Consider the following 271,481-nt stretch of genomic DNA (forward strand, 5'->3'; position numbering starts at 1 on the left):
ATTAAAAAGGTGGCAGCAAACAGAGTATTCAGTGTCAGATTTATTTTATTCAAAGTCATAAAATCATATACTGGGAAGTGAATTTTGCAATCCAGTTTTCCATCAGCACTGGTATTCCTTCCACAACATCCCCATGGGATGATTACTTGGTCTTATCTTGACTCTAGACAGCCTGATCATTTAGACTTAGTGAAGTTTTCCCATGACAGCAAACTAACCCCTCTGTGAAGCAGTCATCTACATTATAGGGCACTTTTGGTTTATAGAAAGTTCCCTTTTATGTTGAAGTGAATCTTGTATGCTTATAATTTATATCCACAGATCGTGATTTTGCTCTCTAGAAGATAATATATTAAAATTTATGGAGAAGGCCAATCTCACTGGTGCATACCTGTAATTCCAGGGACCCAATGAAGCCAGAATTTAAAAAAGACTGTAGTATAGATAGGTAAATCGAGTCAGGTTGGTCAAGGAGACCAATTTGAAGGAGTCCAGGAAGTTGGAGACTGCCACCTGAGGGACTGAAACGTTAATTCCTTCAGAGCCCTTCATCCACCCTTATAACCGGTCCCAGGAATTGCCCCTCCCTACAGGGAGCTATAAAGTTGTTAATTAATATGTCTGGGGCTGCTCCATCCTGCCCTTCCCCCTATGCCCCACCTGTTTCCCACCTTTTGGCCACCCCACCAAGCATTTCCTGAGCCTAGTCAGGAATTCAAGAAGGAGAGAGATAAGGGGAAGAGAGCAGGAAAACAAAGAAAGTCTAGGACATATAAAAAGGCAAACTATCCTCGCTTCTTGGGATACCAGGATACCAGGATACCAGCTATGGCCCCCTTCTCCTTCCTGGGAGAAGTTTATATTACCGCTTTTTAAATAAACCATGCTTTGTATGCTTGCCTGGACGTGCTTCTCTAATGTTATACTTCATTATGTGAGGAAGCACATTCCCATCCCTGATAACCGGTGTATCACTGGGAGCCTGAGGCAGGAGTATCTCAAGTTTGAGGACAGCTTTAGCAACTTAGTGAGATCCTGTCTCAAAATTTTTAAAAAAATAAGTTTTTAAGGGCTTAGAACATAGCTCAGTGGTAAAGCATCCCTGCTTTCAAATCCCAATACCAAAAAAAAAAAAAAAAAAGGAGAAGACTTTAAGTGGATAGGGTGATGATTTAAAGTAGCCTAGGTCCAAAAAAATGTATGTAGAGGTGTAATAAGATATTGCTATGTTTTGCATCTGGATGTCCCCAAAGGTCATTATGTTAAAGGTGTGATCTCCAGCTTGGCACTATGGGGAAGTGGTGGGGCCTAGTAGGATCTTCAGGTCAGATCAGATCAGTAGGATCTTCAGATCCCTGGGATTGTAAGGGTCCAGCGAAAAGTCGGAGGAAGAGACCACCAAGAGACTGACTCATGCAATTGCAGAAGGGGATTTATTGAGGATCCAATTCAGTGCGCTGAGGCTCCAGGCTCACTCAAGAAGGGAGAGCAGCCCAGAGCCCCAGGGAGGGGTTGAGCAGTGCTTAAGTACACTTTTTGGGGAGGGCGGGGACTTTACACACATCACTGTCTCCTTTGACAAATCACCTTATACCCGGGAAAATCAAACAACAATTCTTAGACTTGATTAGTACATTCATTGGCGGGAACAGGGTGGGCTGGAGTGATAGGTCATTCCTAAGGAGGGGGTTACATTTAAATTGATTGGTTCGGGCCCTGTATGCCTACGTGACAAGCTGCACAGGGTCCTAGGCTATTAATCAACTAAATGGCCAGTAGGGCATTGTCTTAACTGCCTCAGGAATTTCAGGTTTTTGGGTGTAGCAGAGGAACTTAACAATACCTGGTCCTTCACTTTTTAACCCAGGCTTTGCAGTTTAGAAGCAGCTTTACAATGCCTGGTCCTTTACATTTTAACTCAGGCTTTGCAGCTTAGAAACTTTACCCTTTCAGGATATGTGTGTGCCTCTTCTATCTTCCACCTCCTTGAGAAGCTTTGCTCTACCAGTGCTGATGTAATGCCATATTTGTGAGACCCCAAAAGACCTCCAGGAGCCGAATCCGATGCAATCACACAAGAATCTTTATTGCAAGCTCAAGCCTGGACTCACAACTGTTTTTGACACAGCAGTCCCTGGGAGTGAGTCCCAACCCTTAGTTCAGTGAAGATTTATCGTTTTTTGGGGGGGATACTCTATGCATCACAATATCACACAGCAAATCATTTCATACTTTGAGAAAATCAAACAATAACTCTTAACATTGCTTAGCGCATTCACTGGCAGTAACAAGTTGGGTAAGGGTGATTGGTGAGTTCAAGTAGTGGATACATTTGAACTGATTGGTTTAGGCCTTGAGGGATTGCAAGAATATATATGCTAAACTGCAGGGTTGCCTAATCATATTATCAATCACCAAAACTACTGGGAGGGTCACCTGGCATTTCAGATATGTTCCCTGTCTCAACTCTGATTGGTTGTTGCTATGGCCTGACATTAGGTCTCAAGCATTCTTTGGTCAAGGCTATCTGGTCACTGCAGTTAGGGGTATTTGGCTCCTCAGGCCTTTCCTGTTATTTATGGACAAATGACTCAGCAGGGTGGCTATGTGCCTAGGAACGCTGGGTCATCCCCCTCCCACTTTGGACAGGCCTTGCTTTGAGGTAGAGACTGTTTTTTTTTCAAAAATGGAGTCACATCAGTTTCTCACTTCCACCATAATGTGCTGCCTTGCCACAAGCCCAAAGCAACAAGACCAATCAATCATTGAATAGAAGCTCTAAAACTGGGAACCAAAATAACCTTTTTTCTTTATAAGTTGATAATCTCAGTTGTTGACAATAGTGACAGAAAGTTGACTGACAGAGACATACTTTTATAACCAGAAATTTATTTTGGATCTGTCAATAGCATAGCTCATTATTTTAACTTATATTTATGGTATATTCTAAATTAATATACATAGTTAAGATTAAAAGATATGTTATACCTAAGTACAATAATACTTTCTCTAACCAGACTCAACGGTCATCATTTAATGTTTTACCTTGAACTAATTCCTATAATCTCCCCCAGACAAACATCAAGCAGGTCAAAAGCTTTGGGAGTGGAAGACATAAAATATTTTTTTTCCTAAGAGCTTTCCTCCAGAAAAATATTAGAGGGTGTTATGCTCGAATTCAGGACCCCCAGAAGACAACCAGAGACCAAGATCCATGTAAACAGCAAAGAGGTGTTTATTGCGAGCTAGCTCCGTCCTCCGTGTGGACACACACCAACTGGTGACGCCGAGAGGCCCCGAGCCCAGGTTTTGCAGCAGTTTTATACATTCTTTGGAGAAGGCAGGGACCCCCACGTACATCATAGCATCTCTTAGCAAGTCATCACACACTGCAGGAAAATCAAATAACAACTCTAAAACATGATTAGCACATTCACTGGCGGGAAAAAGTTGGGTAGGGGTGATTGGTCAGTAAAAAAGGGGTATTCATTTGAACTGATTGGTTTAAGCCAAGAGGGGTGTACGTGCTGAACTACATGGTTTCCCAACATGTTATCAACCACCATAAACTACTGGGAGGGTCATCTGGCATCCCAGGTATTTCCCTGTCTCATGTTAATTGGTGGCTGCTAGGGGGTTGCTATGGGTCTCCACCTAGCCTGACTGAGTCAGGGACACCTGGTGCAGCAGATCTCTCCTGTTATTTGTAGATAAACAACTTAGCAGGGTGGGAATGTGCCTAGGAGTGCTCTGTGGGTCTTTCCAAGGACAAAGGTCATGTCCCTTCCTTGGACAGGCTTTGCTCTGAGATAGAGGCTGGTTTTTCAAGGGTAGAATTTATTTTTCAGTACAATAAATTTGTGTTGACATTGTTGTTTATAATCAGAGGCCTTGGAAGATCTCTGCTCCTGCCTTGAGCAGAATTTCAGATTTTGCAAGCAGCACTCTGAAACTGTACCACTTCCCCTGCTTCTGGTTAAAAGCAAGTGTCTGCTCTCATGACCATAGTGAAGATCTTATCTTTTCTTGTTTTTTTTTTTTTTTTTTTTTAAAAAAAAAAAAACCTCTGATAGGCTGTCCTGTTGTTCTTCTGATAGATTAAAAAAAAGTGGTTGATATTTGTTTTCCTTGTGCTCAGACTGAAAGAAAACCCTCAGAGACATGCAGTCACACCCCACACACATGCTCTCACGCCCCCTCCCCTCAATACATATCACATTTGCCTCCCTGAGACCTTAAGGCCTACACAGCTACTGATTTCTAATTCTCCTTTCTCATAGGTAATGGATAAATCACCCCATCCTCTACCTGCTTTGGGGTTCTGTAACCATAAATTCATAAGAAAGATTGGCTCACTTTGGGCAATTAGTTTGTTATTTCCTTCCTCTAAACAAAATTTAAAAGTATTTTTAAACATAGATTTACTATTTCATAAACTACTAATAGACTAAATTCCCTTTGGACAACAATGGAGCTTATATTTCTTTCAATTCAGAACGTGTGGTGGAAAGAATGCTAGAAAGCTCTCCAGGAACACTTTTTAGTCAAAATGTTAAGGTTAAGACAGATTATGCTGGGAAACAGATATGTAAACATCATTAGAACTGACAAAATAAATAAATACATATTCAAATGCAAATTAGTTCTTTTTACTTTACCTTTTAAAGTCGGTGAAAGAAGATTCTCACAATATAGCAATTTTTCAAAAAATTAAACTATACATCACCTGCGTTCATAGATATCTATCCAATTTAAGCCAAAAAAAAAACTTGGAGGCATTACTCTCTACTTTTGCAAATGGGGATATAGCTCAGCACTTGCCTAACATACATGAGGCCCTGGATTCAATTCCCCAGTGTTGAAAAAATAAATAAATAAAAGAGGAAGAGTAGAGAAATGTCCAACACTCTAAGAGCTGACCATGAAGGAGTCTCAGAGCCCAGGCACATCCACATATCATGGTCCTTCTAGTAATCTGTGGGTTCACTATGGTCTGCTTTCTCAAAAGTAAAGAAAGACGCTTGCATTTGCTTTCTGAGTAATTATCTTTCAAATACCTTTGGCCTATTAAGTCTTGAAATTTTCCAAATGATTCTCAATCTATGGACTAGGTAAGTCAGGTTGTTGCAATAAATTTCCACAAAACAAAACAAAAAAAGTGAGAAAGAATGACCTCTTAGATGTTTGAACTCTTGGGATGGCCAATTTTATGTCATCTTGGATGAGCTCAGGGATTTTTCAGGCAGATAGATGGTGAATCATGGTTCTGGTGTGTCTGAAAGGGTATGTCTGGAAGGGATTAGTATTTGAACATGTAGATTGAGTGAAGATGATCATCCTCACCAAGGTGGGTGGCATCATCCAAACTGCTGAGAGCAAACAGAATGAAAAAAAAAAAAAAAAACAGAGGAATGGCATATCTACTCTCTACTTCACCTGGGACATCCATCTTATCCTGCTCTTGGACATCAGACTTCTGGATTTGGGGCTTTTAAGCTCTGACAGACTTACATCATCATCCTGATTCTCAGGCCTTCAGATTCAGATAGAATCACTCCACCAATTTTCCTGGTTCTCCAAATTGCAGAAGGCCATCTGTAGAACTTCTTGGCATCCTTGTAGGACTTGTTGGCCTCCATAACCACATGAGCCAATATAAGTCAATTCCCATTATGTGTGTGTGTGTGTGTGTGTGTGTGTGTGTATGTATATGAACACACACACATATGTATGTACGTATATGTATGTGTACAATATTGGTTTTGTTTCTTTGGAGAATGTCTGATACAACTCTAAAATTCATGATTCTAAGAGATCACAACATGTGAGAGAGAGAGAGAAGAGTAATATACAGTATCTCACATTATCCATGGGAAAGATATCTTAAGACTCCAGTGAATGCATGAAAATACAAATAGTACCATAAGCTTAATTCATAAGTTAGGTGCAATAAGACTAATAAGAACTAATAATAAAATAGTAAATAATAATAACACACTGCAATAAAAGTTATATAATTCTCTCACACCGCCTCCCCCCCCCCCAATTATCTTCCTTCTTATTAATCTGTATTTTCAGACCCAGGTTGACCATACATGACTATTGAAAATGAAACCACGGATGAAAGAGACCACTATATACTTAAACATAGATATATTAAGATATGTAGAGTCTTGCTTTGTGTAAGACAGAATCTTACCCTTGGATAATTATTTAAGATATCTGGAAATTTTTTTTAAAAAATACATCTGTGAAACTCTCATTTTCAGAGATTATAATTTTATTCACCTGATAAAGAGGTTCCAAATTAAAATATCTTCAACTTTTTAAAAAGAACTTCTTAGGATCAGGAGTGTAGCTCAGTGGTAGAGCATTTGCCCAGCATGTGTGAACGTTAGATTCAATCCCCAGCACCGTGGGGGAAAAAAAAGTTCTTAGAAGTATTCAAAAGTACAGAACCAGGGGATTCTGATGTGTGGCCTGGTTGAGAGCCACTGCTTTGAGGTTTATTAGGGAGCAACCATGAATGGTTTGAGAACAGGATGAGGCAGAGTTGGAGAAGCTCCTATTGAGAGTTTACATTTGTACGTGTGTTAAAGAGATTATAGGAATACACAACAGGCATCCAACAGACTTAGTCTGGGAAAGCTTATTAAAGGAGATGGACCTTAAGCAAAGGTTTTCAAAAGACAAAGAATACTTTTATTATAAGAATAGAGTAGACAAAATTAGGTTAAGAATGTACAAATGTAAGAGCAAATCATGTTCAGAACTAGAACAGAGATTCTAAACAAGAACAATTAAATATCAAGAAACACATGATCCAAACTTTGTTTTTTCTAGGCACTCAAGAAGTAGTAATTAAATTTCATTGTAATTGAATTAAAATAATCTTAATGCAAGACCATTAAATGGTTCAGATTAAGTTTTGTACTTAGCATAGTATTCATTTAATCCTGGGTCTGCTCTCAAAAATTTGGAAATATTAAGACCCAGGAATAATGCTGTCCATTCTCCCTTTCCACCATATATCAGTTTTCCAGCAGCTCAATGAACATTTTAAGCAAATTTGAGATCTGATAAAATTTTCCAATATCTACAAATGTAGTGAATCACTTTTAAGGGTCCTGTGGTGCCATATGGTTCCATGATCATAGAGGGGGATAAGGATTATATTTTAATAAAACATTGTCACTGAACTTCAGAATCCAAGAGTACCTTTAAAATTATGACTACTGTCTTTTTCAAAATTGTGAGGCATTTTATCCTCTTAAATATCCTCTTAGAATTACTTTTTCCCCATGCAGAGCTAAATCAAATAGTGTCAATTTATGAGATGTATAAAAAAAACTATTCAGTGGCTAATGAGTTTAGAGCAAAATTTTAATGAGACTTCCTTGAAAATTTTACCTACCTGCAAAATCTTTCCATTAAGACTGTAAAATCAACACAGTAGTCCTAACATCAGAGCAAATCACCAAGCTTTTACCAGCAGTCACCATCCACAGGTAGCCAGACAAGGCAGAACAAACAGTACCCTTTTATCATCTGTAGGTGGGATTACATCATGACATATGCTCTACTCATTGATAGAATCTGTGGAAATAGTGTAATAGCTGAAAATATCTGAGAAATTTTAAGACAGGTACAGTTTGGCCACCTCCACCCCTCAATCTTAAATCTATTCATTCATCTACTTATTCATTCAATAAACACTTAACCAAGATTGTATTATTTGCCAGACACTGAATAAGACAAGCCGTTCTCTGTTCTCATAGAGTTTAAAAGAGGAGGATGAGCAATGAACAAGTAAATAAATTAAAAATCATAAAAAATCATTTTAAAAATTTAAAAATAAATGTAATTAAGGCCAAAAAAAGTAGTTTATGGAGAGACAAATGAGAAGGTACCATCCCTGCATAACTGAAGGAAAAGCACTTCACAGAAAGCCCTAATGAGATTGGAGAAAAAGAGGTCACAAATAGGTTGTACAAGACCTCTTTTCTATTTATTCTGGATCCTGTCAGCTGCCAGGTGCCAGGATTTGAACACCTTCTCTAAAACCCTAAATGAGCCTGTGTCTGACCTGTCTCATTTTTGAAAAGTTTTATGCAGTAGATTCAGCTTTGCATTTCATGTAGGCATGTAGCCATGCATGCTCCAATCAGAGGTGTAGGAATTATGAGTATATATCTGTGTATGCTAGTCAATTTTTCTTCTCTGTGACCAAAATATCTGACAAGAACAACTTAGAGGGGGACTGGGGTTTGGCTCTATGGTAGAGCATTTGCCTAGCATGTGTGAGGCACTCGGTTCAATCCTCAGCAACACATAAAAATAAATAAATAAATAAAGGTATTGTGTCCATCTGTAACTAAAAAATAATTTTTTTAAAAAAATAACAACTTAGGGGAGGAAAAGCTTAATTGTGGGGTCACAGTTTCAGAAGTTCAGTTCATGGTCAACTGACTCCATTGCTCTGGGGCCAAGGTGAGGCAGAATATCATGGCAGAAGGGTGTGGTCCAGGAAAGCCTCTCAGCTCATGGCAGCCAGGAATCAGAGAGAGAACCAGAAGAGCCAGGGACAAAATGTAATTCCCAAGGGCATGCCCCCAGTGACCTTTTAAAATATTAAGCCAACAAATGGATTAATCCACTGATTATGTTAAAGTTCCCATAATCTGATCATTTCCACTTTGCTACATTACCTAACATGAGATTTGGGGGGACATACCATATCCAAACCTTAGTACTATGTGGCATGCTAGTAGGCCATATTGTTATCATAATTCAGGTTTTCCAATAAAGTCAATTATTTTTTCTCCTGCAAATATGAACTTAGCTTTTAAAGAAAACTACATGGGAGTTATTCTTGAGTATTGTTTGTTCAGGATGCCCAAACTTACCTACAGTGAGGAATGCCACAAACTTCCAGAAAACCACAAGAAGCTAAGCAGGAGATATGGAAAAAATTCCCCCTTTGAAAGAACAAACCTTACTGAGACTTTGATCTTGAACTGCTAGCCTCTAAAGTTGCAAGACAATACATTACGGTTGTTTTAGCCACCTAGTTTGTGCTATTTTGTCATGGAAACCTGAAAGAACTGATACCGCGGGTTTTCAGTGACAAGTCCTGCTTCCCTACATGTTGAAGTTAGAACATTAGAGAAGCACGCTGAGGCAGGCATATAAAGCAGGGTTTATTTTAAAAAGGGGTAACATAGACTTCTCCATAGAGGGAGAAGGGGGCCATAGCTGGTATCCTGGTATCCCAAGAGGCGAGGTGTTGTGCCCTTTTTATATGTCCTAGGCTTCCTTTGTTCTCCTGCCATCCATTTCTCCCTTATCCTTCTTCTTCCTGCATATGTGACTAGGCCCAGGAATGCTCAGTAGGATGGCCAAAAGGTGGGAAACAGGTGGGCTGAAGGGGGAAGGGCTGGATGGAGTAGCCCAGGACACATTAACAACCTTATAGCTCCCTGTAGGGAGGGGAAATTCCTGGGTCAGGTTACCTTGGAAGCATGGTGGAGCAGGGACAGGTTTTTGATAAGGGTGGAGGAAGGGCTCTGAAGGAATTAACATTTTAATCCCTCAGAGGACAGTCTCCAACTTCCCAGACCACTCAAAATTGGCCTCATAGATCCCACCTGACTCGATTTACCTATGTACACTGACTGCCTGTCTAATGCTGGCTTCAGAACTAATCCACATTCCAACTATTCTATCTGAAATTTCAAAATAAATGGAAAAGCAACTTCCTACGCATCTGTAGTTTTTAAAATAAAAAGTCACAAAATGAAAAAAAATGAATAACGCAATTAAAATAGTAAATATACCTTGAAATATGTATATTGTCATAATCCATTTTAGGAGATTCTGTCATTCATGGAGGGAGAAATCCCTTCTTCACACTCCAGATGAGAATCACTGCTCTAACCTTTCTGATTTATATAGGAATAGGGAAGACAAGCTTGGGAAAGGATCAATAAAGTAAGAAGTGCACTTCAGAGTCGTTGGATACAGAGTTCAAGACTAGGGATGTAGTTGGATCTCTGCAGTAGAATAAAATTATGTCTGACCCCATAGCTTTTGGTGTGGGTACCTGGGAAACTACCCAACTTCACAGAGAAGTAGAACTAGAAAGACCTTACCTTTAAGCAGCTTGGTCGCAGTCATGGCATGTTATGGAGTGAGTGGTTTTCATCTTGCTTTTGGAACAAAGTAATGGACACCATGTTAGTTGTCTTTCTTTCTTTTTTTTTCCAGTTACTTTTCATTTTTTTAAATTAATTTTTTAAAATTTTTATATAACAGCAGAATGCATTACAATTCATATTACACATATAGAGTACAATTTTTCATATCTCTGGTTGTATACAAAGTATATTCAGACCATTTTGTGTCTTCATACATGTACTTTGGATAATGATGTCCATAACATTCCACCATAATTTCTAACCTCATGCCCCCTCTCTTCCCCTCCTACCCCTCTGCCCTATCTAGAGTTCATCTATTCTTCCCATGTTCCCCCTTCCTACCCCACTATGAATCAGACTCCTTATATCAGAGAAAACATTTGGCATTTGTTTTTTGTGGGATTGGCTTACATCACTTAGCATTATCTTCTCTAGCTCCATCCATTTACCTGCAAATGCCATGATTTTATTCTCTCTTATTGCTGAGTAATGTTCCATTGTGTATATATGCCACATTTTTTTTTATCCATTAATCTACTACGGGGATTCTAGGTAGTATCCACAGTTTCATTTTTACTGCTCACACATCAAATAGAGCACTAATCTCTAGGGCATATAAAGAATTCAAAAAGCTTAACACCAAAAAAACAGATAACCCAATCAATAAATGGGCCAAGGACCTGAAGAGGCACTTCTCAGAAGGTGATATACAACCAACCAATCAACAAATATATGAAAAAGTGTTCATCATCTCTAGCAATTAGAGAAATGAAAATCAAGACTACTCTAAGACTTCATCTCACCCCAGTCAGAATGGTAGCTATTATGAATACAAACAGCAATAAGTGTTGGCAAGGATGTGGGTAAAAAGGTACACTCATACATTGCTGATGGGACTGCAAATTGGTGCAGCCAATATGGAAAGCAGTATGGAGATTCCTTGGAAAACTTGGAATGGAACCACCATTTGACCCAGCTATCCTCAGTCTATATCCAAAGGACTTAAAAACAGGGACACAGCCACATCAATGTTTATGCAGCACAATTCACAATAGCTAACCCATGTTAGTTTTCTAGGGCTATCATAACAAAACACCACAAACTTAGGTCTAGCTAAAACCACGTAAATATATTGCTTCACAATTCTGTAAGCCATATTTCCAAAATCAACATGTTGAAAGGGTTGGGAAAGAATCTGATTTGCCTTTTCCTAACTTTTAGTGGTCTGAGCAATCCCTGGCTTCTAGCTACATAATTCCAGCCTTCCCTCTTCACATGGCATTCTCCCTGTGTGACTGTGTCTGTTTCCAAATTTTCCCTTTTTCATAAATACATCAGTCATATTGGATTGAGGCCTGTTCTAATGACTTCATCCTAACCTGGTCATCTTCAAAGACCCTATTTTCAAATAAGGTCACATTCACAGATACTAGAGGTTAGGACTTCACTATATCTTGGTGACAACCCAAACCATAATAAATGCCAAGCTAACCATCAATACTATGAGAGACTAAAGAGCACCCGTATGGTTCTCGGACTAGAATCTGATCCAGCAGGCCCAAATAATCATTCCAAAACATCTGCTAGAAAGATGGATGCTGTTCATGTGCTCCCTCTGCTGGAAAAAATCAGTGATGTTTTTAAACCACTCAACTAGCTGCCTTTGTACCTGTGTTCACAGGTAAAAGTAGCCAATAATTTTCCTTTTATGTTCAGTCCTTGGAATCAAGGTTACATTATTCTCATGCCCTGAACTGGAGGACTATCCCAACTTAATGTCTTATTTAGACATGTGTTTCTTTTTTTAACTACTTTTGGTATGTTATGTTTTTCAAGAAAATTGACATTTCATCTATGTTTTCATATTTTTAGCATATACTCTTGCATATTCTGTTATGATTTTTTAAATACCTCCCATATGTGGATTACGCTCTTTTTTAAATTTTTTGTGACATCATTCTTCTATCTTGCCAACAGTTATCTATTTTGTTACCTTTTTCGAAGAATTAGTATCTAATTAGTGTTTATCCTATTACATAGTTTTATTTCTTAATTTCTGTTTGCATTTTAATTATTTGTTTCCTTCTTTCTTTGGTTTACTATATTGTTCCTTTCGAACTTTTTGAGATTGATACTCAATTGTTGGGTCAAACACTCCAGAGAGGGGCAAGGTTGAAAGGAACAGAAGTGCGCTTCAAAGGCATTTGATACAGAGTTCAGGATGTAGTTGGACCTCTGCAGCAGAATAAATCAGTCACTGGGACCCAGGAAGGGCCCAACTGCCCTCATTTTCCAGTTCTCTTTTTGCTTCTGTCTTCAAGTCAGTTTTATCCTTTATGGCTGCAGATGGATATTTTCCAGAAATGAGGAGTGATTAAAAATAAATAAGATAGTAACCTTGCATAAACCAAAGATGGTGAGAGGTATATTGAACTCCACTCTCTAGACATGTTTCAGAACTGGAAAAAAAAACACATAAACAAATAACACATCATTTGGGATACATCATAACAATAGACGCGAAGCCCAAAAATTATCAAGAAGTCAGTATTTTCTAACTAATTTATAGCTTTATTGTAATCCTCATCATCATTGAAATGGAATTTGGAGGTGGGATCTTAAAAAGATTCTAATATTTAGTTGGAGAAAGAAATGAGTGAGATTAACTTTTAAAAATGAAAAGCAATGGTAATATGAAGAAATTAGGGCCTTCTAGCTGTTAAAATATATCCAATTATTCTTAGGTTGGCTCAAAAATAAACAGACCAGGGGGGAATAAATACACAAAATACCAAAAATAACCAAGATAGCTATTCTCCACTCTTTTTGAAGAATGTCTCTGGTCTTAATGAAGACATTAAAATTCAAGTTGTTAAGCCAATACTGAATCTGACAATACCTCCATCCGGGACTGTTATAGTTTCAACTTGTGTGCTTCTCCCTCTTCATTTTTAGAATTCAGGAATTTCCCATTCTTGTCATGAATTTATGGTGGCATTTTTGTGGCCATTGGGCCATGATAAGACAGAAAGAGTGGCTACCCTTCCCACTGCTTCTTCCCAGTGGTGTTGTCTTGTCAGACCAAAAAAAATTGCTATGTGCATAAATGAGAATTGTTGTCCAAGTATAGATGTACAGCTTAGATGAATTTGGTACCACTATAGCCTGGTGACCTTTCTTAATAGGGGTTTTATGAGAAAAATTAAGCCCTACAGGAAATGTTTGGAATGATTATTTTCTCAATTATCCTTCAGATAGTACATTGTTAATGCCATTACAGACACACAGGAAAGAAGTTAATCCACTGCATACATCAAGTGATACAAAGCTTAATCCTTTCATGAAATCCCAGTTGAGAAGGGCTACAGAGAACAACAAAATAGATTTTGTACTCTCATACTGGACAAAATGGGCCACTTTTCTTGAGCAATTTGATGTTTCAATCAAACAAAATTACAAGACAAATAACCTATTTTAGCATCTGGGTTATGACCTCCAGGAAATCTTTAGCCTAAAACTTTTAACCTCAGGTGTTTTATTAAATTGCAAAGGTTGCTCTAAAAAGTACCACAATTTGGGTGGCTTAAATAACAGAAATGTATTATCTCACAGTTCTGCAAGCTCAAAGTCTGAAGTCAGAACAAAGTTTGTTCCACCTGAAGTTCTGAAGGGTGAGCTGTTCCTCGTCTCTCTCCTGGCTCATATGGCCATCTTCATGCACACGTGTCCTTTTCCCTGGATGGCTGATGTGTCCAGCCTTCACCTTTGAATGGGACATCAGTCATGTTGGAGTATAGCTCACCCCAATGACCTCATGTTAATTCAATCATGTCTATAAAGACCTTATCTCCAAATAAAGTCACATTTAGAGGGAATAGAGGCTAGGACTTCAAGAGATAAATATGAGGGCTAAGATTCAGTTCAATCTATAACACAACAAGGTTATAGAGTCAATTGTTAGTTTTGTCTGGTCAGCTTCACTGAATTTTCTTCTTGAACTGAAATCCTACTTTCAGTAAATTTTGTTTGTTTGTTTGAGGTGGGGGGTCTCACTGTGTTGCCCAGCTGGTCTTGAACTTGTGGGTTTCAGCAATCCTTCCACCTCAGCCTCTCTAGTAGCTGAGACTACCCATGTTCACCACTGTGACCAACATCAATAATCTTTTTCACTAATCATCTCTATTTCCAAGGGGTAGGCATATCCAGAATTGAATAGTCAGAGAAACACATAATCCTGGTATTATGATGTGTTTAGGGATGGGCACGTGACTCAAAGTAAGCCAATAAAAACTCTCACTTGAACAATTTGATGTTTCAATCTTGTCACAACTTTTCTGTGTAACTACCATAAAAAGTTGACTGCCTGAGAATAGTCTACCGTAATGGATGTATAGCACCCCACATCCTTCAGGCCTAGAGTACTCATTTTTACAACTGCTTGGACTATTGGCAGCTCGTGGCTCTAAGCTGAGTTATTCTTTCTGAATTGCCCACAACCAAACACAGCCGCCTGGATCAACAACTGATTGATGTGAGGATGAGGGCTTCTAAAGGCCCAGTCTTCTTCCCTTCAAACTAAGCAACCCTCAGGGTTATCCACCTCCAGAGCTCCTAAGAAAATCAGCCACTGCCCTTGGCCTAGTCCTGGTCCTTTTACTCCCTTCATCCTTGTTGATACCCAGCATGCTCCCTGATACATTTTCTGCATACAAATTTTCATCTTGAGCCTATAACTTCAACATAGAGGAAAATAGTGTTAGAGGATCCTGATTATACCTTGTTTGAGGCTACAGGTCCAATCTTGGATCTCTTGGTTACATAGGCAGTAAGTTTCCTTTTTAACTTAGACTACTTAGTTTTGAGTTCCTGCCCCTTTTGCCAAAAGAGACTTAACCCATTACATCTTGGAAAATAAGAGCTGGAAATAGCCTAGAGTGAGCAGCAGATGAATACCTATATATTCATTCAGCAAATATTATGGAGCATCTTTCCACCCATCTAATTTGTGCTAGGTTCCTTTGTAGGCACTGGGGACACAGAAGTACAAAATTTAAAGTCTCTATTCTCAGAGACTAACAGTTTGATGGGGGAAGGAAAAAATAAGCAAGTAAGAAAATAAACAGAGTATAATCTTAAGTAAAGGCTGTCTACCCAGAGTTGGCCCTGGGAGATTTGCATGCCATCAAGCCTGGTGCTGCCAGGTTAGATGACATTATATTCAAGCAGAAGTTCCTAAGTTCTGTACCAATGAGTCTCCTGGGAAGTTTGCTATGACATTTAAAGTCACTTACAAGGGCTTGGAGAGACCTGGCAATTAACATGTTACCCTCCTATGTGATTTTTGATGAAGACCTAACTAGGCGATTTCAGAGACAATACCTCAGAACTTGACTTCCCTAGAATACTGTCTTCATGGACTTCAGTTCTGCTCTTTTTCAGATCAAACCGAGTACCTTTTGTGGATTACTTGATTAAGCACTCAAATAATCCTATTAGGTGGGTATTTCCATCTTCTTTGACAGGTAAAAAATATAAGTCAGAGGATAATAACTCCCCCAAGGTCATATAATTCCTGCATGGTTCTGAGCCTAGGCAGTCTGACTCCAAAGACCTCTGCTCCAAAGACCTTCCGTTTGGAAGTCTGAACAACTTTGTAGTACTTGAGCCATGGGTCGAGCCTGCCAAACATGTATCTGGGTCTGTTTCTGACAATGATGTTGAAATCATGAGACCTACTTACTACTACCAAATGCTTTTTATTTGTAAGTTTGTTCAATCTTTAAAACAACAATAAAAACAAACCTGCAAAGTTGGCATCATTGTTCCTACTGTTCACATAAGCCACTCCAGGTTAAGAAATGATCTCATAGACTTCTAACTAGGGCTGGAGATGGGTCTCAGTCCTGCGTCTGACTGATTCCAAAGCATACACTCTTAAAAATTGCAACTAATTAGCTGGGTGCAGTGGCACATGCCTGTTATCCCAGTGTCTTGGGAGGCTGAAGCAGGAGGATTGCAAATTTGAGGATAGTCTAGGCAATTTTGCAAGACCTTGTCTCAAAATTTAAAAAATAAATAAAAAGGGCTGATGATATAGTTCAGCTGTAGAGCGCCCTTTGGTTCAATCTCCAGCACTGGAAAAAGAAAAGAAAGAAAGGAAGGAATAAAGGAAGGAAGGAAGAAGAAAGAGAGAGAGAAATGCATTTTTCCAAGAAAATGATCATCTGGATCCATTTTGTTTATTTTCATTCAGTTTCCTCTTTAATAACATCCAGATAGAATTCTTTATCTTGGAAATTGAGAATACAAGAGATTAATTGAGAGGAGTCTAGGCTATACTACAGATTTGCCAAACTTTTAATTTGGGCAAATATTTATATCCTACTATTAATAAAGAGTAATATACGGACGGGGTGGTTTCCATGCAGTCACCACAAGGTTTCTCATTAAAGGGCTGGTAAATTGTTCCAGCCACAGGTGGGCAAGTGCAGAAACTCATTCTTATCATGGTCCCAGTCTTGTATCTCCCCAGTCCCAGGCCTGACGTTGCCAGATTACTGGAGAGAGAGAGAGAGAAAGATATACTGAGGATTGAACTGAGGGGTTCTCTGCAGTACTTTCCCAGCCCTTTTTCTTTTATTTTGAGACAAGTTCTCACTAAGTTGCATAGGCTAGCCTTGAACTTGGAATCCTCCTGCCTCAATCTCCTGAGTCTTGGGATTATAGACATGCACCACTAAGCCTGACCAGAAGACTCTTTTAATGTAGCTGTGACTTTGAAAGATTCTTCCCAAATTTCCTTAGGCTTTTTGCCTTTACTCAGGTGACCAAGTAACTTTGATTCTTTCATCTTTTTTTTCCCCTATGGCTCTGGGCCTTTGTGTTCATCCACACACAGTACTAAACCCATCACTGAGCACAGAACCCTTCTCTGTCAGGTCCTAAAGGTACGACTTTAGTTTAGTCTATGATTATCTGTTCTTTGCTCTGCCTTCTCAAAGCTGTGATTTCTCTCTACTCACCAGTCCCTGAAGACAATCTTGCAAAGAAACACGCGTTGTCTCCAGGACCACAAGGTCAGTGACCTCCTTGTGGCCCTCATTCACCTCCTCATCAGGTCTCTTGCTAGGTGTCCCTGTGGTTCACTGAATGTCTTGGTTCTCAGGCTCCTGTGTTATCTTCCTGAATCTTGAGTCTATTTTCACTCCATCCTGAGAAGAGCCATTTCCATCATCCCTGTGATTTGGGGTGAGGAGGATTAAGTTCCTTAGGAATAGATGACTCCTTTTTCTATTGTTGCTTCCTGGATCCCTTTTGAAAGGATCTCCTTCTTCCACAGCTTCAGGGCAAAGGACAAAAAGATCTGTACTTAATATGCAGACCTTGCAACCAGCCTTCCCACTGCTGTTCCTGCAGAAAACCCTTTCAATACCTAAAAATTCTTCTGCTTTTTCATATTCTACCCTTTGCATGTAGACTATCCATTTTTATCACCATAACATTATAAACTATTTAATGTACCTTTTAATAGATTTAATATACTTAGAATGTACTAAAAGAGCTGATACTGCTTTTTAAGCATCCAAGTCAAATTACAAAATATAGTCATGAACTTTGGAGCTAATAGTAAACACCATTTTCCTGTTATTTTATCATGAAATATTTATGAGTGCTCTGAAAATAATATATTGGTATATGCTTATTATTAATGCCAATTTCCCTCAAAATGAACTCTTAAAATTTAAACACAAATCCAGAACATTAAAATTTCACAATGTGGCTAAGAATAAAAGGCATAGTTTTGTATTTAATGAACATTTACTATGTGCCATGTTCTGCACTAAGTGCTTTACAGACATTATCTCATTTAGTCCCTCAATGGCCCTAAGAGGCTAGTATATAACAGTAATCGCAGATGAGCTAGCTGAAGTACAGAGGGGTTAAATGACTTTGGAGTCCCAAGCCACAGTGGGGCTTGATTCCAAAATACAAACCTTAGCTGTCAAGTGATATTGACTCCTCAAAATAGAAAGGTTGAAAACGTGTGTGTGTGTGTGTGTGTGTGTGTGTGTGTGTGTAAAAGAGAGAGAAAGAGAGAATGTCAGATATCCAGAATACAACAAACTACAGTGTTTCATCAGAATAGTTTTATAAGGAAGAAATCCTCATTCTGGATTCAAAATACATATAGTAAATGATGTAGTAAGCTTAAAAATATGCTGGTACTTTTTGTTATAAGCAATCTATCATTTATATAATTTTTCAAGATTACAAGAAAATTTCATAAGACATAGTATTAATAATCAGACTTATTTTGATTATTTAAATGTGGTCCTTGAGCAACCAACAGGAAATGACCTGGATGACTCTTAAACCTAAATCCTGTGTTAATGGCAAGGTGCTCAGAAGTTGAATTTTCTTCCATCTTTCAGCCTGCAAAATTGCATTTCTTGTGTTGCCACTTCAGAGTGACAAACAGATACCATTTTACCTAGATCTCATTGTAAAGGGAATTGTAATGCTAATAATAGCATTAATAGTGAGTCATTGTGGCAGCAGCAGCAGCAGCAATTTAAATACTATATTTATCTCATGAAGATGCTGTTATTAAGGTGACAAAATCAGATTATAGCACATCTATCATTTCATTTTGCCATTTATCTAGAAAGAAGTAAATGACTTCTGCTCAGCCCCAGAATGTATCCAGGAAGTCCTAGTTTGTTCCTAGACTGATGATAAAGTGATAGGGTCTCTTGAATTCTTTTTCCATTTTGTCACTTCAGGCCCTTGAGAATTGTCAATACTGGCCCTTGAGAATTGTGTTGGCCCCGTGGGCCCTTCCTTGTAGGAGGTCAGTGACTTCAATTTCTGCATGGCAACATTTATAAAAATTACCATTGAGAACATATGGGGGCCCCGGAATTGTCACAAAACACACAATTATCATGTGATAGGACCCAAGGCCTTCCTTTTTTATTTGTCCTTTTTAGATATACATGGCAGTAGAGTGTATTTTGACATATTATATATACATGAAGTATAATGTATTCTAATTTGGATCCCATTCTTATGTCTATACAGGATTCAGAGTTTTCACTGGTAGTGTATTCATACATGAACATAGGAAAGTTATGTTTGATTCATTCTGTCAAGGCCGTCTTAATGTATTCCAAGATCTCCTAAATTAGCATCACAGAGACTCAGAGTGAACTCCATAATCAAAGTACATACGCTCTTTTGTAAACCTTGTGAGGGATGCTTGGTTAGCTAGCTCAACGTGCAACCAAGCCTCCTTGTGGTTGGAAAGATTGGAGATCTAAAATGATCTTTCCAAGACCCTTTAGAGCTGGTATTCTCTATGTGAGTCATATTCTGTCAAGCACATTCAATTTAGTGAGAAGTAGAAGGTAGAAATGAGGCGGAGGCTATATTCCTGGTGATGCTTTGCTCAACTTTTCCCACAGCAATGTTCCAGGGCCTGTTCTCAGCTTCCTGGGTGTTGAGGAAGAAGCAGAGGCCATGTTTTGATTGCAGCTTCCTGAGCAGAAGAACACAGTTGCAAAGCTGCACCCTTGAACTCATGGCTCTAGTAGCAGTCTCAGGAAGAATAATTGCCCAGGGTGTCAGATCCATACTGTTCTTGGATCCTTAGAGCAGCCCAGGCCTTTAATACTGCACCAACAAGGGCAGATGTAAAAGTGGCCTGCCTCAGGGAGTAACTCTCCAGTGTCCCCTCAGTTGCAACCAGTGAGGCAAATGGACCAGGAAACAAAAGTCGAGCCATGGAGGGCAGTGCATGGGAAGCACCAGGTTTTAACCAGGGACGTTGGTTCAGAGCCAGGACCCAAGTTTTCACTGCTCCCACCTAGCAGCAATTCATCATTCTCATTAAGAGATGACCACCACATGCTTCCCAGTCTTCTCTTTTATACATCAGAATATGTATTGAAGTTACCCTGTTTTAGTTCTCCATTGTATTTGGGGGAGGCACGAGCACTTTTCTGTTCATGTATGAGCCAGCAAACTAAATGACCCACTTCTAGCCCTGCTGGTAGGACTGCATATCACAAGGAGACCTTCCACTTTGAACTGTAGTAACTGGAAGTATGTTGGAATTGCCACCTTTAAGGAAGGAGAAAACATATCTCATGTGTAAGAAAAAGGGTGTGCACATTTGGAAGCCAAAAGGAGAGAACTGTGGAAGAGATGAATTTCCCTCTAAAATCTATTTTTTCCCCTTAATGATAGAACTCCCAAGTTCTATGGGCCATATGACAATTACAAGGCAAAATTATATTGTTGTCTTACTTGTATCTTTGGGTTGCTTGGCTATAAAAACTTGTACTTCTTGACATATTATACATACTTGTACTTCTGTTTCACTATACTAATTCATCAACAAAGAAGACAGTTAATGACTAGCTGAACCTAGGGCAAACTGTGGCCAAACTAGAAATAGAAATTAGAAGCATGTGTGATAATTCCCAGTTGTTACTATTACAATCCCTGGAATCTTGCATTTCCATGACATCTGCAGTGATCCCTAAGGCATCTTTATTTCCATCTCTTTGTCTCTCTTTTCAGATTCTGGTGTCCCGATGATCTTCACATTGTCCCCTTCTCTAAATCCATCAACTCATGTGTCTGAATATTTTCCCCATGCCTGACACTTTTCCAAGCACTTTATATTATGTGAGATATACAGGATCACAAATCCCTAATTTTCAGATGAGAAAAGTGAAGTTCAGAGATATTTATTAACTCTACCTGCATGCACTTATCTAGTAACTAGTGGGATCTAACTGAAAACCAGTTCTTCAGAGTTTAAAACTAAGAGGTGTACACCTATACTCAGCCCTGTGTCACTGGGTTGGCTAGAAAAGTGAGTTTCCTGTTTGTGTTCTGTGTGGATCCCCTGAGTTGTGCCCCATAAATGTTCACATGACTCAGGGAGCATATTAACTTTCCCTTTCCTAGGGAAAGTGTCCAGCCTGGGCACTGACCCCAGCCCTGGGGGGGCCAGGTACAGAAGAGCCATATGTGTGTTCAGTGTGGCCAACTGACTCAGGGCCTGGGGAGGAGGATGGAAAGGGTTACCTTCATGAATGACAATGAGGTATGGTAGTTATCTTCAAACTACATTTTGCTCCACAACCTAAGAAGATTTTATAAATGTATGTATCCTTTACACATTTTAAATCTGATTCCAGAAGTACTTGTCATTATGCTTTAAATACTTGCAATGATGTAGTTTCCAATGTGCATTAAATATAGATGCATCCATTATAAGTCACATTGCTCTTTGAAAGTAGTCAATGGAATCTAAATATCCTAACAGTTCAATACCCATAAATGTCTATTTTTAAAAGTTGTGAACAAGAAGCTCCTTTTAGCATTCAGAAATGTTACTTTGTCCCTTGCTAACTCTCTTTCCCTGCCTCTACATAAATTTAGTCAAATGTAATAGTGTTCGATACTTGAAAATCTTTTGTAGATCATATAAATATTTTTTATCTGCAAACCAATTGTGTATATACATTGAAGATTTTTTACTTTTATGTTCCCAGAATATTATAATCATTCACATGTGCTGTAATTTCCAATACACAGCTGTTCAAACCAACATCAGTAGGCTGACACTTTTGAATATTATTCAACATAAAAGAAATTTGTTGTTGGAAGTGCATCTCTTTATAAGATGAGTGATGCTTTGTTTTTAAGATGATTTCATTCATACATTCATGAATATTATTTATCAAAAATAAGAGAAAGATTTGGTATCATTTCCCCCATTTTTCATTATATAATGTAAAGACTAAGAAATCTTATTTATATAATAAGTATAGGAGATAGAAAAGGTTTTGCTGAAACATAATCACTCAATTCTTTGAACTCCTTCTAAATTTTATGTCAAAAATTACCTAGTGATTTGTCATAACATTATTTTTCATGTTCTATCAAATGACAACTTGATTAGGCCTGTCTTCAGTTTTGTTGGAAGAAAAGAACTGGAAACCACCTGGCTTACAAAAACATTTTTTTGGTTGTTGTTCAGTTATTAGGACTTTCACCAAAAAAGCTATGCCAAGATTTATCAAATAACTATTAATTATACATGTTACTTTTGACCAAGAAATACTTTCTAAAGATATAGTCAGAAGTGTTGGGAAAACAAGAATCTTTATTTTAATGCACCTTAGCTAATTTATAATTCTGAATACAATTATTTTTATAGTATCACTTGCTTTTAATAAACTTTTTGTTAAGACTTTGATCAGCTAAGACAACAGATTTGGCTTGCTGAATCTGTGAAAAATGTTTGCTGTCTAACCCAATTAGCAAAAGCTGTCTTATCAGATTTAATTCTTCAGAAAAACTCTGACTTCAGCTTCCAGCTCAAGGAAATAACATGGATTTAAAGGAACATCATAAAAACCATTAAAAAAAATAGGTTGTGAAGAACTTCTTATAAAATAAATGGCCAAAAGTAGCCAAGTTAAGATTAAAATTACATAGAGGTAATATAATTATTTTTCCCATTTTTATAATAAATTATAGAAAACAATGCTGCTTCTTATACCCAATCAGTAATTACATGATAAAGTGTGACATTTTAGCTGGGTGGAGGGCTGTCTCTCACTTTAAAGTGGGAGAAGGAATTTGGGAAATGAACACAATCAACAACCTTCACCAACATGCTCACCAGTTGTCCGGCAGATCAATTTCAAGTAAGAGTGTGTATGGGGTTTGAGAATCTAGAAATTTATTTCCTTGAAACCATCTGTGCTCATATGATCCTTGGCAAGTCTTTAGGTACCCTCAGAGTACTCCAATATAAAGACCACTGCTCTTAAAAACCAAATACCTGACACCTGAAGGAATAAGACATGTGATCAATAACAATTGTGTTGAGAATGGCCAACTGCTATTTTTTTTTTAAAGAGAGAGTGAGGAGAGAGAGAGAGAGAGAGAGAGAGAGAGAATTTTAATATTTTATTTCTTAGTTTTCAGTAGACACAACATCTTTGTTTGTATGTGGTGCTGAGGATCGAACCCAGGCCACACGCATGCCAGACGGGCGCGATACCGCTTGAGCCACATCCCCAGCCCGCCAACTGCCATTTGTAAGTCAAGGATTTCCAAAATTCTCAACAGTAATGCTTCTTTGACTAAACATCTCAACTGGATGACTCACAGTCACCTCAAACATAACACATCTATAAATGAATTTACTGTCTGTCCACTTAGGCCTCTACTCATCCTGTATTTCTCTTATTAGAGAATGAAACTAATATCCACCTTATCAGCTAGAGAAAAAACCTTCACCAACCAAACCACTATTTAGTTCAGAGAGGCAGTCTATTCAGGTTAACAGCTTCCTCGCAAATATATGTAAATTATATATTTTGAAAATATATTTTTACATATTTTAATATATTATATATTAATTATATATTTTAGATATTCATTATTTTTTAAAAATAATAAAACAAGCAAATGAATGAATAAGACACACGTATAAAAAAATTAGCCAACAACTAGGAGTAACTAGACAATTTTGTTGAATGCATGAATGACATGGATGGAACATTTGGGAAAGCCCTTTCAAAAGGGTCCTTCACCATTCTCCTTCATCAGGTCTGGACCACAGATGCGATGCTGGAAGGAGCACCAGCTTCCTACAGTAACAAGAGAGCAGGCATACGGATGAAAGGCTGTGCAGCACAGGTCTGGGCAGAACGCAGGAAGGAGCCTCCCGAATCTGCAGAAGGGCAGTAGACTGTGTTGTCAACTTTTCTAGCCAGGCACAATCCTGATGTCAAACCAACTGGGAAACCTGGATGATTCTGCATGGCTCCTTCTCCCTTTCGGCCCACATCCGCCTGATTCCTAAGCCCTGATTATCTTATCTCCCTAATGTCTTTCCAATCACTCTACTCTCTTGGACTCTCCAGTCACTGTCTTAGTTGGGACTCCTTTTTGTTTGTTTTTCTATTTCTCTGATGGCAAGTTTTACTTATTAGTCTCAACTTGCCCCAAAGCTTGAAATGACTTCTAGAAAAGCCTACAGAATGAAGCACCAGCTTTGCACCAGCTTTGTATCTGACTCGTGTTTGCCTTTGGCTTGCTAGACTTTCTGCGCAAGCTTTTCCCACACTGCCCTCCAACTGAGCTACACTATGTTGTAGGTCCTTTGTTTGGGGACCTTTTCTTACTCTCCTCTGTCCCCTGAAATTGCTTTTATCTTTCACTTGGTCATGGCAAACACTACTCTTCCTGCAACCTTCAAGTTTCATCATTCTGGTTGGTGTTCCTAATTCTACGTCTCCCCTGCTTAAACACATAAAGAAAGAAAACTGGGGGATTAATAAAATGATTTGATTATTATTTTTTTTACTTTCTGAGAAATGGAGATTTAAAATAGATTGCTACACGTGTGGCTATAAATGGCAGTTGGTCCCTCTCAGTATAACAAAACTTGTTACTGATTACACACTTGACTCCTGCAGGTATCCAAGCAAGTCAGGTATTTGGTTTTTAAGAGCAGTGGTCTTCTCTCTCCCTTTCCCTCCCACCTCTCGTCCCTGTTTAATGGTGATCTTCTTCTCATGCTCTTCCTTCCTGCTCTGTTCTTAGTTGCCCTCCTTATACCAGAGAAGACATTTGGCATTTGTTTTTTAGGGATTGGCTAGCTTCACTTAGCATAATCTGCTCTAATGCCATCCATTTCCCTGCAAATGCCATGATTTTGTTATTTTTTAGTGCTGAGTAATACTCCATTGTGTATAAATGCCACATTTTTTTAATCCATTCATCTATTGAAGGGCATCTAGGTTGGTTCCACAGTCTAGCTATTGTGAACTGTGCTGCTATGAACATCGATGTAGCTGTATCCCTATAGTACGCTCTTTTAAGGTCTTTAGGGAATAGTCCGAGAAGGGGAATAGCTGGGTCAAATGGTGGTTCCATTCCCAGCTTTCCAAGGAATCTCCATACTGCTTTCCAAATTGGCCACACCAATTTGCATTCCCACCAGCAATGTACAAGTGTACCCTTTTCCCCACATCCTCTCCAGCACTTGTTGTTGTTTGACTTCATAATGGCTGCCAATCTTACTGGAGTGAGATGGTATCTTAGGGTGGTTTTAATTTGCATTTCTGACTGCTAGAGATGGTGAGCATTTTTTTCGTGTACTTGTTGATTGATTGTATGTCCTCCTCTGAGAAGTGTCTGTTCAGGTCCTTGGCCCATTTGTTGATTGTGTTATTTGTTATCTTAATGTTTAATTTTTTGAGTTCTTTGTATACTCTGGATATTAGGGCTCTATCGGAAGTGTGAGGAGTAAAGATTTGTTCCCAGGATGTAGGCTCCCTATTTACCTCTCTTATTGTTTCTCCTGCTGAGAAAAAACTTGGAAATGGAAGGAGACCCTCATTGTTATACAAAATTACATATAAGAGGAAGTGAGGGGAAAGGGGAAAAAACACAAGAGAGAGAAATGAATTACAGTAGATGGGATAGAGAGAGAAGGTGGAAGGGGAGGGGAAGGGAGGGGGATAGTAGAAGATAGGAAGGGCAGCAGAATACAACAGACACTAGTATGGCAGTATGTAAAAACGTGGATGTGTGACTGATGTGATTCTGCAATCTGTATATGGGAGTTCATAACCCACTTGAATCAAATGTATGAAATATGTCAAGAGCTTTGTAATGTTTTGAACAACTAATAATAAAAAAAAGAGTAGTGGTCTTCACACTGGAGTCCTCTGAGGATACCTGAAAAATTGCCAAGGACCATATGAGCACAGATGGTTTCAAGGAAATCTATTTCTAGGTTCTCAAACCCGATACACACTCTGAAAGGGTAAAGTTTCTAAGCTGCTTCTAAGCTGCAAAGTCTGAGTTAAAATGTAAAGGACCAGGTATTGTAAAGTTTCTAAACTGCACTCAAAACCTGAAATTCCTGTAGCTGTTAAAACAATTCCCAGGACTGCCCAGTAGATATTCCCCCAGACCATTTAGTTGTTAAATAACCTGGACCCTGTGCAGTTTGGCAAGTAGGCATTCAGGGCCCAAACCAATCAGTTTGAATGTACCCCCCTTCTTAGGACTGACCTATCACTCCCGCCCGACCTGTTCCCGCCAATGAATGTACTAATCATGTTTGGGAATTGTTGTTTGATTTTCCCGGGGTGTATGGTGATTTGTTAAAGGAGACTGTGATGTATGTAAAGCCCCTGCCCTCCCTAAAAAAAGTGTACTTAAGCACTGCTCAACCCCTGCTCGGGGCTCTTGGCTGCTCTCTCTTCTTGAGTGAGCCTGGAGCCCCAGCACGCTGGATTGGATCCTCAATAAATCCCCTTTTGCTGTTGCATGAGCCGGTCTCTTGGTGGTCTCTTCCTCCGACGTTCGCCGGACCCTTACAACTCTTACTTGAAATTGATCTGCCCGACAACTGGTGAGTATGTTGATGAAGGTTGTTGATTGTGACGTTCACTTTCCCAAATTCCTTCTCCCACCTTAAGGTGAGAAACAGACCTCCACCCAGCCGGAATATCTTAATCTGGTTTATTACTATGTAATTACAGATATAATCACTTAATATGTAAAATTCTTTAAACTTATTAATTTTATGAGTTTAAATGACTTTACATGTATTAATTTTAAGCCAAACTATATATTAAATTAATCTCACTACAGTTGACACAGTAGCTTGTGGATTCCATAGCCTTGTTTGTGAAAAATAAAATCACATCAAAAATTTAAATTATAGAAGTTAATAGTACATACAACAGAACAGTTTGGATCACACTGAGATTTTATCTCATATCAGTTGAAATGGCATTTATCAAGAATACAAATATGCCTGGGCGTGGTGGCACACGCCTGAATCCCAGTGACTTGGGAGGTTGAGGCAGGAGGATCCAGAGTTCAAAGCCAGCCTCAGCAACAACAAGGGGCTGAGTAACTTAGTGACCACCTATCTCTAAATAAAATACAAAATAGGGCTGGGGATGTGGCTCAGTGGTTGAGTGCCCCTGAATTCAATCCCTAGTACCAAAAAATTAAATTAAATTAAATTAAAATAATACAAATAATAATAAGTGCTGGAGAAGATGTGGAGAAAAAGTAATAACTTTATACTTGTTGGTAGAATTGTAAATTAGTACCACTACTATGGAAATCACTATGGATGTTCCTCAAAAGATTATATCACCCCTCATTATTTATCCTGAATGATTAGAGTCATCATACTACAATGATATATCCATATCCTTGTTTATAGCAGAACAATTCCCAATAGCCAAACTATGGAACCAGTCTAGGTATCCATCAACCAATGAATAGATAAATAAATTGTGGTATGTATACACAATGGATTATTACTCAGCCATAAAGAAGAATGAAATTATGCCATCTATAGGAAAATGAAAAGAACTAGAGACCATTATGTCTAGTGAAATAAGCCAGCTTCAGAAGGTCAAGGGTTGTATATTTTCTCTCATATGTGGAAGCTAGAGAGGAAAAAGGGATGTAAGGTTGAGTGAGGGGGAATCTCATGAAAATCTAAGGGAAATCAGTAAAGGAAAGAGACTAGGGGAGGGAAGAGAAGAGGGAGAAGACAGGGAAGGGGAAATGCTAGGGAGTGATATTAGCCATATTATCCTGTTCCATTGTGTGCTTATATAAATATGTAACAGCAAATCCCATCATTATGTACAACCTAATGCATCAATAAAAAATGTGGAAAGAAAAAAAAAGAGTACAGTTTGAAAACCTTAAACCAAAAATGATAATAAGCTTGCTCACAGTGGTTACCACACCATTTATAAAGCATAGAGGAGGAAGTATTTTGACCTTTTCGTGTTTGGTGTTAGATATTAACATTCTTTTGAAGACAAGCAGAACTGGATAAGCTGATTTCTCTAATAGCTTATTGGTTTAGTTTTATTATGTTGTGCCACCAAAGGCATGAAGCTTGTGTTTTGTGTTTCATTTATGATTAAATACAGCATTGGGGGAAAATTGGGGTGACTTAATTTTTGGCTGTGTGGCTGTAGGCAGATGGCCTTGGGCTATATTGCAACGGCAGCCTCTGTTTTTATGACTCTTAACAGCTGAAATTAACATTCTCATAGAAGCTAGTGGTAAAATGGAATCAGCTCAGTGATTTCTAAAAATTGCCAGTTCAACTAGCATTATTATTTTGTATCTGGTATTTTGTATGACTGTTCTTTCTCCATTGTGAATGGTGTTTGGGTGGTTACCTGTCTGACTAATTGGCTTTATGCAGGGGCTAATCACACGTCTTCAGTATGTCGGCATTTAGTAAACACTTGGGGATAATTGCATACTAACAATGTCAATTATTCATTTAATCATCATAATACAGACACCATCATGCTTTATGTGTTGATTATGTACTCAGTGCTGAGAAGAGATAATGATGCCCAGATATTTGTTTGATTATATTAAAATAAACACTGGGTTTGAAACATCTGTCCAGTCTTTTTTTCCCCTATAGCACACAGTGATTAGCAACTATTTTTAAAGGCCCTTTCTAAAATTCCTAAAAACTCAGGTTTGACATATTGGTTAAAAAGAAGGCTGGACTTGAGAACCTACTTCCTTATCTTTATTGGACATTTATTTATAATTATTTTATAATTTACTTATTTAAACATATCTGCAAAGAGTGACAGTGCACAATATTCTAGGGACGCCATAAAGAATATCTAGAGAAAATGAAGGCCTTTGCCCCTCAGCACAAGTACTATGAATCGGTGTCCAGTTGAGTTGCTAAGAAAGGGCTGTCCCCTCCTAGGCTAGGCAGAACTTTCCTTTTCTTATTCTTTGCAAAGATGGCCGTGACTCAGTGTCCTCTTTGCCTCACTCCTCACTGTTTGCAATAAGACAAGAAGAGTTGAGAAGGAGAAAAGAAAAGACAGAGAAAGAGAAAAGGAAGGAAGGAGAGAGGAAGACAGGCAGTCAGATGAAGAGGAAAGAATGATAGTGACTTCCAGGGACTTCTTCCAGCTATTGTGGAAAGAGGCAGCCTGGATCTCTTAGGGCAGGGAGACCACGTTGGCTGCATCTTCTTGGCTGGCAGGTAGAGAGAAATAAAGGCCTTAAAGTCCAAGTGGCAGATACTGGATCTGTCAAGTGACTGCTATAAGTTCTCTGGGACAAAGGTTATAATCCAAATGCTTATAGGGCCATGCTGATGACATACAAGGAGGCCAGCCAGGTAGTGGCTCTGGTGACCTGGAAAGCCCACACCAAGTATGTGTAGTGCATGTATGTAAATGAATGAATTATAGTCATGGGTTCCTTAACAACAAAGATACCATTACTTTTCTCCCACCAATATCTACCATGTCATAACCTTGACCTAATATTACCAGATCTCCTGTTTTGTTCTACTTTGTCCAGAAATTTGTGGGGTTTTTTTTGAGAAATCTTCTGATTTTTAGATGTCAAGACTAATTCTTATTGTTGTTAAGCCTATGGCTCAAAGTGCAATAGTTTTGATGGGCCTGATGTAATCCATAGGTCAGTTATAGTTTTTCTTCTCTTCATTGGTCATTGTCATGTAACTGTGGTAATTCAATTCTATTATTCAGTTTTGATATTTTCAGGAAATCTGAGAAAGAGAAATAGGGAATCAGGAAATTAATAACCTAAAGAAATTGTTTAAAATGCACAAATAGAGATAGTAGATTTGGGGGGGCACCAGGGAACATAGTAACTGCCATTTATGACATTATTTGGAAAGGAAAATGAAAACAGGTTTTAAGTTGTAATAACAACACTGGAAAGAAACAAGCTTTTGGAACTCAAGTCCTTCATTGATTGAAGAATCCCATTATATTTTGATAAGAGAGTGTTTTCTATTAGATATGGTCTAACGAGATTTTGAAGAATTCCTGAGGACTTAACTAGCTATCTGATGTTCCCGAAAACATAAATATCTAATCTTCTTTGTAACTAAGATACTTCAGCCAAGATTAGTCTCATTGCTTGTGGCCCATGAAACACCAAATTATAAGATCATATGTCACAGGATATAAGTATCTTCCAAAACATTGATGTGTTCTGGCTAAGTATATTGTCAAGATCATTTTAGCTGAGTACAATGTTATCTTAATTCTAAGTAGGATTTATAGATACTGTTATGGCTAATTTCATGCATTAACTTTACTAGGCCATGGTACCCAAACAGTAGTTTTTATGTAACTATAAAGGTGTTTTATGATATGATTAACATTTATAATCATTAGGTTTTAAGTATAGATTACCCTACAGAATGTGCATGGTCCCCATCCAGTTGAAGGCCACAAGAGCAAAAAGTGAGGTTTCCCAGAGGAGAAAGAATTTTGCCTCAAGATGATTTGCCTGAGTTTCCAGCCTGTGTAGTTTTATAAATTATATCTCTGTGTGTGTTTATATTAATATAAATACATGTGTGTGTGCACACATGCACATATTCTATTGGTTCTGTTTCTCTGGAGTACCCTAAGATGCCCATCTATGAGTTTAGAATACATCCTTCTTCTGATCAGTCTCTCCCACCCATTCATCAGTTCTACTCTAAAGCATTATTTCTTTAGTGTAAGGCTTTCATCTCTGATAAAATAAGAACAGGATAAAGCTAATAATACAGCAACTGCTTTCATATTGCATTACAAATTCTCATTCTACCATTGGCTTTGTCTCAGTCCTCAGAGAAATAAATATAAAGGAGTAAATATTTATTCAGCAGTTTTTAGAATCCATTCAATAAACTTTTGAAGTCAGCATTATTTTTTATTACCTTTTTTTAGAAAAAAAATCTCTAGTGTATAGATCATATATACACAGCTTGATAAATTTCACAGTCCAAACACACTGTAATCAGCACCTAGATGAAGAAACAGAACAGGACCATTACCTCAAAAGCGTCCACAACTATTGTATTGAGTATATGTGTACTTAAACATGTATGTTCATATGTATATGAATGTATGTACAGTCACGAGTTGCTGAACAACAAGGATACTTTCTATTAAATTCATCATTAGGTGATTTTGTCATCATGTAAACATCAGAGAGTACATTTGCACAAACAGATATGATGTCACTAGGCAATATACATAATTTATGCAGTGCCTCTTGATTGAAAATTCATTATATGGGACATGACAGGATGCATACACATATGTTCATGTATAACCACTACTCAGATAAAGAGACTGTAAAATATTTCCAGCACCCAATACGGCTCCCCTTGATTTTTGTCCAGTCATTACCTCATCTCAAAGTTAACTATGATTCTGATTTTTTTCTTTTGTTTTTGGTGCTAGGGATTGAACCCAGAGCCTTGTGCATGCTAGGCAAGCACTCAACCACAGAGCTGCACCCACAGGCTGTGATTCCTACTTTTTAGCAGCAAAAAATTAGTCTTGCTGTTTTCATGTTCTCTATAAATAGAATCATACAATGTGTGCCCTGGGAGACAGCTTCATTCCTTCAGCTTTGTCTTTGTAAGATTCATCCCCATTGTTAACACAAACTTCAGCTCATTAATCTGAGGCTCAGCAATGTTTTTTATTCTTTTTAGTTATACATGACGGTAGATTGTATTTTGACACATCATATATACCATGGAGTATAACTTCCTGTATTTGTGGTTGTACATGATGTGGAGTTACACTGGTAGTATATTCAACACAGGAAAGTGATGTCCGATTTATTCTACTGTCTTTCCTATTCCCACCCCCTTCTACCCCTCCCCACATCACCCTATCCAATCTGGTGAACCTCCCCTTCTACCTCCTGTTTCTGTCTATTGTGAGTCAGCATCACATATCAGAGAGAACATTTGATATGGGGGAATTTTGGCTTATTTCACTTAGCATGATAGTCTCGAGTTCCATCCATTTACCAGCAAATGCCTTAATTTCATTCTTGTTTATGGCTGAGAAATATTACATTGTGTATATGTACCACATTTTCTTTATTCATTCATCTAGTGAAGGACACTGAAGTTGGTTCCATAGCTTAGCTATTGTGAATTGGAGGTTCAGACATTTTAAACCATCACCTAAATCATAAAAAATATTTGACCAAGATTACACAGCTATAGTAAACAGCAGAGCTATAAATCAAAACATGGAGAGTCTCATTCCAAAGCTCAAGCTTTTTTTTTCTGCTGTATCAGTTTTTCCCAAAGCAGGATATGAAAACTAATTTTAGGTGGTGTGTGGGTGAGGATTAATAGTCATGCTTTCATTTAATGTGTATTATAAAAAAAATAGCTATCACCTTAAGTCCATATAGAAGCTCCTTTAAAAAAATACAATTCAAAAGCTTAGCATATGCCTGCTCTGTGACTCAGTAATCAATTCCTATATACATATACTCACTAAAAAAATGCTTAAGTATAAGTTTTATTCATAATGGTCAAACTACAAACTACCTAAATCTACATCAAAAATAGGCTTGATAAATACATGTGGATCAGTCATATAATGGAACTCTATACACTAAAATAAAAAGAGCAAATTATTTATTATTGTTTGGATGTGAGGTGTCCCCCAAAAGCTCATGTGTGAGACAATGCAAGAAGGTTTACAAGAAATGATTGGTTATGAGAGCTTTCCAATCAGCAAATTAATTCCCTGATTGGATTAAATATGTGGTAACTGAAGGTGGGCAAGGTGTGGCTGGAGGATGTGGATCATAGGGGGCATGGCTTTGGGGCATATATTTTGTATCTGGTGAGTGGAGTTTCTCTCTCTGCCTTCTGATTCTCATGTCAACCGCTTCCCTCTTCCACAGTCTTCCACCAAGATGTTCTGCCTCACTTTGAGTCCTGAGGAATGGAGCTGGCTGTCTATGGATTGAGACCTCTGAAATCATGAGCCTCCAAATAAACTTTTCCTCCTTTACAATTGCTCTTGTAAAGTGTTTTAGTCACAGCAGAGAAAAAGCTGACTAAAACACTATTGCTATGTACAACAGCATGAATGAATCTCTGAGACTGTGATGGGCAAATATAGCACAAAAGATTATGTGGCTGTATGATTCTACTTTTATGAAGTTCAAGAGAGGTAAAATTAATATATGGTGATAGATGCCAGAAAGGTGGTTGCTGGAGGAATGAGCGAACACTGAAAAGAAACAGGAAGGAACATTCTGGAGTCAAGATGTTTTATATATAGATAAGGGTGGTAGGAACGTGAGTGTGCGGGTTGTAAAAAATTCATGGAGCTGTATACATAAGACTTGTGCACTCTATCATATATTCTAGAAAAATCATTACAAATTGAGATAAGTTCATCTTCATTAAAAATGAATTTATTTAGTTAAATTCCTATATTAAGAATGCCAGTGTTCTCTTTCCAAATGCATTCTATGAGGCTAGGATCACCCTGATACCAAAACTATACAAAGACACATCAAGGAAAGAAAACTTTAGACCAATATCTCTGATTGACATAGACACAAAAATTCTCAATAAAGTTCTGAAAAATCACATGCAAACATATTAAAAAGATAGTGTACTATGATCAAGTAGGGGTTCATTCCAGAGATGCAAGGTTGGTTCAACATATGGAAATCAATAAAAGTAGTATATCATATCAATAGAATCATATGATTATCTCAATTGATGCAAAAAAAGCATTTACAAAATACAGTACCTCTTCATGTTCAAAACATCAGAAAAACTAGGGATAGTAGTGCCGCAGTCTGGCTGGGCACAAATCACGAGCCACTCAAGCAGGAACAAACTTTATTTCCAAACTCACGGGAACGCCACCCAAGCGGACCTTCCAGGAACACCACACACCAACCGGAACTCCCTCCACCAGAACTTCACCAACCAATTGGAACTCTCCAGGAATCCCTGCAAGAGCTCAACCAGAACTCAAGAGAACTCAGCGAGAACTCAAAAGTAGCAGGTGCCCCAGGCAGCAGGAGCCGCCCTATTGCGGGACAGCAGGGGTCTAATATACAACTGAATACACAGCCTGTTTCAATCCAGCATCATCCAGCCACAGCAATTATACACAGCTTAACTTAATTATCATCATCTTAATGACTCTCAACCATTACTTGTGGCAAAATGCCATACTTCAACATTATAAAAGCTATCTATGATAATAAGTCCAAGGCCATCATCATTCTAAATGGAGAAAAGTTGAAAGCATCCCCTCTAAAAACTGAAGCAAGACAGGGATGCCCTTTCCCCACTTATATTCAACACAGTCCTTGAAATTATAACCAGAGCAAGCCGACAGATGAAAGAAAGTAAAGGGATACTGAAAGAAGAAATCAAACTATCACTATTTGCTGATGACATGATTCTATATTTAAAAGATGAAAAAAATTCCACCAGAAAACTTCTAGAACTAATAAGTGAATTCAGCAAAGTAGCAGGATATAAAATCAATATCCATAAATCAAATACATTTCTATACATAAATGATGAATTCACTACAAGAGAAATTAGAAAACTACCCCATTCACAATAGCCTCAAAAACAATAAAAGACTTTGGAATCAATCTAACAAAGGAGGTGAAAGCCCTCTACAATGAAAACTACAGAACACTAAAAAAAGAAATTGAAGAAGACCTTAGAAGATGGAAAGCTCTCCCATGCTCTTGGATAGGCAGAATTAATATTGTCAAAATGGCCATTTTACCAAAAGTGTTATACAGATTTAAAGTAATTCTTATTAAAATCCCAATGACATTCTTCATAGAACTAGAAAAAGCAACGATGAAATTCATTTGGCAAAATAAGAGACCCAGAATAGCTAAAACAATCCTTAGCAAGAAAAGTAAAGCAAGAAGCATCACAATACCAGACCTTAAACTATACTGCAGAGCAACAGTAACAAAAATAGCAGGGTATTGGCACCAAAATAGACATGTAGACCAATGGTAAAAAATAGAAGACACAGAGACAAACTTACATAAATACAATTATCTCACACCAGACAAAGGTACCAAAAATATACATTGGAGAAAAGATGGCCTATTCGATAAATGGTGCTGAGAAAACTGTAAATCCATATGTAGGAAAATGTAATTAAACCCCTATCTCTTACCCACACAAAAATCAATTCAAAGTGGATCAAAGATCCACTAGAATAGAGACCCTATGCCTAAGAGAAGAAAAAGTAGGCCCAAATCTTCATCATGTCAATTTAGGACCAGACTTCTTAATAAGACTCCTAAAGTGCAATAAGTAAAACCAAAAATCAGTAAATGGGATGGATTCAAACTAAAAAGTTTCTTTTCAGCAAAGGAAATAATCAATAACGTAAAGAGAGATCCTACAGAATGGGAAAAAAAATCTTTACCATATGCACTTCATACAGAGGACTAATCTCTAGGATACATAAAGAACTCAAAAAACTTATCACTAAAAAAACAAATAAATGGGCTAAGAAACTGAACATACACTTCACAGAAGAAGAAATACAACCAATCAACAAACATCATCTCAAGCAAATGCAAATCAAATCTAGAAATGGATATCAAAATTACTCTAAGATTTCATCTCACTCCAGTCAGAAGGGCAACTATCAAGAACACAAGCAAACCCCACTCTACAGGCAGCCCCGCATCGGGTGCAGAAGTCAACTCCTGCAGCCAGCAGCCGCTTTCGCAAGCGGCAGACACCCGGAGCGGCTGGGCCCGCCCCGCCGGAACCGGCCAACCGGGCTCTCACAGGAGGCCCGTGAGCGGCTGCCACACCCACCCTGTGAGCAGCTGCCACACCCGCCTGGCTATTAACCAAGCGGCCACAACTGCCCGGCTCAACAGGTGGCCCCGCCCCGGAGGGCACAGAGGTCCAATTCCGTGGCCACCAGCAGCTTCTGCAAGCGGAGGCGGCCTGGAGCGGAGTGGCAGTCCAAACCGGCAGACGCCTCCGCCATCCCGGCTCTCCCGGGAGGTCCTGCTCTTGCTCTGCGAACAGCCACACCACCCGCCCGGATCTTAGCCACGAAGACGCAGCTGCCCCGCTCTTCAGGCGGCCCCCGGCAGCCCGACTCAGCTAGAAGGGTCCCCGCACTCGAAGGGTGGGCAGACCTGCGAACGACCGGCAGAGCAGGCCTAGCGGCCCGCCTGCACAGTAGACAGATCACCCCAATTAGAGGAGGAGCACAGCCACTACCCGGCCTGCAAGGGAGATTTTTCAACTATACAAGAGCAATATAAATAATTAGGGGAAAATTTCAAAAACACAACAGTTTCACCAAGCAGAAAGAAACACGAGCAGTATGAAAAGACAAGGCAAGAAAGGACCACAAGCAATGCAGGTCAACTCAACTTTACAAGAGGTAATAGCTGCAACAGAAGGAATGTCAGAGAGAGAGTTCAGGATATACATGCTACAGATGATCTGGTGTCTCAAGGAAGACATGCGATAGCAAAATCAGATAATGAAAGATCACATTGATAAGGAACTACATAAACAAATCCAGGAAGTAAAAGATCAATTTCACAGGGAGATAGAGGTAATAAAAAACAAACAAATAGAAATCCTAGAAAAGCAGGAAGCAATAAACCAACTTAAAAACTCAATTGAGAATACTACCAGCAGAGTAGATCACTTAGAAGATAGAACATCAGACAATGAAGACAAAGTATTTCAACTTGAAAAGAACGTAGACAGCTCAGCAAGACTGCTAAGAAACCATGAGCAGAACATCCAGGAACTATGGGATAACATCAAAAGACCAAACTTAAGAGTCATTGGGATACAGGAAGGCACAGAGCTCCAAACTAAAGGAATAAACAATCTATTCAGTGAAATAATACGAGAAAACTTCCCAGACTTGAAGAATGAGACAGAATCCCAAATCCTAGAAGCCTACAGGACGCCGAATGTGCAAAATCATCAGAGATCCACACCTAGACATATTATAATGAAGATGTCCAACATACATTATAAGGAGAGAATTTTAAAAGCTACAAGAGAAAGGAAGCAGATTACATTTAGGGGTAAACCAATCAGGATAACAGCTGATCTCTCAACACAGACTCTGAAAGCTAGAAGATCCTGGAATAACATATTTCAAACACTGAAAGAAAATGGGTTCCAACCAAGAATCGTGTATCCGGCGAAATTAAGCTTCAGGATGGAAGATGAAATTAAAACCTTCCACAATAAACAAAAGTTAAACGAATTCGCAGCTAGAAAACCATCTCTTCAAAAAATCCTTGGCAAAACAATACAGGAAGAGGAAATGGAAAATAATGGAAAACCAACAGTGGGAAGTAGGACAGTAAAGGGGGGAAAGTAATCAAAGAGGAAAACAAATCAGGTTTAGTAACATTAATAAACAAATATGGCTGGAAGAACAAACCATATCTCAATAATAACCCTAAATGTTAATGGCTTAAACTCACCAATTAAGAGACACAGGCTAGTAGAATGGATCACAAAACAAGACCCAACAATATGCTGCCTACAAGAGACGCATCTGATAGAAAAAGATATACATAGACTGAAAGTGAAAGGTTGGGAAAAATCATACCATTCATATGGACTGCGGAAACAAGCAGGAGTGTCCATACTCATATCTAATAAAATAGATTTCAAGCCAAAGTTAATCAAAAGGGATAAAGAAGGACACATCATACTGCTCAAGGGAACCATACACCAACAAGACATAACAATCATAAATATATATGCCCCAAATAATGGTGCAGCTATGTTCATCAAGCAAACTCTTCTCAAGTTCAAGAGTCTAATAGACCACCATACAATAATCATGGGAGACTTCAACACACCTCTCTCACCACTGGACAGATCTTCCAAACAAAAGTTAAATAAGGAAACTATAGAACTCAACAACACAATTAATAACCTAGACTTAATTGACATATATAGACTATTCCACCCAACATCAAGTAGTTACACTTTTTTCTCAGCAGCACATGGAACCTTCTCAAAAATAGACCATATATTATGTCACAGGGCAACTCTTAGACAATATAAAGGAGTAGAGATAATACCATGCATCTTATCTGATCATAATGGAATGAAACTGAAAATCAATGATAAAAGAAGGAAGGAAAAATCAAGCATCACTTGGAGAATGAACAATAGGTTACTGAATGATCAATGGGTTTTAGAAGACATCAAGGAGGAAATTAAAAACTTCTTAGAGTTAAATGAAAACACAGACACAACATATCGGAATCTATGGGACACATTGAAAGCAGTTCTAAGAGGAAAATTCATTGCTTGGAGTTCATTCCTTAAAAAAAGAAAAAACCAACAAATAAACGATCTCATACTTCATCTCAAAATCCTAGAAAAAGAAGAGCGAAACAACAGCAAAAGAAGTAGAAGGCAAGAAATAATTAAAATCAGAGCTGAAATTAATGAAATTGAAACAAAAGAAACAATTGAAAAAATTGACAAAACTAAAAGCTGGTTCTTTGAAAAAATAAATAAAATTGACAGACCCTTAGCCATGCTAACGAAGAGAAGAAGAGAGAGAACCCAAATTACTAGCATACGGGATGAAAAAGGTAATATCACAACAGACACTTCAGAAATACAGAAGATAATCAGAAATTATTTTGAATCCTTATACTCCAATAAAATAGAAGATAGTGAAGGCATAGATAAATTTCTTAAGTCTTATGATCTGCCCAGATTGAGTCAGGAGGATATAGACAACCTAAACAGACCAATAACAATAGAGGAAATAGAAGAAACCATCAAAAGACTACCAACTAAGAAAAGCCCAGGACCGGATGGGTATACAGCAGAGTTTTACAAAACCTTTAAAGAGGAACAAACACCAATACTTTTCAAACTATTTCAGGAAATAGAAAAAGAGGGAGAACTTCCAAATTCATTCTATGAGGCCAATATCACCCTGATCCCTATACCAGACAAAGACACTTCAAAGAAAGAAAACTACAGGCCAATATCTCTAATGAACCTAGATGCAAAAATCCTCAATAAAATCCTGGCGAATCGGATTCAAAAACATATCAAAAAAATTATACACCATGATCAAGTAGGATTCATCCCTGGGATGCAAGGCTGGTTCAATATACGGAAATCAATAAATGTTATTCACCACATCAATAGACTTAAAAATAAGAACCATATGATCATCTCGATAGATGCAGAAAAAGCATTCGACAAAGTACAGCATCCCTTTATGTTCAAAACTCTAGAAAAATTAGGGATAACAGGATCATACCTCAACATTGTAAAAGCAATCTATGATAAGCCACAGGCCAGCATCATGCTGAATGGAGAAAAATTGAAGGCATTCCCTCTAAGATCTGGTACAAGACAGGGATGCCCTCTCTCACCACTTCTGTTCAACATAGTCCTCGAAACACTGGCCAGAGCAATTAGACAGACGAAAGAAATTAAAGGCATAAAAATAGGAAAAGAAGAACTTAAATTATCACTATTTGCAGATGACATGATCCTTTACCTAGCAGACCCAAAAGGGTCTACAAAGAAACTATTAGAGCTAATAAATGAATTCAGCAAAGTGGCAGGATATAAGATCAACACGCATAAATCAAAGGCATTCCTGTATATCAGCGACAAATCCTCTGAAACGGAAATGAGGACAACTACTCCATTCACAATATCCCCCCCAAAAATAAAATACTTGGGAATCAACCTAACAAAAGAGGTGAAAGACTTATACAATGAAAACTACAGAACCCTAAAGAAAGATATAGAAGAAGACCTTAGAAGATGGAAAAACATACCCTGCTCATGGATAGGCCGAACTAACATCATCAAAATGGCGATATTACCAAAAGTTCTCTATAAGTTCAATGCAATGCCAATCAAAATCCCAACAGCATTTCTTGTAGAAATAGATAAAACAATCATGAAATTCATATGGAATAATAAAAGACCCAGAATAGCAAAAACAATACTAAGCAGGAAGTGTGAATCAGGCGGGATAGCGATACCAGACTTCAAACTATACTACAGAGCAATAGTAACAAAAACAGCATGGTACTGGTACCAAAACAGGCAGGTGGACCAATGGTACAGAATAGAGGACACAGAAACCAATCCACAAAACTACAATTATCTTATATTTGATAAAGGGGCTAAAAGCATGCAATGGAGGAAGGATAGCATCTTCAACAAATGGTGCTGGGAAAACTGGAAATCCATTTGCATCAAAATGAAACTGAATCCCTTTCTCTCGCCATGCACAAAAGTTAACTCAAAATGGATCAAGGAGCTTGATATCAAATCAGAGACACGGCGTCTGATAGAAGAAAAAGTACATGAAAAAATGCTCACCATCGCTAGCAGTCAGAGAAATGCAAATCAAAACCACCCTAAGATACCATCTCACTCCAGTAAGATTGGCAGCCATTAGGAAGTCCAATAACAACAAGTGCTGGAGAGGATGTGGGGAAAAGGGTACACTTGTACATTGCTGGTGGGAATGCAAATTGGTGTGGCCAATGTGGAAAGCAGTCGGAGATTTCTTGGAAAGCTGGGAATGGAACCACCATTTGACTCAGCTATTCCCCTTCTCGGTCTATTCCCCAAAGACCTAATAAGAGCATGCTACAGGGACACTGCTACATCGATGTTCATAGCAGCACAATTCACAATAGCAAGATTGTGGAACCAACCTAGATGCCCTTCAATAGATGAATGGATAAAAAAAATGTGGCATTTATACACAATGGAGTATTACTCTGCATTAAGAAATGACAAAATCATAGAATTTGGAGGGAAATGGATGGCATTAGAGCAGATTATGCTAAGTGAAGCTAGTCAATCTTTAAAAAACAAATACCAAATGACCCCTTTGATATAAGGGGAGTAAACAAGGACAGGGTAGGGACGAAGAGCTTGAGAAGAAGATGTACATTAAACAGGGATGAGAGGTGGGAGGGAAAGGGAGAGAGAAGGGAAATTGCATGGAAAGGGAAGGTGATCCTCAGGGTTATACAAAATTACATACAAGAGGAAGTGAGGGGTAAGGGAAGAATAATACAAGTGGAAGAAATGTTTTACAGTAGAGGGAGTTGAGAGAGAAGAGGGGAGGGGTGGGGAGGGGAGGAGGGATAGTAGAGGTTAGGATAGAGAGCAGAATTCATCAGACACTAGAATGGCAATATGTAAATCAATGGAAATGTAATTGATGTAACTGATGTGATTCAGCAATCTGTATACGGGGTAAAAATGGGAGTTCATAACCCTTTTGAATCAAACTGTGAAATATGATATATCAAGTTAGATGTAATGTTTTGAACGACCAACAATAAAAAAAAAAAAGAACACAAGCAACAATAAATGTTGGTGAGGATGTTGGGAAAAGGGTTCACTCATACATTTCTGGTGGGATTGCAAATTGGAAAGCAGTATGGAGATTCCTCAGAAAACTTGGAATGGAATCACCAATTGACCCAGCTATCTCACTCCTTGATTTATACTTAAAATCATCATACTACAGTGATGCAGCCACATCAATGTTTATAGCAGCCCAATTCACAAGAGCTAACTGTGGAACCAACCTAGATGCCCTTCAACAGATGAATGGATAAAGAAAATGTGGTACAAATACACAGTGAAATATTACTCAGCCTTAGAGAAGAATGAAATTATGGTATTTGCAGGTAAATGGATGAAACTAGAGAATATCATGCTAAGTGAAATAAGCCAATCCTAAAAAACCAAAGGCCCAATGTTTTCTCTGATAAGTGAATGCTGATCCATAGTGGGGGTGGGAGGGGCGAGTAGGGAAGGATGAAGGAATTTTGGATTGTGCAGAGGGAAGTGAGGGGAGGGGTGGGGCTGTAGGGATGGGAAGGATGGTAAATGAGACAGACATTACTATCCTGTATACATGTATGATTACACCACTGGTGGGACTCTGCAACATGTACAGCCACAGGAATGAGAAGTTGTGCTCCATTTGTGTACAATCTGTTAATATTCATTCTACTGTCATGTATAGCTAATTAGAACAAATTAAAAATTTTAAAAAAAAGAATATCAGTGTTCTTTGGATATTGTAAGAGCCAAGCAGGTGAGTGCCATCTCAAAAGAGACACATGGCCATATGCCACAGCAGCCTCTTAGGACAGCAGTGCCCAAGGAGAAGAGGAGATAAGCTCTTCTTTCTCAAAGCAGTGCCTGGGATCCAGCAGAACTGGTGTCACCTGAGTGTTTAGTAGGCCTGCCCTGTCTTGTGCCTCACTCCAGACCTAATAAAATAGAATCTGCATTTTAACAAGATCCCAGGTGATTCACATATGCTAAGTCGAAAATGAAAGCTCTCATAGAGACAACAGTATGGTTAATAGTCTCAGATGCATCTATTTATCTTCCTAAGTAGATTGTAAACCTCTTGAGGACAGTCTGGTACAGTGATGAAGAGCTCACACCCCCAGTTATGCTACTTCCTATCAAAGTAACTCTGAGAGGTTACTAGGTTCCCTTAGTTTCAGAATATAAAGTGAGAATAATAATATTATCATTACTATTATTATCTATTTCATTGGATGTTGTAAAGATTAAATGAAATAATGCATTAGGGGCCAAGGGTATAGTTCAATGGTAGGGCACACACTAAGTATGCACAATGACCAGGGTTCAATCCCCAACACCAACAGCATAATAATAATGTGAAGCATATATCGTACATTGCCAAGTACATAGTAAAGGATCTTAGTCATTATCACCTTCGTCCATGGTAAATGAAATGAAGGGCACTTGTTTATACATTCAAGAAATTTTACTGATCTCCTACTATGTGCTAGGCATTTAAAAAAGAAAACAAAAAAAAAAAAACAGAGGACACAACTCTGAACAAAACTGACCCCAAAAGCCCTGCATCATTAGGGGTCCTGTTCTAGTGTGAAGGGTGGTAATTACGTATCAGATGGAACCCTCAGGAAAGGAGTGCGGGGACACTTGGGAAAATCTCCTAATTGAGTCCTGAGGTATCTGGCAGCACTGCATACTGCTTCTTCCTCCCAGATGGGCTGTGACCACTGTTAGTAAAAGAAGTATGCCAAGATTTTTTTTCACACCTTCCCTGGAGACAGGCTGGGCTGATGAAATAGAAAATGTAGCACCTGCACATCTTCTTGCTTAAAAATTCTTTTTAAAGAAATCCTTGTTCTTTTGATATTTCAGTCTCTATAAATAAATGGGGGGAATGACTCCATTTTTATCTCAAATAAGAAAAATTAGCAATGGAACATCACATGGGCCACTGATTTCTGCTCCAGGGAGCTGAGTGACAGGGGTTGGTTGGACTCCTCCCTCACGGCTGGAACAGTTGCCAGGTGGGAAAACGACTCTGTGCCCATCCCCTCTCACTTGTCCTGGGTTGCGGACCCATTAAAGCTGTCTGCTTTGGAAAGCAATGCAGGTGACACTTGCATATTTGCTGTTTGATTTGATGGGAGACACAAGAAGAAGAAACCTCTCTCAGTGCTCTCCCTCAGTGTTCTTCAATATGTATTTTACTGTTCTTGAAGGAAACCCATAGTCCAGCCCAAAATGGAGAGTCATCTTGGATTTGGACTGATCCTAAAATGAGAGGCGTATGTTTCTTTGAAAGGTGTTTTTCTAATCCTTCCCATCCTCCTTCCTCTTCTGTTACATGAGCCACTTGGACACAAAAAGCCACCGAGGACACCTAAACCCATTCTGAAAAGCATCCCTTGCCCCAGTCCTCTGTGTCCAGACTTCTTGTCCCTCCTTTCTCATGTTGTCTCATTTAGATTCATGTTGGGTTGAACCTGTGAACTCGCTAACACAGGTGGGAGTCATCAGGCGCAGAGTATCTATGGTCATCTACGCTTTTGCCTATTTAAAGACCTAGGGTTCTGGACTAGAATTCTGGACTCAAGTAAGCCCAGAGTCAGCCTCTCTGAATTGTAGGATTGGTACTGTCAACCTAATTAGATCATTTGGGAATTTCTCTCTAAGTTAGATGCCATGAGCACTTCTTAGAAACCCAGAGGTTACTAGAGAGTTTGTTCCTTTGGCCTCAGACTGATTCTGCACTATCAGCATGCTTTGCTACCAAGCCTTACTCAGTTGTGACACTTCTAGTATTTGAGACTAGAAGTGAAGTTAATACTTTTATATATATATATATATATATATATATATATATATATACATATATACATATTTTAAAGTATTAACTTTATATTATATATAGTATTAACTTTATATATATATATATATATATTTTAGTTGTAGATGGACACAATGCCTTTATTTACTTATTTTTGTGTGGTGCTGAGGATAGAACCCAGTACCTCACATGTGCCAGGCGAGTACTCTACCACTGAGGCACAATCCTAGCCCCTAGAAATGAAGTTAATACTTTTACTATAACCTAAGAATTTCCCAGTAAATTTTGGCACTTTAGGACATTGTTCTTAATGTCACCAACATACAAGAAGTAACTGGTGTTAAACGTTTTATCTATTCACTTGAAAATGTTTGGACCATAATATAAATTGACCATTGTCCATTCATTTAGTATTATTATTATTATCATTGACACTATGGATTGCACACAGGAGTGCTTAACCACTGAGCTATAGTCAATGATACTTATTACCAAGATAATTAAGTGGAATGCAGTTTATGGCCAAGAAAGATCATACTCCCTGTGAATCTGGCTCAAAAGAAACCAAATCCATGATTTTGAATTTTAAGGTCATGATCCAAACAAGACAGAGCCATCCACATGTGAAATTGTTGCAAAAGAAATTACCATCTTGAATCTAAAGGAAAATTCATAAAACTCTGTCATGGATGTCAGTAGTAGATAGGAACACTGCTGTGTCAATAAACTTGAAGTAACTAACAATTAACATGGAAATACCTTTCTGGAAGATATTTATTAAATATTAAATCATCCAATATTTAAAACTTTGAAACTCCATTTGATACTGAATGAGAGGCTATTAAACAAATACAAATGACAAATAGAGTAATCATTTCACATTCCCAGTCCTTTTTATTTTTTACTTTGAAACAGGGTCTTGCTAAGTTGCTTAGGGCCTCCCTAAGTTGCTGAGGCTAGTTTTGAACTTGGAATTCTTCCTTAGTCTTTCAAGAGGCTGGGATTACAGATGTGTGCCACCGTGCCTGGTCCATAGTCCATTTAAATATAGAAAATGACCCCAAGCACCAACAAGTTTCATTTTTCAATATGAGAAAAAATAGAATATCATTCTATAAGTAAACACTATAGATTTTATTATACTTCTATTCTAGTAATAGAGTATGGATTATTCAAATCTCAAAGTCTTATTTAGGAGAGATTATAGGCCCAAAATACCATTGCTATAAATATGTATCACTATTTGCAAATGTTCTAATCACACAACCAACAAATTTTAAATAATGAAGCTAAATGTACTGTCATTAAATAACCAGAATGGTAGCCACTGAAAACCATGACCAGTTCCAGAAGGCTGATAATAAACTATTAACTGATGATAAACTGTTAGCGAGTATCCTTTCAAAAAAAAAAAGGGGGGGATTTCAATCATCATCACACAGTAGAAGCTCTACAATATATAAGTGATACTGAGTACCAACCAGATTTGTTAGCAGGGCACTGAATCAGGTTCTTTGTCAACTCCAATAGAACATCAATTTTATTTTATAAATAACTAAGTTTAGCACCCCTTAGCTTTCTAACTAGGTTACTAGCAAGCATCTCTTTGCCCAATGTGAAATTCGACAAAGAAATGCCAAAAAGTTTGATCAGTTTTGTGCCCCCTGCATTATAAATAATACAAAACAAGAGGACACTTTAAAATGGAATATATTTTTAAAAGCATAATACTTATCTAGAATATGCAAACAAACTGTTTCTTTAGGCCATTTGCTGTCCATCCCTCCTTTGGTAGCCTCTGTACCCCATACCCACTGCATATAAGATCCCCTTTCTTAATTCCACTGTCAAGTCTTCTCTTTGTCATTCCCTCTCTCACAATACCCTCTCCAAACTTCTACCTTTATCCAAATCTGTCGTCCTCACTCTATTCTCTAATTATGTTTGAAATGTTCTACTCAACAGCAGCTTTATCAGCCAGACCCATCCAGGGTGTAACCCTCTTTCTGACCCAGCTCTCCAGGAAGACAGATGCCATTCTGTCTCCCTCTGAAGCACAAATTCCTCTGGTTCTTTGCTAGGCACATTCAGACTAGATGGATATAGATTTATCCTCAAACTTTTTGCTTTGGGCAAAAACTTGCAAAGACTCACTTTTAGTTCTCTAAATATAAAACGTAAGCTGGGCATGGTGGTGCACATCTGTAATCCCAGAGGCTCAAGAGGAGGCTCACAGTTCAAAGCCAGCCTCAACAATTTAGCAAGACCTAGTCTCAAAATAAATAAATGGGTTGGGGATGTGGCTCAAGGGTTCAGTGCCCCTGGGTTCAATCCCTGGTGCTGAATAAGTAGATAAATATATAAATAATACAAAACATATTCTAAAATTCAGCAACAAAATGAACAGTTTGTTATCTCATGAAATACAGGAGCCAACTGTTACCTTTCTGTAAGAAAGTATTCAAACACTGCACAACAAAAGCTACAAAACACTGGCCAGAAAACAACAACAACAACAAAAACTATAGCACATCCCCCAATCAAACAAATGCAATTGCCAATCCATAGTCTCTCATATTACTTAGGGTTGTAAGTAACAATGATGCTCAGGACAGCAACCAAGTTCTTCTGCTAAGTTCATTCATCCGTCCATCCATTCATCCATCCATTCAACAGCTATTTGTTAAGTACCTGCTGTATGCTGGCACTACTATAGTCATTGAAAAGTTGTTAGTGAACAAAACACAAAGTTGGGATAAGGATGAACAAAGTTTGGTAAAATTATAGGAGGTACAGATTTGGTTTTCAGGTGAAAATCCACCAAAGGAGAATTATTGATTGTAAATTTACCTCTGGATTTAGTCCTATGACTTTCAGTAACCTTTGTTTCTTCCCCTTCCATGCAGTTAGACCTTGACTAGTGATCAGTTCCTGTTTATCATAAATTGTTCTCAAAGCTCAGGTTACTTTCAGAACCTTATGACACAAGTAGTAACGATTGAAATTCCAAAAACAATATCTCTGCCAAGACAAATAAATATAGCAGCAGCAAACATTTATTGATCAATTACTGTATTTCAAATATTTAATCCCCACAATAATCCAAAGAGTAATTTTGCCCACTTGAAAGATAATGAGAGGCCAAGATCCAGAAGTTATTAGATCTGCGTACCATTCAAGCCAAGGATCTATTTCCTTGATTTGCTGAATGCCTCCTCGCTATTAAGGGTCAAATCCTGAACTCTGTGGTTGATTCCAACTCCAAAAGCACCTCACCTTTATCATGGGCCCTTTGTGCTAATTCTCCTGACTTTTCTCTGTAGCCAGCTATAGTAAGCTCCTTCCCCACTGATTACAACATCAATAGATGATAAATATTGAATATATATGCAGTATGTTTACTATTCTAATCAAATAGTGCATTCCTCAAAGTTAATTTGGTACCTATTTAACAAGACACATAATTGTTATTGAATTACATGGCAATTAGAGAAAGCTGTACCAATAAATTCTGTAATCAGTCCCCAAATGATTAATTGTCTAATGTTCTTTCTTTCTTTCTTTCTTTCTTTCTTTCTTTCTTTCTTTCTTTCTTTCTTTCTTTCTTTCTTTCCTATTATTTCCTGCTATGTGCTACTTCTTCTCCTTTTCTTCCTATACTTCCTCTTCTGTTTCTTCAGAACACACAGGTTAAATAAAATATGACGAGTTTTGATTGTATTCTCCATTAGCCTAAATCCTATATTCCCTGGGGATAAGATCTTTCTGGACTTCTCCTGACCTACCACAACTTGTTCCCCAATCCTCATTTCTGCCCGGATTCCCTGGAGGCTGAAGGATGGAGAGACAGCAGAAGTAAGGTAAATCTCTCCTTGAGAGGGGTATAGATTTATCACATGCAGAAAGTCAATCTTCCGGTGACCTCCACCATAGGTGATAATAAAGTAGAGAGGAAAATGAACTCTGGATACTCTACACTTGCAATTTTCTAGTCTTAAAGCAACAAGAGTAGAGAAACTAATAGAGGGATAAGGAAAAGAAGAGATTTTCTAGTAAATTTGGAAAATAGATCACCTTTTTACTATTCTCTTCCTTCTGAATCTGTTCAGAACTGAAACAAATTCACAAGGTCACAAATTCACTAGGATGAAGAGAGTGTGAGAAGAATCAATCAATGGCTGATGGACAACATCACTCACCTTTTGGAGGCTGGAAAGCAGATGGCAGAGTAGTGATTGATCTGAGAAAGCTGCCACCTGTGGAAAAGAATACCCACAGGGATTAAGCCAACCCACCCTCATAGAGGCCCAAAGAGCTCAGAACATGGTATATCCAGGGAACCCTTAAGTTAGGAATAAGATGTGCAATGGAAATTAGGGGAATTTGTTGCTCATCTGTACACTGAACTGGTGATGAATCCAGACAACTCGCCTTCCTCCCCATGAGACAGTGAGACCAATGTCTCTGAAAACAATGAAGGGATCATGTTTTCATCCCAGAGAACTCCAGGTATATTAGACAGCAAGTGTAACAAGCAAAGCTGAAAACTGAGAAGTTTGCTGATTGGACCCACATCTTTTCCCATATCTGCTTCCAGAATATCAGTATCTGTGAATTGCTCCCAAGCAAAAACTAAAAAATTAAAAGAAACTGAATGAGGTCAGTGGTAGGGAAAAAAAACACCTACAATTTTGATGTTTAGGATTTGTGCAATGAAAAGCTTGTCTACCATCTGATTACCAAGTAGCAAAAAATCGTTAGTATATATTGGCAAAAACTGCCCACCAATATAAAAACCTTATATTAGTTTTTTGGTGACTCACTCTTAAATTGTCAAATATCTGTATATACTTGAAGAAATACTCCAGAAAAAATATATAAAATAGATACAAATTATTAAAAGGACTTCTGTTAAGAGATAATAATAAGAAAATATAATGAAACCATAATTAATATCCTCAGAGAAATGAGATAAAATGCTGTATCCATGAAATAGGAACAAAATGCTATCCTTTAATAAAAATATGAGAAATCAAAATATAAAAATAGAACTTTTCTTTTTTTTTTTTTTTTTTTGCATTGCTGGGGATCAACTTAGTGCCTCATATATGCTAAGCTAGCATACCACAATTCCAGTCCCATAAAAGTAGAATTTTTAAATACTAACAAAGCAAATTAAATCACTTAGAAAAGAGAAATAAAGGAGACAAAAGGGAAAAAATTAAACTAGAATATTTAGACATGCCACTATCCAACTAATAGGAACTCCAGAAAAAAATCAAATAAAACAGAACAAATCAAATAAAACAGATATAGAAGAGAAATTATCTAAGAAACAATAAAAAAAATCCCTAAGTGAAGAAATATAAGTTTCCTAACAGAGTCAATGCAATGCTCAAAATAACAGATAAAAAATTATCCATAACAAGGTATATACAATGTGGCAAAACTTCAGATCACTAGTGATAGAAAGATCATGAGAGTTTACACAATTTAGAAAAAAAATCACATAAACATGGCAAAGAATTAAAGGTTATCTGACTTCTCAACAGCAGCACTGGAAGCTCTCTGACAATGGATAAATCTCACAATGCTACTTTTTCCTTGAACTCTATCCTTCTATCTCTCTTTTTCTATTTCTGTCTATCTCTATCGTCATCTTTCTCTCCCTCTGTCTCTGCCTCTTTGTCCAAGGAGTCATGAAAGCCCAGGAGTTGATAGCAGCTATTTTTTGACCAGGAAGAAAACCAGACTTAAAAAGAAATAAGTGAAACTGACATTGCAGAAGGCAGAGTGAAGAGACAGAAAAAAGCCAGGATAGTGGTGACATCATTGAATTACTTAAGCCATCCCGAATCCCTCCCTCCCTCCCTCTCAGCATTCCATTACATGTGCCAGATAGTTGCTTCATGGCCATTTATGACCTAGTCTCAGCAATCACTGGGATTATCCTGTTCTGCTTACTGAATCAGCCAACAGCCTGTCCAGATTCAAGGGGAGGAAATGTAGAGTAACTCTGAGAAATAAAGCTACTGAGTATACTGTGAGGCTTAAATGAAGGCTTTCCTGATCTAGGAAATGTGCTTACCGTGCCACAAAATCATTCCTAACCTGTGAGCAGAGCACTCCTAAGGAGCCACAGAGTTCATTTCAATGGATCCATGTGTCACCAAGCTTTTTCATAGATTGAAGAAATATGTGCCTTTTAAACATAAATAACTGTACTATTGTCTTCAAAGTATGCAGTCTGTCTTATAATTAATAAGATACAAACTCATGCAAAATCTTTGCTGAAGTTAAAGTAGCATTTTGTGTTATTTTTATTATGTATTGGATTGTGTGTTTTCTTAATTATGGATACAGAAAGTACAAATAACACATGGGGGCAATATTTATTATGTTTTAAAAGGATAGTCATGCCAGGAATAATGGGGCACGCTTATAAATCCAGTACCTCAGAGGCTGAAGCAGGAGGGTTGCAAGTTTAAGGCCTGCTTCAGCAACTTAATGAAACCTTCAGCAATTTAGCAAGACCAAGTCAAAATTTTTAAAAATAAAAAGGGAATGGGGATGTAGCTCAGTGGTAGAGCATCCCTGGGTTCAATGCTCAGTACCAAAAATTAAACCGAAAAGAAAAAGGATTGCCATGTCTTTTAAATTAAAAGTTGCCATTTTCACACTGTGCCATAAATCACAGAGTATTCTGAGGTAGAAGGCTTATTCAAGTACAATCACACTGCCTGCCACATCCACAGGCAGCTCAACTCACAGACCCCATGGCAATGGCTCTAGGCAGCCACACTCTGTGCCATACATTCCCGTGTCCCATCCACAGCCGTAACTGATTGGACCAGGGGTAGGCAGCTGAGCCAATCAATCCTTGCCTGACCAGTGACCTCCAATGTGGCTTCTCACAAAACATTATCAGTTAGAGACAAATTAAGCTACTAAGACTTCTTCTGCAGGGCATTTGCTTTGTTTTTAATTGGCACATAAGAAAAACACATATTTTGCGGGGTACAGTGTGATATTGTAATATATGTATACATTATGTAATGATCAAATCAGGGTATTCAGCATCATCTCATACATTTACCATTTCCTTGCGGTAAGAACATTCAAAATCCTCTCATTATTTTCAAGTACTTAACACGGTACTGTTAACCATAGTCACCCCACTGTGCAATAGAAACAGAACCTATCTGCCTATCTATGTGTAACTTCCTACCTGTTAACCAATACTTTTTTCAGGCATTTGAACTCAGACACGGAGACATACAGCATCGGAGACAGGAAGCAGCACAAACTGACACCAATGAATCAAAGTAATGTGAGAGCAAACAAAATTCAAAGGAGAGGTTATGAACTAGAGAGAAGAGAGCGGGTAAGGATGCTGACTAGAAGCACAGGAAGCAAATTGAAACAACATGTATGAAAACGGCAGAATGGTGTTAACTTGGAAGTTCCTGTGTCATAAAGTTCTTCTCCAGAGCTGCCCATCAGAATCAGCCTGGGAGATGTTTCCTCATGGAATGCCATCAGAATCTCCAGTGTATTTAGAGGTTGAAAAAGCTATCAAAGCCATTCTGACACTTGCCAGTTAGGAGTCCCTCGTCTCCAGAGGCCCCACAGTGGCACGTTTCCCTCTCTTGGATTTCATGGAATCCTCTGTCTTCCATTGACTTTTGAATTGTATGTGCCCTGACAGTTAACCCACTTTACCTAGCCACATGAGTTTTCCACTCCTTCTAGGCAAAAGTATCTATCTAAACAATCACTAAAAGGAGAGCTGCAGGAAAGGGGAAAAAAATTTTGTTGTTGTTGTGAGGAACTTTTTGTTGAGGCGGCAAAAAAAAAAAAAAAAAAAACCCAAAACCTACAGGAGATGTTTTTTTTTTCCTTTATACATATACTTTTTTTTTTGCATTACAATTCTTATTATACATATATACCACAATTTTTCATATCTTTGTATATAAAGTAGGTTGACACCCAATTCATGTCTTCATACATGTACTTTGGATAATGATGTCCATCACATTCTACCATCATTGCTAACCCCCTGCCTCCTCTCTTTCCCTCCCACTCCTCTTCCGTATCTAGAATTCATCTAATCCTCCCATGTTCCCCCTCCCTACCCTACTATGAGTCAGCCTCCTTGTATCAGAGAAAACATTCGGCATTTGTTTTGGGGGGATTGGCTAACTTCACTCAGCATTATCTTCTCCAACGCCATCCATTTACCTGCAAATGCCATGATTTTATTCTCTTTTATTGCTGAGTAATAATCCATTGTGTATATATGCCACATTTTATTTTTTTTATCCATTCATCCACTGAAGGGCACCTAGGTTAGCTCCACAGTTTAGCTATTGTGAATTGTACTGCTATAAACATTGATGTGGCTGTGTCCCTGGAGATGGGTTTTAAATGGAGTTATCTTCCAGAAAAGTAGGATTTGGGGGAGCTGGTTTTTTTGAAAGGTGGCTTATAACTTGAGAGGGAACCCCGAGACAATTTGGATATAAACAAGTTACATACATTTCTCTTCATATTTTATCAATTCATGACTCTAATATGTCCTGCCACATAGAGAACCTGGCTCTTGTTCTGTCACCTCACATGTTTAGATTTTGTCGGTCAGTTTGTGGACCTTATCTACCTCATGTCTGGAATCACAGACAGTAGCTCAGACACCATGGGAGTCTAGGATGTCAAGGTACAATTAAAACAAATCACCAAATCAACATTTCTGTAACTCATTTTTGTGACTTCAGGACACTAAGGGGTGCTTGGATCTTCTTTGATGGCCACTGAAGGAAATTTGAGTATGCAAAAGCGGTAGTGTTAATCAATATTCAATTAACAGTCATTCATAATGAAGATATAAGTTCTAATTATAGATTGTCATGATTTCAATATGTAAAAAAGCACTGTATATTAGAAAATTAAAGTTATTGCAGAATTAATGGTACTCATCAAATTACATGTTTTTACAGTTTTTTGTAATTCACCATTATTAAGACATACATTTAGAATTTTTTCTTCTATTTTAAGAGTTGAAAACAATGTCCCAACCTTCCTTTCTACTGAAGTTCTTGATATTCCTTTCTTCCTTGCCTCAAGTTACCTGCTTTCTTTGCCTTTGTATGCAGTAAGGTCTCTCCCACTGAATTCCTTCCCTGTTATTCTACTGCTTTACAGCTCCAACAAACTTTATCTGTGAAAGTCCCCGGGTCCACCCACAGGAATAATTCATCATTTTTAAACCTGTGTCCCCTCCATCATTTACCCAAAACTTCTTCTACAATGGTCAATATATTTTGTAGAAATGATTTCTTTTTGAGGATTGGGATCAAATTTATTCATTCATATTTTGCTTTGCTGTAGTATTTTCTAATGCTTAACACAGTGACTGGAACAAAACAGGTGCTAGACACTTTTGTTGCAAAAATGAAAAATGATTGTATATGATTGTATACAATTTCTAATTCCCATGTGGCTATAGTCAATGGTACTTATTACCAAGATAATTAAGTGAAATGCAGTTTATGGCCAAGAAAGATCATACTCCCTGTGAATCTGGCTCAAAAGAAACCAAATCCATGATTTTGAATTTTAAAGCCATGATCCAAACAAGACAGAGCTATCCACATGTGAAATTGTTGCAAAAGAAATGACCATCTTGAATCTAAAGGAAAATGCATAAAACTCTGTCATGGATGTCAGTAGTAGATAGGAACACTGCTGTGTCAATAAACTTGAAGTAACTAACAATTACATGGAATACCTCTTCTGGAAGATATTTATTAAATGTTAAATTATCCAATATTTAAAACTTTGAAGCTCCATTTGATGCTCAACAAGGGGTTATTAAACAAATACAAATGACAAATTGAGTAACCATTTCAACTTCTTTTTTTGGGGGGGGAGGGGTACGGGTTACCTGAGATTGAACTCAAGGAAGTCTCTTCAGTTACATAAAGTCATCTATCTCATAAAAAAAAAGTCTTATCTAATATATTTGCACCGTCCAGACTGCTTTCATCTAAGAGTCGCTTCATTTCTGAGCCTAGGCTTTTTAGAAAACCTATAGAAAATACAGCATTTTTCATTTCTAATTGCTGGAAAATTAAAATGTCAACTTAATAGTGATAAGAGGGGGAAAATTAGAATTATCTATACAAATAAAAATGAAAATCAAACTTAAACTATTAATTCTTGCAACTGCTTGAACTCTGCCTACATCCTGAAACTTCACCTGGGTCCCAGACCTCAAATCATCTGCTTTCTACACATTTTCTCTAACCACATCAAGTTTATCATGCCCAAATGAAACTCCCTAAAATTAGCCCTCCTGCCCATTAAAAACACATCATTCTCCAAGTCACTAAGGTCACCTATAGTGATGACTTTTGACCATTCCTTTGCATTTCTCTTTTATTTTTTGCCCTTTAATTCTATGGATCTGCAAAGTGAACCTATGTTGTTCCCAAGTATTCTGCATCCCTTCCTTGGAGAACTAGCTCTCTTGCATTTGAAGTAATAGTGTTAATCATTCCTTCCACCTGCATCAAGATGCATGTGACGGGGGGCAGGTCATTCAAGGTATCTCATTCCCCAAGCAACTAGTATTGGTCAAAGAGATAGGTTTATGCAGCAAGTGGGGCAATCAGAATCCCTATCTTGGAATTCATAATTAAATATTGTAATAAATTCTCTCTCTATTAGCACTGCTAATATAGGAATAAGTGGATCCAGAGTAGAAAGAGAATGACATTAAACCCAAGGCTTCAGAACTAATATAAAAAGACAGTTTTAATGACATTGCTTGCATCCCTGACACATCCATGCTTGAAGTCTGTCCCATCCCTGAACTTCCAATTAGGTGAATTTCAAAATCCTGATTCTATCACCTTTTACCTAGATAATCTTGGATAAACTATTCAACTTTTTTGAGCCTCACTTATCTCATCTGCAGAATGGAAAATAATATTTTTACTATCTCACAGGACAATATGAGGATTAGCACTGTAAAGGCTCAATAAATGTCAGCAATAATCATTGAGTGCCAGTGAATTCCTGTCTTTTGATCTAATTTGAATTGGGGTCCTGTCACAACAGAAAGAGTGATGATAGGATTTCAATTTCCTTTAAAAAAATGCTTGGAGTTCATCTATCCTTTACCTTTCCATTTTTACCACATCCACAGGAGTCTTAGCAATGTTTTACCTGACTGCCCTTTAATCCCTACAGTCCACCTGTGCCAGAGCGGCTGCAGTAAGCATCACTTTCTTCTTTGCTCCAGCTTCCCCTGACTGCTGAGGCTCCACCTTTTCCATTCAATCTGAATTGCCTCTAACATTCTGGTCAGCCTCATATCCTACCTTCCACTTGCTAACACTTGTCCCTCTGCCTTCTGCCATCACCCTCATTCATTCTACCTTTTTCCCTCTCAGTAATCAATGTCAACCATCCCCTGATGCAAGTTCTGCCTCTTCTAGGATGCCTTCTCTGGCTTTCACTGAGTTACCCTCTGATATTGCACCTCACTTTCAATTCTGGACTAACAGGCTACAACCTGCAATCATTAACAGCTCTGCCTCACTTAAGGTGGACCTAATTAATCCAACTAGAAAGTGAAGTTCTTAAGTTATGTTTTCTGGCATATCCCTCAACTCATGGGCAAGTACATACTGGCATCAAAACAAATATTTTTATAGGCTCCACTGATAACACTAACCATTTCTATTTTTCGATCCTGTTGTCTTTAGAGAATTTTTTTAAAATTAAGATGATTTTTACTGCAATTACCAAATCTTCATGCAAAACACTCAATTTTGAGAGCACATAATTACTTTAAATGACAAGATAAAGCAACAAGGCAATTTTAAGAGTTACATGTTTTTATTACACAAACATAACATTTCTTGTGGGAGTGGATCTTCAGTTTGCTTCCTGCTTTGACAGAATGTTAAATATCTGTAGAAACTATCTAAGAGTGATTTATGAAACAAACATTCCACTACCCCCTTCAAGGAAAAAAAAGTCTCATTGCCTATATTTCCCAGTCAGATTTCTGAGAAAAATAATAGGTTTTCTTTATTTTTACAGTGTGGTACAAACAATTTCTTTAAAGATATAAAAAAGGACAGACTTGTAAAATATGAGCCCCCATTTGTTTACAAAGTTCTATAAAAATACATTAAGTAAGCACATGTTGGTCCTTTGATTTAATATTCCAATTTACCAGAAACAAAAAAAATCAATTACACAAAGATATGCAAACTACATTAATCTTGCAGTAATATAATGTCAACATCATCATGAACACCTTGCAAGAGTAGCTCTCCTGGATATGTGACAATCTTCCTTCGTTTTGCAGCTTTGAGAGTTCCTACCAATGCTTCAAAGAGATTGGCACATTTGTCATCTTGGAAGAGGACCCCAAATTTCACACTTAACTTTCCATCAGCATCTAATTTGAGAAAATACAACGTTAGTAAATGCAAAATTTGTTTCTTGCCTCCATGCTTACTGAACTTTCAAAACCTTTAATAAACATCTAACACTGGGCTAACCAAGATTACAATGTAAAGCTTAGCCATAATTCAAGCAGCCTCTTCCTAGAGCCAAGTGATAGAATAAATACAATGTGTTTTGACTCTCCCAGCTTTAACATTATCTACACAAAGACTGAAAGAGAACCAATAAATATTTATAAAAAGTGAATGTGCTATGGTACAAATACTGTAGATGAATTCCTTTTGCAGTTCTAACCTTTCCTCTCCAATGACAATTCCTGAGTTCAGACTTAATTGCAAGTTGGTAAATGATAATCCTTTCCCCATTTTTGCCCACCAACAAACACACCATCCACATTGGTGCGGAATTGAAAAAAAAAAAGTAAAAGATTTTTTCATGTATTTTTAGTTGTAGATGGACACACTACCTTTATTTTATTTATTTATTTTTATGGGGTGCTGAGGATTGAACCCAGTGCCTCATACATGCTAGGCAAGCGCTCTACCACTGAGCTACAATCCCAGCCCAAAGTAAAAGAAATTTTATCAGAGGCAAATCTGCTTGATACTCTTCCACTTTAATTGCTCAATGGCTCCCTATCACCTTCCAAATAAAGTGAAACCCATGCCCTCATAGATAAGAATCTTCATCCTCCAGCTACACATCCATTTCTTGCCTGGTCTTCTGCCTCATCACAAGATATACCTTTTGATCCAGTCATGATGAACGCTTGCCACTGTCCACAGTGACATTAAAGAAACTGATTTTGTAATTGTGCCACGTTGAGGCATCTGTCCAGCATCTCAGACCTCTTTCCCTAACTAAATTCTTTTCTTCAAGAATGGATTCAAATGTCACTTTCTCCAAGAAGGTCCTCCATGATTCTCTCAGAGAGTTGATATCTCTTCTTATAAAAACTTATTGTGTGTCTATCAAAGCACCACCATCAACTATAGTAAAAATAAGTAACACTTATTAAATACTTGCTATAGTCCTAGAACTATTCAATGCATTTTAGTCATTAAAATTCACTTAATCCTTATTTCATAGAAGAGAAGACATGATTGATTGCAAGAAGCACCATTATTTTATGTTCCAATTAAACCGCCCACTTAACTACAGCACACATGTATTAGTTGCATCCTCATTTTAGAAATTTTTAAATGTAAAAATGTGTACTTAAATACCTGAGATACAGTATTAGTATACACATAAGGTAACCAAGAAACAGAAAAGTTTAGTCATGTGCCCAAGATCACAAGAAAGTATGTCAGGGAGTTGGGATTCATTCCCAGAGAGTGTTGGGATTCATTCCCACTCCAGTATCCATGCTCTTAACCACTTCCCAAAACATCCTTCCAGTCTGTCCTCCAATTACTCAAAGAAGTACAAAAGGACTATGACTGAATTTTGTTTATTTCTACATTTCCTGCACTTGAGCACAAAGGAAGCACTCAAGAAATAGTTGTTGGATAAAAGCATTTAAAACTCCAAATAGTCAGTCTCCACTTAGTCTTTTCTAGCTGGATGAAAAATGAGACTTTAAAGAATTTGACTTTAGGGGCTGGGGTTGGGGCTCAGTGGTAGAGTACTTGCCTGGCACGTGTGAGGCACTAGGTTCAATCCTCAGTACCACATAAAAACAAATAAATAAAATAAAGGTATTATGTCCATCTACAACTAAAAAAAAAAAAACAGAATTTGACTTTAAAAGAAACAGAACTTTGTTCATCCATTTCCAGCTAGAGTTAAAACATCATATGTTTATTAGTCAAAATTACTCCAGACACAACTTAAATAATTAACCATAAGATGTCAGAAGTTGACATATCTCCATATATGCTTTGCAACTCAGCAAGTCATTTTTTACCAAGAACAAGAAAGTCAATCCATACAATACTGCTACCCCCAAGAGACATGACATCCTTGGGTTAGAAAAAACTAGATACGTGGGGAGGAATAAAAGCAGGGGTAGCACTGGTGAAAACAAGACTTAATAAATTTCCATCAAGTGGTAATGGTGAAGGGGTTGGAGGAAAGTGGAATTAGAAAGATTGTTCATTTGCCTGACCAGGGAAGTAAATAAATGACATTCTCCAATGTCTGCTTGGTGTTCTCCTCAAACATCAGATTCAGTCCCATTCCAAAGTGAACTCATGCTTCTCCTCCTATACTGACCTGCCCAATACTTCAAAGTCCTATCTGAGATCCTAGGTTTAAGTAAGTGCCCCCAACTACTATATCAAGAATCAATTTCTTCAGTCCCATGCTGAACTGAGTGTCAGCACTTCATATTTTAGCATACCATGTTTTTTTTTTCTTGATAATTGCTCCATAAGTGCTCCTCTAGTTTCATCAACTAAGTAGTAAGATCCTAGAGGAAGGGTGCACCTATGTCATTTGTCCCTGCGACATATGCAGATGCTCAATAACTATTAACTGACCATAAGATTAAACTTGCTTGCTTGTTAAATCCACACGACTTTTATATGCCTCCTTCATCTTTTCTTAGTACATGATGACTCAGATTTAATGTAGTAGTCAAGTGACTAGAGAAGACCAAAAAGAGAAATGGGTGCTAGGGGTATACCTCAGTGGTAGAGAACTTGCTTAGTATGTATAAGGACCCAGGTCTGATCCCCTAAAGAAAAAGAAAAAGAAAGAAAGGAAGAAACTCAAAGATACCCATGTCCTAACCTCTAACCTCTAGGACCTGTGTTACATGGCAAAAGGGGCTTTTCAGATGTGACAATGGAGGACCCTGAATTGGGGCAATTACATTGTATTATCTAGATCAGCCCAAGTAACTACAGGTCCTTAAAAATGGAAGACAGAGGCAGGAGAGGAGGTCAGTGTGATACAACATAAGAACTTCATCAGATAATGCTGGCTTTGAAGATAGAGAAAGAGGCCATGAACCAAGTAATATGGGCTGGGAAAAGGTAAGGACTTAGATTTTTCCCCTAGAACCTCCAGAAAGGAAGATAGCCTGCCAACCCCTAGATCTTAAGCCCAGTAAGACCCTCATCAGACTCCTGATCTACAGAAGATATGAAATATGTTAAGATGTTAAATGTATTATTTCATATCACTAAGTTTGTGGTCATCTGTCACACAAGAATAGAAAACTAATACAGAAGACAGTAGAGATAAATAGTTCAATGGAATTTTCAAAGTGTGTCCTATTGTTTCAAAGGATTGGGATTCATAAGCAAATACAGCTTTGAAAATCAAGCTATAAATGATGAAATTCATTTGGAAAAATAAGAGACCCAGAATAGCCAAAGCAATCCTTAGCAAGAAAAGTGAAGCAGGAGGCAACACAATACCAGACCTTAAATTATACTACAGAGCTATAGTAACAAAAACAGAATGGTACTGGGACCAAAACAGATACATAGACTAATGGTACAGAATTGAAGACACAGAGACAAACCCACATAAATATAGTTATCTCATACTAGAGAAAAGTGACAAAAACATACATTGGAGAAAAGATAGCATCTTTAACAAATGGGGCTGAGAAAACTGGAAATCCATAAGTAGAAAAATGAAATTTAACCCCTATCTCTCACCCTGCACAAAAATCAACTTAAAGTGGATCAAGGACTTAGACTCTAGAACAGAGACCCTGTACTATAGAAGAAAAAAGTAGGCTCAAATCTCTACCATGTCAGCTTAGGAAATGACTTCCGTGATAAGACTCCTAAAGCATAAGAAGTAAAATCAAGAATCAATAAATGGGATGGAATCAAACTAAAAAGTTTATTCACAGCAAAGGAAACAATAACATGAAGAGAGAGATTACAGAATGGGAGAAAATATTTACCACATGCACCTCAGATAGAGCATTAATTTCCAGATACACAAAGAACTCAAAAAACCTAACACCAAAAAAAAATAATAATCCAATCAATAAATGGGTAAAGGAACTGAACAGACACTTCACAGAAGAAGAAATACAATCAATCAGCAAATAATATGAAAAAAATGTTCAACATCACTAGCAATTAAAGAAATACAAATCAAAACTACAATGAAATTCCATCTCACTTCAGTCAGAATGGCAATTATCAAGAATATTATCAACAATAAATGTTGGCAAGGATGTGAGGAAAAAGTACACTCATACATTACTGGTGGAACTGCAAATTGGTATGACCACTCTGGAAAGCAGTATGAAGATTCTTCAGAAAACTTGGAATGGAACCACCATTTGACATGGTTACCCCACTCCTAGGTTTATACACAAAGGACTTAAAAATCAGCATTCTACAGTGATGCAGCCACATCAATATTTATAGCAACACAATTCACAATAGCTAAACTACGGAGCTAACCTCAGTGTCCTTCAACAGATGAATGGATAAAAAAAAATTGTGGTATATACACACATCGGAATATTACTCAGCCATAAAGAAAAAAGGAATTATGGCATTTTCCAGTAAATGAAAGGAACTGGAGAATATCATAGTAAGTGAAATAGGCCAGTCCCAAGGAACCAAAGGCCGAATGTTTTCTCTGATATGTGGATGTTAATTCACAATGTGGGAGGGGACTAGGAAAGAGAGAGGTACTTGGGACGAGAGAGAGGAGTGAAGGGAGGAGAGGGAGTATGAGGGTCGGAATGATAGTAGAATGAATTGGACATTTATCACCCTATGTGCATATATGATTACAGAACCCATATAACTCTGCATCATGTACAACTAGAAGAATGAGAAGTTATATGCCATTTATGTATGATGTGTCAAAATGCATTATATTGTCATGTATAACTAATTTAGAATAAAAAAAACAGTCATGTATGTAAAGGGGATTAAGAATGCAAAAAAAAATGCAAAAACAAACCTGAATGTTGATCTAATCAAATGTTAGGGGTAATGTATAAAGAAAATTAAATTCCTCTCTTCCTTAGTAGGAAGTAAGCAGATTATTCTTAACACCAAAACATCACGAAAGATAAGTATGCTGTTTAGAGACATGGAGGTAACTGACAAAGGATGTAAGTAGTTACTTGTGAAGGGCAGGAAATGTGGAGAAGCTGGGAGTGGAAGGAAGATTCCTATCAAGCTTTTCATCTTTATTATTTGACTCCTTAGAAACAATGTGCATGTTTAACTTTGTTTTTTACAAAACCATTTTTTAAGTAAAAAGAAATGTTATAGATTTTTTAAAATCAAGCTATAATGATAAAATAATTCTTGTAAGATACTTCATGTTTTTCATTTATTTGATGTAATTTTAAAACTTTGAGTTCCATTATCCGAGTCATTACTGACTATGTCTATTGTTCTTATTATTTTTAAAATGCTCCCCAAATTCTTATGTCTCTTCTCTGAAATGTAACAAATACCTAAAACTATAAGTATAATAGTAACTCTGATTACAACTTAGGAAAAAGACACTAATACTACCAATTTTACATGTCACTATCTTTATAGTAGCTGCCTGCCTAGTTGTTGAAGAAAAGGACAATTTAAAAGAGAATACCCTAAAAGATTTTGTTTTAAATTCTAGTTATATGCTCACATTTGTATAAAACTCAAGAATTTAGAGAAAATAAAGACTATTTTGTATAGTTGCAATTGAAGTCCTGAGTTATTTTGGAAGTTCATAAAATGGTGGCAGAATAAAGCAGAAAACATGGATTTTAATACTGTGGCAAATAAAAATTTGAACTCAATTACCAGATTTTAATGCAACCAGATACAAGATGTTTAGTGATTTTCTATCCATTCAAAGGGTAATGAAACATCTCAAGTATTCTACCTCAGAAACTGGATACCCCAGTAGCCCTGTGTCTCAAGGTGTGCCTTCATGGCCAAGGTTAGTCACTACTTGAGACTGTGGACAGAATTGCCAGTCACTGTCCTAAAGCCCTGGGGTGGCCCCTTTCTAGGTCAGAATGCCAGTGCAGCCTGCTGTGAAGTAAACTAGAAGAAATACCCGTGTTACTTACTTTTTGAACCCAAACGATGAATTTCCTCCACTAAGAGGTTAACTTCATGATCCACATTCATTGCAACCTGCAAGAAAAAAGAAGACTACCTTATGACCATTTCTATGTTCCATCAAGCACCTATAATCCAAGGGCCCTTTCTTTTTTGATGTGGCATTTGTCACCTATTATTTTCCATGTCCCTCTTCTTAAAAAGACTGTGTGATATAAGGGCATTAAAGTATGCCCACCTTCACTATCTGTGTACAGCTTTCCCTCTTGGCTACCCCAAATCCTGTTGTCCACCCCAAATCCTGTTGTCCACAGTCTACTGGGGGAAAGGCAGCCCTTCTTCTTGTACCTGCTATTACTCTAAGCAGGTGTCCTTCACAGTGCCCTGGGAGATCCAAATACTACAAAAAGTGAGTAACATAGGATCCTTGCTCAGGGCAGAGGGCCCTAGAACCAATAGCAGGGTGACAAGCACTCTAAGAGGTGAGTCCAAGGCATAAGGAAAGCTGGAAAAGGCTTCCAGGAGGTCATGGGGAAGGAGTGGAGCAAGCAGACAAATGGGAAAGGGTGTTTTATGAATGGGGAAGAGCATGTGCAAAATTATGGAGAAAAAGGAGAAACTGATATACTTCCTGCCTTTCAAGAGCCTGCAGTCTAGAAGGGAAGGCAGATTGATAAAAGTGGCAATTTTAATACCTTCAGGTCAGGGCAGTGATAATTTCTGGGTCATAGTATATCTGACAGCAGTGAAGAGCTTGTGGTGAAGACTATTCACCTTCAGATGAGAAGGTGTTCAGGACCTAATGAGAGTGGGGATTTATCTTGGATTGCTAAATCCTCCATAGGCTGCTTCCGCACACTTTCAACCTCTTTCATTCTTCCCCACTTGAACTCCAGGCTGCAACCACACTGGGTTTCTTTCCATTCCTCAAATGCTCCTTATTCTCGTCTCCAGCCTTCCCACATACCGCTTCTTCAGCCCAGACTCATTATTTCTTTTTTTTTTTTTATTGGTCGTTCATAACATTACATAGTTCTTAATACATCATATTACATGGTTTGATTCAAGTGGATTATGAACTCCCGCTTTTACCCCGTATACAAATTGCTGTATCACATCAGTTACCCTTCCATTGATTGACATATTGCCTTTCTAGTGTCTGATGTATTCTGCTGTCTGTCCTATTGTCTACTATCCCCCCTCCCCTCCCCTCCCCTCCCCTCCCCTTTTCTCTCTCTACCCCTTCTACTGTAAATCATGTCTTCCATTTGTATTCTCTTGACTTACCCCTCCTTACCTCTTATATGACATTTTGTATAACCCTGAGGATCGCCTTCCATTTCCATGCAATTTCCCTTCTCACTCCCTTTCCCTCCCACCTCTCATCCCTGTTTACTGTAAATATTCTTCTCAAGCTGTTCGTCCCTACCCTGTCCTTGTTTACACCCCTTATATCAAAGGAGTCATTTGGTATTTGTTTTTTAAAGATTGACTAGCTTCACTTAGCATAATCTGCTCTAATGCCATCCATTTCCCTCCAAATTCTATAATTTTGTCATTTTTTAATGCAGAGTAATACTCCATAGTGTATAAATGCCACATTTTTTTTATCCATTCATCAATTGAAGGGCATCTAGGCTGGTTCCACAGTCTTGCTATCGTGAATTGAGCTGCTATGAACATCGATGTAGCAGTGTCCCTGTAGCATGCTCTTGTTAGGGCTTTAGGGAATAGACCGAGAAGGGGAATAGCTGGGTCAAATGGTGGTTCCATTCCCAGCTTTCCAAGAAATCTCCATACTGCTTTCCAAATTGGCTGCACCAATTTGCAGCCCCACCAGCAATGAACAAGAGTGCCCTTTTCCCCGCATCCTCTCCAGCACTTATTGTTGTTTGACTTCCTAATGGCTGCCAGTCTTACTGGAGTGAGATGGTATCTTAGGGTAGTTTTGATTTGCATTTCTCTGACTGCTAGCGATGGTGAGCATTTTTTCATGTACTTGTTGATTGATTGTATGTCCTCCTCTGAGAAGTGTCTGTTCAGGTCCTTGGCCCATTTATTGATTGGGTTATTTGTTATCTTATTGTCTAATTTTTTGAGTTCTTTGTATATTCTGGTTATTAGGGCTCTATCTGAAGTGTGTGGAGTAAAGATTTGTTCCCAGGATGTAGGCTCCCTATTTATCTCTCTTATTGTTTCTTTTGCTGAGAAAAAACTTTTTAGTTTGAGTAAGTCCCATTTGTTGATTCTATTTGTTAACTCTAGCGCTATGGGTGTCCTATTGAGGAATTTGGAGCCCGATCCCACAGCGTGTAGATCATAACCAACTTTTTCTTCTATCAGATGCCGTGTCTCTGATTTAATATCAAGCTCCTTGATCCATTTTGAGTTAACTTTTGTGCACGGCGAAAGATAGGGATTCAGATTCATTTTGGTGCAAATGGATTTCCAGTTTTCCCAGCACCATTTGTTGAAGATGCTATCCTTCCTCCATTGCATGCTTTTAGCCCCTTTATCAAAAATAAGATAGTTGTAGTTTTGTGGATTAGTTACTGTGTCCTCTATTCTGTACCATTGGTCCACCCGCCTGTTTTGGTACCAGTACCATGCTGTTTTTGTTACTATTGCTCTGTAGTATAGCTTGAAGTCTGGTATCGCTATACCGCCTGATTCACACTTCCTGCTTAGTATTGTTTTTGCTATTCTGGGTCTTTTATTATTCCATATGAATTTCATGATTCTTTTATCTATTTCTACAAGATATGCTGTTGGGATTTTGATTGGCATTGCATTGAACTTATAGAGAACTTTTGGTAATATCGCCATTTTGATGATGTTAGTTCTGCCTATCCATGAGCAGGGTATGTTTTTCCATCTTCTAAGGTCTTCTTCTATGTCTTTCTTTAGGGTTCTGTAATTTTCATTGTATAAATCTTTCACCTCTTTTGTTAGGTTGATTCCCAAGTATTTTATTTTTTGGGGGGATATTGTGAATGGAGTAGTTGTCCTCATTTCCGTTTCAGAGGATTTGTCGCTCATATACAGGAACGCCTTTGATTTATGCGTGTTGATCTTATATCCTGCCACTTTGCTGAATTCATTTATTAGCTCTAATAGCTTCTTTGTAGACCCTTTTGGGTCTGCTAGGTATAGAATCATATCATCTGCAAATAGTGATAATTTAAGTTCTTCTTTTCCTATTTTTATGCCTTTAATTTCTTTTGACTGTCTAATTGCTCTGGCCAGTGTTTCGAGGACTATGTTGAACAGAAGTGGTGAGAGAGGGCATCCCTGTCTTGTACCAGATCTTAGAGGGAATGCCTTCAATTTTTCTCCATTCAGAATGATGCTGGCCTGTGGCTTATCATAGATTGCTTTTACAATGTTGAGGTATGATCCTGTTATCCCTAATTTTTCTAGCGTTTTGAACATAAAGGGATGCTGTTCATTATTTCTTTCTCAAGGCTAACTCTCATGTGTTCACGACCTCCAGAAAGCCTTCCCTGAAGCCCTGGAGGTAGAGAGCTCTCCAACTCTGTGTTCCCACAGGGCCCTGTGCTCTTTTTTATTTTACTCCATTGGAATTACTGGTTTCTCCATTTTCTCCACTAAATGATAAGCTCCTGTCTGCAGGAATTTGGCTGAAAAGCTCCCTGTTTATCACTTCTGACACTAAGAGTGGAGGTTCCATAAATATTGGTTTCATGGACTGAAAAAAACAAGCAAAGAGACAAGAGGGGGGGGCTGGGGATGTGGCTCAAGCGGTAGCGCGCTCGCCTGGCATGCGTGCGACCCGGGTTCGATCCTCAGCACCACATACCAACAAAGATGTTGTGTCCGCCGAGAACTAAAAAATAAATATTAAAACTCTCTCTCTCTCTCTCTCTCTCTCTCTCTCTCTCACCTCTCTCACTCTCTCTTTAAAAAAAAAAAAAAAAAAAAAAAAAAGAGACAAGAGGGGATGGAACTATATCTGTAAGCGCATCAGAAAGTTCAAGCAACTGGGTGGAACAAGCATCAATCCAGTCTTTTTGAATCATACTTTTTTCAAACTGAATAAGGGACAAAAAAAGGGGGGGGGACTGTGAATATGGTTTCCTTTAAGGTGACAATAATTTGGAAGAAACAACTTTATCCAGATGGATAAATCTGGTAGCTTTTAGAGACAAGAGTGACATCTATGTCTATAGACCACCTGTTTAAATGATATTGATTGGAACACCAGATTTTCTATCGGCTAATAATTAAAATCACCACTGCCATCTGCTATGTTATTTATCTGAATATTATAATTTAAGGACCTTGTATTGCAATAAAATGCAAAATCTTCAATTAAATGCATCTATATAAAACTTATTATCAAAAATTATCCAAATACTGGGACTTTGCATTTGGGGGAAATCATATCTTTAACATTGTATGTAACTCAAGACATAGTTTAAAAGAGATACTAAAAACATGAAATGTATCCAGAGATTATGGCCAGAATGCTGAAGGCTTGAACAGGATGCCATGAGAAAAACAGCAGGGAAAAAACTTGTTAACATCAGAGTGGTGGGCAGCTTTTGTTTTTGCCTGCCCAGTACCCATTCCCCATTCTCACAGTGAACAATCTCATTTTTGTCTGCTTGGAGCACTTCCTTCCTTATTCCAAACCCATGGATCTTGGACAGAGCCTCACCTGAGTCTCCAAGAGTGGTTCAAGACCAAAAAGGTTGGTTTGAGACATTAGGTTGGTGTTCCCATCCACATCAATGAAGTTAAACCCTAACATTTTGCTAGAACTAGCAAAACACCACTCTCTGCCCATCTTGGATTCTAAGATGTTAGTTTATAGCCCTGATGTTGGAAGACCCCATGTTGGAAGTACCTAACAAGGACAGAGCTGACACAAAGAAAATCCAGACATGTTACAATGACTAAGCCCTTATGTAACTCTGGACTCTCCAGTTACATGAACCAATGCTGTCTTTCCTACTTTTTCTTGTGCTGGTTTGACTGAGTTTCTATCACTTACACTTTAAATAGTCTTGACCCATAAAATTAGTTAGAGATCTACTGTTGTTTTGTTTTTTAACTAAAGTTCTTTTTATTTTTTTTCTTTGTGATACTGGGAATTGAACCCAGGGCTGCTTTACCATGGAGTTAAATCCCCAGCCTCTTTTATTTTTTATTTTGAGACAGGGTTTCACAAAGTTGCCCAGACTGACTTCCAACTTACAATCTTCCTACCTTAGTCTCCTGATTTGTTGGGATTACAGGCATGTGTCACCTCACCCAGCTAAATCTCATTTTATACTCTTAAATGATTAGTCTTGTTTCATATTTCTCTATTGGATAGATAGGATGGATAGATGTATTAGAAAAGCAGATTCGGGGGCCATATTTTTTAAAAAATTCTAAGGCTGGGATAGCTCAGTAGTAGAGTGCTTGCCTAGCATATGCTAGGCTCTGGGTTCCATACCCAGCACCATCAAAGAACAAAAACTCTCTAACAACCAAACTGCCCAATAATACAGTTTGTATTCTGTTCCTGGAGGTATTAATAAAGAAGTAGCAAGGCTCTATGAGGAATGATGAAAAAATTAGCCTGCACTGGACAGAAAAATAATGAAATGTTCAAGATTAAGAATTTCTTCAATTCTCCTATTATCAGATTCCCAGGCCCTGGAAATTTATCTCTTCAACACCACTACCCATTCCTTCCACCTATCATCAGCAACACATTTCAGATTTAGATCTCAATTAATAATGAGAATCAACGAGAAAATCCCTCTATTATGTTCAACATGCATACCTGCATTCTATTAAGCAGATGTATGTCCATCCAATTCTGAGAAAGCAACCAGCGTTTCTTTATAATCATTTATACATTCAGGTCTTTACCTATTTTAATTCACACAGTTCTAAGAACCTTGCAAAGTACTTATTATTCATTCCATTTTTATGGATATTGAAACAGGCTCTGGGGGATTAACGCTGCACAGTTAAATACTGTTTCTAACATATCATTCTGGTTCTTCTTCCTCCTCCTCCTCCTCCTCTTCTTTTTCTTTTCTATTGTACAAATGCACTAAATATAATAGCGTATTTGTATGAAATATTTCATGCTGAGTACTTGCTAAGGCAGATCAACTTACAAAGCAAAAAGGCTTCCTGCCCAGACCCCTATAAATAGGAAAATAATAGGTTTTGAAATTAACTGCTAGCATACATAATTTGGCATGTTTTATTCATTTCTTTTATTATTGGGGAGGGGGGTAGGCATAAAGAAGAAAACTGCTCATTGTGACACAATCTTTGGATGGCCCATGACATTTTATTAGCAGGACAGAAGCCTGAGACTGAAGTGAGCAAGAAGATCAAGAACAATGAGAGGCCAGAAGCAGAACAAGCCTAGGGGGGAAGAAAGAGGTTGTCAATGAGGCTGAACCAGAAGAAAGAAAGCAGCTCAAGGGAAGGCGAAGGCAGATGCTAGTCGCGCCTTCTGTCAGAGAATCTAATTAGGCTTTGTGCGTGGGAATCACAAAGAAAACGGAATGAAGGAGGACTGCGGCATATGCTGGGACGCCCCATCAATACACGCTGAAGAATGTATTTAAGGTCCCTCTAATATTTATGTGTGTTAAAGTTTGGAGGCAATGCGTGAAGACTTTCTAATAACTACGGAAATAAAACCTACTGGAGTGGGGGGGGACTCCAAGAAATCAGGAGCGAACTTCTCACACACACACACACACACACACACACACACACACACACACACACACACACGCCGGGAGCTTTTCCAGCCCTCCCCTGCAATCACCTAACAGCTGGTGCGGGTCAAAGGATGACTGGGTTCCTTCCTCTTGCTGGCGCGCGCAAGCTCCATATTTGGTCATCGCTTCTCTAAGTTTGGGATCCTGCCAAGTAAGGGTCCCAAGCCCAATGCCCTGCAGGCCATCACACGGTCACCACTGGCACCGGTGCAGGACTGGGGAGTGCTGAGCATCTGCCCTCCATCTCCGAGCAACCCTGTGCATCCCAGGAAGAGCTGCGTCCCGGAAGCCTTTGTCTCGGCAACTCACCGGCCAGCGCTGCCCGCCCACGTTCACCCCAGGGCCGGGACTGCCGAAAAGGGACACGGCCCAGGGTTCCACCAGTCCCCTCACTAACCTCTTCCCTACCCCCGACCTAAGCGCAGGGCCTCAGTCACCTCCCCGTACTGCGGCGGACATTGCCCCGAGGTCACCAAATTTCTAGGAACAGTGTCTCCTAGCCCCCTAATCCTTCTCCACCCAGTTCTGCAGAATTGGCACCCGAGCCACCGTTAAGTGCAAAACCCAAGCGTTACACCGCGGTAAAAAAAAAAAAAAAAAAAAAATCGTTTCCTCGTTTCTCGCTTCACCGTCAGCCCCTAGCCGGCAAAAACGTCACGTGAGCGGAGTGCGGAAGTCTGCGGGAGAAGCGGGGCGTGGGAGGCGCGCGCCCACCCGGTCCACTCCTTCACGGTTTCAGCCCCAGCTGCTCATCGCCTCCGAGCACCCCTGAGCCACCTCGCGGTCCCGGCTGTCCACCCGCAGCCCGCGATGCCTCCAGCAGATTGACCTCCGCCGGACACTCCAGTTCATCCCCGCTACCTTGCCGCATCTTCCCGGGGGACTCACCTATAGCTTCGTTTTATTTATCAATGAAGAATTGACGTCGAGTCGGTTTAGACCCGGTTATCTTCTTCAGTGTGTTGGGGAGGAAGAGTCTGAAGAAGGAAGTGGCCGCTAGGCAATAGAAAGGTTCCTGGGGAGGAGGAGGAGGAGGAGGAAGGGGAGGAGGAGCCGGGTGGGGAAAAAGTAAAGAGTTTCTGCGCTCAGGAAAGGGGCCGCCCATTCACCCAGGGACAAGCCTATGAGGAGGAAACTTGGGGGAGGAGACGCCTGAGAAGGGGGCAGTCTCTGGACAGGTGGCTGGGCACGCGGGGCTCCTAGGAGTACCAACCAGAGCTTGGATTACCTCCACCTTTCCTTCGTACTGCCCAGAGTCCTGAACCGCATCACACTGCATCTGATCATACCAGAGTCTCTCCCCCAACAAAAGGAACAAAGCGCCCCCAACATGCTCAACAGGGAGGGCTCTTAGGAAGACAGTGACTCACTTCGGTTCTATTTGCCAGGAGCAGGAGCCTCCAGAACACTGAGTGTAATGACTCAAGAGTGGTCTGAATTGCAAAGCCAAGTGCATTCTTGAAAGCCAGTTTGTTCCACTGCAAAGTAATGTTTCTTGGACAAAGCAAGCTCTTAAGCTTCATTATTTCCTACATCTAACTTTATAATTCAATCATTTTATTCATACTCCCTTTATTTTAATCGTGTGTGTGTGTGTGTGTGTGTGTGTGTGTGTGTGTGTGTGTGATGTTTGCTGTATCCAGGTTTTGGAAAGGAAAACCAGCCCAAACTATTCCTAGAGCAGGGATTGCACAAATAATGAATAATAACTACAAAATAATGTTCTTTTCCCAGCCCCAGCTGATTGAATTAAGAGTAATAGTTCCCGGGCTAAGGTTATAGCTCGGTGGTAGCGCACTTGCCTAGCATGTGTGAGGCACTGGGCTTGATTCTCAGCACCACACATAAATAAATAAAAATAAAGTTCTATCAACAACTAAAAAATTATTTTTAAAAAAAGAGTAATAGTCCCACCCGAGCGTACACATTCATAAAGTCCTCACTGAAGTAACCAAGGGCAAGCAATTCTCACCAAACAGGGTGGTAATTAGCAAATTATCTGACAACTGTCTGATGGAACTGTGATCATTAATAAACTAATCAGAATATCCCTTGGAAAAAGAAAATAGAGAATGAGTTGAGAGGGGATGACGCAGAAGGGGCCAAAATAAGCTTCCAGAAAGCAAGACCACTGACTAAGCAGAAACCAGCATGACCAAGTGGAAGGTGGGTGGTGACAGAAATGGCCCAAGCAGCAGCTAAGACAGTGTTGGAAGGAGGGCAACAAAGACCTGCTTCCCAGGGTGTGTGAGTGTCCAGGTCCTAGGGCTGCACTGGATCCATCCACTTCCCAAGCTGGGTTCTAGTTACCCTTTTATATCAATACCTGTCACATGGGTGTGACTCTGAATGAGACTCTGTAATCTTCAACAAAGATGCCATTCTTCTAAGCTCTCATGTCCGATGCAGTTTGAGGAGATTCCAAGATCCTCTGGGTTCTGTTTTTTTCCTCACCAATAAAAAGCTATGAAGTTATACTTTATATCTTTCAAAGACTACATAATGCAATAATTATAATTGAGAAAAATGTCATATTAGTAATTTTCCAAGCAAGACCTAGCTATTTCTTCCTGTGGCAGTGATCACAATTGGTCAGATAATATCTAATGAAGTGAATAATGAACGATGAATAAGGGTGTACTGTGGTGTGTCACTAAGGAGTTAGTGTTTTCCAGTACTCTGCCAGCCAGGAAAAAATGAAATACATTACTTTACCTAAACAAGTCTAAATCTATGTTAGCTTTAAAATAAATTCTTTTACAATGTTATTTATATACTTTTCACACCAGGTATTACAGACTTCATATTAATCTACAGTATAAAGAATTATAATTCAAAACGGTTGTTTTTGATCAGAGATAATTAAAGGTTTTGTCAAAATAAGGTTTTTCACACCAATTACCGTTCCTTTAGTTTCCATTCAGACTTTTGCTGTTTTTTTCTTCTCTTAGGAATATTATTGTATATAATGTAAGCAATGTGGAAATTTTATGGTAAATGTAATGAACCCAGATAGTCAACAGTCCCTGACTTTTATTATTCCTTAAAGTAAGGCTTCTAATTGGGACATGTCATTCCAGTTCAGTAATAATAATGATTGCATGTCTTGGCACTAATTTCTGAAACAATTGGAGTACTGTTTGAATGCAAATAAGTAAATATAAAATCTGTGCCTCAGCCAGGTATAGTGATACACACCTGTAATCTCAGCTGGTAGGCTGAGACAGGAGAATCACAAGTTCAAGGCCAGTCTGGGCAACTTAGTGAGACCCTGACTCAAAAACAAAAACAAAACAAAACAAAAATTCTATGCCTTCAAGAAATTATGGGAGAAGAATTATACAACATGAGCAAGTAGGTTTTATCCCAGGAATGTAAAGTTGATTGAACATTCATAAATTAATCAATATAATACAATGTATTAGTGGAATAAATGGAAATACCACATGTTTTTTTTTTATTTTATCAGGTACAGGAAAAGCATTTAAAAAATCAACTACCTTTTCATGATCAAAACACAAAAGCAACAACACAACTAGGTATACAAGGGACTCTCTACAACTTATCAAAGGGCATCTACAAGTGACTCACAGCTAACTTTATGCTTGATGATGAAAGACTGAAGGCTTCCCCCCTGCATTCAAGAACAAGACAAGGGGCTGGGATTATAGCTCAGTGGTAGAGTGCTTGCCTCACACACGAGAGGCACTGAGTTCTATCCTTAGCACCACATAAAAATAAATAAATAAAGATTGTATCCATCTAAAACTTAAAAAATACATTTTTAAAAAAAAAGAATAAGACAAGAATATATGCTAAAGAATCTGCCTCCCCCAAAGAAGCCAGACATGGTGGCGCATGCATATAATACCAGCTACTCAGGAGGCTAAGGCAGGAGGATCTCAAGTTTGACGCCAGTTTTGGCAATTTAGTGAGAGCCTGTTTCAAAATAAAATAAAAAGGGCTGAAGATATATAGCTCACTGGTGGAGTGCTTGTCTAGCATGTGTTGAGGTCCCAGTATGGGGGTGGAGTTATCTTGAATTAAGCATGTGGGGAGGTCTGGAATTTTGTTGCACAATTTTGTGAATATACTAAAATCCAATTGATTGTATACTTTAAAATGGTGAGTTTTATGGCATATGAGTTGTATCTTAATTTTCTTTAAAAAAGAAACTATAGAAACTCAAGACTAATGGATAATTAATTAAAAGCTAAATCAGAAAACAAATAATGATGATTTAGCTGAAATACTAAACTGTTGAACAAAAGGGTTAGCGTAACTGCTTTAGAAATGTGTTGCATTTCTTCATTGCTGCTTTATTCTTTCATTCATTCATTCATCTAATATTTACTGAAAACCACTATGTGCCAAGTCTCATATATCTCTTTCTCAAAATGTGGTCAAAGACAACATGTTTATATGAAGGAGAACCATTCCTGTCAAATGAAAAAGACTCTTCTAACTTGGCTCATTACACAACTCATTCTAATTTATATGAAGATATTTTCTTTTTCTTTTTTCCTTCCTCCAAATCTTGCTTTAGTATTTCTTTTCTGTAACCCCCAAATCAGAAACAATGTCTTCAACAAGACTCTTAATTTGTAAGAAATAAAAACATATTGGGCTGGGGATGTGGCCCAAGCAGTAGCGCCTGGGTTGGATCCTCAGCACCACTTACAAACAAAGATGTTGTGTCTGCCGAAAACTGAAAAATAAATATTAAAAAAAAGTTTTAAAAAAACATATTAAACTAGCACCAGTAATTGAATTATTGAAAGATTGCAACAGAAATTTTAATGGACATTCAAGGATAGGAAACAAAGTATGTGCTAGTGACTTTAGACTTAGTGGAAAAGTCAGGACCAAAGTGTTACCATCTCTGGAGACAACACTATCACCCCCTCCCCCATCTCTCTCCTCCTTTCAGTAGGTTTATAATCTCCACCAACTCACCTCTAATTCACATTGCTTATGGCTTTGGTTTCCCATGGCACAAAGTCTCTGGTGCCAACCCTACTTGTTCAACTTGTATCAGACAGATGCAGTCTTTCAGAGTGTTAATTCCGGGTTCTTTAAAGAAACAATCTAATTGGCCTAATTTGGATTATCATCCCAGTCAAATCTGCTATGTCCAAAACTAGGGCTTCTCCTTCCAAAAAAGACAAATGAGATCATTTCTCTATCAAAGAGGTATGAAAAGGAGTTATTACAACCTATATCTTCCACGGACAACATCAAGTCTGTAGATTCACCGTGCCCAATATGTAGCTATTAGTCCCACATGGATTTTATCATTTATACTTAATTTAATTTAAATTTTAAAAAATATTAAATATTCAGAGCTGTAGTAGACACATCTCAAGTGCTCAATTACCATAATGGTTAATGACTACTATATTGGGTAGCACAGATTTTTCTACTATCTCAGAAAATTCTATTGAGCAGAGCAGTTTTTCTTTTTTCTTTTTTCTTTTTAACCATTGGTTAAAAAGAAATCAACAAAACTTGGAAAATCAGTAAGAACTCTAATGAGATAATTAACCACTGGTCTTCCAATTCTTCCCTCACTCCCAACCACCATCCAACAAGTTCACAAATACTTGTGTTTTATACCTCCTGATTTTCTGATAAGAAACTTAAATTACTACAATAAAATGATTCACCACAAAGGCAAATCATGGGACTGTCCTAGTCAATTTAGGACAACTGGTCATCCTACCCACATTTCACCCTCCCCATTCGTAGAGTTGTTTCGTTTGGTATTCAGTTTTTCCACTGTCTTTTTCCTGTGTCTTTGTTGTGACTCCAGGAGGAGAGAGGCTACATTATCCCTCTTTGAGCTTGAGCCAAATGGCCAGTGTTGCCAACTGAGAGTTAAAGTTTCAAGATCATTAAACCCAGTCATGAGAGGTTAAGTGCTGTGTGCAAAGAGCAGCCAGATGGGCAGCTGTGGGGATCTCAGTGGAGTCAGGTGTCAAGGAGGGCACCAAGAAATACAGTTGTTTTTTTTGTTTTGTTTTGTTTTTGTTTTTTTAATCTGAACATCCAAGAGACTATCTAGGGAGTCTGGAAAGCTTGGAGGGGAAGGGCTTACTGCCACCAGACGTGCACATTAGAATCACCCACCAACTTTAAAATGCAGTGCCTAAGACCTAGCCAAACTAGTGGATCCAGAATTTCTGGGGCAATCATGTTTTAAGGTCCCCAGGTGATTCTAATGTGCAACTGAGGATGAGAACTACTGTTCTAGATGGGCCTGTGAAACCTGCAGCCAGCAAAAGCTCATGGCAGCAGTTGCTCCAACGAATTTGAAAGAACTTCTGCTATTTTTTCAGCTAGAGTAGCCTATAGATGTCTTGTTAGTCCATCCCACAGAATGTAAAGTGCCTGCTCTGATCTCTTCTGAGGCTTCCTCCCTTGTGGTATCCGTGGCAGGACACTCTTCTGGGATGAGCAAAGAACATTCTTACATCTAGATAAGGTAGGGGCCAAATAGCATTGCAAGATTGGAGGGATGCTCAGGAAGGTCTCCATTCCCCTCCTCGATATCTTCTCTATCGGCACATGACTTAAACCTGAAATTCTAATTAGTATAAGTAGCTACACACACACACACACACACACACACACACACACACACACACAATAAGTATGGAGTTTGCATTATCAGTTGCCTGTTGAGGTAGGCAAGTAATCTAAGCAGATGAAATAACCGTGATTGCCCACTTCTTTTGAAGGGATAGCTGCTGTTCATTTGCAATATGGGAATATGCATCCAGTTTTGCTAGATCTTACCATTTTGCTAGAGAAGGTAGAAATTTGGACTTTTTAAAACAAAATTTCCCATTTTTAAAGGCATGAGGCAAATCATTAAAATATTTTAAAAACATTGTCCAGGCCAAATGGACCTTTCTTCAGGCTGAAAATTTCCCCTCAAGCATGCACATGTCCCTGGGAGTGACAGCAGATGGCTTCGTTTTGTCACAAATATCTGTTGATTTTTTTTTTCTTTCTACAAACCAGATAACCCCTCCTACTCCTTGCCTGAGCTCTCATTTTCTCTCTTCTCTCTTTCTCAACAAAGTTCACCAATTAGTACTTGAAACTTGCTGTTTCTATCTCTTACCACCCACCATCTGTTTCACTGCTTGTAATATCGATTCAGACTTTGCCTCTTTATTGAAACTGTTCTCTTTAGTCTAAGGTCACTAACGACTCAATATGGCCTGTGCCCAGTTCTCATCGCACTCTATCTCTCTGTAGCACCTGATATTGTTATCACTCCCCTCAGTCACGACCACCCCCAACAAGGAAAGTGGCCTAGGCACACACCACTGGCTGGAAATCTGGATTGCTGGAGATCAGGAAGAGGGTGACACTGGGAATGGATAAAAAAAAGAAGAAGCACAAGGCAGGGGACTCTGGGAAAGGGAGTGATATTGTAAGGCTCCTGAAGCAATTCAGATGTGAAATTCTGATCTGGAGGTTTCAGCACCTGGGGAGAAAAATTGTATGCTCAGCAGTACTAAATAAACATTTATGATACAAAACTCATCACTACCCTAGCCCTCACTAGTCTCTGGATCATATGTCCAGGACTGGAGATGAAGGAGAGGAACTAGAGTAGGAAGCCAATGTCCCCTGCCAGGGATAGTCATGGGCAGACCCTCATCATGAGTGCCTAGGACTCTTGGCAGGATTTTCGTAACTATTGCCAAGTTGATGGGATCCTTTCTGTTTGGAGGGGACTCTGAGAGAGGCTGAAATAGTGTGGCCTCATCTTCCTATAATATAGGTGGGAGAGGAGTGAGATAACCAGAACACTGAGAAAACAGGTACAGAAACACGGGGAAAGGCACAGAACTGTACACAAGCTCAAACCCCTTCCCGCTTCAAGGTATGGGACAAAGAGCTATGTCCATAGTCTCCCTTCACTATTTGTTCTCTAATTTCTTTTGCAGTCTGTTTCTGCCCTGAGGTCCTAAATAGAAGAAGTCCACAGGGGTTCTGAGCCCACCCCAGATCCTCTCTCAGAATCACTAAGGGAGAAGAGCTTGTTAGATATGCAGGATTTCAGATTTAGGAAAAGAGAGGCTGTGTTATATTGTGTTTGAGATGCTCTGCTCTGGTCCACCCTCCTCTTGACTGCCAGGTTAACTTTGCTTTTTGTATTGGGAATTGAACCCAGGGATGCTTTACCACTGAGCTGCATCCCCAGCCTTTATGTTTTATTTTGAGGCAGAGTCTTGCTAAGTTGCTGAGGCTGATCTCAAACTTGGGATCCTCCTGCCTCAGCCTCCCAAGTCAGTGGGATTACAAGTTTATGCCATTGCACGCATGCCAATTTAACTTTCTGAAACTACAGCTTTCATCAAGTTATACCCCACTGAAAAATTTCACAGTCCACTCATGTTCTATTAAATTAAGGATAAACTTTTCACTGTGCCTTAGAAAACCTTCACAACTTGGCCTCTGCTACCTTCCAGATTCCTTACCCTCCAATATTGTCTATGAGAACCAAATCTCCCTCAAACTGAACTTTCCATTCCATTCCTTCACCTGGTCCAGCGTCAGGTGAGAGGATGGGGTGGAGGTCAGCTTTGTTCTGTAAATGTTTATGTCATGCCTTCTTGCCTTGGCTCAGATGGTTCCCTCCACTTAATACCTCCTCCTCTGGCGCCATAACTTCGCCCACTGAAACGGAACATGGCATGTCCTGTTCCAAAGTCCCTTCAACTGCCCTCCCTCTGGGCTTGCTCTCTGCTCTCTCCTAAGCTTCGGCCTCCCTTCACACCTGCTGCCTGGCTGGCACTGTCCTCTACTCCCAGTCCTACTCCTCAGGAGCCAGAAACTCCAGTTCTTTTCTTTGTTATGCAGAGCAGTTTGGTTATAGCTCAAAATCCAAAGCCTCATTAATGTGCTCTGCCTCTGACCCTTGGACAGTTTGGAAGATCTGGTCAAGAGTAAATTGCTCCTGTTTTTCCTCTTCCTTCCTGCCTTTCCCTCTCCACACCACTAATCTCTATCAATGAAAATAAGCTTTAGAGCATCTTATTTTCTCAGTGATACAAGTTAGGACAACCCTCTTAAAAGTCAATATGGTCTGTTGATTGATTGATAGATTAGTACTGGTAATTGAACCCAGGGACACTTTACTGCTGAACTGCATTCCCAGTCTTTTTATTTTTATTTTTTTTATTTTGAGACAGGATCTTACCATGTTGCTGAGGCTGGCCCCAAATTTGCAGTCCTCTTACCTCTGCCTCCTAAGTCACTGGAATTATAAGCAGGTGCCACTGTGCCTGGCTCAATTATTTTAAATAAAACATTTATTTAAATTAGTATTGGAACTTGTACCATGTCATTTCTCCTTAGTAGACTATAAAATTCTTAATGGCAGACAGTATATTATTCATTTTGTATTCTTTGCAATACTTGGCATCAAGCCTGGTAGAGAGTGGGTGCTAAATATCTGTTTAGTTGAACGGACTCGAGGGTTGACTATCTAACCTCTTGACTCCTCCTCCAGGCTATGTCAAATGAAAGATCAGACATGTAAACCAATTATTTTAGCTATACTGAATATATTTTTTATAGTCACCAAAAAAGAGGTGATATTTAAAATTTTACATATAATTATCCCGATTGATATTTTATTTCTCTGCCTTTTTATTGTGAGATTAATATCTAGAATCGGTGCCCTTGCTGCCTCTGGATCATATTCAATTGAAATAATCTGCTGAAGTATGTAACAATTAGTTCAATATATTTTCAGTGGGTCAAAGTGGCAAGTACTCGCAACAAGGAAAGTTTCATTGATATTACAATTTACAAGATATGAATTTTAAATATTAATTTGCATGTAAAATTCATCATAACAGCTAGCTGCCTTTTAGCTATCAGTTATTAGTAAGTTCATAATATATATTTATTAACTCTTACAGAAGTTTCAGAAAAGGAGAAGATGGTTTGATATTTTATAAACATAAAATTTAAAGATCTATCTATGACAGTAAATTTTTAAAGTCTTTTTGGCAGTTGTTTTATTACATATTTAGTTAAAGGATGAAACCACAAAAATGTAGATTTCAATTTAAAAATTCAAACATTCTACAATTATGATGTTTCAATTAAGTCGTGTGTGTGTGTGTGTGTGTGTGTGTGTGTGTGTGTGTTTAATGGAAACATCCAGATGATTCTGGATGGGTTTCTCAGTAGTTAGGTAGGTTCAGGGTACTCCTCCAGGTATGAGACACATTAAGAAAAGCAGTTCTTATTAACCAAGCATACAGTAGAATGTCTTTTAAAATTGGCATTATTATACAGTAATAAATTCAACTGTAACAAAAATTAGAGTAGCTATTCACCTAAGAACATCCACAATTTACAAATAGTATTGGTCTACATGCAACATCAGATTGGTTTTCAAAAGTGGCATTAATAATCACAGAATTAAAGACAAATAATGTGTATTATTTTAGAGGTGATCTAGTTCCCCGAACATTGATAGAATTCAAAGCTTATGAGAGCAAAGAAAGAATATGCATGGCTACCTTTTAATCAAGCAAAAATTTGATAATGAAATTTTATTTTGGAAGTTCAAACAACTATATTTATCAATGGTAATTACAGCCATTAAAATATTTATTAAGTGGGCTGGGGTTGTGACTCAGTGGTAGCACACTTGCCTGGAATGTGTGAGACACTGGGTTCAATTCTCAGCACTGCATATAAATAAATAAAATAAAGGTCTATCAACAACTAAAAAAAAATCTTTGAAAAAATATATTTATTAAGCAATTATTTATTAAGCACCTGCTATGAAATTCATAAGTCATTTTTTCCTCTAATAAGGGTTTTGGGTCTGATATGTAGTACCATTCACTCCATTGGGGAAATATCTACTCAATAATGCTTGACCTGAGATTGTGTTAGTCTCTTCTCAAATGCTCCCATTTCAAAACCTTAAGATGATTCAGAAGCTTTTGTTTGTAGATTATTAAACTATTGTTCTGTCTCCCCCAAGAGTAGAGAGCTTCTAATAGCTACCTAAGACCAGGCTTATTTTCAAACCAAGGGTAAAGAGGCCTTAAGTAGACATATGGTAGTCAGCCATTAGTGTGGTAAGATTTGAGATATCAAAACTTTCTACTAAGAATTCAGGCTGTCTTGCTATGGTTCAAAGCACCTACTTGCAATTTCATAGACAAAGAGTTGGAATTCTGACCACATCAGGAAGGCCCTTTTCTTTCTAGTGAGGTATCAGTGTGTTATCTTGTGATAATGATGGTTTTCAGTTACTGCTATTTGGCTTTTAATGACCATAAATGTATATTAAAGTATGCTTATGATTAATTATAAATGACTTTTAGTTATTGAGTAAGTATCATTGTGTATTTGTATCAGTTTTATTTTGGGCCCATGATTTTCCTATAAGCAACTGCCAAATGACATACCTAAAACACCGAAATTTGCTATATGATAATATGCTCCCCATCATATGCTCCCCAGCAGATCTATATTATTTAAATAACTTTCATCATACTAAGTTAAGTATAATAATTTATAGTGTCATTTTGTGATTTATAGATTATTGTTTAAGATGTGTTATTTGCATATGTCTTTATTCCTGTTATAAAATAAGTTAATGTTCCAAGTTTAGCAACTTACGGTAGTTTTTACTTATAAGTTTTTGTTATTAAAAAGCTCTTTTTTCTTTCTTTACTTTTTTTTTCCTGGCAAAAATGGGTCTTTACCCAACACTGATGGAAACATTAAAGCACACACCATGGATAGAATGGAAAAAATTCTAGCTCTACTGTGGGGAGCCATTCTCACACATGATCGGGTGCCTCCCGTTAAGGGTCTGAGGCACTTTGGCAAATGTCGAAGTTTTTCCCGGCCCTTTCCTGATGAGAGAGCCCATCCGTGTGGGGGTGTGCCTGACCACTGACCCCGGGGACCCAATCACTGACCCTGACCTTGGAGTGCAGTCCCCCCTCAACCTTCATTGGATGGAATTCTCCCCTGAATCTCTTGTTCCCTAATAAAAGGCTAGTCCCTGGTGTGCTCGCTCTCTCTCTCCTGCTAGCCCTGAGTAATCCTTGCTGCCCTGCTGGGCGGCTAGAGGAGCGAACCAGAGAGGGGAGCCGTCTCGGACCTAGCAATAGAAATAAGGTAACTGAGTCTTGTGTTTTTATTTCAATCTCGTCTAACTAACTTTATGCCTAGAACCTCATTAATGAAACCACTGCGCAGGCCGCGTGGTAGACTCTACCACTTAATGTATGTCTGTGGGCTCAATTTCTCTGACTCAGATCCTTCAAATATAAAATAAGAAAAATAATACCTTCTATATAGAATAAGTGTAAGTTTAAGTGTACTTAGTTCTTCAAAGCAATTATTGAATAAATAGTAAATGTTGTTATTCTGAACTATGTGATTAAATGATGGAGCTTTGTGTCTAGGCCTTGGGAGATACCCTGTCTAGGGTGATGCCAAGCAGACTCTTCTGGAATTGATGGGCAGGGTGGATGCATTGCAGCCTAGGTCCAAGAAAAAAAACCTGTGCCATACCCCTCAGGCTGACTTGCATTTTGTAGGTTCTGAGCAAGCCAAAAGAAATTGTCATGCTATCTCAGCAGGAACTTCTGATTTCTCAGGATGAGGTGATCCAATTTTCTGTTTTGGAATTAATCTGTAATTTAATCTTGTATGGGTAAAATAGTCCTCTGGGCCTTCTTTCCATCAACTGATGAGCATTTCAGGATTTTCAAGAGGGACCCTTTCAATCCATATCAGGTACTCAAAGGAACAGGTAAGGGTGTGTCTTATGCCCATAAGTTTGAACTCTCATTGCCAGAGCCTGTTTTTCACCTTGAGAGCAGAGTACATTCTGGGACTAGGGGTAAGGCTCAGTGGTAGAGTTCTTGCCTAGCACGTACAAGGCTCTGGATTCAATCCCCAGCCCGGGAATGGGGTAGGGAGATGGTTAATTCTTCCTCTGAAATTTCTAGAAAACTAGTATGGTTTAGAAAATGGATTCACATGGACTTGAGAAGAGGATCCTAGGGGTAGGGTTTGAGTAACTGGATAGAGCACAGTTGCATTGATAACGTAGACTTTGCCATAGGCTCAGGGTTTGACTATCTCCCTTCCCTTTGGTGAGAAGAGATGGGAATGTAGCTTGATCTGGGCACTTCCCAAGGGACAGGAGTTGAGCTAGGGCTTCATGTAGGGCAAGAGACACTGAGGCTGTAAGAGCAGGAAAAGTCAAAATTATGCAGGATAGCCAAGGTCCAAATGGCCAAAAGTATAAAGAGCACAAAATCTCAGGTTCTAAGTATCTAGTTCAAGTTCAGAGAAAATATAGAAAAGATAAGAAAAGGCAGAATATAAGAAGGGCAGAATCAAATGTGGTAGAAGGATCCAAAAAGGCTGAGGAAGGAATAGTGTTCCTGAAAATTTTTCTAGAATATCATATATTGGTTTCCTATAGGAACCGAAGAGGTGTTGGTGACCAGTGGTATGTGGGCAAGCACAGATTAAAGAATGGGAGGTAAAGCATCCCAATAATAGGGATATTAGTTATTTTCTCAGTCCAGGCTGGTTTTAAAGTTCTTTAGTTCAGCTAAAGAACTCTCTCCTCTTCTCATCTTCCACTGAGAGCAGTGCTCTTGTCCTTTTCTCTGAGAAGTGTGGCTATTCTGGGCCATTGCAATTGTGGAGAGGGTATGTCTTGGTATTCATATGGGGAGTAAGCCTGGCTGAGCTTTCTGCTGGACAGTCCATTGGGTGGAGGACATCTTGTACCAATTGTAGACAGGACGAATGGGTCCAGAGACAAAACATACCCTTCAAAGGTGGCCTCCAGAGACAAAACACACCTCTTCTAACTAGGCTGTACCTCTTTAAGTTTCCATCACCTCCCAATAATGCCTTCAACACATGAATCTCTGGGGGACATTCCAGATCCAAACTGTATCATTTGATCCTTGGCCCCCAAGGGCTCATGTCCATCTCACAATGAATCTTACATGGTAGGGGGAAGAGGGTGGATATGAAAATGATTCTCAATGAACAGATTAACTTTCAAAATGAGAGTTTATAAAGAGAGTTTAAATGTATTTTTAAGTGACAATTCATGAAAGTAGTTAAATTTATCTTCCATCTTAAAGCTTAATTATGTTCTGCTTTTAAAGTACAAAGGGCATAGTCAAAAAGATTGGTGATGTCAATTTGAAAATATCAATGCAAAGGACACATTTCTGAGAAAAAATATTCAACAAGCCAAAAAAAAATCTAAACAGGTCAATAACCTAGAAAGAAATTGATAAAACTGGCAAAATATCACCCAAAATTGTCAAATGATTTTATAGGCAAATAATTCCCCTTAAAAATAAAAAAAAAACAAGCCATCTAGTTAATTTGGAAAGTTAAACATAATCTTAATGAGGAAGTGGCACATGTTCAATGCCAACTGTTGTTGAACAGAAAGATGTAGGATTGACTGACAGGGAGAAACATAATCTAAAGGAAATCCCCTGGTTAGCTACTTTCATTTTTTTTTTTTTTTTTTTAGTTACAGTATAAATGGCTTAGAAATAGAAAGACCTTTTCTTTTCTTTTAAACTTTTCTTTTAAACTTATACTCTTGGAAACCTTGCCCTTCAGATAGTCCCTCTTCAAACCAAATCAGTCATGCTATAAGAAGTCCAAACACATGGAGAGGCCATGAGGTGCTCCAGGGGACTGTCCCAAATGAGCTTCCAGACAACAGCAATTGTCATCTGCTACTACCATGTGAGCGAGCCTTCAGATGACTGAATGTATAAAAAACTGTGCATCTTAACAACTTAACTGAGCCCTTCTCAAATCCCTAACCCACAGAATCCTGTTTTATGCTGTGAAATTTGGGGGTAATTTGTTATGCAGCAAAAGCTAACAAAACTTCCTGACTATATGAAATTCCTAATTCCAGGAAATAACTTCTTAAGTTCCTATATGGACCAGTGGAACTTCTAATGAAAGGATTAGTGGATGAAAGAGGCTGCCAAGTACAGAGACTTAATGATTGGAGGTTAAAGTCTACAAGTGATTTTATCAAACCAGCTTGATGCTTCAAAAACCGGGTTGGACCAGCTAACTCTGAGATCACTTCAACATGAGCCTGGGGATCAGGCTGAACCACCAACCTTATGGTGGAGCCAGAGGACAGCACAAGGACTCTCACTTGCATATTTGAGTCCCCTTTCTCCTCACAACAAAACCATATGAACTGATCTGTACCTCCCACTCTCACATACCCCATGACATCTGGGAGAAAGGTAGGGAAAAGAGGAAGAAATATGGAAGGCTGAAAATGCAAATGAAAGAAATTGATTTGCTCAAATGATTACACTTAAACAGAAAGATACTGATGGTAACTGCATTAGTCAGCTTTACATTCCTGTGACTGAACGACCTGAGAAGAAAAAATGAAAAGGAGGTAAAGTTCATTTCGGCTCATGGCTTCAGAGGTCTCCATTCATAGACAGCCACTCCATAGCTCTGGGCCCAAGGTAAAGCAGAACTTCATGGTGGAAGGGCATGGCAGAGGACATGGCAACAATGAAGCAGAGAGGGTGTGAGAGCTCTGTTCACCAGGGACAAAATATAAACCCCAAAGTCATATCCCCAATGACCTACTTCCTCTAGTCATACCCTACATGCCCACAATTACCACTCAGCTAATCCATCAGTGGATTAATCTACTGATTAGGTTACATTTTTATAATTGAATTGTTTTGCCTCTGAATGTTCTTGAATTGTGTTATACATGAGCTTTTGGGGGATACTACATATCCTAACTGATAAAATTAAATTCAACTCCCATACTGCAATACTGAGGAAGTTATATTCAGTGGTGAAAAAATTTAAAAACAAAATGTTTTATTCCACTACACTATGTACCTGTACCAAAATACGTCAGCTTTACATTCCTATGACTGAACAACCTGAGAAAATAATTATATATATTTTAAAAACACAAGTAGATTTTAAGAACTAAATGCTTGCTGGCCAGAATACTTGTTGATCATATTGCAAATTTGCTAGATATTATCAGATTTTTAAAAATTCAGTAGGTTTACAGAAATAGCAACAATTTAAAGACTTGAAGGAAATGGAATACAATACAAGCTGAAAATACAAGCTGTAAATAATTATTTATGTCTTAATAAAAGGTCTTCTTTCAGTTGTTTGAATTATTTGAACAAAGATGCAAGAGAAAGTATAAAGAATGCAGATTTTAAGTGACTGTGTTTGTCTTTCATAATAGCTGCCAGTTATTAAACCCCATTTAAACAACAACCTGTGGCATATATTATTTCTTTTTTTAATACTGATCAAATAAAACATCCCATTTTACAGTGGAAGACATTCAAGCCGAGAGAGGTTCAACTTGCCCTAGATTACTTGACTAATAATTGCCAGAAGTAGGCTTCAAACTTGCAAGTATATGACCTCAAACTTATTTCAACTTGCTGTCTTCCTATTGCTGTAGCCATTAAGATTTATGTTCAGTTTACTTTCTATATTTTCTAAGATTGCACAGAAACAACCTCTAAGCATCCTCAGAAATTGAAATATTGACAAGAGCAAAGCATGCCACAAGATTGAAATGGAAATAGACTTTACAAAGCAGACAACCTAAACAAAGAGTTATGGACTAGGGAAAAACATTTTGACGTTTTCCGTGAGGAATTCAGAATCTGAAAGCACACCAAATAGACAATATTTATTTACCAAGGAAACCTAGGGGGAAACTGCCTTGCAGAGTAGGTAAGTAATAAATATTTGTTGGTTTGATTTTTTTATTTGAAGGAAAAATTTTAAATTTTTTTGGTTAATCTCTCCTGAGAATTCTACTTCTATAAAGAGTTGATTTATTTTTGCTAAGCTAACAATTTGGTGAAGGTTTCTATGCCCTTCCTCCCAATTAATCTAATGCAAATATGAGAACTTAAATTTACATGACATTTTCCATCTCATTATTAATCCACAGATTTACAACTGCATTTTCAAAAAAGTAATAATTTTATTATTCTTTCCTATTTAGGCACTGAAAATGGATCCCATTGGCAATATAGCATAAGATTGCCTCTTGTGGTTTTTGGAGAATTTAGGTGTTTTTGTATGTTAACCTAATATTTCATTTATATGGATGACTTCAAAAGAGGAAAATAAATAAGATTCATATTAATTTTTTAAAAAAGGACAATTTTACATGTATAATCTGCATTTATGTGAACAAGATGTACTACAAAAGGTATTAGAAAAAATAAGCATACAACAATATCAAATAAATGGATGCATCATACATTATTGCATTTTGTTCCCTATTACTTTATATAGTAATATATGCAGTGTATCCATTTATTTGATATATCTGATTATTTAATGCACAGTGTCCATTTACTTGCTATTTATTGTGTGTCTATGTCTTTTTATTTTAAACAAATGACATCAAGAAGGATACTCACTGAAATGTTAATGAGGTTCCCTGCAAGTGGTAGGATTCCAGATAGTTTTTATTTTTTCTTTATTATTTTGAATTATTTTGAGTTTTTAAAATGAATGTGTGTATTTTTACAAAAATAATAGCTTTTCCAAAAACAAAAACAAGACAATTTGGTACCAAATAAGCAACTGTATTCCAAACTCTACCTCAGTCAAACAAGAAGCATACATTGAATAAAACTGTGCCCAATGCGTGGATACCATCCATGTTGCTTTCCCAACTCCAACTGTTTCTTCATGAATCCTGCAGATAGTTCAATAGCAGCTTGCACTCATGTCTTCCCAAAGCATCATTCTTAATTTTTGTAGAAACAAAAGCTGACTTTTTGTTTTCATAATTAATTTGTTTATATTCAGTCCAATTATAATAATTACATTAATAAGTCTAAGAGGTTGATAAGCACTAAGTAACTCTACTTATGAGAGCAGAAACGAGTGGGTGGCTTAGATCAGGTTCCCAGAAAACAGATACTGAGATGGAATCTTGGAGATGAGGAGTTCACTGATAATTGTTAGTAAAAACATCAGTAAAGGAGAAAAGAAAGCCCAGAATCGGGCAGAGGGAAAAATGTGATGCAGTAACAATGGAGGCCCCCATCAATACAAAGAAGGGTTCTAGAGCTGAGATGATTCTTTAAAGTTGTACCAAAACAATGCAAGGATCATAAGCTCCTCTGTCTACTGACTGGTCTTTGGATCTGGGCTGCCTCTGGGCCAGGAGTATAACTTGAGCAAGGCAACTTCCTTTTCCTAAGGACAATTGCTGGAGAGGAATTCAACAGTGAGCCTTTCAACACTCACAGAAGCTCATGGGATGGGAGTCTGAGGCCTGGAGATTGACAAGAGTTGTGCCCACAGTAACCACAATAGTCCAGGTTCACACTTGTTGGATCTACTTGCTTCATATAATGTAATTACCTTATATGGAGATGATTCCTCCAGGATTCTGATTGGTCTTATTTCCTGAAAACTTTATAAAAGGAAGGTTAGTGGAATGAATGATATCTGCCACCATCACAGCTAATCTCAAGGCCACATCTGTTACTCATAGTCTCCTCTCTATTTCTCAATCTAGATTCCTCTCACTGTCTCTCAACACCTTGGCCACTCCAGTGGCTGGTATCTTGTGGCAACCCAGACTCTCATTCTAAAATGGACTGGATCCTTGTTACCATATCCTTCCTACTATATCCTTTGTCCATCAAAATGAACAGAGGAGTGCTAAAGAAAAAGAATTATTCAACGACACTTGCTAAAGCATGATAAAGCTGACTATTCTGGAATATCATGATAGGTATAGGGACCAAGTGGAAATTTAAGGCTAAGGATCAGGGTAGGGGTCAGTGGATGTGCAAAAATTACTAAGAGGAAACTCAGTCTAAAGGGGAAATTCTGGCTGAACTGACATAACTAGATTCTTGCTGAAGATAGGCCAGATTGATTAGATGGTCAACTTGGAGATAATGGGGGATAATGGACCAGACCAGAGATACAGGATGACCAGATATTGAGGGAGACGGGATCTTACTAAACTGAGTTTTCAGGATTCTTTGTTAAAACTGGATTTTATAAAGAAGCACAGAGATGAGTCTATGAGAAGTTTCAGGAAACTGATTAAAGTTTGGCCAAGCAAAGAATCTTTATCAAAAGTACTAAGAAATGCTTCTGTGGATTTCTTAGGTGTAAAAATTACTGTTTCCTGCTTTGGTTATGAAACATAAGTGCTATTTCCTTCTGGGAAGTAAGTTCAATTACTCTTTAGTAGGTTGATTCTTTGGTTATCTACTAAACTTTTAACACAAGGAGCCCTAAGTGACTGGACAATACCTGTAACTGGATATTTACTGGTTGATAATAATTCACCTAATGGAAGCTTTGAGTCACCTTTGAGAACCAAAACCTTTAGACCCAGACACAGCCTGTCATTGCAAGGAGAAGAAGGGTAAAGGCAGAGGCCAGTGTTCCACTCTGGTTCATCGTCTCATACAGCCGACTTGCTGGGAACACAGCAGTATATCTGGTCACTTATTTGAGGTGCACACTGTGTCCTGGAATGTGGAGTCCTTTATTCACAGAATATCATGTGCAAGCTGACACATAGCTTCCCCTTCAAAAGACCATTTTATTATTCTCTTGGATTGGCAGCTTCTGGATGATGTGGCTTATGAGAGGTCCAGTAAATTAGGTCTCTTGTTCTGAAAGGATGTAGAGAGACTAGGCTGGTTATTTGAAGTTCAGATACTGGTGCTGGCTGAGGTCCTGTGATGAGAAAGTCGATATATGTCCAGAATAGATCTGGTTCCACTAAAGATAAACAACTTGTCAACAAGTGTTCAATTGATCTTCTTGAGGGATGATGCTGTATTGGGAACTCACCTTGGGTCTATCTGGAGGGAAGGTTAAACTTTTTTTGGTCTTGGTAACTGGAAACCCATGGTGAGGGACCCATGTATAGTTTTCTTTGCTGTCATCGTAGTCATTCAGTTCCTGAAGGCAATGTGCCACCACTGGGCTGGGTGGCTGAGTGATAGGCTGCCTGACATCAACTGACCATGTCATTTTGTTTACTTAGTCATTTTGTGCCTCCTCCATAGTGGGTACCTTCTGGGGGGTATGAACATGTAATACCAAGATATTCACACATCATGCCCCATTCAATAGGCTTGCCCAGGTGCTTCCCCCCAAGACTCCCTTCTTTCTTATTTTCTGAACTGTGTCCTTCCTGACTTCCCAGCTAAACTACACCCATGGACTTATTGTCTATTTTTATCTTCAGCCCACCTCTCTTACACAAAGACAATGACAAGGTACACTAACTGAAGCTCTCCTCAATGTTTCCATTCACTACTGTTTACGAGTTCCCCTGATTTAGGTTTAACCCAAAATTTAAATTTTTTTTAGTTTACCTTTATTTTATTTATTTACTTTTATGTGGTGCTGAGGATTGAAACCAGTGCCTCATACATGCTAGGCAAGCACTCTAACACTGAGCTACAACCCCAGCCCCGGTTTAACCCAAATTTTAACTATTCTTTTCTGCATAAGATACTCCTAAGTAAGTAAAGATACTAGTCATAGACTGTAGAAAATATTGATCATAGACTGTAGAAAATACTTATAAATTACATATCTGACTTATATAAAAATGAATAAAGAAATTTGAAAAGTCAACAGTAAGAAAATAACTCAAAACAAACATGGAAAAATTTTTAATAGATACTTCACCAAAGAGGATATTAGGATGGCAAGAAAGTACACCAAAAAAATCAATCAATGTCATTTGTCCTTAGAGAAACACAAATTTAAATCACAGAGAGATACCATTATGTACCTATGAGAACAACTCTAGAATGGATTCTTGATGATGTCAATACAAAACAAAACAAACACTGGGAATACAAGATGGTACAGGCATTTTGGAAAACAGGTTAGTGGTTTCTTATAAAGTTAAACAATAGATTTAATCATCAGCCCAACAATCTCACTCAGATATTTTATTAATGATCACCCTGAATTGGAAGCATCCCAAAAGTCCTTTGGTTAGTGAATAAGCAAACTGTAATCATCCACACAATACAAAACTACTCAGCAATTTAAAAATGAACCACTGATACAAATAAGTAATAGAATAATTTCAAAAGCATTTATATTCTTTGAGAATAATCCAGAGTTAGAAGACTAGGTACCACATGATTCCATTTATATGACAATTTGGAAGAGACTTTCAAAGCAGTGGTTGCCAGAGGCCCAGGATGGAGAGTAGGGGATTGGGGGAATGGAGTGATTCTGCCTCTTGATTTTTGCGGTGGTAGCATGACTAAATGCATTTTTCAATACTAACATAACTGAATACCAAAAATAATTAATTTCACTACATATAATTTATTTTTTAAAACTAGAGTTTTCCAGTTTTAAAACAGCTGATGCTTTTACTGGCAGTAATCCACTATTTGGTCTTACCTGAAAACCAGCATCTTTAAATCTGTTGCTATATAATATAGACCATCTGTTTTAAAATATCTTTCTTATGATGTCACTTTTAAATATTGGTATGTCTAGAAATATATTGGAAATAAATTAGACTTGACCTCAAAGGGCCTACATGCTTAATTGTATTTGTTTCCCTTCTTACTTGGAAATATAAATTTAAGTGACAGATAGAGAAAAAAGATCATTCCCTTGTAAACAGTTCAACCATCCACCCCCGCAGCCCACCCAGTATTCTGGGGGTGACACAGCTTCCATTCTTGCAAAGTTTCCATGTCTTTCTGAGCTCCTGTCCCCAAGGAGGAGTATGCATCTGTTTGGAGGGGCTCACACACCACTCCGAATGCTTTTTACCAGGCAGTGAAACCCAGGACCCCTCCTCCATCCTGGAAAGTGTTCTGCTCAAGGCCCACGCAGGTTTATAAAGGTAATGGTATAACTTTCCAGTACAGTAGTCCTAATGACCAGAATGGCTTTGTACAAAGAGCAAAATCTTGCCAGTTGCCACCCTCCCCCAGCTACTCGGCATATTTTGTTTTTCAGACTTGGATCAAGAGTAGGAACCGAATCTCTGCAGTGGTCTTCATATGAGGAAGTTTCCCTCATCTACGGATCCCTCATCCACGGGATGTTCATAATCCTTCAAAGCAGAGAATCATCCGCAGCAACTTCTGCTATCAGAAAGATACAAATAATAAACTGAATAACATTTCCTTCCCTTCCACTCAGATGTTTGTTAAATGCTTTGTGCCAGAAGCTTCGAAATATAAAAACTGCGACCCATATCTAAGTTCTCTAGCTCTAGCATGGTGATACCCCAGGTGTCCCCCTCCCAGGGATCTCATCCAACGGGCTCTGAGGCGGCTGGCGAGGCGGCTGGCCTTCCCGCCGCCGGGCTCCGGCCACCAGGGGGCGCTGCGGCCCGCTCTCTCGGGAGCGGCCGAGCCAGCCCGGTGGGTGTTTCTCTCTCCCTCTCGCGCTCTCTCCTCCCGGCCTCACATCCGGGTCTGGAACGCGGCCGCCGCTGTCAGTGTTGGTGCGGGCGCGTTGGGGCAGGGCCGGGGCTCTGTAAATGGCGGCGGAGGGAGGCGGAGCGGCGGCCACGCTCAGCCCAGAGCCCCCGAAACTTTAGACGCGAAGCCCCACAACTTTCCGGGAAGTGCTGCCGCTCCGGGGGCGTGGACGGAAGGGGAAGCCGAGGCGGGAAGTCTTGGGGAAGCGGCGGGGAGCGGGGAACCTCGAACCCGCGGCGGGGGCGGTGGCTGAGTCCGCCAGTGCCTCGCGCCGCCGCGGCCCCCGCCTCCTTCTCCGCGCTTCGCGGCTGCTGGAGCCGGGGCCGCGCGCGGTGCCTAGCCCGGGACTGCGCGGGGCCTCGCAGGCGGCGGCGCGCGGAGCCCAGCCGAGCCCCCTCCTCGCGACCTCCGGGCCCTGTTGCTTGGGCGCAGCCGGCTCGCCAGAGGCCGGGGCTGAGGCTCCGGGCGTCTGCGGGGACCGAGGAGGAGGCCGGGCCGCGCAGCCACGCGCAGACCCGCCGGCCCGGGGTCGTGGGGCCGGGTACCGGGTGTTGCATGCGGGGCGGGGCAGGGCGGCCGCGAGCCGGAGGCGAAGATGGAAGGCTTAACGCTGAGCGATGCGGAGCAGAAATATTACTCGGATCTCTTCTCCTACTGCGACATTGAGAGCACCAAGAAGGTGGTAGTCAACGGGCGGGTGCTGGAGCTGTTCCGGGCCGCGCAGCTGCCCAACGACGTGGTCCTCCAGGTAACGCCGCGTCCCGGGTTTGGCTGGCCGCCGAGGGTAGCTTCCCCGCGGCTCGGGCCTCCAACCTCCTTCCTCCGGGAGTGGGAGTGGGCGCCGTTTCCAGAAGGGCTGGTGGTGAGCAGGTTTCCCCCAGCTTTCCAGCTGCGGGCAGGGGCCGCAGGTGCCCGGGTGGCCGCGACTTGCGCTGCGGCCGAGGGGGAGGGGTCGTTCCTAATTAGAAGAAACTCCTGCTATGGAGGTAATGGTCTGAGGAGCCCTGACCCCTCATCCCTTGACTGCTCCTGAATCTTTGTTTTCCAAGCACTGGAAGAACACTTACCATGAAGAATCTTGGGTAGTTAATGTGTTTGAATCTTAGATTCTGGTACATGCATAGCTCTTCGGTTCCTGCGGGGTAGGTTACCAATATAGGCGAAATGTTATTTTAATTCTTGAATTAACCCTGACGACCTCATAACGTGATTTTTGTAGATTTAAGAAGATAAAAAGCAGTTTTTAAAAGGAGACAATTCTTAGGGAAATTAAGAAATTCGAACTTTCAGCTAATTGTTTACAAGTAGATTTAAAAAAAAAAAACTTTTAAGTATTCATAGAACGTGTGGCTGATGTAAACTGGACAGTGTTTTCCAGTGGACATTGGATTATATTTGTTGAAATTTGTGGATTTAGGTTGGGAGGTAAGTATTCAGTAGCTTGAAGTGGAATGTGCATGCTTGCTTCAGTCTGTAGCCTTGGAGGTAAGCAGGGTAAGTTAAGGCTTCTTTACCGTATCTGTTTTTAAAGCAGGAGGCTTCCTAGAAGTTCTTATCTAGTGTATGTGGTGAACATCAATGTTACTGTTTAATGATTCATAGCTGCTAGTAAGAGTCTCACTACACGTCTAGAACACGTTTTAAGCTTTCATTGATCCAAACCAGTTTTTCAGATTTCCAAAACTGAAAGCCAGACACATAGGTGTAATACAGTGGACTGCAGTAGTCTTGAGGCCTGGGTCTTTGACTTCATCTCTTGTCAAGTAAAATTGTGACTTTGGGTCAGGCGCTTTCCCTCTGAGAGCGTGAGTACTGTATATTCATTTGTAGATAAAAGTCACTTATCTTCTAATAAAAATTATGTAAAATATAAAAATATCCACACATACACTTCTGATTTAGAAATTACCTGTGCCTTAACTAAATTTGATCATTTTGCATAATCTTGTATATTTTATATTGAATTTTTTAAAACCTGGGGAGAAAAAGTTGAGTTTGTTAGGTACCGTGAAGGACAGGTAGGAGGCCAAAATTCATGCTGTTGGAGAGACAAATGGTAAATATTTTAGTTGTCATTGGCTACATATAGTCTCTACTTTTTTCTTTTTTTGACTTTTAAAAATGTGAAAACCATTTTTAGCTCAGGAACATAACAAAACAGGGTTTGTAGTATGCTGACCCTGTTAAAGAATGGTGGTAGTGTGAATAACTGCACTGTCCCCATATAGATTTGAAGTAGGACTTAAAGAGGTCTGGTCAGAACATGCTGGCTAATGATTCTGCTCTTTTTATGGAACAAAACATACCTTCAGGTCAGTTAGGAACTAAAATCAGAAACCTCCTATGTTCTATTTTGGTTTATGTCTTTGGGGCAGGAAGAGTTGAAATAAACTGACTTTTCATCTTTTTAATGGTGCACAAGACTTGATGTTAAATATATTACTTAGGACAGACAAATTAGCATCAATTAACCTTTACTTGAAATATATTTATTATACTATATTAATTTATATATTAATAAATTAATAAATATATTTATTAATTATATTAATTAATCCAAATTATGTTTTGCTCAATTTTATTAACATTCAAAAATTAAGTTGTCATCTTTTTTATAAAGCATTAAATAGCTTTACTATTCAGGATCCAGTGACAAATCAGAAGCTATAGTAATTCCCTGAAGAAGGACTCTTGTGGTAATATATACATCTGATATATATGGTAATATATAAGCATCTGATTTGAAAAATTCAAAATGATCCAAAACTTTGAGGGCCAATATGATACTACAAGTGGAAAATTTCACACCCTAAAACTTTGTTTCATGCACAAAATTATTAAAAATATTGTATACAGCTATATTCAGGCTATGTGGATATGGTATATAAGAAACAAATGAATTTAGTTTTAGACTTGGATCCCGTCCCCAAGATATTATGTATACGTAAATATTCCAAAATCTGAAAAATAATGAAATCTAGAACATTTCTGGTCCTAGTCATTGCAGATAAAGGAAGGATACTAACCCTGTACTAAATATCAATCTGGGCATTTTGAAGGAAATTTACTTAAGAGTTGGCCTAAGACATAAATGTGAGATAAAAAGAAAATATGAGCCCTATTTCTCTTAAGGGAATTGGGATTTTTCTGAAAACTTCTCCACTGCTTTCTAAATAAGAGTTATTTGGGGCAACTCACATACTACAGTGAATACTCAGCAGGACTAGCGAGGAATAAGAAGCTCTTGAGGATCTTGTAAATTGTGGAAATAGTCACGTGTAACATAAAGTAAACATGGAGGAGGTATGACCAGAAAGGGTTTCTTGATTTAATTCAGGTGGGCTTTAAGTTGGTGTGAGGGAGAGGAATAGAATGAAAAGGGCTTCCAGGCAGAGAAAAAACATGACCAAAGGTGCACCATGGTCCTTTTCAAGGACTAGTAGATAGGCAAGTTTTCAGGATAACGGAACTTAGAGGCCATTTTACGAAAGACTGAGAAACAGGCAGGAGACTTCATATGTATTTTAGTAGGCATTGGAGACCTATTGAAAGTTTTTGAGGGTGAGGAAGGAGGCTTTTTGAGAGGTCTGGAAGGATGGTAGATAATGGCAACCAAAGGAGAGTAACAGCAGTATAATAGAAAAGGAGAAACTGGTTGAAGAGCTGCTGGATAGTCATTATATGAAGTGCCTTGTGGGAATAATGTTTAATTTTTAGGCCAGATTATCAACACCGTGTGGGGAGCTTTGAACTAATTGTGAGCAAAGGTAGTAGATTTAGGAGAAAAGAGTGAACAGGGGTACTTTAAGAGGCCTTTGTCAGTGCCATGGTAGTTAGAGGAAAGCAACTGGACGGTGACTAATGTGTGGGCTGATTTTGTATCAGATATGAAGTAATGAGGAGTTGGGCCAGTGGCACTCAGACATGGAGTGAGGGGGTCATAGAGATTGATTTTTGCCCCCAGTCAAAGTGGGGCATTTGGCAATGTCTAGAGACATTTTCGGTTGTCATAACTGTAGAGGGGAAGGCCGAGTTCTACTACTGGCATGTAGTTAGTATAGATCATAAGTTCTACTAAATATCCTGCAAGGCACAGGATAGCACCCCACAACAAGAATTATTTTCTCCAAATGTCGGTATTGCTGACACTGAGAAATCCTGACCTGGATTCTGGTGGTAGCAGTGGAACAGAAAATGAGGATAGAGATACAATAGTGATTATGAAGATGAACTTGATAGGTCTGGGTTGCCTGGCATTATTTAGGTGGGAGAAGAATGGGACAAGAATTATACAGTGTTGGGTACCACTCACAACTAGAAAAGGGCAAGAGGAAGGCCTAACTTTTTAAAAGAGATAATGGTGATGTCAGGCATTTTGAGGTGTTGGTGCAAATCTACAGAGATAGTTAGAAGGGGGATTTGTCTATGATGAATGTTAGTTCTTACAGTGAAGTTCACATTTGGGGCGTCTTCCTCTGTCTTCCTCATGTAATTGTTGGGGGTAGGGGCTAGACAGTGTCTCACACAGTGGGCATGCACACACACATCAGGGCCTTGATTGATCCAGTAGTTTTTAGTATTGTTAATAAGCATCATGAGAGAGGGCTGAGTCATCTGGAGGAATGAGTGTAGAGAACAAAGAACATAGAACCAGAGCTGACAGAGGAAGGAGCCGGCATTTATTGGGTAACTAGAGAGTCCATTTACCAAGCAAATCATTTTCATTCTAGAACTCATTTGATCCTTGGCACCAACCCTATGAAGTGGGTATTCTGGTTTATTAACCAGAAACTTGATAGGCAGAGAAGTTAAATAACTTATTTATAAGTAGTGAGTATTTCTCTCTTACCATCATTCATTGTCAACTTCTAGCTCTATCTTCCCTTCACTGTTAATGTGATTCGGGGGCAAGGTAGGGAATAAAATTCTGTTAGATTTTGATTTGCCCATACTGTTTATGAAGAGTAGGGATTTATTTGGTTTTGAGTTATATGTGAATTTCCTCTTTTGCATAGTAAAGAGTTTAATGTATGAAAATGTCTTGAAACACAACAACTTCAAAGGAAGAGGGAGATTCTTGTTATCTTGTACACACATAGAGACACAATTTTATATTATACCTGTCAGACATCTTAAGGTATGTTCATTACACTTGTTTTAAAATAACAGTGAAAAACCTATTTTGGATTAAAGGGTTGGATTTTGAAGACAATGTCAATAGACAAAATGAAGGAGTTAGCACTTTGTAAAATTGCTCCATGCCACAGAGCTGAATAAGGGGGAGAAAAATCTGGCTCATAGGATTTAATCATAAGGAATTTTAATGTGCACTGAACAAGAAAATATTTAATGTTGTGTTTTAAAACAACTTTTCAGAACGAATTTACTTTTTAAAGATTAGGAAAGGTATATTATTTGACATATTATCTGTTTTCTTAGCTTTCACTTAAAAAAAATCTCTATTCTCTATTTTGGGAAATATCTTGAAACTGCATACAGACTTTGAATACCTAATAGCTTGATAAAAGGTTCTAGTACTAACTGTTCTTTATTGAAGTTTGTAAGCAGTGTACTCTATTAATGAAGCTGAAACTCTTTAGATCATTTGTGTTGAGCAATATCTTGGTAACATTTGAATTTTGTGTATAAATTTAATGGGTGAAGGCAACAAAAACAAAATATAACCATTTTGTCTTTCCTGAAACTTGTTCAAGTTGGTTATAAGTTCTGTTCATTAGTGTTAGGTCTAAAAATAGGGAAGCACAGTTTCATTTATGCATTGAAAGTTATAAACTTATTAAAAATGTCAGATGTGTTACTTTGAAGTAGTGGATTTTTTAAATTTGTAATTCCCAAATCACTAAAATAATTGTAACAAACTTAAAAAATAAAATTATCTTAATCAGACATTTTCCTGTGTACGGCTGAAAAATGCTGTTTGAGAAAGAAGTCACAATTAATGTCTTTATGCACTGACATTTTTACTTTTAAATTTCTCTCTGTTTAGCTTCATATCGTGATAGTTTTAGTTCATATTTCCTCCCCCCATACCTCAATATCCCAGAGTTAGAGTTTTAGTATTTGGGGGAAATTATGCTGAGCATTTTGACAAAGCTACAAAAGAGCATAAGAAGTTGGTAAGAGGGCTGGGGATGTGGCTCGCCTGTAGCGCGCTCGCCTGGCATGCGTGCGGCCCGGGTTCGATCCTCAGCACCACATACCAACAAAGATGTTGTGTCCGCCGAGAACTAAAAAATAAATATTAAAAATTCTCTCTCTCTCTCTCTCTCTCTCTCACTCTTTCTTAAAAAAAAAAAAAGAAGTTGGTAAGAAACACTAAATAAACATGGGAGTCCTGGCTTTAGCTAGCTTTGTGGACCTTGAACAAATCACATAATGTCTTGAGTTTAGTTTTAGCACATGAAATGATTGGGTTGGATTATTGTGATTTCTGACTCAAATGAATGTCATTGTGTAGGGGTGGTTACTCTTTTCAGACACACCCTAAGAAAGTGGCACAGATTTATAATTAGTTGATTCATTATTTTAACACTTCATTTGGCTTCTTCACATTTCTTTGAAGGATTTAAAGAGGGAAGTCTTAAGCCTAAAATTTTGTAGTAATTATAAGAGGAAACTGAGGGAAGGGTCCTAAACTCATGGTATATAATTCTTCAAGGTGTCTAGCTGGAAAGATTTGAAATAGGTGAAAGAATTTGAAATAGGTGATAGAATTTGGCATTTCTGATACTTTTCTTCAGATAGGTTTCATTTTCTATAGCTTTTCCTGGGACAGATGCATCTTTTCATTCATCTCTTCTGCCTTTTCCTCATTTGTTTCATGGAAGTTAAATCATACGCCACATGTATTTGATTGAGGTTTGGTAAATTACAGAACTTTGGGTTTTAAAAATAATACATCTGTTTTGTTTAAAAATGGGCTATATGTTGAAATTGAGTTCTAAGTTGTTAAATATTACAGCCAGAATTTATTAGACTATAACTTTTGGGTTGTTGATTCCTTCGAGAGTCTGGTGCACATACTGGATATTGCTTATAAAACATAATTGCACAAAATTTTGCATATTATTTGAGGTTGTTGACCTCCTCCAGCCTAGTCAAGCTTGTCTCATTTGTCTCTACATTAGTATTAAGATAGAACAACTGGACCTGTGAAATGCTGAAGATAGATCTTTCTTAAATCAGTGTTTGTGATCACTATTTATATTCAGAGTATATATGTAGTTTTGAGAAATGTCTTCACTCCCTTCATGGATTATGACTATGCTAATGTTAAAAAGGAAAAACTGTACAATAATAGAAAATCATTGGGTAAGGAGGCAGTGTATGCAAGGGAAGGCCTCTCAGATGAAGCATGGACAGGGAGGGGAGTGGGAGAGAGACGTTTTTAGTATAGAGAAAATATGTGAAAGGGCTGAAACTGTGAAGAACTTAATATGTTTAAGGAAATGAAAAGCTAAAGCATTAGGATATGAAGGGAGAATGATATGGACTGCATACTGCATGGAGTTTGGATTTGAATGGGATTGTATAAGAGTTTTTATTCAGGGAAGTAGCGTTGTTGGATTATATTTTTTAAAAGATCACTCTAATTGCTGTGTAAACAAGGAATGCTGGGGCAAGTAGAAACAAGTCGGCCAGCAGATGTGCAATAATCTGTGCAGGTAAGCTAGAAGTGACTTAATTTTAGTGTGGTGGCAATTGGATGGAGAGGAGTGGATATATTTAAGATTACTTGAGGTGACAGAAATAGTAAGGCATGGAGATGGATTGCATATAGAACTTAAGGGAGAAGAACTCAAGGATGTTGTTGCAAGTTGTCATTTTGTAATGTTTAGGAAAGGAATAGATATTTGGAGGTTTTAAGTTTTATTTTGGTGGATGGATAATGGTGAGTTCAAGAATTTCCCTTTGTTCATTTTAAATTTAGAAAAGCTTATGAGATTGTCAAGTAGGCCTTCACCATGGAGGATCTACAAGTCTCAAGGAGATATATGGCTTGGAGATATCAATTTGAGGATTGTCTGTACACTGGTGATTGTGTAACCAATGGCAGTAGATAAAATAAAAAAGACTGTTTAAAAAAGAAAGGATTGTCTACAGATGGAGCTATGGAGAACACTGAACATTTCTAAGCTGGGAAACGGGAAGGCGTCCTCTGGGTAGGGAGACTAAGGATAACAGGAATCGTTGGAGGACAGTGGGGGGGCTGCCTAATGTAAATCATATCATGGATACCAAATGAAACAAGTGTTTTAAAGGAGGGGACAGTCAACTGTATTGAGTTTGGTTGAGAAGATATGGGCAGAAAAATGTGGCCATGGGACTTGACAACCTAGAGGTCATTGATAACCGTAATAAATCAGTTTCATGAACTGGATACCAGATTTAAGTGACTTGAGAGATAAAATGATGGCGGAGGAACTAGAGATGTGATGTGTAGACAGCTTATTAAAGAAGTTTGCTTATGAAAGAGAATAGATATAGAGCAGAAACTGGAGGTGAATGAGGGTATAAAAGAATTTTTTTACTTTATGAGAATAAGGAATATTGCAGCATGATTTTAGTTAGAATTGATAAAGAAGGAAGGAAGCAGACCTTGAGAAAGCAAGAATGGTCAGGATCCGGATTCCATAGAGTCCTTTGATGGGAAGGGCACCATTTCCTCAGTTTTAACAGAGGGGAAGAAAAGAACATGAATTCAGAGACAAGTAGTTATGTAGATTTAGTTGGGGGAAGTGATTTGGATGTTCTGGACTAATATCTTCCAGTTTTTCTACAAACTGAGTCAAAAATAAACAAAATAGTGATATGAAATCTTCATATAATAGTAAAAAAAATTTACAATAGAACCAAAAGATTGGAAATACTTAGGAATAAATTTAATAAGAAAAGTATCAATTTTTTAATATGGCAAACTACAAATCATTACTTGGAAACTAAAGATTTAATAAATGAAGAGATAATATATGTTCATTGAATGTTGATGGTAGTTCTTACAATCTTTATCTGTAGATTCAACAAAATCCTAATCGAACTTTTTTTGTAGAAATTGTTGATCCATCCTGAAATTGATAAGGAAATAAGGACCCAGAATAGTTGAATTAAAAAAAAAAATAGGAGACTTGTCCTACCCTATTTTAAAACTGACTATAATGCTGCAGTAATCAAGACAGTGTGATTGGCCTAAGGTTAATTAATAAACATGTAGATCAGTGGAACAAACTGAAAATCCATAAAATGCCTGACATATATCATCAGTTCATTTTTGAAAGTGCCTGAACAGTTCAATGGGGAAAGGATAGTCTTCTCAGCAAGTGGTTCTGGGACAGTTGGATATCCATATGTTTAAAAAAATATATTTAGACATGTTGTTTCTACTTTACATCATACACAAAAGTTATCTCAAAATAGATCAAGGAGGCTGGGATTGTGGCTCAGGGCTAGAGCGCTTGCCTCGCAAATGCGAGGCCCTGGGTTCCATCCTCAGCACCACATAAAAATAAAGATAGAATAAAGGTATTGTGTCCAATTACAACTAAAACAATAAATACTAAAAAAATAGATCATGGACTTAATTGGGAAATTATAAAACTGCTAGATAATAAAAACTAATAGAAGAAAAATCTTTGTGACCTTGGGTTCAGCTGAGTTCTTAAATACGACACTAAAAGCATGAGCCAAAAAGAAAAAACTGATTAACTGAACTTTATCAAAATATTTTCAAACTTTTGACACTTTAGAGGATACTTAAGAAAGTAAAAGACAAAGCACATATTGAGAAAATTTTGCATGTTATAAACATGATAAAGATCTCTAATCTAGAATATAGTTTAAAATCCTACTATTTCCACTATAAAGAGAAAAGGAGTTTAAAATGGTCACAGTGGATGTTTCACTATAGAAGATAATATGAATGTCCAGTAAACATATGAAAAGATGTTCAACATCATTAGTCATTAGGAAAATGCACATTAAACCACAGTGATATATTGTCACATACCCAGTAGAATGACTATAATTTAAAAGACCTGTAATACCTACTATTGGTGTTGTGGAGAAACTAGAACCTTTATATACTGCTCTTGGAAATGTTAATAGTACAGCCATTGTGGAAAACATTTTGGCCATTTCATTTCTTTTCTTTTTTTTTTTTTTTTAGCCATTTCTTAAAAAGTGAATATACAGATAAATGTTTGTAAATGTCTGTTAGCATTATTCATCATGGTAAAAAACTAGATAATTAAATGTTTATCAGGCAGTGTTTTAATAAATAAAACATGACATATCTATAGAATGGAATACTACTTTGTAGTAAAAAGGAACAGATTATTGATATATACTACAACAAAGATGAATGTTTAAAACATGCTAAGTGACAGAGGCTAGGCACAAAAGATTATCTATTATGTTGCTTTTATATGAAATGTTTGGAAAAGACAGATCTATAGAGATACCCAAACAGTGGTTGCCTGAAGCCAGTGTAGGAGAAACAGTCTTGAGGGAAATATTTGGGGTGATAGAAAAGTTCTTAAAATAGATTGGTGTGATGGTACACAACATTATACATTTGTTAACTCAGTAGGTTGTGCACTTATCGTGATTGAATTTTATGTTGTATAAATTATATCTTAAAGCAATAAAGTTAGCCAGGCATGGTGATACACACCTGTAATCTTGGCAGCTCAGAAGGCTGAGGCAGGAGGATCATGAGTTCAAAGCCAGCCTCAGTAACTCAGCAAGACCCTAATTCTAAATAAAATACAAAGAAAGGACTGGGGATGTGGCTCAGTGATTAGGTGCCCCCGAGTTCAATTCTCAGTATATATTAAAAAAAAGAAAGACAAAGCTGTAAATTTTTTTAAAAATTTATGAAATACCCATCTTGAAGAATGTGAAGTTTGAGTGTGATGAATGAAGGACTTTGTACTGCATATATAATTGTAATTTAAAAACTGCAACATAATTTAATGTAATCTGGCTTTTGGTAAGGGACTTGTATTTTGAAAGGACAGATTTTATGTGTGGAGAAGATTGTCATATAAAGATGGATTATAACTGAGTATACTTAAATGAAGCACCTATAATAATTTCAGTTAACATTCATTCATTTCTTTTTGTGTATCAGGGATTATTCTGTGTTTGTTACATGTGTTAACTTTTTTTAAGACAGAATGTTGAAATGTTGCCCAGACTGAAACTCCTAGGCTCAAGTGATTCTTCAGCCTCCTGAGTAACTGGACTATGGGCTATTGGCATGTGGCACCGAATCCCACTTTTTTTTTTTTTTTTGACAGAACTGAAGATTGAACCTGGGTGTTCTACCACTTAGCTATATCCCCAGCTTTTTTGTTTTTTATTTTAAGATAGTTTCTCACCAAGCTGCCAAGGCTGGCCTTGGACCCGTGATCCTCCTGCCTCAGCTTCCTGAGTAGCTGTGATTACAGGCGTGTGCCTCCACATCCAGCTGTGACTAATTTATTTTTTATAAGTATATTGTTAGATTAAAAGTGGCTGAAAAAAGAATGAATTAAGGTCAATTTCCATCTATTGACTTTGGGTGTTATGCTGAATTTATATACAATTAAGTTGAATTTGAATTTTATGGGAAATTATAGAACTGTAATGCCTCAAAAATAATTTGAATTTGAATTAATCATGTCTGACAAGTAATAGTTTTAATGAAATAGTAATTTCAGTCCATAGGACTGCTTAGGGTTGCTTTCTTCCACTGGAGTGATTACTGTCACTATCATGATTATTTTTGAAGTCTAAAAGCTTCTGTTGTTACTTAGAGGAACTGATTGAAGTCTCTATATTTCTAATGGATGAGTATGAACTAATAGCTAGAGTTGGGTTCAATCCTTTAAATTATATGATCATGTTCCTTTGGATAAAAATCATTGTAAAGAATACTGATCAAATAGTGATTATTGCTTCTTTTTGCCTGTGGATTATATGAAAAGTTGTATGTGGAAGAAATATCTGTATCTTTGAAAAAAGAAATATTGTCTAGAAATTATTTAAGAGTATTAATGGTTTTTCCTTGATGTCTCATTGTGAGTAGGATGATTAGGGGCCTTACTATTTTGAATTTTATTAATATATTATTAATAGAAGAATTTATGGGTTTTTCTTTTTTTCTAGAGTACTTCATTATATTTCATATAAAGCATTTAATAAAACACCCTTCTAATTTTCTGTGACAGTAAGCATTGAGTTTAGTCAAAATAGCATAGACTTTGGAATGAGATAGTTCCAGATTTGAATCTCTACTTGGTGCTTATAAACTTCTGATTTTTTTTTTTCTCTTGGTACCAGAGATTGAACCCAGGGATGCTTAACCACTGAGCCACATCCTCAGCCCTTTTTAATATTTTCCTTAGAGACAGGATCTCAGTGAGTTGCTTAGGGCCTCACGAATTTGCTGAGGCTGGCTTTGAACTCCCCATCCTCCTGCCTCAGCCTCCCGAGTTGCTGGAATTACAGGCATATGCCACTGTGCCCAACTAAACTTCTCACTTTGAACATGAGCATTTTACCTATGAGCATGTAACTTAATCTGTCTTGAGACTCGATAATACTCAGTCTGAAGGTTTTATAGTACCAAACTGAAATGTAGTGACAACTAGGATAGTACCTGTTGCTTAGAAGGTGATCAGATAGGTTTCATTTGCTCAAGTTCTACTCTACATGAGAAAATGAATACTTTATAGTATTTTGGTTTTAATGATAAAAACACTGTTGATTTTTATTTACACCTAACTCTATGCCTTTTGTGGTGTTAACTTAATGCTGCCCCAATCCTTTGATCCAGTCATTTGCATTTTAGTTTTTCCTTTTACTGTGTAATTAAGTTGAGGGTTTGTTCTTCTGAAGTCACGTTTACCACCAAAGACACACATAAAAGATGCTTCTGAGGTTTTCAGCCAATAGAGCTTGCAGAATAATGATGCTATAACAGAAATCAAGAAGTGAAGGGGAGGGTCTGGTTTTGTGGGGAGACAGCATGCTGAATTTTGAACATTCTGAGTGAGATGCCATATTCATTTCATTTGGGCAAAAAGGGTAAGTGGACATTTGAAAGCATGAGAGAAGCATTTGCGTAGCCTCAGAAGCTTGGGCAAAATTTGTTCTGCAAATGAGGCCATTCGCTGAAAAAACAAGAAATGCAAACTTAACTTCATTAATATTTGAAGTGTCCTGCATTTAGGCAATTAATTCAACTATTGCCTTAGTGCATTCCTTGGAGCATACTGTTTGTTGAATTAATGAATGATGTAAATACAGGATATTAAATTTTTAAAAAATTAATATACAGAGAATAGCAATTCACTGAAGCCATCTCAAAGGCAGCATAGTGCTACAAGATAACTAACGCTCAAAGAGTTTGTATACAAACCTTCAAGAATCTGTCAGTTCTTGAGTGTCATAAAGAGCATACATTTTCTTATAAACAAAATGGGGATACCAACACCTGTCAAGCTTATTAAGATTAAATGAGATTCTCTGTCAAATGGGAAATGCAAAGCTGCATTGAGATGCTGATGCCAGAGTATGGGCTAGACTTCTCTATCTATAAAACTCAATTCTCTAAGTGCAATTTACTAAGTGTCCAGGGTTTTAGGAGTTACTTAAATAGCTAAAGCCTGTTGTGTGATTAATATCTATTATCCTACTTGCATCCCTTATCTTTGCTCTCTAACATATCTTTAAAGTACTCAGAATCTTCAATTTATTTATTTATTTTTAAAATATTTATTTTTTTAGTTGTAGTTGAACACAATACCTCTGTATTGTTTATTTTTTTTTATGTGGTGTTGAGGTTTGAACCCAGGGGCCCACACATGTGAGGCGTGTGATCTACCACTGAGCCCCAGCCCTGTCAAATATAAATAAATGTAAATAAATAAAATAAAGATCAATAATTAAAAATTTTTTTAATTAATTAGACTTTTACAAGTCACATTGAGTGGCTCATTTGGGTGATGTAGCACTGTTGACCCTGCTTACAGAGTTTCTCAGAGTTACTTTGAATCCTGTTAGAATCTAATACTGTTTGTTGAATTAATGAATGAATCCTCTGTCTTGTCTTGTCTTGTCTGAGCAGGTCTTAGAACATTTGTAGATAAATCTTAAAATAGTTCCTTTTGCTACATTTATTTGGATGTCACTGGTTATTTTTAATAATTTGCAAAGTAAATTAATTTTATTAAAATAAAGAGACAGTATTTAAACTTTAAGGGCTGGAGTTGTGACTCAGTTGTAGAGATCAGCACACATATAAATAAATAAAATAAAGGTCCATCAACAACTAAAATTAAAAAAAAATAAAACTTAGACACATGACTTTTGAATTGATTGTTAAATAGAATTCTTTGTTTCAAGAAAGTAAAGTTAATCTAGAGCTACTTCAGTAAATCTAATATTCATTAATTTGTGTGATGAGTTGTTAGGGATTTAATGCAGGGCCTCAATACAGGCTATGCATGGGCTCTACCACTGAGCTACACTCTCAGCCAGTTTGACATTTTTGAGGGCCTGCTTAGCTCCACAGAAGACTGAAACTTGAGAGAAAGTTCCATAACATGATTTGTATATCCTTAGCATGTAGATGGCAGTTTATGAATAAGGTTAGCCAGGATGAATTAAGTGAAAGAAAGGAGAGAATGAGAAAGAGTCTGAGGCAGCTGCCTGAGGCATTGGAGGGAAATGAGCAGAGAAGCAAGGAAAGGGTGTCATAGAAAGAATAGTTTGTCACAAGAAGCACAAGTCAGTATTGAACTTTTGGGAGGTATACCAGTGAGAGATTGCTTCCTGACAGTTTTGCATATTACTCCTTCAAAAATATTTTTTATTTAGACTTTTGACTAATTCCTGCTACATTTTCCCTTACATTCTTTATACTATTAACTGAGGTTTTATTGAAACTACTGTGTCTTTCTTGAGCCAGAGCAAATCCTCAAATTATATTCAGATACTTACAGACCAATTCATTTTTACTTAGTCCTTGATTTCCTTCATAATTTTTACCCCAGGTATGTTTATCTAAGTAATCTGAATCATTAAGTAACATCTGTATGAGTGTTATATGGCATTTCATGGAATTAGAAAGGTTTTTGAAATATTTAAATACTTTCTTTTAAAAAAAATTTTTAAATTTATTTATAGTGGCATTAAGAACATTCACATTGTTGTGCAACCATCACCAACATCCATGTCTAGAACTCCTTTTTTCTTCCAAAATTGAACTTGGTATCCATTAAATAATAACTCCCCACCCTCTTCTTCACCTAGTCCCAGATAACTTATTTTAATTTTTCATATAAAATACCATGTTTTTGTTGTCATTGTTGTTGTTTCCTTATTTGATGTCCTGTTTTTTGAACTTTTCCCTGATCATTCCAACTAGATAACCCTTCCTCCTTCTGTAATCTTCCAGCACTGTCCTATGTTAGCACTTGTATATATTTTTTACTTTTAGGGTCCTCTACATGTATCTCTGTTTTCATTGATAGGTGGCAAACAACTTGAGGGCAAGTTTTAATTTAGCCTTGTTTTTTCCCTCAGGTCACTTTGTTTATGATAGGACACCAAAAGCCTGTTAGACTAGTTATTTGGTGCTTTAGAACTTCATTCCTTTAGTCTGATGGTGAACATGCACACTAAAGACTTATTGTTACCTCAAGGCTGTTTGCTTTATTTTATTTTTTAAAGATGATAAACTTCACTTTATTATTTAACTCATATGAGTTTCTTTGTGCTTCAAAGACAGTTTTCAGCTGTTGAACTTGACAATGAGCAGGTAGAGATAGACAAATAATGTAAATAAGGAAACAGGTCAGTGGAATTTCTCAATTTAGTTAACTCTGTTGGAGGGAAAGTGAAGCATTCTCTTAAAATACATGGTGGGAGGGAGAGCGTATCAAATCTGGCAGTCATGCCTGCTCAGCCTTAAAATCTTCTGCTAGTTCAGCCCCACATCTCAAGTCTTATTTCTGATTATTCTCCTAATGTGAACTTTGTGTTCCAACCAGCATATCTGTTTTCTGTTTCTCACACAACTTGCTTATTCTTTATTAGTTTCTTTTCATTGTTTTGCTTTCTTATCCTCCATACTCTCTCCCTACTTCCATGCTTATTCTTTCCTCCTTTTAAAAGCAGGACTTAACCTTAGACTTTGGAAATCCTGATCTGAACAACCTCAGTCTCACTCTGAGACTACTTGCATCCTACCCATCCTTTTATATGTGTTTTGCATTGTGTTGATTTTTATTCATTTATGCTGTTGCCAATTTATGCCATTGATTAGATGCTACTCCAGTATATTTACCTCAACAATATTAGAAGAAGGTTGTGAATAAAATTCGGACTTCTTTCCTCTCATGAACTCATGATGTTGATTGAGAGCAGCAAAAGCACAAAGAAGATATTTAGAAAACATTGACAGTTTCTTAGGGCAAGCCAGTTGCTTAGCCTTGCTATATTGCTATGCATTCAGACAGGAGTGGGATGGTAAAGTTAAGGCAATTGTGGGCTCTTCACCCAGGGGATTAAAAAATCAGGGTAGTGAAGTTTGCAGCCTTGAATGTTCCATTGCCTGGCACTGTGAGTACTCTTTCCCCACCCCAATCAACATTCTGGGCATGAGGAGAGAAAGAGGCAAGAACAGGAACAAATAGCACTGAATTCTGTGAGCTCTGACTTTGCTGGCAGACATTGCCAGTTCCTCCTCCTCCCTTTCCAGAACTAAATATCTCTCTCTCTCTCTCTCTCTCTCTCTCTTTAATAGTAGAGTGACTATAAAAAGTTTTAAGATAAGCAAAACTATGAGTTTATTGGCAACTGAAAATATAAATTAGGGTAGTAACTGAATATCTGGCATTGTAGCATATATTTTCATTCACAGAATGTAGTAGAGCACAACCTCTGCAGAGTTCTATATTACCTGGCTTCAAGTGCAGAAACATAAATCAACTTAGAGATGAAGGTACACTCTTAACTCTTACATGGGATCATAGGGAAAGCACATTTCCTGGCACAGGCCATTAGACTTGTGCCTTGTGCCATGTCAAAATTACATATTGAATTATTTGTTAAGTTTGGTGTAAGTCTCATAGGAATATGAGAAACTGCAGTGATCCTTTGAAATCTAAAAGTGTATTGTGTTTTCTGTTTGCCTTCAAAAAAATGATGGCTAGAAGAGTTATGGTTAGTTTTTCTGTTTACTACCCACATTTTTGAACCCCTAGAGATAGAAATCTTTTACATCTAATCACATTTTCCTCTAAGACTTCATCCTGGAGTAAATCCAAACCTAAATTTTCTCACTAGCTCTAACAAATGGCAAAACCAGGAATTATCATAGTTATTAATTGTATCCTGCTTATTTTCTACATGCTGTTCTTTTTGCTTCTGGTGTTATTCATTTGACCCTGCACATTCGTCTGCCTTCCTATTTTTCCTTTAACTGCAGAATAACAAATGACCCAGATTTCTTCTTTCCTAGCCTGTACCCTGCCTACTCTCCTTAAGCACTTATAATTTAATATTTGTAAAAAAATATTAAACAACCCACCCCGCCAACTTTTAAAGGTATTTATAAAGTTCACTTTTATCCTACTTACCAAATCTAGAGACCTTTTATTAGGTCTTATTCTGTTTTACCACCTCCCTGGCAGTCAACACTGGATAACATCTTGGTGGATATATCTTTTTGTTCATCACGGTGTTAAAGTAGTCTGTCTTTTGCATCCTGATTGTCTTCATATTCTTCCTCTTACTCAGAATCGGCTTTGACGCCTCCTTCCCTTATATTCAGCTTACAAAATCCTGAGATTCTTCAAAAGATCTCAGCTAATTGTTATTTTCTTTCCCTGTCATTACTATTATCCTAGCCCTGATCACCTGCATGCAGTGGCCTCTTAAATATTAACAGAGTTTTTCTGTAGTTACTAAAGAGTAGAATAGACAGGTGACTTAAAAATTATGTGATAATTTTAAAAAATGTTCAGGAAGATTAGCCTGGCATTTAGAGCCCTCCCTAGCTAGCTCTAGTTTACTACCTAGTCCTCTCATTCCTCTCATCCCCACTGCCCTGCCCCTTCTCCCCCCACACAACCATTGAATTTTCTACCTTGTTTTGACTTCCCCAAAACCTCCCCTGTACTTAGGATCAGATCAGATCAGGCTCCTTTAAGCAATTTTTTTCCCCAACCCATATTAACCTTTACTTCTCAGAGTAATAAGTACTAACTGTATTGTACCTATCATGAACCAGACATTGAGCTATTTGGTATAAGTTTAAATTTAGAGATGGTTATTTTCAGTTTCAGCTATGAGAAACCTGGAGCTCTAGAGAGGCTATATGCTCAACATGAGCTGGAATTCACATCCACCTCCATTTTGTGGCAAAACTTATGTTCAAGACACTAAACACTTTGATTCTTAAAATTACAGCCTTATGTTATGGCTTTTTTAAAAAATCAGATTATGTGTTATTTGCAGCTAGATAAGATTTTAGGGAATAGGGTTGTGTATTAGAACTGCATTAGAACTTTTTGTGTGTTTCCCCAGACCCAGAAGGTACTTTGAATATTGTATGTGAAAACTTAAGACAACATTTTTTAGACATTTCTAGAGTGCTGCTAAGTGTAATAATTAGTTCATCTCTTTATCCTAGAGCATTTGATAAGATGTTTGGAATACAAGAAAGACTGTAGATATAGCTGCATACTTAATCAAAGGGAGGCAGCAGAGTGGCCTTATGTTGTTTTCCAAAGTGTGGGATGTACCCAGCAAGATGTGAAAGCTTTTCCCTTTTTGTTTTTCAAATCTAATTATTTAAGGAGAAAGTTTCAGCTTGGTGCTAGTAAGTTAACACCTTTCTAACACAGGTTACTGTTAATAAAGGACAGGTAGGCCTTGATGTGGCACATTTAGCAATTGATGGTATTTGGCTGAAATTAAATAACAGTTTTGTTTTCATTGAGTTTATTATTTTTAAATTTTCTATTTCAGGAGATATTCATTTTCCATTTACATTATTTACAAAGTTTCTTTCTTGATTTAAAGAATAAGTATTAAGTCCATAATAGTGCAGGTGTTCTATAGGCATGGCAGAATTCATGAAGGTAGGATGCAAGTATCTGAAGTTTGAGAAACACTGGCATAGAAAAGAAAGCCAGGCATTAGTCATATAGAGAAAAAAGACTCATGTCTTGGTCCTTCTTGTTTCTAATCTGTGACCCTCAGGCAAGAATGCTTTCTTCCTCCATTTTTTGATTTATAAAGTGAAAATTATGATGCCTACTTTTTAAGGATCGTTTGAAGATTGTCTTAAATAAATTCTAGTAAGCCACTCCATAAATGGGAGCTTTTAAAATCATCATTTTTGTTATTCATACATTATTTCTCAGCTAAAAAATCTTTGATAGAATTTTAAAGTTGCAGTTTAATTCTTGGGTGTTCTTACATTAAGTAAGTAGTTAAATGGTATAAACCTTTTTCTCTTGAATATTGGGACTTATCACAGCAACTACCTCGTAAGATTATTTAAAGATTAAATGAATTGGTAAAATAACAGGAATAGTGCCTGATACGTGGAATAGTACTACATAACAGTTAACTATTATTATTTTTCCCCTAGAAAGAATAGATTTTTGGAAGGCTTTTTTCCCTTTGTTCTCATCATCCTGAGCTGGAGTTGTTTGTATATGTTCTTTAAACACCTACTGAGTGAAATGTTAACATACTGCTACTATAGTAAATAAGCAAGGGCCAATAAGGTCAAAATTTCTTTAAGGTATTATTTGCATGGTTATATTTCTTACTATTTTTGTTTTATAATTTTTATCTATTTTATGGGATACACCTAAGTTTAAAGACAAGAGTGTTTTTTTAATTTTGAAAAGTTTCTAAAATGTCAATTGTAAAACAAATGTGATAAGCCAGACCATTTTCTTCTTTGTTTTTTAGTAATTAAATTGGTGTTCTTCTGTAGGGAGAATAATTGGTCCTGGTACAGAATAAATCACTTACAAAATACAAATGATTAAATGATTAAATTCTGTGAAGATATTTTTTTTTCTTTTTTTTCTTTTGGTACCGGGACTTGAACCGAAGAATACTTTACCACTGAGCCACATCCCCCATCCTTTTTTTTTTTTCTTTAATTTTGAGACAGAGTCTCACTAAGTTGCTTATGGCTTTGTTAAGATGCTGAAGATGGCCTTGAACTTGTGATTCTCCTGCCTCAGCCTCCCAAACTGATGGGATCACAGGTGTGAGCTACCATGCCCAGCAGTATTGTTCCTTTGGAACTTGATTTATTGGACAAGGTTTAGCAAATGACTTAATAAATTCTACATAATTTCCAACATTGTTGAATGTAATTCTTTGTTTGTTTGTTTGTCATAACTATTCATATTTAAGTATACACCTGTTTTTGTTTTGGGGGTACCTGGGATTTAACTCAGGGTCACTTGAACCACATCCCCGGCCTTATTTTGTATTTTATTTAGAGTTGCTGAGGCTGGCTTTGAATTGTGATCCTCTTCTCGGCCTTCTGAGCCCCTGGGATACAGGCATGCACCACTGTTCCTGGCACCTCTGTCATTTTCAGAGGGTAGTTTGTGTTTTTATTATATACATCATATGAAATTTGCATTCAGGGAAATAATAATTGCACTACACTAGATCTTAGTGATAGAATCCAACCCTTTCATTTTTTTTAAGAAAGAAAGTTTGAAATTATGACACTGTATTAATATAGCAAGCACCTATCAAAATTGAATTCTGTTTCAAGGTCCTGGGTTCAACTCCCAGGACCACAAAACAGCAAAACAAAATTGATTCAAAACCAGGTGTGGCGACACATGCCTATAATCTCAGATACTCAGGAGGCTAAGGCTGGAGGATCAAAGTTCAAGGCCAGCCTTGGATAATTTACTTAGAAAGACCCTATCTCAAAAATAAAAAGAAATGGCTAGGGATATAGCTCAGAGGAATGATACATTGGATTAAATCCCCAGTACCACAAAAAAATGTAGTTAGGTAGGCAGGTTGGATTGTAGCTCAGTGGTAGAGTACCCCCAGATTCAGTCCCTAGTTTTGATTCTGAAACCTGTGCACCAAAAACTTAACTTGTATTTTATGATATAACACAGTAGAACTCTGTTATAATGTAGCTTATAATATGTATGTACCACTGGGAAAATCATATCCCTTATAGATCCCTTTATAAAATTTCTTATAAAGTAACACAGTAATGAAGAACATGGGTTTCCATCCAAGTTCTGTTACTTTCTGTTTGTTCTTGAGCAAGTTACCAGAGGGTCAGGTTTTTCTTTTGTAGAACAATAGGTATTCTCATAGCATTATTAAGATGATTGGATTAGTGAATGTGAGCGTTTTATTAAGCTTAGAACAGTCCTTGACATGTTATATACATACAGTTAATGTTAACTTTTACCATAATAGGTCTTTTTGGTCCTCATCCTCACCCTATAGCACAGGTTGTTGGTGCATTCTCCTAACACCAGAATAAATGGGTTTCTCTTTATCAAAAGTAAATTCCCAGGCCCATGTTTGCTGCTGCTTGACTTCTGGTAACAAATATATACACCAGAAATTGTATCGGGTGCTTAATTCTGTTTGTCCCTAATTCTGCCCTTCTCACTTAACTGCATACACTTCAGAGCTCCCCTCTATTCTGTGTATTCATGAAAAATAGAGGGCACTTAGAAGAGTGAAAGTGGCAGCAAATTGCAATATGAACTCCTTCTGAAAGAACATGCTCTGGAGTCAACCTCATCACTGTGACCGTGGGTGGGGATGCTTCGGTTTTCTTATCTGAAAATAGGGATAAAAGTCCCTTTCTTTGGGAATTGTAAAGTGCCTGGCCCTCTTACTTAAATATTCTATTATGAACTATTATTATTTTTTAAAAAACTTTGATTAACTAGGAGTTGTGGCTCTGAAATAGGTTTCCATGTAAGAAAACAGGGATTTATCTAGGTGTGGTGGCACACACCAGTGATCCCAGAGACTCAGAAGACTTGAGATTAGAAGGATTGTAAGTTTGAAGCCATCCTTGGTAATTTAACAAGACCTTGTCTCAAAATAACAAGAACTAGGAATGTAGCTCAGTAGTAGAAAACTACTGAGTTCAATCCCCAGGACAGAAAAAAATGGGGAAGGGGTGTTTGAACACTAATAACTGATTTCTGAAAAATATTACTCATTAATCGGACATTAATATTTTATATGGCATATTATTAGGAAACAGATTGTAAGTGTTACCTTATGCACTTTTATTGGGTAAAAGGGATCATATGTCTTCACTGGAATTTTAGAAGTACAGTTATAAGTCTGGTTTGTTTAGAATAGTCCCTGCTTGTGCCTCTTGTCCAGGCATAATTATAAGTAGTGTCCTTTTCACTCTTAAAAATGTCCGAGGTTTAGGGTTGGAGTTGTGGCTCAGTGGTAGAGTGCTTTCCTAGCATGTGTGAGGCACTGAGTTTGATCCTCAGCACCACATAAAAATAAAATAAGGGCATTGTGTTCACCTACAACTAAAAAATATATTTTTAAAAAAAGTCCCAGTTTAGATGTAAATTTTCTGGTTACCCTAAGTATAGTTTACTTATCAGATTTACTTTACTGGATGGTTCTCATGGCCCAATATTATCTTTAAAAGAAAAATAATAATAATATTTTATGTTAAAGTTTTAGATGGTGTATAATCTTTTTCAAATCTTTTTTTGTGACTTTTTTCCCCTTAACATTTAGAGTGTAATTGTGTGTATTTTTAAGGCTCCTTTTTGTCGTTGTTAATGTCAATAGTACAAAGATTTATTTTAGTTGGAAATTTGAGACTTGGATTGAACTACCAATAAACTCAAAAAGTTATCATATTGTCATCCTCTCCCTACTACTTGTAACCAGCTTGTTTCATAGTGAGTTATTTTTCCTGTGTCAGTAATTACCCATATTTTTGTTAAAAAAAAAAAAGAGTTCTTATTTTTGAAGCTTCCAAAGTGTTTTATTTAAACAATCAGTGACCGTGATACTAATGATAAGCAATAATATATATATATATATATATATATTTTTTTTTTTTTTTTTTTTACCTGAGATTTTATTAGCAGGACCGTAGCAGCCAGTTGCAGAAGAGAAGGGGGGGGAGAGAGAGAGAGAAAAGAAGCAATAAAATATTTATTGGCCTATATGTACTATTATCAAGAGTAGACTGTCAATGGGATCTTCTATTGCCTGAAGCAAGCATAATTTTTATTTAGAGACAGGGCCTCACTAAGTTCTTGGGGGCCTCGCTAAATTACTGAAGCTGGCTTTGAACTCGTAATCTTGCCTTGGCCTCCCAAGTCACTGGGATTACAGGCATGTGCACTGTGCCTGGCAGCAAGCATAATTTATTGCCAAAGAATTAGAAGTCACACCTTGCTAAGGGGAATCTCTGCTATCTCAGTCTAGAAGTGTACAGTCAAGAACTCCACAAACATTAAAAAGCTATTTTAATCCTCTTTCCTATTGATTATTTGACACAACACATTCCTTATGGTTCCTGTCCTTAGCATGTAGAATAAAATCTGCCTTCCAGATATTAAGCTTTTTTGTCTTATAGCAGTAGTCTGTATTTTGATGGTGAGTTCTTGATAAATAGTAGGGGTAAAAGTAAAATAAAATATTTGAATTTTGTCAGCTAAAAAGTTATAGTAGACATTTGTAATTTTTCTTTCTATTGAGAAATATACCTTTTATATTTCTATTCAGATACTTATATTAAAGAATATATAATTGTCTTTTGTTGGTACTTTTTTCTTTGTTCATTTTTATTTTTATGTCTGCTTTATTTTGAAATTCACAAATAGAATTTTTATATTATATAGAGCATGTTGTTTTGAAATATGTATATGTTATGGAATGGCAAAATTATGGTAATATGCATTTCTACTTTTGTGTGTGTAGTCATATTTCTGTATTTCATTGCCTGACATAAAACAAGAAAAGTCTGATGTTGCTAGTTAGCTCTAGTAATTCTACTAGTATGGATTTTATACATTTCTATTTTTTAGGTGGTCTTTCAAATAATGTACCTCCTTTGTCAACATCACAACATAAAAGCAGTTTATTATATCCAAGGACATACTGTTGGGGAAAGACTTCCCCACATTGAAATAGAAGAGTGGTTGAAATGTAAAATGGAAGTTACCAATAAAGGTTTGGGTAACAGAAAGAATGTTTTTATAAATATTAAGATAAAATTGAAGCAGGAGACAGAAAAGAATATAGTCTCGATCTACAGATTTGAAAGCAAAGATCACTTGAGTTATATAAGCAAAGGAATCAGCAATTAAAGATTTTGGATAAGAAAAAAAGTGAAAATGAGGTGAGATATTTGCTCTGCTACAATTGATTAAGTATTGGGCCAATCGCATTTCATGTTAGAACTAAGTTTATTTTTTACTTATTTACTTGTTACTGGAGATTTAACCCAGGGCACTTCACCACTGAGCTACATTTCCAGCCCTTTTTGTTTTTTATTTTGAGATAGGGTTTCACTAAGTTGCTGAGGATGGCCTTGAATTTGTGATCCTCCTGTAGCAGCCTCCCACACCACTGCAATTATAGGCATGGGCCACTGCACCTGGTATATACCTAAGTTTTAAAGGTATTTGGCAGTGGAGTTGGTCACCAAGGGATAGCAAGACATCATTTAGGAATGAAAACATGATTGTGAATGCAGTAATGGATAAGAGTTATCTGCTTAATTTGGTGGATTGTGCTTAGTATTTAAATTAAAAATATTAGAGATTGGTGTGTCCACAAAGCTAAATACTTTCTGTTTTGACAGCAGAAAGAAAATTAAGCCGTTTTGGAATAACCTGAGTTTGATGTTATTTCTGTTTTTTTTTTTTTTTTCTTTGACCCTTCCCTTTGCAACAGTGTATTACAGTGCTGTTCATTCTAACCTCTGGAAGCATTTCCCCTCTTTTCTAGTAGTTTCATAATTTCACATGTGGAATTTCACAAAGTTGTGTAGAAGTTGAGTAGATGGTGGTTCTCAGAGGCTGGGAGAGAAGGAGAGGGGCAGATGAGGAAAGATTTATCACCAAGTTTTAAGCTACAGTTAGGAGCAAGAAATTCTGGTGTCCGCAATAGGGTCACACATGATAGTAATGTGCCGCATTTCAAAAAGCTTGAAAAAGGCTTATGAAAGTTTTCATAATAAAGAAATGATAAATATTTGAGAAGATATGTTTAGCTGAATTTAAACCTCATGCTATATATATATGTATTAAAGCATCACATGTTATCCCATTAATGTGTACAATTATTATGTTTTATATACCAGGTAAAATAAATTTTATTTTTAAATATGAAAATGTTACAGAAAGTAGAGGGTCATAAAATGGGTTATGATGGAAGGGTGTTCTTTAAAAGGAAAACGTGGGTATAATCTTGTGAGAGGGAAAAGGAAAACTACAGAGTTGTGGAAGAGCCTAACCTAGATTGATTTAAGAAAGATTAGGAAGGAAGTTTGGTGTTATAATATGACTACTAGACTTAGAATTTTGTTCTTTAAAATTTAATAAAATTATTTGTAGCAATACTTGAGGACTATTGATTTGGTAGGCTATGTGTAGGAGTGAAGAGATTACAACAGAATCAATCCATAAATAACATTGATTCATTCTTTTTTCTAGCCACAAATATAAATTGACCCTGTCAGGAGTTGTTCTGGGTGCTAGGGATGTAAGTGGCCTTCCCTATTCTCTAGAGTCTTATTCTTTCAGGAGATACAATAAATAAGTTAACAGTACAGTGTTCAGGGAATCATCTGAGATCATTGATATTTGAGCTGAGACTTGCATGACAAAGCAGCCAGCGAAGCAAAGGTCTGAGGGAAAACATACTAAGGATGTAGCAAGTGGAAAGGCCAAGAAGCAGGAGCAGTCTTATACTAGAGGAAAGAGAGTTTTTTTTTTTTTTAATTGTAGATGGACACAATGTTCTTTGTTTTATTTATTTTATGTGGTGCTGCGGATCGAACCCAGTGCCTCATGCATTCGAGGCAAGTGCTCGACCACTGAACTACAACCCCAGCCCCCAAAGAGGTATTTTTAAATGTACACTGTTGGAATATGTCATTAAGTACATATTCCAATGAGGGATATTTTAGAAATTACTGTTCCTTGGTTTTTGTTCAGTTGTCTCAGTTCCTTGAGTTCACTATGCCAGATAAGATCTTACATGATGCTAATATATAGTAATTAATTGGTGGTGCCAGATAACAAGAGCTTACATAAAGCTAATAATATATAATAATTCACTGATGATTTAAGAACAGTTTTTTTTTCTTGGGCATCCAGAATCTGCCATTATATAAGTAGGACAGTTTAATATAAAATATGCATACATACACATAATATGAATGATTACCTTTCATGAAACTTGGTCTCACTTTCTTTTCCCAGTCTACCTTTACCTACTCACTAGAGAACATGAAGGCCCAGTATGAGAATTTTTTTTTTTTTTTGAATTTTTTAAATATTTATTTATTTTTTCTTAGTTCTCGGCGGACACTACATCTTTGTTTGTATGTGGTGCTGAGGATGGAACCCGGGCTGCATGCACGCCAGGCGATCGCGCTACCGCTTGAGCCACATCCCCAGCCCCCCAGTATGGGAATTTCACCATTTATTTTATTGCTTTTTTTTTTCCAGTATTGTAAAAGATGCTGTGGGATAAAAAGTGTGGACCTGTGGTCCAAGTGTTTTGTTTGGTCTGCATATTTTTTTGAGTCCACATTAGCATTTGAAAAAGGGAACAGAATAGTCTAGATATCTAGCTTTTAAAAAATCTGAAGATGGCATCGCGGGGAAAATGTTTTTGTATGGATGTGTCTCTCTTTATACTTGCACTTAATTCACTGCTTTCCTCACCTGCCAATTTCATTAATTTATATTACTTGCTTGCATCCATAGACATTGTGTTTTGGGAGGCTATTCTAGATCAAAGTTCTTCCAGTCACTTACTATACTCCTTTTTTTTTTCTCTCTCTCTGTCTTTGTAAAAGACGAGGGTATAGTCTATAATAGCATTTTTCAAAGTGTGGTCTGAAAGTCCCTGTTCTGTGAAATCAAAACAATTTTTATAAAAATAATAAGACATTACTTGGGCATCCAGAATCTTTTTATTGTTTTGACTCTTGGATTGACGATGTGAAAGTCAATCCAAGAGATTCAGTCAGGTGTGGTGGTACACACCTGTTATCCCAGCTACTGAGGCAGGGGATCACAATTCAAGGGTGGCCTCAGTTTATTGAGACCATGTCTCAAAAAATAAAAAGGACTTGGGGGGGCAGGTAGCCCAGTAGTAGTGTGTCCTTGGGCTCAATCCCCACTACCACAATCAGTTAATATCAGAAAACACTGCTGGTTCTTTAAGCATAGAACAAGGCAGTAACTCCATACTGTACCTGTATAGGATCCTGTGCTGCCATGTAGTAAAAAAGCCAGTTTCACTTAATTATATCCTTTATATAGCAGTGAAAATTACCAATTTTATTAAATCTTGACTCTAAGCATACATATTTTTAATATTTTATGTGATTAAAAGGGGTAAATGTGCATAAAGTATTTCTCTCCCATACTGAAGTATGATGATTGTCTTAAGGAAAAATACTTATTGAGTTAAATTAACCATTGAGCTAAACAAACCTTTTAATTTTTGTTCAGGGAGCATCAATTTTCTTGAAAGAATAGCTGAATTGGGTTTAGGGTATATATTTTCTTGAAAACGAAGGAAGTATGCTTGTTACTTCAGGGAAAATAGCTGATGCTGTTTATTGTTAATGATAAAATGCAAGCTTTTTGTGAAAATTAGAATTTCAGAAAATCTTTTATCCATCACATGTGTTTGACTGCTTCTCAGTGCTTAATGGTTTAATTTTCTGATGAGATCAGTGATATTAACAAATAGGATTTGCAAAAATATTTTGTAAGTGAAATATGTCACATTTGGGAAGTCTCCATAATTCATTAGACCGGTAATTTACAAATGGTTTGTGTAGCAATGTACCAAGACACACATGAATTTTATCATCAGTGTATGCAAAATGTTTATTGATGTGGCTTTGGACTTTACATTGAAGCTAATGTGTAGGCAAGTACCACTTGTTGAGTTTTGATGTACTCTTAATGAGTAATATCAGAATTATCTGAAAAGGCTACTTAAATACTTCTTTTTCTAAGTAATTTCTATCTGTGGGAAATTAATTTCCTTTTATACTTTAAACAAAGCAAATAAAAAGGGCTGTGGAGGTAGCCCAGTGGTAAAGCAATTCTGGGCCCAATCCCCAGTTCATATTAGAGTAAACTGAATTCAGAAAAGAGATATGAGAATATTCCAAACCAAGCATTGAGAAAATGTACACATAGGTGAAATAAGGCATTCTTCTAGCCTAGGTTTTGTTTTTTATAGTTTTATTTTTAAAGTTTTGGGAGGCAGTTGTTTTCCTATGTGATAGGATTATTCTTGTTTTTAAAATGGATTCATAGGTATACTTTTGAAATTCACTGATTTAAATTATAATATGATATGTCAGTAACTAAAGCTCACAGAGGACATTTAGGAGGGAGTCTTAGTAATTTAAAGGATGCTGAGACCCAAAGGATTGAGAATTGCTGTTAGAGTCTACAATATTCATTCCCAAAGGGTTAAGCAGAGGGTCTAATATATGGATCACTGGTTCTGAAGCCTTTTATAGGCCTTAAGCTGAAAATGGATTTGTTTCTAGGCAAGGATTTTTTTAGTGCCTTGAATGGAGTAAAAATGCATTCTGAAATCTTCAAAGGAGCTGAATTTATTTCAACTTACTCATCTATAGAGCTTTCAACTTGACTGATGTTCTTTGGAATAAATTTTGGAACTACTGCTCTATAAAGATACCACTAAGTATCTCCTGGAGGCAGCTGAGACAGAGAAGCTTTCAACCTCAAACTGTACTGACTCCACACCTTATTAGCCTCAGTTTTCTTTCCTATGAAATGGATTAAGGCAGCCAGCATTAGAGAATTGTTAAATAGAATAACAGGTAAACGCCCTTCCTAAATAGTGAGTGCTCATTTTTAATTATTCCCTACTTTTTAAGTAGATACAAATCTCCATTACAAATATGCCCCATGTCACTAAAGCTGGTGAGTCACAGAGAATTGTAGAAACCAGCCTAAGAAGTTGGTAGAACAGTAAAAGTTACAGTGTCTGGCTAGTCCAAATTGTACAGGCTTTTAAGCCATCAAAAAACAGCATATCCACTGTCCCTGTCCCACTTAACCTGAAGAATTTTTGCAAGAATGAAAGCAGTAGAGTCATCTCATTCTTAATCTGATAATAATTAGAAAGGGAGGATCTTACTTTCTATTATACTTTATTCATTTTGGAGTGTTTTTTTTCTTTTCTTTTTTTTTTTTTTTTTGGTGGGAGAGCTACTAGAGATTGAACCCAGGGGCACTTAACCACTGACTGAGCCACATCCCCAGCCTGTTTATTTGTTTGTTTTTGAGATGGTCTTGCTAAGTTGCTGAGGCTGACTTTGAACTTGTGATCCTCCTGCCTCAGCCTCCTAAGCCACTGGGATGACAGGAATGTGCAGCCATGCCCACAGAGTTTCATTTTGGAGAGCGATTGATAGCTTACTGGAATGATTCTGTCATAGTATTATGTACAGTTTCAGAGTATTCCTCATTCCATTTTTTGAGTTCTTATTTTTCGTGATTCAGCTCATGGATTCAAAGTCATGCAGATTATTGAGTGTCTACTTCACTTCATCTTTTCTCATCTTAATTAAATAATTTCCATTGGGGGAGGGAAAAAGGAAGGAAGGGAAGTATTGAGGACTGAAATGGAGCAATGGAGCAAACTATGTTATATGCATTTATGAATGTCAAAACGAACCCCACTATTATGTATAATATACTAAGAAAAACATTTTTTTAAAAAAGAAATAACTTCCATATACCTTTATTGTTAACATTCCCTGCACTCTGACATTCTGAGCATAGCAATAGAGCATATTTCTGTACTTTAGTACTCTTTGATTGTTAGTGTAGAAGAACAGAAGCATGTTGTGGTAGAACAACAACAAATAAATAAATAATATGCATACCCTTTGTTGGCCTTAGGCAAATTACTTGGTCAGTTTGATTCTCTTTTCTATAAAATGTCAGTACCAATTCCATTCCGTTATTTTTAGGGATTGAATGGGAACACATTGAGTATTTTATTTAGCTCAATGCCTATCATTTGTATGTGCTCAACATATATGTTAGTGCCTCTATCCCATATTTGTATATCAAGATATTTTTAAAAAAACCATTCATGTATTTTACTCCTTGGAAAGTTCCTTTGGTCATTATTCAAGAACTATTTATTCTTGTTTTATACAATTTAAAAAACTTGTTTGTATTTCTATATATATATTTTTTATATATATTGTAGTTGGACACAATACATTCATTTATTTATTTATTTATTTATTTATGTATCTTTATGTGGTGCTAAGGATCAAATCCAGTGCCTCACATGTGATATGCAAGCGCTCTACCACTGATCTACAACCGTAGCCCACTTTTTTGTATTCCTAATACATAGCATACAAGGCAGAGGGCAACAGTTAGAGACTACTGATAGAGCAAAAAATTATAGCTTGGCAAACGGAAAAAGTCACACATTATAACAAAGATAATAAACTTTGTTTATAGTATTATTCCATTATGTGAAAAAAAAATTTGATTTTTCTTAAAGACCCTGAATATACAATTGAAATACAGTGTAGTATGCCAGTATGTGTTGCTTAAACCAGAAGTTTAGAATACTTGTGAAGGCCTTAGAGCATCTTATATTTTAGAAGGTTTCCCATCAAAAATTATAATAAAATTCAACTGGAAATGTAGCTCAGTGTTAGAGTGTGCTTAACATGCACAAGGCCTTCGATCCAATCCTTAGTGTACCGGTACACAAAATTATAGTAAAGTTCATGTACTTAAAGGCTCTGAGGAAAATATGGTTTTCAAGAATGACTTAGTATTTAGAGTTCCTAACTATATGAAGTCTATTGTGGTTAGTGTAGTAAATGAAGAGTAATAGTGGTGATATTTGTGGACTGCTTTATTGAATATAGTTTCCTCACATCCTGACAGTAACCAAAGAGATCATATACTATTTTTTTTTCATTTTATATTTGAAGAAACCAAGGCACAGTAAAGTTACATAATTTAAAGTGTAGTCTCTCTTTTACCTAGTAGTAAGTGACTTTTGGTGAACATTATGGGACAGAACATTTAGAAAATAAGTCAATACTAACTTACATAGGGGATGATTCTTCTTTGTGAAGCCAATAAAGCTAATGAAAAACATCTCTGATCATGCAGGTAGGATTCTGTGCTGGTCAGTTAAGTGTTATAGACAAAGCTTTTAGTGCCTGGCTGTGTTATATTTTAAAGCATATTCTGTGTCTAGAATTTTGTCCTGCAGTTAGTTGTACAAGTAGACAGAGGTATGTACACAATAATGTTTTTATTATTTGTAGTACAAAACTGACAAAACTCTAAATGTCCCTTGTGGGGGATTAGTTAATTTGTGACAGATACATCTATGTGATGAAATGCTATATAAGAAAGTGAGAAACCTATATATGCTGATAGTTGTTGACCATTCGTATTATATGTGTGCTTGTGTGTTTATATACATGTAGAAAAACATAGAAAATAAATTATTAATTCTGATGGAATTGTAAGAACTTTAAACTTCATATTCTTAAGTACTGTTTTTTTTTATTTTACTATGATTATGTAGATTTTATAATGTCAGGAAAATAAAGCTTAGTGGTTTTCAGTAGCTATCAGTAATATACCAATAACAACTAGCTAGCCCTGGTTTTTCTAGGTGAGTTAGAAATCTTAATATAACAGAATCTATAGTCAACAGAATCTATATCCTAATAAGTACTTCAAGTATTCTTCATGTTCAAGATATTTAACTTTGCTAGACAGTGAGTATGCACATATATATGCATAATTAAGAGGAAATTACCATAGAGAGGAAATTAAAAGAGTAAGACTTTGAAAGATGCTGAATTAATATATTTCATAATTTTAGAGATGATAAATGATTCTCTAGGAAATTATCAAATATTTTAGAAATAAAAAACCTAGCTAATTTCAAATAACATGAAAGAATGGAGATACCTATCAGCCTGGCCTGTAATCATAGGTGAATTCTTTCAGCTTTTCATGGAACGCATAATTTCTGATCTATTTAAAATATTTCTGCAATGGCTGCTCACATTGAGGAAGGGGGTAGTGGGGGGAAATGAATTAGACATTACTCCTGATGAGAATAAAATGAAATACCTAGAAAGTATCCTTGCCCTTGCCCTCCCCCACCATCCACAATCAGACTCAAATCAGAGCAAGCCATTAAATTTAACCAGCAATTCACAGTAAAGATGAGGGATAGAGAAACATGTCCAACGATGCCATGGGAATGGAATCAGCGCAAATTACTTGGTTTCTATAATGAATGAATGGCAAAGAAAAAAAGGTGAAGGTAGAATCTATGAATTAAAAGAGACAAGATAAGAGATAAGAGACATATCAGCCACTTGCATTGCTTGGAGCTTACTAAAATCCTGGTTTAAAGTAGAAAACTTCTCTTTTTTAAATTGGAAGAATTTAATTGGAAACTGGTTACATACTGGGTATAATTTTAAGATATTGTCTGGAGGAATGAAAGTAATCAAATTATATAATGTGCATGGATGAATATGTAATAATGAATCCCACCATTATGTATAATTATTATGTACAAATAAAGTTGTTTTTAAAATTAAAAAAAATATTTCTGAGCAGAGAGAAAAGAAGTAAAGCTTGCTAGTTAGGTTCACGAATCCATCATAATTCCAATTAAAAACCTAACAGATTGATTTGTTCTAACAAAAGTTTAATTGTGGACTGGGGATGTAATTCAGTGGTAGAGCACTTGTCTAGGATGCTTTAAGCCCTGGGTTCCATCCCTGTTACTGCCCAAGAGAGTTTAAAGATTATGGTTAAAATGTTACAAATGTTATTTTTAAAATGTCATACACCATGATTAAATGGAATTCCTTCTAGGAACCAAGGGATAGCTCCACATTAAGAAATCTATTAATGTACTTATTGATAGACCAAAGAGAAGAATCTTGGTCTTTTAATTTTCTACCCAAATGCAAATGGTAACATCTATATTTGGTTTTTGAAAATATGAATCAAAACCAAACTCTTAGGAGAAGAATAGAACTGAGTAACATAACAGATGTTAAGAGTGTTATACGGTATTATGCTTAATAACAAAACACTAGAGTTGATCTTGTTTAATTTCAGAATAAGACTATAGAGTGCCATCCCAAGTAAAATCTCAATTTATTCTAACAAATGATTCTGAAGATTACTTGGAAGAGTATATGACAATATTTTATATGCTTTATTTTACATACAAAATTATCTTAAAATGTGTAATGATCCCCTCTGAGACATTAGGTGGGCAGAAAAGAGTAGTGCTAAAGATAGTAATCACAATAAAAATGCCTGCATGGCAGATAACCCTGTGTAGCCTTCCTTTGTTAACTCTGCCTTGTTTTCCTCATAGTTCCTTTAATGGTTAACCTCTTAGAATTTCTTTTGCCTTTTTCAATTTCCTCAGAAGTGCATGCCCCTTAGTGGCAGAACTAGGAATTTTTTCTAGTGCAGGTCAGTCAACAGATACAACTTTTCTTTTTTCTTAAAGACCCTGAATATATAACAGTGATAACATTGGTACTTTTCTGAAATTCTTTCTATACTTCAAACTTAATACTACAATATCTCAAGTGTACTTTAACTTCATTTGAATTCGAGAAAAAGAAAATCAGTGAAACATACCAATAATTTGTTTTCTTGGAAAAATGTGACAAGGATACTTAGTTCTTATTTTAAGATTAATTTATAATATCTGTCTAGCAAAAATTATACCTTTTAAAGTTATTATTTTATCTCATAATCTGAAATCCTCTTTTTGAGATATTTTTCCTGTAGTAGCCAGTTAAAGAGGTACTTGTTAAGAATAACTAGAATGATCAGTGTAGGTCCTTGAAAGCTTTTATGCTTAAAAAAGAGAAAGGGAAAAAAACTTTGTGTTTCAATCAAAGTAGTATAACTATATTAAACAAAGGAAAAAGACCCTGCTATTTTTTTATTTGTTCTATTTTAGATATACATGACATTAGAATGTATTTTGCCATGTTATACAAACATGGAGTATAACTTATTCTAATTAGGATCCCATTCTTCTTGTTGTACATAATGTAGTGTTACACTGTATATTTATATATGAACATAGGAAAGTTATGTCCAATTCATTCTACTGTCTTTCCTATTCCCATCTTCCCTCCCTTCCCTTTATTCCCCTTTGTCTAATCCACTGAACTTCTATTCTTCTCCCCTTCCCCTTCATTGTGTGTTAACATCCACATATCAGAGAGAACATTGGGCCTTTGTCTTTTGGGGGGATGCATGATAGTTTCCAGTTCCACCCATTTACTGGCAAATGCTAAAATTTCATTCTTATTTATGGCTGAGTAACATTCCATTATGTATATGTAACACATTTTCTTTATTCATTCATCTGCTGAAGGGTACCTAGGTTGGTTCCATAGCTTAGCTGTTGTTAATTGAGCTGCTGTAAACATTGATGTGGCTGCGTTACTGTAGTATGCTGATATTAAGTCCCTTGGGTATAGTTCGAAGAGTGGTATTACTGAGTCAAATGGTGGTTCCATTCCAAGTTTTCTGAGGAATCTCCATATTGCTTTGCAGAGTGGTTGTACCAATTTGCAGTGCCAACAGCAGTGTATGCGTGTACCTTTCCTCCATCCTTGCCAACATTTATTGTTTCTTGTATTCTTAATAATTGCCATTCTGAGTTGAATGAGGTAGAATCTCAGTGTGGTTTTAATTTGCATTTCTCTAATTGCTAGAGATGTTGAATATTTTTTCAATATTTGTTAACCATTCATATTTCTTCTTCTGTGACTGCCTGTTCAGTAAAGCCCTGCTATTAATCTTGCCTAACAAAATAGCTGATAGAATTTCGCTAATTTCCAAATTTGTTTTTTCCTCCACTTAATATATCTTAGCATTCTGCCATGTTATTTTATCATTTTATAACCTTATTTTAAATGGCTGTGTAATAAGCTACTGGTTTCATGGTACTATTGTATCTGCAGTGCTTATGATGAAGAGTATGGATGATATATTTCTAAAAAATAATGTGAACCTTAAGGAAAAATCATTACTCTAATAAAACAAAATTGTTCACTACATGGATTTTGATAAATAGGAGAATGATAACTTTCTTATACAACCAGTTCCTTTTTGTTTTCAAACATACGAACCTGAAACTTGAAAAAATTGGTTACCATATATTAGAAAAGTATTTTTGAAGAAGTTACAAACAAGTAGGATAGCTGCTTATTTTTGAATGGAGAATTTTTGCCATAAATCTTAATGTTAACATTCTGTTCTTTTATAGATTATGGAACTATGTGGTGCAACAAGACTTGGTTATTTTGGACGAAGTCAGTTCTACATTGCTTTGAAACTTGTAGCTGTGGCCCAGTCTGGTTTCCCGTTAAGAGTAGAAAGTATAAATACAGGTAAATATGCAACACACTAGTAATTGAAATGATAATAATCCTCCTACTTTCAAATGAAATCAATAGGACCTTTGAATCTTTCTGATATTTTTAATAACATCTGTGACTTTTAAAATATCACAACTTTATTCTCACTACCTTGCATTTCTCACTTGAAAATGTTAGAAATGTATGTCTAATATCTGTTAGGGCATAGAGTATGTACATCATATACATTTGATGATAACATTCAGATGGCAATTTTTTCAGAGTTAATCCACTAAAAATTGCTTAGAAAGAATTTGGATAATTCTATTAAGATAAATGATAATTGTAGTGACCATCTTATCATATAGCTTCCTTATTGTCTTCTTTTCTAATATAATAACCTTATACTTGCCCTTTTGTTGTTGTTGTTTGAGAAGGCTACAGAAGCTCCATTGAATTAAAAACTATCAGTTAATCAAAATTTTTTTGATTAATAGAGATAATATTGAAATAATTGGAAGCTGAAACCCAGTTACAGACATCTTAGCTACCAGTAATGCATTTTCAATTATTTGGAGGGTCGTTGATGTGGAAAAAGATAGAAATTCTATAAAAGTAGTTGCTTGTATGTAGAGGGTTCTATAGTTTTCTTAGAGAAAAGGGGAAAGGGAAAATTTGAAGTTTTTTTTTAATGTCAGAATTTTTATACTTTTAAATGTTAGCTCAGTTGATTGGTAGGTCAGAGGTTTTCATCGTGGACCTCTGATTTGCTACGTCTTATTCTTCTAGTGTTGAGAATTTGCATTCTTTTCAAGTGAGTTTGAAATCTAAATAAAGTTAATTATTTCCCTCCTTCAAGTGATGGTTCTAAAAAGAAATCAAAAGGGAGTTGTTGATGTAGCTCAGTGGTATGGAGTACTTGTCTAGCATGCATGTGCACAGGCCTTGGGTTCAATCCCCAGCAGAAAGAAAGAGACAGACAAACAAAGGTAATCACATAGTAGAGGCAATGTACTTTGTTCCAAAAATGATTCTGCAGCTGTATTATTCTACCCCAAAAGTATAAGTTATGGTTGACCTGCAAAGAAGTTCTGTTTTTCATCTTTCTCCTCTGCTTAAGATTGATACCTTGATACCAAATAGGATACCTGATGTGGGAGAGTCATAAGCCAGACTAAAGGGGAGACAAGCAAGATATTTTCAGGAATTTCTATTATAAAAATGTCTAAATTAAATTAAGCTAGTCTCAAACTTAGTGACATATCTTGTGCTTTACTTAGAGCTCTGAAATCTTACTTTAGAGACCCAGTATGAGTAGAAGCATCCTAGGCTTTTAGTCTAACTGACTTGGGTTCAGATTCTGTTACTTGCTACCAGCATGGCCTTGGCAATCTCAGCCTCAGTTTCCTAATCTGTAAATAAGAATGATGTTCATTGGGTTGAGATGAATATAAAGTGACAAGTAAAGGACCAGGCGTACAGTGGACATTTAATAAAGCTGTTGTCATCCCTTAGAAGGACAGTTTGACTTCTTTCTAATCAGGAGTCTCCCTAAACAATCTAAGCCATTTATGCCTATTGTTTCTCTGTCAGTTTTTTGCAAAAAATGTCATATCTAATTTCACTTTTTTTTTTTTGAGAGAGAGAGAGAGAGAGAGAATTTTAATGTTTATTTATTTTTTAGCTTTCGGCGGACACAACATCTTTGTTTGTATGTGATGCTGAGGATCGAACCCGGGCCGCACGCATGCCAGGCGAGCGTGCTACCGCTTGAGCCACATCCCCAGCCCCTAATTTCACTTTTTAATAAACGTACCCTTTTTAAATTTTAAAGTTATGTAGGTGGAACTTCCCTAATGTAAACTCCAAAACCCAAAGCTTTGTGGGCATTGACAAGATACCCAAAAAGTTTTGGATTTTGAGCATTTCAGATTTTGAATTTTTTAAATAGGGATGTTTATCTTGTAAATTCTATTCAGATATTCCAAAATCTGAAAAACTCTGAAATCTGAAACATTTCTGGTCTCAAGTATTTTGAATAAGGAATACTGAGCCTGTAATTATTTTTGTTGTTAACAGTAAAGGACCTTCCTCTGCCAAGATTTGTTGCTTCAAAGAATGAACAAGAATCTCGCCATGCAACCTCATATTCTTCAGATTCCGAAAATCAGGGGTCTTATTCTGGTGTGATTCCTCCTCCACCTGGCAGAGGGCAAGTAAAAAAGGGATCTATAAGCCACGATATAGTTCAGCCTCGTGCGTCTGCAGATCAACAGGTAATCACATTCATGTAAACGTTATTAGTTGAAGTCCTGTATAGATGTTTATACTAAAACATTTATTAGCACCTGAATAGTTAAAATGCCACCTTATAGATTTAGTTTTAAAATAATTATATTCTTCCTAGGAACCTGCATCCCCAGTAGTTTCACCACAGCAGTCTCCGCCGACTTCTCCACATACATGGAGGAAGCACAACCGTCATTCCAGTGGGGGGAATAATGAAAGGCCTCTTGCAGGACCTGGGCCATTTTGGTCTCCTTTTGGTGAAGCACAATCAGGTATTTGAGATATTCCATAAGAATTTAGAATTTTCAATTTGACATTCCTTTAAGAGTTGCTACCAAGACAATTTTTAATTGTAAGGCTGACTTAAATAGAAGCAAAAGCTAGTAATGAAAATTTGTTAGTAGATACATTGCTTTGAAAAGTTGTGATTACATTTACTTAATATAGATATGATACTAGAAAAAAGATATGGATAACATTCTCTGAAGGTAAAGTGAGTAATCATTTCCCAGAAAATTTGGTATATTAAGTTTTATTATTGACAAAGAAAGCAGAAAATGACTAAAAAGAGTTACATGAGATAATTTTTAATTGAACAGAAAAGATTCCTTAGGAAATTGTATCATTTCTTTGAAGTTGGAATTTGACAGAAAACTTTTTATTAGTGCATATTAATGATACAGAATAGGGGATTTCAATGGAAAGAAAACTTTGAAAATGTAAGTGGTAGTTTGTTACAATCTTAGCTTAAAACCCTGTTTTGTTTTGTTTTTCCCTTCAAATATGATTCAATGTGTTCACCAATTTTCCTCCTAGGTTCTTCTGCTGGTGATGCAGTGTGGTCTGGGCATTCTCCACCTCCACCTCCACCTCCACCTCAAGAAAACTGGGTCAGTTTTGCAGATACTCCACCAACCAGTACTCTTTTAACCATGCATCCTGCTTCTGTCCAGGTGTGACATTTTATTGGTATTGCATTTTTATTTGCTTCATTCAGAGTATTGCTGCAGTCATTATTTTTATATTTTGCTGTTGCAGATTTTATAAATGTAAGTTGACTCTTATTTAAAAAAAAAAAAAATCCAGAACTTCTCTGTGTTATTTTTCAAGCCTGTTATCACTGGAATGTTTCACTAAAGGTTCTGGCTGATTTATTTGTTTCTAATTTCCCAACGAAGCTTGAAAAGGTTTCTGCATCTGTAAATATATTTGCTTGGCTTCCTTAGCACATTTTTCATAACTTTCTGTTGCTTACATAATTGCTGTCATTCTACACATTTATATAATCATTGTGCAACAACATATCCAATAACCTGGCTCTAACTAATGTGTGATTTGCTGATGACTTCTTACATTTTAAATATCCACAAAAAAAGTAAGTTTTACTATCAAGGATGAGTAACCTAGCAATCTTGGTCCATATAATCATATAGATAGATACTGTACTGAGGAAAAAATGTTTCATTGCAGGACCAGACAACAGTACGAACTGTAGCCTCAGCTACAACTGCCAATGAAATTCGTAGGCAATCCAGTAGTTATGATGATCCCTGGAAAATAACAGATGAACAAAGACAGTATTATGTAAATCAGTTTAAAACCATTCAGCCTGATCTAAACGGATTTATTCCAGGTGAGTTGTTGAAAACAGAAGTTCTCCTAGATGGGACAGGACAATCTCAATTTTATAATCTGAAAGACATTGTTTTATTGGTCCTAGATTTTAATTATAAAAGATCATTAATTCTCAGATTATTTATCTAAAAAGTTTATAATCACTGAGGAACAAAAATATGACATATTCACAATAATAGTTACCTTTTTCCCAATGAGAAAAAGTCTAAAATTATTCTTACCTCATATTCTGTTTTTAGATCTATACATTCAGAATAACATTAACACTGTTTTAATATTTCAGGATCTGCAGCTAAAGAGTTTTTTACCAAATCAAAACTTCCTATTCTTGAACTTTCTCATATTTGGTAAGTGTGGTATATCATTAGTTGGGTAACATGGGTTGTTTCAAAGGAGTTTCCAGCAGGTAGATTTCAGAACCTTAAAACTATGAGATTAATCCATTCAAAAATGTTCTCAAAGAATTTAGTATGGCCTTACAATAGCCAGTTTCTCTCTCACTTTCTAGGAAAGAAATAAGTGATAGTGGACATCCTTTCATAGTAGAAATAGGTGATATGGAAATTTTTTGAATATTGTAAAATTCAAACAATATTAGCTTTTCTTGTTGCTAGCATAATGAATGCATAGGATAAAAGCTAGTATACATGGTTGTTGCTTATCTCTTTTGGTTTTGGTTTTTATCAAGTTTAATAAGGTCTAATGAGAGCAGACACATTCAGGGCCTGAAGTTCTATAGCAGGCCATAAGTTGAAAAGCAATGCTTTGCTTCCATGTTAAACATAGACTAAAACTCTCTAGATAGCTGCCACATAGTTGGAATTGGTCATTGGAACACAAAATACAATTTCAAATTATGTTTGAAACTAATGATCAGATAAACATTATTTCTACTTGGTATCAATATATTTCTCTGTTTTCTAAATTATTTTGTAATAAATTTTTAGTAGCATGTAGAGTACTGTAATAGGAGGTAGGTAGATTATGCCTAAAACTGAGATACCAAGAACTAGCATGCCCTTTATAGATAAAGGCAATAAATACAAAAGTGGTGACCTTACATCTAAGAAGTGGTAGGGGACAGCAGCGTGGGAGGCCGTATTTTTGTATTGAGTGTTGTAGTTCTATTCAGTGCTTTAAAATGCATACATGTTGAACTTTGATAACAATAAAAACAAAATTTTAAAGAATGTCCATGGCTTTATATACAGCTTACTTTAAACTTTATTACTTAAATACATGGGCTAAATTAAATTAGGTCATTTTTTTTGGTGGCTTTAATTATTGACACTATTTTTCAGCATTTTATTATGAGAATTTCAAGCATGTAGGAAAGTTGAAAAATTATAGGTACCCAGATACCCACCACCCTCATTCTACGATTAACATTTTAATTATATTTGCTTTATTATATATCTTTATTACACATCTATGGGATTTTTATACCTCATGACTTTGTACTTTTTGGAGGAAAGAACATCTCTTTCCTATTTTTTGAGAAAAGAAAAAAAAAGGAATCCAAAGCAGAGTATGGTTGTGTTCATAGTAAGTTTGTCTTCTAGGGAACTCTCAGACTTTGATAAAGATGGTGCATTGACACTGGATGAGTTTTGTGCTGCTTTTCATTTGGTGGTTGCTAGAAAGAACGGCTATGACTTACCAGAAAAACTCCCTGAGAGCTTAATGCCCAAACTGATTGATTTGGAAGATTCAGCAGGTAAGACTGGGAGCCAGAGGGAGCTGTTTGCATGCCTTGATAAATATAATTCTTGATTTAAAACAAAATCAAGATATATTTTAAAATGTAGCTTAATAGCTTTGACTTTCCATTAGGAGCAAATAGATTTGCCATTAGAAAAGACAAGTAGACTGAACTTGGATTTATTTTAGTCAGCTTTTAAAAATAAAGAGGAGGTTAGAGTTGTGACTTAGTGTTAGAGCACTTGCCTAGCACATGTGAGGCACTGAGTTCAATCCTCAGCACCACAATAAATAAATAAATGAAGATATTGTGTCCACCTACAACTTAAAAAAATATGTAAATAAATAAATAAAAATAAAGAATATATACCATTGTTTTATCTTTAACTTGTTACTTGCTGAGATTTGAAGAGCATTTCACAGTTTTGACATTTATCTTCTATTTTAATTACATTATATATTGTCTGAAGTGGGTATAATCTGTCTTTGTTATAAACATCTTTCTATTTAATGCATCTTAATTTGTTGAAAGGAAATCATCTGATTTATCTTTAGACCTTTGCAATCACAAACATTTTCCTTTAAAACACCAAACTTTTTAAAATGCAGATTGTAAGGAAATCTGGAAGTTTTGAGTTTGATGTTAGATAATATTATTTTGTTAACAAGAATGTTAAGTGATCGTATTTACTGATAGCTTTCTTTAAAAGTACATTGAATACATAAATAGGCATTTAAATGACAGAGCAGGTGGTTTTTAACTGTTCTGTTTCTATGCACACTGATCACGTGTATCTGTTTGAGATACTGAAAGATAAAAAGGGATGTGTTTCCTGTCTTTTCCTCCATAATCATTGTTGTACACATTAAATATGGGCATGTTTCATTGTTTTATCTACAGTGCATAGCTTATATTTCCCAAACTCTAAATAATGTTTTTTTTTTCCAAAAATCAGGGGTAAAAATTAGCATTCTTAAATTCTGAATGAATAAAGGGAAATTTGTTACATTAATAAGCTTCCTTAAAATCATTTTATTATCTTCAGTCTTCCCTTCTAAATTCAGAATTTGGCTTTCAAATGAACATTTATCAGGCAACGTCTCTTTAACACAGAAGTGTCTATCGTCTAATTTTATTGTCTAAGTTATACCAAAGGAAATCATACATATGATTACTTTTGTGAAGAGAATGACTCAATAATATGAGCGTGCTTCTAGTTTTGCCAGTTATGTCTGTGACCTTGGACAAGTTCCAACCAAATACTCTACTTTTCCTTCTGTTTCTCTACCTAATATATGAAATAGGTGCCATTCATATTGACCTGTACACTGACCTTTTGTCAACCGGTAGGTCGATTAAATAAAGAGTTTAGCATTGATTTTATTTTTTTAGGAACTTTTTTTTTTAATGAGAATCCTAAGGTTTTATTTCAGATACTTATAAAGTATCATTTAACCTCTAACTTGAACTAAAGCTAAAAACTGTGTCTTTATTTATGTAGTTTTGTTTCAGAGTACTTGATTTATCTACTTAAGAAATAAACAAATAACTCCTTTGTTTAGCTCAGATGATAGTTGCCAAAAGAAGAAATTGCAGTAGCCTCAGACTCCTGGTTTTATTTGGTTTAAAAATTAAGCCTTAGGACAGTGGGTGTAGCCCAATGGTAGAGTGTTTGCCTGGTTATGTGCAAGGCCCAAGGATTGATCCCCTGCACCTTTAAACAGTAACAACAACAACAAAAAATTTGAATCTTGGATATAGAGTTTTTATATGACTGAAGCTTTTGAAAACTGATAGTGTAGTAATACAAGGAGATGATTTAAGTTAACTTTACTCTTTTGTATGTAATTTTCTAGAGACTTGTCTGGTTTTGTCATCTATGTATGTAGATAGCTGAATCTGGCTTTTGCATGTAATTAGTGGGTTTTTCTTTTATTTAATTTGAATAAAATCATTGCCTTAGTAAATATCTACTGCCGAATTTTAAGGCTGATGTTCTGAAAGTAGTTCTTTTCTGGGCATTTTGTCCAGTTTTATACTTGTTACATCTATTTAATTGTCTTTTTGTCCATTTTATACTTGTTACATCTGTTTATCAGAGAGGCTAATATTTTGCCTGCATATGTCTGTGCACTATTGCTTTTTAACTATGATTTTAGAGGTATCACAGGCTTAAGACTAAATATAATACATGGTTTTCTGATTAGCTTTTTTATAAAAATTTTAACCACATAGATTCACATCTGTTTTGTCTATTTATAAATGATAAATTTTGGAATTCTGTTAAGTTAGGGGTTGTAGGAAAGAAGTATATCTTTTTTTTCCCACCTATGATAACCCTGGGATTCATATGACACAAAACCTGTTTAATGTAGAAATTGTCCTGTGCTACTGTGGGTCAGTCAGTGTCCGTAAAAATTATAAATAGCTGTGTTTTTAGAAGTGCATAAGGGAGAAGTAACCAGATAGTTTCTTCTGGCAGATCACAGTTATACCTGCTTTAGAGCTGTTTTGACTATTGGCCAAGGTAGTATCTCTGTTTGATTTCTCATAGCATCTTTGCTTACTTTTCAGAATAGAATATATCACTCTGAATCTTGTTTCTTTAATCTGCCCCCCCCCTTTCAACTACTATACTTTGAGCTTCTTTAAAAAAATGTATCTCATTCATTATTAAGTATCTTTAGGAACTAGAGTGTTGGCAGCCATATACTAAATTGCTCAGTAAAGAATTATTAGAAGATTAATGCTTTTAATGTGTACCATTTTCAAAGTAAGAAAGTTTTGTTGATACCTTTCTGACCTTGAAAATATAGCAGTTTATTATATTTGTGATGTTGGGACATACTAAAATATTACCTGTACAAGTATTCTATACTTAGAATTTAAAACTCTTAGGGGGTAGGGAACAGCTCAGTAGCAGAGTGCTTGCCTAGCATATTTGAGGCCCTGGATTCAATCCCCAGCACCAGGTAAATAAGTCCAACAGTCAAATAGATGGTAAACAGTGGTAACTTGAATTAGAGCTCCTGGAAGTAACAAGTTGGCTTTCTTCAGATGTGTAGACATGGGTTGAGGTAAATATATATTTTTTCAAAAATAATTTGAGCAGGTTTATGGGATTAAATAGCAGATAAAACAATTACAAATCAGAGGTAGAAGTACTTATATAAACAGATTAAAATATGTACTGTCAGCACTGAATTTGGCAACTAAAATAGAGAAACTTGGTATTTGTTTTACAAAAAAAAAAGGCATGTAAAAAATTCATCTGCAGAAACAGTGTCTGAAGCTGAATTCAAGAATGTTTATGTTTAAAACAAAATTAAAATAATCTACTAGCTGCTACTGTATTGTTTCTTAAGGGGAAAAAAATGTAGAGGTACTGTACATCTTAAATCCAAATCTCCAAAGAATAATCTTCTTCGTAGCACAGATACAGTTTTACAATTCTTTTGTGATTGTATGATACATTTTCATCTCTCTTTCAAACTGAACTATAAACTCTGGGAATAGTAAGTGGATTAGTTTTGTTTGTTGTATGTCAGCACCTATCAGAGTACAAATTGAATACATAAATAGGCAGTTACATTTTTTAAAGGACATTGACAGAGCAGCAGGTAGTTTTTAATTGTTCTTTTTCCATACACACTGATCATGTAAGTATCAGTTTGAGATATAATGCATTATCTGTTTGAGATACTGAAAGATATAAAAGGGGTGTGTTTCCTGTCTTTTCCTCCATAATCATTGCTGTGCACTTGAAACGTGCATAGCTTATATGATATATTCTCCATAATCATTGCTGTGCACTTGAAACGTGCATAGCTTATATCTATAGTGCATAGCTTATATTCCCCAAACTCTAAGCAGTACTTCCATCATGAATATTTTTAAAAGCCAGGTAAGAGAAGGCACGTGAAACTTCTCATGAATAGTTTACTAGAAATCCATGTAAATTGAGACTACCTTTATTCAAGTTAATTACTGTGAAGAGCTTCTCTTGTATACATCAAAAAAAATTTAACAAAACAGCCTAAACACACGCCCACACACATACCAATAAAAGTAACAATCTTGGTTTTTGAAAATTCATTATCCAAGTGCTGTTAGTTACAGAGAAAAAAAATAATGAAAATATGTACTAATACTCATCATCATTACATTCAAGGAATTATTTCTCAAACCACCCCATCAACATACACACACATTCTTACTGTCATTTCTAGGTACTTATTATAGCTAAAAAATCAATACAATAAATTACAAATATTGGCAAAAAAGCACTATGTAATGAATTGGTGGGAGTAATTAGAATTTCTCAACTGCAAGACATTGACAAACCAAGCTAGATAATACTTAAAGGAGAAAAACTATGAGGATAATTACAGTTAGGACTTGAAGAGATTGTAGTTTCAGATCATGGAAATAATTAATGATTCCCTTAATTGTTTGTTTTTGCAGAAATGACTTTTTTATTTATTATTGTGCTATGAAAGTGAAAAAGGAATAAAAGGCAGTTCTGTTTTCTCTTAGAGAACTCTGTAGGAGAGGTGGCCTTGTCTTCTTACTTAGTACTATATCCCAGGATCCTGGAACCTTAATAGGCTCTCAGTAAGCATTCATAGACTCAATCAGTACTTTTTAATTTTGCCAAATTACACTCAGAATTAACATTTTTCATTCTTTGCTCTTAATACTTATTTCCACAATATTCTGTGTGTTTAAGACAAAGCCCCAATTATATTTCTTTTCCTTTTTTTGAGATACTAGTTCTTATTTTAAGTAGTTTAAATTAAATGGACTTTGTTCATTTTAAGCTACTGTTTGATAATGGGAACCTCTTCTGTATCTCTAGTAGAATAGCTGAGTCAAATTGTAGGTGCTATCATATGTTCATCAGTATTGTGAAAGAGTTAGCAGATAAAATATAATTAGAATTTTGGGTGTATTGTTTTTCTTTCACACCTAGTTGGGCACGATTTTATTTTAATTAAAAAAAAAAGCTTTGATTTTTTTAAGTTAAAATGGGTGGATTTCTACATAGACCTTCTTAAGGTCTGTTTACTTAAAAAAAATTCCAATTTGTGGAAGTTGGAGAGAAGTGGAATTCATTTTTTAAATAGAACTTAGTTTTTTGATACCAGTATAATCACTCAAGACAAAACAGAGCATATCTTAAATTCATTCTTTAATTTCCTCTTGCATTTGCATTGCTTTTATCCCTGCCTTTTAAATAAGAATGGAAGAGTTGCTATCCGTACTTTTCCTTAAAAGCTTAAAATTCAGCTAAATCCATTTATTCTTTATTTTAATTTTTTATTATAAGAATAATATTTACATTTTGAATAAATAGTAGATATAGTTTTGCCTTCATGAAGCTTTTAAATGAAGTTGAAATCTTGAGCCTTCTTGACTGAAGAACTTCCTAGATTTGGTTGCTGCTTGAAAGCAGAATAAATTTTAAACCATAAGACTTCAGGGGAGTGTATATATTTGTATAAGACTAATGAGCTAGCAGTCACTTTTGAAATAACTTTTAATATACTAAATATAATATAAAAAATAAATTTAGGATGGATAGTTACAAATTTAAAACAACACTGAAGTTCTCTAGTAAAGAAGCTTTCAGCAGGTACATTGTATTGGACTGAACCTATGAATTTTCCAGATTCTTTGAAAGGTAGAAGGATGAAAACTGCTGCCAGTGTTAATAAACTAGATATCATTCCCCAGTATGATCATACTGGTTTGTCTATTCCTGACAAACCAGTTTTATACCTGGAGAGAAACTTTCTTTACGTAAAAGCCCTTTGGGGGTTAGCTTTAACAAACAATTTAGGCTCATGCTCTTCTTTTTCAGCCCTGATGCTCTGATGGTGTCAGGGCAGAGCAGAACCCTCAGGAGGAAGGCAGGGTTGACACAGTGTTCCAGCAGGAGGCTAGGTTGGAACACTGCATCAGGTAAGAGTAAAACTACACCCCTGCCTCCGGAAAGATAGTCTTGAAGCCTAACTTTTGTGGGGGCAGTAAGCTCTTTGCTTGTTTACAGGGAGCAAAATTGAAGGAGGTGCATCCATATCTAATGCTTCTCCCCAGATTCATGATTGTTGGTTTCTAGAATATAGGTAGTTTGCTCATTTTGCTCTTTGCCTACTGCTGTTTGTTGTTTTATATATGAAGTAGGAAAGAAACAATGTATAATTTTGCAAATTTGTCCCAGAAGTACTTTTTGGATTTGCTAGGACAGGAATTTTTTTCAAGTTATTAGTCTCGGGATCCTTTTTCCTTCTTACAAATTGTGCTTCAGGAGTCTTTGTTCATGTAAGATCTATCAATAGTCATCCTGTTAGAAATTAAAACAGATATATTTTAATTTTTTCCTATCTCCCCAACCCCAACATTTAAAAAATACTTATTACTTAAAAACAACAGTAACACACCCTGTACATATTAGCATAAATATCTTTAGGAAAATAACTGTGTTCTCCAAAATACAACAATTATGAAAAGAGTGACATTGTTTTGTATTTTTTTTAATACCTATCTAATATAAGTCAACTAGATTGTCATATTTATTTCTGTGTTTAGTCTTTTGGATATCTTATTTTGTTTGAGGTAAATCTGGGCTCCAAACACCAAGCCTTGCAGCTCAAATCCAATTTATTGCTTGTTTTTGTATACTGCACAAATTGAGTGGGTTTTTTTAATCATTGAAAAAAACAAAAGGATAATATGTCATCATACATGAAAATTATGTGAAACTCGTATTTTAGTTACCATAAATAAAATATTAATACAGCCACACTCATTCAATTACAAATTGTCTGTGGCTGTCTGTGTACTATAGTGGCAGAGTTGAATAGTTGTAGTAGAAGCTATATAGCCTATAAAACCTAAAAAATTTATTATCTAGATCTTTGCTTAAAAAAGAAAAGTTGCTAATTCCTAAAATACATAAAGAAAATCTAGCTTTGCATAGAAAAAGGAAATACTATTATATACTGCTTTCAGATATTGTTGACTGTTCTTAGGTACTGCATCAAACACAAATGGTGGACTGGGGGTGTAGTTCAGTTGGTAGAGCACTTACTTAGCATGTGCAAGACCCCAGATTGGATCCCCAGTACCACCACCAAAAACACACACACACAAATTGTAATTTCTTAAAAGTTATTTGCAGTGTGAAAGCTGAAACCATATTAATGAATTTTTTGTAATGTTAAACATTAAAATTCATTGATATGCCTTGTACTTTGAATGAACCCTTTATCCATGAATGATTTTGTATCATAATATAGTGGTTATTTATAAAAATCAGAGTTTATTGAGTTATACAGATCTTTTACATATTGAGATGTTTCATTATAAAATATCAAAAATATTTTACTTTTTTTTGGCAGTACCAGGGAATATGGAGTACTCCACCACTGAGCTACTTCCCTAACCCTTTTTGAGACAAGTTCTCTCTTAAGTTGCTGAGGCTTGTGTCTAACTTGAAATCCTCCTGCCTCAGACTCCCGGATATCTGGGATTATAGGAAGGCACGACCATAACTGGCAAAAAGGCGTATTTGTTAATTTTGTAACCTGTCTCATCAGAGAAGTCTTTATGTGCTAGGAAACACTTAAGGTTATGGATATATATACACATTTTTCAAAATTATAAGTTTTTCCTAAAAGCTTAAAATTTGTCATTAGTAACAAATACTGAAAATAGTTGTTCACTTTATTCATTTGAGAAAATGTCTAATACTCAAATCCAAATACTTATAGTTTATAAACTGTTCCCTCAAGATAAATGGTATTCTATGAAAAGTGGTCAGTTTGGCTTACAGCTGAATCACATAGATATTTTTCTTTGAGACAACCATTGTACCCTGATATGCAACAGAAGTGTTTTATATATATTTCCCATTTTGTCACAGAGTATTATAGAGGTGTGTTTTTAGTGCTAAAATTTATCAAAATTAAATATTATTTGCTTCATTATGAAATTCTTCAGTGAGAGCAACATGCATTTTTTTGTATTATAGTAAAAATTCTGAATTTATATATGTGAGGGTGAATAATACATTTTGTCATCACTGCTGTGATTCTTCTTGATGAACCAGTAGTGCTTTTAACCACTGTTGCTTTTCAGAATCAGTGTCAATATCAACACAGGAAGAAAAATTACTAATATTATTACAAGAATAATTTTGACTTTTCAGGCCCCCCCCCAAAAAAAAAGAATTGTAAAGATTCCCAAAAGAAGTCAGTGATCCATTGTTTGACAACTGAGATTGTAAGAAAATAATCATTGAAATGATAATAAAGTATAATTACTTGGGTGAGTAGTATTTTATTTCTTAGCCTTAAGAGGCTAGACCCACTGTAGCTTTTGTACCACTGATAGAGATTATCTGGATCTCTTCCCAAATTATAACTGCCTTGAGGTGAGGATGTGGTATAGTCTGTCCCTGAATTTGTAAAACAACATCATGAGAACTGAGATCTGAAAGCCAAACCAGAGCCTCAGAAGGTCCTAAGATGATGTTGAAGAGAAAAGAATAGAGTCTGGCTTTAAATTGATTCTTTTGGAAATTAATCCCCCTAGAGTTAATACTATTTAATTCTATTTATTTTTCTTTAATACTTAAGTGCTTTGGTGGGGGGCAGGGATCTCTCGTAAAGACCTTTCTTCATTTTCTATGGCCCTGGAGACTTTCACTTTTAGCAAATTTCATATTTTTAGCAGCTATCTTTCTTTCCTTAATTTCCTTTCCCTTTGTTATGATGGGGGGAGAAAGGTTTATAATGTCGGTTCCCACAAAAAAACACCAAACTATCCAATGAGAAATGACTTATTACTGTTTATTCTAAATAATTTTTCCACTAGTTCTCTAAGAACTTTGAGTTCTGCAGTCTTCATATAACAATAGCTGAAGCCTTCCTGCCTCTATTGCTCTCACACTAACTCCGTGTTACTGTGAAGGTATAGGACTCAGAAAGAAATAGGAACATCTTTTCAATTTATAATACAAATAGGAGTCAAAATGTAATGCTAGACTGTAAACTAGAACTTGCAATGTGGTATAATGATAAAAGGTATAATTACAGGGTACATAAAAGGGAAATATTTTGAGAGAGTCATGAAACACAGCAGGTAGAAGGAGAATTTTGAGAGTTTTCCCAACTATTAGTTGTGATTCTAAGAAAATGACAGTAATGAAGAACACAAAAAGCAACTTAACTCAGTAAATACTTGAGTGCTATTCTGTATTAGAAACTATGTTAGGTACTAAAAGGTAAAAATTTATGACTAAATTGAAAGATTAAAAGCCAAATAACAGTAGGTTTATTATATGGCTGTATGCTTAGAAATCTGAAGTATAGAGCTAACACTTAATACCAAGTGTCTTTCTTTCTGGTGGAAAAACTTGGATGTTATTTTATTTAACTTGCCCATGGTCAAATAGAAAGACAGACACAGATATTGGAATTGTGAATGATATATGGTCTAAACAAATTACATACTCCTTGTTGATTGGGATTATATTCAAAGCTGTGTAAACCTTGGAAAAATTAGGGAATTTAGTTACCTTTGAAATTATATTTTTAAGTGTAGATTTAGAGAGATTTTAAATTAGGGCTTAAATAGAATTAAAATTATAGTATGATACTTTGACTTACATTAAAAATCATTTCGAATTAGTGTCATGGATTTGTAGCTATTGATAAATAGCAGTGAGTGTAATGACAAAAGTTTTAAGGGCTGGGGGTATAGCTTAGTGGTAGAGGGCATGTGCAAGGTCTGGGTTCAATCCACAGGACTAAAAGAAAGGTTTAAGTTTCATATGGGCTTATGGATTTTTGCTTTTTTTTTAATGACTGGGAATTCCTTTTATTTTCCATTTTTTTGGTATCAAGAAAGATTTGTTGAGGAAATGTGATTAATGAGTATGAATCAGCAGTTCCCAAAGTATATTTCAAGAGAATATTGAAGAATTTTATGTGATGAAAAGCATTTGTGTTTGAGAAAAACTGACTTACAAATGTTTACTATTGGACATAAGTAGTCTTGATATGCATGGGAGTGCTCCAACGGGGAATTATAGTATCCCACAAACTTACATGAGCAAAAAAACCTAATTTTTGAAAGTCACTATAGTGATTAGTATTACAAGGAATATACTTTGGGAAGCTGATAAAAAAATCCATCCCTGATATCAGAAACTGAGTCAGAGCATTTGACCTTTTATTTTATTATCACTGTGTAAAATAAACGTGTATAACACTCTTCTGCTTATTCCTAACTAGTTTTTATTTTCATAAAAAGTTAAAAAAAACTGTGGTTTCAGGTAGACAGAGTAGTATGAATGAGTATTTGTCTGATGATTAAAATGTTTATTTGGCGAACATAAGAAAAATCAGTTTATAAATTACTACTTAGGAAAGTCATCTGCTAGCTTTTTTATAAGTAAATATTCTAAACTAAAATATATTGTTAATAGAGGATTCTTCTGTTTTTAAATTACAGATGTTGGAGATCAGCCAGGCTCTCCTACTGAAGCACCTCCAAGCAAGTCACCATCAATGCCATCACTAAACCAGACTTGGCCTGAGCTGAATCAAAGCAGTGAGGTTAGCATAGCTTTCTTTTCTTCTCTTTCTTTTCTTTTTTTTTTTTCAATTAAAAATTAGCATTTTTAAGGTAAGAAATTTCAAACAGGTTAATGTCAGTATAAAGCTCTTTGAGCATGCATGCATAGTTAATATAACTGATAAATAAATGTTTGTAATGATGTAACTTTTGAAGTTTTTAATGTACATGCACTGTCATTTGGTTTCCATTGTTTATCCCCACTAAAATATTATGAGTTAGTTGGGGCAGATGAATGAAGTTAAAAGTCAAAGTGAATGACTTGGCCAAGATCTCATTTCCAGGAGATTTAAGAGCTAAGATTTTAATACAAGTCCTTTGATACTAGTCAGCTGCCTTGTCTAATGAGTCATGCCATCTCAGTCCTTAGGTACATGATAATACAATTGGAATCTTGGGATTGGAAGTGATGTGATGTCACTAGGCATGCCTTCCACAGGAATAAGATATTTTCTGTGACCTTATTCAATATTAAACGGAGTGTTTTGTCTAAATGTGACCAAGCATAGTATGCAAAATAGAATTTGGGACAAATGCATTGTTCTCCAGTGACTTCAAAGTTCTATCATATAAAACAATAAAGGATCACTTTGCTTAGAATAAAGGAAGAGGGCCTGAGGCCCCCCTCCCCTGAGGCACCTCCTGAGGACGCTTTGTTGAACTTTAGGGTTCTGGAGGACTCCATTTGGAAACCACTGTTCCAGCCTGAGAGCATTTCTCTTTATGAATAAATTATCTTTTTTTCTTTAGGTAGTACTGCAAAAATAAGAGTTTATTAACTTTCAGGAAGCTTCTGTGCTTTCCATGTTCTTGAAAGCCAGAAAAATACTAGATTAAAGAGTACCCTAGTTAATTTGGGACAGTTGGAAAACAGAGAAGTAACTGGCAGTTTTGTACTATTTTTACTGCTTTGTAAACACCCAACCACAGCCAAGACTGTGTCTTAAGCATTATAACATTATACCAAATGTCCTACCATCAGATGTAAACCTATTAATATGTTTTTGTAGAGAAGGGGATTAAGCCCTTGAAAAATTGGCCAGTAGAACGTTTATGGAGAGTAGATAAGTGTTCTTGAAAATATTACTTTCACTGCATTTACATTTCTATCATTTTTTTAAAGGCACTATCAGAATAAAAGGAGTATTGTTAGCCTACTTTTATCAGTTTGTAAATAAGAGCAGCTCTTATATGAGTCTCAACTCCTAAGCCCGTGTTCATTTTAAATGAAATCACATGCTATTAACGCGTTAAAGACGAGGGCTGGAAGTCCCTTCTCAGTTCTGATTCCACTAGTTGCTGACTGCCTGCTTAAATATTCCTATCAAGTTCTATTTTCTAGTATTTGCTAACAATACCAAAAAAGTGGTAATTTTTTTTGCTTTATATGAAATATCAAAAGCTAATAAAACATTGATTTTTAAGATGTATTAATGATACCTATTTTAAATGATACCTATTTAGTTACTTAGGATATAAAATTTAGATTTTATTTTCATTATCTACCACCAAAACACTAATATTTTTTTTAACTTTAATTTAGTACCTGTGGATATGGATTAGGTAGTACAGGGGATAACACTAATGATAATCACTAACATTTGTTGAACACTTTTGATGTTCCAGTTCTGTCCAGAAAACTCTTTATCTATATTAACTCCTTAAATCCTCAGAATACTCCTGTGAAGTAGGTAGTATTAATTTCACGTTACAGATGGTGAAACTGAAGTACAGAGAGGTTATGGAATATAACTAGCCCAAGTTTGCAAAGCCCAAATAGGATTCCAGTAGTCTGGTTCCAGAGCCTTGTGCTCTTAACCATATACTAAAGTCATGAAGAGGAGAATCTCGTCCCTCCAAATTGCTTACAGATAGTCTTGTAAAACCAGGACAAACCTCATGACACCCAAGCAGGGTGTTAGCATATATGCCTTCTTTTTGCCAAAGTTTTCTGTATTTGAACTTTTTTCAGTTAATTAGGTTTTTAAAAATTCCTTATGAATCCTGCTGACAATAATTGTTGAAGAAGAAAACAATTGTATTAACAGATATTGTTAAGTCACTTCCTTGAACTGATGTCTCCTGATAGAAGTGAGTTATTATGGCTTTTCTACCTAAAATACTTTGGGTGCATCACTATTTCTTGTTTATCTTATTTTTCATGCTAAAACTAATCTGCAGAAAAAATTGATGAAAGATTGTATTGCCCATTTTTGTAGATAATTTTTAATAGTGCACTCAATTGCTGACTTCTACATGTCTTCTCAAATTGAATATCAGTATTTTAAATAGTAAATTGAACTTTGAAGCATAAAACTATACTTTCCCAAAGTGAATTATAAAAAGAATTTTGGTGAATGGGTAGTTGTGTGTCTGTGTGTAAACATTTGTTTGTATATATTGTATATGTGTAGATGTTTTTCCCTCTTCAGAGGATAACTGATAAATTTTAAGAATCTGATTTAACTGACGATTTTAATGTAAAAATTCTGTACATATTACTAAGATCTCTACAACAAATGGAATTTACTGTAATTAATATTGAATTATCCACTATTTTAAGAGGTATGATATTTCTTTGTGTACCTCTTTTAGATACGTAATACTTCATATACATCTTCTATATATAACACATACTCAAATGCTTGATTTGCTCTCATTGTGGCTGCATTCTGATTTTTCTAGCACGGGGAGGGGGGTGCCTGATTGGCGATTCCATCTTGTGAACTAGCATGGCCCTGTTTTTTGTGCTGATTGCAGGGGTTGACTTGCTACAGGTTGACATAAGCGCAAACATATTAATTCCAGAATTCCTTGCATTTTGTCTCAATTATATTTTATTAAATATCTATGCATATGTATAAAATATGTGCACGAACATAATAGAATCATCTTTCAGGGGTCGCACTGGCAAGTCACACTGACTTGCTTTGTTTTAATCAAAACTTTGTTACCATTACCAAGTCAATGCATTAACGTTTGAATTTTAAAAGAAGGATTATTCTTTCTTCCAGGCTAGACAAACTCCTTTACATTTTCACTTGATAGCCATTTATATCACTCACAATATGGTCCTGTATTATGTTTTGAATCTTAATTCTGTAAGGCTATGAATCTCTTTAGTAGAGATTACAAAAAATTATTACTATTCAGTTGATATCTGCTTGTGAAACTGTTTGCCTTTTATTCAAAATGACCCAAGATAGATAAGTATAAGATGTTCATGGAAAAATAGAAGTTACATAATAATGTTAGACCTATGAAACACAGCTTGCAGTGCAACCTCTGAATTACTTTGCTAAATCTTCTCCAGTGATCTTTTACTCCATCTTTCTCATCATGCTGACTTGTCTCTCCTCTGTCTGTTCAGCAGTGGGAGACATTTAGTGAACGCTCTTCAAGCTCACAAACTCTGACCCAATTTGATTCTAACATTGCACCAGCTGATCCTGTAAGTCAATCACTTAGCTTGCTTGTTTGAAATTAATTTTATTAACCCAAATTTCCATTTATTATGGTTTTTTAGCCACTATGCATGATTCAGTATAGTGCTTAGAGGGAAATGTTGGCAGACTTTTCAATTTTTGTGTGTTTAATGGTGGAAAGAATTTTTTTTTTTTCCATTTCTTGTATTTTCTAGTTATTTTGGTGAGAAAAACTATGCTTTTAAAATCTGGTACATGTGTCTAAAGAAGCATTTTGTGATAATTGATTTGGTTAACCATGTTGTCATTTGCTAATTAAATGTATGTTTTATTTAACATACTACGTATTTCAATGTAGTGACACTTATGTAAATATTATTTGTATGCTTATGCATCATGTAATATGTACTGTGTATGTAAATATTTATGCAGTGTCATCTTTTTAAAAACACTTCAAATGATAGGCTTTTGTTTAATTAGTATGTTAAGTTCTGTTAGATAGAATCAAGTTCAGTAAAACAATACATAGCTATTTGTCAAAAATTCCTCTTGTGCAAAGGAACCTGTTTTGTCTTCCTGTGGTTTACTGTGTTTTTTGAAAATGCTACAAAGTTCATATCCTGAATGTAAAAATTAATTTTATCTCTATAAAGTTAATTTCATCTATGCCCCTCCTGTCCTTGAAGTTATTTGAAAACTTCAAAACTTTAAATTATTTTTCTCTCTGTTCATTTCTCTGCCTTTGCACGCGGTCGCGCGCGGTCGCGCGCGCGCGCTCTCTCTCTCTCTCTCTCTCTCTCCATGCTAATAAGCACTTTCCAAAAAGAAAAGAGGAATTAAGTAGTAAGGGAAGAAGAGTGTAAAGGTAGGGTTTTTTGGTTTTGTTTTCTTAAGTGAGCTATGTAGAAAGTGACACAGGCATTCTTAGATTTAGCAGCTGGCAATTAATAATTAAGTATTAAAATGGCTTCATCATTTAATATGGATTTGGAGAAGTGGCTTTAAAGATAAAATATCTCAGTTTCAATCAGTGGATTTTGGGTGCCTTATAAAATTTTAAAGAATTTGTATTGGGCTCAGTGTGGCTCAGTGGGAGAGCACTTGCCTGGCATATGTGAAGCACCGGGTTCAATTCTTAGCACCACATATACAGAAATAAATAAATAAAGGTCTATCACCTAAAAAAAATTTTTTATAGAATTTGTATTTGAAATATAGAGGATGCTGTTACAGTCATTTAATTCAAACATAATATATGGCCTTTAAAAAATGTTTATAGTCTATTAAAATATTCAGGGACCAATTTATATGTAGATCTTCTGTGCCTTTTGCTTCTGTTAGTATATTTAAGGCATTTATTTTTTACTTTTATCTGAAAAATGCAAGAGAAATAAAGCCAACAGTTGAAATTTTTGCTGCTTATTAGCAGCCATAATTAAGATCTTTTGGGAAGTGACAAGTTTTAAGCTTTAAAGAGTTCCCTATTTTATTTCTACCTGCTAATTTTTTAAATATATAATCCAGTTAATTTTGTTTATTTAATGAAGGTATTTTATAGAAAAAAAATCATCTTAATCTCTTAACCCTTACAAGACAGTGAAAATAATCACACGTAGTATTATAACTCTTTGTGAGACAAAGTAAGAACATTATATATAAAAATCTAGAGCTCAGAGTCAAAATAAATTGACTCATGACTGCCAGGAAATATAGAGGAATGTTAAGCTTATTACAAGTGATGTTCTTACTTGGAAATAATATCCTAATTTATGAGTGTTTAAAAGTATACTTTGTTACTTCTAGTGTGGTAGACAAGAGACTAAGAAAATACAGAATGCTTGACATTTTAAACTTGAAGTTAGACTTCTGAATTTGATCATTTTAATTGGCATTCTGAGCAGACATGGCTTTCCCTATGTTCATATGTGAATACATGACCAGCTAACTCCATATCATGTACAATCACAGAATGGGAAAATATACTCCATATATGTATAATATGTCAAAATGCACTCTACTGCCATATATATGTAAAAAGAACAAATGAAAAAATGGGGAAAAATTAAGTTGACATTCTTAAGTATTTATACTCTTGACATCTAGAAAATCTTTTTTTCATTTATGTCGGTAAGCTTAAACCTGAACTTTGTTCTCTAACCTGTAATCTTTAATTTTTCAGTTGGGAGAATGCCTTCCTTTCTCCTAATTGTGTGCTTTAGAATCTGAGTTTCTTAACCTTCATTTAATACTAACTAAAATATTGACTGTTTATAGAGCATAGCCTGGAGCCACAATCCCAGATAATCCTTTGCAAGGCTTATATAAATAAGGATTTTAAGTAAATAAATGAGACCCTTTCAGATTAGAAGGGAGAAGATAAAAACAATAAAACTAAAGTTTTTATGTGAATTTAACTTACCTTTCAGTGATGTATTTAGTTAGTTAGGGGATTGAACTCAAGTTATTACTCATGCCAGACGAGCACTCTACCACTGACCTACAGCCCAGCCCTTCAGTGTTGAAAATATATAATGGAATATTAAAAAGGAACTAAATCTTGGGTAATTAACCCTTTGCTCAATAAAATAAAAAATCTATGAAAAGCTTCAAACTGATTTGTAGCACTTACATAGCACAGTGACCTCATATGTACACTGGGATGGTTAGTTATTAGGCTTTCAGAGTTCCTATGAAATTAAGATTCTAATTATCTCATTTTCAGCTGAATAAACCTGTAGGCAGAGAAAGGGTTGGCTATGTGGGAAGGATTTCACAAGAGGTTATAGTAGTATGCTTAGTCTTCACTGAAAATAGACATTGGCAAAATGGACAAGGGTAGTCCAGGCAGGGAGAGTTTCATGAGCAGGATCAGTTCATTGTGGTCATAGTATAGGGTGCACATACCTATGGAGGAACAGTGGGAGCTGAGAAATGTAGTTGAAAGTAGATTGAGAAAATCTTCATAAGCTAGAGTAAGTAGCTGAATTTCACCTCACAGGGTAATAGCACCAGGAGATATCACAGAGTACCCAAATGAGATGGCAAGGACAGTAAGGGGAAGATCACTTAGGCAACAATGTGAATTAACTGAAGCAAGAGGGATCAAGAGGTCTAATACCTAATTCCCTGACATGGGAATGAAAAGTAGGCAGGACTGGATTCAGACAGATAAGAATAATAGCATTTAAGGCATGTAGAAAAATTAGATCTATGAGATACATATATAATATATATAATTCAATAAAGTACTGCATTATGTAAAATCACACCAAATACATAACACAGATGTGCCATGAATGATTAGAAATGGATTACCTGAAGGATTTGGGTAATCTGACTAGATAAGAAGATGTTGGCCAGCCAATTTTGTTTCCTCCCCTAGAAACAGTAGGTTGGAGCCGGAAAAGTGTTACTTTGGCATCTTATGGCACATGTGTCTTAGGACTAAGAGATTTGTATACATTTTGGTTCTTCATGTGGATGCTAAAATGCTTAAAGTGAAAACTCCCTGTCTTGCTGCACATTACAGTCATAAATGCAACTTCTGATATCTTAATCTGAGGTTAGACGTGTTCATGTGTGTCAAGTTCATCAAAGCACTACCATGTTCTGCTGTCAGTAGATCCACTGGACTAAAGCCATTGTAGAACCACAGCAACCAGTAGTTGTATGAATACAGTGTGCTACAGAATATTGATTTGTTGGTACAGAAGACCTGAGTGAAGTTACAGAACATTCCAGATTTTCTTGACCTCCCTTTTTTATACCACAAATGGATACAAATACTAGTTAATATTTCCAACTATTTTAAATTTTATAAATCTGATTTTATACACATAGAATATATATTAAATGTTACAAATTTGAAGCATCTAAATTTGACATTTTTTCCCCCTGATTTGTTTGGGTTTGGAATCAGAAATTATTTTCACATGTGCTATCATTTCTTTTTCCTTGATTTTGTCTTAGAATGGTGAATTCTGATTCTTATAACACTTATTTATGCAACTAAAATTGTAAATATACAGAGCTATATTTTGCCTAGTATGTACAATTAAATGACAAAATGTGTTTACCTGAGAACTACAATGTAGTTTAATGTTGTACCTGATAAATTAAAAATACATAAAGCAAAAATTAACTAAAAGGAAAGTAGAAAATCACCTTCAGAGTCAGGTTTACCTATTTTAGCAACTTATATATTAATCAGTCAAATAATCTATAATTTGTAAGTGATTAGAATGATACAAATTTATCTATGGATATAGTAAAAAATACAGTGCCCAAGACTTTAGGCTACAGATTTTTTTCAAGAACATTTTGAGAGGAATAAACAAAACTGAACTTAGCTGCTTTCCTGGCATCACGTTTAAAACAAAAACCTTTCCCTTCTGATACAATAGTAAATGTAAAGGCAAGATTATAAAACATTGAAAAGAAGTCATGTATCTTTTAAGACTTTGAGAGAAAAGAAAAAAAAATTAAAGGTACCACTTACACAAATTGTTTTTAAAAAAACAGTTAATTAGGGCTGGAAATGTGGCTCAGTGTCAAAGTGCCTCTGGATCCAATCCCCAATACCAAAAAGAAAAAAAAAAGCAGTTAATTAGGCCAAATTGAAATTATATTATATATCAAGAACATAATAAAGGAAACTCAGTAACAAGAATATATTTATCACACACTGAAAAAACAAATGCAGAATGTTTTGAAGCTCCTGTGCATCAGAAAAAAATGAATACAGAAGTGTGTAAAAGACGTGCAGATTGCAAGAAAGAAATATAGAAAAGGACTTTCAAAACCATCAGCTAAAAAAAAGTGTATAACTGGGAGTGGGGCAGTAGCTCAGTAGTAGAGTACTTGCCTAGCACATGTGGGAGTGGCTCTGTGGTAGAGCACTTGCCTAGCATGTTGAGGCACTGAGTTCAATTCTCAGCACCGCATATAAATAAATAAGATAAAGATCCATTGACAAGTAGAAAATATATTTTTTTAAATATATAACTACAAAGAGAAACAACTCACATCTACAGATTAACAAAGATTGAAACTCTGGCATTATAAGAAATTATGAATTAAGAAAATAGTCATGTATAAAACCATGGGGTGGGTGGGTGTGTGTGTGTGTGTGTATTTATTTTTGTGGTGCTGGGGATTGAACCCAGAGCCTTGTGCATGCAAGGTGAGCACTCTACTCCCAACCCCTAAAGCCATGTTTTTTGTATTGCAACTATAACTTAAACAGTATCTTAAGTGTGTTATTATATTTTGAGAGTCACTCATTATGAGAAATCTAAACTTTGATCCATCTGTAATGTTGGTCTTTATAACTACAATTTTAGGATGTATAGGGGAAATGTTAGGCTTCTTGGATAAATATTAACCCTATTTAAAATTCTCTTAAGTATAGGAGCAGGAAATTACTTTGAATGACTTTATCAAGATAGTAGCTCTAAAGAATTTGTTATAAATTGAATTTTAAGGTGATGAGAATAAGCCAAGGAGGCTGGTCTAGTAAGAGACCATATGCAGGAACATAACTTTCCCTCTCATGGACTTGGTGTTAACGCAGTATTATCACCAAAACAGTGTCCAGTATAAACTAAAATTCAGCATCCTCTACACTAAATTATAAACTTAACTCATTAATAGATATTTGAAATTGAAGGGTCTCAAATTTGTTTTTAACTGCAGCACGTACAGAGTATGAACTGATTCCTCATAAGAGGAGCCAAGCTCCCTTGGCCATGTTTTTCAGCTGGTCTGTTGCTGTGAATTCAGATGCTCTGATTCCTCTGCTAGGGGTCAGGATGAGGCTTCTCCATGTCCCAGGGCACCTCACTCTTCTCCCACCCTTTCTGAGATGTCTCCATTAGTCTTCGTCCTCTTCTTCCTTACCTTTGCTCTTTCATTATTTACAAAAGTTTATACAAATAGCTTCTTTATGCCTCTAAAATCACCATTCACCAAGTTAGATATATTGCCATCGTGGAAATGGTAGAAGAAAAGTATTAGCAAGTTAGACAGGGAGTCTTACTTGTTTTCTGAAATAATGAGTTCCTTTGTGGAAGTCTGAGCTAAAATTTGAGGCACTCTGTTTTTAACAGTTTGAACAATTCCATAGAAAGGTTGTATTGTGCCCACTATCCCAATTAAATTGACAGCTCATTATCTTTGTTTTATAGGTGAAAAAAAATCATCAAATTTTCTTAAGTAGTCTACGAAAATGAGTTTTTAGTCTGGGTTTTCATGAAATAGTTTACTTTAACCTCAGGATTTAACAGTTGTATAATTTCATCAGACCATTTTAAATTGCTTTTGAATATTGTTGTGAACTGTGTTTTTATAAGAGAATTTATTCATGTAAATGTTTGATCACTCAATTTAAGATGTACTTTTTATAAAAGAAATCAGAATATTTGACTTGATAAAATCAACTAATTTGACTTGATAAAATCAACTAAGCTTTTGATTATGAAAACTTATTCTCATCTTTACCTTAGTGTAAATGAGAAAAATCTATCTACTAGTTTTTGCATTGTTGTTAGTTTTGGTTATTTAATGGTATTAACTTGACATTTTAAATACAAAATTTATATTTACTCCCTTTATCTTTAGGATACTGCTATTGTTCATCCAGTTCCCATTCGTATGACTCCAAGCAAAATCCACATGCAAGAAATGGAACTTAAAAGAACTGGCAGTGGTAAGGAAGATGTTACTAGATTGTATTTTAATTGCTTATTTTTCAAATCTAGTGCTTTCTAATTATTGTGTTTGAGACACGTGTGTTTGCTTATATTGCAGTTTTTTGTTTTGGTTATGGTACTAGGGATTGAATCTAACCACTGAGCCACATCCCTATTCCCCCGCCCCCTTTTTAAATTTTCTATTTTGAGACAGGATCTTGCTAAAGTTGCCGCAACTGGCTTTGAACTTCTGATTCTCTTGCCTCAGCTTCAAGCTGCTGGGATTATAGGCATGTGCCACTGCACTGGCCTATGTTGCAGTTTTTTAAAGCAAATTACTGATCTTAAAGTATAAGGTTTTAGAATAAGAGCATGTGGAAATGTGACTTTTCCAATAACCCTGGGTTTATGTGGTCACCATCATGAATTATTTAAAGTGTGTTCAGTTTTTAACTAAAAAAGATATGTAAAAGTAGATTTTGGCCTTTGTATAAATTTTGTAAGTTGTCTGTTTTACTTGAATTTCTGGAATTTCCCGTCAGTTTAGACTAAATATTTTGGTTAAAGTTTCTGAAAGGTGGATATTTTTTTCTTGTGTGAATTAGTATCATTAATTATCAAGTATCTTATTATGGCCGATGATGAAATTCCATATAAACAGGTTTACATTTATTTTTATTAAAAAATATTATTTTGTCTAATATCTCATGGATTTATTTGCCACTTTTTTGGAATATCTAAATGTAGTTTTATATTCTGAACTTTATGAATTTATCAATTCAAATACTAGTATTTGTATTTTTACCTATTAATTCTCCACTAGATCATACTAATCCGACCAGCCCCTTACTTGTGAAACCATCTGACCTTTCAGAAGAAAATAAGATAAATTCATCTGTGAAATTTGCTTCTGGAAATACTGTAGGTAAGTAAGTGAAACATTTGCCTCACACTTTCTATTTGAAGTATATTAAGTGTGGATGGATTTAAAAGTCTGAGTGCTTCAAATGTGTAGCCATTTAGTGCTGTCTTCACTGAGTAAAGTAGAAGATAGTCAGCTCTTTTAATCATCCTACCCTGTCTGTGAACAAATGGCCACTCTTCATTGCCACCTGCTTGAGGGAAGGCTGCTCCCTCCCAGCTTGGTCCATTGGCTCTTTTCTATCAACATTTTTTCTTTCTGTCTCACAAAACATTGTGGATATGTTTATTCATTCAGCCAGTGTTAATCAGATACTAAGTGCCAAGTTCTGTTCAAGGTACTGGGAATTTAGCAGTAAACAAAAAAGAAAAAATCTTTGCCCACATAGAGTTTATATTCCGTAAGAGAGATAAGATAATAAGAGGGAGGGCAGCTCTTAAATTAGAAGGTAATTAATACCATGTATAAAAATAAGACTGGAAAGGGAAGAAGGAATGCCATTTTAAATAAAGTGTTCAAAAAAGGCCTTACCAAAAGATAGCATTTGAGTCAAAACTTGAAGGAGCAGAGTGATTCAGCTGTTTGAATCCTAAAAGAAGGATGAATTAAGGCACAGGAATTAGTAAAACCTTAAAAAAGGAAACTTGTTTCTGTTGGGACTGCAAACAGATGTGTAATAAAAGACTTGGCAAGTCAGAGTAGTAAGTGGTAGAATAGTAGCAAGGAGCAGTACAAGACTTTGACCTTTACTGAATGGAAAAGCAATTAGAAGATTCTGAATAGAGAAGTGAAATAATCTGAACTTCCTTTAAAAAAACAAAACAAAAAAACGAGGTCACTCTGGCAGTTCTAATAGTAATAGACCAAAAGAAGGCAAGAGAGACAGTTCAGGAGAGAATTATAATAATTCAGGCAGGAGAAGAGAGTGGCTCAATCTAGAGTGGTAGCAGTGGATATACTAAGAAGTAGTCAGATTTGGGGCTGAATTTTGAACATTTGTTAGAAAGCCACAGAGCTTGCTTACCTCTGTGGTATAAGAGGATTGGAGGGAAGAGGCAGGGGTAATTTTGGGGCTTTTTATCTGTAGCTGGGAGATGAGGAAGGCTGTCATGATAATAGGTTTGTGGGGAAAGAATTAAGACTTCAGTCTTATACATCTAAAATTTGACGTATATGTTAGGACATCTAGGTGGAAATATGTTCATTTTAGCATCATTCTTTTACCAATTAAGTAATTCCATTATATGTCAAGAAAAAGTAAAAGGATAAGTTTTGAAATGAAATTAAACCAAATAACCAGTATCCTTAAAAGTGTATATAGTTTTCCTTCAGATTATACCTTGAGTTTCTATTTTAATTTTTTTTTTAGTTGTTGTTGAACCTTTATTTTATTTATTTATGTGGTGCTGAGAATTGAACCCAGTGCCTCACACATGCTAGGCAAGTGCTCTATCACTGAGCAATAAACCCAGCCCTCCCTGCTGCTTTCTAAGTCTTTGAGGAAATAGAAAAATCAAGGACCCCTAGCTTAAAAAATTTATTATTGCCAGCATATGTTACTTCAGGTTGTTTTATTTTTCACTTTAACAATTTTAAAATTCATTTTCTTTATTTTAAATATTTTAAAATTTATTCTTTGAAAGTGGCTTTTCTACATTACAAAGCAGTTCACATTTAACTGCAAAAATGTAATAGATAAAAAAATGTAATAGATAAATAACAAAATAACTATTCATACTCTCACTATTTTACAAATGACCATGGTTAACAAAGTCATCATCAACTTTAGTTCTCATTCTGTGTGTGTATAATACAGGTTGAGCAGTCCTAATCTTAAAATCGAAAATCTGAAATGTTTCAGAATCTCAAGCTTTTTGATTGCCAGCATGACACCACAAGTATGAAATTCGACACTTAAATTCATGTGATAGTTTACAGTCAAAGCACAGGAACACTAAAAAAATATATATAATTACCTATAGGCTGTATGTATAAGGTGTATATGAAACAGATCTTGTCTTTAAATATCCCTAAAACATCTCATTATATACATGTAAATATTTCAGAATCCAAAAAATTGGAAACCAAATTTTTATGGCCCCAAGCATTTCAAATAAGGTATACTCAATCTGTAGTTCTGTTTTTATATAATATGGAATTGTAACATATATAACATTTTGTGACTTATTTTGAATAATTCTGTATCATTAAGTATTAAGTTTCTAGATAATGATTTGCTGTATACATATGCATGATTTATTTGATTGAATCTTAATTTTTTACAGTTAGTAACATTAGGATGAACGGTTACCTATTAGCAGTCTTTGAATATTTTTGATTTGAAACAGTCTCTCACTTATATTTGTGTGGGTTAGATAGAGCAAAAAGTAAAGAAATGATTATTATTAAATAGGACATATCCCATTTATCAGCAGATGGTTACAGTAGTTCAGACTCTTTTACTTCTGACCCAGAACAGATCGGGAGCAATGTAACTCGTCAAAGGTCAGTATTTCTGCCAATTAAAAGTGTTAAAATATCTTAATGCATTTTTTTTATTTTGATGCAGTTTAATACTTAAAATCATTTGGAACCACATACACATTATTTTGTTCTCTGAAAGTTGTTAGGTTACTTTTTGGTAATATGTAAAAGACAAGTAATTTTCATTCTTTCTAACTTTATTAGAAAATCAATGAAATTCTATTTTTGTTTTTTTCCTCATGTATTTTGTGGAAGTTCTAAAAGCTGATAACTTCTTCACAATAGAAGCTTAATATAGTCCTTTTTGTAGTGAAACAGTGAGAGTCTAAAGTAATAAATGAATAGGTTATGACAAGTACCAAAAGAATTCTGTGTTTTAAAACAGCATCCAACCCAGCCCAGCAGTGCAGGCCCCTGACCCTAAACTTCTGTGTTACATTAAAGCTTAGGCACAAACAATTCGTGTGGGATAGGGTTGGAGATGGCAAGAGATTTGTCTGTGAGGACTTTGCCATTCACTAAAAGCTGTTCAGAACAGAAGCATATTTCTCTCCCCATAAATTAAGGCTGCTTGCTTCCTTTCCAATTTTTCAGATAGTTCTTCCTGTGTTTCTTAAGAGTTCTCAGTCATCTTGGTTTTATTCTTTTTATCCCTATATATATATGAAGACCAGATTGCCAGTATCCATGGGGACCCTTTTCAGAAGAAGACTGAAAGTATCAAAGACTTCAGTAGCAAAGAAGTGAATCTCTAGGGCGAGTTGAGCTCTTAAGTAAGATGGTCTTTGGTGAAACAGAATGGGCACCTCAGATAGTTTACCCAGGTTTGACCTCAGCTTACCAGACTCCGGTTTTTAATAAGTTTGGAAGATAAAACAAGTTTGATAGTAGAGTTTCTCTTTTTTTAAAATTAAAATTTTAATTTTTTTAATTATTACCTTTAGTTGAATGGGAAAAGCAGCCTATGGTTTGCAAGTTTAGCTTGAAATCATGTTGACAACTAACTTCTCCAAATTTTTAAAATACTGTTTATTGTTTTACTTTACAACATTAAAAAAACCCACTTGTTTAGGACATATAATAGTGCTATCCTTACCGATGGTTATATTTAAATAGGTACTGCTTGAGAAAATGTCATGCTAGTAGGGTCATTTGCTGCTTAGCCAAGTTTGAATGCTTAAAAAATTTTCCAATATGAATAGCATGACCATTTGTTATGGGGTGAATTTTGCAGGTCTCATTCAGGAACTTCTCCTGATAACACTGCACCACCACCTCCCCCTCCAAGGCCACAGCCCTCTCATTCTAGATCATCATCCTTAGATATGAATCGGACCTTTACAGTCACCACAGGTAGGGGCCAAAGAAGCACAATATATATTATCATTTAATTTTAAAGTTAATCCAAGACATACAACATTTTATTTCCACTCTTGTTAATATGTCTTATTTATTGTATTTTTATGAAGAAAAAATCTGGATGTAAAGATACATCAAATAAAGGGGATGTTTTTTTCTTAGTAACTCTCTTTTTGTGTGTTTGAATGGAAATAATACATATAGAAACCTAAGGTATAACTTAGGAAATTTCAAGAAGATGTAGTGATATCAGGGGTGGGAGAGTAATAGGCCTTCACTTGGCTAATGAAAGGGCAAGAACAGTCATAATTTGGTAAAATTTCAACTGACAGTATTGCTATTACATTGATTGAAATAGAAATGATGGGCAAAGGGTATTGAGGTCATGTTTTAGTCATTTTGAGTTTGAAATGGTAAGGAAAAATCTAAATAATCAACAGGTCACTGGATCTTCAAGCAAAGAAAGATCGATGTAATGTTTAGAATTATTTGCATAGAAATGGTAGAGTGAAGTGTTAAAAAGAAAAATTGGAAGTTTTTGTATCTGATAGCTAACAAGCAGTCAGAAATATAGCAGGAAAATATGAGAATATATTCTAGTATGGAAACAGGAGCTTATCAGGAGTCTCTCATGTAATGCAGTTCCCAAGAGAAATAAGGTCTGAGGAAAAGTCAAGAGATTTGGCCAATGGGTGACATAGACTGTTGTACAAGATAGTATTCACCGTTCTATAATTATCAAGCATTCTTAGAAATGTTTATCATGTGGTCACATTGATTCAGCCTGTTTTTTCTATTAGCAAAGTGACTATATATTTGCTAAAAAGAAGACTTGCATATTCACACAGGACAACAACAGGCTGGAGTTGTTGCCCAACCTCCTGCAGTGCCTCCAAGACCACAGCCCTCACAGGTAATTCTCCAAGGTACTCATTACTAAATGTTGGCTATTACTTCCTCCTGATCAGTTTGTCGGTTGGATATGCAATTCTATTATACATTTATTTGGAAGGTCAGGAATCACCTAATAATTATCCTTAATGAGTATTTCATTCAGTGAAGATGAGGATTTTGGAAGAAAAGGATTTCAATAATAATCTGGGTTATTTCTTGAAAGATCCTTTAAAGTGAAGTCAGTGAATTTGCTGAGAAAGAAATCAGGAACACTGTTCCATTCATAATAGCCAAAAAAAAAAAAAAAAAAAAAAAAAAACTAGGACTAAATCTGACAAGGTGAAAGACCTCTTTACAATGAAAACTACAGAACATAAAAGAAAGAAATTGAAGAAGACATAAGAACATGGAGAGATGTCCCACACTCGTGGATAGGCAGAATTAATATTGTCAAAATGGCCATACTACAAAGAGCAATATACAGATTCAATGCAATCCCCATCAAAATACCAATGGCATTCTTCACAGTTCTAGAAAACACAGTCCTAAAATTAATTTGGAAGAATAGACTCCCAGAATAGCCAAAGCAAAAAAAAAGCAATGCTGGAGGCATCATAATATCAGACTTCAAATTATACTATAGAGCTATAGTGACAAAAAGTGCATGGTACTAGCATAAAAACATGTACATAAACCAGTGGCACAGAATAGAAGATATAGAGACAAAAACCACACATCTACAGTCATCTTATCCTTGATAAAGATTCCAAAAACATACATTGGACCCTTTTCAATGAATGGTGCTGGGAAAACTGGTAATCCATGTGTAGAAGAATGAGACTAGACCACCCTTTTCTCTCACCCTGCACAAAAGTCAACTCAAAATGGATCAAAGACTTAGGAATTTGACTAGAAACTATGTACCTCCTAGAAGAAAACTTGAGTCAACAGTCCAGCACACAGGCACAGGCAACAACTGTCTCAGTAGGACTCTGTTTTACAAAAGGCACAAACTATTTTGTAAATCTCAGAAAATAATACCAAGAGTTAATAAATGGGATAGCATCAAATTAAAAATCTTCACAGCAAAGGAAACAACTAGGAATGTGAACTGGGAGAAAGTTTTTGCTAGCTACTGTTTTTAACAGAGGATTAATATCTAGAAATTATGAAGAACTCAAATGCCAAAAAATCAAATAGCCCTATTAATAAATGGACAAATGAACCAAATGACATTTTCAAAAGAAATATAAATGACAACAAATATATGAAAAAATGTTGAATATCATTAGCAATTATAGAAATGCAAATCAAAACTACACTGAGATTTTGTAAGTGTTGGAGAGGATGTGAGAAAAAGGAATAATTTTATATCTTTGTGGGATTGTAAATTAGAACAACCATTATGGAAATCACTCTGGAGTTTCCTCAGAAGACTAGGCATGAGGGTTTGGGATATAGCTCAGTTGGTAAAATGCTTGCCTCGCGTATACAAAACCCCTGGGCTTAATCCCCAGCACCAAAGGAAAAAAAAAGACTAGGCATGGAACTGCGGTATGACCAGCTATACTACTCCTCAGAACTTATCCTGAAGAAGTCATACAAATGCCAGATAGTACACTGTGTCTACATGTAGGTAATTTTCTGCCCACAGAATACAGACTCATTAATTTGCTTATATAAAGGCCTAAGTTTATGGTATGGTTCTCCAGCCACTTGAGCTAATGAACTGTACATAAAAATAATGTCAGTTTAGGTGCAAAAAAAATACAATCAGCCCTTTGTATCCATCTGTACTGCATCTATGGATTCAATTAATCATAAATTGAAAATATTTGAAAAAAATGTGTCTGTACTGAAAAAAAAAAAGAATTAAAGTTGTATACCCATGTTTATAGCAGCACAATTCACAATAGCCTGGTTGTTCATCAATGGATAAAGAAAAATGTGGTATATAGACATCAAGGAGTTTTAGTCATCAGCCATAAAGAAAAATGAAATTATGTCATTTGTAGGAAAGTGGATGGAACTGGAGACCATTATGTCAAGTAAAGTAAGCCAAACTCAGAAGGCCAAGGATTGTATGTTTTCTCTCATATGTGGAAGCTAGAGAGGAAAAGGAAAAGAAAGGTGGTGTTGATGGGGGTGTCTCATGAAAATCCAAGGGAGATCAGTAGAGTAAAGGGACCATGTGTAGAAGGAAGGGAGTGGGGAGAGATGCTAGGGAGTGATATTGGCCAAATTATATTGTTAGATTGTATGTATATACGAACATACAATAAGAAATCACATCATTATGTACAGCTGTAATGTACCAATAAAAATGTAGAAAGAGAAAAAATAAAAATGCATATACAGAATATTACTCATTGTACACTTTTTATAATGAAAAAATGTTGGAAAAAATTAATAATCCTATGAATAAAGCAATTTAATAAACTTAAAAGTGAAGCAAGTAATATATCTTGATAAAGGAGGGCTTAGGAGAAAGAACAATAGATTTTAGGAGATGGGAGCTGTCTGTCCATTAATATTCTGGAGTCTGGCATTTACAAGAGTAATCCCACTGCATCTTTCTGGATGTGTTCTTACATCAGTGAAAGAAGTGTTAAAGACCTCTGCAATCCTTTCAGGGAGAATTGAAATGCTGCAGTAGATATATTTATAAAATGCTTTGGAACAGACTTAGTGGCTAGTAAAATCAAGATTAACATTGAGAAGGTAAAGTAAAATGAAGGAAGAAAGTTTTGAAGAGGGACTTGAAAGATACAGTAGTATTTACTGGGGAGAGGACATGTGCAGTAGCCTGGCTTTCTTTGGGGGGAAAACCAGTTAGTTCACTATAACTGGGGTGGACATGTGGGATAATGAAAAAATGAAACTAGAGAGGAAGGGAGGAGGCAGAGTATCTTCTAAGTGATGGAAAAATTTTAAAGGGTAAATAGGAAAGAGACATCTGATATATTCCTGAAGCATGTTTTAATTCCTTGCTTGCTTATTATCTCTTATCCTGTACTGGACTGTCACCTTTATTAGTGGATGAGCCTTATTTGTTTTCTTCCCTATTATATCCATAGTTCCTGGCACAAAGTAGATACTCAATAAGTATATTTTTATACTGAATATTTTAGTATCATTGGTGTGGTGTAGGACAGATTGAAAAGAAGTGGGAAGTGCACTTGACCTCTTGGGAAACTAATTCTTTTGCACTTCAAAAATAATGACCTTTTAAAAATAATAATAATAATAATGACCTTTTAAAGAAACATAAGGAAGCATTTTTAAAAGTAACTTTTTAAAGGTGTAAACTATTGTGCAGTATCCCAATTAAGGAAAAAAAAATACGGGGCTAGAGTTGTGACTCAGTGGTAGAGCACTTGCCTAGCATGTGTGAGGCACTGGGTTCAATTCCCAGCACCACCATAAAAAATAAAGATATTGTGTCCATCTACAACTAAAAAAATACTTTCTAAAAAACTGCAAGAAGAGGAGTTGGGTAGGGCCAAACCCTCTCCTCTCCTGTAATGTACTTTTAAGTTTTTTAAATAAAAACTTTGTGGTACTGGTATCCATGTGTTCTGACTGACAACTAATTTCTGTCCCAGTATTGGGGGAAAAAAAAAAAACCAATAGTGGGGAAAGGGACAATAGGATCCTATAAATTGTACATTTGAAAAGTGTATATAAAATTATAAAATTCAAATGTACAATTTATAAAATTCTTCAGATGAATAAAAAACATTCTAATAAAAATACTTTGAAAAAGTATTTTTATTGGAGCTTTTGAGTGTCTGTTTTTCACTTATGAAGACTTACTTATAACTAAATGTCATAGTAATATACACCATGAATTTACAGATAATATACATATTTATTATAACACAGTTTAAAATATATTAAAATACAGCTAATATGTTGTATTGTAATATATTTTACAACATATTTTCAAAGAAAAAGTAGGCTGTTCTATGGTATTGATATCCCCCCCCCAAAAAAAAAATGTATGTTTCTCTGTTCTAAACCATTGTCCAGGCTCCTGGTCCCACTGTACATCGTCCAGTGGATGCCGATGGCCTAATGACTCACACTAGTACCTCACCTCAGCAGATACCAGAGCAACCAAATTTTGCAGATTTCAGCCAATTTGAAGTATTTGCTGCATCAAATGTAAATGAAGAACAAGATGATGAAGCTGAGAAACATTCAGAAGTCTTGCCGGTCAGTTTTCAAAGGCTTACCTAATTCATGGATTCTCTTCCCGTGTCATTCTCTTAAAGCCTCTCTGTGAACAAGAACTCCTGATAAGGCAAATAGTAGATGGCACACCATTGAGTAAAATATGTGCTGCTGCCTCTTTGGGAGGATTCATATTCACTGGGTCAGTGTTTCTCAACTTTTTTCTTGCCCTCTTAATACCTGCTTGTTGCAGTATAATGCTAAGAATCTGAATCTGGTATGGTATGAAAAGACACAAACACAACTAGCTGGTCCTGGATGAAACATTTCTCTGGAGGTTCAATACTGAGCATCTGATTGTATGATTTAGTGAAGATTTCCAAGAGAGAAGAGGCCATGGTTACTATAACATATACCCAGTCACCTTAGTTAGGCAAACTTACAAACCATATAATGCCAAAATGTGATCTTCGCAGATTGCATTCTAGGAGACTGTTATAGTTCTAGTGGCAAGGAGCATTACTAGGAATGTCTCAAACCAATAGGTATAAATATGAAGTAGGAGGGACTAGAAGAATTCTGAAATCTCTATCCTAATTGTTGTTTTAACCCATGTTGAGCCTTTCTGTCAGATTCAAAAGCCATGTTTATTTGACTAGCATGGCTTAGATAAAGGTTTCCTATAGATTTTATCTGTGGAAAATTTCCTACTGGTCACTAATTCCAACATATAACTTTGTGCCTGGCCATTAGGTGAAAGGGCTGCACAGAGGAAGACAGGAGCAGGTCTGAGGGCAAGTGCAGATGTGTCAGAGTACTGGTACTCACATCCCTGGGTGGGTGAATTCCCTCCCCAACCGAAGAACTTTCCAGCCACCACCTAGATGTTCAGTACAATGGCTGCATCCTTATTCACCCTTCCCTCCTTCATGGATGTTGACCTTTCCCCTTTGCTTCCTTTTAGTACTAGAGAAAGGACATTTAATGTGGTATTTCCAAGTTCCTTCTCATCTCTGAGCTCTCAGTTTTCTTATCAAAATATTTTCTTGAAGTTTTACTCTGATTTGTTACATATTCTATATTTGTGCATAATTATATATTATATATTGTTAAAATGGTAATGTGTTCATCTCTAGGTTGAAAAAGCTTCTGATCCTGCAAGTTCTCTTCGAGTTGCCAAAACGGATAGTAAAATAGAAGAAAAGACAGCTGCTAGTATTCCTGCCAATGTGGTATGCAAAAAGTATTATAGAGAAAGAAATTTACATTGTTTATCAATAAACCCCATGTTGATTATATCATTAATATTTTATTATATTTGCTTTCTAATATCTTTCTCCATTCCTCTTGTAAATTCTTCTCCCTTGTGCATTTCAAATTGTAAATTCATTCATTCCGCTCGAGAGAACAATTTTGGTAACTTTTTTTTTCCTTTTATTATTCGTATATGTCCAAGTTATTTAAAACAGGATGTTTTGCTATAAAATGCTTAAATTCTGCTTTTTGGACACTTAATTTTTTACTATGTTAGTACTTCTGTGATATTTTTAAATAATTTTATTTTTTGTCAATTTATCACAACAAATTTTAAAAAGCACTTAAGAGATGACAGTTGACTCTTGTTTTTATTTATTTACTTAATCAAGTTATACTAAACATTGAAATACTCTAGTGTTAATTGATTCTATTGGAGGCAGATTCACAATCCCCAAAAAAGTGTCCACTCATTTTCAAGAGTTATAATTACTGTGCATTTTAGTGGTTTTTAATAATTATGTAGCCTTCTGCATGTTCATGATAAATTATTTTATTCTTAAAGATGATATATTTTAGTATTTTTGAATAGGATTTCCTATGTTGAAAATGAATATTTTTGGAGATTTTCTTTATTGAATTGATATATGTTGAATATGTATCATATTTATGTTAAAACTGACTTTTACAGTCTTTTATCAGATTTGGACTCCAAGGAGCTTATTTTACTCTATTTAAAAAAAATTGTTATTGTAGATATATTCGTGATTGTGGGATCAACTAGAAGCATCCTTTCCTGTTGCACTTTAAGTTAGCTGCTGACAATTAGATGAATTATTTTAAAGTAGGACAGCCAACTTTTAATTGTTTTAAGAGCAAGTAGCTTAAAGAAAGCAAACAGGGTTGGCAAAGTGCTAGCTAACCATGAACGCCTTCAGGAAATATCCATTATTAGTGGATTTCTTGTCTTCCAGAGCAAAGGCACAACACCGCTTGCTCCACCACCTAAACCTGTTCGAAGAAGATTAAAATCAGAAGATGAATTAAGGCCAGATGTCGATGAACACACACAAAAGACAGGTGTCTTGGCTGCTGTTCTTGCATCACAACCTTCTATTCCCAGGTAATCAGCATTATTCCTAAAAATTTAATTACTAAGAACAAAAAGCACAATAATAAAACACCAAACTGAAAGAAATTAATGGTCAGACTAATTCTCAGTTTTTAGTTTTTCACTCCTGAGTAAGTAGACTATTCTTCCCACGTTTTTCCCCCATTATTATTATTAAATTCAATTCCAATTCCATTTTAACACCCTATTTTAAACTCTGGGGTGGGAGTTTTTTAAAAACGATAATGTAGAATGAAACTAATATTTTAATTGTGGTTGTTTTAGATCAGGGTTTGGCAGACTGAAACTCAGGTGGCAAATTCAGACCATGGCCTATTTTTGTATAACCCATGAATTAAGAGTGGTTTTTATATCCTTGTAAAAAGAGAATAGAAGGGAAAAGGGGGAAAAATAGAGTATACAACAGAAACTATATGCCCTTAAAGCCTAAAATAAGTCTGTTTACAGAAAAAGTTTGCCGGGGCCTGCCCTAGACTGTTTAACTTTAAACTTGGGATTCTTGCCGAGTGCAGTGGCTCATACCTGTAATCCCAGCTACTTGGGAGGCCAAGGATCACAAGTTCAGGGGTAGCCGTTTTGTAACAAGACCCTATTTTTAAAAACAAAAGTCGAAAGGGCTAGAGTTGTGGCTCAGTGGTAGAGCACTTTCCTAGTATGTGGAGGCACTAGGTTTGATTCTCAGTACCACACAAATAAATAGATAAATAAATAAAATGAAAGTTCATAGACGACTAAAAAAATATTTAAAGGTGGGGGGTGGAAATGTGATTCAGTGGGAGAGCACACCCTGGATTCAATCACCAGTATGATGCTAAGGAAAAAGATGGAAAACAGAAAAAAAAATCTTGGTATTTTCAGTAATTAAAACAATAGCAAAAATAAACAAAAGCTTCTGAAGCTTATATGTTTTTAGTTGACCATTGAAACTGACTAAGTAAGGTTTTGAGCTGTGTTAATAAGGAAAAAGATGTTCCCTGTTCTTTCCATGCTCAAAAATAGATCAGGGAACAATGAATTCAGGTTAAAGAAATAAAGGTTTTGGTTTTTGTCCTCTTTACTTCCTCAGATCCATTGGAAAAGATAAGAAAGCTATTCAGGCATCAATTAGACGCAATAAGGAAACCAACACAGTTTTGGCCAGATTGAATAGTGAATTGCAACAACAATTAAAGGTAATATAGTTTGTGATTCATTATTTGGGAATTTCCATAGGCCCAGAGTTGTGGAGGAAGTTAAAGAGAATCCAATAGGTTTTATGCTTGCATGAAATCTCCCTCATATCAAGAGAAATGTATATCTAAAATGTTGTATTAGCCATTGGATTTTTTAGTAGTAAAAGAAATTTTTGAAACTCAATTCTGAGATGATTTGACTGCTGTTAGTTTATCTTTTTACCAAAAACAACTCAGATTATATTAAAGGAACTCAAAGATGACAAGGGGTGGAAAAAATTTAGATTATCTTACATGTAGAAATAGAAAAGACAGACCTCAAATAAAAATGGTATTTCCATATAATGTGTTCCACTGTTATCCAATACTTGAGATGAATGAGGGGTTTTTCCCATTATGCACTATGATTTATTTGAATGAATAAAATAATTATACTCAGAATCACTTATTGTTCACTCACATTATTAAGCCCTCATGTCTTATAAACCAGTGGTTTATAAACTTTAATGTATATATAAATAATCTAGGGTTGTATTAAAATGCAAATTCTGATTTAGTAGGTTTGGGATGGAACCTGAGAATTCTACCTAAGGTTCCAGAGAAGAAGAAAAAATTAGAATTTGTGGCTACTTGAAAAGACTCCTCAGAATCAACAGTAATTAAAAAATCTGGGTGCAAAATGAATTTTTCCTTTGAGGACCAAAACTCAAAATGGGATCCAGAAGTTGCTATAACTGAATGACATCACTAGGGAAAATAATCTGTGTTAACTAATTCATCTATAGTTTATTCAGGAGGCTGGCTTTATATAAAATTTTTATAGAAATACCCATTCTTTGCAAATGTTAACTTTCCTTATAATTGGCTTAAAAACATTTTATTATCTGATTTACATAGTAAGAAAGATTTAAGTTACTATGATCATATTTTCAATGTATGAAGAAACTACCTTTCTAAAGTGATGTATACTTTCAAAATATGAATAGTTGTCCATTAGTCTCCTTGACAAAAGCAAATTGTTTTCAGAGTTGTTAAATGTGTCTTTGTTTTTATATATTTTTGAACATAAGTTGGACTTGATGTCTTTTTCAGGATGTTCTTGAGGAGAGAATTTCCCTGGAAGTTCAACTGGAACAACTTCGACCATTCTCTCACCTATAAGCCAATTGCCGTTAACTGTGAACATACCCCATTTTTAAGCGGTTTTGGGTTCAAAGCCAATTTGGAGGCCCAAATATTCAGCTCACTGCTTAATTCAAAATTAAATTTTATGATTCTGTTTTGCCCTATATGTTCACCATTGTATTTAAGTATCTCTTTTTTTTTTTTTAATTTCAACAATAAAAGGGTCAGGATGACTTTTTCTGGAGGATATATTGTGTTTGTTGGCATATCCCACCTCTGCTCTTTTGCAGCATCAGGAAAATATAATATTGGTCCATCATATTTATATGGCAAAACCACATACAGATTTGATTGACAGTATGGGCTCAAGCAAATACTCAGAAACCTTTGCAATAAGGAAAACAAAAATAAACTTGATTTATTCTTTTAGGTTTAATATTTTATATAAAACATCTATATTCTGTTAAAAAAAAAAAACCTTTAAAATGAGTTTTCTATTTAATTTTTACTTCAAAGAACTATGTTGGATAAGATAGTTTTTACCAGAAGCTAATTTACTGAGTGGAGTCCTTCTATCTGCAATATTCTACTTTCTTAAATACCCAGGTGATTCTTCAAGCAATGTTTACATATCAGTTTGGGGGTCAGGTAATAGTTTTCCTTGTCATATTTTGACCAGTTCATCAGAGACTTAAAATCTTTCAGCAGCAATCATAGAAACTTATGAGCTGTCTATGAAGATGGGCCTTTTAAATTGTCCCTTCAAGGTAAAGGAAAACTCTGAAACCAATCCATAAATACTGCCCATTCAGAAACATCGCCGTGTCTATTTTACATGATTGATACTGTCAACTTTTTTAGAAGTTATTACTGAGATTATTTTAAATTAATGTGCTTCTAAATTTCCAAGGATATCAGTTATAGAAGAAATGGAAATTCCTTAAGATTTCTTGTTTACCTTTCACTATCTTGTCACTTGTTCTTTTTGCCATATAGATAGGTTTTTCCTATTACAGGTTTCTGGAGTATACCCTATTTGGGATAATATACTATCTTACAATTTGTTTTATATCATATATTGGGATCATATGTGTAAATTTGCATTCTTGCTAACAACAGATATTCTCTTTATTCTGTCGGATCATAGATGTTAAACTACAGGGCTATATCATAATTGAATCAGAAGTGTGATTTCACACTAACAAAACAGTACATACGTATTTTAACTTTTGTATATTTTTAATAAGAATTTTAAATTTTAAGAATTAGAAGGAATTAGTTTCATTGTTTAACCCAGGATAAAAATCCTAAACTATACTAGTAAATTTTATTACTTTATCAAGCAAAAAGGAATTTGGCAACTAAAGCTTCCAAGATTATATAACTTTCATTTATCATTAAGTAGACATAAATATTACTACTGTATACATCAGCTAAAGTTTCCAGGTGGCCCCAAGTTATAACCTTTATTAGCTAAACATGCTAATAAAGGCTTTAAAGGCCCAGGAAACTTCTATTTTGCTGTTTCTTTGTTTTAAACAGAGCTGTCTTAATTTATTTGTTTTTATTAAGCTAAGTCCCATTACAGGCAGTTTCACTAGGTTTCCATCTATTTTTGTTTCTTAAAAATGGCTTGTTTTTCAGTGGCCTTCTAATTTGACAATATCAACAGTATTTTTAAACCTCCTTATTTGGATATTCTAAGTTTTGCAGCAAAAAAAAACTAAATACAAAAAAATCTAGTGCTTTGTAATGGTACTTTTTTATGTTTGCTAGAGGATTACATTCATATTAAGGATGTAATTGACAAGTGTTTTAGAAAGTTGTCACTTATATTTCTTATGTATTTTTAATCAGTAATTGTTCTATGAAAATTTTAAAGATTGCAAATCAACAAATTAAGCTTTTTAGAATGGTCATTTAAACTTTTCATTCTAGTGTTTTTTCTTTAGATGATTAAAAAAAACTTTGCACAATATGCTTGCTCTCTTAGGACTCATTATATCAGTCAAATTATTTTAAATAATGTCCAGGAAAAATAACTACCAAAAGAAATGGTTCAAAATTTTAGACTGATTGTTCTTATGTTATACATGACTGTGTTATAAAAGCCTATTTTTTTTTTTTTTTGTGGGGGTGGTGGTACTGGGGATTGAATCCAGACCTTGTGCATGAGAGGCAAGCACTCTAAGCTATCCCCAGCCTCACAAAACTTTATTATAGATAATGAAGTTCAAAAGTTGGAAGGAACCTTGTGGTTCTCATCTTCTCATCATCCACAACAGATAATCATTCTGCTTCTTACTGATACCCTGGAACAAAAGAACAACATTGTCCGTCTTTGCCAGGGAGAATTGGCACCCCTGATGTTTTCTTCCAAGTCCAGTCTCACTTGTCCATACTGCTTTTGATCGCATTTTGGAGTACTGACAACCATAGGAATTTGTCATCCTCCACCTCAGTAGCACAAATCCATTCACATTTTGGACCTTGAAGAATAAATGCATTCTTGACATCTGTGAAAGCATTTGAGGTACACAAATTATTCTTTACAGTAACAAAAAGAGAAAATGTTTTAAATTTCAAGGACCAAGTCATCTTTAAGAATTCTTTGAAACCTAAAATTAAGGGTTCAACACAAACACAAGCCTAGTTTAGAATATAACTTCCTGAAATTAATGATTAAATATGTCATAATCTAAAATAATCTTTATAATTAGCAATTATTTGAAAGACTAAATGGTAGATGATGTGGTATTCTTTAATTCCTTAATCTCAGTCACTCCATAAAGAACTAGAATTGATAAAGATCTTTACTAATACTAATTAGACATGCTGAGAGCTAGACCTAGACAACTTTGTTATGAGGTGCCAGTGACAAAGCCAGGTACTGTACTTAATTCAGTGCCTGCCCACTGTTAGGTTACATAACAGTGTCAGAGTATAGCTGATTATCATGAAAGGAAATGAACTGAAGAAAAGAAACATGTTTCATACAGTAACCATGCACTATGATTATGGGTAGCTAACCCTTTTTACCTTCAGATACTTTCTAGGTAGAAATATTTATTCCTACACTTGGCATTCTTTTTTCCCTAAGGCTCAGATTTAGAATGGGGCTGAAGCTATTGAGAAATAGTTTTTTTTATTCAGGTTAATTTCTTCTCTAAGATCTTGATTCCTGCTTTAACATTAACTCCTCTCTTTACATTCATTGGAAAATATTGGAATGGGAGAGTTACATTTAAATTGGCCTAATAAGTATAGGAAAGAGATTGGTCCTTTTAAGCTTGAGAAGTAGAATGCAGGATGATAACTGAAAGTAGGCATAACAGGTTAAGTAAGATTTCTTTTTTGTGATTTCCACTGGAATTAGTATAGATAAAATATTCAAATTACTAAGCAGCCTATGCAATTTTGTTAATTCCTTTATAGAAAAACTCCCAACTTCAATGGGAATTTTAGGAAGAAAAGGTACAATACAAGTTTGTAATAGCTATGTAGTCCTAATAGAATAAAGAAGTAATAGAGGAAAATCTAAAGTAGTATTTTAAGTCTCTAACGTCTTCAGACATTACAGCATAGTGGTTAAGAACTCTAGCTCTGAACTCAAAACTCTCAAAAGAATTCAGGATGATGTGGGGTCTTGCCTCTCTTTGTGATTTTGAAAGCTCTGTTCCTGGTATCTAGGGGACTTGTCTGATAATGCCAACATTCCCTTTTTTTTTTTTTTTTTTTTGCTATTTTAGAGATAGATGAAAGTTTAACAAAATTCTAATGTTTAGGGAATTATTTGCAAGCTAGCAAATTGTAACTAACTCCAATCTTTTTCCTGCTAAAAGGAAAACAGTCCTTTTCTGTTTTAATAGTTGATGAACTTTATAAAGATATTTGCTCTTAAAGGAATAAATACATACACTTGGAATCTGGAATATCTTCTATCAGTAACCTGTGAAGGGCCACTGATGCAATGAACTGGTAGGTTGTTTTTGAAGTCCTTTCAAATGGAGTGTGAGATATGCCCCGGCTAGAAACAAGCAGTGCATCATTGAAGAGGAAGAAGCTGAGATCACGAATTTGTTCATAGAGCCTGTGTTAAAATGGAGATGGGGAGAGTTTTCATATATGCATATATGTGCTTTGTTAAACAGTTAAGCCTCTTTAATAAGTCCTAGATAAGACTTTGACCCCACTCCAGACTTTTCAAGTGCACATCACGTTCACAGTAAAATTTTCCTCCTGATGTGATTATTTCCCACTGTCTCTCTCAGACCAATATTGGGAACCATCAAGTTACTGGATGGAGTCGTTCATAATCAGTATGGGAAAAATAAACATTGAATTTTCGCTCCTTTGCGAAGAATCATATTATGGTTCTTTGTTTTGTTTTGAAATTATAGCTCCTTTTATTTTCTTCATTTTACAAAGCATGTAGTTTTTTAAATTTTTTATTCTAATTTGTTATGACAGCAGAATGCATTATAATTCATATTACACATATAGAACACAATTTTTCATATCTTTGGTTGTATGTAAAGTATATTCACACCATTCGTGACTTCATACATGTACTTAGAGTAATGATGTCCATCTCATTCCACCATCTTTTTTACCCTCATGCCCCCTCCCTTCCTGTCCCACCCCTTTGCCCTATCTAGAGTTCATCTAATCCTCCCATGCTCCCCCTCCCAAACCCTGCTATGAATCAGCCTCCTTATATCAGAAAACATTCGGCATTTGATTTTTTGGGATTGGCTAACTTCACTTGGCATTATCTTCTTCTTATGATTCTCTTTTTAAACTTGTTTAGTATTTTGTGCCAGGCATATTTGGGCAATGTGAGAGAAATAAGTTTTTGTTTTGTCTCTTAGGGAAACATGAGTGTGGCACAAGGTGTCTTTAAGTAGAGGGGAAAGAAACATTTAAATACTAGGTAGAAGTAAGTTTTTCTTTTTGATTGGAGAGAAATTGATCAGCATGCAAGGTAAAAGATAGTTCTTCATTTTTACTGGGGTTACTAACATGGTCAGCTGTAGGCATGTTTATCAAGAAGCAAAATTTGGTGTCCTTAACCAGTTATACTTTTTAAATTTTTTTTAATTGTAGGTGGACACAATACCTTTATTTTTATTTATGTATTTATTTTTATGTGGTGCTGAGGATTGAACCCAGTGTCTCACCCATGCTAGGCAAAAATTGTACCTCTGAGCCACAACACCATCCCCCAGTTATGCTCTTTGATTTCTGTTGTTGGAGCAGTTCATTGGTGGGTTTCACTGTGCTCTAGTGTGGGTTATCCTGTGAGAGTACACTAACAAGAGCATCATACTTGAGAGGAGCTCAGGGACCCAAACCACTCTCCATAGCTCCCATGCCCCTCCCATTCAGGAATGGCTACATGAAGAAAGCTAAATGTTTGGGGTTTTAAAATATATTTTTTTAATTGTAAATGGACACAATATTTTTATGTGGTGTTGAGATTCAAACCCACTACCTCACACATGCAAGGCAAATACTCTACCACTGAGCCACGACCTAGCCCAAAACCTAAATGTTTTAATAGAGAATATAATTATTTTATGACTGTCAAGCAACCCTTGGGAATTTAATGAAGGAAGTCAATTTGTGTATGCTTATTCAAGGGAAGTCTCATTCTTTATCTTCAGTATTAATTCCTAAATTGTCCATGTAGAGCATACATTTTTATAGAAATTTTTAAGTGACACCAGTCTTGCAGTTGGTTCTTATTTAATGTACAAATATTCTTTTTCTCCTCACTTTTTCCATTGTGCTGGCTCACTCCTCCCTCTACTCATGTGACCCAACTTTCCAACCCAATGCATATCCTTCAATTTCTCTGTATTGCTCAAGTAATCACACATGTATACACACATCTATTTACAGGGAAATTTCCATTATTTTACAAAAATGCCAATATTATTCCCCACTTTTTTTTCTTTTCTGCTTTTCTCAGCAATGAAAATCATTTTGATCTAACTGCTTAGTTTTAATTCATTCTTTTTTAATAGCTAAATAGTACTTAATGGTATGAATGGACTTATTTATTTCCACTACAGATGGACATTTTATCTTGTTTAGAAGCTTTGGTTCTCTTCCCCCTTGCCACCAACTAATTCCTAGTTCCTTTCACATAAACAAATTCCTTACATTTGCTGTTAATTTCTATCAGATAGGAATCCCAAGAGTATGGATTAGTCCCAAGATAGATTAGTCAAATGAGTTCTGTACTTGCATCAAAGAATTCCAGGTTCTCCATGACACCTGCATAAGACCAAATTTCTAGTAAGCTCCCTTTTGTTGCAGATTCTGCTGACCTACAAGGCCAGCCACAGTTTGAGAAGTAAGGCACTTAATTCATTTATTAGTTATAACCATATGTAAGAGCTGAGCAAAGGACTACATCCAGGAGTTAAAATTCCAGGGAATACTATAGGTTTCAGCTATTTGTACAGTATTAAGGAAGTATGAGGTTTGTGGGTGTGTGGATAGACAGAAACAGTAGTATTCCAGCTCCTTGAGCCAGCTATTCCTTTCAAACTTTTTCTTTCTGTCTTTGGTTATCCCAGCCACTCAGGAGGCTGAGGCAAGAAGAATCACGTTTCAGGCCAGCCTAGGCAATCTAGCAAAACCCTGTCTCATAATAACAGATAAAAAAAAAAAAAGGCTAGGGATGAGGCTCAGTGGAAAAGCCCTTTTGCATGAGACCCTGTGTTCAATCCCAGTACCCCATACAAAGTTTTATACATATTTAAATATATATAAAATTTTAATGTAGAAAAAGGTTTTCAAGAGCCATTTACTAAATTAAGCCCCTCAAACTCTCCAACAATTTTTATCCATCGACAAAAAGCACCAAAAGGTTTTTTAAAAGTTTTAATAACTTTTAAATATGCAAAAGCAAATAATTTGACCTTTAATATCAACCTAATGGAGCAAATAGAGTGGAAATTATGGATCCTATGGAATGTTTCAGAATGCTACCAATGCTTACACTCAGAATCAACTCCAAGTTTAAGGGATTTGCTTTTTCCCTGAATTTTGACAGGATTTCTTTGCTCATCTATAAATAATGAATGACTCAGGAAAATGGAACACAGTTACTCTAGTGTAAATTCTTAACTCCATTCTAGAAGTGCTGTGTTATTATTGCATTAACTAGACCACACTGGAAGACATAAAGTACCTAACTCCTATAATACATAAAACTTTAAAAGAAATTTTCAGGATGAAAGCTTTAGCAGGAATGGACAACAGCTTCTACCCTGAGCTGATCTGAGCAGAACAGTTGACATCTAGCATCTGTACCACCGACTGGGGGATCACAATAGCTCTTGGGTCCCTAGAGTAGGACTCTTCAGAACCAAGAGTCTAATGTCTGCAAGAAGTCTGGGTGTTTCCCTTTCTCCAATGCATAGTTGCCCTGGTAAATAACCACACTTAAAAAGATTAGCAAACTTAAAATCACATATATAAAGATTGGCGTTTCTGAAAAAAAAAGTTATAAGAGTTCCAAGATACATAATACACTATAAAAGCTAAATATAATCTAAAACTAGTTTATGTCCATAATGGAAAAAATATCTTCTGAAATTCCTAGCACTTCATATGACTATGACTTCCATCTCTATTCCAGAGGAAGTTTTTTGTTTAGAATGCAAACATTTACCCATTCTTTCAGTGTCAATTATTTGTTTAGTACTTGCTGCTACGTTGGTAAGTTTATTATGAGGAAGGCTCAGTTCATCTTTCCACCTGCCTATGATCTGTGGAGACAGCCTGTGCATTGAGAGACTAGGTTGTGAATTCCTGACCAGCCTTTAATAGTTCTGTGACCTCAGGCAGCTTATTAAAGTTGGATTCTCCAGGATCCTGTCCTACCTGCCTCACCAAGAGATTGTAATGAATTTATCAAGTAGAATAGTTAAATACATGGTAAACTATAAAACCTTATATTCCTGTCAGTGTTATACCTATAAGCATAATGTATTTGCTTTAAGTAAAAATCTCTGATGGAAATCATGGGAATGGCAATTCTTTTTATCTTTATGTGATTTTCTAAAATGACAGAAAACAAGGTTGCAGGCTAAATATTGTGCAATATTTTAGAATATAAGCCTGTTTGCAGTTATTTAATTTCAAATGTTAATGTGAAGTTACATGTTTATTGGAAAATAGTATAAATGTAATCAGAAAAAGTGCCTACTTGAATATAAATGTACCACACAGAGTGTAAAATAATTTAGTATTATCTTTATCTCCTTAAATGTACTCTCATCTCTTGTCCAAGACAAGTCTAAATTCTAGTAATCAAGACTTCCAGTTTCCAAATGACATGTAAAGGGCTTGGAAGTTGTCTTTCCTAACCTCATAACAAAAAATAAATGGGAAAAAACCCTCAGAATTGACAACTCTTCTCAGATCTACCAGAGAACTGAGGTCACAGAGTTAACCACCACCCCAAAAGCTGGATAGACCAATACAATCTTAAACCAACTACCGGTAGAGCCAGTATCAAACACTTAAAGGCTCATCGACTAACTACAGGAGATTGAGTGTGAAGAGAAAAGAGAGGGAGAAAACATCAGGGGTTCCCACACTGGTCTGAGTTTTACCCACAGGTTCTTATGATGAAGGACAGAGAAAAATCCCCTTATTCTTCCCCAGAGCAGATGAAAAGTAGCCATTTTGAAATATGTCCAGAGAGTTCTGGTCTCCTTAACCAAGCCTGCCCCCAAGGAGAACTTTTAACAGAACTTAACTAACTTGGGTTTTACCAAAATCTAACCATTGCAGGAAAAGGAGAGTATCTAACTCCAGCCCTCTCTATCCTTCACGCCTCATCTTAGTGTTGAAAAAATGCTGAGAAGCACTTTCGAAGGTCACATCTCAGGCAATAGGCTCATTAAAAGACTGAACACTGGTCATAGAAGTGCAGAATGCTTCCCCTTCCCTCACTTTACTACCATATCAATAGTACCCTCTATAATACAGCTGACAGAACCGCAAGGGTCAGACCCTATTTAGATCTTCCAGGAAATCCAAAAACAATAGGAGAGACCAAAACAAGGACACTAGGGAAAATTGCAAACTCTGACCTCAACCCAGTAAACACAGCCTACCTCCTCGCCAAATAAACTAAAACCTCACACTAAAAAGGCCTATTTAGCCCAGTTCCTTTTGCTGATACTTTGTGTCTGTCCTTTAACAAAACATTATAAGGCATCCTAAGAGGCCAAAAACAGATTGAAAAAAGGCCAAGTATCAGAACTAGGCTCAGAGAAGGTAGAGATATTGAAATTTTTAAACTATGATTAATATATTAAGGGATCTAATAGAAGTAGACCACATGGAAGAAGAGAGGGGTCATGTAAACAGAAAATTTTAAAATAAAGTTAAAAAGAAATATTAAAAATAAAATCATAAATGAAGAATGCCTTTCTTTAGTGGGCTCATCAGTAGACTGGACACAGATGAGTTAAGAATTAGTATATTTGAAGATATGTCAATAGAAACATTCCAAACGGAAAAAGAAAAAAAAACAGATTGGAGAAGAAAGGAACAGAATATCCAAGTAATGAGTACATTTCAAAACACATGTGTGTAATGGGAATAGTAAATGCAGATGAGAATGGAACAAGAAATATTTGGAGTAATAATGGCTGAAATTTCCAAAATTATTGACAGCAAAACACAAGCCCAGGAAGCTCAGAGAATACTAAGCAGAATAAATACCAAAAAATCTATATCTACATATAATACACTCTTAACTTCATAAAACAAAGAGAAAACCTTGAAAGAATCCAAAGAACAACAAAACACCTATTTATAGAGGAACAAGGATAATGATTACTTTATACTTCTCTTTGGAATTATTCCATCATGAAGTGAATGGAGTGAAATAAGTATAAAAAAAAATCTCCAACCTAGAATTACATAACCTGCAAAATTTTCCTTCAAACATGAAGTAGAAGTAAGAATTTCTCAAACCAAAATTGAGGCAATTAATTGCCAGTAGACCTGCTTTGCAAGAAATGTTAAAGGAGGTTCTGCAGATAGAAGGAAAACAATACAGAAACTTGGAAAGGAAGTGCTCAAGAAGGAACACATGAAGGTCAAATAATAACCCAAACTGGAACAATTCCTGGCATGTGTCCTACCACAGCAGTTTAGAATTGCTGCTTTAGGCTCTAGTTTCTATCATTGTAGCTCTTTGCTAGTGTCACTAGCCAAAAACAGCACAAAAGAAACAAAAATACTGTGATAATGAGACACTACTGTATAATTTGATTTTCACTAATGATCTGCTCAAGGTGGAAATAGAGGTAAATATTTCTTCCATCTACACCAGGGCTGTATGCTTTTGGAAAATTGTTGCTGAAATATTCATTGAAAGAAATCAGTTTTTTACCTTTATTGCAATGGGATCATTTGGTCACTTGGGTCTTCTTTCAATAGAAAAGTGACCATCCTTGAGAAGTTCTGCTTAATTATGTGCTAGGTCATTATCTTTGCTATTAATACTGGAAAATAGTTTTTTAAATATATTTTTAGTTATCAATGGACCTTTAATTTATTTATTTATATGTGGTGCTGAGAATCCAACCCAGTGCCTCACACATGCTAGGCAAGCACTCTACCACTGAGCTCAGTTTGATAGTTTTCTAAAGCAGAGATAAACAAACTATAGACCACTACCTGTTTTTGTAAATAACGATTTATTGGAACAAAGCCATACATATCCATTTATATATTGTTTATGAATAGCATACATTTTTTGTATTATATCATTTATGTTAGGGTTTTTTGCAACAATGACAAAGGTAGGTCATTGCCACAGAGATCATTTGGCCAGCAAATCCTAAATATTTACTCTCTGAACCTTTACAGGAAAGAACTTGTCCATCTTGTTCTAAAGGAGGAATGGAACACTAATTTATGGACATTGGCATTCTTGCACTACTCTGAGCACTGTGCAAACCACATGTGGTGAAGTTGTTGTTGTTGTTGTTATTTTGGTACTAGGGATTGAACCCCTGGGCACTCAACCACTGAGCCACATCCCTAGCCCTTTTTTGTATTTTATTTAGAGATAGGGTCTCACTGAATTGCCTATAGTCTCGCTAAGTTGCTAAGGCTGGCTTTGAACTCGAGATCCTCCTTCCTCAAGCCACTGGGATCACAGGTGTGTGCCACTGCACTCTGCTAGATGAAGTCATTTTTAATACCAGCCTCAACAACTATCTGAGGATAATAAGATGTTCCCCTCTTTTGTATGGTTGAGCAGATGATTGGTGCACAATCCATAATACTTGAATCTTCTCTCAATAGGAAAGTAACCAACCTCTAGAAGTTCTGCTTCTATGGAGTTTGTGGTCTTGGTAGAGACAATTTATTTTCTCCCATCTGTCCAAGAACTGCATAGAACTTATGCAAGGTAACAGAGTACCTTGCACTACATCAGAGGGGGTGTATGTAGCTTCTTTGTTCAATGCAAAGATTTATCACACACCTATAGTATGTCAGGCACAGTAACTGAAGGCCACAGATGCGAAATGAATAACAGCCACCAGCACTTATGGTCTTCACAGCCTTAGGGGAATTAACTGCTGCTTACCTTAAAGAGAAACTTATCTCCTCATCACAGCAGTGGAGTTGGACTACATCTTGGACCCTAATCAGGTATCTGTTTATTTCAAATAGAGTCTATAAAGTCAAAAAATTAGAAGCATGTATAAACATTTTAAAACAAATATCATCACTGCAGAACCATTTTATATACCAGAACATGAAGTGTTGACTAGAACTTGGTTCAGTTTTGAAAAAGTGAATATTTTCATTGTTTATAAAACAGGCTTTCCTTAGAAAGACCACAATTGACAATAAAAACTTATTTGGGGATGTTGTCAAAGTTTTCAAACTACCAAAATTGGGCTGGGATTGTGGCTCATCGGTAGAGTGCTTGCCTAGCATAGGCGGGACCCGGGTTCGATCCTCAGCACCACATAAAAATAAAGGCATTTTGTTGTGTCCATCTACACCTAAAAAAAACCAAAACAAAAAAAAACTACCAAAATTATTTTTGTAAACAATTTTATAGTATCAAAAACAAAGTGAAGGAGGGAGATTAAAAGGAAATTAGTGGTAGATCATTTGCCTCACATGCTTGAGGAACTGGGTTCAATCCTCAACACCACATAAAAATAAATAAAATAAAGATATTGTGTCCATCTTTAAAATATCTTTTAAAAAAAGAAAAGAATAGGAGGCAAATGAAATGCTACAAATTAAGATTTCAGGCCTTTGTATTGATCTCTTGATCATGAGAATAATATCTTGGTATGTACAGTGAGTCAGAGATGAAGTTCTAGAGACTCTCTGACTTGCAAAAATTTGGGCTTTTGCTGTTCAACCAACTCTTTTCTTTCCATGCAGATTGAAATAATGACAAAAACTCTATCTAGCTCCCCCTGTTTGACCAAATAAAAATCATTTCTTCAATCCACTGATACTTCAACATAATTCACATAGGGAGCTCCTACTGAATGCCAGACACGGGAAGACAAGTGAATCAGTTCACACATGGTGGCTCTCCCAGCTGTATAAAAAGAGGGTCTCGGTAACATGTGTCAGGGATGGTCCAGGGCTGTGAAAGAAGGAAACAGCTCACAGCTGGAAATGTTAGGGAAACTGCATGGAGAAGAGAATGATTGATCCTGGTTTTTAAAGGATGAATAGCATTTATCCAGTAGACTAGGAAAGGAAGGCAATTTCAAAGAAGAGTTTGTACAAAGAACAAATGCAAGTCAAATGAAGAAAGGCTACACTACCAGAGAATGGCAAGTACATTTGTGGTGTGATCCTTAGTAGGTAAGAGAAGATAGGAGGACAAGTTGATAGTCAAGAGGTAACAGCTAACCACAAATAAGGACCCAAGACTGCAGAAAAGTGGTGGGATAGGGCCAAGGTCACGTGTGCCTCTTCTCATGGAGCATGGCTGCAGATAAGGAAGATGTGAAATGTGAGAGGTTGCAGTGAGCCCCAGCAGCAGCAGATGTTCCATACATTAGCTACAGTGGGATCTTTATGTCTTCTGCCAAAGATGAGATTATACTCATGAGCAAAGAATACAGAAAGTACATCAGAATACTTACAGGGCACCCCCAGATGATTCTCTGTATGTCTGACAGCTGCTCCTTCATTCTGATGTTTTCTTTCATCTAGAAAACAAACTGATTTTAGACCAACTAAAATTGGGACATTTTTAATCCTAAAAGAAATGGATTAAAATATTTTTGTGGCACTTGGTGCATGGTTTGATACTTTACTACAATAAAAACTTCAATTTTCTGTACCTGCTGTTTTAAAACAAGTGTTTTATTTTTTAAACAAATTTTAATATGTAGTTGGACACAATGCCTTTATTTTATTTATTTGTTTTTATGTGGTGCTGAGGATCGAACCCAGGGCCTCACATGCTAGGTGAGTGCTCTATCACTGAACCACAACCCCAGCCTCATAAAACAGTGTTTTAAAAGGTAAGTAACAGGGGCTGGGGATGTGGCTCAAGCGGTAGCACGCTCGCCTGGCATGCGTGCGACCCGGGTTCGATCCTCAGCACCACATACCAACAAAGATGTTGTGTCTGCCGAGAACCAAAAAATAAATATTAAAAATTCTCTCTCTCTCTCTCTCCTCTCTCACTCTCTCTTAAAAAATAAATAAATAAATGTTTAAAAAAAAAAAAACAACTGGCACATTAAGGAGCAAGCTCAAGGATTAAACTTTCTCTCTAAAAAAAAAAAAAAAGGTAAGTAACATTACTATTTATGAAAGCATCCTCAGGGCTTTGATATGGTAACAGGAGTAACAGGTTATATTCAGCCCAGATTCCTATGTGCCTACCACATGTGCCTATGTGGTAGGCACAATCGATGATGATGTCTTTCAGATTGATTTCTGTACTTACTGAAGCAGGAAAACTAATTAATACCTTAAAAAGTAATTTCAGAATCAAAGGATTATACACATCATTCTTTCTTTTTGTTATCAAGAAAATAAAAATTTCAAACTTTCATTTTAGTAAAGGTTTTATTGTCATTGTACAGCTCTCTGAAAACATTCTATTCCATGTTGCTTGGGTTAGGATTGATGCCCTTAGTGTTCAAAACCATTGAATACAAATATCTATTTAGTATTTGAAAGAACCAAAGACTACAAGAACACCACAGAAGAGAAGATATCTCAGGATCTTTGAGAGTGCCACAAAAGCATTGTGACATTTGTGAAAGACAGATGCTTATCAGCAACGAACCTGATCTATATAACCTTTGTATTTTTTGATTTGGCCAATTGCAGTAGTCAGGTCCCCACGGTCAACGTGTTCCGCAGCAGTATGAAGCCTCAGAGCATAGAGAAGATTCACGTATTCGTCAAATCTCCGAGATGGGAACAAAAGCAGCTCCTGCAGGCTGTATGAGGCACAGAGAAGGGAGCCTGGTCTCTGCTTGAAAATTGAGGAGTACCCTGTCCTTGGGACCCAACTGTGCTCTCCCTTGGAACGCACCTCAGCATTTTAGTAACAGTGCTCTTATCATGCCTCTTCAGGAAAGCTCGGAATGCTGGTGTCATTTCTCTGCACTAGAAGGGAACAATTGTCAAAACCTTTCTGTATAAGACAGCTTCAAAGCCTTCTGTTCCACCTGGTGAGTGACGACCTATGGAACACTCCAAGCAGGACAACATCTCCATCTATTCCAAGTACTAAAGGCACCCCCAGTGTCTCCTAATATATTAAGCAGAGTATCTTAATAATATCATAGATCTAGCCCTAGCCATTGAACTTACTCAATAAGACAAATAATAATAGACTTTTCAATGGGCCTGGATTAGAAAGAGAATAAATCGACATTGTCAAGTTAACTTCTTTCACCTTTAGCTTTCTCATCTGTAAAATGGATCTCACACCTAATTTAGGATGAGAGGGATAATTCTATCAATAAAGTACCTGTCATGCAGTAGAGGTTATTTTATTGTAGTAAGAACTTGATTAGTAATAATAGTCACTTTTAATACTGCTATTAATCATGTTTTCATAATATTAAAAAGCATTCCACTATATTTAATATATGTTTTTAGATGTATTAATTCATCTCCATTATGCAGCCATGAACTTACCTCCTTCCACTCAGTAGGTACATGTCTAAATGATGTCAGCAGTGCTAATTTCTAAAAATTCTGATTTCGATAATTATAGCTAACAATTATTGAATATATACATATACACTATGCTAGTGGAGCAGGTCTCATTATTAAACATAACCAACTATAAAAATTCTGGCACCAGTTTGTTTCTGGTAACATGTGTCTCTGCTCCAATTCTTGTCCTCAAGATCAGATCTATGGATCAGATCTATGAAATTGCCTTATTCAAGTGCACTTTTGTCCAAAGAGCTGAACTCATCCGAGCCATATGGGATTGGGCTGGAGAGTAGAATCAAAGCTCACAGTCTTTCTTCTATCTAATTGTAACTGTAACTGAGCCACAGGGAGCCAGGTAAGATGTAATGGGCAGTGTGTATGAGGATTAGTCCAGTTCAACCTAGATAATGCTGTGTGTAAAGCACTGTCCTAGCTCTTTGTCAGAGTCCCTGTCCTCAGAGAGCTCACAGGACAGAAGAGAAGACCTAGGAGAGAAAGGCAGAGAAGCAGCCCTTCTTGTTAACTCTGGTCCTTTGGATTGCATTCAGTGCAAGCATAGGAGGTCTAATCAAAGGATGGATGACAAGTCAACCATTTACCTTCTTGATGGTTTTCAGAACAACAGGGTAATTATTGAAGAAATTGGTGTATGTGTTCAACTGGCCTCCAAACTTTATGAATATTTCCCCCACACAGTGGGCTGAGCTCCATTCCTGTAGTCTGTCTCTTAGGTTATCTAGAAACTGCCTGCAATATGGGGAAAATGTAATTGTGAATATAAGCCCATGATAGCTTGCAGACTTAATTGTTGCTAGTGTAGACTTTTGCAGCCTAGTATTGTATGACGGTACTTGATTTTGATCAAGAACTTTTTTCTTAACATAGAGCAATGGAGATTTGATGGAACAGAAGTAGGGGTAAGGGTGTAAGGAAGTAGGCAGGCTGTGGAAGATCCCCCTCTTTGTCCTAATTCCTGGAGTCAGAACCCAGGCTAGCTTCAATACAGCTGCCCCTGAATGTCCCACCTTCAAGGAACAACAACAGCTTAGACAGCTCCAACTCTAAGCACCATATGTCCCTGGGCCTCTAAGGTAGTCTTTCCCAGCTGTCCCAGGTCTTGAAAACTGGCAGAGGCCTAGCCAACCTCTTCATTTCATGGCAGCAGGGGCCTATAGAGGGTGGACAACTGGTCCCAAGTTACCTAAAGAGTCACTGTCAGAGCAGCATATACTCAATTTTCTTACTTTACAACAGGTAGAGTGACTGTTCTCTCTCAGGTTATATACATGAAGCACATGTTATTAAACTGATCTGTCTTGGGATTTCTGGGTAAAGTTCCCTATTATGTTGAGCCTGTTCTTCTGCTCCTCTCTCCCTGATCTATTAAGACTTGATGATTAAGAATGACTCCACCCAGCTCTCTTTCTGGTTGTCTTTTATGCAAATATTCTCCTGATACAGAAAGCCCCAGCACTGGACTCTATCTTTGCACCTAGCCTGGACCCGGGGAGGAATGATCACTTCCAATTGCAGCCCAGAGAGTGACGTGCTGAGGAGCCCTCCCCTCTGCAAGATGATCATTGTACCCAGGAGGAGCAGAGAAAGAGGTTCTGTACAGCTCTTGAGACAAAATGTGATTTACCTGTTGAGATTTAAAATCTGCAGAATATCAGAGAAAATTATCTGTATGTTTGCAGCACTCAGAATCGCTCTGTTTGATGCCAGTGCTGCTCTCAGTGGTCTCACATAAACATCCCGCACAATTTCCAGCATCTGCACATACTTTCTCTCGCTCTGTAAGAGTTCCCTGGCAGCACTAGTTCGCTTATCTGCTGAGTCTCTCTGCAGCTTTCTCTCCTGCAGAAAGGCATTAAGAACTCATAGGAAAAGCATCATGACTCCAGCCCTCAAGAAGCCCTAGGAAGGGGCCAACACTAAGAACAATGAGCATCCTAATTGTTTCTGTGGAGTGGTTTAAGATTGAGAGACTACACTGTTTAATGAACTAAGGAAAGTACAAGGAACCATGGGGTTTGTCGGAGTCCAATTTGACAGACAAATCTTCTCAGTTGCACCTAGAGGCTGAAGCTGCAGCAGATGGGAGGTGTCTCCTAAAAAAGGGAAACTGCTCTTCTCCAGAGGGAGTACTGTTCTCACAGGGCAAGAGCACTTCCTCAGCTGGCAGATGCCACTGGGCTTCACCACATCCCACTACTAAAGCAGTGTAGGTTTCCCTGTTCTTTCAGCTTCCACTTTCCATTGCTTTATTAAGCATACAGTAACTAGGGTATATACACACAAGCTTCCTCCTCCTCCTCCTTCCCCCTACTCTCCTCTTCCTAATCCTCTTTTTTAATTTGAATTTTTTTGTTTGTTTTAATTAATTATACATGACAGTAGAATGCCTTTATGCATTTTGATATACATAGATGGTATATAATTTCTCTCCTCTCTTTTACTAAATGGGAAAAGGTATGTTTTGATTGACATCAAGTAGAGATGGACAAAGCCTTAAACATTACATTGATTACAGTCAACATATGAAGTCAAACCACAAGTTGGTGGATCAGTTAGAAACTGTTTATTTCCATTTATCCATTTCTTTAAATGATATCTGTGATGATTTGGATATGAGGTATCCCCAAAAAGTTTGTGTGTGAGACAAGGCAAGAATGTTCAGAGGTGGGACTGGGGATATAGCTCAGTTGGTAGAGTGCTTGCCTTGCATGCACAAGGCCCTGGATTCAATCCCCGGCACCACACACACACACACACACACACACACACACACACAAAGTTCAGAGATAAATGATTGGATTATGAGAGTTCTGACCTAATCAGTAGATTGATTAACTGGTGGTAACTTTAAGCAGGGAGGGTGTGGCTGGAGGTCACTGGGAGCATGCCTTTGGAATTAGTATTTTGTCCCTGATGAGTAGAGTCTTATCTCTGCTTTTGGTTGCCATGTTCTGAGCTGCTTTCCTCTACCATTACCTTCTGCCATGATGTTCTGCCTCACCCGCCAACCAAGAGCTATAGAGTAGGCCAACTAGGGACCTGAACTTCTGAAACTGTGAACCAAAATGAAGTTTTCCTCCTCTAAGTTATTTTTGTCAGGTCTTTTGGTCACAGTGATGCAAAGCTGACTAAAAGAACCTCTAGTATTGGAAAATCATGGCGGCACATACAGATTGATTTTCTTTAAAGATGTTCTGCTTTCTTTTTTTGGCTCAACTTCTTTTCAGTGCAGGGCTTAATTAAGGGGAGGAAAAATTTACCAGCTGGATTCCCCTCAATTATACTTAGTGTTTTTTTCTTTACTTCATGAGGGAAATGTTCAAGGACAACAAAGGACTAACCAGAATAAAGACTGAAGCTTCATTGTCAGGAGTAAAACAAATGGGAAATTCACATTATGTTATTACTGACTTACCAGCTTAAGGAGCACCTCAAAATCCAGATCACTTTTGTTGAGACTTGATTCTGTGTCCTGAGAGTTGTCTTCTATAATGTTTCTTTCCTGAAGAATAAATGGAACTTGATTATTTGGAGGTGAGCCTTGGGATCTCTGGAAAGGCAGTACTCTGCTCTAAGAGACATTGGGAAGCTATCTGCCCTAACCACGATTCCCTAGTGAGAGCCTGACAAATGTATTGCCTCTCTTAATTTAAAATTTGTGTTTGAAAAAACATATACCCTTTAGCTTCCTTTCAATGAGTTTCTACTTGGGAAACTAAAGTCACTGAACCTCATTCCCCCAGAAAGTAGTGGGGGTGTTTTGTCCTGAATTCAGGGGCTCCTTTCTGGCATAGAGAATTGCACATATCTTGGGCAACAGGCTTCTGCTTCAGTGCTGCTGTCACTTCACAGTAGGGGATAAGTAGGTTAGCTCACTTTTAAGATGCCAGAAGGAAAATAACACAACACTTTATAAAATTCACCCTTTTTTTCAACTAATGCAAACGTGTCATAAACAATTTGCATCCCCTTTCCAGACTTGTCCATTTCCACATTTAAATATGGCTTAATTCTTTCTTCACTTTTCCTTGTCAATTGTTCTTCTTGTGACCTCCTTACAAATTAGCACATTAAATTTACCCTCCCCCACATGCCTGCAGCATCCCAGGGCTCATTCTAGCTAAGAAACCAGTGGACCTGTATTTAATTTGAGAAATAATCATGACAAATGGTTATTATTGTTGTCCTTCCTAGTCAAAAATAAACGTACCAGGGCTGACCCTGCTAATGTCCAGGCAAGAAAAACATCAATTTGTTCCCAAGTTGCTTTTGTCTTACTCAGGCAAAAGTGAATTTTTATTTCATAGCTACAGGGTTCTTTATGGCAGCCTGAATTCTTTGTGAGGGAACCCTGGTCCCTGGACTGCAGCCACCAGCTCTCTTCTTATTTTGCATGATATGCCACCTGAACCTGGCACTTGTCTACTCAGAGAGTCTTTCAGTCATTTCCTTTGTCCTCCCCATGTGTGGTGACCTGTGCCAGTCTGGTACGTATTTACACTTTCACTGGGGGATTATGCCCCCACCACCACCCTGTGTGCACAGTGAGGCTTTGTTCCACTTCTGGCTCAGCAGCAGCTATTTTTCTTTAAATATAAATTGTTCTTTGAGGATAGGGAAATGATTTGGTGTAGTAATTTTGTTTAAACCAAAAATAACAACTTCTCTCATTTTATATTTTAAGTTATAATTATTAGGAATTTTAGAGTCTATTTTTAAAATGAATATGCTACCCCTTATTTTGTTTTTTAGGGATGAATTCAGAGGCAGTAGCAGAGGCAACCAACTTTGCAAATATATAAGAAAGTCATTATTTTGTGTTGGTGGGCCTTTTCCTCGGCTCTCTCCAGGACCTATAGGACTACCATAAGAAATAAGCTCACAGGGCTGGGCCTCCATCATATGACAGTAATTTTCCTCTAGGATAGAGTGCAAGCAGGCAGTGTGTTTTCCAGTCATTCTAGACTTGGCTAATGCTTTTCCAAGAAGACACTCTGCTGCCTGCACCAGGGACCAGAAATAGTTGTGGAAATGACAGGTAGAGCTCAGGAATAACTATGATTCTGGCTTCATGACCATCACCAAGGTTGCATCGTTTAGGGTAAACACCACAGGCCCAGAAGAACCAGAAGTAACTGCTGATTGGACATCAAGATAATAATGGATAGATGGATGGATAGGTGGATATATAAATAGAGAGATGGATAGATAGATAATAGGTTGGTAACAGAATAGATAGGTGAGCTAGGAAGATGATAGGTAGATAGAGAGGGAATAAAGAAAGGAGGGAAAGAAAAAGATATATGGAGTCCTGAATTTGACAGACAGCCCTCTTACACAGGACTTAGGGGAGGTTCTTGAACAAACAATCATCTTAGAGAAGCTACTATTTCTACTCCTATGGCTGAAAGTTTGGGTGCTCTTTGGTAAAAAGAGCCAGGTTTAAAAGCACACCCCAAGATGTAAAGAAAGTCAGATTCTCTATTTTAACCTAAGTCAGCACTTATGTTTAAATTGGGTTTTTCCCCCTCTAAAGAGTGCCCAAGTTTATTTCATAAACCTGTGAACAACATATTAAATGTTAAATAATAAAAACAAAATGAGAATCCAACACATATTATTTCTAACTTGACATTAAAAAAAGAAAAGCTATTAAAGAGATTCTCAGGTGTCAGGGTGATCCTTGTTGATGCAGTTTTATTACAGGCAGATGACATAAGGACAGTAACCTGATTTCCAGCAACAGGCAGCTCTAAGCCCACACTTCATGCATTATTTTATTAACATGACTAGATGTTTCAGTCAACAGTAGGTTGACAAGACTTGACTCCAGGGTGGATTTTATTTGGCAGAAGAAATTTAAGAAAGATCAAGGAGGAAAGCATCTTTGAAAGGAATTGTTCTGGTGACCATTGCTGTAGGTGTAGAGATTCCACAAGTAGTTCTCCCAGTAGTTAGGTCTTTAACATGTAAAAGTGACACTTCAGAGGAGGAAGCATGGACAGATTTGTCCCTACTGCTTTCTTCAAGTTTGCCTGCTTCATAGGCAGGTATTATTGGGTTGGTAGCGGGTACAAGAAACTCCAATAAAGTTTCCAGGGAGTCAGGATCACCCAAGTCTCATAAGGACTTTGAGAGAATTTGAAACCTGTGTGATACAGTCACATGTGGATCATGTGAACGGAGGCAAAATGAGTAGGATTATTTTTAAATGGCTTTCCCAGGCTGAAAGATAGATACAGACTAAACACACACCCAAATCTCAGAGAGGTGGCTGCCCTGACAAGGCAAAAGCAGCAGCCTCTGAGAAGTGGAAAAGGGGGTGTGCATGAATGGTCCGCCCTGGTGTGTCTCCCAGCCTGCACATTCTGTTAACCACCACCACTTACCATCTGCTGTGCTGCTGTCAGCCACTCACAGAGACTGTGTCTCATTGAGCTCTCTATTCCCAGAATCTAGCATGGCACCTAGCAAATGGATAGCTGCTGTAATTATTAGGAAACTGAACTGAAAAGAAGGGAGTTGTTCTCTGCCTAAGAAGTGGTCTAGGAGTGTTTCCTGAAAAAAACATACTTAGCCTGGGCAGTGGGCCAGCAGAGGTCCATCCTAAGAAGAGTTTAGAGATCCTGCAATATGTTTATTTATGACTCCTCTCAGGGAGATGATTGGGTTTGGGAAGAATAAGGAATTTGGTGGGGAACAGAGGTGACTCAATCTCAGTTGGGTGGGTTTTAATAATTGAAATCTTTTGTTTTGCTAAGTCAGTCCAGGGCACCTTAGCAAGAGGGGATACTTCCCTGCAATCCTCCATGTCTGCTGGCACTAAGCTATCCTTGAACAAAGCACTGACAAATACTTTCAGAATATTGGGTTAATAAAGCAACAGATGAGATTCACCTACTAGGGAAACCCTCACATCTATTCCTACTAACAGTCTAAATGGCAAGTTTGAGTTGTGGGACTTAGGCCTTCAGATACCAAAGATGGGTGACTTTTCTTTGAACATAAAAATGGTTCTAATATAACCTTTTCCCCTATCTAGAAATCAGCTCTGTGAATGACAATATGATTCTCAGTGTTTCCCCGAATCCTGATTATTTCATGTAACAAAGAATGTGTGGATTTTGAGCTCAGTACTGCCAAATGTATTTTTTTTCCCTGAAGAGCTAGCTTTAAACCTAAATTTTTTTTCTTTTATAAATATGAATCTCAACATAAGAAAAAAATTCTCTGGCTCCCCCCAAAAAAACAAAAGTTTAAATGAAAAAAAAAATCAAGTTATCTTAGGACCCAACAACAGAATAAGCAACAAGATAAAATGCAAATTTCCAATTTTTTTATTGTACTTTTCTCCCACAACCAAGTATTGTTACTCAAGCAGTTGAAATGGCTTAAATGTTACTCATGCTACAGAACAACAAAATGCCTTTTTTTAAAAACAGTCCATGAAAAATGAAGTTCTGAGGAGAAATGACAAGTTGAAAGTTTTCCAGGAAAAGCTAGCATTATTACTTACTAATTTCTTCCCCTCATGTGCCTAAAACTACAGTAAACAATGGCATCAAGATGCAACTTTACCTTTGTGAACAAATCAAGTGTTTCTTTTAGGTCACATTTTGTCAGAATAACATTTCCTTCATCTTTGCTCTTTTTACTACATTTCTTCAGCAGAAAACATGCCAAAAATTCCAGAGGCCTGTCCTGAAAAATGCCCCCCCCCAAAAATACAATTTAAAGCATTCATCTGAAATATGGGTAATCAAGGGTATAGCAGAAAAGAGAACACTTTTAGCCAAGTTTTCAGATTTCTACCTAATTAATGTATATATCCAGAAAATAATAACTCTTATAGTGGGCAAATGGGACTTTCTAATTAATTTCATTCCAGCTATAATTATATGCTCCTTGTTTTTGGCTTTTTGTCACAATATGATTAGCAGGTCAACGTCTTATGCAATAGTCTTTCAAGATCTTCAGACCCAAAGTCGTCCACACCAACCCCTTGGCCAAAAGAGGACAGGGAGCAGGAGGGATCCTGCTGTCTCTCAGGGAAGAAGGTTGGCCTGGGAGAGAGGCCGCAGCGGCAGGGTGGCTAGGAAACACACCCTGAGGCTCCGCTCTCACACTATGGGCTTTCGCACCCTCAAAATTATATCATACATAATTCTTTTTTAAGTAATTAGTGGCAATAAGTTTTCTGAACCTACACCAAACATGTTTAGCAATTCTTTGGTGTTTGAGAGAAAGTGCAGTATCTTTCCAGGCCTCCAGGGTCAGCTCTGTGAACATCCCTGCTCATTTTAGCAACAGAGCTCACCAGGGTCTTAACTCACTGGGCTGGTGCACCTTGACTTAAGTACTGCGAAGCTAAGCCTTCAGAGAAAACAAATCACAGCTAACTGCAACTCCATGCACTACAGCTAAGCCTGCATAATGCATAAGTCTGGTGGTGATCCAGGAAGCCATCTAGAAACCAGAGGATATGGTAACATCGACATAGAATGAGTGCAATGACAATTGGCAATTCACCCACAAACTAGCATGAATACAATGGAAGAGGACTGAAGAACCTTCTCTTGGAAACTGAAGACCTTAGACAGTGTTGAGAGTCAACATCATTCTTATTTCCAGTGGCCCCCAAATAGCCAGCAACACATTTCATTTTCCCTGAGCCCCACCATCATCTTGAGGGGAGAAAGAGGGAACCTCCTGTCTAACTTCTCCTCATTGTCTCTGAAATGTGGACTGACTTTCCTGCCACAGCATCCAAGATTTGGTTTTAATAAGAATACTTCTTTGGGCTCCGCAGACCTGCCACCAACCAAATTGCTGATTTGTTTATTTCTATTCCTTTGTGTTTTCTTTCCCATCCCCTAATCTAACCCCCCTCGTCGTTCACCTTTCTATGTCTGGTTTCACACATTATTCCCTTATACTAATGATTGTTTTCACTATGTGAAATATATATTGTGTTGTATAAAATTAACATCTCTCTTAAAGAAGTCACTTCTCACTGAAATTAAGCACAAGACAAAATAGTGCACAGTATATTTTAAGTATCCAGAATATGTTCTTGTTTGTCTGTTTTGTGTATCTAATACATCTCAGGCCTAGAATCTCTCCATGGCTAGTTTTATAAACTGATGTAATTTCTCTAAGAAATTATGGTTTAAAAATGATAAGTGCAAGCTAAGAATTTAAGTATTGGGGTTTTTCTGGTTTGCTTTCTTCAGTGAAACACTTACAGAATTTTCTTTTGACAGCTCCATCAGACCATCTGCCAGAGCTTGTGCAATGTCTTGGTTATTCAGAATGCTTGTCATACTCATGGAGTCAAACATAAATTGCCCTGTAAATACAAGGTCACGTGTCCTATAATTAATTTATGTAAGATATGCAAACAAAAAGGAAACAACTCAGTCCTCACTGCTGCTCTTTAGTGGACAAAAATGCAAAGAATAGAAGTAAAAATTTTTATAAGTCCATAGGAAAAAATATATATTTTAAATAGAAGTAAAAATTTTTATAAGTCCATAGGAAAAATATATATTTTAAATTTTAATTTATATTTAATTTATATTTAAATACATATTTTAAATTTTTTTTGTATTTGAACAACTTACTTTTATTTGAAAACAAGTTTTTTTCATTGGCTTATCACTGCCTACATATATCATCAAAAACATACTTCTATAATCCCAGCAACTCAGGAGGCTGAGGCAGGAGGATTGGAAGTTCAAAGCCAGCCCCAGCAACTTATCGAGATCCTGTCTCAAAATAAAATATAAAAAGGCTGGAGATGTGGTTCAATGGTTAAGCACCACTGGGTGGGTTCAACTTTTTTTTTAAAAATTCTGTCTTTAAAAATCTACCTTTTGGGCTGGGGTTATAGCTCAGTTGGTAGAGTGCTTGCCTCACATGCACAAGGCCCTGGGTTCAATCCCCAGCACCACACACATAAAAAGTCTATCTTTCCATTTTTCTGTCTGGTATTTATATGTGTGAAAGAACCAGGGGAAATAATTCCTTCCTGTGATTAATTTCATAAGTACTTAAAAACATTGCTGGACACCTCCCAAAGTACAAGAAAATAAGAGGAAAAGTCCTGTGTTAATGGGAGGCATTTACAAAGAGATGTAGAACATTTATTGATGGATAAAATACCTGTGTGCACAGGTGTTACTGCTCTTGTGCAGACAGTAGCTATGTAAATAGACATTTACTCAGGGGAGGAAAGGGAAGAAAGGAATACAGCCATAATGACTCCAGTGATACAGGGCTTTAATCAGATGGAAAGTACTGGGAAAAATTGAAAGAGGTTATAAATGAGGCAGAGGGGGATTTATCTAGATGATGAAAAAGACTTCATTTTAAAGGATGGACTGATCTAGTTGAAGATTCAAAGCTGACACACTAAGTTGTTCCCCAAGGATGATTGTGATATTTTGATCATGGGAATGGGAGTCTGAATGGGAAAGTAAGTTCAGAGATGTCCACTAAGCTCTGCAAATTGGAGCTATCACCAAATTATATCATTTAGATAGATAGGAAATAGAACTTAAACTTTAGAACAATTTGTATAATAGGTGCAGTAATGTAAAATCGACTTAACTAGGATGTTAAGTGCCAGGTGTTAACTTTTAGAGTAAACTGTTTGGTCTGGCTCAGCAAACAGCAGATTTGGTCTAGGCCAAGTTGACAGACACAGGAATTAATAAGATGGTATATTTTAAAAACAGGAACCATGGATATATTTTTTTTCTTAGTAGGTATTCATTATTTGAAATAAAATATGAAAAAAGGGATAAATGTTTTACTGAAGATGTTCAAGAATTAAATTTTGCTTGTACCATTCCTAATGAACTTCATAATGGACCTGCGTTAGAAGCTGCTAGCGTACTTACCTATCATCCTGCCACTGATGCCCTTCTGCAGCTCCTTGAAGAGAGGTCTTAACTCTCTCCTCACTGATTTCAAGGCATCTTCCAGGAAGTCTGTGAGGTTGGACCACATCTGTAGCTTGGCTTCATTGAAGTAGATGGAAGGAGGAGGCCCAGCCTGCTGAGGTCCCAGCCACTCACTAAGAACTAACATTATTTTTTCCTTTTATTATTGTGGAGTTGAGCTCAGATGAAAAGATTCTACTTCTTGTTTAAAGTATAACAAAGCCCCAATTGTACTAGGTTTATATCCTTCCCCATTAGAAGACCAAGATGTTAAGAGTAAGATTCGAAACTCAAAAGGACATAAATAATCATTTTAAATGCCTGTCTATTCATCATAGAAAGGTTGATATATTCTACTTGAAATCAAAAATTAAATAGCTACTGCATGTGCATTGGGAAGCAGAGCAGTCAGCTTAGCAAGAATGTATTGCTTTATCTATTCATCTTAAAAGTGAAAATACTAGAAAATTCCATTCATCATTTTCCATTCCCCATCACAAAGCCAACCCTGTATCTTTCTTAAATTAGGACAAACTGCTGTCTCTTTCTGCAAATATCTCCAGTGGTGCTTTAAAAGGTTTCCTTGGGGACTGGGGTTGTAGTTCAGTGGTAGAGCTCTTGCGTCTCATGTGTGAGGCACTGGATTCAATCCTCAACACCACATAAAAATAAATAAATAAAATAAAGATATTGTGTCCATTTACAACTAAAAGATATTTTAAAAAAGAAAAAGTTTTCTTAAAAAGCAAGACTAGAAGATGCAGGGTATGATAAATCTGCTTTTTCTGTCCTTAATGGAGAGCTAATCTTACTTGGGTTGTTTCCCAAAATTTCATTGATAGATGTGAATTTTTTTATAATAGGTTCTTTTATAAGGAGAATGAGAAAAAGAGAGGGGAAAGGAGGAGAAACCAGAGTAAGGAGAAGCAGAGGAGGAGGAAAAGAAGAAAACCTGTTCCACACTGTAAATGACAGTGCCCATGCCCTGCTCTGCCCAGCTAGGCCGATTCCTCTCGCCACAGGGCTGTCATAGGGTGGTGTTGTTATGTGAACTAAAATTAACAAGTAATTTCTGCTTCAAAACTATAAAACAATGTGTTTTTTGTTACCTCTGCACAGAGTCCCTTCCCTTACAAGTTTCCCAATCATGCCAACTTTCCTAGTCTTGAATGGCCCCTGGCATTTGGGGAATAGAGAAGTAAAGCTCTATATAGTTTCTCCATCATCCCCTGTTAATAGAAAGCAAGGGAGTTTTAAAGGGAAAAATGACTCATGTTACTGTAGCAAAGCAATTTTGTTCTCTTGTTGTTCAGCCAATATTACATTTTGATCTAATGTTTGAAGCTTTAGAATCTAGATGAAAGTTTGCTTTCTAGTATATTTTCTCTTTGTTTCTCTTCTCAGATAATGCTGCTGAAATGGGATCTGAATGGGACTCTGTTAACATCTCCTTATACCTACAGTTTTGTTTTTCCAAAGAAACCCATTCTGATTACATTTTACCAAGAGAAACTATTATTTGTACTTATTGTTTTTCTAGATCAGCAGCTATACTTCTTGCTGGTGATAATTTCAACCAAGGTTTTGTAAATGATTTCTTGAAGGAAAATATTTGTAATAAATAATCCCCTCTAAACAAAAGACCCAGTGATATGAAATTACATAATTTGGGAAATGATAGCATTCCTTTAGAGAAGGGATGAAATGCAGATGTTGACATTGGCCACGGCATGATTATCAAGTGTTCTTGTCTTCTAGTGATCCTGGAGTTGGTGTATGTTGTTGGGCATAGTCACCAGTCATAAGCACTTACTGTGTTGGTAAGAGCCAGTTGCAATCCCAGTGGGGGCAGTAAAGAATGTGCCAGTTAGTTGAGACAGCTGAGAGAGCACTTCTATGCCTGCCTCTGCATAGCCAAAAATACTTGTATTAGTTTACTCACAGGTTTTACCAGGTACTGTTAAATACCACTTAGAAGCACAAAGGGGTCAGCCAAGAAAACTCACTAGGAGTTGTCACCTTTGATTCAAATCCTGCCTTTAAACAGTCCATTAAAACTTTATGTTTAGCTGGGCATGGTAGTGCGCCTGTAATCCCAGCGGCTGAGACAGGAGAATTGTGAGTTAGAAGCCAGCCTCAGCAATGGCGAGGCACTAAGCAACTCAGTGAGACATTGTCCCTAAATAAAACACAAAATAGGGCTGGGGAAGAGGCTCAGTGGCCAAGTGTCCTGGGTTCAATCCCTGGTACCCCCCCAAAAATAAAACTTTATGTTTCACCCCTTAACACTGAAGCTCAACCCTTTAGTTCATGAAGACTAAACAGTAGAGTGGAGAAAGAGGGCAAGGAGCTGGGCACAGTAGTTATTTACAAATTTGGAATTCTCAGCCCAAAGACAGGGGAAAGCTACATATATTTTTAAAAGTAGTCTGACTCAAAGGAGAGTTCTCATTGTAAGAGGACAGACATAATTAAAATACAATTCAATACAGGGCCAAAATTTAATTTCCTCCCTACCTCAATGACACAGCATATAGATCAGATTATTGAATTCAGTGTATAGATTGAATCATTTGAAATAAAATAATGTAATGAGTAATGCATTTTAGTCCTTTGTGGACCAAGAATAAATAACTACTTCAAACTGCTTCCAATACTGCTTGGAACAAGATGAGAGAGGTGGAAGTTTAGATGCTTCTAACTTACTGATGCCTAACGTTTTCATTGACACCAAGTTCAAGTACAGAATCCAAATGTGGACCTCCATGCATGGAGTCAAATGACTTCAACAAATATGCTAATGAAATCACTGTGGAGAGAGCAGTCTTTATAAGGAATGGTGCTGGAAAACTTAGATATCCATATGTTAAAAAAATTTAACTTCAACCCATGCCTCATAGTCTACTAAAAAATAAATAAATCAAATGGGTCACATACCTGTCAAACTTAAAACTATAAATCAAGTCCTACAAAGCATAGGGGGAAAATCTTTATGACCTATGGTTAAGTAAAGAGTTTTTAGATATGATACCAAAGGCATGATTTATAAAATTAAAAATGATAAATTTGATTTCATCAAAATGAAGAACTTCTACTCTTCAAATGAAGCCATTCAGAAAAGGAAAACATTAGTCACAGACAGAAGAAAATAAACAACATTGTTTTTCGAATATGTAAAATATTTGAACAGAAATTTCACCAAGGTAAGTGAATGGTAAATAAGTACATGAAAAAATGCTCAGCATCATGAGTCATTAGGAAACTGAAAATTAAAAATACAATGAGATAGGCCAGGCATGGTGGCACATGCCTGTAATCCCAAATGTCTCAGGAGGCTGAATCAGAAGGCTTGCAAGTTCAAGATCAGCCTCAGCAATTTAGTGAGGTTCTATGTCACTTAGCAAAACCCTGTCTCAAAATTAAAAACAAAAATGACTGGAGATGTAGCTCAGTGGTAAAGGTCCCCTGAGTTTAATCCCCAATACCTACCCCACAATGCAACAAGATACCACTACACATTCATTTGAATAGTTAAAATTAAGACAGCTGACCAGATCAAGTACTGGAACATTGGGCAACTGGAGTTCTCATATACTCCTATTGGAAATGTTAAATGGCATAAGTAAGTAGTTACTCTGGAAGATAGTTTAGCTATTTTTTTAAAAAGTTAAGCACACACTTATCATGTGACCCAGTCTTTCCACTCTTAGATATTTATCCAAGAGAAATGAAAGCATATGTTTACAGCAACTTTAATTCTAAAAGCCAGAAACAAAAAAGAACTCAAATTTATATCAAGAGATAAATGAATGTGTCTGTTAATAGATTATGAAGTTACCCACATAATCTGTCATTGTCTGTGATATGGTATATCCATGAAAAGTAATAATTCCCAGGAGTAAAAAGGAATAAGCTACTGATTGCATTAAGTGGATGAACCTAAAATAATTATTCTCACTGAACGAAGTTAGACCAAAAATATATACATATACTGCATGATTCCATTTATAGAATATTCAAAAAGATGTAAGTTAATATTTAGTAAAGAAAAAGTATATCAGTAGTGGCCTCAGGTTGGGGTGAGGAGAAGCAGGAGAGAAACTGTAAATTGGTAAGGAAATTTTGGGTTGATGAACATGTTCATCTCCTTGACTATTTTATGATATCACAGGGCAGGTATACACAAGTCAAAATTTATCTAATCACACACTTTAAGTATGTGATTATCGTATATCCACTACTCTTCTATGAACTGTATAAAAACCGGGCACGGTTGTGTACACATATCCACATGAAGATATCAAGAGGCAGTTAAATACAAGAAACTGCAACTCAGATCGGTCAGAGCTAGAGACAGATTTGGGAGTCCTCAACTGATAGACTGAATTTAAGCCATAGAAACAGATGAACCTGCCTAGGGAAACAATATATCTGGAAAAAGAGAGAGTCCCAGTGGAGCTCTGGGGCATATTTAAGGGTCTTCCTGAGAAAGAGAAGCCAGCAAAGAAGACCTAGAAGAAGAGGTCACTGAAGTGGGAGGAAAACAAGGAGAGCATGGTATTAGAGAAACCAAGAGGAGTGTTTTGAGCAGGCATGTCCATCTGCATCAAATACTTCCAAGAAGCCTAAGCAAGGGGATGAGGAGGAAGGGACCACTGGATTTGAGTTCATGAAAGTCACTTCTAGTCTTTCAAAAAGGCAGAAGTGGGTAAAGAAGAGACAATCAGTATAGATCAGTAGGTCCCAAAGTGGGGCTGCAGCAACATCTCAGGGGAACCTGTTAGAAATAAAAATCCTCCAGCCCCAAGACCTGATGGGACCAAAAACTCTAGGGTGGAGCCACTGATGTGTATTTTAACAAACCCTCCAAGTGATTCATATATAGACTGAAGTTTGACAATCACTGGGGTGACTATTCTTAAAAAATGATGAGGGAAAGTTTGTCTTTTTGTTATACAGGGAGATGCTAGAGATGCTTCTGATTTTATAGGGAGCATATGACAGAGGGAGAATTGAGGCTCTGGGGGAGGATCTGAGTGTGGGATTAAATTCTACCAGGAGAGTGATAATGAGGTATTGAGTGAGCTGCCAATATTTGGGCAGGGGCCCTTCTTCCATGGTAAAATATGGGAAGAGTAAGAATGAAGACAAGGGTGGGGAAGGTGGTGGGAGGAAAATTAGGGAGTTTCCAAATGATTCAGCTTTCTTAGGAAAATAAGAGGCAAGGTAACACAAAGAGATGGGTTATGAAAGACTGCCTGGAGAGAAAGGATGAAATTGTCATCTCAAAGAGTGGGACAATGAATCTACCAAGGAAGTATGGAAAGATTGCTCATCAGTGTTGCTATCACACTTGATATTTATGTCATCCCAGTAGAGTTGGACTGGTGAGAACAATGCTATTACTTTCCCCAACCATCTTCAGCTGCTTTAATGCAAGTGGGCATAGTGTATGCCCATGGTTTATTGTAACCAGCATTGGTATTTACCAGGAGAAAGAGGCAAGGAAGTTCCAAATATTTGCAAGGGTGTGTTGAAATGTGGGATCATTAAAACCAAGTTCATCAAGGAAGGAACCAAGGAGGACAGAAAGGCAATAGAAGGAAAAAGTGGGAGTGTGTGGACTCGAGGGCTTCAGGAAAAGAATTGCTGAGTGGGAATATTTGAGCACATGATTTAGAAGTGGGACTCAGAGACATTGCTGCAGTCACAGCTCATGGGGATAACAAGCTCAAGAGTGATGCCAGAAGCCAGGTGTGGTGGGGGCACCTGTGGTCCCAGATGCTCAGGAATCTGAAGCAGGAGAATCACTTGATCCCAAGAGCTTAAGACCAGCTTGAGCAACTTAGCAAGGGGGGAAAAAGTGATACTTAAGATGGGAGGAGGCATATTTTGGGGGGACAGATATTTGCAGGTCTTCAATGGTTCATCTAGGAGATATTGTATTTGATGAGAATTTTAGGGATGTTGTTAGGGCCCAAAATGTAAGAAATGTATTTTGGGGGGTATCATTAAGCGTAACTTAATATGATATTTATATTGATAAATCCTCTCTTTGTTCCTCACCTTTCCATATTGTTGCTATTTCTTCTTCTCCAGTTAAAAATTTTGCTCTGTAGGCTGGCATTGTAGCTCAGTGGTAGAGCACTTGCCCTGCATCAACAAGGATCTGTGTTTGATCCCCAGCACCACAAAAATTTGTTTGTTTTGTTATCATTATGAAAGTAATATTGTTTTGTTCTAGAATATAGGGTCAGACTAATTATTTTTAAAAGTTTAAAAAAAGATAAAAACTCAGCTATCATTCTATTTGATTTCTATTAGCATTGTGTACACATTCTTCCAAACCCTTTTCTATCCATACACCATCACCACCCATCCACCTCACATGCACAAATGTCTTAAACAGTGGGATCAAACCATCCATGCCCTTTGTAACCTATCTTTTAAAAGTGGTTTCTAAAGTAGGGAATTTGTAAAGCACATATACAAATGGATGCTGCCTGCCAATATTTTGGTATATTTCCTCCTAGGTTTTTCTATATATATTTTCTGTATGGTTCACATTGTGTGTGTGTGTGTGTGTGTGTGTGTGTGTGTGAGATAACTTTACAGAGGTAGTTATTTATAATTTTTGTACATTATTTTGTACATCTCGGGGTGGGGGGTACTGGGGATTGAACCCAGCCCATCCCTTTTTATTTTTTATTTTGAGACAATGTCTCACCAAATTGCTTAGGACCTTATTAAGTTGTTGAGGCTGGTCTTAAACTTGTGATCCTTCTGCCTCAGCCTCCTGAGCTGCTGGAATTACAGATATGCACCACCACACCCGGCACCCAGCACTTTGTTTCATTTTTTATCCCTCTCCATCTTTTTCATTTTTCCTTCCCTTGACATGTATTAAACAGTCCTGTGAAATTTGAGGATTAAAAAGAGCTTCAAGCTGAGTGTGGTGGTATACACCTGTAATCCCAGTGGAGGCTAAGGCAAGAGGATTGTAAATTCAAAGCCAGCCTCAGCAACTTAGCGAGGCTCTAAGCAACTCAGTGAAACCCTGTCTCTAAATAAAAATACAAAAAAAAGGCTGGGATGTGACTCAATGGTTGAGTGCCCCTAGGTTCAATACCAGGTATTAAAAAAAAAAAAGTTCAAAACTCACAGTATTTTCATGAATGACAAATAAGAAGCATTCTGAGAAATTTTAATTTCATGCTCCCTCTCCTCTTCTCTGCTTCATAAATTCCAGACAGGTGGGCCACTTCACTGATCACCAACCATACTTATTTTTATAAAGCACTTCACTGTTTTTAATATTATCTATTTATTTTAATTTTCATTATTTAAATATTTATAATTTTTAACATATTTTTTACTTGTATTTGAACACAATACCTTAATTTTATTTATTTATTTATTTTTAGGTGGTGCTGAGGATCAAACCCAGTGCCTTGCACGTGCTAGGTGAGCGCTCTACCACTGAGCCACAGCCCCAGCCTAAAATATTTATATTATTTTGATATTTGCAAGTCCTTATGGTCAGGTAAGTTACTAACTCCTAATTTCTGTGTGAGGAAACAGCCACAAACTTGCCTGTGGCCACACGGCTAACAAACAGCATGGGCAGACTCAGGTCCAGGACCTTGTTCACCAAGGTCATGCTCATTCAAGGTTCTAAGCACTGAAGGGGCAGTTTTCCTCAGACTGTTGATAATTGTTCCTCTGCTCACCAGGTACTTTCCCCCATATTATGGATACTGATTTTTTGTTTCCAGAATAAATAGAAATGACGCTGCTGAGTCTTACCAAAAGTGACTATTTCTGCAGAAACAGGTTATTTTGATCACTATCCCCAACCCCTTCTTTCCTGGTATATGACATATAAAGAAAAATAAGAGTTAAGTGTGACTGAATCATTTGCTCTAAGAGCACTTCACAAATTCACAGAGGAACATCATAAAGTACATGTGACCACTTCTTTCTAGAGTATGTCAAAAGCTCACCTGATGCTCCAAGAGGCACAAATAAGTCCACATGACCCCCTTCTTCTTTGGTGGCTACAAGGCTGCCTAATTTCTCCCAGAAGTCTCTCACTTCAGGCCTCAGTAAATTTTTAATACCAATTTTATAGCCTGAGGGGGACAAATCAAAATATCATATTAGTTTGTGAAATTGTCATGAACAGTGTGCAAACACAGATTCAAAAAGCCAACATCTACTCATAAGACCAAGATCTCCGGACTTCATGCTGCACCATGTTCAGGCCACTAAGATGCCACTGGACACCCTCATGGCAGAGTGTCCTTCACACTGTGGAACAACTGGACATGGTGTGCTTTGGCTTTGGGCTTTGCATTTCTGCCTCCACCTTGCAGCTGTGTGAGTCACCAGGCTCACACAGAGTTCACAGTGAATAGCCGGTCAAGTCCTGGGATCTTGCAACCAAGTTCCAAAGTCAAAATGCTTCCCACAATTATCAATCAAAACATAAGTAGTTCAAAGCAGATGTAAGGCTACCAGAGTCAGCAAACATTAACTGCCACTCTCCTCTGCTTCACTTCCTGGGAAGTGATTCAGGGACTCACTTCACCATTTTGTGAATTTCCTGCCAGCTGGATCTTTGATCATCTTGATCCCTCCTCCCTCAAACCACAAGGATGGAATATTTGATGACAGTAAATCCTTCTTTGGGTATAGGCAGGGGAGAATCCAAGTTCTATAAGGGAGAAAAGAAACTAGAAGTTTACTTCTAAAACTCATCATTTCTCCCCAGCCCCCAAAAGGGTGATTGTTAGCCTAGCATGGTGGCACATGCTTATAATTCTAGCAACTTAAGAGGTTGAGGCAGGATAATCCCAAGTTTGAGGTCAGCCCCAGGAACTCAATGAGACCCTGACTCAAAATAAAAAATAAAAAGGGCTAGGTATGTACTTAAGTGATAAAACACCCCTGGGCTCAATCCCAAGTACCACACAAAAATGTATATGTAGACATATATAGATACATAGATATAGGTAGGTAAATCGATAGAGACACCAATGGCCAAACATCACTCATCACTCAATATCAGAGAACTGCCACTCAAAAACAATGATGATGGGCATTATTCAAAAAAAGAAAAGAGCCAGGCGTAGTGACACATACCTATAATCCCAGCAGCTTGGGAGGCTGAGGCAGGAGGATTGTGAATTCAAAGCCAGCCTCAGCAAAAGCAAGGCACTAAGCGACTAACTCAGTGAGACCCTGTCTCTAAATAAAAATACAAAACAGGGCTGAGAATTTGGCTTAGTTATCTAATGCCACTGAGTTCAATGCCTAGTACCCCCCACACACAACCAACCCCCAACCCCACCGAAAAAAAAAAAGGAAAGGAAAGAACAAATGAAGGATTTAGAAAAACTGAAATACTTATGTCACATTGACAAAACAGCTATGGAAAACTATATGGGGATTTCTCCAGAAATTAAAGTAGAACTACCAGGAGTGGTGACACATGCCTGTAATCTCAATGTCTCAGGAAGATGAATTAGAAGGATCATAAGTTCAAGATCAGCCTCAGCAATTTAATAAGACCATGTTTCAAAAAATTCAGGGCTGTGGATGCAGCTCGGTGGTAAAGTGGCCCTTGGGTTTACTTCCTAGCACCAAAACAAAAATAGAACTACCATGGGAGACCCAGCAATCACATCCAAAGTAATTATGAGCAAAAACTCAGAGAGATACTTGCAGACCCTTATTCATAGCTGCCAAGAAATGGAAGTAACAAATGGATGGACAAACTGATATGCAAAATGGGGCATAAACATACAATGAAATATTATTCACTTTCAAAAGAAGGAAATCCTGTCACATGGTACAACATGGGATGAATCTTGAGGTCATTATGCTAAGTGAAATACATCCGTCACAAAAAGATAAATGTGATCCACTTGTAGGAGGAATCTAAAGTGCAGTAGAATGACGTTTGCCAGGGATTACGAGACGGGAAGAGAATTAGTCACAATTGAAATTATTGTTGAGTAGATACAGAGTTTGAGTTGAGAACATGAAAAAGTTCTGGACAGCTATTTCACAACAACGTGAGTATGCTGTTAAGCTAAAATCAACACTTCTTAGCAAATTGAAAATTAATATTAAAGTTATTCAGTGGACAAACCCTGCTTAAGGGCAAAGTTGTCTGGCTGTTCTTCACCAATCCTCAGTCCCACCTTGAAGTAAATTGATTTCTCTGCTATCTCCATCACTCAGGATTCCTATGCTCTGTGCCTTCCGCCCCTGCAGGGCTTTCCCTAGGAGGTAGAGAAGGCTCTCCAAGGTCATGCCGCCATGTTCACAGACCACAGAAATGACACCTGCCTTCAGGCTGTCCAGCACCATCTAGAAAACAAACACAGCTACAGGACCAGGGTCTGTTATTTTATAATGTTTACTAATAGGAGAATTATAATGGATATATAACATACTGTGACTGCTAAGAAGGTTTTTGTTTTTCAGAAATCATGGAAGGAAGAATCTAAGCTTCCTTCTTAATTGATTCCTTTTAAAATTATTGTACTCCTTTTCTAATTATAAGAGGAGAAAATTAAGTTCACTTGCAACTCCATCACTCAGAGATACATGTTTTTAACAATGTAGGTTATTTTCTTTTAGTCTTTTTACCTTTGTACACTCTATGCACAAATGTATGTGTGTATATATATAATATTTACATATATATTTTAATTTATATTTAATATTAATATATATTTTAAAATATATTTATGTATTTTATATACTCATATATTAAAATGTATATAAAATATATCATATACATATATAACTTAAAAATGATAAAATCAAGATCATACAATACTGCAATGAACTTCTTGGATTTAAATTTTCCTTTTCACTACGAATTTTTGAATTATCAATATCAGTTTATAAATATTTCCCATTTAAATCAATGTTAAAAAATGCTGTTAATTCAATAGCCAAGCAAACTTTTCACCGTGATAAAGTTAATTCATAGTGTCAGACAGGTTGAGAAGTCATTAAAGCTGCTGCCTTTTCCAAAACCTCATGCCACGTTCTTGATTCAGTTCAACTGACCAGAGAACTACCATGTGGTTATGTTCCACTTTTTACTTAAACTCCCCATCATTCACAGTCAAATAAATAATTGTGCCATAGTCTTACGTAAAAGAGGACAAACAAGGAAATGGACTTGACCAACTTGTTAGTGCACACAGATAAAATAGGCAATATTTTACTAACTACCACAAAGAAATTAAATCTGGAATTATCAGAAATATAGAAAATGTAGAGATTTTTGTGGACTAGGATGGTACAGGCATACTGCTGAGATAGTAAGCTATAGGTGGACCTTGAAAAACAGGTGGCATTTGGATAGGTGGAAAGGGGTCATCAATGATCGATCCTCTGTGCCAACGGTACATTTTTTAGCATTAGGGGAACTACTTGTGGCACACACGCAGATCACAGCTCTGAACTTATTGACCTCACCAACTGACAATGATTAGAGCCACTTCCTCCATGCCCTAAAGAAGCAATTTCACATGTTCAAAGAAGCCATTTTGTTACAAATAGGAACTTTCTGGTAAACTTTCTAAGTAGACCAATGAATGTAGCCTGCTGAATGAGATTCTCTTCATCTCTTTATGTGTATTAATACAAACACATCCATATATACAGATGCTCGCCAACTTACAGAGTTATGCCCCAACAAACCCGCTGTAAGTTGAAAACATCCCACGTTAAAACTGCATTTCATTTCATACCTCTAACCTACCAAGCATGCCCGTCTAGCAACACAGCACACACAGCACACAGAGCCTGCTGTGATCCCCATCTCAGGGCTGACTGGCAGCTGTGGCTCCCTGCTGCTGTCACCTAGCATTGCCAGACAGGATCATACCACTATGACCAGCCCCAGAAAAGATCAAGATTCAAAATTCAAAGAGTGGTTTCTACTGAATGTCTCTGGCTTTCATGCCATGCATGAGAAAGTCAAAAACTCATTAAGTCAAACTGTGATAAGTCTGAAGACAAACATATACCAAAAAAAAAAAAAGTATGTCTTCTATGTACTTCCTTCATTTTTTGTATTCATATTAAAATTTAAAAATATAAGTTTATTATATGTAAAGCATATTTTAATTTAATGGTACCTTCATGAAATAGATCAAAGAATACGATTTCTCACATTCTTCTTCTGAGAGATGGTGGTTATGTAATATTATTAAAATCTTTGGGAATTCCAGAGAAGATCTTAAATAAGTCTTAATCATCATGCTGTTTTTTTTGGATTAAGTGCAACAGATTCATTTCAATAAGAATATTCGGAACACCTATTAAATGCAAGTCAGTTTGTCTACTGCTTTTTCAAAGTTAGTTTGATTCATGGTTACCTTTATTGTTTCTGGTTTTAAAAATGTTTGGGGTTTGTAAATTTCCACTTAGATCAGGCAATTTTCCATTTAGGAGATGAATCATTTTCGTACACATCGTGGCCAAAACCTTGCTACACACCCTCTATGTGGATGAAAAATGACCATTCAGGAAAGGGCTGGCCTCACAAGAGTCTGTACCTCATACGCGGGAATCCGAGATGATATGATGATGACGTGTAGCTGGGAAGCAGAGGAAGAGCTGTCATCATTTCGAGAAACTCCATGCCAGGTTTTCTTTTTTGATAATAAAGGGTAAGGATGACTTCCAGAAACATTGCTTCTGTAGTGAAAGAGGAGGGGTGAGTAAAGTTCTGCTCTTCCCTTAACTTCACTTCTGATAAGTAAGCATCTATGTCCTCTGAACTCCAGCTGCACTGCATGGGGCACCTGGCCTCTGGGTCTCAGGGGACAGCAGCAAATAGGCTGTGGCTTGGGGGACAGCAGCAGAGCAGAGTCACATCTTGGGCTGCTGGCAGAGCAGAGTCACATCTGCCCTCGTAGTCCTCCTCTCCCCCACACCTGGGATGTTAGAAAGGTCTTGAAACATTATGGCTTTTGTTGGGCCCTTAAAGTTAATGTGATGATTTACTTAGGGGTTAAAACTGGGCAATCAAGAAACTTCAAATTTCCTTCTGAGACTTAGGGGTCTCTGAGTCACGTCTCTATTCTCTCCACAGCCACCCTGACCCCAACATTACCCTATGACAAGTGCTTTAGAAGGTGCGGCCTAGTGGAAGGGAGTTAGGTCACTGGGTGTGTGCTTTTGAAGGAAATATTGGGATCCAGCCCCTTACTCTTTCTGCTTTCTAGCCTCCATGAGGCCAGCAGGCCTCCTCTGCCACTCATTGGCCATGATATACTGTGCTGTCCACAGGCCCAATGCAGCACAGCCAAACAATCATGAACTGAACCCTCTGAACCCATGAGCCAAAAAATAAACCTTTCCTCCTCTTAAGTTTATTTATCTTGGGTATTTATTACAGCAACAGAAAGCTGACTAGTGTAGACCCCATTTAGATATGTTTGCTACATCAAAAACACTTGTGGGAAAACATTATTTTTACTAGAAAACTTTATACAGAAAATGTACTACATCCACAATATAACCTCATTGCAAGGTTAAGAATATATCAAACGCAAGGTTTCAGTGTTACACATTTCCCTCTTCAGACAGCATTTTCAAGACTGCTGTTCTGGAAAATGTAATAATTGTTTCCATAGATAGTTAATAGAATATAAACCATATAATTACTGAAGCTCCTTGCAGGTTATCTAAATTATTCTAGAATGGATTATTGGTTATATGGGTAACAGTAGATGGAAATGTGCTTACTGTTTGGGCAAAGCTTCTATTGATGCCAAAACAAGCTGTTTCTCCAAAGCTTCATGTAATCCCACTCGATCCCTCACCGTCTGGGAGAGATGTGGTTGGTATTTGGATTTTAACAATCTGGAGCAGCATGTTCCAGTCACCCAAGGGGGTCGAACTTTGAATAACTCCTCTGGAAAACAAACACCAGCAGGCTCGGCTGTTTACTTCAAGCTTCTTCTAGCCAAGTCGACATAGATAAAGGCATCAATAAAGCTATACCAGGGCAGTATTCCAGATGACAACAATTACAGCCATTTGCAAACACTCTTAGGTTTTCTTATCCTTACAGCACTGTGGCTGTGACTTATCAGTCATTTCAGGTCAAGAAAAAAAGCGCAGAAGACAAGGAACTCTTCTAGTGGAGAGCAGGTCATCAATTTATAGACTTCCCATCCATTTCTGCCCTTTTTCTTGGTTCCAAGCAATTTCCCATTTGTTACAATCTCCCCAGAGGATGAGTCAGTGGGGGGAGGGGGCGGGGAAAGGGAGAACTCAAATCTGTCTAGTTGAATCTATTTATTTATTTATATAACCAGGATTGAACCCAGGGGTGCTTAACCACTGAGCCACATCCCCAGCCCTTTTTATATTTTATTTAGAGACAGGGTTTCCCTGAGTTGCTTAGGGCCTCACTAAATTGCTAAGGCTGGCTTTGAAGTCACAATCCTCCTGCCTCAACCTCCTGAGCCACTGGGATTACAGGGGTGCACCAACTATGACTAGCTAATTGCTTATTTTTAAAATACACTGTGAAGCTGGGGTTGTGGCTCAGTGGTAGAGCCCTTGCCCAGTGTGAGGCACTGGGTTCGATCCCTCAGCACCACATAAAAATAAGATAAAGTATTGTGTCCACCTACAACTAAAATATATATCATATATATATATATATATATATATATATATATATATATATATATATGTATGTATATATATGATAAAACACACTGTACAGACTAGAGGACTTAGCTAAAAATATGTCTTCATTCCTACTTTCTCTTTGCCCTTTTAAAAAACTTTTTTTACTGCCATCCCTTCTGCTTCCATTCCCATTTTTATTTCTCCTCTTTTATTTCATTTGTTTATTTTTTGGGGTCCTGAGGATCAAACCCTGTACCTCACATGTACTAGGCAAGTGCTCTACCACTGAACCACAACCCCGGCCTTTATTTCTCCTCTTTTAGCATCAATCCCAGCTCCTCCATCCTGAAGCTCTTCCTTGACTCTCAGTGTATATATCTTTCTCCTCCTTGTTCAGGTTCTAAAAACCTGAGAGGAACAGTGATGGAGGTGCTGATTCTTGACTTTATATATTTCATCTAAAGTCTTTTGGTTTTTGTTACCCACTAACTTGAAATACACAATGAAGGAAAAAGAATTGGCCCTGGGCATACATGAGAGAAGACCCCACAGGCTGTTCCAGAAAGACAGAGCTATCCTCCTCTGTAGGAATCAGTCTGGAAATCCATTTGTTTCTACAACACTTGAGTAAGACACAATGTTTTTAAATGCTACTCACTCTTGTGTAGAGCAATTTTCTCCCAAATTATTTTCCTTAGGCATTTTTCTCTCTGTCTCTCCTGAAGCTCCTCGTCCTCTGCTTTGGGTTCATTCAGTGTCCCATAAAGGGCAGCGGCCTCCCTGGGAGTTAGCCAATCTAGGTTGGACACACAAGCAATGTAATGGCGCTTCCAAGCCCCATACTCGTTGTCTGTTGGTGTATAGGGCAGAAACCATCCAAACTTAATACATTTGGGCATCCATAAGCAATCCTTCAAAAAAATCATAAAAATAAAAAAAGAGAACAATGAGTTATAAAATTTTTTAAAAATAGTTTTCTAGCAATAACATTTTCAGGTATCCAGACAATATTTTTTGTTACATTTGAGATTTCTGGTATAATTGACTTGACATTTCAGCTTGACCCTGAGAAATATGAAGCATACCTTACTCCATAGGAAAAATTCTTTGGTAGAAAAGAATATCTATATGACAGATGGATATATGTATTGGTCATATTTGTGACACTCTCCCAGTGTTCCCATTGCATTTGGTTACACTGACCTTAGAGTCATACAATTCAATTTCCTGCAATATTGTAGTGGTTTGTTCCAAACCAACCCTCCCACACTTGTGATTGAATCATATGATATTGCAATATGCAACCATTTTTGACACATGCAAACAGCAAATTTCGTGGGATTCAATCTAATCACTCATCTAGACAAAACATCATTTTTCAAAAACAATTATTTGAAGGCATTATAGAGCTATCAATGGAACAAAGGACTTGCCACCAAGACCTCAAGAGAGAGAAAACCAGACAGATACGCCTGATATTTGTCAGTACTTTTTACTTCAAGGCATTTTCTAGTTCTGAAGTAAATCTTAGTAGGCTAAGAAGCTGAGAAGAAAATTATGGCTGAAAGATTTAGAAGCTATAAAGAACTTTAGGGATTTTTATAAGAAAGAAAGGAGACAAGTAAAATTCAGGGCTCTTAGTAAAGGGAATAGCACTGGTAACCACCCCAGGCCTTCAGGAGAGACCCTTTCAGGAAAAATGATGCAAAATTAGACAACCTATCACAAGAACAAAAGCCAGCTTTGAAAGAGTTTGTTCTCTGATTGGATTTACATGATCTGTTCCCAACCTAACCATATGCCAGAGGCAAAAGTAAATTCTCTTGGAGGAAAATAACATCATCTAGAGACTCAAATTATCACATCAATGTTTTATACTAAGTATCTAGTGCCCAAACAAAAATAACCAGAACATGGAAAAAGACAAGGATTGTTTGTTTCTTCTTTAGTTTTTAGTAACCATAGAGAGATCCTCAGGAGAGCCAAACATTGTAATTATGAAACTTTGAAAAATTACACCCTGTAATTAATATATCTGAAGACATAAATGGCCAAGTGGAAATTTTTGGCAATAGAAGTACATTGACATTCTAGAACTGAAAAATATAATAATTTTGAAATTTAAAACTCAGTGAATGAGGTTTAAGAGAAGATCAGAATCCAGCTAAAGAAATAATTAGTAAACTGAAAGATGGGTCAGAAAAAAAATCTGGATTTAAATGTGGAAAGCTAAAAGCATAGAACATGCATATAACAAAATACGGAACTTATAAAGCATGGTGAATCAGTTTAACATTAGTATCAGAATCCCAAGAGCAAAAGAGACATACCGGGGCAGAAGCAATATATAAAGAGACAACACACAGATGAAAAACACTAAATATAAGATTAAAAACTGCAAGGGCTGGGGATATAGTTCAGTTGGTAGAGTGCTTACCTCGAATGCACAAGGCACCACAAACAAACAAACAAACAAAAAACAACTCACTGCAAAATACTAATACAAAGCTGCATACATATAGGTACATCAACACATATATATACCCGGGTATATATCAAAATATAATTGCTGAAAATAAAAGAGAAAGAAGTCTGATTGGCAGCTAGAGACAAGAGAAAAAAATACCTTTAAGGGAATAACGATAAAACCAGCTTCTCAAGAAAAAGTTGTGGAAGCCAGAAGATAATGGAACATTCTCAAAGTTCTATAAAAATTAACTGCCACCCTATGTGCATATATGATTACACGAACAGTGTGATATTATATCAAGCACAAGAATGAGAATTTATTTTTCATTTATGCATGATGTGTCAAAATGCATTCCACTTTCATGTATAGCTAATTAGAAAAATAAAAATAAATTAACTGCCAAATTGGAATTCAAATTCCCAGTGGAAAATATCCTCAAATATAAAGATAAAATAAATACTTGGTAGACAAACAAAAATTAAGAAAATTTTATCATCAGCAACAGACCTACACTAAAAAGGAATATTAAAGAAATTCAGAAAAACATGATCCTAAAAGGAGCTCAGAGATGTCAGAAGTTAGCAACAGAAAAAATAAATAGGTAGTTACATAGAAATAAATATTGATTTTATAAAACAATAGCAATAAAGTTTTGTGAGGTATATTACATATTATATATAGTTATATATACATATATAGTTATATATATATATATATATATATATATATATATAGTTAGTTAGTTAGTTAGTTAGACACACACGCATACACATACACACATAAAGTTTATATATACAGATGGCTCTCCATGGTATGGTTTGGATCTGGAAGTCTCCCAGAGTCTCATGGGTTGAAGGCTTGATCTCCAATCCAGCAATGTTTGGAGCTAGGACTCTAGGGAAATAATTGGATCATGAAGCCTCTGACATCAAGAATGGATTGATCCACTAGGTTGATTCATGATTTGATGGCATCATTGAAAGATGGTAAACTGTAGTGAGTGGGGCCTACTTGGAGGAAGAGGTCATTGGGGGTGGTGCCTTGAAAGAGTGTCTCTTGTCTCCTGCCCCTCTCCACCCTGTTTCCCAGCTGCCATGAGCGGATCAGCTTTCCTACACCATGCTCCTCTGACATGATGTTCTGCCTCAACCTCAGGCCTAAAAGGATGGTGCTGGCCATTGGACTGGAACCTCTGGAACCATAAGCCAAAATTAATGTGTCCTCCTTTTAAGTTTTTTCTCAAGTATTTTGTCCCTGCAGTGAAAACCTGACTAATACCAGGGTATTAGATACTATACATAACCTAGAGATGATATAAAATAGGAGAATTATAGTGTAACTACTTCACTACTATATCATCTTATGTAAGAGACTTGGGCAGCCATGGATTTGGGTATCTGTGTGGACAGAAGGATGTGCTAGAACCAATCCTCTGTGAATTCAAGGTCAATTGTACGTTTGTTACACACACACACACACACACACACACACACACACACACACACACACATTATACTTGACAACAAAAGCACAGAATTGAGATCAATGAAATTAAAGGGTTCTAAGTTTCTTGCATTGTCTTGAAGTGGTAAAATAACAAAGGATGCTTACTACAGTCTCTGTGGTAACTATGAAACAACTTGTAACTTGCAGTCAAAAAATATTTAAAATATCAAGTTAATCCAAAGAAAGATGTAGAGAGGAAAAACACACAGAATAAACTAAAAAATAAATAGTAAGATGATGTATTTAAATCCAAATATTTCAGAATATATACAAATATAAACAAAATAAATACTTCAGTTTAAAAATAAGAGGTTGCAGGCTGGGGATGGAGCTCAGCAGTAGAGTGCTTTTCTAACATATGTGAGGCCCCCAGTACTGCAATCAATCAATCAAAAATTGTCAAACCTTAGAAAGAAAGAAATTGCTGCCACCATATTCTCTTCACAACATCTACCTTCAGTGTAAGGACCTACAAAAGTTAAATGTCAAAAGACAAAAACAATACATTGTGCAAACAAAAATTCTGAAGAGATTTTTTGAGGTTCTGTGAGCCCAGGGCTCATAGTGGGCTGTGCCTGTGAGCTCTCCATCAAGAGCCAGTTAGACTCGCAGACCAGGTCTTGACACAAGCCCACCCTGGACATTTTGCATAATCTAAAGAGAGGAAATTATTGACTTGGATCTTAAGTATGTCTTCCATTACATTGCATTGAATCTTTTCACAGAAAAGGAAGAGACAAAAAGACCAGAGCCAGAATTTAGGGCAGAAGATGTTGATTTTAAGCAGCTGCTGTGAACTGCCTTTAACTGCTGTTAGAGGATCTAGATTAACATTCTTCAACAGATATCAGCTGAAGAGGGATCTGCTGAAGATATGGTTGTGTGGCAATTTTCTAGAATTGAGTTACCATGGATAAAATAATATCAGATAAAAAAACAAAGCTTAAATGGTTTTTCATGAAGTATAATGAACTCCTCTAACAAAGTAAAGTGTTTTCTATATATTGAATATTTCAAGATTATTTAAAATTATGTGAAGTACTGGAATCATGTATATTGCCTTAGTTGCAAAACCAATTGCTGTGTTGGGTGCAGTGGTACATGCCTGTATCCCAGCGGCTCAGGAGGCTGAGACACAAGGATTGTGGGTTCGAAGTCAGCCTCAGCAAGGGGAAGGCACTAAGCCCCTCATTCAGATCCAGTCTCTAAATAAAATACAAAATAGGGCTGGGGATGTGGCTCAGTGGTCGAGTGCCCCTGAGTTCAATACCTAGTACCAAAAAAAAAAAAACCCCAAAAACAAAACAAAACAAACAAACAAAAAAAAATTGCTGGATTTCGCTTGTCCTTATTATTTTCATTCAGGGTGATTCGGTTGTGCTACAAGCACCCTCCGCTCTTATCTTCGGGGAAGACAGCTAGCAAATTGCCTCATCACAGATCACAGCTGCCTTTGAGTTCTGTTACTAGGAAGTGACACAAACTAAACCTGTTCAGTTAAAAACTTCCAGGGCCAGCTGACTTGGGCTGCTGCACACAGATCTTTGGGGTTCAGAAAAGAGAAGATATATAGAGAAATGAAGCGTGGTAACACAGCCGAGAAGTCCACCCTGGCCACTTGCGTCCTTTCTGAAAACCAGTCTTGGACAAGCCTAAAAAGAAAGATGCAGAAATTTAGTTCAGAACCTTGATATCTAAAATTGACTAAAAATCTATATAATCTTTCTCCCAGGTTCTGCCCCAGGGGCTGGGGTTGTGGCTCAGTGGCAGAACACTTACCTTGCACATGTGAGGTACTAGGTTCAATCCTTAACACCACATAAAAATAAACAAACAAAATAAAGATATTGTGTCCATCTGTAATTTTTTTTTAATTAAGGTTTTTATCAGAGGATAGCTGCGCACTTCAATGGTAGAGTGCTTGCCTAGCATGTTCAAGGCCCTAGGTTTGATTCCCACACCACAGTAAATAAACAAACAAATAGCATAAGGTTAGAATTTCCAAAATACTGTATCCACTTTCAGTTATCCATTTTAAAGAGAAAGAGGGATGACAAAAATATCTAAAAAGTCTGAAATAAACTCACTTGTTTAAACCAGAAACCTGATTTCCCCCCTTTCCCCTTAGCCCTAATTCAATGATCCAGAAAGTACTATTAGCTCTACGTCCAAAATAAAGCCCCCAATCCAACTGCCTCTCCTCCATCATTACTGCTGTCACTCTGGTCCAAGGCACCTATACCTCTCTCCTGCACTGTGGCAACAGCCTCTAGATTGTTCTCCCAACATCCACTCTGGTCTTCTTAGAGCCCATTCTCCTCCACACAGCAGCCCAAGAGGTTCTTTAAAAAGGTATATTGGGTAATGTCACTCATGCAAGTAAAACCCTAAAATGACTTCCCAACACAATTAGAATCAAAACCTCTAGCTGCTTCACACCTGCCACAACATGAGGAGCAAAGCAAGAATGTCCACTCTGCCTACTTCAGTTCCCATCTACTGGAGGTCCCAGCCCATTCAATGAGGCAAGCGAGAAACAGAAGTAGAACTGTTTCAATTCATATGCCACGTACACAGAATCTACAAAACAACTATGAGAGACAGATAAGGAAACTGCAAACTAAGTTGTTGACAACTTCTTATTTTTAGCATCTCCTTTTTCATTCCTGATATTGATTATTTGTGTTCTCTTTTCAAAACTACTCTTGCTAAAAGTTTATAAATTGTATTACTTTTCTAAAAAATTGCTTTTGTTTTCATTAATTTTCCTTGTTATCTGTCCATTGTCTGTTTTATTGACTTTCACTCTTTTTCATTTCTTTCCTTCTGTTTATTTTGAGCATAATTTGCTATTTTTCTACTTTCTGCTGTCTGAAATTCAGGTCGGTAATTTTAAATCCCTTTATTCTTTTTTGATATAGTCATCCAAAATGATAAATTTCCCTCTAAGCTGTGCTTTATCTGCACCACACACCTTTAGATATGTTGAGTTTTCACCATCATTCAGTTTGAAATATTTTCTAATTTCCCTTGTGATTTCTTCTTTGACCACAGGTTATTTAGAAATGAGTGCAAATGCTACAATACTATCATGGTACTTAAAACATTCAACAATAATTCTTTCATGTGACTTCTTTTCAGAATGATATATATCAGGTCTGTGCATTGCATTGCATTGTCTGCCACCTAAGCACAAATGACTCCTAAATGGGTACAAAATCCAAAGCTCCATCAGTGGCCTTCTTGAGGGCTGTACATGTCTTGACAAAAGAGGCATTCCACACCCATAAAAGAAGCACAGCGGCACAGACCTATTGCCTCCACCTACATAAAACATATATATATATATACAAATTCTTAATTCCTAATTGTCTATACTGGTGACCAACAGGTTCTACAGTCCAAAGACACCAGACAGGGGTCATATTTGAATAACAATTGCTAGAGTCAGAAGGCTTGGAAGCAACCCAGGCAGCAGTAAATCAGGGGCTTTTTCTGGAACCTTTATCTCCTCCAAATTCAGTGAAATTACAGACATCTCTGACTGGTCTCAAAGCTACTTAGAAACTTGCTAAAGAACCCACCAGAACTCTTTACCTCAGGACTTTGGGACTATGGAAACTTCTCCCACTGCTAAGTGACTATGCTGACCCGTGTTACTGGACACTAATGAACACAGATTAACTCATGGGAAGAGAACCTGGGACTGAACAAGCCTCATCTCGGACTTAAATTCCCGTAGTGTGGCTTAAGCCTGAGTAAGCTTCATGTGAGAGGAAAACGGCATCTCTAATTAAGAAAAAATAAGACGTTAGTTACTGTTGTAAACAAGTGGCTAAATACCCTGCAGACCTAGAGATAGTCGAAACCACGACTTTACCCAGACAACTGGCTTGAAGCGTATCCTCACCTACAAGTCTCAAACCCTGGAAACAGCAGAGCTCACTCATGAAATAGTCCACCATCCAAAGGTCCACAATCCAGCATAATGGTGAAATGTCGATCACCACTCATAGTACTTGATGCTCAGCAGTCTGAACTCTAGTGGTACCACTAGTCCCAACACACTGTCCTGAGACCAAATTTTACCCAAACAGACCAGTTGGTGAACTTCTAACAACTGTTGAGTCATGTTGGACCATAAAAAGTGGCCACATCTTAAAGAAAATGCCTCACTTTAAAAATAGTTGAAGAGTGCTCACTTGGGCAGCACATATACTAAAATTGGAACAATTTAGTATATGGAGAAGATTAGCATGGCCCCTACTCAAAGATGGCATGCAAATTCATGAAGTGTTCCATATTTTTCAAAGTTATGATGTTTACTGGTAAATGGATGGAGCTGGAGACTATCATGCTAAATGAAATAAGCCAATTCCCCAGAATCAAAGTTCTGATATTCTCTCTGTTATATGGATGCTAACACACAATAACAGGGCAGGGAGGGAAGAATAGAAGTTCATTGGATTAGACAAATGGGAATGAAGGGAAAGGAGGGAGGATGGGAACAGGAAAGACAGTAGACTTTCCTATGTTCATATATGAATACAGGATCATGGTAACTCTACATCATGTACAACCACAAGAATGGGAAGTTATACTCCATGTATGTATAATTTAACAGAATACACTCTAGGGTCATATTTAACTTCAAAGAATAATTTTTTTAATATTTATTTTTTAGTTGTAGTTGGACACAGTACCTTTATTTCATTTATTTATTTTTACGTGGTGCTGAGGATCGAACCCAGGGCCTCACACATGGGCGGTGAGAGCTCTAACCGCTGAGCCACAACCCCAGCCCCAAGAACGAATTTTTTAAAAACCTAAAAAAAAAGTAGTTGAAGAATAGTTCTGCTTAAGCTCGCTTGATTAATGCTCAAAAGAATTATAATAGTAGTTAGGCTGGGGTTGTAGCTCAGTGGTAGAGTGCTTGCCTAGCATGTGGAGGCGCTGGGTCCAATTCTCAGCTCCACAAATAAATAAATAAATAAATGTCCATTAACAACTAAAAATAATTTTTTTTTAAAGAATTATAATAGTAGAACTACTCGGGGCTGGGATTTAGCTCAGTGGTAGAGTGCTCACCTAGCATGTGGGAGGCCCTGGGTTCGATCCTTAGCACCACATAAAAATAAGTTATCAAAATAAAAGTATTGTGTACAACTAAAAAATAAATATTTAAAAATATAATAAAACTACTCTAAGTGATTAGACTACCTGGCAAGATTTTTCTTTTAATTTGTATAAAACCTATTGTTATCCACAAATCCTGTATAATTTATCAACTGTGCCAAACTTGGATGAAGACCTCTATAAGCCTATCTCTTCCATGTGTCTTTAGTTATTTATAAGTTGCATATAGCTATGGCCTCCATCTTCCAGGGCTGAGCTATTTCTATGTCCAGGTATTGCAGAGAATTTGAGGAGGGAGAGTATCCTTCTCTCTCCTTTCTTGAATAGGACTCATGAAAAGGAAAAGTAAATTCTCTTTCTTTTGTCATGCTTGGTTTGACCTCAACGGATAGACAATTGGTATTGTTCCAATTGACATGAATCTGGACATTGACTTTGCTGTGGGTGCTTTTATGGTCACCCTCGTCTCTTCTCAGAAGTCACTCATGATTGGAAAACGGTAGCTCCTGAGTTTCTGGGGACTCATAAGTTAGGGAAAGGTCATCTGGTCATCTTGGAGGGGAGGCTATAGGCCTTGCATGATGGGCAAGGAGGCAGAAGTAGATGAGACGGAGGAGGGTACAAAAATTCCATTCCTATTTTAGATGCAGATTAATCCCTGTTCCCCCCACCCCCACCCCAGGTGCTTTCCATAACTCTCTCAATGTTAGGGATGTCTTTCCCCACTGGACCCAGCTGTATGAGATATTATTGACACCCCACTTGAGAACAGAAACATAAACCTGCTATAATTGAGTGCCAGTTAATGCAAAGAAATACATTAAATGAAGGTTCCAGGGGTTGCATTGAGAGGTACAGACCCAAATGGTCCCTTTTCATAAGCTTAGCAGAGCGTTTTGCAGGAGATCTGAGTTCCAAGTTCCAACAACTACTGAGTTCCAAGATTCCTGATTTAATAGGGCAGATATAAATGTGTGTGTGTGTGTATGTGTGTGCGCGTGTGTCTGATGATGGGTGCAGTCTCTCTCTCTCCCCTTGACTCTATCAACCCTGGATCATGCAGCCCATCTCCACATTGCCTAAGCCGTGGGATGGTGCAAGTTGAAGAGATTGTGTGTTTCTATTTCTCTGTTCTTAATGATTTTCCCAATAAACCCTATTCTATACATGCATCATGATGAACCATGTATTTCACTGTAACCCCTTTACATAGCAGAGGATGATTCTTGGTAAACATCAGGCACCAAATAAATATTTATTGAGTAAATGTGTGATAGAAAAAAATTGTTAAATCTTTCCCACCATCTGCTAAGAAAAAGCCAGTGTTGGAAAATTCATGGCCTAGATTTTTTTTTTTTTGGTGCAAAATTATAGAATGGAGAGAATCCTACATACTTAATCCTACATGATTAATTTACAATGGAAAGGAGAGATAGGCATCTTAATGGACAGATACAGTTGAGGACTGGGAGTCTACCAGGTCCTTCTGCAGACTTTCAAATAATCTCTCCAATTTAAGCCCCCAATTCCCAATTTCTGTCAGGAGTTTGTACAGTGAACTGGCTTCATTCTCTCTCTGTGTGTTTTAAATGTGATGTGCTTTCTGTTATTCTGTTGTTCACCGTTTCTCCATTCAATCTCTGCTTGCACTTTGGGATTTGTTACAGACATCTTTTAGTTTCATCCATTTTGTGTCTCTTGTTCTTTATTGTTTGAGGGTGATTTTTCAAGAGAAAGAGAGCATAGAAATGGCTTTACATTCTCAATTTAAAACTGGAACTCAAGATTTTTAACAGAGTTGGAATTCAAAGCAAAGGCATTTCACTCAGATTTTCTTGCAAATTTTATTTTAGATGAATCCTGTTGGAAGAAATCTATTTCTTTTCCCTTTTAAATGGCAATCTCTGATACAAGACTAAATTTCTTCCCTACTGGAACTAAGTGAAGACACTAGATTATGTGGTTCATTTAATCCTAACTTTGATATCCAGGCTGGCCACATCCTGAGATGCCAATCATTTCTCCTGATTGGATTGCAGCTGTAAATCTGCAAGTTACAGAAATAAAAAAGAAACACAAGCCTGCTGTGCATGGGTCAGTGATAGGGTACACTCAGCCTGGAGACGGCTGAATGAAAACCAAGGGTCATTTCACAACTGGCCTGTCCTCCTCAAAACTGTCAAATAAGAAAAAATGAGGAAAACCTGAGCAGTTGCTCCACATTGAACATGGACACTGAGTACAATAGGTCACCCTGGAGTGGATTCTGGACCAAAAAGGAAAGGATGCTAATGTAGGACATTGTTGGAGCCATAGGGAACATTGGACTCAGAGGCATGGGTGGGATGGTAGCAACGTAACAGTATTATAGCTGCCTGTACTTTGACTTTTCCTTGTTTGTTAGGAAACTCAGATTGACATGCTTAGGGGTTAATGAGTACCATGTAATCTCAAATGATTCAGGGTAAAATAAGGCAAAAATGGTAAGATGTTAATTATTCAACTATAAACTATTAAAGTTTAATTAAATGGAGGAATCCAGGTGGAAAGGGTGAAGAAGTTATTTGTACTCTTCTTGCAACATTTCTGTACATTATAAATTATGCAAAATATGATTTTTTAAAAAAGCTGTCTGCTCCAGTTCCCAAATATTGCTGGTATATGTTGTATATGCCTACTCCTCTGACATTGTTTGAAGTCACTGTTCCTTCCTGATCCCTGTCCTTGTAGCCTAGTTACATTTGAGATAAAACAGAGTGACTTTTAAAAAAAAAAAAAACCTGCTGACATGTCAGTCTGAGGAAAGTGTGTGTGTATGTGTGTGTGTAACCAGGAGAGCCAGAGTAGAGTTGTGCCTGTGCTAATAGTACATGGTATTTACAAAGAGAAGTATCACTTGGTGATCTTCTCAGTATTAATCACAAATCACATGTATAACTGCAATTTCCTTAGAAATTGACACTCAAACTGAAGATGATTGTGACATCACCAGGAACAGTTAATCTGTTTTAAAGCACAACTGTCCCAACTCATTGTCTGGTAGGCTTCAGAATCTTTTTTTTTTTTTTTAAGGCTTTGACACAACATTTACTTCCATTTTCTTTGGAATTATAAAACAGACTAGTAAAATAAGATTCAAAACACAAAAGCTTCCAGCCTCATTTCCGAGAAGGATCTCAGTATCTTTAGAATTCTCATCTCCAGGACTGGCAGCGTTGCTCAGTAGTAGAGTGCTTGCCTAGCACGCATGAGGCCTTGAGTTCAATCCCCAGTGCACCCATGCGGGTATGTGCATACACACACACACACACACACACACACACACACACACACATCATTTCCACCCCCTTCCCTCCTCACAGAATCGACTGTTCCATCCCAGGAGGGCAAAAGAGAAGAATTGAATATGAATTATTATAAAGTAAACCTCAATTAAACATGTTTTCTATTTTGTTGCTAGTTTGCACTGCTACAAGAACACATTCAAGGATAATGAATCTTAAGCAAAAAAAATAGAAAATGCTTCAGTTACATTTTTTTAAAAAACAACAGTGCATGAGCAGCAGAACCAGGGTAGTTTGCAGTAATGGCATTGCGGCTTATCACATTTTAGTTAATGTTGCAAAGTAAGAAATCCATGAAGAGAAATAACAATATGTAAGGAGAAAATGAACAAAATGTGCTTTGCTCATTTCTGCAACAAGGATAGTTTCGTTTAAATAATTCATGACCAGGCCTTTTCAGTGTAGGACTGAATGTACAATGTGTACTTTCAAAAATAACAGAGCTTAGTAATATGAGGCTTGAATTTAATTCTCTGCTCTTAAATTTCTGATAAGAAGTGGAAAGGAGCAGCCAGAAATGTGAAGAAAATGTGCAGGAGAGCAGTGTGGAGAGGTGGCCTGTAAGGGTGAGTGGCTTTGGCAGAGGTCCCAGTTTTCTAGTTGCCTAGGTAGTCCCTCTTAGTCTTGTCTAGTGGCCTCTTACAATCACTGTGTGGCATGTCTGGAGTACAGTTCACGTCTGTTTCAATCCCTACTGCACTTCTCAAGAGGCCTCCAGGAGATGACCCGGGACCCATGGAGCATCCACAACTAGAACCATTGGGATCTGAGTAACTCCAGAGTTGCATGGAACAGGAAGATGAGTCAGCAGTGTGACAAGTATCAACCGTCATACAAATGTGCCTGAGGATCCAACAACCCATCTTGTGGGAGTTTTTCCTAAAACAATGATTAAGGGTATGTCTAAGGATTTAGCTAAGAGTTGTTCCTCTATGTGTTTTTATACAGCAAAAGCCAGGGGGAAACATACTAAATGTCTCACTTACTGTATATCTACAAAACCTAATAAATCTTTCTGGAAATCAGTAGACTGAGCCAAAAGGAGAATCTATGCACTAATTTCAAACACTCAGAAGTTCTAGAGATTATAACAAGGACACTTTAAAGCATAGTAATAATCTTTTCAAAATGAAACATAAATCTGCAAGTTACAGAAATAAAAAAGGAATATAAGTTAAAACAGTGAGAGGGAGTTGGAATTGAGATATTCACAAAAGAGTTGAGCCCTTGAACTTTCCCTCAGATGCTCCTGGACTGGGGGGGGGGGGCAAGAAGAAAGGAAGGCCTGGGGGAATAAGGCCTGCACCCCACATGGATGCAAGGTCCAAATGAACATTTTCTGATGTTAGAGACCACAAACTACTATAAAAACATAAGCTGGTGAGAAAATGAAAAACCTGTGGAGTTCCAGAGAGGAAGATGAAGTGTGAGACCACTCCAACACTCCTACAACACAGGGCATATCCCCATGGAAGATAATCTCCAGCTAAAATACTATGAAGGAAGAACAGCAAATGAGACAAATAAAACTTTGCCACCTTGGGAACTGGAAGTAATAAAATAATTCAAATGAGACTTTAGCAAAACTATATTTAAAATATCCAAAGAGAAATCAAGGTAATAACAGAAGTAAATTTTTAGGTGTTCATTTGGAAAAGAAAAAAAAAGATATTTTAGAAGTAAAGCAAATATAGTATATCTAATGCTTGAAATAAAGAGAAAATTAAATAGATGAGTTGGAATAAAACACTTGAAACATAGAGGAAATGAGAATCTTAAGCAAAATCTGGACTGTGGAATACTATAGAGTCCTTAAAAATGATGATGAAAATTAAAAACATTTAACTTGGTATCAAACACTGATATAGTATGGATCTGAAGTTCTCCAAAGATCCATGTGTTAAAGGCTTTGTAACTCCAATTTGGTACTATTGGGAGGTGGGGGAACCTTTAGAAAGTAGAGCCTAATGGAAGTTAGATCACTGGGGGCCTTCCTTCAAAGGGGATAGTGGGAACTCAGTCCCTTTCTCTGTCTCTTTTCTCCCTGGCCACCAGGAAGTCAGCAGTTTCCTCTACCAGGGGCTCCCACCAGGACTTGCTGCCTCACCACAGACTCAAAAGCAACAAGCAAAGTGACTATGGAATGATACCTTCAAAACTGTGAGCCAAGATAAACCTTTCCTCTTTTTAAACTGATTGTCTCAGGTATTTGTTACAGTAAAAACTGAATATCACATGTACTGTTGTCAATATGTGAGCTTCATGGAGCATACAAGCTTCCTAAAATTTCGGGCAGATTTGGCATACTTATGCATGTATGTTTTTCTGGGGAGCAAATTTATATATATATATATTAGTAGTTTGAATATTACTTTTCAAAGGAGTATGTGATACAAAATGGTTTAAGAGCTTAAATGTTATATGCATATTTGCTGTGATTTGGTTTATTGCTTAATTCAGTAAACGAATATTGATTGGATTCCTTTTTATATTCTGGAGTTATAATGATGAGACAGAAAAAGACGAAAAGAACATTATGCAATTTCTGTCTTTATGGAGACTACAATTTGATTAGGAAGACAGAATCAATAACTAAAAATTTAACAAAGAAATATGAATTGTACCTGTAGTAAATCTTAGGACAAAACACATACATACACACACACACATACACACACACACACAGAGTCATACTCTCACACACACACACACACACACACACACACAGTCACACTCACACACTCACACACACAGTGCTATGACCATATTTAATTGAAAAAACTAGCTGGGCAGAGAGGTGCAGCTGGCCAGAGAGGTGCAGAAGGGCTTCCCTGCAGGAGCTGAGTGGGTTAAAGGTAACTTGGAGAAGCGGGCAGTGGAGGTAGAAGAACTTCTGTCTGCACGACAGAAGGTTCAAGGGCACAGGCAACCTGGTACTACTGAGAAGCTGGAGAAAGGCAAATATGGCCCAAGCCCAGAGATAAGGAAACGAGGTAAGGAACACTGAAGCGCTGGGCTGGAGTCCATCCCTGCAGGGTCTGCGGTGCCATGTTAAGGCAAACAACTTTTACAGTTGTGACCAGGTCCCAGTGCAGTGTTAGAAGACAATGCTAACTCCTCAGCAGGATGAAGGGAACCGGAATAACAGGGAGATCAGTTAGAAGCTTCTGGCTAAGCTACACAATGGTAGCCTGAATGGATTTGAGAGATATTGGAGATAACTTGATAAGTGACTATCAGGTTTCTGACTCTTGAAACTGGGTGCTTTGTGGTATCAGTTATTAAAATAAAGAAAATGGTCAGGTTTTACCTGAAATAATTATATATCCCCAAAAATGTTGGTTTCAAAATCTCTTTAAGACACCAAAAGTTTAATATGAGATAAGCAGTTGGATAATATGATTAAAAGCTCAAAGAGCATATCCAGCCCAGAAATAAATTATCTGATTACTGGTATAGAAATCATAGGTCTGAATTAAACAGCCAGGAAAGAATGTAGAATGAAAAGGGATGCAAAGTTAAAACACACTGGAGGAATGCCCACATATAATGACTGAAGAACATTAAGAACATTCTGTGCAAAGATAATTGAGAGGTCCAAGAAGCAAGAAAACCAGATAAGTGTTACATCATGAAAACCACAGCAAGACAATGTTTCAAGGAGTGGATACTTGGTACTACTCCATACTGCAGAGAGATTGACAAAAATAAGAACTTTAAAAGGGGTGGGGGTTGGGTTTAGCCACATGGACTCAAAGTGCAAACCAGTTTAGGATGGGTAAAGAGTGAGTTGGAACCATCACTAGGGTCAGTCAGCACAGGCGACTCTTGAGCAGGGTTATGACTTGTAGACTATCTCCATGTTTTTCTATCTCTAGTTTTTGCAAAATTTCTTTGGAATGCAACCACATCTATTCATTGACATGTTGTCTATGGCTGGCTCACAGTATCAGTAGAGCTGAGTAGTTGCAACAGAGATGATTTGGCCCACAAAGGCTAAGATATCTGTAGTTTTGATATCCTTTATCTGAAATGCTTAGGAACAGAAGTGTTTTGAAATTTTGATTTTCAGGTTTTAGAATGTTTGCATAAACATAATGGTCCAGGGTATGGGGCTTTACTTTAAACATGAAATGCATTTGTATTTCATAGATATATCCTATATACATATCCTGAAGGTTATTTCATACAATATTTTAAATGATTTTGTACATGAAACAAAGTTTCATGGCTTCACGTAAAATTCCAATTTTCCACTTGCTGTGTCATCTTGGTGCTCAGAAACTTTGAATTTTGGAGAATTTCTGGGTTTGAATTTTCAGATGAGGGATACTTAACCTGTAATATATGATCCTTTACAGAATTTGCTTACCCCTATTTGAGAGAGATTTAGAGAGAGGAAAGAGAGTAGAGGGGGTACAAGCTAATTTTCATGATTATATCTTGTTTTCTAGATTTGGCTTCTTGAACCATGTCTTTTATGTACAAAATTGGATTTGAAAAATACAATCTCAAAACTTCAAAAGCAAGGAGCTGGGGTTATGGCTCAGAGGTAGAGCATTCACCTAGCGTACATGGGGCACTGGGCTTGATCCTCAGCATTACATAAAAATAAAATAGAGATATTGTATCCATCTATAGCTAAAAAATAAATATTCAAAAAAATTCAAAAGCAAAGTTAAGCAGATATAATTGTATATCAATTTAGTCATATAGCCACAGATAGAAATTATTTCAGTTTTTAATGTGGTATATCTTAAGGATGAAAGGAACTGAAAAAAAAAACATTTTAACAGGTTTCAATGACTGTATTGTGTATATGGTGATGGTTTTGTTATTCTGGGAGTGTTGGGCATGCATTGTTATGGAACAAAGAAAAATGGATAAATTATATTGGTGTCCCAAGATTTCCTTTGTGAGAGAAAGTAGATACAGATGCAATATAAAAAGTGTTAAGTAAAGACTGTCAACTTGAATTTGAATAGTAAATATGGAACTGAACTCACGATGCATTGGGACTTTTTAAGAGTTATTTTCTAGTTCTGTCTATTGAAAATGCTTAGAAAGTATATGTAACCTAGATAGTTAGATGTGCACTTAAACCATACTTCACTCTAAATACCATTTCCCCCAAATAGACCAGGGCTCCTTGAATAAATGATGATCCTAAGTCTGGGGCAAAGAAGAACAAGATAAGCCTGGAATTTCTGGTCACAACGGGAAAGAAAAGAAAGTAATTTGCCAAGATGGATCAAAAGTATTCAAGTTTTCTTGAAGAGGCTCCAGAACCAAGGATAGAGCAATTTGAACAATAATAAGAAAAAGAACTGAATTGGATTAAGTCATATCAAATTACTTAAATTCATAATAAAAATACTTAAGTTCATAATACTACAAAGAACTCAATGATCAATTATGGAGGATGACGAAAAACCAAATTATTGTTTAGAAAACTGGCAAATAATAACAACATATGCCTTCACTTTATGAACAATACCTCAAGAGAGAGCAAATCTGTAATGTCTATTCCAACTAGTGAACACAAAAGGAAGGACATACTAGGAAGTCAACATTCTGCAATGTCCAATGAATAATGGACCTGAACAAAGAATGGCAGCCGACAGCCCACCAAGAAACACCAGGAAAACAAGCCGTGGAAATAAGGAGGAACTTAACACCTGCTGATCAGGTGTTCTTATCATAAAGTCAAACCTGATCAGGCCCAAACTACCAAATTTGAGGAAATAGAACCCAGGAAGGTACGGTCAGCAAAGTGAAGACTGTGGGAAACTCTAGGGAACCTATACATTAAAAGAAATTTAGGAGTCACAGTGATCAATTGCAATGTATGCTGCTTGAGTTCTGATTTGAACAAATCATGTTTAAAGCAAGAATCTTTGACACCATTGAGGAAATTCAAACACCGACTAGATAGTTGGTATATTAAGGACTTTTTATTAATTTTATCAGATTATCCAGGCCCAGTGGTACATGCTATAATTCCAACAACTTGGGAGGCCAAGGCGGGAGGATCTCTGGTTCAAGGCCAGCCTTAGTAACTTAGCCAGACCCTGCCTTAAAACATGAAAAGTATGGGGATGTAGTTCAGTATATATCACCCCTGGCTTCAATCACCAATACCACAAAAGAAAAAAAAAGAATTATTAGGTTAATAAGGTTAGTATAATAGTAGAATTGTGATGAAAAATGTTAAGAACAATTATTTTTATATGCTGGAATATTAATGTATAAACCAACATATCTGGAATTTGCTTTAAAATTATTCCTGGTACCTAGCAGTTGTAACTTTGGGAAACTTGATGAAATAGTATGAACCATGACTTGATCACTGTTAAAAATGGGTGTTGAAAAAGGTACATTCATTATTATTAATTTGCAATTTACAATTAAAGAAATGCAAACCAAAACTACACTGAGATTTCATCTGACTTCAGTCCGAATGGAAACTATCAAGAACACAAGCAACAATAAATGTTGGTGAGGATGTAGGGAAAAGGGAACACTCATACATTGCTGATGGGACTGCAAATTGATGAAGCCACTCTAGAAAGCAGTATGGAACCACCATTTGACTCAGCTATCCCACTCCTTGGCTTATACCCAAAGGAATTAAAATGAGTATACTGCAGTTATGTAGCCATATCAATGTTTATAGCAGCTCAATTCACAATAGCCAAGTTATGGAACCAGCCTAGGTGCCCTCAACAGATGAATGGATAAGAAAAAAATGGGGGGGGGCTGGGGTTGTAGTTGTGGTAGAGTGGTAGAGTGCTCACCTAGAGGGCACTGGGTTCGATCCACAGCACCACATAAAATAAAAGTATTGTGTCCATCTACAACTAATTTTTTTTAAATTATTTAAAAAAGAAAATGTGGTATATATACAAAGGAATACTACTCATCCATAAAAAAGAATGACTTTATGACTTTTGCAGGTAAATGGATGGAGCTGGAGACTATCATGCTAAGTGAAATAAGCCAGTCCCCCAAACCCAAAGGTTGAATGCTCTCTCTGATACGCTGATGCTAACACACAATAAGGGTTGGGAGAGGGAAGAATAGAAGTTCATTGGATTAGACAAAGAGGGAAATAGAAGTTCAATGGATTAGATAAAGGAATAGGAAAGTCAATAGAATGAATCAGACATAACTTCCGGTGTTCATATGTGAATACACACAATGTAATTCCACATATGTACAACCAGAAGAATGGGACTTGTATTCCATGTAAATATGTCAAAATCCACTCTATTTTCATGTATATCTAAAAAGAGCAAATTTTAAAAATGGGTGTAGACTATATGGGGATTCTTTACATTGTTTGTATAGTTTTCATTAAGATGGTAAAATTCCAAAATAAAGTTAAAGAAAAAAAATACAATTATAATAAACAGTTTACCCTGCTGGTGGCTTTACCCAGTAACTCCCTGCAACTGGTACGCATAGGGGAGAAATGAAAAAGTTGGGCTGACCAAAGACTGGGGTTTGGAAAACTGAATGTGATGCTCGGAGTCAAGGGAACTGGAATGTGGGATAGTGAAGGAGCCGCAGCCTCTAAGTGGGGTCACCCAGGAGCCTCCAGGGAAGGGCCGACTGAGTGGGAGGAAACAGGAGGCACAGACAGGAAGAACCGGTGAGCCAAACAGCAGTCAAGGGGGCACTGCTTGAGCAAGCAAACTGGAAGAAGAGGGACTGCTTCCACCTGTGGCCTTGGGTATAATGAACTTATTATGGGAATCGATGGCTAAGAAAAGTGGAGCAAAAATTCAGTACGGATGAGAAGATCTATTGCAGGCACAGGGTGTGAGGTACACTTTCCACCTGGATGCCAATGTCAAACAGAATAATGACTAGGTTGGGAGAGAAAGGATTTGAAGAACCATGTGCTAAAGTATTCAGAGCATGAGACCGAGAAGCTGGGTGGCTTTGTAAGGCAATAATGAACAGTTTCTTTTAAAAAAAGATGTAAATATTTATATAATCTGATCCATATATCATTATATGGCACATAAGTATAAGAAGTTAGAACAACTATTGGTATTTTTTTCTTTTTGCTTATCCACATTTTCTAATATGTCTACAGAAGACTGGTATTAAAAATTGACTGGGAAAATGAGAATTCATACCCTATTTGAATCAAATGTATGATACGTCAAGATCATTGTATTGTCTTGAGCAACTAATAAAAAAATAAAAAATAAATTGACTGGGCCAGGTGAGGTGGTGCATGCCTGTCATCTCAGCGGCTCTGATGGCTGAGACAGGAGGATCTTGAGTTCAAAGCCAGCCTTAGCAACAGTGAGGTGCTAAGCAACTCAGTGAGACCCTGTCTGTAAATAAAATACAAAATAGGGCTGGGGATATGGCTCAGTGATCAAGTGCCCCTAAATTCAATCCCTGGTACCAAAAAAAAAAAAAAAATTCATTAGGCTGGGATGGGGTGTGGCTCAGAGGTAGAGCACTTGCCTAGTATGTGTAGGGCCCTGGGTTGGATTCTCAGCATGGGGGTGAGGGTGTGGGATGACTAGGTAAAGAATACCTGATATCTGCCCACATATTTTCTTCACTAGGTGGAAAATTCATCCTCCAAGTCTTTGTCCAAAGAAGTTCATTGGATTAGACAAAGGGGGAAATAGAAATTCATTGGATTAGATAAGGAATAGGAAAGTCAATAGAATGAATCAGACATAACTTCCTGTGTTCATGCATGCTTCCGACTGCACCATAAATATCACACCCTCAGGCAAGCCTTCCCTGATCCTCTGGACTTGGCAAGGCCCTCATTATTTTTCCTTCGCCGCTTAGCACAATTGTAGCTATTTATTTGCTACCAGGCTAACTGGCCCTGCCTTGGATCGTAGGAAATCAGGAAAATGCATACATGCAGACTTGTTCTGTAGTTCCTCTGTGTGAGGCAATATGATGCTGAGGATGAAGAAATTCTATTTGGACCCAGTATGGTAGGTAGGTCCAAGTCCTGTGGCATCTGAGCTGACAGGAGAGTTTCAGCCTAGGATACAGTCGGATCCCCCATCTCCCCAGTAGCTGACGGTTCCTGCTGCCTCAACACATGCCTGCAGGAGGCTGACCTGCTCACTGGCCACTACTACTCCATGTCATCGCATAACTTCTCCTGAAATCTGTATCCCTTACACCTGCACTATAGTATAATCTAGGTATCATATTTGTGTTCTCAATCTTGCTGACACCCAAACTTGGTATTATTATTATTATTATTATTATTTCTTCATCATTTAATGTCACATGTCAATGCTATTTTGTACACTTCTCTGTCCCCAGCAGATGGCATGGTGATTGTAGTCTGGCTGGGACTACATAAATGGATGTGCAATAAAACAAATAATTTTTTTAAAATAATAAAAGATAAAAAATATTTTTAAAAAATCACTGTTCTTGTGTTGGTTTCCTGATGCCAAATTACCATGAATTTAGTAGCTTAAAGCAACACAAATGTATGTTCTTACAATGTTGGAGGTCAGCAGTCTTGAGTCAGTGTCACTGGGCTGCTATGGAGGTGTTAGTCTGACTGGCCCCTTGCCTTTTCCTGCCCTAGGGGCTTCCCATCTGCCTTGGCTCAGGGCCTTGGCTCCATGTTCAAACTGGCAGTGAAGCATTGCCAGACCTTCCTGTCTCTCCCACTGCACCCACCAGCAAACCTTCTTCTCTGGCTCTGACTCCTCCTGCATCACTCAATCAAAACAGTGTCCTCAGCCCATTCCAGATGTGTTGAGCCCAAATCTCTATCATCCAGGCTCAATATCTGTGTTTTACCAACTCCAAGTGACTCTGATGGGCCACACATTTTCAATGTACGTGGACAAACTTGACTTCCCTTGGTAGAAGGAAGAGACAGCAGAAATGGATCCTGTTTCTGATCAGCATCAGCTGACATCAGTTACAAAGCACTGAATATTTGCATGGTGGTCTTAGGAGTACCAGTAATTCTGTTTCAATTCACTTTATAAAAGCCCCATATTAATTCACTATTTAATTATGCCTGCAGGTCTGAAGGGCTCTATCACACCCATTCCACAGCCAAACACTTTTTGCTTTTCCTTCCTTGTTCTCGACTATATTCTGGAGAACTGAGATGCCCAGAGAATTGACTATTAGATAAATGGACAATTTTGAACCATTTTTAAACCTGTTATCTTCCTTGTGTTTTTCACAAGTAATAAGGAAATCAGGGCAGCTTCAGTGTTAGTATCATCAAGGACTCAATGATGTTATCAGGCTGAGGATTTTCCATATTTTCCCTTTGCCATCCTCTGGCTTATGGTCTTCAGTCTTGTCCCCTGAGATGGTTTTCAAATGCCTAACTGCTGCAAGCATCAGTCTTCATGCAATAGAGACCACAAGCTAGCAAAGTGGAAGACAGCATGTCCGCCAGTCCCTTCAAAAGTTCCTTTAAATTTGAAGAAAACTGTCAGGGCTTACTACACACACCTGCATTCCTAGTGAGTCAAGAGGCAGAGGCAGCAGTATCTCAAGTTCAAGGCCAGCCTAGCAACTTAGCAAGACACTCTGCAACTTAGTTGAGAGAGCAACTTAGTGATACCCTATCTCAAAATAAATTTTTTAAAAATGGGAGTATAACTCAGTGGTAAAGCACTTCTGAATTCAATCCCCATTACACACAAACACACACACACACACACACACACAAAAAAAAAAAAAAGAATTGAAGAAAACTCCAGAAGCTTCCTAACAGCCACCCCTTTATTTCAGGGGCAGAATTAACATGTCCTAAACCAGTTACCACCAAGAAATGTAATGATCATTATGAATTCAGTTCACCTCCCCGCACCCTTGGTGGGGCAGGTGATGAGCCCGGAGGCATATAATGCCTGGGGAATACACAGAGTGCCTGTCAGGAGGAAAGAGAGGAATGTGGAAGATGTGGAGCAGGCAGGTGACCAAGTGTCTAACCCACTCAGAAGGAAGGGAGGAAAGACCTATTCAGTCTATTTCTGTGCCTTTTTGAGCCCTTACTGATCTCAGTCCCACTCTACACTTGGGAGTATTTCTTAAGTGGATAAAAATGCTTTTTAATGACTGGTAGTGAAACTCTCTTGCTCATTTTTTCTTTGTATTTAATTGTTTTCTTAGCCATTGTGGCCCATCTTCTTTTCCAGATTAGCTGTAGAATCAGTTGTTCAAGTGCATAAGAAAAGCTCACCTGTGGATTTGGCACGATTAATTTGGAAAGGAGTGACGTCTTAAACATGGAATATCTATCCATTTACCCAGATTTGTTTGTTGTTATTGTTGCTATGCCTTAATACAAATTTGTCATTTCCTTCTTGAGGATCTTGGGCTTATCTTTTTAGTTTTAGGCCATGCACACAGGGAAGCAGACCTGTGAGAAGGGGGAAGGGAGAGAGCCCAGGCAACATTGCTTTAATCTAAGGATCTAGGCCAGCCTGCAGCTAGATGAGTTGTAAGTCAGTAAATTCCTTTTTTCTTCTTAAGCTGCTTTGAGTTCAGTTTCTCAGTTGTGTTGGAAAGCCTTCTGACCAGGAACTTGAAAGAACAGCTAGAGAGGTCAGGAGGAAAGAGGATCAACATTCATTGGATGCTTGCTGTGTTCTGCAGATGTGATACTTCTGCTTCTAAGACTTGCTGAGCCCATTTGGATCTCATGGGCAGCCCCTTCCACTCTTACCCTGCAGTAACCCTCCTAGACGTTTCCTAAATAGCTTCTCTAATACAGAGTAAGGCAAATGGTCTCTTCAAACCTTCCAGTGAATTATATCTGAATCAGATGTTTCCTATGTAGAAAGTAAAAGAATACATGGTATATCTGGAAGCTAACATCATGTATGATATAGAGAGAGCAACGGAAGCATTTTCTGAGATGCTGCATTAAACAAATTGTGCAATGAGCAAACATCAGAGCTGCCAGTCATGGGATAACAGGGTGAAATAACATCTTGTGGAGTTGTGCATCCTGACACACATTGAGTATTATTACTGTTTGTAATTCCTTTTGGAATTGCTTTATATGTGGTCTTTTTTAATTAAAATATATTTTTAGTTGAAGATGGACACAATACCTTCATTATTATTATTATTATTATTATTATTATTATTATTATTTTAATGTGGTACTGAGGATTGAACCCAGTGCCTCACATAAGCTAGGCAAGTGCTCTATCACTGAGCTACAACCACAGCCCCTTATAGTGTGGTCTTGAATTAACTAAATAATGAAAAGTCTTGTATCAGTTAACCTCCTATATTTTAAAACTTATCTTTAGAAAACTACTCCTGCCCAGAGAACTACTAAATGAAAAATTTTCTCAAGTATCTACCTTTTTGTCATTTTTGTAATTGAGCATGTTTTAGATATTTGCATTCAGTCAACGAGCATTTATTGAGTGACTCTTGGGTGCCTGACATTTCTGTAAGTGTGGAGACAGAAAGAGGCACCCAAGTCGTTGCCCTCGCAGAGCCTGCCTTCTAGTGGAGGGGACAATAAATGAAGCATTGCAGGGAACATAATGCAGGGGTTGCTAAGTGCTATCCAGAGACATTAAACGTGACCAAAGAGAGCAGCACCACTTGCAAAATGGGAAGTGAACTTCAAGTGCTTATACTTCTCCTCCTGTCGACCTTCCCTCTGTCTAATGACCCTCTGCCTGCCCCCCATCCCCATCCAATAAAACAGTTTTGGTTTTTGGTTTCTTCTTTCCTTTTAAACTCAAGAATTTTATTTTTTAACCTTCATCCCCCCGGCCTAAACACCATCTCAACAACAAATGAGAATATTGTCTATGTTAGCTCCTACCCAGCCACCCTCCAGAGGATAGAACATGACCGGAATCCTGGACCTAAGAGTCAGAATGCCCTGCCTTGCCTTTTCTTTTCCTTTTCCTTCCTTGCTTACTTTATTTCTTCTTTCATTTTTTGATTATTTTAATTTTTTTGTTGTGCTTCAGATGGAAGCCAGGGCCTCACACAGGCGAGTCCAGTGCTTTACCACTGAGCTACACCCTTAGCCCATCTATATTTTTAAAACGGTAATTTTAGGTAAAAGTGAACAGTTTATCTTTCAATATTTTTCTTTCTGACATAGATTCTCTGCTTGACCAAACTTTGGTCAGGCCCATCAGTGCACTTCCTTGTAAAATCTTGTTTTAGCCAAGAACACTGCTAAGTCAGTTTAGTAGAAACTCCGACCTCTTTATCTCTAATGACCTTGGATATCTGATCAGGTTCCTCATTCAGACCCTTCCAGCCTCAGGAAAGGTCTGATCACCCAGGCCTGTCTCTGGCAAGAGTTCCACTGGGTCCATCTAGACAGGAACCCCCCTCGCCTCTAATGTTTCCTCTTAGTAATTTTCCCACTCAGCTCCTTTGCCTATAAATTTCAACTTGCCTGTGCTGTATTTGGAGTTGAGCCCAATCTCTGCCTGGCTGCAAATCCCATGGCAGTGGTCCCTATGCCCACAGCAACGGTCCTAAAGAGTCTGCCTCACCATGCTTGAACAAGTTCCAAGGGATGATTTTTTTTTTCCTCTAATATCTTCACCACCTTCACACAGAAGTGTTCTCATTTCAAATGGACTTCCCATAACTCAGTTACGTGGCTGTTCTGTATTCCAAATTAAGCTAGAAGTATGAAAAACTACACATCAGATTTCCTCTACAGATAACAACTGAGCCATCTCCTCAACCGACCCCCTCCAGGGCTGCTTGGAAAGAGTGGGTAAGGGTGCTGAAGTGGGCTGGGGGTGTTCTTTCTTAAATGTACTTTGGTGGGTACATTTTTCTGCTCTCCATCCCCACTTCCAGTCTGCCCTGAAGGGGACAAATGATGAATGCTAGTGCCTTGTCAACCATCCATGTAACCTTCTGTGCCTTTGCCAACTCACTCTCTCTCTCTCTCTCTCTCTCTCTCTTCCCCACCCCCACCCCCTTCCCCCCACCGACAAGCTATCTGCTGTTTTGAGACTGCAGCTGCATGAATGGTGCCCCACCTGCCCAGGAAAACTACAAGTTGAAGCAGCTCCAGCCCTGGAATGCCAGGCCTTTGTGTAAGGCATTGAGTTGCTGAGCAGAAGCAATTTAAAACCGGTTCCACCAGAGCAGCAAGGAGCCGGATTCAACTCATCCTAGGTTTCTCCAAGTGTGACAGACACAAACAGCCAGTGTCCTTTAAGGAGTCACAGGAAAGGTCAGTTTAGACAAGTGGTGGAGGGAAGACACCGATGGGAACCATTGTATGTGTTGACACATAAGCATAATGTACCGGGGAGAATCCCATGATGTAGGTGGAAAACCCTCCGAGCCCAAAAGACTAGCAAAGAAGGCTTCCCAGGAGGGCTGACATTTAAACAGAGGTGAGAAGGAGAATTTGCCAGAAGGATGGTTTGATAAACTGAACCTTTGAAAAATGTCCTTAAAATCATAAAATTCCATTTAAGGTCCTCTACCAAGCCACGGCACACACTTGTAGTCCCGGTGACTGAAGAGGCTGAGGCAGGAGGTTCACAAGTTTGAGGCTAGCCTTGGCAACTTGGTGAGACTCTGTTCCAAAACAAGAAAAAGAAAAAAGAAGATGGGGCTGGGGATGCTGCTCAATGATGGAGCATCCCGGAGTTCAATCCCCAGTACTGCAAAAAGGAAAGAAAAAATAAGTTCATGCTAAAACTTAACAGTATGGACTATTGGAATATGTATTAAGACAGGAAAAAAGTCTTAGATATTTAAATATATTCCATAGAGAGTAAGGAGAAATTTTTTAATTTTTAATTTTTTGGTATCAGGGATTAAACTCAGAGCACTTAACCACTGGGCCACATCCCCCTTTAAAAAATTTTTTTAATTTTTTACTTGGAGACAGTATCTTTCTAAGTTGCTTAGGGCCTTGCTAAGTTGCTGAAGCTTACTTTGAAGTTGTGGTCCTTCTGCCTGAGCCTCCCAAGTCTCTGGAAGGAGAAACTTTTAAAGAAAATTCTGATGAAACATTTCCTACCAATAGTTGAAATACTATATTAATAAATGTAACTATCTGAATTATAATAAAGTTATTTGAAAATCATAAAACAAAATATTTAAAACTAAGGGCTCTCTGACTTAAAAAAAAGCATAGTCAAGCTTATATATAAATATTTCAGGCATTCAAATAATGCTTATTTCTTTCATTTATTAATAAGTATTTTCACAGGTATGAGAGAAAATAGAGTACAAGAATAAATAGGACGCAAAACAAACTGTTAATATTGCACCTAGTAATTTTACTCCTAGATATATACCTAATAGAAATAACAACATCCATATACAAAAGCTTGGAGATGGATATTCATAAAATCATTACTTACAGCAACCAAAATGAGAAACAGCCCACATGTCTGTCAATTGATAAATGGATAAATAAATATGACACTTTTATACATTGGGATGTTATTGTCAATAAAAGGTAAGTATAGCCAGCAACAGTGGCACACACCTGTAAGGAGGATTGCAAGTTCGAGGCCAGCCTCAGATATTCAGCAAGACCCTGCCTCAAAATAAAAATTAAAGAGAGGGGGGACACTGGAGGTATACCTCAGTAGTAGAGCACCCCTGGGTTCAATTCCCAGTACCACACACACAAAAAAAAGGAAAGTATCAGTGATATATACTACATACTACAAAATGGATAAACCTTGAAAACATATGAGAGACATCAGTCACAAAGATCACATACTTCATGATTCCATTTATGCAAAAAGTCCACAGGGGGCAAATTTATAGAGACATAAGACCATTAGTATTTGCCTGTATCTGGGCAGGGTGAGGGTGGGGCTCAAGATGGGGAGTGACAGTCAACAGGTAGGGGAATCATTTTGGGGTGATGAAATGTTTTAAACCTAGATTGTACTGGTGGCTGCACAATTCTGTGGATGTATTAAAACCACCGAATTGCATCTTTAATTGGAAAACTTTATTATATGTGAATTATATCTCAGTAAAGACGCTTAAAGGAAAGTTCACTGCATTAAATTAAAAATATGTATGTGGGGGGAGCTGGGGTTGTGGCTCAGGAGCAGAGCGCTTGCCTAGCACATGCAAGGCATTGGGTTTGATCCTCAGCACCACATAAAAATAAGTAAATAAAATAAAGGTATTGTGTCCAACTACAACTAAAAATTTATTTTAAAAAGTGTGTGTGTGTGTGTGTGTGTGTGTGTGTGTGTGTGTGTGTGTGTGTGTTTGGCTTCTATTTTTAACTGAAATTGAGCACAGCTGTCACTAGGTTAGACCACCAACATGCAGTGTGACAGAAATCAATGGGAAAGAAGAAGTGTAAAAAAGACTTGACCAGGCTTTGCGGAAGGAACTGATTGATGCTAAACAACAAAAACCATTAACACAAATTAAAGGTGGGTTCTGAATGCCAAATCTAGACACCAGACACATATGAATAAGTTTCCCTGAAATCAGCTGCATAGAGCTATTTAGCACATACTGCTCTCTGTGGAAACACAGCTGCCACCAGACAAAGAAAAGTAATTTCACTGAACAGGTTAGTTCCACATTCTTTTCTCACAGAAAGTTAAGAATTGGGGTACTAGAAAAAAGATGCAATTTCCAGAGACAAAATGTCAGGCCTGAAGTTCAGCAGTCTCAAAATATACCACAAGAGCTCTAATGACCCCCAGTGGTTACAACTGAGATTGCTTGGTTTATGATATGTGAGACAAGAACCTAAGGCACGCAGCAATTACCAATATGGGGTTCCACCTATTATTTTCTTATCTTGAAAGCAGTAAAGTTGGAGTAAAAGTAAACATAGCAAATGACTGTTATAAATATCCCTTCTCCTGATTTCTATGCATGAACTAAAGAGCCCATTTCGCTGTAGCCTGTCTAGAGCCTGGTTCAGCAGAGCCAGGAAGGTGTTTGTCTCCTTCCAGTGACTGGTCAGGGTGAGTCAGTTCACAACCTGTTTTGCACCTGCAGATGCAGGAGAAGCTGACAAAGGAGAAGAGAAGAGAAATGGCTGATCAAGTGAGATAGGCAGGGAAAGTGGAAAAAACAGGGGGAGGCAGGTTGCAAACTGAAATAAGCCAGTTTGGTCATGAACAACTCTCAGATACTTTTTGGTAGCTGCCTAAGAAGCAGAAGGTTAGCCTCACCACTAGGTTATGTGGAAAGCAACTAACACCAAATGATGCCATTCCTAGGGTTTCCCTAAACAGACCTTAGTAAATAAATATAAACCACTTGTAGAGTCCCCTGTGCAGGCTTGATGAAGCTTCTATCTGCTGGGTGAGAGTTTCATCCAATTGAGAAAGAACAATGTTCTACCAACAGCATCCTATTGTTACTCTAGTAACCCAAGACGGACCCAAGGTCATTTATTTGGGGATGAAGCCTGGGAAACCACACACACGACTTTCCACTGGCCCAGCTGTAGTCTTCGCTCAGGTCCAGGTGCACTGAAGTATATAAATATCCTCCTCTCTCCTATATTTCAGTCAGTCCACACCCCTTGAATATCCCCAATTTCACGAGAGTCTATGTCTAACACAGTTAACGAGGCACTGGTTGCTCATACAACAGAGGTTTGATATTTGCACTAATAATATCTAAAGCACTGGGACCCTTCCAACCTAGAAAGAACTAATGACCCCTAGAGTATTAATTCCCAATCAGAACACTAGCTGCCCCTGGGTATCATTTCAACTAACAAATGTAATGCTGTCTATGCTGCGGTATTTGAAAGTAAACTACAGATAGAACACCAGGGAAGGGGAAGAGTAGGGGCAGGACCCATTGGCCACCACTGTCCATTGCTGTCTACCTCGGCCATATCCCTTTACGTCACTGCCATTGTCCGTGCTCATGTATTTTTCAAATCCATCATTTAATAATAATTTACAAAGGGTCTAGCTGTGTACCAGCTAGACCCTTTGTAAATGTATGACACTTCCAAGGAATATTTAATAATCCAAGAGCATATTAAAAATTCACGGGCTGAAGCCACTAACAAATTTTGCAAAAACAAAACAGCTTCATAACGGTGTGATGGTGTTCATACCCCTCCATGGCTTCATTGCAGCCTCAAGGAGGAAACAAGCATTTGAAGAGTCTGTAGATAAACCTTCAAGTATTAATTGTGTGATTTTTTAATAGGGAAAAAAAGACTCGTAAAGGTTATATATACATTTTACAATGTTTTGTTTTCTTTAAGGACCAATGGTAATTACATCATTAAGCAACCAGTTTACCTTAATTGTGATTTAGTGCATCGTAAAAGAATTGTGAATAAGAATTCTTGACGTTGTTTGTGGGTCCAGAGGTCAAACCAATGACTTATCAAAGCAACTCTTTCCTGAAAGAGCTGTAGGGGGAAAAATGATATTTTACTGTACCTTTATATACCATCTTAGTTGCTAAGCAATCTTCAGATGATCTACTAACAACCTCCCAGCTAATATTTGCACAGCACTTTACAATTCGCAGGGTGCTTTCATGAATGTGTAGGGATCTCTCCTTTCAGCTTAAACTCCCTCTTATCCAGGGATAAGAGGAGCCTGGGCTTGTTGGGTAGGCTGCTAGGAATGTAATTACAGAGAAGGAGGGAAAACAAAGAGGTAGTGTGAACTGGCTCTTGTTTTTACCTAGACTACCATGACCCAGGGAAACAGATTCCACACGTTTTTGTCTTGAAAAAAAAATGTGCAGTATCTCTAGCAATTAGAGAAATGCAAATCAAAACTACACTGAGATTTCATCTCACTCCAATCAGAATGGCAACTATCAAAAAATATAAGCAACAATAAATGTTGGAGAGGATATGGAAAAAAAGGGTACACTCATACATTGTTGGTAGGACAGCAAATTGATGCAACTACTCTGGAAAGCAGTTTAAAAATTCCTTTAAAATTAGGAATTAAACCATCATTTGACCCATTTATCCCACTCCTCAGCATATATCCAAAGGATTTAAAATCAGCATACCACAATAACACAGCCACATCAATGTTTATAGCATCACAATTCATAATAACTAAGCTATGGAGCCAAACTTGGTACCCTTCAACAGATGAATGGATAAAGAAAATGTGGTACATAAGCACAATGAAGTATTACTCAGCCATAAAGGATAACTTTATGACATTTATTAGTAAATAGATGAATCTGGAGGCTATGATGCTAACTGAAATAAGCCAATCCCCCAAAATCAAAGTTTGAATATTTTTGTTGATATGTAGAAGCCAAATCACATAAAAAAGGGAGCGGGAGAAGAAGAGAAGTTCAGTACATTAGACAAAGAGGAATGCAGGGAAGGGAGGGGGATAGGAATAGGAGACAGTGAAATGAATCTGACATTATTTTCATATATATATATATATATACACACACACACACACACATATATAAATGAAAAAAACTAAGCAAATTCATCATTGTGTATATCCAGAAGAATGGGGTCCTAATTAGAATAAGATATAAATATGCATGTGTAATTTTATCAAAACAATTCTACTGTCATGTATAACTAAAAAGAATCAATAAAAATAACTTTCTAATTATTAAAAAAAAAAAGAAAACACATATAGGTCTCACTCATTCCATTGCTAAAATAGATTCATTTAAGTAGATATGACTTTATTGATCCATAGCCATGGATCTTCATAACACTCATGAAACTGATCGTGAATAATTATTGTAAAATGCTATTGTTAGTTGTGTCTCTAAGACAGAGTTCCCAAAGACCAGTGTCCCCAAAACTGGGTTCCAGGCCAGCTTTGCTAGATAGGCATGTGCAAACTCACTGTCTTTATTACAGGTCAGGCTTTAACCCCAGCCAGTCTATTCTTCTTCCCTTGTAAAAGAAGTTGAGCCCACGTGAGCTCTGAGGACCCCTGTGCTAGCTCCATTAATGCCTTGCAGACTGCCCTCCACCATTCGATGACTTCTTCCTGAATTACTGTTCAAGGGACGGGCATCGCCAGGCCACATAGAACCATATGGTGGGCACCAGAGAGAAGGAGTATTAAGGACACAGTGAAACATACACGCACACACCCTCACCACCACCACCCAGAGCATCTTCTTTCCTTCTCCTTCCCCATCACCGCAAACCACAGGTGTCCTGGGGGTCTCTATTTTGTCTCTGGAAGCACAGAATAAGATGGGAGGCAGATTGGGAGACTTGCAACAAAGCTAGAATTGTTTTTGTTTAAACTGACTCAAAAACTAAATTCTTTAGAGGATTTTCTTTAAAAGTATGACAACATAAGACTCACTATTTGTAACTCACCACGTAACTCACCTGTCTATTTAGCGACTTGTTGCTAAAAGGTGTCCAGGCGCTGAACCTCGTGTTCAAGCTCTCCATTTCCAGGGTTTTCCAGGAAGAATCCCCAACTGACATCACAGCAAACTAGGAACTACAGGTACATTTCAATAAATGTATAATTTAAGCCAACTTATAAAAATCCAATACAGCAGGCACAGTGGTACACCCCTGTAATCTCAACTACACAGGAGGCTGAGGGAGGAGGATTGCAAGTCCCAGGCCAGCCTGGGCAATTTAGCCAGACCCTGTCTTGAAATAAAAAATAAAATGGGCCAAAGATATATCTCAATGTCAAAGTGCCCCTGGATTCAATCCTAATACTGGAAAACAAAATAGAAAAGAAAGAAAGAAAAATTATAATGTATAATTGTACTGTACACACTTAATACATTAATGCTGTCCCAGTAGGAGTTTTAGAATTAGAACATATATTTTAGAATTAGAATAATCCCTTTGTATGTATAAACTGTTTATAAAATTATAGTTCATGGAAGCATATGTATATGTATACACACACAGAGGATGAACCACATAAATATACACTGAGTCCATGGATTCTTAATCACTGCAATTATTCTGGCCTTACCTACTTGCAAACAAATCTGAACCTAAACAAAAGTTCTTTTTTTACTTTGCTGGGAAAATGAAAGAGTAGTGAATATGTTTCAGAAAATGCTATTAATAACTCAGACATTGGTATAATTTTGTTTTTGAGGGGCTGGGGATAGAACCTGAGGCCTAATGCTAAGCAAGTGCTCTGACACTAAGCTATATCCTCAACCCATAGCATGGTTTGTTATCTGCTAGGAAGACTGACTTTTTCTTTCCTTGGAAAGTAAGAATTTGAAGTATTCAAACAGGACACCCTACCTACCCATCTTTTAGGGACATAAGTCAGAGAGGATATAAAGGGGGAAATTAGGTTCATGTATTAGTCATCTATTGCTGCATAACAAATTACTCCAAAGTTTAACAGCTCAAAATGACAAGCATTGGGCTGGGGATGTGGCTCAAGCGGTAGCGCGCTCGCCTGGTATGCGTGCGACCCGGGTTCGATCCTCAGCACCACATACCAACAAAGATGTTGTGTCCGCCGAGAACTAAAAAATAAATATTAAAAATTCTTTCTCTCTCTCTCTCTCCTCTCTCACTCTCTCTAAAAAAAATAAAAAATAAAAAAAATAAAAATTCTCTCTCTCTCTCTCTCTCTCTCCTCTCTCACTCTCTCTTTAAAAAAAAAAAAAAAACAAAATGACAAGCATTTATAACCTCAAAGTCCTGAGGGTCAAGAATCTAGGTGCAGCTTAATGAGTACTATATTAGTTTGCTGGGTCTGCCCAAAAAAAAAAAGAAAAAAAAATTCCACAGACCAAGTGGTTTAAAAAACAGAAATTTATTTTCTCCCAGTTTGGGAGGCTAGATTTCCAAAAAACAAAGTGCCATCAATGTTGGCTTCTTAGCTCATGGATAGCCACTTTATCACTATGTCCCCACACAACCTTTCTTCTGTGTGCACACAAAGGGAAAGGGGTAACTCTGTAAACTGGGCCCACTATACTGACCAACCCCCACATGTTTTCTTTTGAAAAACAATTTACCTGCAGCCCTTCCTGACTTCAGCCAATAGGACAGGCTACATTCCTCAGCAACCGACCTGTTGTCTGCAGGAGAAATGCGGGACCCCAAGGCTCCTTCCTGCTGATAAGAACACAAGTTATCCTGAAGTGGGAGACTTTCTTTATACAGACCAGATTCCAGGACTGAAGGAGACAAGATAATTAAAAGTAAAACCCCCTAACCATTAAACCTGTAAAAAAAAAAATCCAGTTGGAACTAGTCATCAAGGTGACCCAGAGTTGCCTTGGATCTTGAGATTTTATAGTAAAATCTCCCCTTCATGACGTAAGACCATATGCACTGGGGACTTGAAAGTCTGATGCAATCTGATGCAATCACTATCAGTCAAAAGTCAAGAGGAGGACCTGGGCAGACTCTTTGGAACCCCCCAAAAAATAGGAGGGTAGGAAAGGTGAGCCATCACTCTCCTCTCTGATAGGACCTACTCTCTCCTTTGAGAGCTTCCCCCTTTCCCTTTTCCTGTCCCTTCGAATAAACTCATGCCTGCCATTATGTGCATCTTGCCCAAATTCCTTCTAACATGGTCTCAAGAACCAGTGACAGAGGGCATCCATGGTTGCTTCAGCTCCACAGAGGCTCTTGTTCTGCAAAAGTATCAGGACCTATTTATTATAAAGCTAGTGTAAACTGGGTGCAGTGGCAGAAGGAGCACAGGTTCAAGGTCAGTCTCAGTAACTCAGTGAGGCCCTGACAATTTAGCAAGATCCTGTCTCAAAAAAGAAATAAATTAATTAAATAAAAATAAAAGGACAGGGGATGCATCCAAGTTTGGACAGGGGTGTCCAAGCACCCGTGAGTTCAATCTCCCAACCCTTGCAAATGAAGCAAAAATAAATAAACAAATAAAGCTAGTGTAACTAAAAACATGAAATACTGGCACAAGAACAGACAAGTAAACCAATGGAAGAGATAATTGAGTCCAGAAACAGACCATATATGTATGGACACTTGATTTATGACCAAGGTGGCACTCAGAGTAGTGGAAAAGATGAGTCAGTGAAACATGGAGTAGAGCAACTGCCCAGAGCAGCCCTGCTGGCCTCAGAATCATCAGAAATGATCACTAATGCTTTACAATACTACATTTGGGGATACTTTGTTAATCAGAAACAACAACAACAACAAATGAGGGGTAAATTATTACCATAATTGAAACACATGGCACTGCCATTGGAACTCAAAGGGTGGTGAGGAGACTGCTTAGTGGAGTTGAGGAGAGCAGTCAAATTGCTAGGAAAGGATAAGCCGCAAGAAGTCTTGCATTTTGTAGCAGTTTAGTAACACAATTGCCTGCATTATTGTGGATGATAGAAAGGGTACCAATGAATATGTAGGGCTGATTAGAGAGATTCCAAGCTGATTAAACAAAGTGCTGATGGAATTATTGAGCTCCCTATGGTAAAGTCCAGTAGGAGAGAGATGAACCAACCTGAAAGATCTGTTTAGTGTGGGGCAAATGTTAGTGGAAATAGACTATCTAGCACAGTCTCCATCAGACAAAAGTATCTCAGAGTAATAAATGGCCTTATGCGGGGAGCCGTTTGTGAAAAACACATGAGGATCTTCTCTTGGCTTGAAGCCAAGAAGACTTTAGGTTTAACCTTGGGAACTATGGTGGCTCTCATATGCAATAGATTGCCCAAGGCATATGACCTTTATCTTTGCTCTGCTAGGAAGATCTCTGTGATGGTGGCTCCAGAGATGGGCAAAACCGGTTGGGAACTGGACAGCCCACCTTTAACATTTTTTGGAAAAGAACATTCTATGAAAGGCCTCCAATGTCCCCCGATATATTTAAATCAGGCGCAGGCTCCATTTTGCCATAGAATAAAAGCTCGATCCGTGTATCAGCTTGTCTGTCCCACCCCTGCTTTTGAAAATATTTTCTGTGTCCTGTGGTTCTTTTCCATTCTATTTTTCCTAGCTTTTATTTCTCAGTCAGCCCATTCCACCAAGGGGAACCCCAGCCCCTTGGGGCAAAGATCAAATGAAGGGTGTGACTGTAAGACTCCTTATTAAAAAAAATTTCAGCTGATTCCTCATAAACTCTCATTTAGGGGTAAAAAACATTTCCTAAGAATCTTAGCATTTTTGTTCCACATACCCTGTTTCACAGCCCAAGTCAGAGAAGAACCTATCTCATAAGGAGTTTTGGATTTAGCTTGTGTTGAAGGAAAATAATTACAATTAGACACATACAAAACCCATAAAATTGTCAAGAGGGTAGTTCTGCTGAAAGTATGATCAGCTTATAATAAAGCTACCAACATTGTTTGAAATAAAAATCTCTAAGCCACCATAGTAATCTGCGTGTCTCTGGAGAGAGATAACTTGTTTTTTTTTTAAAGTTCACAGGTCTCCAGATCAGGAGGAATTGTGGACAAGGAGAGTTATTTACAGTTGGATCTGATGCAGATCACAAGAGACTGGACCTTCAAGCCTAATTCTATAATTGGATGAGACTTTGAATGTCTCAGGGTGGAGTAAATGTATTCTGTACACTAAAGGCATGTGAAGGCAAAAGGTAATCTTTCCTTATGTAGGGCCAGGAAAAACTGTACCCATTCCCATACTTCCATATCAGTTATCCCATCAGGAGGTGGAGTCTGTTCCTCTCCCTCCCCTTAAATCAGCCCTAGTAATGATTTATTGTAACCAATAACATGTCATGAAAGTGATCATGTATAACTTCCAGGTACAGCCTTAAGAAGACTTGCAGCTTCTATTTTTGTACAGTTGCAAGGTGAATAAATCCTGGCTTGGATTCTGAATGATGAAGAGATCACACTGGGAGAGAGAGGCTAAACTAACCCCCAGCTGTTTCAGCTATCCCCAAGTGCTAGATGCATGAGTGCAGTCATCTTGGATATTTCAGTTCCAACCAAGCTCCTAAGTGAATGCACCACATGAATCACCCCTGCCTACAACACAGGAAGTGAAAGAACTGCTCACCTGAGGGCAGCCAACCCATAGAACTGTGGGAAATAAATGATTTCTGTTTCATGCTGCTAAAATTTGGAATGATTGTTTTCAAGTATAGACTGATCAAACCATGAGTTGGTGAACATGCAGAGCTTTCAGCTGGTAAAAATGAAAATTGGTATTAAGGTCTTTGGAAAATTGTTTGGTATTATTTCATAAAGTTGAACATATGCATTTACTTACCCCAACAGAAAAAGGTACACATTTGGATTAAAATATATCAACAAGAATATTTATAGCTAAACTGGATAGCTCCAAAATAGAAACAATCCAAGCATCTGTCAATGGTTGAATGGATAAATATATTGTAATTAAATCATGTAACAGAACTCTGTTCATCAAAAAAATGAAGGACCTGGATAAATCATGCACATATCACATTAAACAAAAGAAGCTAGGAGCAAAATAATACATTTTATATGGATCCATCCATACAAACTTCTAGCATTACAATGTTAAAAGTTAAGATAGAGATTAGCTTTGGGTGGAAAGAGGGCAATGTTTAGGAGAGGGCATTGACTCTGGGTGCTGCTACTGATCTACAGATGGGAACCCAGGTCCACTCACTTTATAATTCATTGTGCTCTACACTCATGATTGGCATATATTTCTAAATCCTCTATTTTGATCAATAAGTGTATAAAATGATTCAGTTTATAACTTCAAGAAATATAAATTTTATAAAGAAAATTGTTAAACTTTATTAAAAATCTTTTTTTTTCTTTTGATACTGGGGATTGAACTTAGGTGTGCTCTACCATGAGCTAAATCCCCAACACTTTTTTGGTGGGGAGGGGACTAGGCATTGAATTCAAGGGCACTTTACCACTGAGCTACAACCTCATTCTTTTATATTTTTATTTTGAGATAGGTTCTTGTTAAATTGCAGAGGCTGGTTCCAGCTTGCAATCCTCTTGCCTCAGCCTCCCAAGTAGCTGTGAGTATACATGTATGCCACTGCACCCTGTTTTGAACAACAGATTTGGAGTAAATGCAGAAGTATGGCTTGTTCCTAGAGGACTCATTAGGGTGAAGAAATTAATTCTCTCAAATTGATCCACCTACTCAATGCAATCTTGATAAAAACAGTCCTAAAATATATTACTGTGGAGTGTGCGTGTGGTGTGTGCACACACACATGCACATGTGTATGCATATGTGTCTTCAAAAAACTGATTCTAAAATATTTATGGAAGTTTAAGGGCCCCAAAATACACAATAGCTAAGCTATGGAACCAACCCTAGGTGCCCTTCAACAAACGAATGGATAAAGAAAATGTTGCATATATACACAGTAGAATAAAAAGAATTTATAACTTTTGTTAGTAAATGGATGGATCTGGAGACTATCATGCTAAGTGAAATAAGCCAATCCCCAACAAGCAAGGCTGAATGTTTTATGACATGTGGATGCTAACACACAATAGTATGGGGACGGGGTAGAAATTCACTGGATTAGGCAAAGGGGAATGAAGGAAAGGGAGGGGTTGGGAATAGTAAAGATAGTAGAGTGAATCAGACATAACTTTCCTATGTTCATACATAAATACATGACCAGTGAAACTCCACATCATGTACAACCACGAGAATGGGATCCTAATTAGAAAAAGTTATACTCTGTGTATGTATAATGTGTCAAAATACACTCTAGTGTCATGTATATCTAATAAAGAGCCCCAAATTGTCAAGACAATATGGAAAGACAAGGGAGGAAGAAGTGTTTGCCCATATCAAAACTTACTTTGAAGTCATAGTAATAAGATGATGTGGCATTAGTTTGGGGGTGACACCTATAGCAGTGGAATAGAAGTGCCAAAACAACCTGGGTTACACTTACTGGTTGACAAATCAAGAGGCAGAATTTTCCATTTAGGGGAAAGAGATTTTCTGTCTAAAAAGGAAGAAAGAAATTTGACCCTTTCTCACACTGACAAGCATCAACTATCTAAAGGCTTTTCATATATACATAATCAATTACACATAGTTTGTGAATCCCCAGAAGACAAAATTATGAACAAAGGATGATGTCAGAGAAGATGAATTTGGCTCAGACTAAGTGGAAGAAAAATCATGTCAGCAGCTCTAGGAGATTATGTCCCATGCCCATTACCTGGGATGGTAAAGCTCAAGTTGGCCTACCACTTGTCAGTGATATTATAGCTAGGATTCAAGCAATTTAAATGTTTCTAGCCACCCTCTGTGATTATCAGTTCCAAGCAGAGAGAGAATGCAATGTGCCTGGCATAGCTGAAGAAATTTATTGGAGTCAGGAGAATTTCAGCATAAGACCAACATTTGCAGCACCTCCGCTCAATGAGAGAGAAGCACATTTAAAAGTGAACATATTTCAAAGCTATGCATCATATTCGGAACAATTTTGGAAATGTTATTGGAAAACAGCATGACATAGTAAGTAACTGATTTGAATCCTTGATCCAACTTTTCAAAATTGAAGCTTTATAATAATTCAGTATCTGAGCCTCAGTTTCCTTATGTGTGAAACAAGGTGGTAATGTGTCTTGGCTAATACATTATAATAATGTATTGTTCACAACCTAGATGCCCTTCAGTAGACATATGGATAAAAAAAATGTGGCATATATACACAATGGAATATTACTCAGCAATAAAAGAGAATAAAATCATGGCATTTGCAGGTGAATGGATGGAATTAGAGAAGATGATTCTAAGTGAAGTTAGCCAATCCCAAAAGAACAAATGCCAAATGTTTTTCTTTGCTATAAGGAGACTGATTCATAGTGGGGTAGAGAGGGGGAACATGAGAGGAATAGATGAACTCTAGATAGGGCAGAAGGGTGGGAGGGGAAGAGAGGAGGCGTGGGGTTAGAAATGATGGTGAAATGTGATGGCCATCATTATCCAAAGTACATGTATGAAGACACAAATTGATGTGAATATACTTTATATACAACCAGAAGTATGAAAAATTGTGCTGTACATGTGTAATATAAATTGTAATGCATTCCACTGTCATATATAAAAAATCAATTTAAAAAATACTGTGTTAAATGTATGATATGTCAAGATCATTGTAATGTTTTGAGCAACTAATAAAAAATTTTTTAAAAATGTGTTGTTCAAATAAAAACTTCATGGTGAGGTGAGAAATTAAATACCTTCTTCTGAATCAGCATTAAATCAAAACAAATCCCGAGTTCATAAAATACCTATTTGTTATGTGAAACTACCCCCCGCCCGCCCAGAGCTATCATAAGGGATTTTTTACTTAGCAAATTCTTGAAATTGTTATTATCCTCTGTGTTAAGGGGTTAGTAAGTTCCATAATGAGCTGAAACTTAGTAGAACCCTGTCTCAAAAATCAAAAATAAAAATGACTGTGAATGTTGCTCAATGGTGGAGTGGCCCTGGGTTCAATCCCTAGTACCACAAACATAAATAAAATAACAATTTTTGCTGACTACCTATTTCAATTCAAAGGGAAGGGGTATGTTGGTAATCGCTACTTCATTAGTGGATTTTTTTCTTATTCCAGCATTTTACATTTCTCCAAAAAGTAGTTCCATAGATATTAATAGGTGTTTCCCCAGAAAACAGAATCTGTGACTGAATATGATTGGAACATTAGCATGTTTCTTTTATGTGGGATGTTTTGGAAGCATTGACATACTGAGGTTCACAGGGAATTTACAAGAGGAGATAATGTGTAGCATTTTCCCTCTTTTATTGTTATATGGATCCCATAATAGTGTGTATTGATTATTTAATATGATTATCATAGTGTTTATCTAGTGCTGTCAAATTATCCCCCAAATCACTGGTTTAAAATAATAAGCATTGATTATCTCAGAGTTCCTGTGAATCAAGAGGATAGGCACAGCTTCATGGGGCCTTCCAGCTCAGGATCTCTCATAGTCTAGGAGTCAGCAGGGGCTGTAGTTATCCCAAAGATGGCCTGGGGAAGGATTCTCTTCTAAACACATTTAAGTGGTTGTTGGCAGGATCTAGTTCTTCCCAATCTGCTGGAACAAAGGTCTCAGTTCCTTGCTGACTATTGGCCACAGCATCCTCTATTATGTTGGCATCTCCATAGTTTAGCTCACAAAAATGGCAGCTTACTTCTGTTCAAATGATCGAGCAAGAGAGCAAGAAAGGGCAGGCAAGATAGGAGCTGGAGTCTTTGGGTAATATAATTTCAGAAGTGATGCACCATCACCATCATTTTAATTAGTCAGAACAGGGGGCAGCTAACATGTTTAACAGACCATATGTCGCCCACTACCTAATTTTTAAATCAAGTATTATTGGAACACAGCCAATCCCATTTACTTATATTTAGTCTATGGTTGTTTTTATACTACAACAACAGAACAGAGTAATGGGGAGAAAGACCATATGACCCACAGAGCCAAAACATTTATTTATTATCTGGAACTTTAACAAAAAAGCCAATGCTTGCATTAGAAGCAAGTCCAGCACATATTTAGGGGGAGGAAATTCACAAGGGCATTAATACAAGGAAGTCTGAGGTCATTGGGAACTATTTTAGAAGCTGCCTGCCACATAGTGTCTGCAATAGAGTAGGTGCCTCACATATTTGCTGAATGAATAAGTGAATAAATGTTCATAGTTTGAATGGGTCTCCTTTAAAAGTCAGGTGTTGAAACTGAAGCCAGAATTGGATGGAAAGTCAGTATTGCTTTTTTGGAATTATGACCAAAAGACCTGGAAAGAACAATTTTAGAGGAGGAAAAGTTTATTTGGTGCTCACAATTTAGAGGTCTCACTCAGTCCACAGACAGCCAACTCCATTGCTCTGGGCCCAAGGTGAGGCAGAACATCATGGTGGAGGAAAACAGTTAAGACATGGCAATCAGGAAGCAGAGAGAGCTCTGCTCACCGGAGACAAAATATTAACCCCAAATGCATGCTCCCCAGTGAGTCACCTCCTCCAGTCACTGCTCACCTGCCTCCAGTTACCCCCAGATAATCCACATCAGTGGATTAGTGCACTGATTAGTTTAAAGCTCTTATAACCCAATTATTTCACCTCTAAACTTCCTTGCATTGTCTTACACATGAGCTTTTGGGGACACCTAATGTCTAAACCATAACATTCTGCCCCCTGACCCTCCTCCCCAAACTCATGGCCATTTCACAAGGCAAAATATATTTAGTCCATTCTCAAGAGTCCCCACAGTGTTAACAGTTCCAGCATTACCCAAAGTCCAGGTCCAAAGTCTCCTGAAACTCAAAGTGAACTTTCATATGAACTCCTGTAAAAACCAAAAGCAAGTTACATATGTCCAATATATAATGGCATAGAGTAAACATTCTCATTCCACAAGGGAGAAACAGGGGCACAGAAAGAAAGTATGGGACCACAGCAAGACCAAACTCAGCTGGGCAAACAAGTCCTATAGCTCCATGACTAGTACCTGGGGCACATGGCATTGCTGTGTTCTCTCCAAAGAGCTTGTGTAGCTCTTCCCCTATGTCCTGGTTACAGTCCATGTGACCTCTCTTTTAGCTTGTTTCTGCTCAATTCCTACAGCTTTTCTCAGCAGACACCCCACATTATTGGCATCCTTTAATCTTGAGGGTCTCCAATGCACTATAGCTTCCTTTTCACTTTTTCACCCATCAACCTCTTGGGGGCAGCCCACAGGAACTCCAGCCCCGCTACACTTTGCCTGGCCTCCCAGGCCTTCCTTTGACATCTTAGTGGAAGCCTCCATGACCCAACTCCAGCATCCCACATTTCTGCAGAACTAGCACCATGTGGTTGACTACACGGTTTGCCACTATCTTGAATAGTAGTCAAGCCTTCAGGGACCAAGGCTGCAGGCAGCCTCTGAGTGCCTGGGTGGCGAACGTGGTGAAACAACTTCCCAGCCCCCTTTCCCTTGGCCCTGTGCACTTGGGTGCTCCCATGATCTCTTCTCAAAGAAATTTTACTTTTACACCCTTGAGCCTGAAATGTGTGTGGTCTTGCCAGTTCATGAGATGTCCTAAGCCATCTTTCTACTGTCTCTGGGTAAAGTATTTAGCATTACTTTAGTACTATAATTCCTTTAATAACCACACCTTCCTTAGCCTCAACTTTACTTGCACTTTTCTGGCCAAACTGTAAGTTTTTCAAATCTTTCTGCTTTGCTTTCTGCTCCTGATTATTGCAGTAAACTTGGCTAAAATCCACTAGCAATGCCATCCCTGAATGTGTGGTGCCTTAAAATTTTCTCCTCCAGATTGCTGAGTCCATCACCTTTAAATTTAGTGTCAAAGAAAATTTCAGGACGTGGGCCACAATATAACATGAATGGCCACTGGTCCAATTTCCAATGCATTTCCTACTTTTCTGAATCTTCATGAGTACAGTGTTTACTGCTCACAGCCCTATCAGGATTCTGGTCTTTTGAGTTCCCACTAGAATCACCCATTAAGCTCTGCTTACATTGTTCTAAAGCTTTTTCCAAACTATCCAAAATACATCCCCCAACAAACCAGCTACAAAGGCTTCTGAACCATATGGTCAGGTTAGTTGCAGCAATAGCCCACTCCTGGTATCACTTTCTGTTTTGGTCAGCTTTTTCATTGCTGTGACCAAAAGACTTGACAAGAACAATTTTAGAGGAGGAAAAGTTTATTTGGTGGTCACAGTTTCAGAGATGTCAGTCCATAGACAGCCAACTCCATTGCTCTGGGCTCTAGGTGCGGCAGAACATCGTTGCAGAAATGCATGGTAGAGGAAAGCAGCTCAGGATATTCACCAAGGACAAAATATAAACCCTCCACAAGCATGATCCTAGTGACCCACTTCCCTACCTGCCTACACTTATCCCCAGTTAATCCATATCAGTGGATTAATGCACTGATTAGGTTAAAGTTCTCATAACACAAATATTTCACCTCTAGCCTTTCTTGCACTGTCTTACACATCAGCTTTGGGGGGACTCCTCATATCTCAACTAAAATGAGTAGTTCACAAGGGCTCCCCTCCATTTGTGAATGGGATTAAAGCCCTTATGAAAGAGGCTTCACATAGCATTCAATTTGCTTGCCCATCTGTCTTTAATCATATGAGAATAGAAGATTCCTCCCCTCCAGAGAATGCAGCAAGTGCCAACTCAGATGGCAGACACTTTGATCTTGAACTTCCCAGCCCCCAGAACTGATAAAAAGAAATTTCTGTTCTTTATAACTTACTCAGCCTCAGTTATTTTGTTGTAGCAGAAAAAAAGGACTAAAATGTGCATCTGTCAATTTTCCAAATTCAAGAACTAAAGATCATGTGACTAATAAGAAAACATTCCTTCACTGATTATTAGGATTTGACAACTGTGAAAACTTACCAACTTGTGTGAATCTATGAATAATTTCCACTATAATGCTAAATTAGCTATATGGTAAAATGTGCTAAGAATTGAATTAAAATACAGATCTGACAGGTTATTCTTTCATGGCATCTGCAAAGTAGAAAAAGGGGAAGTACTTTAAGGTGTTCATTTGAGATGAGAATTTATTCTGGAGCGTAGTTCACAACATTATTGAGAATTATGTTTACAACATGGCAGTCATGAATAAATTGCCAATACCTTCTCTCTCTCTCTCTCTCTCTCTCTCTCTCTCTCTCTCTCTCTCTCTCTCTCTCTCTCTCTTTCTCTTTTTTTTTTGGGGGGGGGTATTAGGGATTGAATCCAAGGGTGTTTAGCCAGTGAGCTGAGCCACATCCTCAGCCCGGCCCCTTCTCTAGATTGCTTACAGCCTTGTGAAGTTCCTGAGCCTGGCTTCATACCCGAGATCCTCCTGCCTCAGCCTCCTGAACCTCTGGGATTACAAGTATGCTCCACCATGTCCTACTGTCAATACCTTCTACTACCAAGAGAGACTCAAAACCTAAGGGTACATACAAAATCATATTCTCATTCACTTTTCATCTTTTCTATGTGTCCTTTTTCCAAAAGCCAAAATACTCTACCATGAAGTTTTTTCCGTTATCACTTAAGAATGATCTTTTTCCTATGCAAAGTGGCACCTCACTACTGGAAATGGTCCTGGGTGCCATCTCACTGTCTCACTTAGCAGCTGTTTCCAGCTTTGAACTGTAACTCTGTTATCTCTATCTGATAAAAAAAAAAAAGGCCTAAATGTTCCTAAAGTTTGTTGCAAGAAGGGAATAAAACAGGAAACGCCGATCTGTAGCTGTTCTCATTTGTAATGGGATCCAATAAACATACTAGTAATAAAATAAAAAATGGGGAAGAGGGTATAATAAACACTGTATTTCGCATCTTAATTCTTGCCAGAGAGGCTAGTCCGACTGGCACTGTTAGTAAGCCTCTTCCCTATACACTTAGCTCATTGAATCCTCACACCCACCCTGGAATTTACAGAAGAGTAAAACCATCCAGGGTCTCATAGGTAGTAATTGACTACCAAATTTTAAAATTATACTGGATTTTCCCTGGAGTGTTACTATAACTTGAATTGGATAGTAGACTGCTATGGATTTATTTGTAGATACAATTTCTATTTTGTGGCTGACTATCCTTAAGAACTGGTATATTGATGAGAAACTTGGCAGTTGATGTTAGCACTTCAGGTGGTGGAGAGGCCTGTTGTGTGACAACCTGGAATATTATGAAATAATGAGAAATAAATATATGGACTTGTTCTGGATTCCCAACACAGAGCTCCTAAAACTCTTATGGATAGGGTGCTGGGAGAATCTTTTGTCCTAATATTTGGTTTGTGCTATGTTCCTGACAAAGAGTTCTTAAATCTCTTGGGATTTCCTGGGTGATAGGAGCATCTTTTGTTCTAATAAATTGATTATTGGTGGGCTTCTGAACAGCCTCAAGATATGGCTCATTGTCAGGACAACCAACCATGTGATTAGAGGGTTGAAACTTTTAACTCCACCCCCTGATACCCAGGAAAGGAAGAGGGGATGAAGTTTGCATCAGTCATCCATTGCCAATGATGTAATCTATCATGCCTACATAATAAATCTTCCATAAAAAACCAGAGGGGGACTTTGGCTTGCTGAACACGTGGAGGTGTCTGGAGGGTGGCATGCTTTCCCACACACCTTTCTCTGTGCATCTCTTTCATCTGGCTATTCATCTGTGTCCTTGGTAATATCCTTTAAACAATAAATGTACATAAAATATTTCCCAGACTGCTGTGAGCTGCTGTAGCAAATTAGTCAAACCTGAGAAGGAGGTTACAGGAACCTGATATAGCTGGTCAGTCAGAAGCCCAGGTTCCAACCTGGCACCTGTGATTGGCATCTGCTATAGTTTGAGTCTTGATGTGTCAAAAGCCCCCAAAGCCCCTGTGTCAAAGGCTTGGTACCCAGAGCCATTCTACTGGTGGTGCTTAAAAATGATGGAACTTTCTGGGACAGGGCCTAGTGGGAGGTCTTTAGATCACTTGGAACATTCCCTCAAAGAGGATTGTGGGACCCCAACCCCCTCCTCTTCCTCTTTTTTGCTGCCCGGCCATGAGGTGAGCAGTTTTGCTCCACCATGTACTCCCGCCAGGATGTGTTACCTTGCAAAAGGCCCAACTGTTCATGGACTAGAGCCTCCAAAATTGTGGCCCCAAATAAACTATTTCCCTTTACAGGTTGATTTGTATCTGTTATAGTGATGGAAAGCTGACCATGTCTTATGGGGCTGGGTCTTCAACCTGGGGGATCTGATGATAGCTCCAAATAGACAGTGTTGGAATTGAGCACAAAACACTGGACTTTGGGGGCCATTGGAGAACCTGTTATTGGTGGGAAGAAATCATACATTGTGTTGAACAGAGACGATGTGTTGCATTGAGCAAATGTATGGGAGTAGAGAACACCCCCCCACCCCGGCAAAAAAAGATTGCTTTTTTCTCTCAGAACAACCAAAGCCAGATTAAAGGATGAGATGGCTGGGCAATAGTCAGTCCATGCAAAGAGCTAAACCACCACTGGGAAAAACCCTGTTGTCAGGAACTGTGTTTTCATGTGTGATTAGTTACACAGTTGGAGAAATGCAAATTAGGATGGTCTTGCTCCATTATGGTACACAAAGTAGCTTAGAGAATTAATAACAAAACTGTGTTCCTTGGTTCAGAGTTACTTACATTTACCTACTTCTGCAATTCCCACATGCAAGTTGTGCAATGATTCATTTATTACCGAAAATTTAATTCCTTAAAAATATGCCTTCTGCCTGGTACGGTGGGTGGCACAAGCCTGTAATCCCAGCGGCTCAGGAGGTTGAGGCTGGAGAACGGGAAATTCAAAGCCTGCCTCAGCAAAAAGCGAGACACTAAACAACTCAGTGAGACCCTGTCTCTAAATAAAATACAAAATAGGGCTGGGGATGTGGCTCAGTGGTGTGCCCCTGAATTCAATCCCCTGTACCAAAAAAAGTAGTACAAGAAAGGTGAATGTAATCAGTGAAAAACAAAAATGAAAGTCAGCTCCAGTTAAGTTAGATATCCTATGTTCAGGGCATGTAAAAACATGGCCTATTTTGAACATAAATCAGTATGTTTTTACTAATTACACAAGTAAATAGTAAACAGTGGAAGTGATGGTATGTTTAGAGAAAATCTGGACATCAATAGCATTAATGGTGATAGGAAATGCCATATTTGTGCTGGTATTCTTGAATGCTGGATGGGCTCATTGATTTGTAAGTTTAAAGCTATAAAATGAAAACTGCAACAAACAAGAAGTAACTGCATGATTTAAACTCATTCCGGAAAAGTAATATTCTTGCTCTAGAACTTTCAAGACTCTGACTTCTACTTTGTCAATGAAATTATTGTTTTAAAAACATTTTTGAAGTTCCCAGGAGCAAAAAAGTTCCTGCAGAACAAACTTGAACGCAATTAAACGACCTGAATGAATTGAATGGGCTTCACAACGCCGAAATTCATTGCACTGAACTTCACTACAGCTGTCAGGATGTTCTGTTCTGATACCTGTGGTAACATCTATTAATGAGCACTTTCGTATTTTTAAAAAGATTTATTTAGCAGTATCCTGCTTAATTTGTCCTATTCATCAAGCTTTATCATATCAACCCTTAAGAGTTGTTGTAACCACAAACTGTGTTCGCTGTAGATTCTCTGCATTTCCCCATCACTGTGCCTCCATCCCCTTCTCCACATTTTTGGACCCCAAAGTAGGAAAAAGCGTGAGAATAGGCCCCAGGAGGAAGGGAGCTGGAGTGCCATTTTGGAGTCCTATGAAAATCAGTGTTTTCCAAAGTGCTCAAGAACTTTTTACTTCATTTCCGCGAGTGCTCTGGAGGAGGTTAGCCTTTGCTCTCCAGCGCCCAGCTCAAATCTGACCTGCGAAGTGTGTGCAAAGCCGTCCTGGGCGGGCGCAGCGCCCCGCCACCGCCCTGCGCTGGGTCTTTCCCATGCTGCAAGGGGAAACTAAGGCGTCCCCAACTTAGTGCCCCGAGAGGCCCCAAGCAAAGAACGCAGCCAAGAGACCCAGGGCTTTACCTCGGGGAAGTGGCAGAGAGGCCCAGTACGGTGGCGGCTGTCTCCTCTTGGGACTGTGCAGTGAACAGCGAGAGCCAGCTCTGCAGCCCAAAGCCCCAGGAGACTGGTGGGACAGCCCCATCTCCAAGGGGACGACAACACGGACCCGCCACCCCGCCCCTCCAGTGCTCGCTGCCCCGCCCAGCACTGTGTTCGTCGCCAGCCTTGGACTGGAGGACCCTGAAGCCGCGCTCCGCGACAGTCCTGCCAGGCTTGCGTCCAGACTCCTTCTCCAGCCTCGAAGGTGCCTGCGGTGGGAAAACTTTTCGGTGGGATCCCGCGGGTCACTGCACGTCCCAGAAGGGACTTGATTACTGAACCAGCGCTTGCTTGGTCTCACATGAGCTATCAATTTTAAGGCCCGGTGGTGGGAAAGTGGTTTCCTTCTGTCATATTTATCTTCGGCAAATCCTCAGAAAATTTTAATTATTATTGCCAGTTTTAGTTGTACAGAAGTTAAACAAAAAGTTTGTAAAACAAATACCACCACCGCACACGCAAATAAAAACAAACAAAAAAAGCCCAACTCCCACACTAATTATCTTCATTAGTTTCCAATGGTTCTGGTCAAAATAGCTTTAAGTATTAACTGTGAAACCTTTAATTTTTTTTTCTTTTGTAATAATTATTTACCTCTGTGAAAAGATGTTCATGATACATTAAGTACAGAAAACTGGTTAAAAAACTATCTGAATACTACTGGCCTCCCTGAGACTTTGTTTTTAAAGGGATATTAAAAAGACCAATTATAACTGGGTGTGCTGCCACACACCTGTAATACCAGTTACTGGGGAGGCTGATATAATAGGAACACACGTTCAAGATCAGCCTGAGGAACTGGTGTAGCTAGGCGTCTCAAAAAAGCTAGGTGACTCAAAACAGCTAGGTGGAGGTCTAAGGGTATATAGCTCTGTGGTAGAAAAATTGCCTAGCATGCTTGGGGCCCTGGCTTCAAATCTGAGTACCCTGCTGAAAAAAATAAATAAATAAATAAAAGTGAATCAAAATTCTTTGAATTTAGACTGTCAAAAATTACTAAAATCAGTTGGGCAATGGTATACTCCCAGTGACTTGGGAGACTCACAGTTTTGAGGCCAGCCTTAGCAACCTAGCAAGATCTTGTCTCAAAATAAAAACTAAAAATGAGCATCTTTTACAATATAGAGGTAACTGAGCTATGAATAAACAAAATGTGGTATATATACATAATAGAATACCTCAGACATCAAAAGAAATTTAACAACCTGGATGAACCTTAAAACCGTGAAAGCAGCCAGCAACAAGAGACTACATACTATATGATTCCTTTTATATAAAATGTTTAGAAAGGAAAATGTATAGAGACAGAGAGTAAATTAATGGTTGCCATGATCTTAAGTGTTTAGGGGTTGACAAGTGACTGCTAATGGGATTATATTTGAGGTGATGAAATGTTCTAGAATTAGGTCTTGGGGCTAGGGATGTATCAGTGGTACAGTGTTTGCCTAACATATGCCAGTTTAACCTCCAACATAGCAAGGAAAAAAAAGAGAATTAGATGATGGTAATGGGTACATAACTCTATGCATCCACTGAATTATATATATATATTCATATAAGATATATAATAAAATCCATAGAATATGTATACAATTCAGTGGTTTTAGTAGATGTGGAGAATTGTATATTTATCACATATATATATGAATTTAAATATATATATATTTGGTTTGTGTGTATGTGTGTGTGTGCGCATTTGCACATGGTACTAAACACATGGAATTGAACTCAGGGGCACTCTATTAGTGAGCTACATCCCTAGCCCTTTTTATTTTTTATTCTGAGACAAGGTCTTGCTAAGTTGCTAAGGTTGGCCTCAAATGTGGGATCCTTCTGCTCAACCTCCTATTGCTGGGATAACAGGCATATGCCACTGCTCCCAGCTGAGTGGCATACTTTTTTAAAAGGGTAAGTTTTAAGACATATGAATTATTCCAATAAAGTTGCTATTAAAAGATAGTGAGCTGGATGCAGTGGTGTAAATGTACAATCCCAGCAGCTTGGGAGGCTGATGCAAGAGGATCACAGTTCAAAGCCAGCCTCAGCAACTTAGCAAAACCCTGTCTCAAATTTAAAAAAAGAAAGAAAAAAAGGCCTGGGAATATGGATCAGTGGTTAAGTGCCCCTGGGTTCAATCCTGGTAACAAAAGAAAAAAAAAGAAAAAAAGACAATGAAGCTAATGTTTGCTGCACTTTACAGATATCAGCTACTATGCTGAGCATCTTTTATGTACATCTTCAATTACACCTCATGCAACCACTATCAGTTGGGTACTAACCTCATTTTCTAAATCTAAAACAAAAATTAAACTCAACTAGAATAAATGTACATGTGCACAAACTAAGAGGCAGAATGGGGATCCAAACCATGGTCTAAGTAACTTTAAAGCCCATACTCTTTTATTACATAGTATATAAATATGTAAAAGGCACAAAATTTACAAAGAAAGTTACAGAACCTCACATTTTATAAACAGTTTACTTTTGAGGATTGAACCCTCATATTTATAGATTGAAAGACTACCCAATCTTTCAAACAGACAACAGACTCATTTTTAAAAGAATCATTTTATTAAAAATAGCAAATCTCACAAATACTTATTTAACATTTTTGTCACTGGCCATTGGAAAACACACCTGCGTGTATACTGATTGTCTTGTGTAAACTGAAGCTGGGCTGCCACAAGAGGCCTGTGCACCATCAACTTACAATCAATACTGGAATAAGTTTGATGAGCTCAGGAAGGATAAATCCCTTAGCCCTATCAAGAACATTTAGCACAAATGCATTTCAAGTATAACCCCATAAGGCAACAGTATCAAGCACAGGAGTACAACCTTTGCATTGCATTTCCTGATTAAGCCTTCGTCAAGGCCTAGATCTCTAGTTACAGTGAATTACAGTGAGCACATTTACTAAAAGCAGTATGTGGATACAATCATTGCACTTGCACTTTAATTACTTGAATTCCTATTGTGGAAGATGATTCTGGATTCAGCTGTAAAATTAAAGAATGCCACTACTGGATTCAGCTGTAAAATTAAAGAATGCCGCTTCTCTGCAAATCCCAAGAAAGCAAAGTGCATTTCAGTTTAGCTGGTAGAAGTATTTGGAACATCTTGTGCATCCGCCAAATGGAGTTTTTGTCTGAATTCATCAGTTAAGAATATTTTCATTCTATAGCATGTACTTCTTTTAAATTTCAGGAAATTATACTCAGGAGCTAAGTATTTAAAAAGAAGGAAAGAAAAGAAATATGTTTAAGGAAAAGCTGCTATGTTGCTATTGGGATCCTTGGATGTGGAAAGACAATTTTTAAATGCAGGAATTATACTCTGTCTATGCTTAGTCAATCACTACTAAAGTAGATGTTCCAGATTCCAACAGAGCATTATTTTTTAATGCAGCAATAATCATTTTTATGATTTAGGAGCTAATTAGAGTCAAATATGATGACTTACTGGATTAAAATAAATGTTTGAGAAGACATCTCTTTATCATCTTTAGGAAAACAACTTCTTTGTAAGAGTCCAAATTAAGATAATCATGTCTCTAAAATATATTCTATAATCCCTTTAATCATTCTTTGAAAAAGAATAATATATGCAGGAAATCTGCATATAGTATTTCCTGCATATATTATTCTTTTCCTTTCTCATCATCACCTCTTATTTTCCTTTCTCCTATACTACTTGTTACCTATTTTCTAAGACCTAATTTAAACAATAATAAGGATACACTGAGGACAATGCTAGCAATATATGAATGGCAGAGGTTGCAAAATGGATAGATGTAAGCCCAGCCATAAAGGCATTCTAGTTCAGCTGGAAGGATGAGCCTTAACATAAAAAAAAAAAAACCCAACAAACAATAAAATAAGGAAGAACGTTCAGTTAAGCTACATACAAAACACTTTATGGAAACCACAGGCTTGAGTGTAATTTGATAAGGAGGATAAGGAAGCCAGAGCAACTCCAGGCAGGAAGTACAACCTTAACAAAGGCATGCAGAGAGAATGAATGAATATGGTATTATTAAGACATTCAAAGAACCAGCTTCACGGGGATGAAAAACGTGATGTATATATAGGCTGTGACTAGATTACTGAGAGTCTTTAAAAAGTTGGACATGGTTTTAAAAATTGACAAGAAGAAGGTAATGATTTAGGAAGATTAATTTATTAATAGTGCTATCTGAAGTCTAGAACAATATTATTCAATAAAATTATATTGCAAGCAGGGCACAGTAGCTCATGCCTGTGATTCCAGGGACTCAGGAAACAGAGAGGAGGATCATAAGTTTGAGGCCAGTCTCCCCAATTTAGCAAGACCCTGTCTCAAAATTTAAAAAAATAACTAAGGGCTGGGAATGTAGCTCAGAGGTTAAGCACCCCTGGGTTCAATTCCTACTACCAAAACCAAAACCAAACAGAAAAAAATTTTAAATTTTCTAGCTGTCATATTAAAAGGAAAAAGAATGAAATTGATTGTAATATTGTATATTGTACCTTAATATATGTTTAAAAAATCATTTCAATATGTAATCATTACACAAATTGAAATATTTTCCATTCTTTTATGACAAATCTTTTAAATCAGATGTGTCTACTACACTCATAACACACTGCAATTCAGCTACATTTCATGTATTCAATAGCAATGTGGCTAGTAGCTACTATATGAAACAGTCAAGCTCTAGAGTAGGAACAGAAAATTCATAAGTTATGAAAACAGGTAATAAATAAATAAATTAGGTGACCTGTGTTATCATACAGAGAATGAAGAAAGAATGAAAGCAGATTGATGATACCTGACAGTTGCAGTTAAGAGATGGCAAGTAGATTTCATGTCCATGTCCAAGCTCAATAGGCAGAAAGTGCCATGACTGATTAATAATGTCAGCTATGGTTAGAGAAGGGATTTTGAAATATTCATGGAGACTGGAACAACAGATACAGTGATGACAGAGAAGGCAATTAGGAGGGGAAAGATTAATTACCAATAGAACATTTACCATATATGAGGAAACAAGGGTTGTCGCACTTTGTTCAAGGTTATATGCCATTTGCCAAGATTTAAAACCAAATACTCCAAAACCTATACTTTTGTATTATTCCAGGCTGCCTTGTTTGTGGTGGACAAATCCCACCAAAGGTTGAATCAAGGAAAGTGATAAAACAAGTAAGCCTACATGTTTTACAAAAACTCAGATAAGAGGATAGGAGATAATTGAGTGTCTTGGGCATAGAAAGAACATAAAGCATAAAAAGAATACAATGAAAAAAAATAAGGAATGACTTCTAAGCAAAGTCCTTTACTTAATTCAAATCTTACCCCCTTTTCTTAAAGTCTTTCTTGATAATAACATCTTATATTAATCTCTCCCCATGGTTGATGTGGCTTCTCAAAAATTTATTTTCCTCATCTGCAGAATGGAGAATATAAATAACAACACCTGTATTATGGTTTGGCTGTGAGGTGTCCCCCAAAAGCTTATGTGTGAGACAGAAATAACTGGGTTGTGACAGTCTTAATCCAATCAGTGAATTAATCCCCTGACATGAATTAACTGAGTGATAACTGAAGTGATAGAGTGTGGCTGGAGGAGGTGGGAATTGGGGTATGGCTTTGAGGTATATATTTGTATCTGGCAAGTGGAGACCTCTCTCTCTGCTTCCTGATCATCATGTGAGCTGCTTCCCTCTGCCACATTCTTCTTCCGTGACATTCAGCCTCACCTTGAGCCCTGAGGAATGGAGTCTGCTGTTTATGGAATGAGACCTCTGAAACCGTGAGCCCCTATATAAACTTTCGCTCCTCTACGTTGTTCTAGTCGGGTCTTTTGGTCATAGCAGTGAGAAAGCTGACTAAAACAACCTGCTTCCAAAGGTAAGACCAAATGAAGTAATATGTATAAAATCCTTCACGCAATACTTAGCAAATAGTAAGTATTTATAAAGGCTAGATGTTAATTGTTATTACTGGATTTGTATATACTTCCTTATTTCTTAATTGTTGTTACTACACAACTGAGTAATTAATAACAATGTTATAGAAATAGTAATTTACATACATATATATTCCATATAGTTTCAAAATTTTCACATATACGTTCACATGTTACAGAGATCTTTGAGATGTTAAACAACTTGCCCAATGTTACATCATCAAAATATGGAACTAATTATCAAATAATAAAATCTCTAGATGAATAGCCAGAATCCTTTCTATCTCATTATGTGGTTTAAAGGGGATGTTTTACTTCTCAAATTAAATATTCTGTACATATTCTGTAACTGGCATCATTTCTTATTACTCTAATGTTCCTACCATTATGTTCAAAAATACATTTTGAAAAGTTCCTGAAATAATTTTTCTAGATTGAAATATTAAATCCTGAATATTGGTAAGCACTGGTGTTTTCCTTTGAGCTATTCCTATATTACGCTTAGCACACTTAATTGTGAAAATGTTGGTTCATAAGCTACATACACATCCCTCAGGACTGTAATTTGATGATACCTAATTTTAAATTTTATATATTTAAAATATTCTAGGTAATGTAATTAAGTTAAGTATATTTTCTCTAGATCCAATAGCCAGTTCACCTCAGAATCTAAGATTCAAATAATTTCTATGGCAACTAGCCTAATCCTTAATTATCATGACTTAAAAAATAATTAACTTAGTTTTTAAAGAGTTCAAAAACAATATAAAGCAATGCAGAATAAAGCAGAAACAAAATTTCAGCACACAAAACATTGAGGAAATTCCATTTGGAAACCAAAGGGGCAGAGAGGTGGACCCGGTAAATATTTTGTATCTTTGTTCACTATACCTAAATAATACCTTTTTTGAAAATGTGATAGGGATTACAAATTACAAAATTATAAATTTTATAATTATAAACTATAGGCTTTTCATTGTTGATAGTAGGCAAAGGATACATAGAAGAATTCAATTCTTCCAACTGTAAAACAAAGAAACAAAATTTTTATAAGATAAATAAAAGTAACTATAAATATAAGTCATTGTTACCTCTATATTTTTAAGGATTTTTTTCATTTAATATTTCTTAAGAAAAACATTCAAAAAAATTCCAATCTGGGAAATTTCCTTTTGCAAATTAATTAAAAAGTAGCTTTAGCTGGGTGCAGTGGCACAACATGTCTGTAATCCCAACAACTCAGGAGGCTGAAACAGAAGGATCATGAGTTCAAAGCCAGCCTGAGCAATGGCGAGGTGCTAAGCAACTCAGTGAGATCCTGACTCTAAATAAAATACAAAATAGGGCTGGGGATGTGGCTTAGTGGTCAAGTAAAAAAAAGGTAGCTTTATCATTTATGCAACATAATATGAGAAGAAACTGAAATCAAAGGATAAAAACTGGAGTTTTTAAGTATTACCAAACCCATCCATAATTATAATAACTTCTAATAATAACTTTTAAAAGAAAAAGTTGCCATTTTAATTACACTATCTTTAAAACCTTTATGAATTACAAAACTATTTCATGTCATTCAGTTTTAAAGTATAAAGTATAATTTATCACTTTTTGTCTTAGTTTGTTTGGATTGCTATAACAAAATAACAAACTGCCAAATATGGTGGTCTAGACTGTAATCACAGTGACTGGGAGTCGGAGAAAGGAGGATCACAAGGATCACAGGAGGATTACAACACTGAGGATGTAATTCAGTGGTAAAGTATCCCTGGGTTCAATCCCCAGTACCAAAAAAATAAAAAATAAAAAAATAAAAAAAAAATTACCATAAACTGGTGGCTTGTGAACAACAGAAATTCATTTCTCACAGTTCTGGAGACTGGAAGTTCAAGATTAAAATGCCAGCAGATTTGGTGTCTGGTAACCTCCCACTTCCTGGTTCCCATATGGCAACCTCTCATTGTGTACTCACAGGTAGAAGGGGTAGGGGTCTCCCTCATGCCTCTTTGAATGGGCACTAATTCCATTCTTGACCTTTTTACTCCCATAGGCCACCTCCCACTACCGTAACCTTTGGGTTGAGAATTTCAACATATAATTTCTGGGAAGACACAAACATTCAAATCATAGTACACCTAACTTTACAGAAGGAAAAATTTGAATTACAAAAATGTTAAAATTGTTCAGTGTTACACAGTATAATCTAAATATAAGCCTTGAACTAAACAAAGGTTTTATTGGCTTCAAATTCAGTGTTCTTTTTACCACATCATAGTTATTTTCCTACAGTGCATAACAAACTAAGCTATATTTGCTAAGAGGAATAAAACAAAACAAACTGGTAAAAAGGAATGCTTGCAAGACTGAATACAAAAAACCTGAAAAATAAAAAGAGTAGAGGCTTGAAATTTTAAAAGTATGGGCATACAGTTTCCCTTGAATTTGCTTATTCAAATGACAGAGAAAAGCAACAGTAGACCCTTCTTATCATTAGTAAATATGAAATTTAAAACTAAAGTATGTTGAATTTGTTTTATTTATGTTTGTCTCAAAAAGCATTTAAAGAGACAACTGAACTAACAATTCTCAGTCCAACAATCTTACAAGATGTTGGGGCTGAAAAGTGACTACTCCCAAAATTCATGTTTTAGTGCTCACCCATAATATTTCAGAATGAGTGTACTTGGAGACCAGGCCTTTAAGAGGTAATTAAGTCAAAATGAGGTACTTAGAGTGGGCCCTAATCCAATGTTACAGGTTCCCTTAAAAAGGAGAGGAAGTTTTGACAGGTGTGCACAGAGGGAGAATGCCATGTGAATACGAAGGTCACTATCTAGAAACCAAGGACAAAGGCTTCAGAAGAAACCAACCTTGTCAACCCCTTGAACTCCAACTTTCAGCCTCCAGAACTGTGAGAAAATAAATTCCTGTTGCTAAGCCACCCTGTGTGGTACTTGGTTATGGCAGCCTACCAAACTCAAATACATGGCAATGTACTAAATTACCATAGACACCCAACACAGTTCTGTATTTAAAAATAGGTATCCACCACCTAAGTAAAAATAACACAAAGACTATTAATCATTTTAGGTAAAATTCTTTTTTTAAAATATATTTTTAGTTGTTAATGGACCTTTATTTATATTCGGTGCTGAGGATTGAACCCAGTGCCTCACAAATGCTAGGCAAGCGCTCTACTACTGAGCCACAACCCCAGCCTGAGGTAAAGTTCTTTGACTACTATCGTCTCTAAAGATCTGTACATATATATGTATACAACATTTTTACATGTAATATCTGTGCATATATAATATGTGCATAAGCAAATATTTCCTTTTTAGATTTGCCAGTTTTCTGAAAATACATGTTTAGACATAAGTATGATTATTTCCTTAGGATACATTTCTTTGGAAAATGTACTTTTTAAAACAATAAAGTACAACATGGATAAAACCTGAAAATTCTAAGTCAAAGAATACCCTTAAGGCACATATTTTGTATAATTCCATTTATATAAAATTCTATAGTAAGCAAACCCATAAAGGCAGAAAGTAGACTGGGGGTTTCTAAAGGATGGCGAGAGTGAGGGAATTGAGAGGTACAGGCTTCTTTTGGGGGTAATTAACATGTTCTGAAATTAAGACAATGATTACATCTGCACAACACTATGAATATACTAAAATCCAGTAAATTGTACACTTTAAAGTGTTTAAAAGGTGAATTTTATAAAGTGAACTTTATTGCCATATTTTTTTTTTAAAGAATAGAGAAAAATAACTATACTTACATCAGACAGAAGCCTGTCCAGATTGGAATCACTAGCTGTTTTTCTTTTATCCTCAGGAAGTTCCTCTAACTCCCCATAGAGCTCCAAATTCAAGCGAGCTAATTTCTCTTGCATTCCCCGAACATGTTCCATCTGTTCTATGGAACATTCATTTCCTGGGGAACATTCCAGAACATTAATAAAGATTAATGTTAAAACTAATAGCCTTGAGGAAAAACATATAAACTCTGGGTGCTCTAAAAGAAATCCATGTTTTTTCTTTTGTAAAATTAGATTTCTAATGATTGCATATTTTCTATGTATAATTACAAATCAAAAACACCATACTGGGGATTGAACTTGAACCCTGGGGCACTCTACCACTGAGCTTCATCCCCAGCCCTTTTCATTTTTTATTTTGAGACAGCATCTCACTAAGTTGTCAAGGCTGTCCTTGAACTTGTCTCAGCTTCCTGAGTTGCTGGGATTACAAGCATGCGCACCATGACTGGCACAAATCAAATTTTTGATCAGGAAAACAATAACCAACCTAATAATTGACCTTGTTCACTAAAAGAAAATATGTATTTTTTTTAAAAAAAGCAAAATCTTTCCTTAAGTAATAAAAATATTTTTATTCAATAGCAATATAATATATAGAAGCAACAGCACCGTCTAATTAAGTTCAATTTGACAACTAACATTTGAATTGACTGACCCAACATTTTATAATGAGTGAAATTAAGATTTCTACCAGAACTTCAACCATGAATCATTTTTTCCAAGCAATTATATATTCTTCCTTTAGAAAATATTTATGAAGCATGAATAATGTTATGAAGCAAGAACAGCATAATGTAATTTTTTTTTTGGCGGGGTAGGTACTGGGGATTGAACTCAGGGGTACTCGACCACTGAGCCACATCTCCAGCCCAATTTTGTATTTTATTTAGAGAAAGGGTCTCACTGAGTTGCTTAGTGCCTTGCTTTTGCTGAGGCTGGCTTTGAACTTGCAGTCCTCCTGCCTCAGCCTGCTGAGCCACTGGGAATATAGGCATGCACCACCATGCCCGGCTATAATGTAATGTTTTTGATCATATACACAATAGTGCAAGGCAACTTGCTTGGTAAAGGATAGATCTTACATGACTTACTGACTAGAGTGATATCATCTGCCCGCAAGAACAAATTTATGTATATATTACATTAGTACACATCCTTATCCAGTTTAAGTACAGCCTCTGCAAACTCATGATACTATAATTTTTTTAAAAAAAAAGAGCTTTCTATTTTTCCTAAATGTAGTTTAGCTAAAGTTAAAATACATATCTTGAGTCAATATGAATTAATGTAGATTATACTATAGTTTCCTCTAGTGAGCTTTATAACTTCTTAATTCATTAACTATACTGTCGTATGTTAAGGACTACTAATATTAAAATTAGTTACAGTTCTTTCAAAATCATCCTTTATTCACAGTAAATGTCTTCTATTTTAACTATTAGTAACCTGGAAGAACAAACACCTCAGGATGTAAGGTGTGTGTGGGGGGCGGGGGTGTAAGGGGTGTGTGGGGGGGAGAGAGAGAGAGAGAAATATATATAGTAAGAATAAAAATATAAAGCAGTTGAAGCCACAAGGGAAAAGATGAGTGAGTCAGAGGATGGATGAAGGTAACCTAAAAGCAACAGAAGCACCAGAAGACTAAAAAGTAATAGATGGAGGAGAAACAATAAACAATAGAAAAAGCATTCTGCAAGATGAAAGATGAGTCAGCAAGTAAGAAAGCTTTACTGAATCCCAGGCAGGATGATGAGAAAAGACAAAGACCTAAGCACATGTTGATAAATGCCTAAACTTTAAAGCTTAAAAAAGGTCTTTTAAGTATTAATGCAGAAAAAAATTATTACCTAGTATGAAAGAATCCAACTGGCAAATAAATCTCATGGTGACACTTACAGATAGCAGTAGAGTACCAGACACATAAGAAAGGACTTTAGTTCAAACATACAAAGTTACCTACAAAGCAAGAATTGTGTAGGGAGGTAGGAAAGAAGTAAAAGTGGTCTAAAGGGAACATCTCAAGGATGGGAAGGAAAAAAGAAGGAGAGAGGAAAGTCAAAGAATTCTTCAGATACTACCATACCGGGATGAGGTAGTGCTAAAAGTAATGTGCTTTTAATGTATTCTTTTCAACATACTATATAAAAGACTACAAATCCAGAAACAATAAAAGAAAAGATAGACATAGTTGAGTATGCAAAAAATTAAAACTCTTACAAAGTTAAACTGCTCTTGGCAATTGACAACAACAGGATAAATAACCAAATTAAAAACTGAATGAAATACTAAAAAGAGCAATCCAACTGCTTACCAAATACACATAAATACTCAAATTCAGTAGAAATTTTAATACTGTTAGCTCGACACAGTGACACCAAATTGAAATACTGGTAACTCAGAAGGCTAAAGCAGGAGGGCTACAAGTTTGAGGCCAGCCTCAGCAACTTAGTCAAACCCTGTCTCAAATACCTGTCTGCCTGCCTGCCTGCCTGTCTATCTCTATATCTACATATCTACATATATAAGTACAGAGAGAGTGGGGGTACTGGAGATGTAACTCAGCATCCATGGGTTTAATTGTCAGTACTAAAAGTTTAAAATAAATAAATAAGTTTAAAGAATCTTAATCGATGCCAACGGAGTAGCAAAAATTAAGACACAATACTATTAAAGACACTATACAAAACTGTTCTTGATGGGAATTTGGGAAAAAAAACCCTTTTTTTCTGTACCTTTTCTTTACTCAATAATATTTGATTGAACTCTTTTGTAAACTGCTGCTAGAAATGAGAAATGTAAGGGTTTTTTTTTTCTTTTTTGGAAAGTAATCTGGACACTTCAATTAAAATTAAAATTAAAATTACATATATGCTGTGACCCAATAATTCCACTCATGGTAATTCTTTGCAAAGAAATAAAAGTACCAGAATAAGAATTAATCTAAGAATCTTCACTGTGGAAGCCAAGCATGGTGGGGCACATCTGTAATCCCAGTTACTTAGAAGATTGAGGCAGGAGGAACCCAAGTTCAAGGTTATCCAGGGAAACTTAGTGAGACCCTATCTCAAAATAAAAAAATAAGGGGCTGGGGTTGTGGCTCAGTGGTAGA

At 37.0% G+C, this 271,481-nt stretch overlaps 4 protein-coding genes and 1 pseudogene across 10 annotated transcripts in view; 2 read left to right on the forward strand and 3 right to left on the reverse strand.

Annotated features, from left to right (window-relative positions):
* Nucleotides 1–56,277: 56,277 nt before the first annotated feature.
* Abracl (ABRA C-terminal like) lies at nt 56,278–70,559 on the reverse strand. The gene is made up of 3 exons (XM_026391901.2): nt 70,443–70,559; nt 62,802–62,868; nt 56,278–56,792 (listed from the first exon to the last, which is right to left on the reverse strand). The coding sequence occupies exons 2-3, from the start codon at nt 62,860–62,862 to the stop codon at nt 56,608–56,610; spliced, it is 246 nt and encodes an 81-aa protein (XP_026247686.1). The 5' UTR covers nt 62,863–62,868; nt 70,443–70,559; the 3' UTR covers nt 56,278–56,607.
* Nucleotides 70,560–92,385: 21,826 nt separating this feature from the next.
* On the forward strand, nt 92,386–169,135 carry Reps1 (RALBP1 associated Eps domain containing 1). Of its 7 annotated transcripts, none has more exons than XM_026391887.2 (20): nt 92,386–92,864; nt 127,766–127,889; nt 129,936–130,132; nt 130,264–130,417; nt 130,962–131,098; nt 131,616–131,778; nt 132,064–132,127; nt 133,343–133,497; nt 144,004–144,107; nt 147,497–147,577; nt 154,170–154,257; nt 155,064–155,165; nt 157,595–157,667; nt 158,881–158,999; nt 159,854–159,918; nt 163,932–164,117; nt 165,212–165,307; nt 166,304–166,452; nt 167,528–167,633; nt 168,726–169,135. In XM_026391887.2, the coding sequence occupies exons 1-20, from the start codon at nt 92,712–92,714 to the stop codon at nt 168,792–168,794; spliced, it is 2,385 nt and encodes a 794-aa protein (XP_026247672.2). In that variant the 5' UTR covers nt 92,386–92,711; the 3' UTR covers nt 168,795–169,135. The 7 variants fall into 7 exon arrangements, with proteins under 7 accessions (XP_026247672.2, XP_026247673.2, XP_026247674.2 ...); XM_026391888.2 differs by having other exon boundaries at nt 157,598–157,667; XM_026391889.2 differs by having other exon boundaries at nt 130,962–131,035.
* Nucleotides 169,136–171,146: 2,011 nt separating this feature from the next.
* On the reverse strand, nt 171,147–242,492 carry Ect2l (epithelial cell transforming 2 like). Its single transcript, XM_026391905.2, has 20 exons — nt 242,391–242,492; nt 240,340–240,452; nt 215,086–215,248; nt 210,279–210,531; nt 208,724–208,892; nt 207,529–207,670; nt 205,150–205,318; nt 202,945–203,073; nt 196,755–196,847; nt 194,900–195,082; nt 193,241–193,344; nt 187,411–187,497; nt 185,620–185,834; nt 184,577–184,724; nt 183,343–183,416; nt 183,091–183,247; nt 181,931–181,996; nt 180,394–180,482; nt 172,676–172,848; nt 171,147–171,274 (listed from the first exon to the last, which is right to left on the reverse strand). Exons 1-20 carry the CDS (start codon nt 242,490–242,492, stop codon nt 171,147–171,149), a joined length of 2,757 nt encoding a protein of 918 aa, XP_026247690.2.
* LOC113184992 (U6 spliceosomal RNA) lies at nt 217,791–217,904 on the forward strand (annotated as a pseudogene).
* Nucleotides 242,493–261,194: 18,702 nt separating the features above from the next.
* The window catches only part of Ccdc28a (coiled-coil domain containing 28A), a 17,442-nt gene continuing 7,155 nt past the window's right edge, over nt 261,195–271,481 (reverse strand). Inside the window, exons 4-6 of the mRNA XM_026391900.2 lie at nt 268,331–268,485; nt 265,547–265,569; nt 261,195–261,747 (exon numbers count right to left, since the gene is read on the reverse strand). Coding sequence (XP_026247685.2) covers nt 261,693–261,747; nt 265,547–265,569; nt 268,331–268,485 — 233 coding nt within the window. The 3' untranslated portion in view covers nt 261,195–261,692. The remainder of the gene's footprint in view (nt 261,748–265,546; nt 265,570–268,330; nt 268,486–271,481) is intronic.

This window comes from Urocitellus parryii, chromosome 8 (assembly GCF_045843805.1).
Source record: "Urocitellus parryii isolate mUroPar1 chromosome 8, mUroPar1.hap1, whole genome shotgun sequence".
NCBI lineage: Eukaryota > Metazoa > Chordata > Mammalia > Rodentia > Sciuridae > Urocitellus > Urocitellus parryii.

Coding starts and splice junctions, on each gene's coding strand:
- Abracl (XM_026391901.2), bottom strand. CDS start 62,862: ATGAATGTGGATCATGAAGTTAACCTCTTAGTGGAGGAAATTCATCGT. Junction 56,793..62,801: donor TCATCGTTTGGGTTCAAAAA/GTAAGTAACACG, acceptor TTCTCAAATTAG/ATGCTGATGGAAAGTTAAGT.
- Reps1 (XM_026391887.2), top strand. CDS start 92,712: ATGGAAGGCTTAACGCTGAGCGATGCGGAGCAGAAATATTACTCGGAT. Junction 127,890..129,935: donor AGTAGAAAGTATAAATACAG/GTAAATATGCAA, acceptor TGTTGTTAACAG/TAAAGGACCTTCCTCTGCCA. Junction 147,578..154,169: donor ACATTGCACCAGCTGATCCT/GTAAGTCAATCA, acceptor CTTTATCTTTAG/GATACTGCTATTGTTCATCC.
- Ect2l (XM_026391905.2), bottom strand. CDS start 242,492: ATGTCAGTTGGGGATTCTTCCTGGAAAACCCTGGAAATGGAGAGCTTG. Junction 240,453..242,390: donor ACAAGTCGCTAAATAGACAG/GTGAGTTACGTG, acceptor TTCCCCCTACAG/CTCTTTCAGGAAAGAGTTGC. Junction 171,275..172,675: donor AGATATTCCAGATTCCAAGT/GTATGTATTTAT, acceptor ATGCTTTCACAG/ATGTCAAGAATGCATTTATT.